The sequence below is a fragment of the Bos taurus genome, chromosome 10 (genome assembly GCF_002263795.3).
Source record: "Bos taurus isolate L1 Dominette 01449 registration number 42190680 breed Hereford chromosome 10, ARS-UCD2.0, whole genome shotgun sequence".
Lineage (NCBI taxonomy): Eukaryota > Metazoa > Chordata > Mammalia > Artiodactyla > Bovidae > Bos > Bos taurus.
Genome location: NC_037337.1, coordinates 20,777,027 through 21,032,774, shown reverse-complemented (window position 1 = coordinate 21,032,774; position 255,748 = coordinate 20,777,027). Strand labels below are relative to the sequence as shown.

At 50.8% G+C, this 255,748-nt stretch overlaps 26 protein-coding genes, 2 long non-coding RNA genes and 1 other non-coding gene across 83 annotated transcripts; 12 read left to right on the top strand and 17 right to left on the bottom strand.

Annotated features, from left to right (window-relative positions):
- Positions 1 to 3,437: 3,437 nt before the first annotated feature.
- Positions 3,438 to 14,404, top strand: DCAF11 (DDB1 and CUL4 associated factor 11). Of its 16 annotated transcripts, none has more exons than XM_005211369.5 (16): positions 3,594 to 3,750; positions 4,042 to 4,106; positions 4,395 to 4,574; positions 5,453 to 5,580; positions 5,813 to 5,940; positions 6,215 to 6,279; positions 6,592 to 6,692; positions 6,927 to 7,073; positions 7,240 to 7,294; positions 7,652 to 7,720; positions 8,063 to 8,120; positions 8,219 to 8,404; positions 8,766 to 8,919; positions 9,332 to 9,484; positions 10,291 to 10,397; positions 10,488 to 11,333. In XM_005211369.5, the coding sequence occupies exons 3-16, from the start codon at positions 4,420 to 4,422 to the stop codon at positions 10,620 to 10,622; spliced, it is 1,641 nt and encodes a 546-aa protein (XP_005211426.1). In that variant the 5' UTR covers positions 3,594 to 3,750; positions 4,042 to 4,106; positions 4,395 to 4,419; the 3' UTR covers positions 10,623 to 11,333.
- On the bottom strand, positions 4,340 to 8,767 carry LOC132346345 (uncharacterized). Its single transcript, XR_009496151.1, has 2 exons — positions 8,667 to 8,767; positions 4,340 to 8,539 (listed from the first exon to the last, which is right to left on the bottom strand). It is a non-coding gene; the product is annotated as an uncharacterized lncRNA (long non-coding RNA).
- On the top strand, positions 13,618 to 15,410 carry FITM1 (fat storage inducing transmembrane protein 1). Its single transcript, NM_001105351.2, is given in 2 exon segments — positions 13,618 to 14,404; positions 14,773 to 15,410. Coding segments are annotated over 2 exon segments (879 nt in total). The 5' UTR covers positions 13,618 to 14,138; the 3' UTR covers positions 15,386 to 15,410.
- A 1,969-nt stretch (positions 15,411 to 17,379) lies between these two features.
- Positions 17,380 to 20,041, top strand: PSME1 (proteasome activator subunit 1). The gene is made up of 11 exons (NM_001024509.3): positions 17,380 to 17,533; positions 18,077 to 18,109; positions 18,256 to 18,318; positions 18,429 to 18,539; positions 18,628 to 18,673; positions 18,791 to 18,888; positions 19,133 to 19,201; positions 19,287 to 19,354; positions 19,444 to 19,498; positions 19,574 to 19,660; positions 19,824 to 20,041. The coding sequence occupies exons 1-11, from the start codon at positions 17,495 to 17,497 to the stop codon at positions 19,902 to 19,904; spliced, it is 750 nt and encodes a 249-aa protein (NP_001019680.2). The 5' UTR covers positions 17,380 to 17,494; the 3' UTR covers positions 19,905 to 20,041.
- EMC9 (ER membrane protein complex subunit 9) lies at positions 20,040 to 22,382 on the bottom strand. Of its 2 annotated transcripts, XM_002690497.6 has the most exons (5): positions 21,971 to 22,382; positions 21,752 to 21,828; positions 20,611 to 20,680; positions 20,426 to 20,520; positions 20,040 to 20,276 (listed from the first exon to the last, which is right to left on the bottom strand). In XM_002690497.6, the coding sequence occupies exons 1-5, from the start codon at positions 22,172 to 22,174 to the stop codon at positions 20,096 to 20,098; spliced, it is 627 nt and encodes a 208-aa protein (XP_002690543.1). In that variant the 5' UTR covers positions 22,175 to 22,382; the 3' UTR covers positions 20,040 to 20,095. The 2 variants fall into 2 exon arrangements, with proteins under 2 accessions (XP_002690543.1, XP_024853708.1); XM_024997940.2 differs by lacking the exons at positions 21,752 to 21,828; positions 21,971 to 22,382 and having other exon boundaries at positions 20,611 to 21,536.
- A 2,602-nt stretch (positions 22,383 to 24,984) lies between these two features.
- PSME2 (proteasome activator subunit 2) lies at positions 24,985 to 28,245 on the bottom strand. The gene is made up of 11 exons (NM_001014889.1): positions 28,127 to 28,245; positions 27,781 to 27,813; positions 27,282 to 27,344; positions 26,951 to 27,037; positions 26,830 to 26,860; positions 26,646 to 26,743; positions 26,027 to 26,095; positions 25,807 to 25,874; positions 25,583 to 25,637; positions 25,199 to 25,285; positions 24,985 to 25,108 (listed from the first exon to the last, which is right to left on the bottom strand). The coding sequence occupies exons 1-11, from the start codon at positions 28,172 to 28,174 to the stop codon at positions 25,028 to 25,030; spliced, it is 720 nt and encodes a 239-aa protein (NP_001014889.1). The 5' UTR covers positions 28,175 to 28,245; the 3' UTR covers positions 24,985 to 25,027.
- Positions 28,246 to 29,046: 801 nt separating this feature from the next.
- Positions 29,047 to 40,348, top strand: RNF31 (ring finger protein 31). Of its 2 annotated transcripts, NM_001435173.1 has the most exons (21): positions 29,047 to 29,428; positions 29,515 to 29,661; positions 29,790 to 29,945; positions 30,169 to 30,228; positions 30,332 to 30,407; positions 30,638 to 30,809; positions 31,298 to 31,685; positions 31,860 to 32,150; positions 32,619 to 32,867; positions 32,967 to 33,152; positions 33,264 to 33,470; positions 36,011 to 36,184; positions 36,268 to 36,366; positions 36,460 to 36,549; positions 37,993 to 38,107; positions 38,197 to 38,315; positions 38,582 to 38,695; positions 38,836 to 38,893; positions 39,536 to 39,632; positions 39,924 to 40,092; positions 40,205 to 40,348. In NM_001435173.1, exons 1-21 carry the CDS (start codon positions 29,237 to 29,239, stop codon positions 40,256 to 40,258), a joined length of 3,213 nt encoding a protein of 1,070 aa, NP_001422102.1. In that variant the 5' UTR covers positions 29,047 to 29,236; the 3' UTR covers positions 40,259 to 40,348. The 2 variants fall into 2 exon arrangements, with proteins under 2 accessions (NP_001422102.1, XP_059746306.1); XM_059890323.1 differs by lacking the exon at positions 37,993 to 38,107 and having other exon boundaries at positions 38,139 to 38,315.
- On the top strand, positions 40,272 to 45,834 carry IRF9 (interferon regulatory factor 9). 5 transcript variants are annotated; one of them, XM_059890320.1, is made up of 9 exons: positions 40,272 to 40,354; positions 41,741 to 41,921; positions 42,196 to 42,379; positions 42,631 to 42,761; positions 42,850 to 42,973; positions 43,077 to 43,148; positions 43,987 to 44,328; positions 45,162 to 45,277; positions 45,405 to 45,834. In XM_059890320.1, exons 2-9 carry the CDS (start codon positions 41,742 to 41,744, stop codon positions 45,573 to 45,575), a joined length of 1,320 nt encoding a protein of 439 aa, XP_059746303.1. In that variant the 5' UTR covers positions 40,272 to 40,354; position 41,741; the 3' UTR covers positions 45,576 to 45,834.
- A 106-nt stretch (positions 45,835 to 45,940) lies between these two features.
- On the top strand, positions 45,941 to 56,183 carry REC8 (REC8 meiotic recombination protein). 5 transcript variants are annotated; one of them, XM_005211330.5, is made up of 19 exons: positions 45,941 to 51,017; positions 51,118 to 51,186; positions 51,297 to 51,439; positions 51,524 to 51,599; positions 51,684 to 51,804; positions 52,501 to 52,585; positions 52,912 to 52,982; positions 53,206 to 53,299; positions 53,405 to 53,477; positions 53,555 to 53,631; positions 53,786 to 53,838; positions 54,155 to 54,301; positions 54,606 to 54,672; positions 54,760 to 54,920; positions 55,070 to 55,118; positions 55,375 to 55,441; positions 55,548 to 55,679; positions 55,754 to 55,860; positions 55,967 to 56,183. In XM_005211330.5, exons 1-19 carry the CDS (start codon positions 50,962 to 50,964, stop codon positions 56,056 to 56,058), a joined length of 1,740 nt encoding a protein of 579 aa, XP_005211387.1. In that variant the 5' UTR covers positions 45,941 to 50,961; the 3' UTR covers positions 56,059 to 56,183. The 5 variants fall into 5 exon arrangements, with proteins under 5 accessions (XP_005211387.1, XP_059746356.1, XP_059746357.1 ...); NM_001191288.1 differs by having other exon boundaries at positions 50,365 to 51,017; positions 53,206 to 53,323; positions 55,967 to 56,177; XM_059890373.1 differs by having other exon boundaries at positions 53,206 to 53,477.
- IPO4 (importin 4) lies at positions 56,184 to 65,335 on the bottom strand. Its single transcript, NM_001083661.1, has 30 exons — positions 65,205 to 65,335; positions 65,038 to 65,124; positions 64,766 to 64,845; positions 64,647 to 64,688; positions 63,514 to 63,643; positions 63,248 to 63,427; positions 62,934 to 62,999; positions 62,723 to 62,824; positions 62,553 to 62,636; positions 62,132 to 62,296; positions 61,977 to 62,030; positions 61,732 to 61,841; positions 61,339 to 61,447; positions 61,030 to 61,159; positions 60,715 to 60,828; positions 60,484 to 60,597; positions 60,133 to 60,253; positions 59,891 to 60,002; positions 59,661 to 59,776; positions 59,478 to 59,555; positions 59,340 to 59,397; positions 59,143 to 59,248; positions 58,868 to 59,061; positions 58,677 to 58,727; positions 58,160 to 58,285; positions 57,848 to 58,056; positions 57,606 to 57,738; positions 57,417 to 57,521; positions 56,637 to 56,706; positions 56,184 to 56,512 (listed from the first exon to the last, which is right to left on the bottom strand). The coding sequence occupies exons 1-30, from the start codon at positions 65,271 to 65,273 to the stop codon at positions 56,382 to 56,384; spliced, it is 3,246 nt and encodes a 1,081-aa protein (NP_001077130.1). The 5' UTR covers positions 65,274 to 65,335; the 3' UTR covers positions 56,184 to 56,381.
- A 273-nt stretch (positions 65,336 to 65,608) lies between these two features.
- On the bottom strand, positions 65,609 to 71,607 carry TM9SF1 (transmembrane 9 superfamily member 1). 4 transcript variants are annotated; one of them, XM_005211380.5, is made up of 6 exons: positions 70,728 to 71,607; positions 69,833 to 70,209; positions 68,473 to 69,094; positions 68,010 to 68,195; positions 66,831 to 67,104; positions 65,609 to 66,265 (listed from the first exon to the last, which is right to left on the bottom strand). In XM_005211380.5, exons 2-6 carry the CDS (start codon positions 70,175 to 70,177, stop codon positions 65,872 to 65,874), a joined length of 1,821 nt encoding a protein of 606 aa, XP_005211437.1. In that variant the 5' UTR covers positions 70,178 to 70,209; positions 70,728 to 71,607; the 3' UTR covers positions 65,609 to 65,871.
- MIR11989 (microRNA mir-11989) lies at positions 67,106 to 67,158 on the bottom strand. Its single transcript, NR_162297.1, has one exon. It is a non-coding gene; the product is annotated as a microRNA mir-11989 (primary transcript).
- Positions 71,608 to 73,099: 1,492 nt separating the features above from the next.
- Positions 73,100 to 79,931, top strand: TSSK4 (testis specific serine kinase 4). Of its 4 annotated transcripts, none has more exons than XM_024997741.2 (4): positions 73,100 to 76,130; positions 78,245 to 78,459; positions 78,849 to 79,230; positions 79,648 to 79,931. In XM_024997741.2, exons 1-4 carry the CDS (start codon positions 76,107 to 76,109, stop codon positions 79,828 to 79,830), a joined length of 804 nt encoding a protein of 267 aa, XP_024853509.1. In that variant the 5' UTR covers positions 73,100 to 76,106; the 3' UTR covers positions 79,831 to 79,931. The 4 variants fall into 4 exon arrangements, with proteins under 4 accessions (XP_024853509.1, XP_024853507.1, XP_024853508.1 ...); XM_024997739.2 differs by lacking the exon at positions 73,100 to 76,130 and adding an exon at positions 76,676 to 77,923; XM_024997740.2 differs by lacking the exon at positions 73,100 to 76,130 and adding an exon at positions 76,676 to 77,923 and having other exon boundaries at positions 79,575 to 79,931.
- Positions 79,932 to 80,835: 904 nt separating this feature from the next.
- CHMP4A (charged multivesicular body protein 4A) lies at positions 80,836 to 84,567 on the bottom strand. The gene is made up of 6 exons (NM_001128504.2): positions 84,451 to 84,567; positions 82,811 to 82,960; positions 82,546 to 82,723; positions 81,862 to 81,976; positions 81,568 to 81,703; positions 80,836 to 81,147 (listed from the first exon to the last, which is right to left on the bottom strand). The coding sequence occupies exons 1-6, from the start codon at positions 84,479 to 84,481 to the stop codon at positions 81,089 to 81,091; spliced, it is 669 nt and encodes a 222-aa protein (NP_001121976.1). The 5' UTR covers positions 84,482 to 84,567; the 3' UTR covers positions 80,836 to 81,088.
- Positions 84,568 to 84,981: 414 nt separating this feature from the next.
- MDP1 (magnesium dependent phosphatase 1) lies at positions 84,982 to 86,482 on the bottom strand. 5 transcript variants are annotated; one of them, NM_001164221.1, is made up of 6 exons: positions 86,333 to 86,482; positions 86,153 to 86,213; positions 85,969 to 86,079; positions 85,534 to 85,641; positions 85,351 to 85,436; positions 84,982 to 85,177 (listed from the first exon to the last, which is right to left on the bottom strand). In NM_001164221.1, the coding sequence occupies exons 1-6, from the start codon at positions 86,367 to 86,369 to the stop codon at positions 85,086 to 85,088; spliced, it is 495 nt and encodes a 164-aa protein (NP_001157693.1). In that variant the 5' UTR covers positions 86,370 to 86,482; the 3' UTR covers positions 84,982 to 85,085. The 5 variants fall into 5 exon arrangements, with proteins under 5 accessions (NP_001157693.1, XP_005211442.1, XP_010807285.1 ...); XM_005211385.4 differs by having other exon boundaries at positions 85,341 to 85,436; positions 86,333 to 86,441; XM_010808983.4 differs by having other exon boundaries at positions 85,364 to 85,436; positions 86,333 to 86,441.
- Positions 86,483 to 87,378: 896 nt separating this feature from the next.
- On the bottom strand, positions 87,379 to 96,129 carry NEDD8 (NEDD8 ubiquitin like modifier). Its single transcript, NM_174764.3, has 4 exons — positions 96,043 to 96,129; positions 88,564 to 88,611; positions 88,313 to 88,395; positions 87,379 to 87,745 (listed from the first exon to the last, which is right to left on the bottom strand). The coding sequence occupies exons 1-4, from the start codon at positions 96,058 to 96,060 to the stop codon at positions 87,649 to 87,651; spliced, it is 246 nt and encodes an 81-aa protein (NP_777189.1). The 5' UTR covers positions 96,061 to 96,129; the 3' UTR covers positions 87,379 to 87,648.
- Positions 96,130 to 96,568: 439 nt separating this feature from the next.
- Positions 96,569 to 103,087, top strand: GMPR2 (guanosine monophosphate reductase 2). Of its 3 annotated transcripts, none has more exons than XM_024997509.2 (10): positions 96,569 to 96,656; positions 97,042 to 97,155; positions 97,297 to 97,416; positions 99,640 to 99,723; positions 99,866 to 100,039; positions 100,813 to 100,894; positions 100,986 to 101,092; positions 101,279 to 101,321; positions 102,105 to 102,264; positions 102,461 to 103,087. In XM_024997509.2, exons 2-10 carry the CDS (start codon positions 97,069 to 97,071, stop codon positions 102,648 to 102,650), a joined length of 1,047 nt encoding a protein of 348 aa, XP_024853277.1. In that variant the 5' UTR covers positions 96,569 to 96,656; positions 97,042 to 97,068; the 3' UTR covers positions 102,651 to 103,087.
- TINF2 (TERF1 interacting nuclear factor 2) lies at positions 100,352 to 106,218 on the bottom strand. Of its 5 annotated transcripts, none has more exons than XM_024997768.2 (10): positions 105,931 to 106,218; positions 105,695 to 105,840; positions 105,472 to 105,576; positions 105,251 to 105,352; positions 105,065 to 105,172; positions 104,871 to 104,967; positions 104,244 to 104,703; positions 104,093 to 104,157; positions 103,894 to 103,985; positions 100,352 to 101,346 (listed from the first exon to the last, which is right to left on the bottom strand). In XM_024997768.2, exons 2-10 carry the CDS (start codon positions 105,710 to 105,712, stop codon positions 101,176 to 101,178), a joined length of 1,218 nt encoding a protein of 405 aa, XP_024853536.1. In that variant the 5' UTR covers positions 105,713 to 105,840; positions 105,931 to 106,218; the 3' UTR covers positions 100,352 to 101,175. The 5 variants fall into 5 exon arrangements, with proteins under 5 accessions (XP_024853536.1, NP_001091583.1, XP_024853535.1 ...); NM_001098114.1 differs by adding an exon at positions 102,085 to 103,768 and having other exon boundaries at positions 105,695 to 105,935; XM_024997769.2 differs by lacking the exon at positions 100,352 to 101,346 and adding an exon at positions 103,486 to 103,768.
- A 9,838-nt stretch (positions 106,219 to 116,056) lies between these two features.
- TGM1 (transglutaminase 1) lies at positions 116,057 to 131,599 on the bottom strand. Of its 2 annotated transcripts, none has more exons than XM_005211264.5 (15): positions 130,645 to 131,599; positions 129,536 to 129,922; positions 129,198 to 129,386; positions 127,971 to 128,219; positions 127,463 to 127,581; positions 127,248 to 127,355; positions 126,642 to 126,816; positions 126,096 to 126,234; positions 125,858 to 125,961; positions 123,110 to 123,198; positions 122,444 to 122,597; positions 122,055 to 122,336; positions 121,764 to 121,924; positions 121,289 to 121,425; positions 116,057 to 116,459 (listed from the first exon to the last, which is right to left on the bottom strand). In XM_005211264.5, exons 1-15 carry the CDS (start codon positions 130,667 to 130,669, stop codon positions 116,234 to 116,236), a joined length of 2,544 nt encoding a protein of 847 aa, XP_005211321.1. In that variant the 5' UTR covers positions 130,670 to 131,599; the 3' UTR covers positions 116,057 to 116,233.
- Positions 131,600 to 133,029: 1,430 nt separating this feature from the next.
- Positions 133,030 to 139,451, bottom strand: RABGGTA (Rab geranylgeranyltransferase subunit alpha). Its single transcript, NM_001015614.1, has 17 exons — positions 139,382 to 139,451; positions 139,011 to 139,068; positions 138,730 to 138,840; positions 138,226 to 138,350; positions 137,858 to 138,045; positions 137,397 to 137,600; positions 137,008 to 137,091; positions 136,840 to 136,922; positions 136,650 to 136,751; positions 136,441 to 136,546; positions 136,293 to 136,344; positions 136,062 to 136,150; positions 135,876 to 135,964; positions 135,664 to 135,780; positions 134,934 to 135,047; positions 133,916 to 134,003; positions 133,030 to 133,243 (listed from the first exon to the last, which is right to left on the bottom strand). Exons 2-17 carry the CDS (start codon positions 139,011 to 139,013, stop codon positions 133,095 to 133,097), a joined length of 1,704 nt encoding a protein of 567 aa, NP_001015614.1. The 5' UTR covers positions 139,014 to 139,068; positions 139,382 to 139,451; the 3' UTR covers positions 133,030 to 133,094.
- An 8,619-nt stretch (positions 139,452 to 148,070) lies between these two features.
- DHRS1 (dehydrogenase/reductase 1) lies at positions 148,071 to 161,379 on the bottom strand. Of its 2 annotated transcripts, none has more exons than XM_010808950.3 (9): positions 161,184 to 161,379; positions 160,614 to 160,788; positions 159,001 to 159,144; positions 158,775 to 158,854; positions 154,441 to 154,573; positions 153,987 to 154,130; positions 153,370 to 153,439; positions 152,955 to 153,035; positions 148,071 to 151,450 (listed from the first exon to the last, which is right to left on the bottom strand). In XM_010808950.3, exons 2-9 carry the CDS (start codon positions 160,761 to 160,763, stop codon positions 151,377 to 151,379), a joined length of 876 nt encoding a protein of 291 aa, XP_010807252.1. In that variant the 5' UTR covers positions 160,764 to 160,788; positions 161,184 to 161,379; the 3' UTR covers positions 148,071 to 151,376. The 2 variants fall into 2 exon arrangements, with proteins under 2 accessions (XP_010807252.1, NP_001039759.1); NM_001046294.1 differs by lacking the exon at positions 148,071 to 151,450 and adding an exon at positions 152,386 to 152,780 and having other exon boundaries at positions 161,184 to 161,341.
- A 126-nt stretch (positions 161,380 to 161,505) lies between these two features.
- On the top strand, positions 161,506 to 167,442 carry NOP9 (NOP9 nucleolar protein). The gene is made up of 10 exons (NM_001103265.1): positions 161,506 to 161,846; positions 162,019 to 162,468; positions 163,399 to 163,509; positions 163,747 to 163,888; positions 164,579 to 164,771; positions 165,390 to 165,530; positions 165,927 to 166,052; positions 166,223 to 166,459; positions 166,725 to 166,830; positions 167,169 to 167,442. The coding sequence occupies exons 1-10, from the start codon at positions 161,600 to 161,602 to the stop codon at positions 167,324 to 167,326; spliced, it is 1,911 nt and encodes a 636-aa protein (NP_001096735.1). The 5' UTR covers positions 161,506 to 161,599; the 3' UTR covers positions 167,327 to 167,442.
- Positions 167,421 to 170,258, bottom strand: CIDEB (cell death inducing DFFA like effector b). The gene is made up of 5 exons (NM_001034567.2): positions 170,126 to 170,258; positions 169,608 to 169,752; positions 168,586 to 168,735; positions 168,163 to 168,353; positions 167,421 to 167,989 (listed from the first exon to the last, which is right to left on the bottom strand). The coding sequence occupies exons 1-5, from the start codon at positions 170,164 to 170,166 to the stop codon at positions 167,857 to 167,859; spliced, it is 660 nt and encodes a 219-aa protein (NP_001029739.1). The 5' UTR covers positions 170,167 to 170,258; the 3' UTR covers positions 167,421 to 167,856.
- LTB4R2 (leukotriene B4 receptor 2) lies at positions 169,603 to 173,928 on the top strand. The gene is made up of 2 exons (NM_001191287.1): positions 169,603 to 169,755; positions 172,832 to 173,928. Exon 2 carries the CDS (start codon positions 172,852 to 172,854, stop codon positions 173,926 to 173,928), a length of 1,077 nt encoding a protein of 358 aa, NP_001178216.1. The 5' UTR covers positions 169,603 to 169,755; positions 172,832 to 172,851.
- Positions 173,929 to 176,973: 3,045 nt separating this feature from the next.
- Positions 176,974 to 179,000, top strand: LTB4R (leukotriene B4 receptor). Its single transcript, NM_001034738.1, is given in 2 exon segments — positions 176,974 to 177,089; positions 177,706 to 179,000. A coding segment is annotated over 1 exon segment (1,050 nt). The 5' UTR covers positions 176,974 to 177,089; positions 177,706 to 177,720; the 3' UTR covers positions 178,771 to 179,000.
- A 565-nt stretch (positions 179,001 to 179,565) lies between these two features.
- ADCY4 (adenylate cyclase 4) lies at positions 179,566 to 195,075 on the bottom strand. Of its 7 annotated transcripts, none has more exons than XR_003036717.2 (27): positions 194,996 to 195,075; positions 194,491 to 194,697; positions 193,075 to 193,272; positions 192,809 to 192,970; positions 192,118 to 192,267; positions 191,528 to 191,676; positions 191,342 to 191,453; positions 190,491 to 190,618; positions 190,193 to 190,351; positions 189,807 to 189,939; positions 189,431 to 189,604; positions 186,922 to 186,965; positions 186,702 to 186,788; positions 186,439 to 186,508; positions 186,024 to 186,121; positions 185,279 to 185,363; positions 185,035 to 185,172; positions 184,047 to 184,157; positions 183,666 to 183,850; positions 183,402 to 183,486; positions 182,790 to 182,948; positions 181,715 to 181,861; positions 181,316 to 181,423; positions 181,082 to 181,196; positions 180,655 to 180,779; positions 180,368 to 180,571; positions 179,566 to 179,702 (listed from the first exon to the last, which is right to left on the bottom strand). XR_003036717.2 is itself a non-coding variant. In XM_059890692.1 (27 exons), the coding sequence occupies exons 2-26, from the start codon at positions 194,647 to 194,649 to the stop codon at positions 180,419 to 180,421; spliced, it is 3,234 nt and encodes a 1,077-aa protein (XP_059746675.1). In that variant the 5' UTR covers positions 194,650 to 194,697; positions 194,996 to 195,075; the 3' UTR covers positions 179,566 to 179,702; positions 180,394 to 180,418. The 7 variants fall into 7 exon arrangements, 6 of the variants coding, with proteins under 6 accessions (XP_059746675.1, XP_024853651.1, XP_059746674.1 ...); XM_059890692.1 differs by having other exon boundaries at positions 180,394 to 180,571; XM_024997883.2 differs by lacking the exon at positions 179,566 to 179,702 and having other exon boundaries at positions 180,248 to 180,571.
- Positions 195,076 to 196,076: 1,001 nt separating this feature from the next.
- Positions 196,077 to 200,234, bottom strand: RIPK3 (receptor interacting serine/threonine kinase 3). Of its 4 annotated transcripts, NM_001435166.1 has the most exons (10): positions 200,077 to 200,234; positions 199,718 to 199,858; positions 199,263 to 199,572; positions 198,599 to 198,744; positions 198,415 to 198,461; positions 198,038 to 198,202; positions 197,841 to 197,926; positions 197,277 to 197,618; positions 197,074 to 197,134; positions 196,087 to 196,435 (listed from the first exon to the last, which is right to left on the bottom strand). In NM_001435166.1, the coding sequence occupies exons 1-10, from the start codon at positions 200,094 to 200,096 to the stop codon at positions 196,239 to 196,241; spliced, it is 1,515 nt and encodes a 504-aa protein (NP_001422095.1). In that variant the 5' UTR covers positions 200,097 to 200,234; the 3' UTR covers positions 196,087 to 196,238. The 4 variants fall into 4 exon arrangements, 3 of the variants coding, with proteins under 3 accessions (XP_059746267.1, XP_059746268.1, NP_001422095.1); XM_059890284.1 differs by having other exon boundaries at positions 196,077 to 196,435; positions 197,277 to 197,926; NR_198907.1 differs by lacking the exon at positions 197,074 to 197,134 and having other exon boundaries at positions 198,384 to 198,461.
- A 20,310-nt stretch (positions 200,235 to 220,544) lies between these two features.
- Positions 220,545 to 222,296, bottom strand: LOC101905010 (uncharacterized). Its single transcript, XR_236050.5, has 2 exons — positions 222,030 to 222,296; positions 220,545 to 221,950 (listed from the first exon to the last, which is right to left on the bottom strand). It is a non-coding gene; the product is annotated as an uncharacterized lncRNA (long non-coding RNA).
- Positions 222,297 to 223,404: 1,108 nt separating this feature from the next.
- NFATC4 (nuclear factor of activated T cells 4) lies at positions 223,405 to 232,749 on the top strand. Of its 3 annotated transcripts, XM_024997882.1 has the most exons (11): positions 223,405 to 223,508; positions 223,684 to 223,812; positions 224,900 to 225,995; positions 227,421 to 227,583; positions 228,189 to 228,388; positions 228,696 to 228,868; positions 229,297 to 229,437; positions 230,401 to 230,456; positions 230,711 to 230,837; positions 231,031 to 231,612; positions 232,334 to 232,749. In XM_024997882.1, exons 2-11 carry the CDS (start codon positions 223,713 to 223,715, stop codon positions 232,399 to 232,401), a joined length of 2,706 nt encoding a protein of 901 aa, XP_024853650.1. In that variant the 5' UTR covers positions 223,405 to 223,508; positions 223,684 to 223,712; the 3' UTR covers positions 232,402 to 232,749. The 3 variants fall into 3 exon arrangements, 2 of the variants coding, with proteins under 2 accessions (XP_024853650.1, NP_001422138.1); NM_001435209.1 differs by lacking the exon at positions 223,405 to 223,508 and having other exon boundaries at positions 223,561 to 223,812; NR_198910.1 differs by lacking the exon at positions 223,405 to 223,508 and having other exon boundaries at positions 223,561 to 223,812; positions 228,696 to 229,437; positions 231,031 to 232,749.
- Positions 232,750 to 255,748: the final 22,999 nt, after the last annotated feature.

Genomic DNA, 255,748 nt, shown 5'->3' with positions numbered 1-255,748 from the left:
ACTGAGCACGCACACATGCACCCTAGACCTACCCCGAGCTCTGGTTTCCTTCATGGAAAATGGTATTTTAAGATTTAGGTGAAAAAAAAAAAAAAATTTAGGTGGTAGGAGTGTTTATTGCTACTAGATTGTTTCTAGATCTTTTCAGTGGATAGGGATAGGAAAATAAAGCACCTCTTGAGTTCAAACTGATAGTTCCTATTCAAATTCAGAGCTAAAGGGTTTTTAACTTCCATATCACATTTGTACCTCCTACCCGCCACACAAAAAATTCTGGTTCCCAAGGACACCAAAGTATTAGAAATCCCGTAATTACTCAATTGCTTTATAGTCAACACACTTTTAAGTCCTGGGTAAACCAGCATACTTCCCCCTTTCCTTCTACATTGAGTGTGCTATAAGAAGAGAATGTATAAACACACGTCATCCATCACTTCAGAAGACAAAAGGTTCCTTTGTGTTGCCCACGTGTTCCTTTGTAGCTGGACATGTGTTCCAGGAGCTCTGTGCCTTCACCAGGCTGGGACTGGGGAGAGGGAAGACAAAGGTAGCCAGAAAAAAATTTGCTTTCCTTCTCTCCTCTCAAGCCCAGTCCGCCCCCTGGTGGACATGCTACTGAGCAGGAAATGCCCAAAGCAGGTCAGACAGGAAGTCAACTAGCTGACATTTACAGAGCAATCACTAGAACCAGTCCTAAAATGGGTGCTAACTAAAAAATCTCTCTGTTGCTTTAAGTGTAGGTGGGGAGAGTGGAGATTGCCTAACCGAAAAGCACTTACAATTTGTCACCAAGCAACGTGCCAAATTTCAAATTCATGAGAGGAAGGGCCAATAAAATTTATCAAAATGACTTAATTAAAATTATTTTTTAAAGAAACAGCATTTTCTTTCAATGAAACACACAGTACATCCTAACATATAAATGCTCATATGCATTTTTTAATTATTGTCACAAGTGATATAATCGAGTTCATAGGCTTAAAAATCTTTTACATACAAAAGTCAATCGATGCATCAAGAGAAGAAATCTTACACTCTTCAGCATTTGATGTCAAGACTCATTTTGGCCATAAAACCTCAGATTTTTCTTTTTAACATTTACTGTGACTTTAAAATGTCTTATTCAATAACACACAAGTTCCATCTTTCAAAGATTTGAGTATAGATTTTGTTCGGCTTTAAACTGCATTTGTAAATTAAAACAGATTTGTAAGCTAAGGAGGAAAAGAGGAAAGAGGTCATTTTTAAATGAGTTAAGAAGATGAGTTTAACAGAAGTTTTTGTTTTCTGTGGACCTCAAGTGGTTGAACTGTGTTAACCATAATGATTTGTTCATACTGTATCTTTGTCATATTAGTTCATGCAAGACTTTCTCTACTATTTGTCTAATAATAAGCCTGGGTATTTTTATACTTTTTAAATGCAGAATTTAAACATATTGTTTTTGCATCCACCACATGTCACCAGAAGAACTACCACCTTTTTGAAATCTAAAAATGTAACTTGCACAATTTCCCACAACATAATAATAGAAGACTACATCATTTTAATGGCTACCTGGCATTTTTGTGTCTACCATATGAACCAATCCTATCCTGTAGCAGTGTGCTTGGATCTATATTGTTTCCAGTGTTTTACTACAATCCATAATTGCTCTCCTGAACATAAACATTTATGCTAAACTTGGCGTATAGACTAGGACTAGCTTCCCAGAAGTGACACTATTGGGTCATGAGAAAGGGAGTCTGATTGGTAGAGACAAAGTTTCCCCCAGACAAGAAATTCAGGGAAGGTGCAGAGAAGAGAAACGAGTAAGGACTTTATGGCCATATTTGCTTGGCAGAAGTAACAAAAAAAATGACAAGAGGGGGACAGATCGTAGCACTTCTAAGAGTAAAAAAAGAGCCAAGCAGGCTTGGAAGTTTGTATTTGAAACAAACACTAATGAACCAGTTGTAGGTTCTTAAGAACTAAAGGCTATTAAAGAAGAATACTTCCAGAGATCAACTAACCGGGAGAGGTGTGAAACAATGAAAATTTGATGTTGGGTGATGACTCTGAAAACCACAGGACTTGAATAACTGAATTTAAAGGGCAAAGAGAAGGGAAAGGTCATTTTGGAAAAGGATTCCAAATTTTCCAGGCTGGACAACCCAGAAACCACAGAATCCTAAGATTCTCTGATGATGACTCAAGACGGTGAAGAAAGGATTGGCATTTCATGGACTGAGGAGCCTGGCAGGCTACAGTCCATGGGGTCACAGAGGGTAGTAACACTTTCGCTTATATTATTTTATAATTTATTTATAAATATATATATAATATTTACTGAGACAATAAACACTACAGGACAGATAGTAAGTAACCTGGCAATAGGAGATGGCTGACTGGCAGAACAGGCTACTTAATTAGTAGATCCCAGAGCAATAGAAAATTGTGGGGCACTTACTCAAATTTTTTTTTAAACATTTCAAAGGGTGATAGCAGAATATTAAACCAAGTGTGGGCCCAAGAAGCCGGCCCTGGTGATCAGGTGATAAGCACCGATCTAGCGACCTAGAAACCAGGAGGCAACGCCCAAAGGACTAACCACACCTTCGCCCTCCCAGGGAGAATGAGCCCAGGGAAACTAAGGGTCCCCACTCCCCTACCTGCCCCGAGGCGGCACTGGGAGGGGGACAGATGACAACACTTCTAAGAGAGTGCTGTCTGGGGTTGCTGAGGTGCACCTCGGACCCCAGATCTACGCGCCCGGCACGGACAATCAACACTCCCCCCACAGACACACATACCCAACCCCAGCAAGGGCAAGGATCCCAAAATACACAAGTCGCGGCCTTGGACTTAGCCGAGTTATTCATAAACCCGGAGGACCGGGGTAGGAGGCGCCGCGCGCCAGGACCGGCCTGGAGAGGCACCCGAAGGACAGAAGGTCTAAGGAAAGTCCGCAAATCCCAGAGGGCCCAGGGGGCGGCTGAGGGGAACAGACAAAAAGAAAAGGCCAAAGGAGACCGGCGTCTGTGTTAGGGAACGTCAGCAAAGACCGACAGGGGTCACCTAAAAGTTGCCAAAGCTGCTAACAGGAGGTCTAGAAACGGCAAACCCTACAAGAACAAGGCTTCCGGAAGCTAAGTCCGGAAGGGAGGGTGTGAGGGCCTATGACGTGAACACGTCCCAAAGGCGCCGGGCACCTCTTAGGGCAGGGACGGCAGTAGCTGCAGTCGAAGAAAAGAGAAAGGCTAGAGCAGAAAGGGGAAAAGAGAAGGAAAGAGTAGGTCCTTAGAGGTCGTCTGAAAAGTGTGAAGCCAAACTAACCCAAGGGACCGACAGCAAATTGTATCCCTTGCTAAGACACCTCACGGAAGCACGCCAACGTCTTTTGTAAGCCCCGCCCCTCGCCCATCTAGTCTAGTTCCGTGGTCTCATATTCAGGAAGCAGCCGGTTCCCTACATACTCCTCCCACGAGGAGCGGTCGCCCCTACTGGGTCGCGCGCTTTCTCCTCCCCTCAAACCCCTCGCGCACTTTCTCCCGCCCGTCTGTCAATCACCGCGCTCAGCTGTCCAGTAAGCTGGCCAAGAGGGCTGGGCCGTCAGGGCTGTCGCGTGACGTCCGTAATCCGCCGGTCGCGGAGCGGGGAGATGCGTGACGAAGGCGGCGCGTGACGGAGAAGCGGTTAGCCGACGCTGCGGCGGCAGTCCGTGTAAACAAGGCCTCGCGCCGCTGCTGGTCCTGCGACTGCTTCTCGCTGGTGGGTGGTCTCGCGCGTGGCGGTAACCGCAAGCTCTGTGGGAGGTGCTTCTCGGCTTCCTCCCTGCCTGCCCCCGCTTAGCGTACACACCCCCGGAACACCACGTGGGCGTGAGGCAAAGTGGGGGGGGGTGTTAGGCCGAATTTTAACCTCATTGGTTGTTGCTGCCACCGGCTTTCGCAAGGGAGTGCTCTAATTGGCCGGCAAGGGGGGCGTCGAGGGGGTCTCTGAGTTCTAAAGCTTCTGATTGGCTAGATGGGTAAGCTAATGAGGCGCCTTTCCTTCCGCGAGGTGTTTTGATTGGTTCGCCAGAGAGGTTACCTGGGAATCCACCCCCACCCCAGGGACTTTGATAGGTGAGTTTGAGGTGGAAAACTGAGAAATTCCTGTTCAAAGGATTTTCACTAGTGAGCTAGGGTCAAGCCCTAGGTTTCACTCTGCTTATTTTGCTTCACAGGATTGGGAAAGGTTTGTGTTCCCGAAGCCTTGGGAGTTGTTACAGGCTGAGGAGAAGGGATCTCAATACCTAGGAAGGGTCGCCCTCCTAGAGATAGCTACTATCGATCTCAGGAAACTCTGGTGTTTCTAGAGCAGGCTTTGCTTTCACCAAACCCAAGGAGGTGACAGGAGGAGTCCCCATACAGGACTTAAGGATGCTGTGACCAGAAGATGGGATCACGGAATAGTAGCAGCGCAGGAACTGGGTCTGGAGACCCCTCCGAGGGCTTGCCCCGAAGAGGGGCTGGCCTGCGTAGGAGTGAGGAGGAGGAAGAGGAGGATGAAGATGTGGATCTGGCCCAGGTACTGGCCTATCTCCTACGCAGGTAACTTACCCCTTGGTGTGTCCCCACCAGGCGCCACCACAGTCCCTTGATACCAGCTGCTGTCGGGGAAGTTACAGAGAACAGGGAATGGGATCAGCCCAGGACAGCTGTTCTGTTTGAGCAGAACAGCCTTCTCTGCTGGACACTGGCAGCACCCCCCTAGGCAGGGTCAACAGGATGATTTGCTTTTGTGTTGAGGGGACTATTCAAGGGAGTCTAGCTATGACTACATACATGTAACCTATTTTCCAAGTAAAAGAAAAAAAGAGGGAGGTGGGAAGGAAGTGCTATGAGGGGTGAAGAAAAGAGTTGGGGATGTGAGTGTTGAATTTAAGTGAAGTCATTGACACATGATATGAGGCCATTTGGATTTACCTGAAAAACAAGTTTAAATTAACCTAACTCTAATCCTGTTCCTGAAGAAAGAATGCTTTGAGGGAAGTGACTACCAGCAATTGACTGGAAAGGGGGTGCAACTGGCTTTGGTTCTTAGCTATGGCTCCTTGAGGGAGAAGACAGGCTTGAGAATCCCTTCAGAAAACCATGTCCTATGCTAGACTCCTTGGGCAGAGAGACTCAGAAGGAAATGCTCTCAGAATTTCTAACTCTCTGGGAAGTCAACTTAGTAGATCAGTCAACATCCATGCAATGCTGGGGTTTTCTACTCCTCTTGTAAGAGTGAAAATTAGCCTCCTGGTGTGTCTTATAGGAGACAAAATAACAGCCATGGTCTAGTCAGCCTCAAACCTCAATATGGGAACAGTACAGGGGTTTGAGGACAAGGTGGTCTATGAACTACATAACCATTGACTCTGAATTTGGTTGGTCTGGGGAAGGGATCCTCCCCTTTATCATGGGGGGTGGGGCTCTCTCCACAGAGGCCAAGTGAGGTTGGTGCAGGGAGGAGGTGCAGCAAATTTGCAGCTCATCCAGGCCCTCTCGGACTCCGAGGAAGAGCATGACAGTGCCTGGGATGGTCGTCTTGGAGATCGATACAATCCACCGGGTAAGAGGAAAGGCAGACAGAGACCCTAATATCAAAGGATTTCCACTACAAAAGTTTTAAAAAAATTAATTTCGGCAAAAATTGAAAGAAAAAGATGAGATAATTCAGGGAATGAGGGAGTCTTTGCAGCCCCAGTATATTCAGCCATATTGAGAAGGCTGAGCACAGCCTTGCTAACTGTCTGCTGGGGCTGGAAAAGACCTAGGATGAAACTTCTATTTGGTGCTCACAGTGGATGCAACCCCTGACACCCGGGAGCTGGAATGCAGTGAGATCAAGACACAAGTGGAATTGGCCACGGGGCGGCTGGGGCTTAGGCGGGCAGCCCGGGAGCTCAGCTTTCCTCAAATGCTGCACCAGGTAGGCCTCTCCTCATCCAGCCAGTCTAGCCGCAGGACTATCAGTGCAGCCAGAAGCCACAATCCCAGAGAAAAGGGAAGTAAACTTTCCAAGGAAGCCTCAAGTGCTGGGGCTGGAGAGCTCTCAACCAGCCTGAGTGGTCATTTGGTGGGACTTATTACTGTGTGCTGGGTTCGTTCCTGTAGCAAGAGCAATATTTTTGGAGGAGGGGGCTTGGTGTGGCTGAGGTGGCCCTCTGTTTCCGCTAGCAATATTCCCCAATCCCTTCCTTTAGAGAGAACGGGGCCTCTGCCACCAGGGAAGCTTCTCCCTTGGAGAACGGTCTCGAGTGATGTCTCAGTGAGTATGGGGCTTGGTGGAGAGATTCCAAGGGCCAGATAAGTCTAAACTTTCTTAAACTTTGAAAGGATGAGTGTTAAAGGATTCTCAGGGATATTAAAGTTAGGTTATGTGGGGTTGAGGCTTTGAGGATGAGCAAAGGGGAAAAGTATAGCAAGTGAGAGGATGATAGAATGAATCAAAGACAAAGGCTTATACCCAAAGCTGGGAAGAATGCCCCTGTATTCACATCCAGCTCTGTTAGGATGCTGCTAACTGGGACAGGAGCCATCCTGAGCTCCTCTTACCCTCACTTTCTTTCTGCTTCCCCAGCTTCTTGCCCAATGATCTGGGCTTCACCGATACCTACTCTCAGAAGGCTTTCTGTGGCATCTACAGCAAAGATGGTCAAATATTCATGTCTGCCTGTCAAGGTACCATACCCTAGTCCTACCAACTGCCTTAGAATAAGAGATGTTCCTCTGACTGATGCTAGAAAGCCCCATCCAGGGAGCTCAGACCCTGGCTTAAGGATGCTTAGCTAGAACACATGTTTTGTCCCATGATCAAGGGAACATTCCACAGATCAGTGGTGAGTGAGAGAGGTCTGATCTAGGGAGGATTCCAGGAGGCTGTTTTCTAATTCTGCCTGATCGCCACTCACACAGACCAGACAATCCGACTATATGACTGCCGGTATGGCCGCTTTCGTAAATTCAAGAGCATCAAAGCCCGGGATGTCGGCTGGAGCGTCTTGGATGTGGCCTTCACCCCTGATGGGAATCATTTCCTTTACTCCAGCTGGTCTGATTACAGTGAGTGTGCCCCAGACCTCCGTCTCCTCCGTGCCATGACTCCATGCCTTTTCCTGGACAAATTGCTCCCTGGGTCCAACTTCCTTCCCATTTGTTCTGTCTCTTCCTGGCTGTACCCTCCTTACCTGGGGCCCTGAAAGATTCTTGTTTCTCTTGCTTCTCTTAGTTCATATCTGCAACATCTACGGGGAGGGAGACACACACACTGCCCTGGATCTAAGGTACTGGCTTCCCTTCCTGGTCAGACTCATCAGAAACTACTCAAGAAAGGCTCTCTAGGAGCACACCACTTGAACTGGAATTCCTGCTTAGAGGGGAAAGTACACTGCTTGCAAGTTTCTCTGTGTGGACTTCTGGGAGGGAACCACCCAGCCTGTCAGCCAGAGGACCAGGAACAAATAGATGGCTGCAGGATTCTTCTTGGTTCCTCACTGAGGTGCCCCACATTCTGGCATGTGTGCTGGCGGGATTTCTTTTCCCCTCAGCAGTGTGCCTTACGGCCCCTGTCACATTCTGTGTGGATTAATCAGGGCTGAAGGGAAGTTCACTTAATGCAACTCCTCCTCGTCTCTTTTCAGGCCAGATGAACGTCGCTTCGCTGTGTTCTCCATCGCTGTCTCCTCAGATGGACGAGAAGTGCTAGGAGGGTGAGTGTTTGTGGGGATGCCTCCAGAACTTAATGAGATAGAAATTCTCCCAGAAACGGGCTCTGCCATTACAGAGACTACAGCAGATACCCGTATCCAGGCAGCTGTGGAGAACAACCAGGGCTTGTCCAGGGCCAAGATTTACGAGTGGCTTCACTTCTCAAGCACCATTTCTCCAGCACGAGATGGGAGGTCACAGCTAACTCTTCTCCCACCTCCTGTATAAGAAGACACAAGGGCTTGCCCCTTAGCGGGACTTCGAGACACAGTGTCTCCAGAGCACACGTAGCATGGGTCCTCTCGGTCCTGGCTCCAAAGCCCTCTTTATCCCCTCCCCTTCAGGGCCAATGATGGCTGCCTGTACGTCTTTGATCGAGAACAGAACCGGCGGACCCTTCAGGTATTGCTCCCAAGATTTCAAGCCTCTGCCTCCCAGTCCTTGGCTTGTTGGAAGACCTAGAAAGAGGTTGTAAACATCCTGGCCTCTTTCTCCCCTAGATTGAGTCCCATGAGGATGATGTGAACGCGGTGGCCTTTGCTGACGTCAGCTCCCAAATCCTGTTCTCCGGGGGTGACGATGCCATCTGCAAAGTGTGGGATCGACGCACCATGAGGGAAGATGACCCCAAGCCTGTGGGCGCGCTCGCTGGGCATCAGGACGGCATCACTTTCATTGACAGTAAGGTGGGTGCAAAGGCAGGACTGCACGGCCAGGCGACTGAGTTGTGGTATCAAAGCAAACAGGTGTGGCAACTCGCCAAGCTCCTCCTTTAGCCACGGTTTGCAAGATCGGCACCATCCCACAAGGAGCAGGGCTTTCTGTACAAGAAGAGTAGAAGACAATCTGATCCAAGGTAGAACAGGAGCCAGCCAGTGTGCTGGACAAAGAAGGGGAAACCTAGCCAGGGTGTGTGGCTCGTGGTAGGAGACCAATGGTGAGGCCCACCTGGGTGAAGAAAGAGGCGAGCAGAGAGCAGCCTGCGTTCATACCCCTCAACTGAGAGAGGGGGGCTCTGATCCTCCTTATCCATCCTGGGATTCACAGGGTGATGCCCGATATCTCATCTCCAACTCCAAAGACCAGACCATCAAGCTCTGGGATATCCGACGTTTTTCTAGCCGGGAAGGCATGGAAGCCTCTCGCCAGGCTGCCACACAGCAAAACTGGGACTACCGCTGGCAGCAGGTGCCCAAAAAAGGTGAGAGCGGTAGAACCTGAGACCTGGAGAGTGAAGAGTCAGGAGTGGTAGTTAAAATATTTAACCTGTGGTAAGGCCCAGCATGGGCATGGTGGATGAAGCTGGGACCCCTCTCCTGACTCCCCCTTGCCAGGCATTAACTCTTTGTTTGCTGAACCAAGGGAAAGTCAGGGGTTACCAATGTGGGAACTGGGGATCACTCACTCCAAGCCAATGGATACCAAAGTACTGCAGCATCTTGACAATCAGCAGAGCCATACTGGCGTATATCAGCTGACTGTTTGGTGGGAAAAGAGACACCAGTTGGGGATTGGAAAGATGACTGTCTGTGAGCATCAGTGTTTGCTGAGGACAGGTGATACAGGAGAATCCAGACTCCCTAACCCCGGGTTTGCCCTGCATCCCTCCCCAGCCTGGCGGAAGTTGAAGCTCCCAGGGGACAGCTCCTTGATGACCTACCGGGGCCACGGGGTGCTGCACACCCTCATCCGTTGCCGATTCTCCCCCACCCACAGCACCGGCCAGCAGTTCATCTACAGTGGCTGCTCCACTGGCAAAGTGGTCGGTAAGGACTGTGTCAGACCAGGGAGTCTCAGGAAGGGCAGGAATGTTCCCCTGGCATTCTACCTGTAACCATCAGTGAGCACCTTAAGAAATCCAGTGAGAACTATAATGAAATTTCATTTAGCCTGAAGTGGGGCGGCTTAAACAGAGAAAGAGAAAACATTCTATTCATTAGCATTTTAAATTAAGAAAGGAACACAGAATTCTAGTCAGTAAATATACTAGATCACCAAAAATATACACGGTTCTGTTTTTTAATCAGTCAGGGAAGAGATTACAGATGAAAGGTAGGAGGGAACAGAGACAGAAAGACACAAAAAGCAGCAAGTCGTAAAGGATGCACAGCCACTGAAGCAGGAGGAATGCATGAAAAGAAACACAGACACAGATGGATGGAGCTGAAGATAGACCTAGGGAGGTGCTGAGATGAAGGCCCATCCAGGGAGAGAGGAAGGCGCACCCGAGTCCAGAAGAGGAGCAGCAGGTTCACAAGTCTATGGAGACAAGCCCGTGTTCACCTTTGTGGTGTCTCCCGTATCTTGTGAGCTTTCAAAAAAATTGCTGCTTTAAAGCCACATTTCATTTTCTTAACTGTTGACCCTGTAACAGTTAGCTAAGGGCCAGAGATACCCAAGCTCTGCTAGATCATACTCTCAACCTGAGGTAGGGAAAAGAAACTAACAGCATCCCTAGATGTGGGCTTTGTTCCTCTGGGAAGGTGGGAGGTTGCCTGAGAGGCAGGGAGAGATGAGGGATGGCTGGAAGGTCTTCTGGCTGCCCTTCTCCACTCTGGCCTTCCCCGGACAGTGTACGACCTCCTCAGTGGCCACATCGTGAAGAAGCTGACCACCCACAAGGCCTGTGTGCGTGACGTCAGCTGGCACCCCTTTGAGGAGAAGATTGTCAGCAGTTCGGTGAGGATGCTAGAGTGAGGGTGGCCAGTGTGTGTCCGGGACCAGGTGAGGGCAGCGTCCCCTGATTACTTGCCACCTTCTACCCTGCAGTGGGACGGGAATCTGCGTCTGTGGCAGTACCGCCAGGCTGAGTACTTCCAGGATGACATGCCAGAGTCGGAGGAGCACCCCAGCACCCCTGCCCCAATGTCCCACCCCTCTACAGCCTTTTCCTCGCCCCAGTAGATCTGACCTCCAGGCCCAGTCATGGGTGAGCCTCTTCACCAGCTCTCCACCTTCTCCTCCCTTTCTCCCCTATGGGGGAATCTTTGGGGACTCACTGGCACTGGCTGGGGAGAAACAGAAGCCCAGGCTTTGGGCCCCTAGCTGACCCCTGGGAGATCCTCCCCTTGGGGTAGTGTGGTCCTCTCACATGCTCACACCCAATCATCTTGGACCTCTGTCTCGGGCCGGGGTCTGGCAGGACTGCCATTATCTGATCAGCAGGAGAACTGTCCTGAGGGTTTTTAATCATGTTTGGATGTTAAGTGTTAGCTCCTAGAGTAGATGCCTGGGGCCAGGTCTGAACTGTGCCATCAGCAAGGCCCATTGCCCAGGCCTTCACATTGAGGATTAGACTGGTCAGTCAGAGGGCCAGGAGTGCTGGCCTTTGTTCCAGAGGTCCTAATGGCTAGAGCTCTAGCCCCTCAGGGAGAGGGGGATGGATAAGCACCCTCCCATGGCGGGAATTATGTCTTCTCTCTCATGCATCTGGGTCTTTGGGGTGGGCAGGCTATGGTGTGAGAGGCTCTGTGTGGCCCCACACAGGGCAGGTCCTCCCCCTCCCAGAATGTTCCATCATGCCAGAGGCCAGCAGCTTCAAGGAGGGATGTTGAAGTAGGACTCCTTTGTCCTATCACTGGCTTTGGCTCCCTCAATAAACTCTGTGGGAACCTGGCTCAGCATCCGCTTGTCTCTCTCTTTATCCTATTGCAGATCTTTTATCCTCTCACTTTAAGAAAATGGTTTCAGCAAAGCTTTCAGATATGTTCCTCTGTTAGAGAAATCACTGCTTTGATGCCCGAAGATGAAGGGGAATACCAAAATCATTTGTTAACTGAGCTTTGCAACAGGGCGTCCCTCACCGACCTCAGAAACTTCTCAGCAAATGGAAATTGAGATAATAGGAAGGAAACACGTTTTAGATGAGAACCCAGAACACCCCCGTCAGCTCTGCCCTGGAGCTGGTCCAGTCTATGGAAAGAAGTAGCCCAGAGCCAGAGATCACCTGCTGAGCACTGACGGCAGGCCCCATCTGGGCACTTCACACTCAGGACCTCACCCATTCTCACAGCACCCTTTTTTCCAGGTGAGGAAATGGAGGCAGGCAGAGGTCAGCCACCATGCCTCAGGGGAGACCATGGTGTGGACAATAGGGGAGCAGCTTGGCCTGACCTTCCCCATTATCTCTAAGGCAGTTCTGGAACCAGAATGCACACCTCCAGGGGGTTTTAGAGACACAGCAAGGGGTTAAGAGATGTACCTGTTCAATAGCAAAACACTTTTAAAAGAATAAATTGTCCAGATGCTTGGCCTCCAGGTGATCTCTTTCCTCCAATTGATCTGCCTGCATGAAACCATCACATGGATCTTCCCTACTGGCTCCTTTCATTCCCGCCTCTGCCTCTTCTCCAAGGAGGGACTCCCTGTTGCAAAGCTTAGTTAACAAATGATACCTATCTCTACCCCCTAACACCCAGAGATGCCACCCATCTCACCCAGAACTGTTTTACCTCCAGGATGCTAGAAGGAGATGCCAACTAAAATGATTAGTGTCCTCAAATCCTCATTCAATCAAGGCCCCAAGGGCCATCTATTCTCATTAAGAGATGCATTTCCGATACAATCTTATTGTATTATCAAACTCTGTGAAAGGTTTGTTGTACAAATAATATATTTTGTGCTACTAACAATTTTGAAATTTGTACTAATTTATATGGAAATTCCAGAGAAGGCAATGGCACCCCACTCCAGTACTCTTGCCTGGAAAATCCCATGGATGGAGGAGCCTGGTAGGCTGCAGTCCATGGGGTCGCTGAGAGCCGGACACGACTGAGCGACTTCACTTTCACTTCTCACTTTCATGCATTGGAGAAGGAAATGGCAACCCACTCCAGTGTTCTTGCCTGGAGAATCCCAGGAACTGGGGAGCCTGGTAGGCTGCCGTCTCTGGGGTCGCACAGAGTCGGACACGACTGACGCGACTTAGCAGCATATGGAAATTCAATGCAGAAGAAAAAAATTCAACTTAACGGTCACAGGAAATGTGTAAAAACTGTTTCAAATCATCTACTCTCTTTTTTTGGCAGAGACTTATGTATGATCAATGAAAGATTTTCAGGCATAAAAACATATTAGGATAAATTCTGTAGGGAGAATAGAATGGAAATATAATTTCTGTTAAGATCTTGTCACATTTTTAAAATGAAAAATGGTGAGGTATATAATCACTAGTGTTGTGAAAGTGTTAGTCACATGGTCGTGTCCAACTCTCTGCAACCCCATGGACTGTAGCCCACCAGGCTTCTCTGTCCATGGGGTTCTCTAGGCAAGAACACTGAGTGGGTAGCCATTTCCTTCTCTAGGGGATCGTCCCAACCCAAGGATCAAACCCTGGTCTTATTTGTTGTAGGCAGATTCTTTACCATCTGAGCCACCAGGGAAAGAGTTATATAGATAGCTTTATTTTTGAAAAGTAAGTATATATAATATACTAGATGTTTTGTCTTTTGCAACTATTTAAAATTACAATGAAAAATTCTGTGTCAGCTTAAACATGTGTGAGTGCTTCTGGAGGTCTTCAGGTATAGAGGCCCTGAGCATGTGCTATGTCGAGGTATGGGCAATGGAATCTGGAAGGGTCCTAATTGGTTAATCCATCTTGCTCAGTTTGCAGATGATGGCACTGAGGACCAAGGAGGGTTAGTTTATTTTCTCAAAGTCACAGAGTTGGGCCAGAACGCAGGTACCCTTTCTTGTTCATTCCTTTCACTACTTCATGAGCCTCCACAAAGGTAGCCCCTGAAATCTCATTTTGAGAAATGAGAAGACAAATAGGGATCTCAAAACAGTTACTGAATGAATAACAGGGACTTCCCTTGGGTAAGTTGCTCACCGCCCTATGGCTCCAGCCTCAGTGGTCAGGCTCGGAGGCCACATTCTATGTGTAGCCAAGCCCCAAAGTAATTGAGGAGCACAACCCCAAGGATTCGATGGACTCCAGACTGGGATTTTCCTCCTAGGGTCTCCTCCACCCACTATCATGTGGGAGTGAATTTGATCTTTGGGGCTCTGAGAGTCCAACCTGTGTGGGGTGGGGGTGACTTTGGCTGACCAAATAGGGACAAACAGACCCAAGCAAGCTGTGGACAAAAACAGCTCTGAACCACAGGAGTGGCCCTAAAACATGAACATGGTTTGACCTAGAGACATAGGACCTAAAGTCAAGGGACACAGGACTAACAGGGAAGGAACAAGACCATTGTCAGGAAACACACCCAAAGTGAGAACCCTGCTGACGTGGCAACCCTCAGCCCTGGCCCCTCACTGCCCCCCGCCCCTCTCCCCCGCCTGCCAGCTGCCAACAGGGCTCTGCCCTGTGTCTGCCACACCTGTCACTGCCTGTCCTTGTCCAGGGGGGGCCCCATCAGCCCCTCCTCAGCTGCTCAGCAGAGCAAGCAGTTAGCGGGGAGGGGAGGGAACATGGAGCGGGGGCCGGTGGTGGGGGCAGGGCGGGGGGCCGGGGCCCGGATCCGGGCCCTGCTGGGCGGCCTGGTCAGGGTGCTGCTCTGGGTGGCCTCTGCCTTGCTGTACTTTGGAAGCGAACAGGCTGCCCGCCTCCTGGGCAGCCCCTGCTTACGGCGCCTCTACCATGCCTGGTTGGCAGCAGTGGTCATCTTCGGGCCCCTTCTGCAGTTCCACGTCAACCCTCGGACCATCTTCGCCAGCCACGGCAACTTCTTCAACATGTGAGTCCACTCAAGGCTGGGGGCGCTGGCTGCCTGGGCTCAGGGATCCCAGCTCCCTCCAGGTTTCTGTCCTCCTGCCAGTGTGAGACTCTAAAAATAGACTAGGAGGTTGAGGACAAAGTCAGAGGGGGGAGGGGAACAGAGCCGGGGGGTACAGAAGCAGGGCTGAAGAAGAAACATGGACCCTAGAAGACTGAATGGACCTCCAAGGAGATGGCCAAGTTCAAGTGGCTGTGGGAGAAGCGGGGCAGAGGGCACAGAAAACAACAGGGGTGACATGTGCGACTGGAGACAGAGCCAGGCTGGGAACACACAGGGAGCAATGGGGCTGAGGGGCCTCAATAGCCTTTCCTCTTTTCTGCCCACAGAAAGTTTGTGAATTCAGCGTGGGGCTGGACCTGCACGTTCCTGGGGGGCTTTGTGCTGCTGGTGGTCTTCCTGGCTACACGGCGCGTGGCAGTGACTGCCCGGCACCTGAGCCGGCTGGTGGTGGGGGCAGCCGTGTGGCGGGGGGCCGGCCGGGCCTTCCTGCTCATCGAGGACCTGACCGGCTCCTGCTTCGAGCCTCTGCCCCAGGGCCTGCTGCTCCACGAGTTACCAGATCGCCGCAGCTGCCTGGCGGCCGGCCACCAGTGGCGGGGATACACGGTCTCCTCCCACACCTTCCTGCTCACCTTCTGCTGCCTGCTCATGGCCGAGGAAGCAGCAGTGTTCGCCAAGTATCTGGCCCATGGGCTGCCTGCCGGCGCACCCCTGCGCCTTGTCTTCCTGCTCAACGTGCTGCTGCTGGGCCTCTGGAACTTCTTGCTGCTCTGCACCGTCATCTATTTCCACCAGTATACTCACAAGGTGGTGGGGGCCGCGGTGGGTACCTTTGCCTGGTACCTCACCTATGGCAGCTGGTATCATCAGCCCTGGTCTCCAGGGAGCCCCGGCCATGGGCTCTTCCCTCGCCCCCACTCCATCCACAAGCATAACTGAAAGGAATAAAGGCACGTCAGACCTAGCTCCGACTCTGCTCATCACTGGGTTGGCAGGACCTGTAAAGGGTGGGTAGGGTAAGGAGAGTATAATAGTCGCCAGGGTTCCCCAGTCATTCCTTGCTGTCACTGACCTTGAATGTCCTTATGCTTGACCCCTATCCCTCCCATTGTCCTTTCAGTCTCCTGGTCTCTGCAGACGTCAAGCTATCTGGGGCTCTGATGTCAAAGACTGGCACTGCCAGGGCAGGTAACTGTCCTCAGGGATAGGCAGCATTCCCGCTAAGCAGATGCTCCATCTCCAGCTTGGTTGATCTGTTTTTCCTGCCTCCAGCACTGAATCCCTCCTCACCATCCTCAGGGGCCTTTCTATCTGGGCACCCTACTCAGCCACCCTTTCTACCCTGTCTTTCCAAAGAGGGTCTATACGTGCTCATTTTCTTAAAAGATGTTCATTGAGCCAAGCATAGTTCTTTGCCATGTGAATAAGAAAGACAAAGTTTTTGCTATTTGGGGGCCCGTGGGTTACTGCCTGATGATAAACTCACAAATAATAATACTATTGTGCTTACTCTGTGTCAGGCACCATTCTAAGTATCTATAAATTCTTTATATAAATTCACATATTTAGCCCTCACAACACCATGAGGTAGTAGTGTTCCCACTGTACATATGTGAAAATGGAGGTGCAGAGCTAAGTAAGTTTTTCACAACTAGTAAATATTGGAGCTAGAATTATTAACCCAGGCAGTATGGATCCGTTGTTTGTGCTCTAAAACAGAGATCAGCAAGCAACAGTTCTCCTATGGCCAGTGTTTATATGGCCTGAGAGCTAAGAAATGATTTTACATTTTTTAATGGTTGAAAAAAAAGAATATTTCTTAACAGGTGAAAATTACATGAAATTGAAATGCCACTGTCCATAAATAAAATTTTAGGGTAACTAGCCACACTAATTCATTTAAGTATATAGCTGGTTTCCTGCTACAATGGCAGAGTTGAGTAGTTGCTACAGGTACTACAAGCCTAAAATATTTACTATATGGTCTTTGACAGAAAAAGTTTGCCAACCCCTGCTCTAAACCACAGTATCCTCAAAAAAGAAACCAACTTCATAGAGATAGTGCGTGAAGGTACTAAAACAGGCTACTTTCTAATAGACTTGGAGGGAGTTACTTTATAGGCAGAGTTCTTTCTGAAGAAGTGATATCTAAGCTGAGAACAGAATGACATCCTGACGCAGGGTAGGTTGTGTCAGGCAAAGGGATTAGCAAGAGCAAAGACCTTGAGGCAGGAATGAACAACGGTAGCAGGTTTGAGAAACAACTGTAAAGTCCAGGTATTTATAACTGAAAAGAGGGAGAAAACTGGAAAGCAAAGTTGAAGGGGAACAGGTGCCAGATAGGCCTTTTGGACCAGGAAAGTCCTTTGGATTCTAAGGTCAACAGGAAGTTGAGAAAGTTTTAAGCAAGAGCAAGGTGGAATCCTGCTGCTGCGTGGTGAGTGGGTTACAGAGGAATGGAGCCCACAAGGGTCTTAAGAGAGCTGACCGGGTCCTCTGATGGGATGATGCCAGAGTCTGAACGTCACTGCGTGGGCCAGACGATACCCGTGGAGCCAGGGGTCCACGCTGGCAGAGCAAAGGAAGGGAGGCCAAGTCTTGCTTCACTACCCAGAAAAGAAGAGAGGCAGGTAAGGCTAATCACTGTCCCAGGCGGTGCTGGGAAGAGAGCCCGAGATCTGGAGCAGGGGGCGGGAGGGGCGGGGAGTCCAGAGGCGGGCCCCGGCCTAGTGGCCGGGGAGGCGGGGCGTCAAGGGCAGGGCGGGGAGGGTGGGGCAGGTGGGCGGGGATGTAGGCGGGGAATCGAAAGACCCGCAGCTATGGGGATGCGGGGAAGCGGAAAGGCGCCTCTCCGACTCTAGGGGGAGCCCCGGCAGGGCTGCCTCCCGGCACTCCTCAGCTCCTCGCCTCTCTGGTCTGTCCCCGCCTCCTCTAGTACCTCCACTCCCACTACCCAGGAAGGCCGTGCGGGGAGCGAGCGCTGCTTTCACTTTCCCTTCTCCGTGCCCACTCCTCGCTCCTCGTGCGGCGTAGGCCCCTACCCCGGCCATGGCCACGCTCAGGGTCCTGCCCGAAGCCCAAGCCAAGGTGAGCGCTGCGGGTTCTAGGAAGGGTCTATCAGGGAGGCGTGCCTCCGAGACGTTGAAGGAGTCCGTGACCCGCCCCCCAGCCCCTCGAGTAGGGGTCAGTCATCCGAACACTCATGGGCCCCGTACCCAGAGCACCTGAGCCCCGGGAGCCCCGCCAGGTCTGCCTGCGGGAGGAGAGGCGAGGCGGCCGAGGTTCAGCGGGGTGAGGTGAAGCGGAGCCCTGGCGTGGAGCGGAAATCTGCTGGCCCGGGGCCCGAGCCCACACACAGACTGGGTTCGGGCCCTGTCCTGCCACCATGGGAGGCCCCGCGCCCATTCCACAGGGCACTCCGACCCTGCCCCAGTCGCAGCAGCTCTCTTACATCCCTCCTCCCACTGCCCACCGAGGGATCTGTTCCCTCTTGAATCCTTCGCCCTTCCCTTCCAGGAATGTTATTCCCCAAATCCCACCCAACCCAAGTCAGACCCCATGCAACCCTAAGGGTTCTCGAATAAACTGGCCATGAAGCCAGATGTCTGAAGGGCTGCTTGTGTTCCACAGGTGGATGTGTTCCGTGAAGACCTATGTACTAAGGTAAGACCTGCGTGGTCATCACCCCACCCCTCCCTAAGCCCGCTGCTCAGCCCTCCCTTGCTAGGCAGCGGCAGCCCTTCCTTTACTGCCTAGGAAGGGAATTTGATTCTGACCCCCATCCTCCCTCACCGTTACCCTACACACAGACAGAGAACCTGCTCGGGAGCTATTTTCCCAAGAAGATTTCTGAGTTGGATGCATTTTTAAAGGTACTGGGGATGGGCAGGGAGTAGAGGCCAAAGGGAGAGCTTCAGGGGCTGTGAGAGTGAGGAGGTGAGAGCTCGCCCCTGCCTCCAGCCCTTCTCCCACCCTGCACCAGGAGCCAGATCTCAATGAAGCCAACCTGAGCAATCTGAAGGCCCCATTGGACATCCCAGTGCCTGATCCAGTCAAGGAGAAAGAGAAGGAGGAGCGGAGGAAACAGCAGGAGGCAAGATGGGAATTCCTAGGAGGAGGGACCCAACCCGGGGAAAAATCAGCCTCAGGCCTGACTCCAAAGAGCCTCCCTTTCCCTGCAGAAGGAAGACAAGGATGAAAAGAAGAAAGGGGAAGATGAAGACAAAGGTATCACTATGGTGGAAGGGACTTGTGTCTCACTTCCCAGGAGCTCCTCCCTAAGGATGCCTTTTCCTTGCCTGGCACAGTCCCAGTCATGTGCCTGACCCAGCGCCCACCTCCTAGGTCCTCCATGTGGCCCAGTGAGCTGCAATGAGAAGATTGTGGTCCTCCTGCAGCGGGTAAAGCCTGAGATCAAGGATGTCATTGAGAAGCTCAACCTGGTGAGCCCTCCCACTTCCATCCACACACTTCAGGTCAAACACTTTGTCCTTTGTCCCTACCAGTTGGGCATGGCACCTGCCAGGTCTTAGCAGAGAGGGCACAACAAGTAAAGCCAGAATTCCAGGCCATGGCATTTAGGACAGACCTGACACACTCCCATTCACTGTGAACAAGGGAACAGGATAGGAAACTGGGAATTGGGTTTGGGACTGATGGGGCTTCATTGCCATCCCCTCCTCCCAGGTCACCACCTGGCTGCAGCTGCAAATACCTCGGATTGAGGATGGGAATAATTTTGGAGTGGCTGTCCAGGTGAGAGCACTGCCCCACTCCTCTGCCATCCTTCTCTCTCCAGTCCTTGCTGCTTTCCACATTCCCTCCTGCTTTCTTTCCCCAGGAGAAGGTGTTTGAGCTGATGACTGCTCTTCACACCAAGCTGGAAGGCTTCCACACTCAAATTTCCAAGTGAGTCATTGCCCACTGCTCTGCCTCTGGTGGAGACTGAGGCCTCTGCTCCCTCCTCCTCCTGCTCCATACCCTTCTACTTCCCACAGGTATTTCTCTGAGCGCGGTGATGCTGTAACCAAAGCAGCCAAGCAGCCCCATGTGGTAGGTGAGGCCTCAGTCTGGGTGCAAGGGAGGAGGGACACCCTTGAAGTCAGGCCTGATCCAAGTCTCCCACAGGGTGATTATCGGCAACTGGTACACGAGCTGGATGAGGCAGAGTACCGGGATATCCGGCTGATGGTCATGGAGATCCGCAATGCTTACGTGAGGAGGCGGGGGTGGGCCGAGGCAGCTTTCCACACCCACTCCCTGACCCTGCAGGCTGGGGGTGAAGGGTTACAAAGTTCAACCTCTCCACAAGGCTAGAAATGGGGTACAGAGCCACTGGGGGCTGGTGGCTGACTCCTACTCCTCCCTGGCCCCATAGGCTGTGTTATATGACATCATCCTGAAGAACTTCGAGAAGCTCAAGAAGCCCAGGGGAGAAACAAAGGGAATGATCTATTGAGACCCTCCTCTCATTCTGTGATGGCTCCAACAGAGACCTTCTGACTTTTACAGGGGACTCCAGACTTTCCCCACCTTCTGCCTGTTGGTTTCTCCCTCACCTTACCTCCCAGGCACAATAAATATAGTCATACCATTGCCCAACAGCCCAAGTCTCTTTATTGGATCCTGAGCCTCCCCTCTGGCCCTGGCTCAGGTATTTCCATTTGCGGGACCAACCCACTGAGTGATTTGGGCGTTGAGCTGCTGGTTGGTCCAATCCTCTCGGATGTCGTCAAGGTGGCAGTCAAAGTCCACAAGGTGCTGGTGGGCCCGGCCCTCTAGTAATGCTCCCACCATCTGCCGTGACTCTTCCCAGTCCCTCCACATCACTCTGAAATAATAACCCCCATGGCAGTCAAACTCAGCAAGGAGTGGGGCCAGGTTAGGGTCTAGAGAAGGACCCTTGGGACAGAACCAACAACAGAGGAGGCTCAGGAGCTGTGGGCTTCCAAGAAGAGGTGGAAGGAGAGGGGCACTCACAAGTTCTTGTCCTTGGGGACCCAGCGGAGACCGTGGTTCTCCAGGACGATAACTGGGGGCACGTGAGGCTGGGGTACCAGTTTCTGATTATCCAACTGTGTGGACAAGGAAGGGCTGGTGAGGGTTTCAAGGGTTCCCCCTTCCTACTTTCTTTCCAACTCCCCATTCCGAAAACCAAGCCTCACCATAATAAGTACTGCATCAGGGAAGAATTCAGCAATCCGCCCAGCGATTTTCAAGGCCAGGGGCCCAGGGCTGTGTGGAGGGAAGATCAGAGGTGTGAGGAGCATACTGTGGGCAGACCGCATCCATCTGAGCTGGGCCTCCCAGGTCTCAAAGACGTGGATGCAGCGATGGCCTTTCCCTGTATCTGGCCTGGGGGCGCCAGGCCTACTTGATGCTTCACGCATGACTGCCTGATGCTTGAGTGCTGTGGCAAACAGGTGCTCAGACACTGCTGGTGAGAGTGGAAATCTAAGATGGTCTTTTTGGAGAGTAATTTGGCATAACCATCCAAACTTATATTGTATACTATACATATGCTGGCCCAGAAATTCTACTTATAAAGAATTTACTGTGTTAATAGGACAGTGTGTAATAACAAAAAAAAAAAAAAAAAGGAAACAACCTCAATGTTTACTGTAAAGCATTAAATAAATTATGGTACACCCATATCGTACTATATAGCTATTAGGGTAAGGTAGCTATTAGTGTAGAGATGGAAAGATGTCAGATATTTATTAAGGTGGGAAAATCAACTTACAAAACAGTATAGTTTGATCCGAATACTCGATTATAACTAGATAGCTTTTTCTATATATAGTTGACCCTTGAGTTGAGCCTTCGGCAGCTGAAAATCTGCAGATAACTTTACAGTGGGCCTTCCCTATTCTGGATTCCACATTGGAATTCAACCATTGGGTCCTGTTGTATTGCAGTACTTAGTGAAAAACTTTTGCCTGTTTGTGGCCCCAGGTAGTTCAAGCCCGTGTCCTTAAATGGTGAACTGTATACATAAAAAGAAACTTCCTTTTAAAAAAAAGTTTCCAGTTGAGCTTTCTTTGTGTTTTCAGCACTTGTTGGGGCGGGACGGGGCGGGGGTATCTCACTTACAGCAGGTGTCAGACTGATATTGTCCTACCCACCCCCACCTAGCTCCTTCAGAAAAATACGTTTCTATTTCCTCACTGCGTACGCAGCCTAGTGCCTGCTTTACAGTGCCTAAGGCTTGAATGAAGGGAAGATGGAAGGAATGACCAAGAGAGGTTCTCTTTACACCCCCCACCCCATAACCCTTAGCCTTCTGCCTCTGGCTACCCCACTCACCTCTGGTCGTCCAAAGCTGCATTGGCATGGTAGTACCCTGCCACTACCAGCCCGGCCTGCGCGCCCCACACATCCACCTGCCATGGGAAAGGGGCCATCAGTAACTAAATCGTGCCGCCCGCCCTGTGGGTGCGCACTACTGCCAAGAGACCAGGGATGGGCTTGGGCTAGGGGTGTTAGGGGATTTCGCGGTGGTCGATGGGCGTCCGGCGGCGGCACCTGGTTGAGTGCGACCTCCAGCATGACAGACAGGGCCAGGTGGCTGTGGAACAGGGGCACACAGTCGGTGAGGCACAGGCATTCTCCCGACCGCGGCGCCGGCGCCGGCGCCAGCAACAGCCCGTTGACAGCGGCGTGCGGATACCGGGCGGCGTGCAGGCTCATCTTCACGTAGGCCCGGGCCGAGATCTCCACCTCCCCCATGGCGAGCGGAGCCCCCTCCAGAGCCCCAGAGCCCTCCTGGGCCCTTCCCCGTGCCCCCTCACTTAGGTTCGACGGTGACGCTGACTCGACTCGGAGGCAGCCAGTCAGCTCAGGCCGACCTCGGCCCGGCGCCCGGCCCCCTCTTGGCCCGGAATGCAGGCAGCCGAAACTGCATGTTGCAGCACCGAGCTCCGCCTCTCCCGCCCCCAAGCGGCGCAGCCTCCCACACGCAAAACCCGGGCTCCGCGTCCGAGCAGCTTCTGGAGTCACGCCCACATGGTACTCTGATAGGCTTAGAGGGTCTCGTTTGCCCAATCACCGGCAGTATCCAACCTTGCCCCGCCTTTGACCGGAAACTAAAGAGAGTTGCCCGCGGGCTGATTGGCTAAGCTGTCCCACTTCGGTTCTTGATTGCAAGATGGTTGCGTCTGTTACCTCTGCTTCCCGTCCGTACAGGCTCTGTTGAGCCCTCTGGGTGGAGCCCGCACCCAAGTCGGGAGTCTACAGGAGCCGTGGAGTCTCGAACTTGGGTATATAGCGGACAGCATGGTTCCTACTATGAAATTAGTGGGTCTATATTCTAGAGTGGTTCTGCCACTTACTAAGCCGTGTTACTTTCGCACTTCAGGTTATATGGCCCTTGGTTTCCTCGGGGAAGTAATTGCAGAAAGGAGGAGGTAAAGGTCAAAAAGAATTTTATTGACCTATCCTTCCCATAATGTCCTGTGGTATAATTTCCTTCGCCTTAATGCCTTGGGAGTGTTTTTTACCCTCCCAACCCTTGAGAAGAAGCCCAACCATCTACCCATAATTTTCGCAGTAAAACCTCATTCTCCCTCTGGGCTTCCCCTGAGCTGATGACAAGGGTTGTACCTTTCTTCATTCCCTGACCTCAGCCACAGAGCCTCCCAAAGCCTGATTATTCTTGTAAGGGCTCTGCCCAAATGCCATCTCTCCCAGGAAGCACTCAAGAGACCTCCAGATGGAAATGATCTTACGAAAGTCCCAAATACAGATTATCTTCATGGCTGTCATGGCATGTAACAGCCCCCACCCTGTTCTTTGGGATGACTTCCTAAGAATAGGATGGATCTCTAATTCATCTTTGTCTTCCTGGCACCGCTGCCTTTCCTATCACCACATCATTCACATTTAGTGTCTGGACACAGGTGACACTTGAAAGTAAAAGTGTAATTGCTCAGTCGTGTCCAACTGTCTGTGACCCCATGGACTGTAGCCCACCAGTCTCCTCTGTCCATGTAATTCTCTAGGCAAGAATACTGGAGTGTTGTGGTCACCAAGCACCTGGTCGCCTGAGCTGCTCAGACCTGGGAAGGGCACAAAGCGCAGGCCCAACCGAGACTGTGCCTTTGTGGAGTACCCGAGAAACTGAACCTGAGCAGCTTAGACCTGGGAAGTGCATACAACCCAAGGCCCACTTTAGACAGTTCCCCTGCAGAGCAACCTGAAGCCTGAGCAGTGTAGACCCGGAAAGCACACACGCCGTGAGCTGGGACAAACCCAGTGTGGCCCAGACACTGTGAGCGCTCCCCACACACACCAGTGATATTTGTTTGCAGTGTTCCTCCCTCCCCACAGCACGACTGAACAAGTAAGCCTAAAAAAGTGTCCACCACCACCCCCTTGCGTCAGGGTGGAAATCAGATACTGAAGAGACTTGCAAACAGAGGAAGCCAAAATAAAGAAGAGGGAATGGTTTTGGAAGTGACAGGTGCAACAGATTAAAACCCAGTAGTTAGCATTGAGTACATCAGAAGGGGCCTATAGACCTTGAGAAGTATAAGCTAGAACAAGGAACTATCTGAAACTGAACTGACCCCACACTGCCCTCAACAGCTCCAGAGAAATTCCTAGATATATTTTACTATTATCATTTTTTTAATTTTTAAAAAATTTAAGTTATTACTCCTTTAATTTTCATTTAAAAAAACCTATTAGCTTGCAAAAAAAGACCCTATTTTAAAGCATATTTTGTATATATATTTTTAATAATTTTTGCAATTTTTTTTTAATATTGTATTTTTGAGAGTCTAACCTCTACTCTAGATTTTTAATCTTTGCTTTTTGGTATTTGTTATCAATTTTGTACCTTTAAGAATCCAATCTTCAGTACCCATTTTTTACTTAGGAGTGTGATTACTGGCTTGGTTGCTCTCTCCCCTTTTGACTCTTCTTTTTCTCCTCCAGGTCACCTCTATCTCCTCCCTCCCCCTTCTCTTCTCTACTTAACTCTGTGAATCTCTTTGGGTGTTCCGGGCTGTGGAGAACACTTAGGGAACTGATTACTGGCTAGACTGGTCTCTCTCCTTTTGACTCCCCCTGCTCTCCTGGTCACCTCTATCTCTTTCCTCCCTCCTCTCTTCTCTGTGTAACTCTGTGAACCTCTCTGAGTGTTCCAGACTGTGGAAAGCAGATAGGGAATTGATTACTGGCTAGATTGCGCTCTCCCCTTTTGATTCCCCCTCTTCTCCTGGTCACCTCTATCTCCCTCCTCCCTCTTCTCTTCTCCATGTAACTCTGTGAACCTCTCTAGGTGTCCCTCACTGTGGAGAATCTTTTCATCATTAACCTAGATATTTTATCATCAGTGCTGTATGGATGGAGAAGTCTTGAGGCTACTGTAAGAATACTGGAGTGGATTGCCATTTCCTTCTCCAGGGGGTCTTCCTGACCCAGGGATCAAACCTGGGTCTCCTACATTGCAGGGAGATTCTTTACCATCTGAGCCCCAAGAGAAGCCCAGGTGACAGTACATGTTTTTTGAATGAAAGACACACACCAGAGGTTATCTACACAAAGTATAGGTCATTTATTTCCCTTCTAACCCTGGGCTCAGTACATAGATGGCTTCTCTTCACCCTTTGGGTTGACAATTTTCTCCAGGTTGCTGCTGATAATATGGTAAAGCTCAGCCTGGAAGAAGGCCAGAGGACAACAGTCAGTTTCTTGGCCTTTCCCCTGCCTCCCTCATCCACCTCCCTTAAGGGCTTACTCCAGACTCACATAGAAAGCTCTCAGGTCCAGCACCATGGCCCTGAGGTCCCCATAGACTGCCTCATCTCGTTCGTGCACCAGGGCCCGGTAGTCCATCTGGGATGTGAGAAGCAAAGCTGAGTCAGCCCCATAGAAGGGTGGGATATTAGTCTCATTTGCTCATATAGGGAATAGGTAACTTGAAGAATGAACCCCTTCTCAGCCAAGATATGGGATCACACAGGATCAGAAAAAGGGGTCAAGGTTTGTGAAGCCCAAATCAGTTTTCCTGGGCTTAATATACTCCACATTGGAAAGGTCATAAACAAGACAAAGAGGACCTCTATCCCCACTTCCTCACCCGCCCCCACCCCAGCCAGCCTCAGCTAAAAGGCAGGTAGACTATGTACTTACTACATGGGTCTCCTTAGATGCCTTGGCCACAGCATCCCCACGTTCTGAGAAGTACCTGCCAGAAGCAAGAGGAATAACCACAGGAATGACTATTCTGAGAGAGAGAGAGAGTCCCTCAGACCCTTCCCAAAGCCCTGCTACATCCCAGTGGGCATGCTCAGCTTTGGGCATGTCCAAATAAATGTCCTTGCAGACCCCCATACTAGCCCTCCAACTGTTCTCACTTGGAAATAGTTGTCTGGAAGGCTTCCACTTTGGTCTTGACTGCATTTACCCTCTCCAACACCTTTTCCTGTGGTGACAAAAGAGATGGGAGGCAAAGAAAACACTTCATCTCCCTCCTTCGCTCACTATCTCCCACCTCCTCCTGGTTCATGTCCAGCTCCTGTCCCTTTCTCTCCAAGTCTCTCCCTGCTTTCAGCATCCTCACATACCCTTTCTTACCTGGATTGCCACCCCAAAGTCATTTCCATCCTCAATTTTGGGGATCAGGTGCTGGATCCATGTGATCACCTACATTAAAAGATATCATGTAGGAATCATTCAACAAACTCTCTGTTCTTATTACTGCTACTTCCTAATAAACCTACATTTAACTGAGTACTTATTATATGCCAGGCACTGTGCTATGTATTATATATCTCATTTAATCTTCACAACAAACTTTCAAGGTAAATATTCTTATTGTACCCACTCAACAGATGAAAAAACTGAGTCACAGGATGTCTAAGTGACTTACTTTAAGTAACCAGCTAGGTAAGTGATAGAGTCAGGATTTGAACCAAGGCAGTCTCCCTCTAGTGCCTAAGTTCTTAAACCAGCTCACTATATCATAGCACCTGTGCTGCATACCTGGTACAGCAGTAGGTTCAGAGGTTATGGAGGTGGATACAGCACCATCTGACTTGGGGATGTGATCAACATTGTGATAAACAAAAGGTATCTAAACACAAGGCACAGAAGGAAGTTTCCTAATTGGGGAATAAGTTCCTGAATGAAGGACTTGAGTATCTAGGGCCTGGCCTTGCTTGTCTTCTCTATGTCCCCCAGTTCCCAGGCTTACCAGAATGCATTTTTCTTTGAGAGTCCAGACTTCTGGCTTAACCAGGGCAAGCAAGGCCAGAACCTTCTCATTCCCAGGGAGAAAGCCGCACTTAGGGACTGTGAGAAAGAGGGGATTTAGACCCTTTCTCATCCAGCAGTCAATGTGCCATTTCCCTTTCCCTAGCCACCTCTTCCTCTTTTACCTTCTTTCTTCTCCTGCTTATCTGTTTCCATCTAAGGGAAAAAGGGGAAAAGTAGCGGAGGTTGGAGGGCCATCATTTACACAGCGTTTATAGCCAGAGCCCTACACCCTGAGTGCCTCACCTCATCATCCTTGGGTGGGGGGTCTGGAATCGGGATGTCCAGTGGGGCCCGGAGAGAATTCAGGTCAGTCACATTGAAAGAGTCCTCCTGCATAGAGCTCATTGTCAAGGGCTGCCCAGCCTCTTCCCCCTCAACCTGAGTCACAGACTTCCCTTCATACATCACACCCACCCTCTGCCTCGGAACCTAGGCTCAGGCTTCATGTTATTCTAATGTTCCCAGTCTACCACTTACAACTGTATTCTGCATTCAGAATGCAATTGTTAGCTAGAGAGAGTGGATGAAGAGGAGAGAGGCCTTGGGATGGGCAGGAGGAGTTCACACTACTTACTTGCAAGAGCTGATTAAGGTATATGATTTTCTGAGGCAAGAATCTGTAGAGGAATTCCTCAGCCTGTGGGTTATATTGCAACGGTCAGAATCACAGAAGACATTCAGTGAGATGTCTGAGAAGTGGGACTGGAAGGGCCCTTGGAAATCATTGACTCTAACATTTACAAATGAGGGAACTGAAGCCCTGAAAAGTGAAGGGACTTGCCCAAGCTGGGACGCAGCAGAACCAAGAATTGTGGTATTCATTCCTACTTTGGGGCCATGGCTTTTCCCTCCACACCAAAAGAAGGGAGAGGAAGTGACGGAACTGAGGACGGTTTTAAGAGAGGTCAAAGTAAAAGTAGAGATCAACAATTAAGAGCTTATCTTGGGTGAAGGTTTGATAAAGTAGGGCACGGGGCGAGGGTGGGTTTGGGGATCAGTCTGAGAAGTTGCAACCCTCAAGTATTGGCTTTAGATTCTGGGTTAAATCGCTTGAATCCTGAAGATTTACTTACCTCCTGGAAAAGATTTTGCCTGAAGACGTCCACCTGCACAGAGAGCAGTACCCGGATGTCGGTTAAGGGTCTCGGTTGTCCAGAGTAAGATCCCACCCTCAATGGGATGCCCTCCAACTTGGCTCAGTTCTTTCGCACCACAAGCCAAATTTCCCTGGAAACCTATGCTCAGTGCAGAGATAGTCCAGAGAGCAGGTGGTATCTGTAATCCCCCGGGGCAGAAGTGAAAGCACTTAGAGAGCTTGGGAGATTTCTCTGGTGCGGCCTCGTTCCCCCGGAGCACCCAGTCTGGCCTCCATTCAGAGGGGCTCCTCGGCCCCTTCCTGGCCTCCCGGTCCGCCGTTACCTGTTTGAGGGCTTCCCCGCTCAGGCGCACCCCACAAGGTTTGGCCATGCTGCTCCAGTTGCTGCTAGATCTCCGGTCCCCCAGTTCGCCGCCTGGGCTTTCGCTTTCACTCCCGACGTCCAGGCCCGCCCCCCTCAGCCCCGCCCCTTTCCTTCTTTTCCCCCTCCCCCTGGAAGGCAGCAAACCGTAGGGAGCCCCTCTGCCATTCTCAGCCTGTGCGAGTAGGAGAGGCGGTGCCGACTGGTCACAAGCCCAGGGGCTGCCCGGGGGAGGGGCTAGGACAAGTGGAACAGGCGGAGATTGAACAGGGGCTGTCTCTCGAAGGGGAGAGGCTTAGAGGGAAGGGAAAGGACCGCCCAAGAATAGTCAGGGTTGGTGTAGGGATGAGAAGGGTGGGAGAGTGGGAAAGGGGGTGCTCAGTGGTGTGGCTCCCCCAGGAAGGCTCGACTGCGGGCAAGGGTCAGAGAGGGATCAGAGTGAGTGGGAGAAGTAGTAGGAGGGAGACAGGATAGAGGATATGGAAGAAGGAGAGGGGGCTTCCTCCTGAAGGGCGCTGTATCTTCAAGACTGACAGAGGGGCTTGACGGGCTCAGGCTGGCCAGAGTTGAGTCCCCAGCTGAGTGGGATTTCCTCAGTGGGGTGCGGATAGAGAGGAGGACTTTGAGGGGAATAAAGTAACCCCGCACCGGGAGCTACCCGGAGAAGGGTGGAACCAGCCTGGACCAAAGAGGGGAAGCGACCTAGAACGAGGTTTATTGCCTAGGCGCTCTGGGGGAGGAGCCAGGGACTATTTACCATTATAATTGGCTGGGTCTTCATGGTCACGCCCCCTGACTTCCTGGCCCCACCCCATCTGAAGTTTAAACCCCTCCCGTTCCCCTGAATTTGGGTCTCAATCCCGCCCTCTTTCCTAGTACTTCCTGTTCCCGCTAACCCTGGCATGGGGCCCGGGGCCGAAGAGTGACCGTGGCCTGAGTGACCCGGGGCGTCCGCACCGACCAGGGTCGGGCCGGGAAGCCAGACCCCAGACGCTCCGGGCGGTGCTCGGGCCGTGCACAGCCTGCGCCCGGTCCAGTTTGGCAGCGGGCCGGGGCTGACTCCTGTCTCAGGATGCCGGGGGAGGAGGAGAAGCGGGCCTTCCTGGAGGCCCGCGAGGAGCTGGCGAGCGCCCTGAGGAGGGATTCCGGGCAGGCCTTTACGCAGGAGCAGCTCTGGCCGCTACTGGGCACCTCTCTGCCGCCAGAAGCCCGTTACCTGCAGCTGGATGCTGCACGCCTGGTCCGCTGCAACGCTCATGGGGAGGTGAGGCCCGCCCCGGCTCGGGAGGAGGACAGAGGACCTGAGGCTGGGCCGGGGCTCACAGCTCTCTGCTCTCTGACTGCTCCCAGCCCCGAAACTACCTCAACACTCTCTCCACGGCCCTGAATATCCTGGAGAAATATGGCCGCAACCTCCTAAGCCCTCAGAGGCCTCGGTACTGGCGCGGGGTCAAGTTTAATAACCCTGTCTTTCGTTCTACGGTGGATGCTGTGCAGGTGAAGCCCCTGAGCCCCTAATGGGAGTAGGACTAATGGGACTTAGCCTTGGCTGGGAGTTGGCTAGAAGTCCCAGCCCTATTGGGAAGGGGGCCTGCTGGGCGGTAACTGGTTTGCCTGTGTGGTAGGGGGGCCGGGATGTTCTGCGATTGTATGGCTACACAGAGGAGCAGCCAGATGGGTTGAGCTTTCCTGAAAGGCAGGAGGAGCCGGATCAGCAGCAAGTTGCTACAGTCACACTGGAAGTACTGCTGCTTCGGACAGAGCTCAATCTGTTGTTACAGGTAAGGTATCTCTGGTCCTGAGGACTTAAGCACCAGAGCTGGGGAGACTAGCCTAACAACAAAGCCAGTCTGGGGACTCTCATACTGCTGAATCACAGGCATAGTCCCCACAGTAACTTGGGATCTCTCTGTTCTTTTCACTCTGAATGTTGGGAGACCAGGGCTTTGAGGGAGGGTCTTGTTCTAAGGCTATAGGTGGGAACTCTTCTCATCTTGTTTGCAGAATGCTCATCCAAAACCGCAAGCACTGGAGCAGCTGCTGAAAGACAAGGTTGAAGATGATGTAAGGAAGGCAGGAATGGGGCTTTGGGGCCTGATGAATAAAGGAAACCTGTTGTGGGCCTGTGTCCCCAAGCCCTTACTCATTCCCTGTCCTTTTTCCACAGCTACTGCAGCTCTCAGAGTTTGCCCCCTTACTGAGAGAGATTGCTCCCAGCCCCCTCACCATACCCTCTGCTGCAGGTATTATTGTTATGTATTAGGGGGAAGGAGTGCTAGTAGATCATGTTGATAGAAATTTCCTCTTTCTTCTTGATTATCTCCCTTTCTTTTAAAAAAGAGATTAAGATTGTTTCTTTGGGTAGAAAGATGTGTTGAAAAGTAGTCTGTGATTTGTTTCCCTCCACAGCTGATTCAAATGTAACCTGGTCTTTTTTAGAAAGATACTCTGTTCTTTGTCTCCCATTCTCCAGGCTCCACTCCTGCTCCCTGCTTCCTCTGTGGTTCTGCCCCAGGCACGCTCCACTGCTCAGCCTGTAAACAGGCCTTGTGTCTAACTTGTGATCGCCTCTTCCACGGACACCCAGAACGTGCACATCACCATCGCCAGACCCTGCATGGAGCCCCTCAGGCCGTCCACCCCAGGTGCGAGAGAGATCTTCTTTTCTGAGTGGGAGCAAAATTGAGAGAACTTAATATTCCTTGAATCTACTGTGTGCTGGATTTTGTGCTAAAGACTGTTTCATAGATGCCAAGCAGCTGGCTCCTGCCCTTCAGGAGATCATAGACATACATACCAAGCAAGATATACATACCAGTCATAGCAAAATAGATTGTCATGGTGTGCGAATAGGTAGTGGGAGGATGCACCCTCGTCAGAAGGATCAGCTCAATCAGTTGGCAGTATTTTAAGTGTCTAATAGGGGTGAGGCTGAGATATTTACCAGCCAGACCTGAACTTTAAGCTGTCATTTCACTGATGAATAGGCTATGAGTGTGCGAATGTTCCAGGCAGAGAGGATAACATGTGCAAAGGCCAGAGCCATGTGCTGTCCTGCAGGGTATGAGGGGGGCCCATGGGTAAGAGGCCTATGCAACCCCCTCAGCAGGCCATGTCTATTTATCCATTACAGCCTACCTGCCTCAGCTCCACCACGGCCTCAGCCAGCCTCCGGGCCGACCCTGGGAGACAGCTCTTTTTCTCCCCCCGATCCTGCAAGTGCCCGTCTGCTCTGGCCCTGTTCTGCCTGTGCCCTATTAAATGAACCTTGGGCAGTACTTTGTGTGGCCTGTGATCGGCCCCGAGGCTGTAAGGGTTTGGGTCCGGGAATCGAGGGTCCCCAAGGAACTGGGGGCCTAGAACCTGAGCTTTCTCGGGGTCACTGGGCCTGCCAGAGCTGCACCTTTGAGAACGAGGCTGCGGCCGTGCTGTGTGCCATATGTGAGCGACCTCGGCTGGCTCAGCCTCCCAGCTTGGTGGTGGATTCTCAGGATTCCGGCATTTGCCTGAAGCCCCTTCAGGTATCTTGTTCCTGGCCTTCTCATCTCTTTATTTACATCTGTTACCACAGGCCATTCTCTACTTCTTCATCCTCTGTTTTCCCTTAGTTCCCCGGTATCTTCCCCCAAGCTTCCTATATTTCCATTTTGAGCCTTAGCCACCCTTTGATAGGATAATTCTTTCTGCCTTTCCAGCAGGGGGATACTGTGCTTTCCCCTGTCCAGACTCCAGCGTGGTACTGTATTCACTGTACCTTCTGCAACTCGGGCCCTGGCTGGGTATGTGCTATGTGCAACCGGACCAGCAGCCCCGTCCCAGTACAGCAGACCCCCCAGCCCCATGCCAGCTCTTTGGAAGAGCGACACCCTGAACCAGGGCCTCCACGACCCCTCCATGCCCCCGTGACTAGTTCCTGTGGGGACCTTGAGAAGCAGCGCCAAGACAAGATGAGGGAAGAAGGACTCCAGCTGGTGCTCAAGATCCGGGTGAGGAGGTGGGCCTGGGATGAGCTTGTCGGGGAAGGGAAAGGCTGCAGTTGATTGATGGGCGTTCTCAAAACCTGTCATTGTCAGCAGCAGCTGCCTGAACCCTTCCCCCACGGCAGGTATCAGACTGTGCGCTGCTCACATGATCCATGGTCTCAAGCACTGTCAGCATTTTGGTTCAGGCTAAGGGGGGGATGGGCTTCCCTGGTGGTTCAGATGGTAAAGCGTCTGTCTACAATGCGGGAGATCCGGGTTCAATCCCTAGGTTGGGAAGATCCCCTGGAGAAGGCAATGGCAACCCACTCCAGTACTCTTGCCTGGAAAATCCCATGGACCGAGGAGCCTGGTAGGCTACAGTCCATGGGGTCACAAAGAGTAGGACATGACTGAGCAACTTCACTTCTTCAAGGGGGGGATGGAGTGTGCCCTTCCTGATGGGCTGTCTATCTGAGCGGGGCTGTTTCTTAGGAAGGGGAAGCTGGAGGCGCCTGTCCAGAGGAGGTCTTCTCGGCTCTACAGTACTCGGGCACCGAAGTGCCCCTGCAGTGGCTGCGCTCAGAGCTGCCGTACGTGCTGGAGATGGTGGCTGAGCTGGCTGGACAGCAGGACCCGGGGCTGGGCGCCTTTTCCTGTCAGGAGGCCCGGAAGGCCTGGCTGGATCGTCATGGCAACCTGGATGAAGCTGTGGAAGAGTGTGTGAGGACCCGGCGGAGGAAGGTATAGCAGCCATACTGGAGGTGAGGCACGGTTGAGGGCTGTGGATCTAAGAGCCTCTCACGCTCTGATTCACTGCTTCTCGCCCCTCCCAACTCACAGGTGCAGGAGCTCCGGTCCCTGGGCTTCGAGCCTGAGGAAGGGTCTCTTCAAGCCTTATTCCAACATGGGGGTGATGTGGCACGAGCCCTGACTGAGCTACAGCGCCAGCGCCTGGAGCCCTTCCATCAGCGCCTCTGGGACAGTGGCCCTGAGCCCACCCCTTCCTGGGATGGGCCAGATAAGCAGGTGCTGGAAGGAGGTGAAGAGCCCACTTAGTAGGGCTGAGGGCAGGCTGAAGGGTAGGCTCCCTGGGGTCTGACAGCCACTTCTTCCCTTTCCGCCTGAATCGCCTTGCAGAGCCTGGTCAGACGGCTTTTGGCAGTCCACTCACTCCCCAGCTGGGGCCGGGCAGAGCTGGCGCTGGCGCTGCTGCAGGAAACACCTAGGAACTATGAGTTGGGGGACGTGGTGGAGGCTGTGAGGCAGAGCCAGGACCGGGCCTTCCTGCGCCGCTTGCTTGCCCAGGAGTGTGCCGTGTGCAGCTGGGTCCTGCCCCGCAACCGGGTGAGTCTCCACTGCCTCCAGCCTTAGAATCGCTCTGTTCCCTTTGGACCTCCCCTCTACCCCGGGTCCTGTCTCTCATGTTGTCTTTTGCTCTGCAGTTGCCCATGTGCCCCTGAAGGCTTCTGGGAAGGGGAGAGCAGGAATAGGCCACCTCTCTCTCTTTTTCTTTCTAATGTTCTATTATGGGAAATTTCAAGTATGCAATAGTAGAGAAAATTGTATAAGAAATTCAGCCTCCCTCCCTCCACTATGTATTCATCATCACGCTTCAACCATTATTAATGTATGGCCAATCTTTACTTATCTACACAGGATTATTTTGAAGCAAATCTCAGACATCAGATAGTTCACCTGTAATATTTTCATATCTATCTCTAAAAGATAAAACTCTTTGAAAATACAAGCACAAATGCCACTGTCACGCCAACAAAAATTACTAGTAATTCTTTAATGTCCTGATCAAATACCCGTTTGGTAGGGATAGGCCCCTCTTATCTCCTGAGCCCCTTCTAACTTAACTCTAGGTCAGAAGTGGCAGTTCTTTGGCCAAATACAGCCCAGGTTAGTTAGGCTGGCTCTGTGTTTTTGTTTGTTTGTTTTTACTTTTTATTTTAAAATAATTGTAGGCTCACAGAAAATTGTAAAAATAGTACAGTCATGTGTGCTCTGCCCACCTCCCAATGGTGATATCTTATATAATTGTAGTATAGTGTCAGGACCAAGAAATAAATATTGGTACAACATTAGCTAGACTGCAGACCTTGTTCATTTTGTTCGTGGACGTGGATGTTTGTTGTTCAGTCACCAAGTTGTGTCCAACTCTTTGCAACCCCCTGGGCTACGGCACACCATGCCTCCTCGTCCCTCACCCATCTCCCAGAGTTCGCCCAAGTTCATGTCCATTGAATCAGTGACGCTATCCAACCATCTCATCCTCTGTCATCCTCTTCTCCTTCTGCCTTCAAACTTTCCCAGCATCAAGGTCTTTTCCAATGAATCTGCTGTTCACATCAGGTGGCCAAAGTATTGGAGCTTCGGCTTTAGCATCAGTCCTTCCATTGAGTATTCAGGATTGATTTCCTTTAAGATTGACTGCTTTGATCTCCTTGCTGTCCAAGGGACCCACCCTCAAGAGTCTTCTCTAGCACCACAGTTTGAAAACATCAATTCTTTGGTGCTCAGCCTTCTTTATGGTCCAGCTCATATCTGTACACGACTACTGGAAAGACTATAGCTTTGACTATACAGACCTTCGTTGGCAAAGTGATGTCTTCGCTTTTTAATACACTGTCTAGGTTTTTCATAGACAGAGAAGCAATCATCTTCTAATTTCATGGCTGTGGTCACCATCCACACTGATTTTAGAACCCAAGAAGAGGAAATCTGTTACTGCTTCCACCTTTTCCCCTTTTATTTGCCATGAAGTGATGCGACCGAATGCCATGATCTTAGTTTTTTTAATATTGTGTTTTAAGCTGGCTTTTTCACTCCCCTCTTTCACTCATGAAAAGGCTCTCTAGTTCCTCTTCACTTTCTGCCATTAAAGAGGTATCATCTGCATATCTGAGGTTGTTGACATTTTTTCTGGTTTATGTGTGTACTTGTGTGCAATTTTATCTCACATGTAGATTCATGTAACCACCACTACAATCAAGATATCACAAAAGAACCCCCTTGTGCTACAGCTTTATAGTTGTAACCTTCTTCCCCTCCTCCTGTCATATAGCAACCACTAGTCTGTTCTCCCGGAGAAGGCAATGGCACCCCACTCCAGTATTCTTGCCTGGAAAATCCCATGGATGGAGGAGCCTGGTGGGCTGCAGTCCATGGGGTCGCTAAGAGTTGGACACAACTGAGCAACTTCCCTTTCACTTTTCACTTTCATACATTGGAGAAGGAAATGGCAACCCACTCCAGTGTTCTTGCCTGGAGAATCCCAGGGATGAGGGAGCCTGGTGGGCTGCCGTCTATGGGGTCACACAGAGTCAGACATGACTGAAGTGACTTAGCAGCAGCAGCAGCAGCAGCAGCAGTCTGTTCTCCATTGCTATAGTTTTATCATTTCAAGGATGTTTGTATGTTTGCTTTTTGTGGCCATGCCACATGGCTTATAGGATTTCAGTTCCCCAACCAGGAATTGAACCCAGGTGCTCAGCAGTGGAAGTGTGGAATCCTAACCACTGGACCACCAGGGAATACCCCCCCCTCCCTTTTTTCCTTTTTAATTAATGTTTGGTTTTTTTTAAATTTTATTTTCTATTGGAGTGTAGTTGTTTTACAATGTTGTGCTAGTTTCAGGTGTACAGCACAGAAGAGTGATTCAGTTATCATGTGTTTGCTTTTAATTGACTGAGGATGCCTTTAGAGTGTCTTCTTCCATTTACATTAGGTCTCACCATTGTCTGCTTTTTTTCCATCTGAAGGTCTTCAGACATTTAAGTTGCCTGACCAGTTGTAGCAGACACCAGGCCACTGCCCCTCCCACCGGCTGGCAGCTGTAGCTTCTGACCCCTCCCCTCCCATCCTCTCCCCTCCACCAGATGCAGTCCCTGACCTCCTGTGAGTGCACCATCTGCCCTGACTGCTTCCGCCAGCACTTCACCATCGCCTTGAAGGAGAAGCACATTACAGATATGGCGTGCCCTGGATGTGGCCGCCCCGACCTCACCGATGACACCCAGCTGCTCGGCTACTTCTCCACCCTCGACATCCAGGTAGGGCAGTCCCTCGGACTCGGGATGCCCTGGGCTTTGAACAGGAGCCTTGCCCACCCGCCACTTTGGCATCCTGTCCCCAGCTTCGAGAGAGCCTAGAGCCAGATGCCTATGCACTGTTCCACAAGAAGCTGACGGAGGGCGTGCTCATGCGGGACCCCAAGTTCTTGTGGTGTGCCCAGGTCAGTGGGCTGCCCAGAGTTGCTGACCGGAAGGAGGGGTGGGGAGTAGCACGCGGTCAGGCCTTAGATAGCTTTATGCTCTTGCACCCACAGTGTTCCTTTGGCTTCATATACGAGCGTGAGCAGCTGGAAGCAACATGTCCCCAGTGTCAACAGACCTTCTGTGTGCGCTGTAAGCGCCAGGTGAGGCACATCTAACCTTTTGGAATACCTGCTGAGCCACTGCAGGTGCTGTGTTAGGCTCGGGGTTTGCTACAGAACAGAACAGACAAGCTCTCCGGTCTCAAAGAGCTTACAGACTAGCAAGGGAGGGAGGGGGCAAGGTTGAGGAAGGGAGTGAGAACAGAAGTATATACATCACCATGTGTTCTATGAAGAAAACAAATAGGAGTCTGAGGTCAGGAATAACAGGGTGGACCTACCTGGTACATGGGATTGGGAGGTTAGATAAGTCTTCTCTAAAATGGCTTGATTTAGGAACTTCCCTGGTGGTCCAGTGGTTAAGAATCCGCCCTGCAATCAGGGGTTCAGTCTCTGGTCGGGGGACTAAGATCCCACATGCTTTGAGGCATCTGAGCCTATGCGCCACAATTAGAGCCCCAGTGGCTTGCCACAACTAAGACCCATCAAAGCCAAAAGTAAATCAATATTTAGAAATAAATGAAATGGCTTAATTTAAGCTCAGGCCTGAAAATTTAAAAGTCAACTATGCAAAAAGTATTCGAGAGAGAAAGAACAAAACACAGAAAGGCCAAAATCCAAAAAAGTGTTGTATGTCTGGAGCCTCAAGAGCAAGGGCGAGAGTGCCAGGTGGTCCGAGAGGAGCTGGCTGCCAGGTCAGGAGAGGTCATGATGAGGCCGAGTGAGGAGGGCATTGGCCTTTCATTCTCTGTTTTGGCTGTGCCATGGGTCATGTAAGATCTTAGTTCCCCAGTTAGGGATCGAACTTGCACCCTCTGCAGTAGAAGTGTGGAGTCTGAAGCACCGGACCACCAGGGAAGTCTCAGGTCCTTTCATTCTAAGACTGAACAAGGGGTTGTGCGCTCTCATGTACCTTTAAAATGTTGAATATTTGAATGGATTCCTAGTCTGAGTGAGCCCAATAAAATTGGCTGTTTATTCTTCATAAAAAAGGTTAAATATTTGATACCAAAAATTTGCGTCTGTCTTATGAAACACAATAATAAAGTGAACACCTGCCACCCTACCTCCAAACTTCCAAGCTAGAACACTCCCAGTGCAGTTGAAGCTGCCTGATGTGTGCATTCAGAGGCACACTGGCTGCCGGGTGGAGGCTGAACCACAGCGGAGCAGGAGTGGAGGCAGAGAGACTGGTCATCAAGGCAAGCAATCAAGGCGAGACCTGACCTGGCCTGGAGTAAAGGTCGTCAGAGTAGGGATAAAGAAAAGGGGAGCTGGGCTGGAGTGACAGAAATGAGACTTGCTGGTGAATGTGTCAGGTGTAAAGAGATGAGAGAACCAAGGCTGGCCCTGCAGTTTGGTGTTGGAGCACAGGGTGGATGGCAGAGCTGTACACTGAGTCAGGGCCCTCTGGATCTGAGTGGGGTGGCCAGCAAGAAGGGCCTGGCATGGAGCTTTCATGGGAAGCTTGCTTCCTTCTGGCAGTGGGAGGAGCAGCACCGAGGCCGGAGCTGTGAAGATTTCCAGAACTGGAAACGCACCAATGACCCAGAATACCAAGCCCAGGGCTTGGCGATGTACCTTCAGGAAAATGGCATAGGTAAGGTGCCCAGTAATCTCTCATTGCGTAGAATGACACTTCCTGGGGCCTGAGGAGCAGCCCCGACCCTGACCTGCTGACCCTTGCAGACTGCCCCAAGTGCAAGTTCTCGTACGCACTGGCCCGGGGAGGCTGCATGCACTTTCACTGCACCCAGTGCCGCCACCAGTTCTGCAGTGGCTGCTACAGTGCCTTTTACGCCAAGAATGTGAGCCCCCAGGACTGGGATGGAAGGGGTAGCAGGGTGGGGCTCCCATGAGGAGGGGCGGAGGCAGTGGAGGAGCAGCCCAGGGGAAGAGGAGACCAGGGCGGGTGAGGTCAAGGACCTCTCTCTGTCCCCTCCCCGCTTCTGCTTGCTCCAGACCCTCCAATGTCTCCATCTCCCCCACCCCTATACCCCTCATGCAGGGGTTCCTGAGAGGCCAGGACCCCAACAGTTTCCAACTGCCCCTCTCCTATCTGGGTTTCCACCAGAAATGTCCAGACCCTAACTGCAGGGTGAAGAAGTCCCTGCACGGCCACCACCCCCGAGACTGCCTCTTCTACCTGCGGGACTGGTCTGCTGTCCGGCTGCAAAAGCTACTTCAGGTCGGGTGGCCAACTTGGCTGGTTTGCCAGCTGCCCAGGAGAGGAGGCAGGGTGTAGGGTGGCAGGAAGGGAAAGGTCAGACATGGAGAAATCAGCAGGTTGGCATCCAGGGAAACTAACTCCCATCCTTCTGTCCTCAGGACAATAATGTCATGTTCAACACAGAACCCCCAGTGGGGGCCCGGGCAGTGCCCGGAGGTGAGTGTCGGGACAGGCCTGGGAGGAGGGGCTGGCTCCCGCAGTGTGATGGATGAAGGGGGGCTTGGGTGTGGGGTTGAACCAGGATGCAGAGCCCGTCCTGTGCCTGCTTGCTGTGTCCTCTGGTGAGTCAGCCTCCCCGGGCTTGCTTCTTCCTCTGTGAAGCAGGCTCGTGTCCAACGTACAGCCCAGCTGTTTTATGTAAGGCCACATTCAAGCACCTGGTACCTTGATGCTAATTTTATTCTCCCATTCCCAAAGGATAGTGATTCATTAATTAACTCAATGCCTATTTAATGAGACTTACTAGTTGCACTGTTTTAGGTTCTGTGAGGACAACAGAAAAGATGTTACATGTGATTCTAATGTATCCCACTTCTCACCATCTACATAGAGTGAGACTTTCACAGAATAAGCTAACCTTGTAAGAGCTTAGCTAAACGCAAGGACAGCAGATCCCTGCTTCTGTATCACAAGTGGTCTGCATAGTGGCATCTGTTTCCCAACGCCCCCCCCGCCCCGCCCCCGTTAGAGCAGGGACTCCTCTCCTCAGTCCTCTTCCAGAGGCCGCCTCCCACGTTCTCCTGGGCCTTTGTGGTCAGTGGCCTCTTCCAGGCAAAGGGTCCCTTCCCTTTTCCCTAGGTGGCTGTCGAGTGATGGAGCAGAAGGAAGTTCCCAACGGGTTCCGGGACGAAGCCTGTGGCAAGGAGACTCCCGCTGGCTATGCTGGCCTCTGCCAGTGAGTGCCAGGCGGGGCATGGAGCTTGGTGTTGCGGGGAGAACTGGGGGTGTGCCTGGGCAGAGAAGTGGGCCTCTGGGAGTAATGCGTCGTGTGAGAAGTGGGAGGGAGGGGGCCCTCCAGGCAAGGGCACGGCAGGCAGCACGCACAGGTTGGCAAGTGCCTACAAGAGCAACAGGTGAGGGGCGTCCATCTGGTTCTTCTGAGTACGCTAGTGCCCAGCACGGTGCTCAGCTCACTCAGTTAAAATCAGCCAAACAGAACAAATGTTCTACCCTTTCATCTCCCCAGGGCGCACTACAAAGAGTATCTTGTGAGCCTCATCAACGCCCATTCACTGGACCCAGCCACCCTGTATGAACTGGAAGAACTGGAGACAGCTGCCGAGCGCTACCTGCACGTGCGCCCCCAGGCGCTGCCCGGGGAGGACGCCCCCACCTACCACGCCCGCCTGTTACAGGTGAAGCCTCCCCACCAGCCTTGCCTCTGACCCCACTCTCTAGGAGTCCCCTTTCCAGCCTGTGTCTGAGTCCCAGGCTTCCAGCATCATCGTCTTCTCTCTCTTTCTGCAGAAGCTGATAGAAGAGGTGCCCTTGGGACAGAGTATCCCCCGCAGGAGGAAGTAGCTGAGGGCGAGGGTCCCAAAGAGGGGCCTGTGGTTCGACTCCCACAGGAACAACTCCAGCACCAATAAAGAGGCATTTCCTTGCCCAGGCTTCTTGGTAGTCCTTCTTCCTTCCTGACCTAACCATCCTGGGGCACCAGGGAAAGGGGAATGGGGTGAACACAGCTTTGTTAAAACTTGTGGGTAGCCAAGGGCAACCTCCCCATCCAGCCACCTGGCCTGGGCTTCTTCCTTCCCTGCCTCCTTTGTTTCTTTCATTGAATTCAGCTGATATCTAGGGTCACCTAGTAGGTACCAAGCAGGCACCATGGGGGGAATATAGATGGGCAAGTGGTACAGAGCTATACAGAGGCCCCAGGCCAGACTCCAGGACACTGCAGCCTCCCAGGGGAAGCAGCAGTGTCATAAAGACGTCAGATACAAGCAAAGGGAATCTTAAGGGAGGAAAGGGAAGGAGCCTGAAGCAGGAGAGGCCTTCCTCCACCTTCCGACAGCAGGATTCTAAACATAAGGTTCTCAGATGTTGCTTCCCCCTGGTGGTAACCAGTTGCCCTGCAACTCTGAGACCACGTGATTTCAGGGAAAGGGCCCTCCCTGGAGGAGAACTGAAACTTAGGGTGGGGACTGTAGGAAGGGGTGGAGAGATACAGAAGCTGCCCAGCTGGGAGCTGAGCTGAGCTGAGCTGGGCTGAGCTGAGGTCGGCTGAGACCTGGAACTGCCTGCACAGCAGCTCAGGTAAGATTAACCAAAAATGGGTATCAGCTTGGGCCTAGGTTTGGAAAGTCCGGCCAGACTGGAGGTGGTGGTAGGGGCTTCTGGGGACGCCTCTGCTAGACTGAGGGATAGAGAGCAGAAGGCCTGTGAGCTAGGGAGCTAGAAGTTTGGCCTGAGTGAAAGACTGATCCGGGGCCAGTGTCCCAAGCCCTACAGGCCAAGGGCAGGTGGACCTGCTATGGGGCTGTTTGGGGAAGAAGATAGCCCCCATCTCCTGATTGTTTTCTTGCCTTCTGGCCCTGCCCACTTCCGCCCCAGCTCTGCCCCAGCCCCCAGCTCCCTGCCCAACCTGCTCCTGGGACAAGCACAGAGGAAGTTTGGGAAACATCAAAGGAGTTGTGGGTGGTGGGTGAAGAGGGTTCAGAAGCAGCTACTGTAAACACTGGGGATCTAGACAGGACATCTCACCTGGAGCAGGACACCAGGGGAATTCTCTTCCAAACAGTAGATTCCTGAAAAATATCAAGACCAATGCCTAGGATTTCCCTCCAGACGTCACAGCTTGGGATGTTAAAAAGAAAGCATTTTTGGTACTTGCTAGTGATGGCAGAAATGAAACAATTCAGCCTTAGAATTTTGAGATACGTCTGGAGGCAAAATATAAATGGGATCTCCAGGGGCCCTGGCCAGAAGCCAACCCCAAGGGCCAGGGTCTCACTCTTCCCAAAGTGTCAGTTCCCCTGACACTTCTGTTGCTCTTATCCCCAGGATGGCATCAGGCAGGACGCGCTGCACCCGAAAGCTCCGGAACTGGGTGGTGGAGCAAGTGGAGAGCGGGCAGTTCCCAGGAGTGTGCTGGGAGGATGCGGCCAAGACCATGTTCCGGATCCCCTGGAAGCACGCAGGCAAGCAGGACTTCCGGGAGGACCAGGATGCCGCCTTCTTCAAGGTGAAGCCTGGAAACTGGCCTCTCGGAGGGAGGGGTGGAGCACACGCTGGCACTGTCACCCTGTAGGGTGACAGATAAACGGGCGATTGGAGGGTAGGACCAGCCCCACGCAAGATGGAAAGGCAAAACTCAGCATGGATCTCGCGGTGGCAACAACTGAGCATAAACCTAGCTCGAGCCCTTCTGTGCGAGCGCTCAGGCTGTACATCCATGAAGCCAGGCGGGTCAGTGGTCCATTACCAGCGATCTCTTCTTTACTGCTGCTGTCTTCTAGGCCTGGGCGATATACAAGGGGAAGTACAGGGAGGGGAGCTCGGAAGGCCCTGCCATCTGGAAGACTCGTTTGCGCTGTGCTCTCAACAAAAGTTGTGAATTTGAGGAGGTTCCTGAGATCGGCCACAGGGATGGCGCTGAGCCCTACAAGGTGTACCGACTGCTGCCACCAGGAACTGTCCCCGGTGGGTGTCCCTGTGCCCCACCACTCTTAAAATCAGCAGCTGGGGGTGGAGTGTGGGGGAAGGATGGAGTTCTGCGCCTCCCAGGAGGGTGGTGGGCCTCCCTCCAGGCCCCTCGCTCAGAGATCTGCCCTGTCCTTGGGAAGGAGGTTCCCTGCCCAGTCCTGCCAGTGCTTTCACTGCCTCCTGTCTTTCCCCTTCCTTCTGTGCCCACTTAAGGCTCTGACGTTTGCCTCCCTCTCAACGTTCCACAGCTCAATCAGGGACCCAGAAATTACCATCAAAGCGACCCCACAGTTCTGCATCCTCTGAGAAGAAAGAGGAAGAAGTTACCGCAAAGAACTGCATACTCAGCCCCTCGTTGCTCCAGGAGCCCCCTCAGAATGTGAGAGCTGGGGAGGGAACCGGATGGGTCTGAGGGCAGAGCAGTGACTGGGGGCGAGGTGGGCCAACCACAGGAACTGTGTCTGCAGGAGATGGTGGAGACCAATGGGGGAGCTGGCCGTTTAGACTTTGGGAGCACCGGAAGCAGCAGTAGCAGCAGCAGCAGCAGCGGAAGCAGCAGCAGCAGCAGCAACAGCCCTGAGCCTCAGGAAGGTACTGAGTGCCCTGCCTTTTTTGTCATCCTCCACACCACACCCTATGGCCCTTGGACTCCCCGGTCCACTCTGAATGACCAGTACCTCTGCCTCCCTTCCAGGTAGGGACACAGCTGAGGCTCTTTTCCAGGGAGAACTGCTGTCCCTGGAGGTTCTGCCCCCTCCAGATTCAGGTACTTGGCGTTTCTGACTCACCCCTGTCCCTGTCTCCCTTCGTCGTCCTAAGGCCATGCATGTGTTATCTAATCTGTCAGGGCTTGCAGCAGGCTCCCTGACCCAGAGGCACTGGTTTCTAGGCAGCATGCCTGCCAGATTCCAGACTCCACACAGCTCACTTCTCAAAAATACCCCCTACACATTCTCTAACCTGGAAATCCACTTTGAGATGTTGATTCTGTGGGTTAAGTAGAGGCCTGATCTCAGGGACCCTCTTGTAAACTGTAAGACCCTGAGCATTAAGGCCTCAGTGGAAACCTATGTATTAGCTCCTCTCCTGAGTGCTGGGAGCCAGGGAATTCCCATGGTGTAGTGGTAAAGAATCTGCCTGGAATGCAGGAGACCTGGGTTTGATCCCTGGATCGGGAAGATGCCCTGGAGAAGAAAATGGCAACCCACTCCAGTATTCTTGCCTGGAAAATCCCATGGACAGAGGAGCCTGGAAGGCTACAGTCCATGGAGTTGCAGAGAGTCAGACACATACATAAGGGCTGGGAAAGCATGAGTGGAAGCCCCGCCCGCCCCCCGCCCCGCCCCCGGCTGCTGAGGTTTGGGGGATGAGGATAGGAAAGGCAAGGGTCTTCTCTGTCCTCAGAAGGTACAGCTGCTGCCCCCGCCTCGCAGCCTGCCTGGTGCTTACCAGCCCTCATTTGGTCTCTGTGAGGCCCACCTTCCTCACCAGCAAAATGAGGATATTGGATTTGCAAGGTGTCCCTCTTCATTTCTCCAGAACTTCCTGCCAGTCAGTGGGCCCCCTGGAGGGCACTGGTGCAGCTGGCCTTTCTCTGTCTGCAGACTACTCTCTGCTGCTCACCTTCATCTACAACGGGCGTGTGGTGGGTGAGGCCCAGGTGCAGAGCCTGGACTGCCGCCTCGTGGCTGAGCCCTCAAGCTCCCAGTGCAGCATGGAGCAGGTGATCTTTCCCAAACCCGACCCACGTGAGCCCGCCCACCGTCTGCTGAACCAGCTCCAGAGAGGGGTCCTGCTGGCCAGCAACTCCCGGGGCCTCTTTGTGCAGCGCCTCTGCCCCATTCCCATCTCCTGGAACGCGCCCCAGATGCCACCTGGCCCGGGTCCGCACCTGCTGCCCACCAACGAGTGCGTGGAGCTCTTCAGAACCAGCTACTTCTGCAGAGGTGAGGCTGCTCCAGCCAAGCACCTGAGCCCCTTCCCCCACCTCCACTCCCCACCTGTAGGCCGGCCGTCACCCTGTGCTCCCTCCAGCCAATCCCCCAGCACAGTCCAGGCCTGGCCCCTGCACTTGTGTGGTGCACATCCCAGGGCTCAGCCCTGGCAGCCCTCCTTCCTGGGCCAAGGCCACAGAAGGTGAGGCCCAGGTGGAGCTCACCACCATAATATTGCATCTCAGGAGCGCCACCACATGGGAGCATATAGTAATTACAAGAAGGTGTGCTTTGCACCACACCCCTCTCCCCCGCCAGACACACTCGCACAACAACCATCCACACTTGTGAGAGCTGTGCATGTCACATGTTCTCACCCACTGCTCGAGCTGCCCTGGGGTTCCCCCTCTCCCAACCATGCTGAGAATTCCACTTCCTGCCTCCATTCAGCTCTCAACGGGACCTTGGGACTGGGGCCAGGAATATAGGGGATGCAGAGCGTGAGTGTGGAAGGGAGTGAACAGGCAACCAAGGTGTGGCATGGCTGTGTCAGTAGCCAGGGCTGCTGCCAAGCGGACCCTGAGCTCCCCCAGCAGAGGGGTTTCAGGGTGTGTGACGATCGGCTACCCCTAAAGGGGCCCTTTCCCTGTTGTCCTCAGGTGAGTAGCAGTTTAGCTCCTAGCACGAGACAGCGGTCCCACCACCCCCGGCTCCTGCTCTAGCCTTGGCCTCCGAGTGGCCCCATCACCACCCCTCTTCCTCCCTTATGGGTTCCTCCTTCGTCCCTCCCTGCCTGGGGCCTTCTGTCTTCTCTTTCTTCCAACTCCTGGCCTTTTCTCTCTCAGACTTGGCCAGGTACTTCCAGGGCCTGGGGCCCCCACCCAAGTTTCAAGTGACACTGAACTTCTGGGAGGAGAACCCTGACCCCAGCCACACCTCACAGAGTCTGATTGCGGTGCAGGTGAGTCAGCAGAGCCTGCCTTCGCGGGGGTGGTATGTTCCAGAGAAGGCATCCTGGGGAAGAAGGCCCGGGGTATAGCATCTGGCCCTGTGGTGCTCAGGGACCCCTCTCCCACCTCTCCGCACAGATGGAGCAGGCCTTTGCCCGACGTATGCTGAAGGAGACCCCAGAGGAGCAGGCGGCCACCCTGTCTCTGCTGCAGAGCCTGCAGGACCCGGTGCCTCCTCTCCTCTCTATCCCGCCCGTCTTCTTTGAGACAGCCTCAGCCTCCTTGCTGTCAACCTGCCTCCCACAGTGAGCGTTCTCATTGGTGGTCTGTGATGACTTTGTCCCTCAACTCCTCATGGACACTGATTGGTGGGAAACTCAAGAATGACTTTTTTTTCTCCAATTTTGAGATAAACCGTCTTTCATCTCTGAGGAACTGAACAGGGCAAGTCCAAATGGTGTGAACGCAGTGGGCCTTTCCCTCTGCCCCCAACCCTAAAATCTAGCACTTTATATTTTTGTCTTAGATCTTCACTAAGGATTTAAAATAAAATGTTACTGAAAAAGGACTCCGCATCGGATTCATTGAGAGAAGAAGGCAGCGGGATCACAGGGAGATGATGGAGATGTCACCTGAGAGCAGGGTTCCCAGGGTTTCTTACTGCTGGTGTCTCTGGGCCCCTCTCCCCTCCTCCACCCACAGGTTCTGGCGAGGGAGTTGTCCAGGCTCTGTGGGTTCTGGGCCCAGCTCTCTGTGTCCTCTGGGCAACCAGGACTGGAGGGAGGGTTGGGGTCAGCCACCAAGAAGGGCTCCAAGCCACCTTCTCTCATGGGAAAGTCCTGTGTCCACAGCCCGTGGCTAGAGGCCTCTGATTCAGCCCAGGGTTGAACTCCTACCTGGAAGCCTCAATGAACAGACCTGAAACCATGAGCTCGAGGCCCTGGGGCCTGGCATGGAGGACATCAGAGGGATGAGGGGTTGAGCCTCCCGTGCCCGAGGCGGATCAGGTCCTGGAGCCTCTCTCCCAGGGTCTGGGGCACTGTCACCCTCACTGAAGGGTGCTCGCATGCTGGTCTCCTTGCTCCGCCAGAGCCCCACGACAAACAGCCTAACCTAGACTGCCCCGTCAGCAGCACTCTGTTTGTGGGGATCCCAGGGGCCCAAATCCACCAACGCCTCTCTCTCTTACTTTGTGTTTATCTTGCTCCCAAATTGGAAGTTCTTCCCAAGGACGACTTGCCAGCGGGCCTCCTACCTCTCTGGACGTTCACCTTCACCAAACTAGTTCACCACTTACCAAACTGCCATAGCCTCCAGCTCCCCCCTCCCCATACAGGACACCAGATGGACAGAGAAGGAACCTCCCAAACCAGCTCCTTCCTGTGATGCCACTTATATAAGCTTTGAGTGGTTCAGCTACATCATTAAGTCTAGATAGACATCTGGCTTCTTGAGGAAGTCCTTACTGTCTCACCTGACAAATGTCAGCGCTGCTTTGGCGCCTTCCTGCCTCCTTGGACCTTCCTTGTCCCTCCCGAGACAGGCCCTGCATAGGCAGTGAGGAAGTCGGGTGCTGAGTGCACAGGGGCACAGGCCCTTTACTTCCTGTTCTGTCATACCCCACCTCCAACCCATCAGCTGGTTCTAGCATCCCTTTCAGAATTCTCTCCAGAATCTGGCCTCTGCTTCCCTCGCTAAGACTGATTGTTCAACCAGTTATCTCCCACACCTCTTCTTTCTGCTTCCTTCCACATCTTTTCTGCTTCTACTCTTGTTCACCATCAGTCCATTCTCAACACAGAAGAGATCCTCTTAACACATAAATCTCATCATGTCACTCCTCTGCTCAAAGCTCTCCAATAGTTTTCTGTTCACTCAGGGAGGAGCCCAAATCCTCTCCTTGGCCTCCAAGAGGATGTGACTCCTATCCACCTTTCTAACCTCACCTCTTGCCATACTTCTCCTTAGTCACTTTGCTCTAGGCTCCTTGAACCTGCCAAACACATTTCTGCCTCAGGACCTCATTGCTTCTTGTTAAGTTTTTTTTTTTTTTTGTCAAAAACACTCTTCTTTCAGGTAAGCACTTTGACTTGCCCCCCTTCTCTTCAGAGAGCTTCCCTGAGCACCTGACCCAAATAGCACCCCTCACTCCTCTATTCTGTTACGCTGCCTCATTTTTCTTCACAGCACAGATTATGACCTCATACATTTCTGTTTGTCTATTTGATTATCATCACTCCTTTCCTATTCCTTGAGAACAGGGACTTATTTTGTTCATTGCTACACCCCCAGTGCCTGGAGGACTGCCTGATACATGGTAGGCATTTAATAAATATCTGTTAAATGAATGAATGAATTACTGTATCCCTTATCTCTTAAACTAGGTTATAAGTGCCTTAAAGGCAGATGCCCCCAACTTTATCATACGTGTGCCCCAGTGTGAACCCTTAGGAACATTGGCAATATATGATCCAAACAATTTGTAAGTATCATGAAGAAACCAGTTTAGCCAGGCACCATGGAAGGATTGGGAACACTGGAATTCAAAAGAGTTGAGTTCCCAACCAGGCTGCCACTGCAGAGCCGTGTGGTCTGGCAGAAACAGTCTGTATGGGACTCTCTTTTCTCACCATGAAGGCAAGTCTTGGACTAGATTTTGGAATCCCATTCACCCTTAATATTCAGTGGTTGTAAATTTAGGGCAATTGTACATTCATTTGACAAATATTTGCTAAGTTTCAGGCACTAAAGGAAAAAACAAGACCCCAATCTTTTTTTTTTTTCCCAAGACCCCAATCTTAAGAGCCCCTGGATTGAAGGAGCAAAATAAAATAGGGTTAGTTTGGCTCTAATAAGAGCTGAGGTGTTTTTTTTTTTTTTTAATTGAACTACAGTTGATTATTGTTTTAGTTTCAAAAGTACTAAACAAGGTTATGTACATTTTTTTCAGATTCTTTTTCCACTATAGATTATTGCAAGATACTGAATATAGTTCTGTTATACAGTAGGTCCTTGTTTCTTTTATATATAGTGGTGTGTATCTGTTAATCCCACAATCCTAACTCATCCCTTCCTCCCCTTCCCTCTTTGGTAACCGTAAGTTTGTTTTCTATGTCTGTGAGTCTATTCCTGTTTTGTAAATAAGTTCACTTGTATTCTTTTTTAGGTTCCACATATAAGTGATAGCATATCATTGTATTTTTTTTACTTCACTTAGATAATTTCTAGGTCCATCCATGTTGCTGCAAAAGGCATTTTTCATTCTTTTTTATGGCTGAGTAATATATTCCATTGTATATGTGTATATATATAAATATATACCCCACATCTTCATCTGTTGATGGACACTTAGATTGCTTCCATGTCTTGCCTATTGAAAATAATGCTATGAACATTGAGGTATGTGTCTTTTCAAATTAAACTTTTTGTCTTTTTTGGAAATATGCTTAGGAGTGGGATTGCTGGATCATATGGTAACTATTTTTAGTTTTAATCACCATACTGTTTTCCACTATGGCTGCACCAATTTACATTCCCACCAATAGTGTAGGAGGGTTCCCTATACTCTACACCTTCTCCAGCACTTATTATTTGTAGACTTTTCAGTTATGGCCATTCTGATCGATGTAAGGTGATACTTCACGGTGGTTTTGATGTGCGTTTCTCTAATAATGTTGAGCATATTTTTATGTGCCTGTTAGCCATCAGTATATCTTCTTTAGAGAAATGTCTATTTAGATCTGCCCACTTAAAAAATATTTTTAAATTTGTATTTTTTTTTTTGGCTGTGCTGGGCCTTATTGCTGCGAGTAGGCTTTCTCTAGTTGCAGTGAGCGGGGAGCTACTCTTTACAGTGCATGGGCTTCTCGCTGCAGTGACTTCTCTTGTTGCAGGGCATGGTTCTAGGGCTCGTCGGCTCAGTAGTGGCGCGTGGGCTCAGTAGTTGTGGCGCATGGGCTTAGATGCTCCACAGCATGTGGGATCTTTCCAGAGCAAGGATGAAATGCGTGTACCCTGACCACTGGACCACCGGGGAAGTCCCCTTTTGCCCATTTTTTTGATTGGATTGTTTGTTTTTCTGATACTGAATTGTATGAGCTGTTGTATACTTCGGAAATTACGCCTGGGTTAGTCACATCATTTGCAAATATTTTTCCCCATTCTGTAGGCTTTTCCCCTTTTGTTTATGGTTTCCTTTGCTATTCAGAAGCTTCTAAGTTCCATTAGGTTCCATTTATTTTGGAGTTTAATTTCTTTTGCCTTAGAAGACTGATCTAAGAAAATATTGCTCCAATTTATATCTGACAATGTTTTGCCTCTCTTCTCTTCTAGGAGTTTTATGGTGTCATGTCTTATTTAAGTCTTTAAGCCACTTTGAGTTTATTTTTGTGTATGGTGTGAAAAGCTGAGTCTTAGAGACAGAAGCACGCCCTGGAGTCAAGGGTGAAAAGTGCACTCTAGACCAAAGAAATGACTGTGCAGGAGGCATGAGGAAAGGAATATTTGCAACTACAGCCACACAATTTATAGCACATAAACAGTTGTTTGAGACAAACAGCTTTTGCTATGCTGATAAATACGCCCTACACCCAACAAAACTAAGGTCTCAGCCAGGAGAACATTCACACCTGGGAAACAGCCAGGAGAGGAATGCCTACAACCTAAGCTGTTCAGGTTTAGGAAGTGACTTGGCAAGTCCCTCACTGCTTGTGACATCTTTCTTCCCCATCGACCTGTGGTGGCTCCAAGGCCACCTCACACCCGTTCACCATAGGCCTTAAGCTGGGCACAAAAGTAGACCAACCACTTGCTGCTCCGTGGGATTCGGAAAAAGGCTTAGGTCTAACTGCAAGTCAGGCGCCCTAAACAGGGCCTGGCGATTGCCCTTGTCATGACGCAACCTCCTCTGCTAGTTGAAGCACCCTTGTTACCAGGCTCGGTGCTCGGAGTCTCCTCCCCACTCATTGGTCCATGGGGAAGCACCTCCGAGGAACCTCTGTTACCCGGGCGAGGATGAGAGCCCATTGGTCCAGACACCTCACAATCCCTCCAACCTCCCCCCACCGCCTGCAGGGTTCGTCCCATTGGTTCGCTCGCTGCCTGTCTCGGGAGCCCCCTGTTGCCTCGGACTAGACTACTTAGCGCCCCGAACGAGCGCCCCCAAGTTGACCCTGTTCCCCATTGGCTGCTCTGGAGACCGCGCCATCTAATGAGGAGCGAAGTGCAAAGCACCAGAGCACGCGCTCCCCGCGGCGGGATCTAGGCTGCAGGAGCGGACCGGCGGCGGCCGAAGCTGCGCAACAGTCAGCTGCCGGGCCTATCTGCAGAGGACACCCGTTCTCCTTCGGACCGGGCCTGGGCTGTAGCTCGGACCCTCTTCCTTCGCGAATCTTGGCATCTCCAACCTGGAACCCAACCTGCAAGGCTCCCGTTAAGTTCGAAGCACCCACGTGGTGTGCAGACTGGCTCAGGGCTGACGTATAATCCAGTCTGTGTCTCCATTTACTTATCCCCTTAATCATTTATCCACCCATACATAGTTCATCGGTTCCTTTATTTGGCATTCTGGGTCCACCTGCCACGCTACCTGTCCACATCCTTCTCTCCAACAGTTTGGGAAATTTTGTACCCTGAAGAATTTGGATTGACATCTGAACGGAAGTGGTGTAGACGAGGGTGAAACCCTGGAGGGACCATGTTCTATTATCCCAATGTGCTTCAGCGCCACACCGGCTGCTTCGCCACCATCTGGTAAGGGCGGGCCCGGCCAGGGTAGGTGCTCTGGGAGGGACACCCAGGGGTCCCAACCTGAGGGCTCCCCCTCCCTCTACACCCCTCATTCTTCTTCCAGGCTGGCAGCGACGCGGGGCTGCCGGTTGGTGAAGCGCGAATACCTGAACGTGAATGTGGTGAAGACCTGGTAAGGTCCATAAAGAGTGGCCCAGGGCTGGGGTGGGTTAGCAGATGGACTGGGCTGGGCAAGGCTGTAGGTCTTTGGTGCAGCAGTGATGGGGGGCATTGTTCCCCCAGCGAGGAAATCCTCAATTACGTGCTGGTGCGAGTTCAGCCCCCGCTGCCGGGTGCACCGCGGCCCCGCTTCTCGCTCTACCTCTCAGCGCAGCTCCAGATTGGCGTCATCCGGGTCTACTCTCAACAATGCCAGTACCTTGTAGGTAAGGCTGGAAGGCTTGGATGTAGGGCAGTGCCGAGTGGTCCTCCCCTGGGCGGGCACTGTAGCTTGCCCTCCCTCACCACAGAAGACATCCAGCATATCCTGGAGCGCCTGCACCGGGCACAGCTGCAGATCCGCATTGATATGGTGGAGACTGAACTGTGAGTGCATCCCTGGGGCTGGGACCACCCGGTCTTTGGAAGGGAACTTGGCCTCAGTCCTTGACAGCCCCCGGTCTCCCTCAGACCCAGCCTGCTGCTGCCTGACCACCTGGCCAGGATGGAGACTCTGGAAGATGCTCCAGACCCCTTTTTTGGGATGATGTCTGTGGCTCCCATGCTGCCTGATCCCTTTGATATCCCTCAGGTAGGTCTCCTCCCCCTCGGACAGCTCAGACTGATGAGCTGACAGTGCAGAGGGGCATGCTATTTCTGTGCCGGTCCAGCACCAGGGTTGGGGGTAGCCTGCTCCAGCTCTGCCCCACAGGAGTCAGTGCAGGGCAGCTGTCATGGTGGGCCTATCCAGACAAGCCTGCTGCACTTACCTATTCAGGACCAACCTAGAGGCAGCTTTGTCTTCACACCATTCCTCCAGGCCCTCAGTGTCCCTCGGCACTGGGTTTTCCATGTCCTTGTCCATCCACTCCTAACACCCCTACAGCTTGGACCAGCTTTTATTGAAGTGCAGTTGATTTACAGCGTTGTGCTAGTTTCAGCAGCACAGCATTCTTTGTGCTGGCTTTTGCTGGGGTCATACACAAACTTATCTCCCCACTAGACAATATCCTCAAGGTCAAGGATCTTTTGTTTCCTCTGTCCCTGACAACACTTGACCCCAGGATGCAGTACTTCTTTCACAAAGTGACCCAGGCTAGATGATTGGGCGGGGGCAGGAATGGAAGGGGAGCTGGATGGTGAGTGGGTTCGGCCTGCATGCTGCTGTTAGTGCCACAGGATTAGGCATAAAGGGGTGTCACTGTCCATTGTCTGAATAAGGTTGTAAAAGTGGGGGAGCAGGGCACTGAAGCTGAATCCCATCTTTTGTTCCCATCCCTTCCCAAAGGTTCGACACCTTCTAGAGGCTGTGACCCCAGAGAAAGTTCCTGAAGAGATCCCTCCTGAAGTCCCCGTAGAGCCTCGGAAGCCAGGTGAGCAGAGACCCTTCTTTCCGGTGAGAGACAGAGGAACGCCCAAGGGCCGAAGAAATAACTGTTTTTGAGCTTCTTTCAGGAGCAAGGCCTTGGGAGGGGCACTACAAGATTCTTACAAGATTGGAATTATTATGCCCATTTTACAGATGAGGAAAGTGAAGTCCATAGTGGTTAAGCAATATGCCTTGGGTCAGACTGCCAGTGACTGGCCAGGGCCTGACTAGAACCCAGGTTGGCTTGACTCGAGTCCGTTTTTGCCTTACGTACATGGGTGTGGGGACTTGAAAAGAAACAGAGGCTGTGTGACTTCCCTCCCCCTCCAGAAAGGATTCGGGTCACCCCCGAAGCCATCACGATCCAGGAGGCGGAGCCCATACGTATGCTGCGGATCGAGGTGAGCTGTCCCCCTGCACACAGAGTCCAAGGCCTGAGTCCTGCGTCTGATGGCCCAGGCCCCCTGTACCCGCTCCTTCTGCCTCCGGAGTCCTGCCTTCTTGCCTCCATTTCTCTACCCCTTCCCTCGATGCCTGAGTACCCATAGGCTCCCTCAGCCTGGCCTGGCCTGGCCCTGTGGCATGTCTCTCAGACAGAAATGAAATTGTCACCTCTCCTGACAGGGTGAACTGGACCTCCCAGAAGTCAGCCGCCGAGAATTGGACCTGCTGATTGCTGAGGAGGATGAAGCCATCTTGTTAGAGGAACGTCGGCTAGGTAGGACCCGCCTGGCAGTGGACGGTCAGACCCCAGGCACTGGCCATCTGGGCCGGGCAATGTTCACATCTCTTCTGTGTCCTAAGCTTGATCCTCTCTTCACAGAATTAAAAGAGGAGCCCTGGGCCCCAGAGCGGGAGATCACAGTACCCCCGCCCTCGCCTTTAGCTCTTGTAGGGTAAGGGCAGGAGCCCCGGGCCAGGTAGGGGTCAGCGCTGGGAGGGTGTTTTCATCCTCTTGCCCATTTCCCCTCAGGGTGGAGGAGGCAGCAGAGCCACTTCCCAGGGAGGTCCTGGCCCCAGAGGAGCTGAAGCCGGAGGTCCCACTTCCCGGTGAGTACCTACTAAACCAGGGTCCTTCCTGGGGGTCCTGGCACAGCTGCTGCAGACAATGCCCTGTAACCCAACTTGCTGAAGGGAGGACCCTCTAGCTTCTCACCTGGGTGGCTTTGAGGGCAAAAGGTGTGGACCTAGACTGTTGTTGCAGAGGTGACACCCCCGCTGGAGCTGCGTCCGCCACCCATCCCAGTCAGCCCTGAGGTGAGTGGTGCCCCTCCACACTGCCTCCTCTGCCAGAGCTCCTCACCCATTTTCAGTTTCCTCAAGGCCCCTGCTGGCTTCCACAGGACTTTGTCCAAGTTTGTACAAGGTAGCCTGGTCCACACCCCATTTTATCCAGCCTAAACTTCCCAGATGGGAACCTCATACAGTGGAGGCTGCACCCCCCGAGTCCCCACCCAAGCCCTTCACCAGGGCACCTCTAGGGATTGGGAGTGTGGGGCCTATTTACAGTCCACCAGGACCTCAGGAAAAAGAGTAATGGGTAGCCTTGCCCCCACCTCCCCTCCCCATTCAGTGGAGGAGGCCCCCAGTCCCCCCACCTCCCAGGGGCCCACCAGCTCGCCGTCGCCGCCGCCAGTTGTTATTCTGGGATGAAGAGACTCAGATCTCCCGGAAGGAATTCCAGGAACAACTGCAAACCAGAGCCCACTGCAGGGAGTGTGTGAGTACACCCCAGCCTCTGGAGGGATGGAGGGAGGCAGGTGCATGCTGGGCCATCTAAACTCCTGGGGGAATCTTGAGAACAGTCCCCAAAACGCATGGGTTGGGGAGCTGCCCATGCAGCACTTCATGACCCTACCTAGCACATCCAAGGGCATCAATTGAAAAATCATTTTAACAATGAGCAGAGCAGGCAGGTGCACGAGCCTGGAAGAGCTGGAAGGCCAGAGGCCTTGGAACGAGGCATTACAGGTGAAGGGCCACAGCTCCTTCCTAACTGGTTTTCTGGCCTTCTCTGCACACAGCCAATGGTCCAGCCTCCTGAGAGGATGATCAGGACCCCTGTGGAGCTGTTCCGAAACCCGACTTACTGTGAGGAGTGATGGGAGCTGGTGTAGGGGATCCTCCACACCCCTATTCCTCACACCTCAACCCCCTCCCTGCTGCCCCTCTCCTCAGCTGGCTGGCTACCCCCAGAACTGCTGGCTTTCTGGACCCACTGTGCCCAGCCACCTCCAAGGGCACTAAGGCGAAGGCTGCCTGAGGAGCTAGAAGAGGCTGAGAGGGAGGCAGCGGCTGAGGAGGAAAGGAGAAAGGCTGAGACTCCGAGCGATATTGAGGTAGCGGCCCCCTCAGTCCTTCCTGGAGCCCCGTCTGCTCTGACTAAAGTCCCACAGGCCGCCTTCTGCCCACATGAGCCAACAGGCCTGCCTTACCCCTGCCCCAGGTGCGATGCTTGGGGCCTTAGCTCTCTTTCTTTCATCCCCAGGTCCTGAGGGAGGCCCAGGAGCCCAGTGGGCCCCTCATGGTATCTTCTGGTAAGTACCTGGAGAAGGGGCAACGGAAACCACCACTCTAACCACTGTCCCGGGAAAGTGGAGCCTCAACTGCTGACAGTTCTTGTCAGTGCATTTAACATAAGGACTCACAGACTGATTATCTTCATTCCCCTCCCTGCCAAGTGCCGTTAGCAAGTCACTGCCCACTGTGGCACCCAGTTGAGCCAGGTGACCCCAAATCCTGACTGCTCAGATGCACACAGATAAGCTCAAGACACTCCCCTTTCCCTGACAGAGCTCTCCCTGGAAGTAGCTGAGGAGGAGAAGACCCGCATCAGCCTCGTGCCCCCGGAAGAGCGGTGGTGAGCAGCGGCCTGCCCGCAGCCCTGGCCAGGAGGGGCAAGCAGTGGGACGGGCCTGTCACCGCTGCCTCCTCCCCTGCTCCGCCCAACTCGTGTGTTCTTCTAGGGCCTGGGTGGAGGCGGAGCAGCCAGAGGCCCCTGTGCTGCCTGTGGTGCCTGAGCTCCCAGAGGTGCCCGTGGAGCTGCCCGTGGAGCTGCCCCCAGAGCCCGAGCTGCTCTCGCTGGAGGCTGTGCACAGGTACCAGGAAGGACGTCCCTCCACGGGTGGCCGGGCTGCGGCCTCACCTGACGGTTCTTGGTTCTTAACCACAGGGCAGTGGCGCGGGAGCTGCAGGCCGACAGGGAGCCCGACTTCAGCAGCCTGGTGCCACCTCTCAGCCCCCGCAGGATGGCCGCCCGTGTCTTCTACCTGCTCCTGGGTGAGTGAGGAGCGTGTGCACCCACGCGGAGGGTGGGGAGCGGACACACGGGCCAGAGGCTGTGGTAGCGACTCCTCTGACCGCCCCCTCCTCCTCTGTTGACCAGTGCTTGCCACACAGCAGATCCTTCGTGTGAAACAAGAAGAGCCATATGGGCGCCTCCTGATCCAGCCAGGGCCCCGATTCCACGACAGTTAAGAGCCAATTTACAAAGCTGCCAGGCAACCAACTACATTACACTGTGTCCTTCTGAACGTGTATCTCTGTCCTTCCTGCTCCTAGAGCTACCGTTCAAGAAGAAAATAAATGCCTTTATTACAGAATGGTGTCACGACTCTGTATTGTCCCACAGCTCCAGCCCTAGGGGACACCCCCGTAAGGCAGCAAGTAAGGCTGGGACTCCAAGTGGGTATGAGGCCCAGGCCCAGAATCTTTGGTAAGGCTTGAGCTGGAACTGGGCTGAGAGCTGGTCTTGGGCATGGGCAGGCTTTGTTCTCTCCAGCCCAGCTGCAGCCCACAGTCTAGGTGAGGCCCAGGACGGCCTGGAGCTCCTGAGCCTTGTCGCCAGGCAGGGAGCCCAGTGCTGAATGGAAGCTGTCGGTGTGCTGTTTGGCCAAGAATGTGAGGAGAAGCAGCAGCGCCGCCTTGGTGTCTGAGTGGAGAGTGAAGAGGGAGACGTCTGGGGAGGACTGGCCCCCAACCCTAGCTGCCCCAGGCCCTCCGAGCCCTGCTGCTCCCTGCCTCCCCCCAGCCCTGCCCACAACTGCCATCCTCACCTGATGGGATCTTGTTCTCGGCCTGGATGAGGCTGTAAATACGAAGGAGCTCTGGAGCCACGTCTACAACCTGTGGGAAAAGATGGGCCAACTAAGGGGAAGGAGAACCTCTGGGCCCCAGCACTGGGGTGGGCAGCAGGAGCCCCGGAGAGGCAGCCTCCCACCTGAGCTGTTTGAGCCTGACACTGATTAACAGACATCCCAAACCACTGTGAACCCTAAGAAGGACCCATGAAACAGGATAGTAGTAATTCTGCAGGGGGATGAGGGGTGGCGGGAGGATGGGATTGTGACCACAGATAATTGACATCCTGGCCTCAAGACCAACAGGAGCTCAGACACTCAGGAGCTCCACCAACACAGTCTCTGAAGGTGCAAGGCAGGGGTGATAGATGGGAGCACTGGGGCGTGGTTCCAGAGCTAGCCACTTGGTTCAGGCAAGTTGTATTCAGAAAGCAGAGCTGCTCTGATTAGAATAGGAGGCAGGGTGGCCCAGAGGAACCAGGCTTCATGGAGCACAGTCTGAAAGAGCCCTGGTCTAGGAAATCAGTTTATGAAAGCTGGGATTTCTGGCTCAGAACAGAGGGTGGAAACGAAGGCTCCCTGAGGAAAAATGCTACGTGGTAAGAGGAAGCCCCTTCTCTCACATTAAAGTCCTGGCTGCCAATCCTGGCATACTAATGAGAAAGCTGAGAAGGGCAGCTTCAACTGATGCTAACTCTGCCCATCAATGAGACTGGAGCATCAAGCCCCTTGCAAGGGCTCCAATATCGGGGTTACCTGGTCAGGGCTGCTCTGGTACAGGAAGCTGAAGAGATGCCCCATGGTGACCCACTCCTCCAGGTCTTCCTTCAGAGGCAGGGCATGCAGCAGGGGGGCCAGCACCTGGACACACAGAAGACTTTGGCCCCTGGCCCCACACGCTCTGCAGCAGGGTCCATGGCCTTGCCTGATGCCCCCCAACCTTACCTGGGGCTCCGGTTTCCTCGTGGGACTGGCTATCAGCAGGCGGGCAAGCGCCCCACAGATGTTGTCATGGACACGATCATGGCGTTCTCGCGCCAGGAGGGGCAGCAGGAGCCCCAGCAGTTTGGGGAAGTGTCTGGTCCAAAGTCAAGGAACAGGCACAGGGGCAGACCGCTCTCCTCCCGAACCCCGGGGCCACGCTCCCAACCACATTCAGGCCCCCCCCTCCTGCAAACTGAGGATACTCCTGGGCAGGGCGACCCCCGTGCTCTGCCAGCACACCCAGTCCAAAGATGGCATTACTTCGTACCTCGGGGTCTGCCTCCCGGGAGGCACTCAATAGCACGGGGAACAGCCGGGACACAAACTGGGCCGACGCGGCACCCAGGCCTTGAATGGACTCCGCCAGTGTTCCCACTGCAAAAGACTTCTCTGCCACTGTGCAGCCCTGCTTCTGGTGAGGGGAGGAGTGCAAGTCAGCCCGGGACGGGGACAGACAGGGGAGGAGGGCACTGGGGCCCGGGAGGAACAGGGTTGGAAGAGAACAGAGCACTCACCGTCTTGCAGAGCAGTAATGGCAGGAAGCCAGCAAAGAAGGGGGCAAAGGCATCTCCCCCAGCCGCAGCTGCCAGGGCAGGGATGGCCTCGCCAGCATGCTCCAGCAACATGGCATCGTATTCAGCCTATGGAGCCAGGTCAGACACTGGAGTGCCAGGGCCAGCTCTGAGCCTGGGACCAGCTCCCATCGCGCTCCTCCGCAACTGCAGGTGGTCTCCCCTGAGGGCTGCCCTTGGTCGACAGGACTGGGGGCCCCTCCCAAGCTAGGCTGGTTTGCAGCTCAGCCTTTCCTCTTTCCTGGTTCTCCTATCCCCGTCCATTGATCCAAGCTGCCCCAAATCCCCACCGCCAGGAAGCCTTCCCTGAATCTCCACTGCCTCGGTGGGGGCAGGGTTGGTTGTTCAGAGCCACCAGCAATCTTTGAGCAGCCCCTGTACCCCCAGGCCAAGGCCAAGTGCACTGTCCACCCTGCCCCGTGGAGATGACCTGGTCCCAGTGTGCACCCGAAGCTCTCACCTGGTCCTCCTCGTCCTCCTCGTCCTCCTCATCAGCGTCCTGACAGGCTGTCTGCGGGAAAGGGCGCTCAGCTCCGTCTGGGCTCTCCAGCCCCTTCCCGGCTCCATGGGGTGGAAGGAGGGGGATGTCTCTGACTAGCCCCACCCGGGGTGGGGCCACCTCCTCACCGTGCAGCCTGCTGCCCTCCTCACCTTCCTTTGCAGCACAGCTTTGAGCACCTGGCAAAGCTCAGCAAGCCGCCCAGGGGGCTGCAGTGCCAGACCCCCACAGCTGCGCAATACCGCCGTCAGGGCCTCCAGCACGGCCATCACCACCTGGCGCTCTCGCTCCCCGTTCACCGCCTGCAGGTAGGATGGCACCACCCGGGCCAGGGCAGCCTGCAGAGCTGGGGACACGATTGGCTGAAGCCCTGGTCAGACCCTACCCCTTTTCCCACCCACCCCGTTTCCTGGCCTCCCCTTCTCACCAGCAGTGTTGGATTCCGAGGGGCAGCTTTGACAGGCTTTGTGCAGTGCACAGCAGAGCTGACCCAGGGCCTCGTGGGCTGCCTTCCGCACGTTCAGGTGAGGGCACTGCAGCATGAGGAGGGGCAGGTCGTGCACGCTGTGTGCAGGGCCCACCCGAGCCCTCTGGCCCTGCTCACCGGCCCACCGGCCCACTCACCTCCAGCAGTTTGAACACTTCTTCAAAGACAGTCTCCATGTAGGGAAGGAAGGCAACGCTGTGACAGACAGACAGACACACCATGGAGAAGAGGGTCCCAGGAGGGGTTCCCAGTGCTGGGGAAGGGCTGATGCCCACCTGGTATTCACAGAGATCTCCCCCAGGGCAGCACAGGTGTCTTCCTTCTCATCAAAAAAGGCATTTCCCACACTGTATCTAGAGAAAGGCGGGCAGGCAGCAGCAATCAATGCCAGGAAGAGCAGAGCTGGCCCTGGGCCCGTCTGTGCCAGGACCCCCGGCCCAGAAGGGCAGCCGCCTCACCCTGAGATCTCTGAGTCATCCTCTTCTTCGTCATCCTCCTCCATGAGCTCCTCCTCTTCCTCACCACTGCTCTCATCGTCAAAAAGAAGGAATGAGCGGCTTCCGTCATACTGAGGCTGGATGGGGAGGCCCAGCAGGGACTTCAGCTCAGCTGGGCCCTGGAGAGAGCTCCCATCCCAGGGGTGGCCTTCCCCCATGGGCCCACACCCTCCCCCTGACCTTCCACTCACCACAATGCCCTCAGTGGAACGCAGAGACAGCAGCATGAGTGTGGTGATCTGTGGCAGGTGGGGAGCCAGGCTCCCACCCATTAGCCCTGATAAGGCTGCAAACAGGCTGTACCTGGGAGAGGCAGGTGGAAGCTGTATAGTCCTGCTTGCTGTAGCCAGGCTGGATGGGGGAGCCCGGGGAACCCATGGTCCAGAACAGGAGGTCTGGGGTCTGGGTGGGGGCAGGGTGACGGCTCACTCACGTGCAGCGCCGCAAGTCAGGATCGTCTACCTGGTCGCACAGGCCCAGCCCCAGCTGGCAGCATTCCTCAGCCAGGGGCCTCATGGGCTCTCCTACTGCCCGCACCAGCACCCCAAGCGTCTCTGCGGAGGCAAGGGCATGGTTAGCACAAGGAGCTCTAGGCTAGAGATGTGCAGGACCGAGGCTTGGGGAACTAGAGGTAGCTGAGGGGGATTCAGAAACCCTCCCACCCCTGGGTACAGTGCGAGGGAAGGAAGACACCTGTGCTGCTCCGGAGCCCATCTCTGTGAACATCAGGTGAGCACTGGCCCTTCCCTGGCCCCGGGAAACTTGCCAGGAGCCCCTCACTTACCCAGGCTCTGGATCCGAACAGGCTGCAGGTCCTCGTGGCTCGTCAACAGGAACTCCCGCAGGTGCGCCATGATGGTGGGGAAGTAGGGCAGCATGGAGGCCTGGGCAGCCGTGGCTATGGATGGAAGGACAGACTCAGAGCCGGCAGGTGAGCCAGGATACCTGCCACAGGCACGGCAAGTGAGTGAACGGTGAGTGAACCCTGGGCGCCCACCTCCTGCCTCGGACTCACCAATGGCTCCCAGGGCGCTCACAGCCAGCTCCTTGGACCGGGAGCTGCTGGGGGTCCTCAGAGGCTGCAACATACACTCCATAAGCTCCGGAAGGTAGGGCTGCACTTTAGGCCCTGTGGGAAAGGGCACCCCTCCAGCAACCAAGGTTCTCATGCCTGCCTCCAGGCCAATCCGCCTTGTGGCCCCACCGCGCCTGTCTCCCTGCCACACCTGTCCCCACCACGGGCAGTGGTTTATGGAGCTGCACATCCTTGCCCTTTCGGCCAAAACCACAGCCCCATCCGCTCCCTCACACCCCCAAATGCCCTCACTACCTAGGTTCTCCACGAAGTTCTCCAGGGCGTAGCAGGCCTTGGCCAGGTGATGTGTGTGCCCAGGAGGCACTGACTTTAGATAGGAGAGGAGCAGTGGCATCACATCCCCAGAATAGCTGCTGATGTGAGGCTGGGGGGAGGAGAAAGGGGGTCTGAGTCAGCTTAGCTGCAGGGCACGCGTCTAAGTGCTGAGGGCAACAGGTATACAGAGGGATGAGCTGAGGGGAGGCTGGTTCCTGGGACGGGGCAGGGGGTTGGGGGAGCGGTGGGAACTCTGGAATGGTGGCTGCCCCCTGCGGCCTTGCTGACCTGTAGGTTCTCTGAGAACTGGCCCAGGGCAAAGAGTGCGGCATTGCGCACAACCTGCGACGGGTCCTCCAGGCTCTTGCACACAATCTGCAGCAGTGGGGGCAGCAGTCTGGATGGGGCAGGACAAGACAATGGAGTCTGAGGGGCAGGCCCTGAGATCCCTGGGCTGAGCCAGGCTGCTATCTCCCCTGGGAAAACCAAGCTTTCTGTCACCAGACGGTAAGCACCGGCCTCTGGGGTATGGACAATGATCTGCCAGATCAGGACGTTTGAGAGGAAGGGCAGATGCTACTGATGATGAGGCTGAAGCACAAGCGCAGCCCAGGACTGCCATGGGCGGTGTGGTCCTCCTCACCATGGCCCACCCTCACTCCAAGACAGGGGAACAAACACCTCTGCCTGATGTGGTCGCCAGCTCCATCGGAGAGTACCGCCAATACCAGGAGCCCAGCCTTGCGCTGGTATGGGCTCTGGCTCCGCAAGGCCTCTTCCAGCATGGGCATCTAGGGGAGCAGATGGCAGTCTCCTGAGACCCCAGCAAGAGCCTGCCACGCCTACCAGAGCCCAAACATCCTCAGCCTCGGAGGGACTAGGCAAACCTGGGGTTAGGAGCACTGGAAGGACAGAGCCACACTTACCAGCAGGGGACAGAGCTTCTCAGGAGGCAAATGGAGTGCCAGCATGTCCACGACCTGGAACAAGACAGGAAGACCCAGCCGGACTCCATCTCTGTTCCGCAACCTTCTCCAACCACCTCACAGCCCAGCCACCGGACCCTCCACATTTATCGCACCTGAACAGCAAAGTGCTTGGGGGTCTCCCCTACCAGCCCAGGATCCAGCTCTTCCTCCTCCACATCCTGGTCCTCAGGATCCAGCTGGCCCAGGGGGGGCTCAGCAGCCATGATGGGGAAAAGGGTGTGCAGCAAGGGTGGCAAGAAGCGATTCTTCAGCAAGGCCTGAAGGGGAAGGATGGAAGGGTGTCCTGAGAATCTGCTCCCAAGATGGGCTCACGTTTAAAATTCTAGCCTTCCAGGCTACAACGGGTCCAGCAGGAGATTCCCAGTCCCCAAGCCAAGAGCTGGGCTGAGTCCAGGCCAAATCTGGAACACCTTAGCTATGGTATTTTATACATCCCCAGAAGGACAGCAAGCCCCAGGAGTGAGGCAGAGGAGGAGATGGGGGTGGGTTGATGTGTGTCAGAAGGCAACTCACCTTGCTCTTGACTTTGACCAAGAAAGTGAGGCAGCAAAGAATACGCACACGTATTGCATCACCCAGGGCCACGTTTTTAGCCACCTGCCCAGAGACCAGCTCAAGTCAGAAACAGGCAAGGAAGCTCCCAGCAGAACAAGCAGCAAGGACAGTGCTGACCCCAGGCTCACCTCCAGGCAGAATGTGAGGACCTCTGAGAGGTGCGAGGTGATGATGGGCACCTCTGACTCCAGCAATTCATCCAAGGCCTCCATGGCCTCACAGGCTTTTGCCTACCAAACAGAGAAGTCACAGGCCTATTATGCTCTTCTTTAGTGGATCAGGCTGAACACTCCTGCAACCTTCCTCCTTCCAACAGAGCTCCCACCCAAATGTCCTTACTTCATCTATGGGGATCAGAGTTTGCACGGCCACGATGAGCTTGGGCACCAACATCCGCGCAAGAGGCTGGAGGACACAAGATGAGATGAATCACAGACAGCATGACACAGCCTAATCTCCAGCCCGAGAAACTGGCAGCTTCCTCAAAGTCTGGACATAGGAGGAGTCCAGGGACAGCCACCCACAGGATCCCCTCTCAACTGTTAGGCAGAACAAAAACCAGGGAAAGAATCTCAAGTAGATCTGCGTCCACTAGGGGAAGGACACGAAAGCCCGAGGACAGGAACCAAGGAAGGTAAGGGCCCACATCTCACCACATCATCAATGCCGAGGTAAGGGGCCATGGTAGTCAGAGTGCGCAGGGAATAGAAGAGGAGCCCAGGAGAGCCCACCTCACCAAGGGTCTCATTCAGAAGTCGAAGAAGCTCCCGGTGGTGGGGTCGGAAGGCCTCGGGTCGGGAGGTCACCACCACACTTAGAAGCAAAAGCCCCATCTGCTCAGGAAGAAGGGTTGAGAGGGAAAAGCTTAGAGTCTATCCAGCCTCTGGGTCTCTTCCTCCCACCAACCATGTGACAGTACCTCTCTCTCCGGGATGTGGGGGCTGTGTGTGCTGTGCTGAAGAAGCTGCAGGAGCTGAGGCCAGGCCTCCAGGCCTTCTTTTCGGAAAATGGCAGCTGAGAGCTGGGCCAGGCTAAGACTCACAGAATGCCTGCAAACAGGAGAGATTCCCCACCCTATATCACCCAACTCCCCTTCTGTACACAATGGCTCTGTCTCCCTAGGATGGCCAGAAGAGAAACCTCCAGGTGTGTGCACATGGTCTCTGCCAAGTTGGGACACAGAAGATGGCAACTCAGAAACAAGAAGCGTGGTGGGCTGTTTATAATAGCCAGGACATGGAAGCAACCTAGATGCCCATCAGCAGATGAGTGGATAAGAAAGCTGTGGTACATATACACAATGGAGTATTACTCAGCCATTAAAAAGAATACATTTGAATCAGTTCTAATGAGGTGGATGAAACTGGAACCTATTATACAGAGTGAAGTAAGCCAGAAAGAAAAACACCAATACAGTATACCAACGCATATATATGGAATTTAGAAAGATGGTAACAATAACCCTGTGTACGAGACAGCAAAAGAGACACTGATGTATAGATCAGTCTTATGGACTCTGTGGGAGAGGGAGAGGGTGGGGAGATTTGGGAGAATGGCAGTGAAACATGTATAATATCATGTATGAAACGAGTCGCCAGTCCAGGTTCGATGCACGATACTGGATGCTTGGGGCTGGTGCACTGGGACGACCCAGAGGGATGGTATGGGGAGGGAGGAGGGTTCAGGATGGGGAACACAGGTATACCTGTGGCGGATTCATTTCGATATTTGGCAAAACTAATACAATATTGTAAAGTTTAAAAATAAAATAAAATTTAAAAACAAACAAACAAAAAAAAGAAGCGTGGTGGGGTTGACCTCATATTGAATTTCAGTTCCATTCTCTGACTCGAGTTTGCCAGACCATCACAGCCCACTCTCAAGAACTTTAGTCTTTAATACATCCTGAGAAAAATTCTTCCTCCACCCTTGATCTAGAACCAAAGTCCCTGCCCCCCAAGACCCAGCCTAGAGCTGAAAAAGAAGTTACAAACCCGGAGGTCTCAGCCTGGAGTCTGTTAGAACCCCGGGGGGTGGCAGGTAGGCACTTACTCTGTCTCTCTCTGGAGGACCGTCAGGACCAAGGACTTGATGCTGGAACACAGGTGGCAGAAGATTGGTACCCAGGAGCCGCCTCAGTCTGGCCCCGCCCCGCCCCTGGCCCAACCCACCTCTCCCGTTGCTCTGCCGCCAGCCGACGCCAGCGGGTGCTCAGTCGTCTGCGGGTCAGCACGGCCGCGAACTGGCGGATCTGGGACAAGGAAGCAGATACGTGAGGGGCCGGGCCGGGACGAGGAAGCAGGCGTTTGGGGGTCCGGGGAAGGACGAGGAAGCGGGCGTGTGAGGACCGGGGCACGAAGATGCTGAGCGGATGGCCGAGGGCAGGAGCTAGGACTTAACATGTGGCTCACTACAGCTCAGCGGGAAGGGCCAGAAGCCTCACCTGAGGGTCGCCCCCTGAGGCCAGCAGTTCGCAGAGCGCGGACAGGGAGGCGGGGTCCCGAAGAGCGATCTGGAGCTGCTCGGTGGCCTGGGAAGAGGCTGAGGGTCAGAGTCGGGCCGTTCCCGCAATCCCCTACTCGCCCTGGCCCGGTCCCGCCTGCCCCGTACCCGACGGATGCGCTCGGTGTCCGGCAGCAGCAGCTCCCGCAGGATCTGTTCCAGGCCAGCGGGCTCCATGGCAGCAGCGGAGCCGCGGCTGCGGACCGGGAGGGGGGAGGGACAGCACGTGGAGGCTCTGAAACCCGCTTCCGGCGGAAAGGGCGTTACTCCGCGCCCCTCCCGTCACCAGGGTGATTCAACTCGCTTCCAGCGGAGTTCGGGCTCTACCACTTCCGTTGGGCCGAGCGCCGGCTGAGCCGCGGAAACAGGGCCCTGGTAATATAAGTTCCCCCAGCAGACAGTTCCAAAGCTCCGCGGAGAATTCCAGTTCCGTGCATTTCGCGGCCGACCCGGCTTCCTACGGGACATTGCCCTTAACGGCAGGGCATGAGTTCCTATAGCCAGACCAAACCTTTTTCTTAATAAATTTTATTTTGGTATTGTAAAAAGAAAAATCAGGCCCAAAACTAAAAGCAACTTAAAAAATTCAAATATATACTCCTTATAATAATAGAGATTTATAATTTCCAGGCCCTCTGGTGAAGGGAGACCCAAAGGGCAAAGGGGAAGGCAACAAAACCACCACACAAGTCAGTCACTCAATCGAAGAGATGTTGGTATGAATGGGGGGGCAGCATGAAGAAAGGGAAAGAGCAATAGTTTTGCCACCCAAAACTCAGTCCATCTTGAGGTTAACATAGATATAACGGATGAACTTTAGGGAAGAAAAAAAGGAGATGGTGCCCAGCATGAGGAAGAAGACGTATCCAGTTAGTAAGGAGTAGCCAAAGAACTCTACTGTCTGTACCGTCCCTGACATGTTGGAGCGACGGGCATAATAGAAAACTGAGTAGAGGAAGATGAAGAGCCCAGTGGAGCCAACACTCAGCACAGATCGCCACCACCAGCGGTAATCCTCTCCAGACAACTGGAAGTAGGTGAGTGCGATGGAGATGCAAGCCCCCACACTCAACAGGATGGCGAAGACGAAGAAGAGGATGCCGTACAAAGTGTACTGCTCCCGACCCCATACTGTGGCAAAGATGTAGTACAGCTCCACAGAGATGGCACTGTGAAGAGAAGAGATGGTAGACAGCAGTTAAAGGACTGTGTGCATTGCCAGCGCAGCGGCCAGGCCAAATCCAGCCACCACCCTTCCGTGTTACCGGGTCACTATGGAAAGTGGGCCCTCGCCTCTTCCTGCCCTGGAGTTCCTGGCTTGATGGGGATTGTTTTTAACCTATGATTAGCTGCTTTCGTTTCAAGAACATCTTTGGTAGGTTGAGAGCAGAGATTTTGTCTGTTCTGTTTTGCACTGTATTTGCCTGGCATGAAAAGGTACTCAACAAATTGAGTAATCAAAAGGGTTTTAAGCCCCACATGGTGTCACTAAGGTCAGAAACTAGGAAGACAGTGAAAGGACCAATGTCTCTGGAGAGCTTTTCAAATTAAGACACCCTCATACTTGAAATGATTCTCCTGCTTGGAGAAAGGAGGAACCACTTAGTGATCTCTTAATGGTACAGCTGAACCAGGGACCATCACTGACATTGGGTTAGGGTACTGGTGAGTAGGGAAGGGGAAAGTTAAGGTCAGGATCCTGAGAGTGATGGCCACAGAATAAAGGGAGGATACCTGAAAGGTAGGAAGCCACCAACAGTCATGTGGACGAGCGTAGACTTGTACCAGGGCTGGGGCGGGATTTCCCGGGCGATGTTCTTGGTGCGACAAGGTGCATCAAAGGGGCTAGCGTTGTTCTTCCCGAAGATGCCTCCAATGACAGTGAGGGGAAAGCCCACCAGCAGCCAAACCGTTAGAAGCAGAAGGATGGTAGTGGCTGGCAGAGCCTGTGTTGAACCATTGGCCCAATGCACGGAGTTCACCACACTCCACGTCAGGAAGAAAGGCACTGCAGGGATGGGCCCCCAGAGGGAGGGTCAGCACTAGGAGCTACATCCCTGGGAGCACCAATCAGACTGGACCTAAAGGGGTGAGGAGTGAAACATCCTGCTCCCAGGCTGACTCCACCCTTTTCATGTCTTGTTCTTTGTTCCCTGGCTTACCAACACTCCCTCCACTACCCATTATCATTAAGGATCAAGGCAAGCCCGTTACATAATGATCTACAAATGACAAATCCACCTGCCTCCAAGGACTTGTCCTGCCATAGCACTGGCTGACTCCTAGTATGAGACATTCCTTTGAATTAAGGCCCTGTTTTCAGAAAGCTTTGGTTCAAATGTAAATGTGATGGAACAAAAATCAGACACTTGATTTGGAAACACAAAAGGTTCAGAATGCAAATTACTGTCTTTGAAAGGACAAGCTGGCTTGAAAGGCTGGAGTGGGGTAGCCCACTTCCAAATTTAAAAAGCTTCGGGAAAAAGAAAGGGAGTATCAAAAGATAAATTAAAAAATGTTATTTCAGTGGAATGGTTGAGAATACAGGCTCTAGAATTTGCCTAGTTATGAAACCTGCTTTTTAGAAGTATAATCTCAGGCAAGTTACCCAACCAGCCTTAAGCTGAAGTTCCTCATCTGTAAAATGGGAACAAGAGTACCAACTTCATAAAGTCAGTAATGAGGATTAAATGAGATGAAGGCATGTCAAGTGCTTATCATGCTGCTTAGAACATTTTAAGGGCTTAATCATTTTTAACTATGGAAAAAAATGCATTTTTGTTTTTTGAATAGTTTTTTTAGTGTTTCTTTTGCCTATTTTCATTCCCTTAAAGCCTTACTTGGACTCTATCTCAGGTTCCACAATGTGTTCTAAGTTCCTAAATTGGCCCACCAGGAAACAGGCAGTCATACCAGAGAAGAGACTGGTGGTGAGAATGATGTTCCACACCCAGCGCTCGCCTCCAATCTGCCGGTAGAAGTGGCTGGACACGTAGCCAGAGATGCAGCAAGTCAGGGCATACAACAAGATGGCTGCTGAATTAATAGCCCCATGACGGTGCACGTTGAACATGCCCAACAGCGCCATGACAATAATGCCTGCAGGGTGGTAGTGGAAAGCCTGTGTTAGATCTCATTTATCCCACTTCAGAGGGATCAGCCAGCCCCCTTTCTCCCAGACCCAGGGCTTCCAATATCCCCCAGTTCTGTTGTCCAGAAAACCCACAACAGAATATATGCATCCTCGCTAGAGCCATCCCACCCCTTAGGTCTGCCCCTCAACTTGAACAGAAAAGATCTGATCTTTTTTCTGAACAAACCACCTACTTAGTGCTACCCCTTGAAAGAAATCCCTGATTAACTGTTATCACCTCACCAGTGCCAAGGGCCAGGAACTGGGCACCCACACCAAGCACAGCACAGAGCAGACCACGGTATGGAGGGAAGCGGAAGACATCTGTATGGATAATTTTCCAGCCATTGTCACTTTGGTCAAAGTCATCACCAGAACCTGCAGAGGTTGTCTCTTCATCTAAGTTGTACCGAGCCAGGTCATTTCGAAGCACACGCATGAGAATAACAGCCACAAAACCCACCAGTAAAAACACAAGCACCATGGAATTGATGATGGACAACCAATGGATTTCCAGTGTTCGGGGAAAGAAACCACCATCATCGCCACGGCGCCTGTCACTCCGACGCTCAACTGATGTCTCAGACCAGCGCACACTGTAGGTGTGGGTGAGGCCTAGAAACTCATCAGGCCGTAGCCCATCTAAACTGTGGGGCTTGACGTCCCGCACTGAGACATTGGCAAATATAATTCGATCTCCATGGAATTCTAGATGGAAGTCCAAATGGGTCCAGAGTCCTATCTTGTGGCTGTGAGGCAGGAAGCCACTCTCCTCCATGTAGCCCACAAAGCCACGGATTGGCAAGTCGTCCACCACAAATTCAAAGTAATATAGTTCCTCAATGGCCTGGCGTAGCTGTTCCACCTACAGAGAGCAAGTCAGGAGTCAGACAAGGCCTTCCCAAGCAATGGATTAGAGCAGGATTTCAGCCTCAGCACTAATGACATTTTGGGCTAGATGATTCTTTGTTGTTGGGGGGCTACGCATTGTAAGATGCTCCATCCCTGGCTTCTCACTAAATGTCAGCAGCAGCCCCCAATCCCGACAATCAAAAATATCTCCAGACATTGCCAAATGTCCCTTGAGAGACAAAAACCCTCTGCTGAGAGCCACTGGATCAGACCCTAGTATGTTGTGATTCTCCTAAATGAACAAGTATCATTTGTCAGGATGAAGGCCTTAGAAGGAGAGGGAGAAGGTGTAGGAAGGCCTAGAGTAGACCAAGGGAAAATGCCCTAAGATAGGAATCGCTGAAGAAAACAGCATGACAGGCAAAACAGAGTGTAAAGGAGCCAGTTAACATAGCTGAGAGGTAGGAATGGAAAAAAATGACTACGTAGGAGTTGGGACCTTATGATCAACAGAGAAGCTTCGAGTCAGGAGCCCTGGGCTCTCATATCAACTCTGCAATCCACCATCTATGTAGTCTCGAAAAAAGTTACTTCTGAGCAAGGATGTTTCTGTATCAACCAACTGTCCTGCCTGTCACATAAAGTTGTAGTTAGAATCAAATCAGATCATTTCCATAAAGGTGCTTTGAAAACCATAAACTCAAGGTCCTGGGAGGGTGGGCTGAGTCCCAGTCACAGTGGAGAGGCTGACCTGTGCGGAACTGAGCTGCATGTGGCACAGAACTCTCTTCTCCACATTCTCCCGAAAGCGGATCTCGTACAGAGACTCTGCCATTCGGTCCCCATCCAGCACTTCGCCCAGGCTGAGGCTTTTGTGGCGTATCTTCTCAGGGCAACAGACTGGAAGCTGATAGTAGTGGTAAGTCTCCTGAGGATTATGGTAAGGTCCCACTTTGTTGACATACAGAATGACGGGGTCGCCGGCCTTGTAGTGTGTCACACCTTCCACCCCCGGCTCACGGCCTGTGAGCAGCAGCAGCAGCAGGAGCGGCCACCACCGGCAGCTCCAACTTCGAGGGTGCCCTAGGACTGTCATCCTTAAGGCAGCGGAACCTGTTCGAGGGAGTCCTGCAGTTATGGGAACCAGGGATCAAATGACGCCCCAGGTCAGGTTCTTCGAACTGAAGCCGATGGCTCCAATTCCTCCCCCTGGCCTTTCCTCCCATCCCTCGGGAGACCACCACCCCCAGTCCCCACCGCCACACCACACCAAGTCTCTCTAGCCCCAACATTAAGTTCCGCCTCTGCTCTTGTAGTCCTCTGAACCTGGGGTCCCCCCTCCAGCAGCCATCCTGCCTGGGACCTCCCCGCGAGCCCCAGCCCATTTCCATGGCAACGCCACGCGGCCCCGCACCTCCGGCACCTTCCCGCTGTAGCCCCGGGGTGCTCTCCGCGCGGGAAGGGCTGGCCGAGGAGGCCTCTGCGGCCCCGTAGCCGCTCTTGCGCTCCAGCCGGGGTCTCCCCCAAAGCGGCGCGCTAGCGGGGGGCCTGGAGAGGACTTGACGACCGACCTCCACGGGGCTGGCCGCCGCGGTGCCTGATCACAGCGGCTGCGGCCGCACCGCAAAACATCGCGCTCGGCTCACCTCAGTGCTGCCGGAGGAACTTTCTACGGCTGGAGGCTCGGCCCACCTCTGCAGACCCAGCGACTCTCCGCTAGTGCGTCGCCCGGCGCGGGGCCCTCCCGGCAATCGAAAGGGCAGCTCGGGACACGTCAATCTTACCCCTTCCGCCTTCGCCCGCAGGGACCTCAGCCCCGCGGAAAACTCCTTTCCTGGAGCTTGGAGGGAGCCACGCCCCCCGGCTGAAGCCGATGCTACGCGATCCTGTTTGCACTGGAGGGGTTGCGGTTGAGACCTCGCTAAGAGGACACAAACACCTTTTTTTGGATAAGAGTCGCCGACAGTCCGTCCCCTCTCGGGAAGTTTGGGATTGGACGCCTAAGAGCAGTGCCCGCCGCGCGCACCGAGTGACCGTCCGGATCCCGGGGGCGGCTAGCCCACGCCTAGTGGATGCCCGAAGCGTTTGCCGGCTGAACCAACGGGACTCGCCGCCGAGTGCTTAGGCCGAGTCCCGAGAGGTGGTTCAAGGTTCCCACCGAGGACGAGGATGAGGCTTTGGGCGTTGCTGTGCTAGGACAGCGAGGACACAGCCCGTACAACGGCCCTGGAGTCGGATCTCACCTCACGGCTGCTCTGCCAACAGTCATAAATGGCCTCTCGCCAAAAACCAAATACGTAAATAAAAGTATCTTTCCGAGGCTGTACTGGAGGCCTCCTTGACTGTATAGTGACCGTCCTGTGTCCGACGATAGGCAGGCCTGGGCCAGGTCTGGTGCAGAAGCAGGCAAAGAGATCGGGTTTTTTACCCCGTGAGTTGGGCAGCCTGATGCTTATTATTAATTGCAGGTAAAGCATCTTAACATGCCTTGATCGCTGTTTTTATTTTTATTTACCTGTGTGTATGTGTTTGTTGTAGTTTAGTCGCTCAGTCGTGTATGACTCTTTGCGAACCCATGACTGCAGCACTCCAGGCTTCCCTGTCCTTCACCGTCTACCGGAGCTTACTCAAACTCATGTCCATTGAGTCAGTGATGCCATCCAACCATCTCATCCTCTGTCAGCCCCTTCTCCTCCTGCCTTCAATCTTTCCCAGCATCAAGGTCTTTTCTAATGAGTTAGCCCTTCTCATCAGGTGGCCAAAGTATTGGAGCTTCAGCTTCAGCATCAGTCCTTCCAATGAGTATCAGGATTGATATTCCTCAGGATTGACTGGCTTGATCTCCTTGCAACCCAAGGGACTCTAAAGAGTCTTCTCCAACACCACAGTTCAAAAGCATCAATTCTTAGGCACTCAGCCTTCTTTATAGTCCAACTCTCACATCCATACATGACCACTGGAAAAACCATAGCTTTGACTAGACGGGCCTTTGTTAGCAAACTAATGTCTCTGCTTTTTAATACGCTGTCTAGGTTGGTCATAACTTTTCTTCCAAGGAGCAAGCATCTTTTAATTTCATAGCTGCAGTCACCATCTGCAGTGATTTTGGAGCCAAAGAAAATAAAGTCTGTCACTGTTTCATTGTTTCCCCATCTATTTGCCATGAAGTGATGGGACCAGATGCCATGATCTTAGTTTTCTGAATGTTGAGTTTTAAGCCAGCTTTTTCACTCTCTTCTTTCACCTTCATCAAGAGGCTCTTTAGTTCCTCTTTGCTTTCTGCCATAAGGGTGGTGTCATCTGCATATCTGAAGCTATTGATATTTCTCCCGGCAATCTTGAATCCAGCTTGTGTTTCATCCAGCCCGGCATTTCGCATGAAGTACTCTGCATATAAGGTAAATAAGCAGGGTGACAATATACAGCCTTGATGTACTCCTTTCCCAGTTTGGAACCAGTCTGTTGTTCCATGTCCAGTTCTAACTTGCTTCTGACCTACATACAGGCTTCTTAGGAGGCAGGTAAGGTGGTCTGGTATCCCCATCTCTTGAAGAATTTTCCACAGTTTGTTGTGATGCACAGTCAGAGGCTTTAGAGTAGTCAATGAAGCAAGAAGTAGATGTTCTTCTGGAATTCTCTTGCTTTTTCTATGATCCAGCAGATGTTGGCAATTTGATCTCTGGTTCCTCTGCCTTTTCTAAATTCAGCTTGAACATCTGGAAGTTCTTGGTATGTGTTTGAGCATCTTTTTAATTTTGTATTGCAGATTATTCTGGAAAAGTTTATTCTGTCAAGGGGATCTGTCATTAGGGAAGTTCCTATGGAGATCAGACCTAGGGTCGGTGACTTTGGTCACTTGGGAACAACTTAAGGTTCCTTTTACTGGAGTAAATAAAGTGGAAAGTGTTAAGTAACTTCTGGCTTGAGAAGTCCTTCATTTACTCCCTCCCTCCCTGCAGGAGGAGGTGAGGTTCCAGGATGTAGGGGTTCAGATTTTTAGACAGTGAGTTTTGTAACTAGAAAAGTAACTTAGAGTGGCTTTGGAATAATCTTTTATGTGACAACCCTCTGGTCTCTAAACCTGGGCCTCTTTCACAGTTAACAGTCACTCCCTCCTCCCCCCCAATAAGATCAGTGCCACCAGGATTCCTCTGCTTTTCTCTTGAGTATCTTCCAAATTGCTTTCCATGCTGCCTTGGTGCTGGCCCTATCCCCTCAAGTAAGTTGACAGCCACCTTGCTTCTCTCTTGGTCATCTCTCCCCTTGTATCTATTTTCCACACTGTTGCTGCAAGTTTTTTTTCTTTCTTTAATCTTAAAGATGTCCTATTTCCAGCACCCATGATTCTTTTTTTAAAAAAATTTAATATGATGTTTAAAGGTTTCTTTCCATTTAGTTATTACAGAATATTGTCTGTATTCCCCATGTTGTACATCCTTGAGCGTATCTTACACGCAGTAATTTGTATCTTCCATTCCCCCACCCCTGTATTGTCCCTCTCTCCCTCCTCACTGGTAACCACTAGTTTGTTTTTTTATCTGTGAGTCTGCTTATTTTTGTTAAATTCACTAGTTTGGGACTTCCCTGGCAGTCCAGTGGTTGAGACTCCTTGCTTCCAATGCCTGGAACATGGTTGGGGAACTAGGATCCCACATGCCTCGAAGTGCGACCAAAAAAAAAAGTAAATTCACTAGTTTGCAACAACGGTTCTTAAATCTCAGTATGCATCAGGTTCAGCTAGAAACTTATTATAAACAGAGATACCTGGGTCCCCTCCCAAATCAGGATCTTGGGGAGGACATTACTGGGCATCAGTATTTTTTAACAAGCTCTGATTTTGATGCATACCAAAATTTAACCATGAGTACATAGGACAGAGCAAAAAAAAAAAAAAACTTGGCATATTAGGCCTCTCAGACCTGGATCTAAATTACTTCTCCAGGTACATTCCCCTGTGGAACCCTATCCTGTATTTAAATTGAAATCTTGAATGTCATATTTTCTCAGGCCTGCAAGCTTCATATGGTTCATTCTGCCTATACTGTTCAATCCAGCATTCCCTGCTTACCTTTCTTTTGAACAGTACAAATGCCACCTTCTCTATAAAGCCTTCCCTTGCATCTCCTTTCAGACTTTGTTTATAGAACTTTATCTCACTGTACTATTTCGTTAACTTCTTTTTTTTTTTTAATTTTTATTTAAAATTAAAAAATAATAATAAAAAAAAATTATTTATTTATACCTGTGGCGGATTCATTTTGATTTCGTTAACTTCTTATGTGTCGGTCTCCCTTGCTAATTGCTAACTCCTCACAGGGGGATTATAATTTATCCATTTTGGTATCTTTAGCAAAGGATAAATCCTTAGCAAGCACAACCTAGCAGTGTTTTTGTATACAGTAGGCAGCTTAATGGAAACAGTGACAGACTTTATTATCTTGGGCTCCCAAATCACTACAGATGGTGACTGCAGCCATGAAATTAAGGAGCCATGAAATTGCTCCTTGGAAGAAAAGCTATGACAAACCTAGATAGCCTATTTTAAAAAGCAGAGACATTACTTTGCCAACAAAGGTCCATCTAGTCAAAGCTATGGTTTTCCAGTAGTCATGTATGGATGTGAGAGTTGGACCATAAAAAAAGCTGAGCACCGAAGAATAGATTCTTTTGAACTGTGGTGTTGGAGAAGACTCGTGAGAGTCCCTTGGACAGCAAGGAGATCAAACCAGTGAATCCTAAAGGAAATCAGTCCTGAATATTCTTTGGAAGGACTGATGTTGAAGCTGAAGCTCCAATACTTTGGCCACCTGATGTGAAGAGCTGACTCATTAGAAAAGACCCTGATGCTGGAAAAGATTGAAGGCAGGAGGAGAAGGGGCTGACAGAGGATGAGATGGTTGGATGGCATCACTGACTCAATGGACATGAGTTTGAGTAAGCTCCGGTAGACGGTGAAGGACAGGGAAGCCTGGAGTGCTGCAGTCATGGGGTTGCAAAGAGTCAGACACGACTGAGCGACTGAGGCAGCTTAATACGCATTCTGTGCATGAACTGATTTACCTGCTATACATGATGAGAACAGAGGTGCCACCAAGTTGCCTATCCAGGGGAGCAGAAGACAGGCGGGGCTGGGTGCGCCTTCTTCCCATGGTGTGTCCTGGACAGCTGCTCGTTTTGATAGACTGAGGATGTAGATCTGACTCCAACAGGACTTTCAGCCACCCTGCCAGCAGGATTATCAATAAATGAGAATTTACCAGTAGCCTATGGCATAATCTGTTGAAAGTTTTGTTTTGGAGGATGGAAGATAAAAGAAAATTTGATTCTTCCCTTGTTATTCCTTGTGTGCCATCCCCACCCCCCCACCCCATCATCTTAAATCCAGATAACCTCTCTTCCTCCGTCTTTCCCACCAGACTCGTTTCATTTCACAGAGACCTGCAGCCCCTCCCCCTGCCCTTTGGCCTTTTTCTTGCTTGTCTTCCTAACCCACGCAGCTTGGGTCTTTAGCCACCTTCTTGCCTGAGTTCTTGATTATCCTTTCACTGCAGCTGCCAAAGTGAAATCTTAATCTTGGGTCAGTTTGTCTGTTAATGTTCAAGCACCAATATCCAGGATGCTAAAAGAATCTTAACACTACACTGTGTTAAGATTGTGTCCATAAGCTGGGTTTTCCAGTCTCAGTGGGACCGTCAGTGCTGCCCAGTGTTCATTTTCCCAGTCAGCTCCCTCCCATTCTCCACAAGCCTTTCTTCTCAGATCTTTGACTTCATACCCCTTCTCTCATCAGTTGACCTTCCTTACAGCCTAGTGGGAGATGCAAGCAGGAAAAACAACAGACACTACATTAGACAAAGTATTGGAGCTGTGGGAGCACTCAGGAGGGAGGGACATCTGATTTGGACCTGAGCAGTCAAAGGCTTCCTTAAAATAGCACATCAGCTAAGCCCTGAAGAGAGTCACAGTCTGCCAGAACAGAGGGAACAACGAAGGAAAAGCAGTTGTTTGGCTGGAGCATTACATGTATGTTACAACAGAAAATTGGAGAGGTAAGTGGGGTCAAATTTGAAGTCACATAAAAGAATTTCGAGTTGATCCTAAGGAGAATGGGGAGGCACTGAACTATTGTGGGAACAAAATCATTTATTCCTGGATTTCACGGTGAACACACCAAGGGGAGAGGAGCAGAAGGCTTGCTGGAGTCATCAGTGAAGAAATGAAGGGTCTTGATGAGATCCTTAGGAAGGATGTAAAGGTCAGAGGAAATAAGGCTTGTAACAGAACCTTATTTCTATTAGTAACAGAGGGAGAAATAACAGAAATAAGGTTCTGTTACAGGGATGGATGGTGGGAGAGGCTCCAGGGAATCCTGGGGAATGGCTGGCTGGATGTAAGGAAAACTGGAGTCCAGGGTCATGGAAGGCAAGATAAGTGTGCATTTCAAGGTTAAGAAGCATGTCCATCCCCACCCCCATACATCCGAGTGATCCTTGTACCTGTCTTTATTCATATAAAGGTACGGAAGTGATGTTTTTTGATTTTGGACCCTAGGTCTCAATTGGTCATGCAGCTTCCGATTTTTTTTTTTTTTTTTCCACTTGGAATTCAGTGCAAAGTATGTAAGGCAACTTGAGCTAGTCTACTGAATAATGACATGATATGCAGCTCAGTTGGTAAAGAATCCGCCTGCAATGCAGGAGACCCCAGTTCAATTCCTCGGTGGGGGAGATCCCTGGAGAAGGGATAGGCTACCCACTCCAGTATTCTTGGGCTTCCCTTGTGGCTCAGCTGGTAAAGAATCTGCCTGCAATGTGGGAGACCTGGGTTTGGGTTGGGAAGATCCCCTGGAGAAGGGAAAGGCTACCTACTCCAGTACAGTCCATGGGATCACAAAGAGTAGGGCACGACTGAGCAACTTTCACTTCACTTCACTTATGCAGAAACAAACCAGCCTAGCTGAGATGATGTCACCAGATGAACTACTCAAGTGAGTCCGGCTCAATCTGTTCAAAAAAAAAAAAAGCCACCTCCACAAAAAGAATATTTTAGATTCCTTAGAACATGCTTCTGCAATACCTTACCATTCTCTGTAATATTCTCACACTCAGGTGTTTCTCATGCTGGATTATAAACACTAGTAGCATAGGGTCTCTATTGGTCTTACTGGTAATTTTCCGGGATGCCACACACTGCCTGGCACATAGCAGGTACTCAATAAACATGATTGGTTGAAAGGACCAGATCCATGGAATGAGTCTCACCAGATTACAAAGGGATAATTTCCAGCAATGAAACTGCATTTCCTCTCAAGCCTTGTGGCCAGTGGTAGATAGAAGGTGAATTATGATGTGTGCAGAACATGGGACCTTGGGGAGTTCCGTAACCAAGAAGAGAAAGAAGTAACAACAGCCAGTGTAGACAAAAGAACTGCTTCTCCCTTCTTCCCCCTCCAAGTTCCTAGTGGAGAGCTGAGCCCAGCATCCCAGATTGCATAGGCAAGCTTTTGGAGACTTTAACTTCACTTTAAAGTTACCTAGCCTACAGCAGCTTAAGGTGTTGGCTTTCTAGGCAGACAGGAGGCTTTTAAGTAGCAAAGCTCTCTGCACTCAGCAAGCCCAACACCATGGGGAAGGGAGACATGGAAGCACCACCCACCTCGGCCTACCGCTCTGTCATGGAGGAGTATGGTTACGAAGTGGGCAAAGTCATTGGCAATGGCTCCTACGGGACAGTGTATGAGGCTTACTACACAAAGCAGAAGGTCATGGTGGCCGTCAAGATCATCTCGAAGAAGAAGGCCTCTGAGGACTATCTTAACAAGTTCCTGCCCCGTGAGATACAGGTTGGAAAGGGGTCTAGAAGAGGGAACTGATACCAAGATACTTAATGGTTCTCAAAAGGGGTACGGTTAGGAGGGGGTGGAGCCAGAAACCACTAAACCACGACTGAATGGCTCACTAGGCAGCTAGGAAAATTTAAGTTTCTTTCCACCTCACCTTCAGACCCTCCAAAAGTAAAAGTACAAAACAGGGTTTGTCCACAGGCCACCAGCCCTCTGGGGTTTGATTCTGTTGCAGAGTTCTAAAAAAGCAGCAGTGGGAGAGGAGGAGGGCTGGAGCACAGCTCCCTGCCTGGGTTTGATGGGTCCCTCTTCTGGAGCCAGGTGATGAAGGTCCTGCGGCACAAGTATCTCATCAACTTCTATCAGGCCATCGAGACCACATCCCGGGTCTACATCATTCTGGAGCTGGCTCAGGGTGGTGACGTTCTTGAGTGGATCCAGCGCTACGGGGCCTGCTCTGAGCCCCTTGCTGGAAAGTGGTTCTCCCAGCTGACCCTGGGCATCGCCTACCTGCACAGCAAAGGCATCGTGCACCGGTGAGGGCGCTGCCACTCAGACTGGGGCCTTTGGGCTCCAGGGGGTTTTATGCACATCTACTTTCTGCTCTCTTTCCCTCACCCTCCCCTCCTTGATCTCCCTCCTGAGAATCTAGGCCCATCCATCCACTTTAATCGTCTGCTCAAGAACACATATTAAGTGCCCCCTGTGAGCAGAGCACTTTATGAAAAGTGATGTTAAGCTCCCAGTAGTCCTTAGCTGCCATCCTCTCCCCTTTGGGTTCTGCTCACAACTCCCTGGCTTTCCTTCCTCTCTGCCCTGTGTCCTCATAATGGCATCTCTCTCCCTTTGCCTTTCCTCATCTCTAGCCTCTGACCCCTGGCCCTTCAGCTCCCAGTCTAATACTAAGCCCTCTCCTGACCCCCAGCCTTTCTGCTGCTGGTAGGGACTTAAAGTTGGAGAACCTGCTGCTGGACAAGCGGGAGAACGTGAAGATATCGGACTTTGGCTTCGCCAAGATGGTGCCTTCCAACCAGTCTGTGCGGAATAGCCCTTCCTACCGCCAAATGAACTGCTTCAGCCACCTCAGCCAGACCTACTGTGGCAGCTTTGCTTATGCCTGCCCAGAGATCTTGCTAGGCTTGCCCTACAACCCCTTCCTGTCTGACACCTGGAGCATGGGCGTCATCCTCTACACTCTGGTGGTCGCCCGTCTACCCTTTGATGACACCAATCTCAAGAAGCTGCTGAAAGAGACTCAGAAGGAGGTCACTTTTCCACCTAACTATGCCATCTCCCAGGAGTGCAAGGTGCTGGCTCCCCTAGGAGGGCTGAAGCCTTGGGTGCCCCGTAGGGAAGGAACACCCAACCTAGACCTCCCGATCCAGGGGAAGGCTCCCCGCCACCAGGGCTATCTCACGCCCACCCTCTGCCCTAGAATGGCAGGGAGGGCTTAAAGGGCCAACCCCTGGGCTTGCACCTGGGATGAGTGATGAGCAGGTTTTAGTCTCTATCTCTAGGCCAGAAGGGGATTCTGCAAGGTTCCCCTCAAGATATTGGCTTTCTGAGTAGACAGGAGGCTTTTAAGGGTAAAGTCAGGGCCACACTCCCTTTCACCAGAGTGGTGTGATGGGCTATCCTGCTTCTTCCTTAGGTCCAGCTGCTCATTGCCTGTGTGGCACAGTAGGGGGCCAGCTCAGCCAAGACCTCTCTCTCCCCTGCCCTAGAACCTGATCCTCCAGACGCTACGCCAAGCCCCCAAGCGTGCCACCATCCTGGACATCATCAAGGATCCCTGGGTGCTGAAGTTCCAGCCTGAGCAACCCACCCATGAGATCAGGCTACTCGAGGCCATGTGCCAGCCCCCCAGCACCACTAATCGTCACCAGTCCTTGGAAATCAGTACCTGAAAGTGGCAGAGGGGGGAGGGGGGTTGAAAGAGGAGCAAAGCAGGAGGGTCTGGGGATAAAAATCTTTTATACCAAAAATAAATAAGTCTAATTCTGTTTTAGTTTCATTAGCTGGAGTCACATTCTTTCCTCAGGGGACCCTTAGCAGGGAACAGTGCTGAGGGTGAGAGGTGGATTTCTGCCCAGAGCCTGTAACCAGTCATCTTGACACCAGTTAAGTCTAGATTGTAATTTACAGTGTAGCTCTTCTGTGGTTCTGAAGGTGGGCTGGGCGAGATGGGAGGAACACCTGCTTCGGAGACGCTTCACTGTTCTGGCTGAGGACATGCTCGCTGCTGTGTGTCTCCATGCACTCCACATGTTCAAGTAGTGGGGCAGAACTTGCTCTACCCTGGTTGCTCTGTTTGTCTACAGTCCAAAGGGACAGCACTGTTCATTCTTTTAGAAACCAGTATCAGGAGGTGGGCAATATTTTGGTTCCTTCCTCCTCCAAATGCCACCTTAACCACCACTGAAACAGTCCCGGGAGTTAGGGTCCCTCATTATTGTTCCTACACGTGGAAGTAACAGTTTCAAACCAAGCCTATTCACTATGCGTTCTGGAGAAAGCAAACCTATTTACCCCGTCATCCGTGTATTTCTCCTTTCCTATCTGTGAACGGGCTTAGTAAAAGGAATATGGGTAGTAAATCATGCGGCTCTCTTTGCAGTGGCACAATTGGGTAAAAAGGGATGAGGGAAGACTTAGGGGCAGCCCCACATGATTCTGGGATAACACTAGACGGCAGTTTCCTTACGCTCAGCACTAGGCATCCCTAGGACAAACCAGCTTGAGAGATGGAACAATATCTGCCTGGAACACACCAGGTTAAGATACTGGAAGCTCCATTTGTTCTACGCTACAGCTCCCCTTTCTCACTCTCATTGTCACTCATTTCTTGAGACAAAGCTCCAAGAACCAGGAGATGAGTTTCAGTGGTAGACAAGGCAGCATAAGCACTAGGGTTCCGTCCACCCAGTTTTATTGGGGATGAGGGCACTGTAATGCTATCCATGGGAGCCCAGGGGCTCTTCCCGTACCAATCCTTCTTCATAGTTGAGCCAGGGAAGGGAGGGCCACAGACCCTTTTCTCAGGCAGGGTCACACCACCACCCTCAGCAGGACCTACCAACAAGGCCATGTTCCTTTAGCTCAGCATTTGGCACTTAAGGAAAAGAGAGCAACAAAGGCAGCGTCAAGCTGACAACCCCAGACTCATCAGGACACCCACTCAGCCAGCTGCTTTAGTTCCGCTTCATCTTCATCCGCTTTGGGAGCTTTGGAGACAAGGACACCCAGAGAAAGACAAGTGTTAAGGTCTCAGCAACTTCCAACCATCCCCTTCTGTAACACTAGGAACCTGCTGAATGCTCTCTCCCAGCAAAGAACCTAAGGGTATGGTCTTGCTTGCTGGGCTGCTGCTAATTCCCATAGCACCTTTGTGCAAATCAGAAGGTGCTCATTTCTCCCAGCATTTGCATCCCTAAACCAGGATACATGGTTTGTGGGGTGAAGGACAAGCTGGATCTCAGTCCCCATTCCCCTTCAGCCAGGTACCCTTATGCAGTTAACAACCTATGCAACTGTAGCAGTAACCCTCTCTGCCTGGATCCTTTGAGGCAGGATGGATGAGGAATAATTTCCCCCCTGTCTATCCCACCCTCAAGTCCTTGAGATGACAGAAGAGCCCTGGGCACCTGGCTCCGCAGGCAGATGTGTAGAGGGTGCACTGGGCAGTGCGACCGGGGGCTCCTCCTCCTCGTCACCCACGTGTAACAACTCTCGGGCCAATTCCTCCTGCTCCAGCTCCTCTAGCTCCTCCAACAGTTCATCCTGGATACGGGAGGACAGGCCACTCAGAACAAAGGAAAATTCTACTTCCAAAAACATACTTTTGGAGTTCCCCCCAAACCTGCCCCACAATTCTCTTGGGCATTCCTTCTGGCTGGTCCCATGCCTTCAACATTCCCTGACCCCTCTTGCCCAGTCACCTCATCCACGTCATCTCCAAAGCCCACAGGCCGAGAAATGGCATCTGAGATCTGCTGGGCCACCTCCTGTTGTTCTGTGATGTCAGCCATCAGTTCATCCACCTTGTCAATGTCCCTGAGAACAAGATACACAGCCCAGAAATCAGGTGACAATCCCCTTCATTTTTTAATCTCACATGAATGACGTCCCTCCTGCCTGTGGCTTCAGACTGACAAATCCAGGGCTACCAGGTAAAAGAGACCCCTGGAAAAGTAAAAAGAGGCAAACATGGGCTGAGAAATGACATGAAGCCACAGTGGGGAAGACTGGTTGCTCTCTCTGAAGGGTCTTAAAAAATGAGAAAAATTGGGACTTCCCTGTGGTTCAGTGGTTAAGACTCCTCACTTCCACTGCTGGGGGCCCAGGTTCAAACCCTGATTGGGGAACTAAGATCCCATAGTTGCTCGGCACAGCCAAAAAGAAAAAAAAAAAAAAAAAACAAACCCAGGAAATCATATTTCCTCCCTAGAATGTCCCAGCCAGCAGAGATCATCTTGTAGTAAGCAAGAAGGCTGACAGAGGTCTAGCCATCACAGGCGTCTCTACTCTAAATTCACATCTGGAGAGGTTTTAAGAGTCACAGCACAAAACCAAGCTACTCTCCCCAGTGCCTGGGTCCCCTCCTCCCCTCCCCCCATACCCACATGTCCTGGTAGGCCTTCTTCAAGCCTTGGGCAGCAAGCTCCATGGTACGAAGCACTTCTGCATTGGTGGTGGCATTCTCAATGGCCTCACGCTGAAATTCCAGGGTGGATAATGTCCCGTCGGTTTGTGCCAGCTGCTGTTCCAACCTTTTCTTCCTCCGCAAAGCCTGTAGGGCAGCTGATCCAGCCCACACCCTGAACATCAGAGCCAGAAGCCCTTGCCTCCCCCGGGCCCTCCCTGGTGGCACCTTTCCCTCCCCATTACCTCTCTTGTTCTTGGTCCCATGCTTCTTGGCAGCTTGTAGCTCCTGTTCAATCTTCTGCTCCAGAAATTCCTGTTTCTTGATCAATATCTTCTCCGTCTCCTTCAGTTTCTGTATTGCCTCTTCAGGGGTTGGCCCCTTCTCCTTCTTTCCTGGAATCCAATGGAGCAGCCCACATTGTGTGAAAGAAAAATATTAGCCAACGATTAAATGGCAACCCACTCCAGTGTTCGTGCCTGGACAATCCCAGGGACGGGGGAGCCTGGTGGGCTGCCGTTTATGGGGTCTCACAGAGTCGGACACGACTGAAGCGACTTAGCAGCGTGGAGTGCATGGTATGTGCCAGGCACTTAATAGTGTTGTTTTTAATCCCCAAATGACCTTCTATAATGAATGTACTAACTCCAGTTTACAAATGTGAAAACAGGCACAAAGAGGTTAACATTTTGATCTAAAATCACAACTACTGTAGTAAGAGACTGCAAGGGAACTGAAATGTGACAGTATGAATTCCAAAGCCAGTATCCTTTTTATTCCTAGCTACATTTCAAGTCATTTCCAATCTTTTTTTTTTCTTTTTTTTAGAACAATTTTGGATTTACAGCAAACTGAGCAAGTGGAAGGTACAAAGACTTCCCGTGTGCCGCCGGCACCCACACATGCATAACCTCCTCATTATCTCGTTCCCCACCAGAGTTCAATCACGTTTTATAATCAGTGTTCCACTTGTTATCCTAGAAGATACTCAAGGTCCTGACTCCACAGCATCAAAGTGAACAGAGCATAGAGGCTAAAGAAAAAAAGTCTGATCTCAATTTTCCCCTGTATCTTCTGCACTTCTAACAGACTTATTTTTAAAAAAATAAAAAAGCTGAAGGCCTGAGCCTGCTTAAGATCCTTCTATACTCTCCACTGCCTACAGAATAAAATCCAAAAAAGGTTTTTTAACAAGATACACAGGGTCCTTCACACACACACACACACACACACACACACACCCACCCACCCACCCATACTCAGAGGTCAGAACTTCTTTTCCCTAAATATACCACACTTCTCCCTGCCTCTGTTTTGCACAGTTACCTTTTCCTAGAGAACCTCAACCACCCTCCCACCCCCGCCACCCTCCACCCACCCCTCCACCCACCCACCCGCCGCTTGGCATACTGCTAGACTCCGGATCACCACCTGGCACCCTGATTCTTCTGTGTACCCCCTGGCTTTCGGGAAAATCTCCATCACGGAGTTGCCACACCACACTGTAAATGCCAGATTTTGCCTGTCTCCCCCACCTCAGAGGAGCTCAAGAGGGCTAACTTTCTTGGGTCACCTCAGATTGCCTCCGGCCCAGCATGAAGGAAGCACCAGTGCTTTGGAAAGGACTGCATGCCAAGAAACTCGTCCCCAAAGCCTCAACAGTGGGAGCCAGCACAGTAGCCACGCCCTCCACTCGCGCCCCCTCCGGGGCCTCAGGCTCTTCCCTCCCAGGAAGGCAGCTGGAACCGCGCACGCAGACAAGGCGGCGGTGCTGGCTCGGGAGAAGGCCGGGCTATAGGGGTTTTCCAGACAGCGTCTCCTGCTCTCCCCGCCTCCAGCCCCCTGCGGCCAGCACCTCCCGGGGACCAGTCTTGCCCGGGCTCACCCCTCCCGAACAGCCGGCCAAGCCCACTCATCGCGACCCTCGCCTCTCCCGCCTCCGCCCCACGGTATCCCGTGCGCTTCCGCCTTGCTCCCGAGTAGGTGCCGTACGCCTCACTCCGAGACCGGCCTCGGCCAATCCCTCCTTAGGGCACCGCGGCGACATCATCAACAGGCGCCAGTGAGACCACTGCTATCACGTGAGCCAACACACCAGCCCCAAACCCACGCGCTCCTCTCAAAGCGGCCGCTTAGTTTCCCGCTGAATAAAAAGGCCGCCCCACTCCAACCCGCAAACAAACTCTTTGTTTCCTGGAAAGAAATGTGCAGGGTAATGCACCCTACTACTTGGGGCCAGTGCAAGAGTTTTTTACGCCCTTGACAGAGCTCGGGAGAGGGGTGGGAATGGGGAGCGCACAAGGAGATCGTAGTCGGTTTGCCACAAGTTCATAAGGCGGATCCAGTGCCTCACGTTCTGGTCTTTGCACCTCTGGATGGCCCACCCCAGGTCAAAACAGAAACAACCCACACAGGGTAAGATCTCTTCTGCCGCACACAAATACACTTTAATAATTTACAAATGGACCTGAAAATGCCCTCCTGATTTCCTTTCAGTTCTGTGCCTCAAATGACTGGACCTCAGAGTCCAGCTTGGGCCTTTGTGAATGCATCTAATCCTTGAGTTAGGGTTTGAAGGCTCATTCCATGCTGGACATGAATGCAGGTAACACCTAGAAAGAAAAGAAGCCACATTTCATCAGGCCTTCAGGGCTCCCAGTTAGGACTCTCGCCTTTTTGGGGGCATCACCTGCATGCAGACTATCCTGTACATACCTCCCAACCCTTTCCCTCTTAGGAAGCCTTTCTCCTCATTCCCCAAATGGCTAGCCTCACCACTTAGTACCCAATTTGCTGACATCTACGATGTTCCTCTTCTCATCATCAAAGAAGATCATCTGAGAGAAAGGAACTCCAGTCTTCCGCTGCAACCTGTGAAAGACACGCTGGGAGTGACCACGCTGGCTTCTTAGCCCCTCCAGTCTCCCTGGTCTTCTCTCTCCCTGCTTCACCATTTATCGCTTCATACCTCTCAAAGTGCGTGACTTTGCTGCCTGGATAGATTTCCCGATGAACAAAGTATCTGACAAGGTCAAAGAGCTCCAGCAGCTGGTTGGCTCCTTCAACCTCACCTGTCCTGAAAAAAGGTGTAGTAGATGGGGAGAATGGAGGGCCAAGGCTGCAAGTGAAGTTAACGTGTAACCAGGGGGAAATCAACTTCTTGTTTGTCCGGGATGGGCAAGCATCTTCCGTCCAGCTTCAATTCCATATCCTTCCTGCCTGATACGGGTACCACTGAGCCAATGTTTATAAAGTTACAAAATGCACAGCAGAGGGTACAATTCGAAAATGTACAAATACCTGCAAATTTGCGCGGCCTAAATTTTTGCAGCCAAAGGGTTACACGGAAGTCTCCTCATACACACATCTCTCAACATTAGACCGACTCAGCCCCTCTTCTTACCGTGAAGCGGCCGCGATGGGTACTCCCAGGCCCCGCAATCGTTCCAGGACCTCAGGCACCTCAGGGTACAGTTGGATGCTCTGGCCCCGCCTATCTCGTACAGTTCCGTCACTGGAGACGGCGAGAGTGCGCTCAGCTCCCGCGGAGCCCCGCCTGGCCCCAGGCCTCCCCAGCCCTGCCTCACCTGTTCTTGTGGAACGGGGGGTCTACGTGCGTGTCCACCCAGAACGGCCAGAGCGTGTAATCTGCGAGAGGGAGAAGATGAGGGTGTCTCAGCCTGCGAGGGCGCAGGGCCTCGAGAGCAGCTACTGGGCTTTGGAGAAATACTGTGCCTTACGAAACTTTCCCCAACCCGGTCCCTCACCTAGATCGAAGACTGCGAGTTTGGGGAGTCGCGCCATGACCCGTGCCCGCAGGCTGTGCGCACGGAGGCAGGCCTTGCTCTCACAGCTCAGTGGCCGCCGGCGGGCCTCAGAGAAACGGCGACTAGAGCGTCGCCAAGCCAAGCTGGGAAGGTCGGCCCAAGACCGCACAAGGGCGCCCTCTGGTGGTGGAGGAGGGGAAGGACCTCAGCAAAGTACCGTCGCCGACAGCTCCTATGACCCTCAGGTCTCTGCAAGGTCTTGTTTCTCCATCCAACCCAGGCTCATCATATACTACTGAACTAGAGGAGCCAAGGAAGGGAAGCCCTTTCTTCTAGTACCCCTCTCTCATTTTATCTCACCGAGACCTAAAGTGATCCATCATAGCTCATCACTCCTCATCCTATCTCAATATCAGCCTCTCCATGGTATAGAAACCTAAGCCCTCAGCAATATTCCAGCCATAAAAGAATGTAGTGTTGATTAAGCTTTTGAGGGCTTTTCTTGAACCAGGCCCAAATGTCCTGTAGCATCTCAATGGGGGAGAACTCACTCTCCTGGTTTCTACCACCCACATCAGTAGTATGCTGAAAGAGATTTAACAACCAGTTTGGGGGGAAGGACTGATTTGTATTGTCAATTTCTGTAAATACTCTTGACCATGGCCAATTTCAAGCTACCAACATGAAGTAAGTTAATATGGGGCTGGGAAAGATGCCAACGATTAGCTCTGGCACAAGTAACAGTTGGCTCTAGCACACTCCTGAGTATACACTTACAGTTTGAGAATTCCTCTAAGGGTATGTTCCCTTCCATTGTCACAGTCCTTCAACCTGGTGTAACTGGGTGTGCACTGGGTCCGTTCTGGGTTTTTTTGGCCACACCCAAAACTAAGATCCCACCCGTTTTGTGGGATCTTAGTTCCCCAACCAGGGACTTAACTCCAGCCCTTAGCAGTGAAAACAGGGAATCGTAACCACTGAACCACTGGGGAATTCCCTGGGTCCACTTTGATTTCAGTCACATTTGTGCAATAGAAGAAAGATTCCAGGAGGTCAAGAAATATTTTATTGAGAACCAGGGACACAGCCATAAGAGAGGGAAGCACACAGGACTGCAAACTAAAACCCAATAGCCAGCAAGGGCCCTTTGGGCCAGGAACACTGCCTCCTGGGGTCCTCACAATCTCCCACCAACAGACACACAAGACTGGGCATCCAGGGGAGGGGGTAGTGGCTCTGGTGTCCCACAGAGTGAGAGGATATATGATGCCTCATTATGAGTGACAGGGCAGGGAGGTAAAATGGAGCAGAGTCCGTCACTGCCTAAGACCACCTCCTCCTCTCAGAGCCAACACCAGATGGAGGACTGAACCACCTAATATCTTGTAATCAGCTGCTGTCTTCTCATCATTCCTACAAGAAGAGGCAAAAAAGAAAAAAAAAAAGGTATTAGCAATACCCTTTAGAGTGGCGTTCTTAACCTGGGTTTCACGGATCTCTGGAGATCTATGAATGCATATGAGAAAAAAAATTACATCTTTTATATTTTTACTAATCCCCAACTGTAACTTGATATTTCTTTCAATTTTGAACACAGACAAAAGCCCACAGGGGTATTAGCAATATGGGTAACCTGTTAACAAGAGAAATTAGAGATATTTTCAGACTTCCCTGGTGGCTGAGTGGTAAAGAATCAACCTGCCAATGCTGGAGACAGAGGTTCAATCCCTGATCTGGAAAGATCCCACATGCCGAGAAACAACTAAACCCATGTACCACAACTGTTGAGCCTGTGCTCTAGATCCCGGGAGTTGAAACTACTGAAGCCCACATGCCCTGTAGCTGGTGCTCTGCAACAAGAGAAATCACGGCGTTGAGAATCCCATGCACTTCAACTACAGCAAAGGCAGCACAGCAAAGACCCAGCATAGCCAAGAAAAAAAACCCATCAGCATACTTTCATTTCCATTCCATACTTACATCTGTTTGCCACTGTAGATGAGCCGCTGCTGCTGTGGTGGAATTCCCTCTTTCTCCTCCACACGCTCCTTAATTCGTTCCACCTTTAGGGGTACAAGTAGTCAGGGGCTGCTCAGGGGGAGGGACCATGGAAGTGGAAAGAACAAGAGCTATGCAGATAGCATGAGAGCAAAAGGACTAAGTTCATCAGCATACCCAGGCAAAGGTACATGTAGGGAGATAGGCTTGGAGAGGTACTGGGCATACATTACCTTGTCCGTGGGTTCAATGTCAATCTCAATCTCCTTTCCGGTCAGCGTCTGAAATAGGCAAGGGCTTCCTGAGTCTTATAGTTCAGTATACAATTTGTCTCCTAGGTAAAACATCCTGGCCTAGCCTTGGGGGATCGACTTCCTTTTGAGAAATGCACACTCTCAGCAAAGTTGATTTGAAGTGTCAGGAGTATTTGCTCATACCCAATTTCAGACATTTTTAGGCTGTGAACAACTTTGACAGGGGAAGAGTCTGTAAACCATTTGACCTCTTAATCTCACAGGTCATCTCATCCCCCACCCAATTAGAATCCATGAGGATACTATAACTCCTTTGGATAAGACGTCAATGAGAGTTGTCCTAAGGAGAGTATTCCTTTGAAAAGGACCTTGTTTTATGTACTAATGCTAGAAATTAACACTCAGATAATTCAAAGCATTCTCAAGGACACTAGAGATCACCTCTGACCAGCTTTTTAAGCCATACTAGAACTCAACATTCTATTCTTCTGTATCTTCTCCAGATTTTCACCTAAATCCTAAAATTGCAGCTCTGGTCTTCTTGACTTCTTCCATAGGCTAAAGGTTGCTGATACCCAAAACACAACTGTACACTTACAAATACTGTGCTTCATCCTATCTTATCTCCCATCCATCCTTGCTCTTAAAGTTCCACCTGCATCAGTCTACAGTAATCTAGACTACAAATGGACAGTCTAATTTAGGGGCATTTTCTTTGCTTCTACTGTTTTCCTTGTTGCCATCCCCTCTTCCACTCCTTCTCAAACCTTTAAGGGACCCTTTAAGATTGATGGCTTGTCACCAATGCACTTTAATAGATATTACAGCTAGTTAAGTGTCAAACTCTCCAATTTATACTCCAACTTCTTAAAGGACAGAGACTGTTCAATCTTCCCAGTCTAAGCACAAAGTATGGTGTTTGACATATAAGCAGTCAATAAATAATAATGGAAAGGCTAAATACACTGGTGGCTCAGACGGTAAAGCGTCTGCCTACAACGCAGGAGACCCAGGTTCAATCCCTGGGTCAGGAAGATCTCCTGGAGAAGGAAATGGCAACCCACTCCAGTATTCTTGCCCGGAAAATCCCATGGACGGAGGACCCACAGTCCATGGGGTCACAAAGAGTCGGACGCAACTGAGCAACTTCACTCACTAAATACACTGAAGATCATGTTATGATCACAGCCAACACTTACTGAACACTTTCTAAGAGTCAGAAACTATACCAAGTGTCTTAAATGCATCAATATTTAATCCTTGCAAGTAACTTGAGATATGTACTATTCCTATAACCATTTATAGATCAGGAAAATGGGGTTTGGACAGGTTAAAAAGCATGCCTATGATGTCAAAAGGACAGTGTGGATCCAAACACAAATTCGCTGGCCCCAGAACCAGAGCTTTTAGCTCCATATTCAGCACTGCCTGAGTCTGGCTGATCTAGTGCATGCGTGCTCAGTTGCCAAGTCGCATCTGACTCTTTATGACCCCGTGGACTGTAGTGCGCCAGGCTTCTCTGTCCATGGGACTTTCCAGACAAGAATACTGGACGAGGTTGCCATTTCCTTCTCCAGGGGATCTTCCTGACCCAGGGATCGAACCTGCATCTCCAACTCCTTCCTTGGCAGGTGGATTCTTTACCACTGAGCCACCTGAGAAGCCCAGGTGACCTAGTATTGGGACTCGATGTACACTCCTGTGGCAGATAACAAAATAACATATGGTTCCCACTTATGGGGTCAGAATGAAGAAAGGACATAAGACCTAATTTCTCAACCATGACAATGGCTCAGTACTAAGGATATTAAAAAAAAAAAAAAATGCAGGAGTAACTCCCTTGGATTGACCTGTTTGGATGCAAAATAATAAATTACAATAGTGATTCTTAAGTTTCCACCCCAAACCAAGCTGGTCTATATGAAAATTCAATAGTCTATGTTAAAATGAGAAAAGGAATAGCAACAGTGAGATTTTCATGAAGCTAAATATGTGCATGCGTTCTCGATTGTGTCTGACTCTTTGTGACCCCATGGACGGTAGCCCGCCACACTCCTCTGATTTTCTGCAAAAATACAGGAGCAGGTTGCCATTTCCTACCCCAGAGAACCTTCCCAACCCAGGGATCGAACCTGTGTCTCTTGCATCTCCTGCACTGGCAGGCAGATTCTTTACTACTGTGCCACCTGGGAAGCCCTGAAACTAAATATATTCAGCTGTTAAAAATCCTTTCATGAAATGACAGTGACAATATACGGTATTTTTTTTAGGCTCTTTCCTGACCAAATGAAAAGTATACAATTCTGCGTTGTCCACAAATATTTCACTTTATTGTTCTTAATGCAAAGACTCTTTAACCAGACAATTCTATCTTTAGGTAACTAACCTAAAGGAAAAACTTGAAATTTCAGTACATATTCAAAGAGGAACATATAAAGTATACTGTAACACACATTGGAGAAGGAAATGGCAACCGATTCCAGTGTTCTTGCCTGGAGAATCCCAGGGACGGGGGAGCCTGGTGGGCTGCCGTCTATGGGGTCGCACAGAGTCGGACACGACTGAAGTGACTTAGCAGTAGCAGTAACACCTTTTATAAAAGCAAAACACTAGAAATAGCTTGCTGCTGCTGCTGCTGCTGCTAAGTCGCTTCAGTCGTGTCCGACTCTGTGCGACCCCATAGACAGCAGCCCACCAGGCTCCCCTGTCCCTGGGATTCTCCAGGCAAGAACACTGGAGTGGGCTGCCATTTCCTTCTCCAATGCATGAAAGTGAAAAGTGAAAGTGAAGTCGATCAGTCGTGTCCGACTCTTAGCGACCCCATGGACTGCAGCCTACCAGGCTCCTCTGTCCATGGGATTTTCCAGGCAAGAGTACTGGAGTGGGGCACCACTGCCCTCTCCGAGAAATAGCCTAATGCCTATTAATAAGAAAACAAACTATGGTACATCCATAGAATGATATATTTATTATGCAACAGCTTATACACAGACATGGAAAGATCTAAAAGAATATACGATTAGTATCACTTTCTACATGTAGATATATACATACATACATAAAAAGGATTAAAAGTATACATATCTCTTAAAATGATGATTATCCTTGAGAAGAGGAGTAGGACTGAGCACAGGGTTTACCAAACCTGACTCTCCCTTTATCTGTACTATTTACATTTCTAATAAAAATATATTCCTTTATCATATGGATATTAATAAATATTCATTCTGATTTAATAATAACAATTTTTAAAGAGTACAAAAAACTCTAACAGGAGGCCTAGAACTGCCCTCCCAAGAGTTGGATGCTTGTGCTTTACAAGGTTTGAAAAAAATTACTGGTTTATAAATTCTAAAAGTCTAGGACTGGTTCTCTTGTTTCTGAGATTGACTACAAAAGCCTATGAATGTATCCAGACAGCATTCTGGCATATGGCATCCCAGCAACAACGCTTCTGGGAAAATAATATGTCCAAAAATATATCTATGATAATGGGACTGCAACCTTTTGAAACTGCAAAACTAGAAAGAGCAATTTAAGGTTAAATTCAAGGTTAAATAAATTATGGTACAGACACAGGGGGAAAACCACAGACTCCTCAAATTGTGTTTAGATTAATAGTATAATTCTAATTTTGTAAATAAATAAATCAACATATGTATTTATATGCTTTCAAAAAAGTTTGAAAGGATATACACATCAGTGCTTTTGAGTTGTGAGATTATGGCTGACTTAAATTACTTTTTTTGTGCTTTTTTGTATTTTCCTTTTTTAAAAACCATGAACACTCTGGAATAAAAAAAAAAATTAAAATAATGTCCTTGATGAGAGTAAAGTAGCACCGTCTACTAGAGATAGAAACTTAGTAACAGCCACATATACAATATTAAATATTCTAGTAGCCACATTTTTTTAAGGTGCAATTTTAATATTCTGAAACCCAATATATGCAAATTATTAATATATTTTACATTCTTTTTTCTAACTAAATCTCCAAAATCCTGTGTGCATTTCATACTTACAGCACACTTCAATGCAGATGGTAAGTTTTCATCTCAAATACTTGATCTGTATTTAAATTTCATAATTTACAGTTGATGAGACTTCCCTGGTGGTCCAATGGTTAAGAATCCACCTTGCAACGCAGGGGATCAGGGTTTGATCCCTGGTAGGGGAACTAAGATCCCACATGCCAAGGAGCAACTAAGCCGGAGTGCCACAACTACTGAGCCGGAGTCCATGTGCCACAACAAAAGATCCCACATGATGCAACCAAGATCCAATGCAGCCACATAAATAAGTATTCAAAAGATTAAAATTTTTTTCATAATTTACAGTTGAAAAAGATTTACATTCCCAACTTGTTCCAAACAAGTTAAAAGGTTTCCCAGCAATGGCACCCCACTCCAGTACTCTTGCCTGGAAAATCCCATGGACAGAGGAGCCTGGTAGGCTGAAGTCCATGGGGTCTCTAAGAGTCGGACAGGACTGAGCGACTTCACTTTCACTTTTCACTTTCATGCATTGGAGAAGGAAATGGCAACCCACTCCAGTGTTCTTGCCTGGAGAATCCCAGGGACGGGGGAGCCTGATGGGCTGCCGTCTATGGGGTTGCACAGAGTTGGACACGACTGAAGTGACTTAGCAGCAGCAGTAGCAAGGGCTGAATAAAGTTTTAGTTCTTATATTTAACTAAAATGAAATACAAATAAAATAAATAACTGAAATAAAACTTCCAATTCCTCAGTCTCACTGGCCACATTTCAAGTGCTTGATAGCCCACGAGGGCTAATGGGCACTGTGCTGGACACGGCTCAGCATTCCAGCTTATGTAGGAAGCAACAATAAAATCAGAATATCCCCATTTTGTAAACTCCAGTGCAATAATAGATCTAGGCAACTACTAACATCACAGAAAGCAAAACCACCTGACAGAAGTAAATGTCACAAAACCACCCCTGAATTATTCTCATATGAACAGACAAACAGGACTACCTGAGCCTCTAGATCTTATTATCAATTGACAGGAAATAAAGAGGAAAGAGATATATTAAAAGACTACATGGGGATGTAGTCAGCAAAATCCAAAACATAGGAAACTCTATGGGGCCAATAATCTAGGTTATTAAACAAGAAAAAATCAGGGAAATGTAGAATTACAATTTTAAAGAGGCCTAAAATACTTACCAACCAAGCACAATGTATGAATTTTAATTGGATCCAGATTCAAACAAATTGTAAAAAATAAATAAGACAATGATAGTGAGGAGTTATCATTGATTTTTGAGGTGTAATAATTATGGTTATGTTAGGAAAAAAATTCTTTTTTACAGATAAATACTGAAATATGTACAAATAATACATGGTACACTATCTGGGGTTTGCTTCTTAAAATATCAAGTAAGAAAAGTAGTCAGGATAAATAAAATAGGATTGGCCATGAGATGATAGTTTTGAAACTGTGTATAGGGTGCTTTGGGCTTCCCTGGTGGCTCAGTGGTAAAGAATCCGCCTGCCAATGCAGGAGACGGGTTTGATCCCTGGGTCCAATCCTTGGGCTGGGAAGATGCCCTGGAGAAGGAAATGGCAACACACTCCAGTATTCTTGACTAGGAAATCCCATGGACCTAGAGGAGCCTGGTGGACTACAGTCCATGGGATCACAAAAGAGCTGGACATGACTTAGTGACTAAACAACAACATAGGGTGCATTATTCCTTCTCTTTGCTGTTTATATGTTTGAAATTGTCCATAAATTAAAACTGCCTAAAACTGAACAATTAAAAATAAATAAATAAAACCGAACAATTTTAAAAGATCACGTCATACTGGGTTTCTTCCCTCAAATCTGATCATTGTGACCTAGGAATACATCTAATGGTATTCAACTGAACTATGATGAAGCTAAACTTAACATTCTGCTCTAAGCACTGGAGGGGATACAAAAGAAATTAAGTGACTCAGCCTCTGTCAACAATCTTTTTCAAGTGAAGATTTACAATCAACAGACAATGAGACATACAATTAATAAAACAAACCAACATACAAGGAAATGCCATACTGATTATTATTGTCCAAATACAAAAGTTCAATGACAAAATGCTGTGGTGGGGGAAGACCAACAGTGATTAATTTAAACCTGACTGAGGTAACATTTCACTGCCTTATAACAGCTAAAATAAAGACAGGTGCAGAGCAGCTAGAATGCTTACTCATTGCAGGTGGGGATGAAAAATGGTGCCACATTTTGGAGAACTGTTTGGCAGTTTCTTTTAAAGTTATACATGACCTAGTAATTCCATTCCTTGGTATTTATCCAAAGGAAATGAAAATATGTGGTTTAGTTGCTAAGTCGTGTCCAACTCTTGTGACCCCCATGGACTGCAGCCTGCCAAGCTCCTCTGTCCATGGGATTCTCCAGGAAAGAATACTGAAGTGGGTTGCCATTTCCTTCTCCAGGGGATCTATCTTCCTGACCCAGGAATCGAACCCAAGTCTCCTGCACTGCAGGCGGATTCTTTACTGACTGAGCTATAAGCTGTAAGTCATTATTCAAATTTTAAAAAACAATGACCTTTAAAATACTGCTTGGCCCCAATCCTTAGCTAAGAGGTAGTTCAGAAGAGCTAAAGATGTTAATTGCTATTATGCGTGGTAAATACACTAAGGAGCAGACGCAGTAACGACAGACTTACTTAGCAGTTAAAAAAAAAAGTTTAACGTTGCACTGCACCAATTGTTAGTTTTTTGTCCCTCCGTCTTAAGGCACAAAGGAGGAAACTGCAGGTAGGGCTAATGAGGGTTGGGAATTAGTGAAGAACCATGGGAGGCGGGATGGAGATCGCGTACTAGGATACTGATAACTTGCCTCAGTCAAGGAACTGAGGCTAGTCCAGGATGCTGGCTCAGAAAGGCAGGCGCTGACTGAACACGCTCCCACCTTTGGTTCCTGAAGGAAGGCTGAGATACTACATCTTGGCAACAACTAGCCAAGGCTTACAGTCTAGTTTCTGGGAGGCCCCATTTCCCACAAAAGGCTAACGCTTTTGTGCTGTGCTGTACTCGGAGTAGCCTACGTTAGGCGCTGGGAGAACCGGGTAACTTGGGATGAAGGATGGGGAACAGAGCTCATTCCAAAAAAACCGAGAGATAAGGAGGCCAAGATGCTGCTAGGCCTTCTCTAAGACCGCGGGGGTGCATACAAACAGCGAGACTTCGGACAAAGGCGGCCCTGAAGTAAAAGCAGGTAAGGAAAAGTCTCCTGACGGGGCCAGCCCCCTGCTCTCAAAGTCCTCTTGGGCCTCCCCCCTACCTCCCGGCACCCCTCGCGCGGAGCCCCGAAGCTGTCAACCCCCTCCAGGCTCGGGAAAGGCGTGGTTTTCCTTCCCGGTTTCTCCCTTAAGGCACAGCGGCCAGCCCAGTACCACTGCGTCTTGGCAAGGCTGGTGGTGCTCCCACCTTCACTTTAATTAGCATCTTCTTCTCAGTTTGGGGCTGCACACAGGCAAGTTGCTGCTTCTGCCGCTACGGTCGCCGATGCCTCTCCCCAGCACTCCGCCGGCAGGAATCACTTCTACTTCCGGGTCACAGCCAGGCTCCACCCCTGCCTCGCATTCCCCCTCTCCCTTCTTTCCAAGGGGTTCCGGAAAGGCTCAGGAATATTTCTGCGTTTCGTTTCGGTAGCGTAGTGAAAGAAAAAAAAGAAAGTAAAAAGGCAGCCAGCTTAGTCACAGCAGAGATGACAATTCTGAGAGTCCCCAGTGAGTTGGGGCTAGTAATAAGAGGGCACGGAACGAACTACTCCTCCCATCATGCCAAGGGGCAGCTCCGCGCGTCTCACTCTGGGAGTTGTAGTCCCCTGTCCCTCGGATCCGACGGCATCCTCAGTGTGTGAACTCTGTTATCCAGAAGGCCTTGCACGGCTGCCACCGAAGCCGGAATTCCTCGGCTGCTAGTTCTCTGCGGCAAATTAGCCCAACCTGTTATCCCACAAGGCTCAGCGGGGCTGCGCGAGGCTGTGGTTAAGCGAGAGAAGCGTTGGTCAACTGCCACTCGAATCACGGAGACAGGAAGTGAGTACCCCTATCCCGGAAGCTGGTTTATGAGAAACCCACCACTCCTCGCTTCCAAATCTGCCCCTTACCCCAGATTGGTCTTTGTAAGGGTGGCAGAAAGAAGAGTGGTGGGGGTAAAGAATGCACCATTTTAGGGTCACTCACGACTCCATCCCAGTTCTCCCCAACAAATAGTACTATTTGTTGAAGACACCGAGAGAAAGTGAAACCGCATGGGTCTGAAGTGACATTCTTCAGGGACTGTACCTCAGTCAATGCTCAGACTTTCCACGATTTAAGCTAGGAGAGAGATAAGCCACCCAGCCCTAACAGGGCATTAAGAGCTAAAGGGAAGTTGACTCAGCTACCCTCTCCTAGACTTTTCCTACCTTCCAACCCTCAGATTCTTTGCTATCTTAAGGTCCCTGCCATGCCTCACATCGACAACGACGTCAAACTGGATTTCAAGGATGTCCTGTTGAGGCCCAAACGCAGTACCCTTAAGTCTCGAAGTGAGGTGAGCCTGCTTTCCTAGTTGCTCTTTCTTGATTCCAAGCTCCTTGGAGGGCCTGAACTGGGAAAGATTCCTGGCTTTTGCTCTCCTGCAGTACTTGTTTTTGGATGAGTGAAACGCTCAGTTTCCTGTTCGCCTCTGCAGGTGGATCTCACAAGATCCTTTGCCTTTCGGAACTCAAAGCAGATGTACACTGGGATCCCCATTATTGCTGCCAATATGGATACTGTGGGCACCTTTGAGATGGCCAAGGTCCTCTGTAAGGTAGGACTTCCCTCATGCCCCTTCCTCATGGTGTTTTGTGGGCTGACTGCATAGGTATCTGCATCCCCACTCCCATCCCAGGTCAGCTCTGGCAATTAACAGGATGCTTGATTTACTGCTTTCTGCAATAGTACTAAGGCCTCTTTATCTGATAACTTTAAATGGCCATCTGACTTAGGGAGATTCAAAGCTAAGTTTTGCACCCATTTTAACGAAACTTCCCTCTTCTCCTGTCCAGCATTTTAAACATCCTGCCAATTTTTCCCACTACCCAGATCACCCTCTACAAACCACATGCATCTCTCTTTACACTACTGTTAGGATACTCAGCATTCACTGTTTTAGTCCAGAAACTAAATATAGTTTGAGCATTCAAAAATTCCCAACTAGAAAATCCTATCGAGAAGAAATTTAGTTTCTTTCATGCCTGCTATATATATATATATATATATATATATTTTTTTTTTTTTTTTTTTTTTAATCTTCCTTTTAAGTCCTAGGTTCCTGAGTGTTCTGGGATGTGCCCAAAATGGAATGTTTTTCTTATTCAGGTTATTGCTTGTTTTCAAAATGGAAGATGCTGCTCCTGTCAGTTATATTACTTGCTTCTATACTTGTAGCTGAGAAAGCAGATAGTTACTTTGGGTATCCTGAGGACGTATACACTCTTCTGGTTATCCATGTAGCCCTGGTTGATGGATTCTGCTGCTGCTTGTGGCTCTGCTATCCTTAAGGACTTCGTCTCCCTTTCTGTTTCTGATTGCTAGAAGTCTTTCTGGAATGTATGCTGTCATTTCTCTGAGGTTCATAGTTACGCAGCTTTGGTACCATATTTCTGTTGCCATTCAATATCTGCTTAGCAATCCCACTGTTGCCTGTTGTCCACCTGGCCTGTCCAGTAGAGTTAAGCAGCAATGGTGAATCTGACTTCAGTGTTAACAGATGTCCTACAACGTATGGACCTTGCTGGGACTTTCTTGAGCTTTATGTTGAGACTGGCTTTTTGTTTCTGCTGATGAATGTTTAAGAAGTCAGATTTTAGAGATACAGGCAAGTCTCAGTAATAATTAAAAGGTTGGGTGCAAGCAAGGACCTTTTTCTAGATCTCTAGCTTGGTATGTAATTGGATGTATTCATCATGCCACCCTATGCCAAGATATCTCCCAGGTGTGATGACTTCCTAGAGTGATTTTTCTTTGTTAGTGGCAGTGTTCTGAGAAAGCAGAATTCAGTAGCAGCTTTGGCTGAGCAATGTTGATGATGTCTGAGTATAGCATGCGCACTTCCTTACTGCCGGCTAATCCCTTGGATCTCATCAGTTGCAAGATTTGTGCTTTCTCAACTGCTGCCTTGTTTATTCACATGTCTGCAGTTTTAAAGCACAAACACCAGCATTCACAGTGGCCTTTGTATTGGGATGTTGTCTGCAATTTTTTGAGCTAGGGAACATAAGTCTGATGAGTCATTCTAGCCTTGAACTTGGTTAACCAAAACAGGCTGAATGAAACAGACTTTTCAGGTTGGTCCATGATTTAAGAAAATCTGTCCATTACTTTTTTTGGGGGGGGTGGGTTCCATGTGTTGAAGCATGTGGCACCAGGGATCGAACCCACCCCCTGCATGGGAAGTGAGTCTCAACCACTGGACCACCGACAAAGTCCCTTTTGTCCACTACTTTAGCAGAGATGGAGAAAGGGTAGTACCTTATTGGCTGTTAACCTTAAGGCTTTACAAACCTCTTTTGATTTTGTGAGCATTTAGGCTCACTGAATTACTGCTGATAAATGGAACAGAAAATACCAAAAATAGGTTAGTTCTGTACTAGGTTGTCATTGGAGGAGCTGAGTCAGTGCAGGCAGACACTGTCTCTGTACAGCCTTTTCATGGTTCTCTCGTCTGCTGTTTATCCCACTGCACCAACAGCTTGTCCTTGTCACCTTTTAAGTCAGAAGCACTGCACACGCTGGCAGGTAAAGTCCAATCCAAATGACTTAGTGCTTTGGTGGGAGTGTTGGGCAGGTACTGGCTTATGTGGAAAAGCCCGATTGCATTTGTAGGGAGAATAATGGTGGAACTGAGGTCTCAGCTCAACCACTGACATCTTCAAGTTGCTTTTTCCAGACTTCAGTCCTTTTGTCCCTCAGATAGGATAATATAAAGGTCTGTTTCCAGAGAAAGCGGTTCTAACAAGTTCTTTCCTTTTTAACGCTTTCTTCTCCCCAGTTCTCCCTCTTCACTGCTGTCCATAAACACTACAGCCTCGAGCAGTGGAAAGAGTTTGCCAGCCAGAATCCTGACTGTCTTGAGGTAACACCGGTCCTCCCGACCCCTGCCTTAGCCGTCTTCCGACAATCCCTTTTGCTTGTCTTCCAACCCTGACCTCCCCACTCCCCTTGGCTAACCAGCCATGTTGTTGCCTCTGACATGCTCATGGCCGTTTCTCTCACAGCATCTGGCTGCCAGCTCAGGCACAGGCTCTTCGGACTTTGAGCAGCTGGAACAGATCCTGAACGCTATTCCCCAGGTGAAGTATGTATGCCTGGACGTGGCCAATGGCTACTCTGAACACTTTGTGGAATTTGTGAAGGATGTGCGGAAGCGCTTCCCTGAACACACCATCATGGTATGTCTGTTGCCCTCTAGTGGGTCCGTTCCTCTCCTTCCTCCACTCTTCCTGCCACTCTATTTTGTTATAAGTTCCTTTCTCCTCTACTGCATTTCCTAGTCCACTTAATCATGGCACTGGGTGGTTATCCACGGTTCCCCATTTTAGATGTTTGTTTACTGGCCAGTGCTGTTTTCTCTGACCGTTGATACACGGTCTTGTAAATCCAGTACCCGATGTCACTCACCAAACCACAATGGAACACTTATGCATTGTACATATCTCTGGTACATACACACCTGCCCAAAGACATGGACAGACACTACGGTCTTACATTAAAGGGGTTGCATGAAATGCAGTTTTATTTTTTACAAGCTCAGGGGAGTGATGACAAGGCCTTGTTTTCTTCACAGCATTGTGGGGTCTCTCTGTCCTGTTCATCAAAAGCAAATACAGCTGGGTAGGTGGGTACTGAGCCTACATTACCATGTCCTCCCACTTCCCCTGAAGCCAGAGAGGTCTCATGACGTAACAATTTAAGGACAGGATATGTTTGGGTGTCTTGGTGGGGAGGGAGAGAAATCTACTGTAAATCCGGTGTGATCTTATTCCAGCTAGACCCCACTTTACCCTAGTACAACCGTAACACTGGCCACTCACCCCCTTAGCTCAGCTTGGGAAGCAGGGTCCTCTGAAGTGACTCATCTAAAAGGGGAACCCAGCGACTCTTCTTCGTAATAATGTTGACTCTTTCTGACCCTGAGCATGCTGTTTTGATGGTTCTGTCCCAGGCAGGGAATGTGGTAACAGGAGAAATGGTGGAAGAGCTGATCCTCTCTGGGGCTGACATCATCAAAGTGGGAATTGGACCAGGTAAGCTGGTTCACTGGGGGCCACTGGCCACCCCTCCAGTGGCAGACACCTGTGAACAACTTCATCCTCATTCTTGTGACATTCTTCTCAGGCTCCGTGTGTACCACCCGGAAGAAAACTGGAGTGGGGTATCCACAGCTAAGTGCAGTGATGGAGTGTGCAGATGCTGCTCACGGCCTCAAAGGCCACATCATTTCAGTAAGGTCAAGGGCAGGATAGAGTATGAAGCTGCCAAACATCTGGGTTCTCACCCACGTCTGGAGGTTCTGGTAGAGTTTGGATTAGGGTTCCTGGGTCCCTGTCAGCATTGAGCTGGGCCGCTGGGACCTCCTAGAGGGCTTGGGGCATCCATGCTGTCTCTTCACAGTGCTCCTTACTTTGCAGGATGGAGGCTGCAGCTGTCCTGGGGATGTGGCCAAGGCTTTCGGTAAGGAGGGCACGTAAGGAGGATCCTGTAGAAGAGGATGAGTCACCTCTGAGGGTCTAGGATCAGGCTGCTGCTGCTGAGTTGCCTCAGTCGTGTCCAACCGTGTGCGACCCCATAGACGGCAGCCCACCAGGCTCCCCCGTCCCTGGGATTCTCCAGGCAAGAACACTGGAGCGGGTTGAGGATCAGGCTAGGGAAGTCCAAGAAAGCTGTTCTTTAATAATATGACTAGGGACCCAGAAGTCTATGGTGTCACCTGGGGCAGCCAGCAGGGGACATCCTGAAACTCTAATACAGACTCTCCAAATGTGGGCCAGGACCATCTGCACCATCGCCTGGACAACTGGATGGAGTAGAGGTCCGAGCCCCACACCACATCCACAGGATCTAGCTCTGGGGAGTAGGGCTGCAGATCTGTACTTTCCCAGCTTCCTGGGTCATCCTTGCTCACACTCAAGTTGGAGACCTTTGCTCTTGAGACACTTGAAGTGAGTCTTGGCTGGGCACAGTAAAAAGAGGCAGATGGCAAAAGCAACAAAAAGCAGAGAGCAGAAGCCTGGCAGAGACTCTTTTTGAAATTCTTGGAAAAGTCAGGCCTACTGAGGAATAGAGTCAGGGCAGAGCAGGCCTGTGTGCTTGGGTTATGGGCCAGCTAAGGAAACAAAACCAGGAAGATGCCAGAATCATTGTGAGGCCTGAAAACTTGGTGTGAGTTGCTTCTGAGGGTGACAGTTTGGGCACCTGGGCCAGTTTCATCTCTTACCCTCTCGCTGGTGCTGGCAGGGGCAGGGGCTGACTTCGTGATGCTGGGCGGCATGCTGGCTGGGCACAGTGAGTCAGGTGGTGAGCTCATCGAGAGGAATGGCAGGAAGTACAAGCTCTTCTACGGCATGAGTTCCGAAATGGCCATGAAGAAGTATGCCGGGGGTGTGGCTGAGTACAGGTAGGTGTGGTGGCCAGAGGCCAAGGGTTCTTGGAAAGCATGACTTTCCTAGAAGGGTGATGGCAGAACTCATGGTTGCTGGGAGATGGATGGTACAGTTCTTGGAAGAAAAGTGATGAACAGGGAAGAACTAAACGCTAGAGACCAGGGTAAGGAATCCAGCGAGAAAAGGTAAGAAAGCTTTTCTTCTTCTAAGGGCCTCAGAAGGAAAGACAGTGGAGGTGCCCTTTAAAGGGGATGTGGAACATACCATCCGAGACATTCTTGGAGGCATCCGCTCCACCTGCACTTACGTGGGAGCAGCTAAGCTGAAGGAGCTGAGCCGGAGAACTACCTTCATCCGTGTCACCCAGCAGGTGAATCCGATCTTCAGTGACGAGAGCTAGACCTGAGCAGTTCTGCCCTCCCAGGGCTCTAGCATCCACCACAGGGCTCCCAAGTGGGCCCCTCTCTCGTCCCAGCTACTTAGGCTATTACTTGGTCATTTCCTATCCTCTCCTGACGGTTCCTGCAGTAATCCTGTACTTCTCTATCTGCACATGCAAAATGCCGACGGCACTTAGTGGGGAGGAAGCAAGGCAGGCAGGCTGAGAAAAGGAAGCTGAGAGAATCAAGTGGGAATCTGGGGACCCAGCATTCTGAAGAGGATTGAAAAGAGAGGCTGATTCATACATAAATGTTTTATGTGGCCTTGGTTCTGGTAGAGGTAGGCTTTTAGAATCATGTTTTGTTAATCGGATTCATTAAATAGACCTCTGAATATCTACAAAGCGTGGAAGTATTTACATAATTTAAATACCTCAATAAAGAGAGATCCCAATGACTTTGAGATTCTGGGATTTTCTGCATAAGGCTGGCATCTGGGTGCTACCCCAGGGCAAGTGGAGCCGGTACTGACCCAGTAGAGTCAGGGACAGTGAGTACCCTTCCCGTGAAACATCTCCATTCTAGAGCCACTACCTGCAACGAACCTGGCAGCATGAGAATTTACAAAGTATATTCTGGCATCGGACCACAGAGTATTTTCAGAATAGCAAAAGGAAATTTTTCTTCCAGGCTCTCAGCCCTGGTAATTGGACATGTCTGAACAACACTCTCCAAGGGAAGTAAAATGGCAAAAGGATCAGCTTCCAGCCCCAGAGAGGCTAGTTATGTTTCTCAAGAATGACCTACCTAGACCTTAGAGAAGGCTTCATTCCCCTTCCTTGCATCAAGACAGTGTTTAACAAATCCAAAATTTAATTATCAAGCATTACAAAGTAACTTCAGCATTATAGTCGGGCAACCCAAGCCCAGGCTTTCACTTTATCCCCACTAAACTGTATGAGAGAAAGGAGACAGGCAGAATGTCGTGAGCATTTCAGTCTTATCACAGGAGTCTAGAACTGTCTGTACAGTCAGGGAAGGGGATAGACACAGTGCTGGGGCCAGAAGAGGGTAGATATTCACAGAAGGTGGGGATCAGGGTGTCAAACTTTGTCTTCTGATAGTTTTCCAGAGATTCCTGCAGAGAAGGGAGCAGGGAGATCCTATCATCATTGAAACGTGCCCTGAGCCCTCCATATCCTAGAGCATGTCACTTTCTGTCTTGTTCTGCCCACCCATCCACTTCCCAGCTTTCCTACTCACTCTTCTTTCCCTCTGGCCATCTTCTTCCTCGTCAGAGTCCAAAACCAGGTCCCCTATGGTAATGTCAGAGCTGTACAGAGATGGAGGACACACTGTAGGGAGAAAAGCAGAGTCCAGGCACTCTCCTCAGTGAACACAGATCCTCAGGAGTCCCCAGGAGGAAGGGCTGTTTGATCTGGTTCTGACTCAGGATACCTACCTGACTTCCTAGGAGGTGATAATGACAGTCTAAGTGGTTCCATGTGGCAGTCCATGTGGCAGTTCCTGAGGTGGGAGCAAGCAAAGACAGGGTGAAAGGAAAGCGGGCAGGGCACGTGCTGCTAGTAGGGAGATGCAGCTGTTCTACTCACTCCTTTTGCTCCGACGCAGATGAGTCAGTTGGATTCTCCTTCAGAGCTCTTCCTCCCAGGGTCTCAGATGGACTCTTAGACTTCCCGGTCGAGGGTGCTCTGGTGCCCACAGCACCGGCTGCATCTGCTGTATGTGTGCCATCTTTGCTCTTCCCAGGCTTAGATGTGACCTGGGCTGGTGAACCCACGTCCCTGAAGGGGAGCAGCATGACTGTGGGGCGCTCCTTATGGCCTCTGCTAGTGGGTGCCCACTGGGGCTGGATTCTTCGCCGGCCTAGAGGGGCCAGATTGAAATGGTGGCCTGTCAGAGGTTCCGGATGCTTCCTCGAGGCTGGTCCCTGAGGAAGCAGTGGGCCAGGAGAGGCTTTTGGCAGAGGGTCGTGGAGTGCTGGTCTTGGTTGCTGAGGAGGACTCTGCTCTGAGGGCTCTGTCGTGTTCACTGAATCAGTAGCAGAGTACTCTGAAGAAGAAAACAAGGCTTCTTAAAAAGCTAAAATTCGAACACATCCACTCAGCTTGGTTTCTTATACCTCAGGCCGATGTAACCCTTCCAGTGGGCTGTCTCAAAAGGTCTCAAGCTAAAACTCCACCCCCCAAATTCTTAGTTCTCCCACATGGTCCTGGTACCTGGAAGTGGCCACCCCATGTCCACACCATATTGGCTCAAGACAAAAGAAGAAGTAATAGAAACTCCAGGCTGCATCCAGCTCAGCACATCCTGAAGCTGTGAGAAGGGAGAGAGGCATGAAGACCACAGGCCTTGTTACAACCCCACCTGCCATCCCAGCATTCTGCCCTTAAGTGTTTTGCCCCAACAAAACCTGCTGTGCCTGCAGCGTAGGCAGTGCTTTTTCCAGCTGACACAAATATTCAAAAAACAGCTTTTCCATGGCTGCCATAAAAGTTTCCCCATACTCTTGTTCAAGTTCCTGCAGGAGGAAAAGCAGCAGGTCAGAGAGGGCTAGAGACAACAGCTACACCACTGCTTCCAAAGCAGCCAGTCCCACCTGCAGCTTCGAGGCCAAATCAACAGGGGCTTCTGCCAGCTGCTTCACCTGCTGGCAAAAGGTTTCCTGAGCCTCCGATATCTTCCTCAGATCCTGCTTTGTCTGTCGAGGGTAAGGAAGGCAAACAGGTTAGGGGCACCAGTATCCAGTGACCACGAAGAGAAGCAACTTTGCTGCATCAGGTATTAACCGGGGTAGGGCTCGCTTCAAGGGTTACTCACGATTTTGGGGTCCCGCACTACAGGTCCAGACTCTGGGAAGTGGTGATGTAGGGCATTTAGAACCTGGGCCCAAGGCCGGCCCTGCAGGATGAGGTCCACCACCAACTGTGGAGGGTACTGAGCTCAGAAAGCCCACGTCGGAGCAAACTGCCCTTTTCCTACCGGTTCCACCCCCAAGTAGTCGATCCCTATCCCTTCTACCAGGTCCTATTGGTTCCAATACCTTGGCCTTTAGGCCCATACACAGGCGTTCATGATGCCGGTAGCGAACCAAGCCAGGGGCAGCAGCGCGCAGGTATCGCAGAAACTCCACTACTCGGGGAAAATGCTCCACGCAGCGTCCGCGAATGACTTGCCAGCTGGCAGCAGCTACAAAGCGAAGAGCAGCGGGACCGGCCCCCGGGGGTGTGGCCATGGCAGGCGGACCCCACCCCAGGGGCCGTCTATTTGGGTTCCTACCTCCTCGGCGCGGCTTCCCGACTCCTCCCAGGGGCGGGGCTTCCGGTGGCCCTCACTAGCTCCGCTATTTCAGTTTGCAACGGATACTTGGCTATCCGACTCTGCGCCTCCCAAGGGCCACCAGAATCCTGTTTCTCTCCAACTCGGGATGGAGCCTGAATGGAGAGGCTGGCCAGCTCCACTGGCACTAGACCGCTCTGCCTGAAACGCCGCCGCTGTCTCAAACCCGAAGTCTACCTCGCTTCCGGCTCTGCGACCAGTTCTCCTACCCGGGAAAAGGGTGGTAGTGGCGAACCAATGGGCCGCCAGACAGGGGATACGTGACGTCGCGTCACAAGGCCACGCCCGGGCAGATCCGGCGCCGCTGCTGGTCCCCGCCCTCGCTTTCGCGCACTTCCGACAGCTTCGGGGTGGACGGGGCCGCTGATCTGGGCTCCGCCCCCGACCGGTGCATTATTTCGGGGAGCCTGCAGAGAAAGCGCTTCGTTCTTTGAATTTCTAGTCTGTAAAGGGAGGTTCGTGCCAGTTTCCCTCTCCATCGTCTTCAGCCTCTCTAATCCGATTCCTTAAATCCCAGCGTCTTCAAAGCCTTCCCCGGGCGGTGCGCGGCTTCCAGTAAGGGTTCGGCTCTTTTCACAGAACAGGAGAGGGCGCCCGCCCTTAAAAAATAAAATACAAAGTTTGAAAAAAATACGTCAGATAGTTAACTTTTTTCTAGATGGTGAGACTGTAGGTAATTTTTTGTGTTTTTCTGTGTTTGATATGTTTTTTAAAGGCGTGTAGTGCTAAAAATAGTAACAGAGATTTCCCTTTTCGAATTCTGTTGTGCGCTTACTCCAGTCAGCCCCCTCATATAACTTGTCTTTTTCCTTGTCACCCTTCCTGGAGTCTCTCCTTATTTCCAGGGACAGAACCTTGACACACAGTGTGTATTCTTTGTTTTCTGAATTAATTATCTGCTCTGACCGCCTTACAGCGATTTAGTGAAACTACCCTTTCCACGGGCCATCTCCTTAGAGATAATGGCCCCTATACTCCTCCCTGCAGAGCCGTATTCGACTGCCCGCGGGACATCTAGCTGGAAGTTCTAAAGTACTCAAATCGGACATCTATGAAATTCTGGTTACCCGACTTTTTAATTTTATCTTTATTCTTTTCCCTAAAGTTCTGCCTTTATGTAGATCTGAGTTTCTGGCCTATGTCGTTTTCCTTCTTTTCTGAAGAATTTCTTTTAGCATATCTTGCAAGTCAGATCTTCTGGCTGCAAACTCCCTCAATTTTTGTTTGCCTGAAAAAGTGTTACTCCTTCACTTTTGAGAGAGAATCTTGTTGGATACAGAAGTCTAGGTTGATGGACTTTTTTTTCCTTCAACACTTTAGACATTTTACTGTGCTCTCTTCTTGGTTTCTGAAGAAGTCTGATGTAATTATTATTATTTTGGCCTCCCCGCATGGGTTGCAGGGTCTTAGTTCCCCAACCAGGGATTGAACCTGGCCCTGACAGTGAAAGCACATGGTCCTAATCACTGGACCACCAGGAAATTCCCCCAATGTAATTCTTACCCTTGCTCCTCTATAAATAAGATGTACCCACTTCTACCCCTCAGGCTTCCTTCAAGATTTTCTCTTGGTTTTTGATTTTCTGTTCATCCTACTTGTAAGGACAGAAGTGAGAAGAACTTCTAAGCTCCTTATATGCCAGACTGAAAACTGAAAATTATCTTCTATTTTAAATTCTGTTCTTTCTCATGGCCTCTGTATTTCTGTGCATGACATGTTTCTTTACCCGTGACTCAGAAAACAAGACCATTGCCCTTAAGTTTGTCCTCTCTGTTCTCCAAATCTAATCCCTCACCAAGTCTAATCAATTCTACTTCTAATGGAACCTTCAAACTTACCCCCTCTTTTTTTCATGCTCACAGTCTGTATCTTATATCAGGTTCCCTGTCTCTCACATTGAGAAGACTCTAGTTTCCCTACCTCCAGCCCAACTCCTAATTTCTTTTCCATGTTGCTTTCATCATAAATCTGGTGAAATGAAAAATTGACCACATCATCCCTAACTGAAAGCTCCCCCTTATTAATATGGCAAAAGGATTTTTAATGATCTGAATAAGTTTACCTCTTCTAACACATTCCTTGCCACTTTGCACTTATCATGCACCTATAAGCCAATCCTCTTCAAACTGCTTGCATTTCCAGATATACTGAGTTGTCTCATATTTTGTGCTTCGCACATACTGGGTGAGTCCTTCGTCCTTGCCTCGTGGACTTGACTTTCATCTTCTGTGGCTCATGTGTTGACTACCTCCACAAAAGCCCTCATAGTTATCTCCCCAAGCCTCCCTCAGCAAATTCTAGCAGATTTCTTTTTAAATTTTTTTAAAAATTTTATTTTGGGCTGTACTGGGTCTTCACTGCTATGTGTGGACTTTCTCTAGTTGTGGCGAACAGAGCCTACCCTCTGGTTGTGGTGTTTGAGCTCATTGCTGTGACTTTTCTTGTTGTAGAGTACTGGCTCTAGAGCTCAGGCTCAGTAGTTGTGGTGCATGAGCTTAGTTGCTCCGAGGCATGTGGGATTTTCCCGGATTAGGAATTGAACCTGTGTCTCCTGCATTGGCAGGTGGATTCTTTACCACTGAGCCACCAAGGAAGTCTTCTAGTGAATTTCTTAAAACTAAGAATACATCTTTAATTTTTTAAGGAAGGCATTCTGTTAGATAAAGGAGGATGTAAAGGAAATAATCATATAAAATGTAAATGGTATTAAATAGGTTTCCCTAGTACTTTTGCTGAGGTACAATCCCAGTAAGAGTTTTGCTCGACTGGTCATTACTCAGCTCTCCCTGAGTACCCAATTATCTCTTCCCAGAGCTGGACTAGTTATCACTCATGCATTCTTCCCACAAATGCTCCAAAACATAATCCTCCACTGCACTCCTAAGCCTCCAGACTCTCCATCACCCTCCAATTTAGTTCATTTTCCATTCAACAGATATTTGATGAACACCTAGTATGTCACAGGCTATGAATCAGCGTGAGTAACAGAGATAAGGTCCTTGCCCTTCCGTTCTAGTAGGAGGGGAGCCAGAGGCCTAAGAACAAATTAAACTGGGACAATAGGGATTCTGATGCTCACCCCCAGAAAATAAAAGGAGATGATCCCCATAAAGCACCCAGTTTGAGCTTAACTCATAGTAGGAGCTCAACATATATTCATTTCTTTCCCTCTAGCTGTTTGGAGAATAACATTGCCTTCCCATTTTTTTGTTGTTGTTTTTCTTTTTCTTTTTGAGGATTTCAAGCATTTTTGAGTTCTGATACATGCAGAGGACCAGGATGAAGTGAATAAATGTGAAGCAAGTTACAAAGTTGTTAGAAATCTTAAGCTCTCACATTTTCCCCCAAGTTCAATAAAAAGAGATACTGATGTATTTCTGGAAACTAGTAAAGTATATTGAACCACCTTAAATGTGCTCAATCTTGTTTACATAATAATTCTCACTCTGGGGGTTATCTTAAGGAAATAATTTAAAATGAACCCAAAGATTTATTTTCTTGTACAAGGATATTTATTACAGCTCTATTTAGAATAGCAAAACTTTTGGAGGGGAGGGGAGGGATGGACTGAGGTTTGGGGGTTAGCAATGGCACCCTACTCCAGTACTCTTGCCTGGAAAATCCCATGGACCTCCTACCTACCTCCTGGTAGGCTGCAGTCCATGGGATCGTTAAAAGTCAGACATGACTGAGCAACTTCACTTTCACTTTTCACTTTCATGCATTGGAGAAGGAAATGGCAACTCACTCCAGTGTTCTTGCCTGGAGAACCCCAGGGACAGGGGAGCCTGGTGGGCTGCCATCTATGGGGTCGCACAGGGTTGAACACGACTGAAGCGACTTAGCAGCAGCAGCAGCAGATGCACTAGTATATATAGAACAGATAAACAACAAAGCCCTACTGTATAGCACAGGGAACTATATATTCAATATCCTATGATAAACTATAATGGAAAATATTTTAAAAGAATGTACATATACACGTATAATGGTTGACTTTGTTGCACAGTAGAAATTAATACTAAATCAACTATACTTCAATTTTTTAAATGTATTATTATTATTATTTTTTAATTTATCTGGCTGCACTTGGTCTTAGTTGTGACATGCAGAACTCTCAGTTGTGGCATGCGGGATCTAGTTCCCTGAGTAGGGATCGAACCCAAGCCCCCTGCATTAGGAATGCAGTCTAAGCCACTGGCCCACCAGGGAAGTCTCCAATTTTTTTTTAATTGAGAAAAAAATTAAATAGTAAAACTTTGGGAAGACTTAAATTTCTAGGAATGAGAGATTAATCAAGTAAATCACATCATTTTTATTTAAAAACAGTACAACTATTGGAGTTTGCTCCACACATTCAAGGAACAATGATAAGTTACATCTTGCAAATTGTTGCTTTTAAGTGTGTAAATAGCAAACACTTCTGCAGCTCTGTGCTCGACCCTGTTCTGGGTCCTGGGTGTGAACAGACAGGCTCTTAAGGAGCTTACATTTTAGAGAAAAGAGACAGAATTTAATGAACAAACAAGCACACTGATGTTAAACAATAAGTGCTAAGTAGGAGACGAAATAAAATAGGGTGATATACTTAAGAGGCTGGCGGTAACCAACGAATCAGATTGATGGATAGAGAAGAGTTCAATGGGGAGGCGACATCTTTTTTTAAAAAATTCATTTATTTTTTAATTGAAGGATAATTGCTTTGCAGAAGTTTGTTGTTTTCTGTCAAACCTCAACATGAATCAGCCATAGGTATACATATATCCCCTCTCTTTTGAGGGAGGTGACATCTGAGTTGAGACCTGAAGAATGAGGGGCAGCCATGCCATGCGGAAGAGTGTTCCTCCAGAAGGAAGAACAGATGCCAAGGTTTAGGTAGAAGGTTGGTGGATTTGAGAAGCAGAAGGACTGTGGGGCTGAGGCAGCAGGGTCAGGGGCAAGTGGTGGAGTTGAGGTTAGAGACGGCTGCAAGGCCAAATAGATGAGGGCAGCACTTGGCATGGTTCTAAGGGTGTTGGGAAAGCACTGGAAGTGTAGCCATAAGATAAGCTGCTCCAGCAGCACAGATTTTAAAACTTACCTGCATCTTCGCTCCCTACTGACCCTGGCCGGTCTTAGAGCTTTTAGATAATGACTAGTTGAGTGGGAGACAATCTTGCTTGCTTAAGAATCCCAGGGACTGGCCTTAAGAATATGGGAGCAGACCGAGCCTGGAGTAGAAGACTAAATGCACATAAACCCTTCTAGATGGTGCTGACCAGAACACCACATGGCCAATTTATTATTATTATTGGAGCTGACTTTGCTCTTCTGCACATAGCCCCATCTCGAACACCCCTGAAACTCCAATTTATAACGCTTTGTCCTGTAACCGGCAACTTGGAGATGGTTTGGGGACATTAGTCCACCATCTTCTGAGGTTGATGTCCTCCTGAATAATGCAGCTAGTCCTTCCCACCAACAGGTGTCTCTTGAGTATTGGCTTTCAAGAAGCAAACAAATGAACTTGGGTTCAGTACCAGCCCTGTCTGGTTTTAAGCAGGAGAGTGCCAGGATTTAATTTAGAGCTTCGAAAGCTCACTGGCTGTGTAGAAATTGGATTATTCAGAAACAAGAGTGGAAAAACATCAGGAGGCTATGGCAGTTCCGTAGGGAAAGAGCACAGTGACAGTGGAAGTGGAGAGGACAGACTCGGATATATTTTGGACATAGAACTGATAAGAAATCCTGCTGGAGTGAACCTTGGGAGAGAGAATAGGGAGGAATCAAGGGTGATTTGTAGGTTTTTGGCTGGAACAACTAGATGATCATAGTAACAATGAGATGGGAAAAACTAGGGGAAGAAGAGTTTGAGGGTGAAATTAAGAACTCTGTGGGGCCACTTTCAATCTCAGATAAAATGCAGGCTGTGGAGCCAGACTGCCCAGGTTCCCATCCTATTCCAGACTGCTTAATGATTTTTGACAGGTACCCTAGCCCCTTGCCTCAGTTTCTTCATCTGTAGAGGGGGAATTACAATCCAACTACCTTAAGCGGTTGTTGTGAAGATGACAGTCATTCTTATACATAAGTAAAGTCGCCCAATCATGTCCGATTCTTTGTGACCCCATGGACTGTAACCTACCAGGCTCCTCCATCCATGGGTTTTTCCAGGCAAGAATACTGGAGTGGGTTGCCATTTCCTTCTCCAGGGGATCTTCCCAACCCAGGGATCAAACCTGGGTCTCCCGCACTACAGTTAGACTCTTTACCGTCTGAGCCACCAGGAAAGCCATAGGTTATACCAAATTCTTCTTCACTCAGCAAGTATTCACTGAGTATTTCCATGCACTAACTTCTGAGCATATAACAAAGACAAAATCAGACAAAAATCACTGCTTATATTACACTGTTTATAAATATAAAAATCACTGTTTTATATTACAGTTGGGGCAGGAGAGACACAATAAATAAATGCATTGTTAAAATATTGACTATGTTGGATGTAGATAGGTGTTATGGAGAAAAATAAAGCAAGGAAAAGTGGTCGTGAGAAGAGTGGGTTGCAATTTAAAATAGTGTGGCCAGGGACTTCCCTGGTGGCTCAGTAGTAATGTGCCTGCCAATGCAGGAGACGATTGAGTTCGATTGAGACGACTGTGGGTTCGATCCCTGATCCAGAAAGATCCCACATGCCTTGCAGCAGCTAAGCTTGTGCACCACAGCTACTGAGCCTGTGCTCTAGAGCCTGGGAGCCGCAACTACTGAAGCCAGCGTGCTTAGAGCCTATGCTCCGTAATGAGAAGCTACTGCAGTGAGAAGCCCTCCCTTGAATCACAACTAGAGAGTAGCCCGTGCAGCAGTGAAGACCTGGCACAGAGAAAAATAAATACAAAATAAAATTGGGTGGCCAGAAAAGGTTCCATTAAGACAGTGATATTCGAGGACAGACTTCAAAGGAAGGTACCTGCCACCTGGATAGCAGGGGAATGATGTGCCAGGCAGGGAAAACCATCAGTCGGAAGGCCATGATGTCAAGACTTTGAGAAACAAGAAAGGTGAAGTAGCCATAGCTGTCATTCTGTGAGAGGTGAGGAACCACTGGGGAGTGTGAGCAGACTGGTAACATAATCTGATTGACATTTAAAAGCATCCCCTGGATGCCAAGTTGAGAATAGACAGGGAAGGGCAAAGTCTTGCGGAAGAACTGGAACTTCGATCCAAGTGATGGAGCATGGTGGATTGCACTAGGATGGGGCAGTAGGCAATGGCACCCCACTCCAGTACTCTTGCTTGGAAAATCCCATGGACAGAGGAGTCTGGTAGACTGCAGTCCATAGGGTCTCGAAGAGTCGGACACGACTGAGCGACTTCACTTTCACTTTTCACTTTCATGCATTGGAGAAGGAAATGGCAACCCACTCCAGTGTTCTTGCCTGGAGAATCCCAGGGACGGGGCAGCCTGGTGGGCTGCCGTCTCTGGGGTAGCACAGAGTCAGACACGACTGAAGCGACTTAGTAGTAGAAGTAGTAGTAGGGGCAGTAGTGGTAAAGAGAATTAGAGAATAAACAAACGATACAAAAATTCAATATAAGAACATCACATGGTAACATGCACTCTGGAGAAAAGTAAAGAACAAGGGGGAACAGCAAACATGGAAGGTGCTGCAATTTTAAAATAGAATGGGGGACTCTCTCTCCCGAGTGCATGTGCGCTCCTGCGCCCACGCACTCTCTCTCGCTCTCTGGCGCTTGCTCTCTCTCTCCCCCCCTCCCCTCACACTCCTCCACTCTCTTCTCTTTGAGTCTTGGATTCTCCTGCTATCTTCTAAATAAAATAGAGCTGTAACACTGGTTTGCCTAAGAGCTGTAGCACGGTTTTTCCAAGACCCGAGAGCTGTGACGTGCCAAGGGCTTTAATGTCCGTTGCTCCAAATCTTTGTTGTGACGAGACAAAGAACCGGGAAACATACACTCGTGTGACAAAACCATACTGAAAAATCTTTATTCTTCAGAAAAAATGCCAGTAACACCTTACTTAGAAATACAGCTAAGAAATTTATTGATGTTTGTGAATATATAGCAAGAATAATTTGAAAATTTAAATATTTACTGTGCATATATATTCACTTTTTAGAAAAAAAATCTTTGCGAATAGTTTTAACAGAACTATTTAAGTTCATCTGTATAGCAAAACACTGAGCAAAAGTAAACGTTTCAAAAATTACATATTTCTTTTTTTAATAGGCATTAGAATTTTATTTTTATTGGAGTATAGTTGCTTTTAAAAATTATGTATTTCTAATGCCCCTTTCATCTCAAGCGTGTCTGGGTTTGGATGATAAATTATGTGAAAGGACTCAGAACTGTTGATCAGATATTCCACTGTAAACTGAATGTCCTTATAAGTTTGCAGAAAGGAAAATTCCAGATGTACACAGAGTGGGGACCCAGTCATTTTGTATACGAACTAAAAAGGGAAAACTTGAACTTAATTTTTTGTGGATCTGACATATTTCACAGCCATTACAGCACCTCTGGCCCAGAGATCCGCAAAAAAAAAATAAAATAAAATAAAATAGAATGAAAGAGAAGACCAGAAGATGGTGACAGTTTAGCGAGTCTTGAAGGAGAAGAGGGAGTGGGCCGTGGGGCCACGTGGGAAAGAAGTCTGCAGGCAAAGTGCAGCCCCACGGAGCTCATGGAGCAGGAGTGTGCCTCACACTGTCCAGGTAGGAAGGGGCCAGCGCGCTGGATGGACTGAGCCTGGGGCGGGGGTCGGAGTCACAGAGCGCTATAAGGACTTTGATTTGAGGGGATGCAGTGGAAGGCTTTGAGTAGAGGATTGACACGATCTGGTCCACTTGCTCATTCTGAGTCAAAGTGGGGAAATAATTAGGAAGCAAGTGCAACAGTCCAGCTGGGGGAGGAAAGCAGCTTGAGCAGGATGGTGGCTGTGGAGGAGATGAGGAGTGGTCAGAAGCTGAACACCTATGAATGGGAGATAAAACCAGCAAGATTTGCTGACAGATCCAAATGTGGGTTATGAGAGAAAGAGAGGAGTCAAGGGTGACTCCAAAAGTTTGGGGCCAAGAAACTGGAAAGATGGAAGTGCCATTTACTGATGTAGGAGGGGAAGCTGCAGGAAGATACCTGCTGGAGGGAGGTCATGAATCTGACTTCAGACCTGGTACACTTGGGGTGTCTATGAGACAACCACATTGGACAGTCACATTGTAAAGATATGGAGACGGCAGTGAATATACAAGTTTGGGGTTCAAGGAACACATAGAACTTGGGGAGTCTTTAAAACCTCAAGGCTGGCAGAGCTCACCTTGGCAGAGTGTAGCTGGATGACAGACAGCCCAGGACAGAGGCCTGAGTCACCTGAGCAGAGGCAGAGGTACCAGCTGAAGAGAGTGAGAACGGCAGCCAGAGATTCGAGGGACCAGGAGGGCCTAGTCTACCATCTAGTCTCTAACCAAGGTGTTTTCAAAGAATATTTAACTCTGTAGGAATTTATGGGCAGGGTTCCAGGGGATGGTGGCAAGCAGCATGTGAAACAATGTTAAGTTACTTTCTGTACATGGTGGGAGTTGAGGATTATTATTTTCTCCTTTACCATTTTCTGTATTTTCTTAATGCTTAACACTGAACATGTATTACTTTTGTAAAAATTCTTTGACAAGGATATTTGAAGATCAATACTGGAAAGTGACTTTTGCTGTTCCCAGAGAAATCCAGCCTATTTCTACCTCAAACATGTGCCCATAGAAAGGAATTTAGCTCCTTCTCTCCATTAGGGGCTGCTGTGGAAGGGGCAGTCCCCCTCAGCCCAGGTAGCTTCAGAAGGGCTTCGGTCAGTAGAAGCACCCTGGGGTGGGGGGAGACTGGCCAGGGAAGCACTGGAGGCTGTCCTGATGCCAAGCAGCCCCCATTAAGAGCTGTTGAGAGGTGCCATTGGTGATCTGACAACCACGCTTCTCAGAACTAGGCGTGTCAGAAATGCCAAGTTGCATCCCCAGGATAGGCCGTGAGCCCACACTCCTTGGCTTGACATAGACTGACACATGGACAGAACAGCAGCTTTATTAAAAAACAGTTTATTAGCATCTACGTCCAGCATCTGTGCAAATGAGATCAGCTCCTCCCAGGGGCCCGGGTCTCCCACCTAAGCCCCTGGGGAGCCTCTCTGCCGTAGCCCCCCGTCTTGAGGCAGTGTCCTTGCTCATCTGACATCAGTCCCGTTGCTCCTGGCTCAGGGCTAAGCCCCACCTCGAGAGGCCATGGGGATGGTCTCCCCTGAGCGACCGCTGCCTCTAATGTCTGAGAAGGCCCCGCCTCCGCTGGCCGGGGCTACGTCCACCTGGATGACCCCGTGCACCTGGGAGAGCTGTGGGCTATCCAAGCTGGCAATGAGCTGGCGGGGGCCTGGTCTCACAGGCACGAACGTCTGGCGCAGGGTCACTGTCTCGTTGCCCCCAATGTCCCTGTGGGCAGAGATAGGGTCATGGGCCTGGGGTGACAGGGTGTGGAGTGGGGAGTAAGGGCTGATGGGGCAGCTGGAAGGAAGGAGCAGCAGGCGGAGCCCTTCAGGCATTTCTGGGCTCAGCTGGAATCTCTACACCCACGACCTAACCTACAGGAGGACAGAGCCTGAACCCCAAGTCCGCCTCCACAAAGCGTGATCAGTAGCTACTCAGCCAGCTGCCGAGCTGGAAACCTCCTCGGCATTCAGAACTCCTCCCTCCCTGCTCTCACAAACATCTGGGCGAAGAGCGAGCACAGCCCCCTTCCTCTCCATCACTGATGCTCCTGCCCCAACCAGGTCAGCCCCATCCCCTAATGGGTTTCCAAGATCAAGGAAACCTCAAAAGGAGACTTTGGGGCTTGACACAGTGTTGCCAAATACTTCCAGGCTTGCCAAGGAAGAAGGTGGAAGAAAAGGAGTTCTCTGCTACCATCACCTCTTAGGATGTTATCTCAAAAAAAAAAAGAAAAAGGAAAAAAAAGCCCAAACAAACAAAACAAAACTGGAGTCCCCTAAAAGGCAAGCAAACAACACTGCAGTCCCTCCCAAGAACAGAGACAATTGGCATCTTTAAATTGACACACACGCAAGTGTGTATGTGAGAGAAATACACATGCTAGTGTACACACACACACACACACACACACACACACACACACACACACACACCTCAGTGTCTTTATTTTCTTCCTTCCCAGGGACCTCTAGTCCCAGATCACCTCTCCAGGAATTTACAATTTCACCTGCCTTCTAACTGCCCTCCTTGCCTCTCATCTCATTTTCCATTCATTTTTCCAGTCACTCAGAGGTGAACTGAGCCTTTCAAGGGCTTGGCTTCCTTGTTGCTTGGGAGATAGACAAAACTGTAGCTCCCCGACCTGACACACAGGCTCACTCTGACTCACCCCGCCTGCCTGGGATCATTCCCCACCCCCCACCACATTCCTCCTGCCCACCAGCCCCAGTGAGCTCCACCCCTCCCCTGAATTCACCCCGTTTTCTTGCCTTGCCTCTGGGCTGCCTCCAGACCCAGTTCACACCTCCTCTTCACTGGGGGCTCCCTGGAGCACCTCCTACCCTCAGGAAAATGAATCTCGCCTTTCTCTGAGCTCCTCCAGCAATCTGCATGTGCGCAGACACATTGACTGTGACTGAATGTATATTGCAGTTGATCACACCTGTTAGCGTCTGTCCTTTCCCACCTCTGCCTGAAACCCTTACCTCTGGCCCCTGCTAAACTTGAGCCTGCCTTGGGGACGATTTCTGGAGCCAGACTTGTGCAAACACCACAGTCCTCCAAGGGAATGAGCCAACACCCCAACATCAAAGATTTCCTTGGGGCAAAACATTTAGCTTGGAGCCTGCTGCCAAGGGACGTCCCTGGACCACTCTGTACTCCTTCTACCCCATTAACTGTGTAGTTTAGAACACGTACCAGTCATCCTCACTTTCTGATGTAAAATGGAAGTGAATATAAAATGATGGGGTGGGATCAGACGGTCTTGAAGGTGCCTCCAAGCTCTATGAAGGCGAGAAGTAGGAAAGTCTGGAAGATAGATGTCTATAGCCTACCTGATAGGTTGTAGACTTAATTTCTAGACTTCCTATCAGAATATCCAACTTGAAATTCAGTCTACAACTTAACAGGTAGGCTATACTCTGCGTGCGTGCTCAGTTGCCTCAGTCATCTTCGACTCTGAGCCCCTGTGCCCTGAAGCCCACCAGGCTCCTCTGTCCATGGGATTCTCCAGGCAAGAATATTGGAGTGGGTTGCTATGCCCTCCTCTAGGAGATCTTCCCAACCCAGGGACAGAATCTGCATCTCCTAAGCTCCTGCATTGCAAGTGGTTTCTTTACCACTGAGTTACAGCGGAAGCCTCAAGCTGTACCCTGCCTGGTAACAAATCTGTGTTTTTAATTTGTGCCCACTTTTCCATTGATATGAGGTTAAAGGTTGTTTGGGTTCAGACCAGCCTTCAAAAGTCTATTTACCCATACTATAATTGAACTGTGGGGCTTCTCCGGTGGCTCAGGGGTAAAGAATTTTCCTGCAATGCAGAAGACTCAGGAGACATGGGTTTGATCCCCAGATCGGGAAGATGCCCTGGAGGAGGGCATGGCAACCCACTCCAGTATTCTTGCCTGGAAAATCCCCGTGGAGAGAGGAGCCTGGTGGGCTTCAGTCCATAGGGTCACAAAGAGTCAGACACAACTGAAGCAACTGAGCACACACATGTGTAATTGAACTGTACTATTTCAGAGCCTAGCCTTTATTTATAAGATTATTTCCAAGATAAATTGCTCTCTAGGTTCCAACTAGGGATGTCAAGATCTCTCCCTACCCTGATCTTAGTGTCGGGCGAGACCTTGACTGCACCCTAGTTTGAGAGTTTGAGGCAAACACATCAGCTACGAACACTGGAATGTGCCCACAACTGAGTGCCAGTAATAAAACAAACTCCCTGACAGGACATCAGAACTTAGACATCCAAATTAGCATTGTCTTTGATGCCAATTTGAGTATTAGCATCAAATTAGCATTTATGCTCTTGTTCCACCACATTGAACATTTAAAAAAGCTCCTCTCAGATTTTCCTTCACAGCCATTTAAAACCACACACACATTACATGTACCCACTTGGGCGTGCACTCACACCTGGCCAAGTCACTGTCCCTCCTTTACAGCCAAGGTTCATTTCTGATTGAAAAGGGCATTATGACCCACCCGGCTCACTTATTTACCTTATTAATCAATCTTAGTTCTAAATGACTTGAAGCTGTCTCCCCAAAGTCAAATTCACTCCTTTAGAAGACCACTCTAAGGACATTCTAGAGAATGTGATTCAGGCTCTGGGGGAAATTCCCGAGAAGGGTTTGGAGCAGACTTCTAGCTTCCCCTGGTGACTGCTTTAGTGGTGACAACAGCTGTCTGGAGGAGTAAGTGCTGGAATGTTTATTAAGTGGCCAGTCAGCAGGTGGGGTGGCATGCCTTCTGCCATAATGAGGCTCCATACCACAGCCTTTGATGTGCAAATGAGAGCAAAGTAATGCCAATTTTGGAATTGCTTGGGTTGGCCAAGAAGTTTGTTCAGGGATTTTCTCTAAGATGTTAGGGGAAAACCCAAACGAACTTTTTGGCCAGCCAATAATATACCCAAATCAGCAGCTCGGGGCTCTCACCCGTGCTGGAGGCCCCGCCTGGGCTCACAGTAGCTGGAGGAGCCACAGAATGTCAACCGAGTGCCTGCTTTGAGAAACCACCATCCAACCCTCTCATTTACTGGTGGGGAGACTGGGCCCATACAAGCCCCACAGCTGAAGAGAGGGGCTGAGTCTCCAGTACGCAGTGTGGGTGGCCCTTGCCTTACTCCCTGGAAGGGAAGAGAATCAAAGATCTGGCAGAGAAGCTGAAGGGAGCCCAGCTCCGGGGACCCCTCAGGACAGAGGAACCTCTGTCTGTCAGCGGCAGGTGAGAGACCCCAGCAAGCAGGCTGCCTGGGAGTTCCAAGCTCCACTCTCTAAGCTGCCAGAAACTCTTTTAGGGCGATAGGAGGAGAGCGCTCCTTTGTGAGGTGTCCCATCACCCAGGAGCCCAGGATGGGGCAAAGGTCAGAACAGCAGCCTTTTCAGCTCTGGTCTGTTGGCGAAAGGGGTGGCCACCCCCAGGCAGAGCCTGTGTGTTGGGGGAGAGGGATGGGTAGGGTGGTCAGGGACCCTCTGTTTCCCCACCCAGCCCCTCCGTGAGTGTGGTCACTTTCCTTCGGGTGCTCTTTATTGGATGAGGAAAATGCCTGCTCCTGTCACCAGAAAGCTGATCTTAAAGGTCAGCCTCTGGCCTTCTCTGCTTTCCCTGTTCCTGCATGTGTGAGTCCATGTCAGAGGTGGCAGCATGGCCTGGGAACACGACCTTGGGCACTTGCTGGGCACACAGCCTCCCCTTGGGATCAGGCCCCAGCAGGTGGGATGAGGGCCTGAGGCACAGGGCTCTCTCCTTAGGAACTGTTCACTCTGCTCACCACACCAGCCCAGCAACCAGCTCGAGAGCCTGCGTGAGGTGCTCACTGTGGTGGAGGAGTGGAGCCTGCCCCTTAGGAGCCGAGACCCTCTGGGAGATGTGGCCACCAGCCGCCCCATCTGTAAAGGGGGGGCAGCTACCAGCAGAGCACTGGTGCTGTGCCCAGCACCACGCTGAGGGCTTTACATGCATTGTCTCCTGTGATTCTCAGCTGCCGCATCTGTAAAGGGGGGCAGCTACCAGCGGAGCACTGATGCTGTGCCCAGCACCACACTGAGGCCTTTACATGCATTGTCTCCTGTGATTCTCAGAGCCAGGTTATTACTGTTATCCCCGCTTTACAGGTGAGAAAACTGAGGCATAGAGAAGATCATACATAGAGCACACAGCCCATGAGTGATGAAGCCAGGACCTGAAGCTCATCATATGATTATCTCTAATGTACTTTAAAGGGTATTGGGGGTCTCCAAATGAGCTTACATTCCTGAAAGTGCCTGCTCAACTCTTGAGTGCTGGGCGACAGTAGTGACAAATTACTAGTGATTCCTATTTGAGGTTTTAGCTCCCTAACAAGCCAGCAAGGCAGGGCAGGGACACCGAGGAGCACTGCCTGAAGCAGGCCTTCTTGAACTCAGGCAGGAGGTGTTGCTGGCTGGCCCCAAGTGACAGACCTTACCGTCCTGACCTGAGCAGGAGAGGGACAAAGGTGGGACCCATGCAGCCAGGAGGCTGGCAAGGGCAGTGGCTGGGGCAGAAGGAGGGGCTGCACTCACCCAACATTGAGGATCTTGGGCCTCTGCAACCCAGAGCCCTCGAGCCGGAAGACGACGTTGGTGAGGGTGACGGGCAGCGGGTTCTTGAAGACAATCTGTACTTCGCACTCCTGGCCAACCACAGCTGCTCCCAGTAACTGAGAGAGAAAGAGACCCCCAGTATCAGAGCCTCGGGCCAAATTTATGGGACTGGACAGTCCCACCAGAGAGGGAGGGAAAGCTCCTTAGAATGAAGACCGCCCTGACCCCACATTCCTGCCTCTGGGGGAGGGCTCACCCAAAGCCAGAGAGGAAACTCCAACCTACTCCCCAGCTGAAGCCACCCCAGAGTAAGGGAAAGGAGACCTGATTTTCCAGAAAAGGGAACTGAAGCCCAAGAGCCCAGGCTGGTCCCTGACCTCCTCCTGCCACTGCTTCTGGCCTAGTGCCCTGCGCCTTGCCCTCCAATCTGCCCCAGCCCAGCCCGCTGCTCTACCGTGAGACTGAGGTCTGGGGTACGCAGACGGAAGGTGTGCTGCTTGGCCAGCACCTGCCCGTTCTCCTTCACGTGGCCTGAGATGTTGAGCAGCATGGCCCCCTGGTCTACGAGGTGGACCCGGTATTCCTTGTAGGCCACAGGCATGGTCACACGCTCCGCTGCAGGGAAGAGGCCTGGTGTCACCAAGGCCTGCTTCCCCAGACCCAGCCTCCCCAGGTCTCCATGTCCCCAGCCCTGGGCTACCCAGCCATGGAGGCGGGTGCTACAGGCTGGGGACGGGGCACTTACAGGCCCCCGGCGCCAGCACCACCTCCTTCTTGCTCTCCTTGAAGACGGATCCCGCGACGCCGGTGTAGAAGGTGACAGAGAGGTAGAGGTGCAGCTTCACGGTGCGGAGGCTGCTGCCGCGGTTGGTCAGCACCACGGAGACCATCAGGTCCTGCCCCATCACTGCGTCCTGCGCCTCCACCTGCACGGCCACATCCTCCGCTGAGTCCCGCGTGGCATACACGTTGGGTTTGCTGCCATGGGCGGCCGCGGTCTCCACTGCCTTCCGCTCTGCTTCTGAGCCTGGGGGTTGAGGGTCAAGGGTGAGCTTACAGCTGCTGCTGGCTGGGCGGGCGCTTGGAAGGCACCCTTGGTTGTGGCCAGAGCTGGCCGGGATGGGGAGCTGCTACCTTCTGGGTGCTTATAAGTGTGCGTGATGTCTTCCCGCATGTTGGAGCCAATGGCCTTCGTAATGATGAGTGAGCCGATGGCCTTCTCCTCCACATACACGATCTTGAAGCTGCCGTCATCCTGTCGCTGCCAGTAAACTTTATCACTGTTCACCTGTCAGGAGGGCAGTTGTGAGGGGTGTGAGCCAGGAATGAATGAGCCAGAGGGTCTGAGGGCGGGCATGACCCTCCAGCTGCCTTCCCGGATCCTAGGAACTGCAGGGAAGGCCGGATCCAAAGGTTGGGAGCTTCCTGGCAGAGTGAAACTGGGAGACTTTTCAAGCTGAGCCAGACAAGGCCAGAGAGCAGGAAAGAAGTTTATCTGGGAGGCTCCTCACAGTGCATTGGGCATTAATAACAGTAATCCCTTGCACTCACTTGCTGACTCCATGACTTATAAAGCAGTTTCATACCCATTATTTCTTTTGATCCTGAGCACAGAAAGCACGGCAGCCATTATTATGGCTTTTTACAGTTGGGAAAACTAAGATTTGCAGAATGAGTGACCTGCCCAAGGTCACAGAGGTAGTTGGTCAGCAGTGGGGCACGCCTGGAGAACCTAGGACCAACGCCAGTGCCCTGGTCTCCCCAGGCTGCCCATGAAGGCACCAGGCGCACAGCTCTCACCTCTGCAAAAATGAAGGGTGTGTCGTACTTCATGTAGACCAAGCCATTCTTGATGGACTGCACAGAGCAGGGCCCACAGCAGAAGATGCCTATGGGAGTGAGGGCACCACAGGGGTGAGAGATCCAGGGAGGCTGAGTAGGACCCCCAGATCCTGGGCCCACCCTTCTAAGCCCACCCAGTGCCCACTGCCCAGGTTCAGCCCCCACCAGTCCAGATTCTCTGGTGGCTCAGACGGTAAAGAGTCTGTCTGCAATGCAGGAGACTTGGGTTTGATCCCTGGGTCAGGAAGATCCCCTGAAGAAGGAAATGGCAACCCACTCCAGTATTCTTGCCAGAAAATCCCATGGACGGAGGAACCTGGCAGGCTACAGTCCATGGGGTCACAAAGAGTTGGACACGACTGACTGATTTCACTTCACAGTCCAGCTCAGGGAGGGCAAACAAAGGGGAGAGCAGTTCTATTTTGCTTCAGTCATTGGTGGGGGTGAGGGGGGCAGTGACGACTGTAGGGGGGATAAGCCTGCCTTGTTAACCGAATTGCTGGCACACTTCCTCCATTGGCTGAAGCTGGATGTCGGCTGTCTATGACCCCCAGAGGTCAAGATCCCACCCCACCCACCCCGTCCTACATCAAAACAAACCCAGAGCCCATTATGGCTCTGCTTGCCAGCTGGGAAACAGATGAAATCACAGTCACCATTCCAGAAAGATCCAGAACCACCCTCAGCTCTATAGCCCACGGTATCCTTTCTGTGGGGAGGTGACAGGGGAGCTGGTAGGAAACAATGTCTGTCTTCAACATGCTCTGGAGGGCTTTCTGGAGGAGACAGGTTGATAGAGAGGAGGTGTGGCTGAGAGGACACAGAACAGGAAGTGAGGGCTGTCCAACAGGAGAGAATCTTAGAAAATACCTTGAACTAGGGTCTCCTTTTACAGATGGGGAAATAGGCTCAGCAAGGCAAAGTGACTGCCAGGAGATGTAAGACAGCCGGACACAGAGAGACTGGAAGGAGCTAATCCTTACTAAGTAGCTACTAAGCTCCAGCCATGCTGCTAGTCTAATATGACTTCTCATTTGATCCTCCCAATCACCCTATAAGGTATACATCATCCCCATATTACAAACAAGAACACCAGAGCTCAAAGGTGCAAGGAACTGGCCTAAGATGACATATCTAAGAAGTGATCAAGCTAGAATCAAGCCCGGGCCTGGCTGGCCTCAGAATCCCTGCCTGCCACCTAGCCCACCCACTTCCTAGAGTGGGGACTGGAACTCATGTCTCCTGGTGTCCTGTGACAGGCTGTTTCAACATCACAGGCATCTCTGGGGTTGTATAACTCAGGGGGCACTATTTACAGAGATGATTGAGAGGGACAGGTCTGGTCAGAGACCAGAAGAGGAAGGTAGGCTAGGGGAGGGCTATCTGACTCAGGGTGAGGAAGGGAGAAGGGGGAGGCAGGGAGGGGAGAAGCAGCTGGAGGGGCAGGTGAGGGCTCCCTGGGGCCAGATTATTAAGTGGGAAGGGTGTGGGGGACCTGTTTGAGATCTAATTTTGTTTTTGACTGCACCTCATGGCATGCAAAACTTCCCCCACCAGGGACCGAACCTGCAGCCCTGGCAGTGGAAGTGTGGAGTCTTAACCAGTGGGCCACCAGGAAAGTCTGGGGAGATCTAATTTTTGCAGAAACATTCGTTGTGGAACAGAGACTAGTAGGTTACACCATCAGTGATTATTTCTTAGGCTGGACTGCGTTATAGAAGCTGTTATCTCCTTTGAACCTACCTGAACCCTGATTTTTTCCCCCATACCATATATATAACTCAGCGGAGCAATGAGAAGAACTTGGTAAAAGCAAGAATATGTGTCAAAAGAGAGGAAGTCAGGGGCTGGGTTCACACTGCTGCTGACCTAACACTGTGCCCTAGAGAAAGCCTCTAACCCAGCCGATCTGCAACATCACCAGGGGAACTTTCCAAACACACAGATTTCTGGAATCTGTTCCCGGAATTCAGGTCTAGAAATTTCCTTGAAACAAAACTGAAACCACCTGAGAGAGAATAGGAAATTTTCCATTTTATGTTACACAATTCTATATATTTTTTTCTTCCAAGCATGTTTTACTTAAAATGTGCTTAGTCACTCAGTTGTGTCCGACTCATTATGACCCCATGGACTGTAGCCCACCAGGCTCCTCTGTCCGTGGAATTCTCCAGGCAAGAATACCGGAGTGGGTTGCCATGACCTCCTCCAGGGGATCTTCCCAAGCCAAGGATCGAACCTGCATCTCCTGAATTGGCAGGTGAATTCTTTACCACTGAGTCACCTGGGAAGCTCTTTACTTAAAATAGTGACTTTTTAAACTATAAAATATATATATATATATAAATAAAAAGGTCTTTCAATTAATTATCTCCAGGACATGTAAATAAAAATGTAAGTAGAAAAAGTGGATTTGTTGGGTGAGGGAAACCTCTCCCTGAATTCTCTCAAATCTTTGGACTTTTGAGCCATCTGAGTGTAATAACCATTATAAATAAATAAAATTGGGGCAAATAATTATGCAGAAAGGTGAAAATAAATGACGGGTCACATGGTGATTGCCCTCATGAGTCCGTTTGAAGAACTGTGGAACGAAAGGATCTGACTCCAAGTCCCCGTCCAGGACACTGGAGTTTGTTCCCCTAGTTGGGGACACAGGGAGGGGCCCCCAGTGGGGTCTAGGAGCCAGGCAGGGGCCCTGCTCACCACTGCTGGTTTCCTGGGGTGTGGCGTCCACAACCTGCCATCCATCGAAGCCTGAGGGCAGATCTGGCCTCTTCATCCAACAGTCGTTCCACACGTGGAAGTTCCTGGATGGACATAGATGGAGGGCTTGGTGGGCTGCCTACCTGGGGCCTCCCCAGCATCCCCTGCTCTCGATATCCAGGCCTCGGGTCTCTGGTCATCAGCAGGGACAGGCAGCCCAGCCCAGCCCCAGCCTCACCAGACAGAATCATGGTTCAGGTGCTCCAGGGGCTTCATGTTCTCATCGAAGTAGATGTCCATGGTGAGGGAAGTGTCTGTGTCGTGCGCGGAGTTGAAGTTGGTGACAGTACGGGTGGCCAGGCCCAGGCAGCGCAGCACTGTAGGGGGGCGGCCAGGGTTGGGTTCAGGGCCCGGGGCCAGGGCAGGGGTAGGGGGGCAGGTGAGGCATGAGGTCAGGAATAGCAAGGGGACAGGGGCAACTGGGGTTGCCAAGCTGGGTCAGGGGTCACTAGAGTCAGAAGTTCACCGAGCCAGGGAGTGTTGGGTGTTAGGGGAAGCCAGGCCACCTGCCTGGCCTTGTGCCTGACTGTCCCTTCTCCCTCCTCTCCTCTAGGCCTTTCTGGGTTGTTAACACTAATTAATGATAATTAAGGCCAGCCTGCCAGCCACCCCCGCCCGTCCCTGCACTGCAGCCACAACTGGGCTGGGCTCATGAAGGTGGAGCCTAGCTTCCTTCCACCCTCCGTGTAAAGCCCAGGCGGTTCCCGTCCCATCCCTCCACTACCTGTGGTGGTCACACCAGCGAAGACCCAGCACTGGCCGAAGGGGACAGAGTTGCCGGTGCGTAGGTAGCTGAGAAGGATCTCCACGCTGCCCACCCATGCTGATGGGTTGGTGCCGCGGGAATAATCTCCAGACCAGTTCCCAATCAGGACCCCATTGTCATCCAAGGAGTTCACCTGTCCAGGACAGGATGGGGTGGGGCAGAATTGGGGAAGAGGCTCAGGGCCTGCCATGTGGCCCCCAGCCCAACCCCTGGCCCTGCAACCATCCCTCACCCCTAAACGCTCAGGATTCAGAGGCAGCCTGAGTCCTGCCTGCCCCTCCCACAGCCCTCTGCCCCACCATCCTGGTCTGACACAGGAATGTGAATCCTGGGTGTGCCAAGTTTGGGGTTTGGCCCTACATTCCACAAGAGCTGGAACTGGAGCCAGGAAGGGGAGGGTTAGGGGGCAGGTTGGGAGGGGAGATGAGTGAGATCCCTTCCCACCGTACCTTTTGCAAGGGCACGGACAGGGCTGGGGTCCTGGAAGAATCAGAAATGGTAGGAGTGGGGGCGGGAGACAGCAGGCAGACACTCAGTAGGGCTCAGAGACTCAAGGGGGCTCACCATGGCAGAGATGACCCGGGAGACACTGACGGGGTCCCCGCGGCCTCCATAGGGCATGCCCCGCCGGTCCAGGATGTACAGGCAAGCGTCCAGCACCCCGTGGTCAAACTGGGGGGAGCCAGGGCAGAGGTGACCCTTAGGCTAGCACCTGCGCCCCCACCCCACCTCACCTGCCTCTAGTGCCCCTAAGGGCACGAGGCCCCAGCCAACCCTACCTGGCCGTAGTTCCAGGTCCGCTCGCCAATCTGCGCTTCTGTCCCATAGTAAATTCGCCCAGACTCATTAAGCACGTACTCCTGCCGCCAGTCCTCATGGTCCACATACACGATGTCCTCTGTGTCCCCAAAACACATATGCCTGGTTCCCTTCAGCCCTCTCCCTGGGTCCCACCTGCCCCTCAGCTGCTTCTGCAGGGCTCATGACTGCAGAGGAAGAGCAGGGACGCCTCTAGCCTGACAGCACTGCTTCCAGGAAGGACAGAGCAAACAGGATAGGGGATAATGGGAGAAGGGTGGCTGTTACCAGGGCCCTTCACCAGGAGAGGTGATGCGGCTCTGTGACCTTGGGCTGGTCACTTCTCTACGTCCTGCATCGAGGTTCCCTCACCTGGACACTGGGAAGCTGGCTTCTCCTAGGGCTAGGCACCCAGGCGCGTAGCCAGATCTAGCGAAGGAAGCCCTACACGCCCTCCCCTCCTGTCCGCGTTTTGCTCCAGCAGCTCACCTGGGCACCAGGGATTGAAGAGGATGTAGATCTCATTGCGGGGGTCAAAGGGCAATTGGAACTCTCCAGCTTCGCAGCGTGTGCGGATGGTGAACTGGAACTTGCCGATGATGGCATTGGGGGAGGTGTGGACCCGTAGGTTCAGATTCTGCCCACTGGACTTGGTCACCTGGGCCTTCCAGCCTCCACTGCCCCCCTTGCCCACCGGGATGATCACATGGGTGCCCTTGCCCACCTCAGGATTATTTCCTGCCGTGGAGGAAACACCAGTTAGCTGCTGCAGCCCACTTGAAGCAGGGGGATGGAGCCTTGGACTTCTTTCAGCCCCACCCAGGATGTGTGTCCCAAGTTGGACAATTACCTGGGCCAGATTGAGAATAGCTCTGTCCCCACCCGATGCGTGCCCACATGTCAGGGCAGAGCTCCAGTCCAACATCCCAAACCTGTTCCCTTGCACTTAGCTCGGAGGTGAGCAGAAGAGACCAGGTCACCGTCACCCTCTACCTGCCTGACTGTCCCAGTACCCGGGCAGGAGGAGCAGAGCCGCCCTGTCTGGGTCTAGGTGGCCCTGCCCCACATGAAAGCACAGTTCCTGTCCTGAAAGCCTGCCTGCTCACTGGGGCTGCAGATGCCAGGGCCCAGGGCATCCCTGCTGGAGGTGGTAAGGGTACCTGGGAAATTAGAGGCTGGGGTGGGCAAGGCTAGGCCCTAATCAAAGGGTACCAGGAGTCACCCGCCCCCGGCAGCAGTATAATCATCAGCCTAGGCAGTCAATGGCCACCAAGCAATGCAATGAGGGAGGCACCTGCCCTGGGCCATGGGAACAGAGAGACAGAGTTGGACAGAGAGTGAAGTCACATCCTGGGGAAGGAGGGCAGACCCAGAAAGAAAGATACCCAAAAGCAGCAACACTGGAGAGGATGCAGTAGTAAGGATCCAAAGGAAAAGTATCTTGGGACAAATGCTCCTGGAGGCTCAGAGAGGGTGAGCTTAGGAAACGAAAACAGGGAAGCCAAGACCCTCCCTCCGGGGGACATACTTACATGATTACACCTGCCTTAGCTGGCAGGGGTGAGGAGTGGGGTAAGGGAGGAGCCTAAAGACATCCCTGTGACGCTAATACCAGGGCTGGCAGCCCTGCTAACCAGCTCCCTATCCCTACTCCACCACCACCCCTACTTCACTTCACCACCATCATCCCCATCCCCCACTGCAGGCTCCACTGACCGATGCACAGCTCCAGGGTGACATGATCAGACGACTCATAGGGACGAGACAGGAAGAGGACCATTTGGAAAGGCTGCCCACGGCGGAGAATCAGCTCATCGTACTCGAACTCGTCCGTGTGGTGCTCTCGGCGGTTCTGGTCTGAGCGTGAACTCAGCAGATCCACACCAGTCACCACCAGCATTCCCTCTGCAAGGCCACAGCTCCAGCTCAGTAAAGCCCCACGGGGCGTCCAGGCCCCCACCACTAGCCTCCCAGGCCCTCAGAGATGTCAGAATGAGCCTCAGGCCCAATTAAGGCATTTTGGCTCTCAGATAACGTGGCCAGGTGGGCCTCACCCCGGATGGTGCCATCTCCAGCTGCGTTCACAGCACTGCCCCGGGAGCCAGGCCGGCGGGAGTCCCGGGAGCCAGGCCGGCGGGAGTCCCGGGAGCCAGGCCGGCGGGAGTCCCGGGAGCCAGGCTGGCGGGAGTCTGAGCCCCGGGAGTCGGGTCTTCGATTCCTGGAGCCAGATCCTCGACCTCCCCGGTCTCCATGGCGCTCAGGCCCCCAGTCATCGTCTTCTGTGTTCCGGCAAGAGCAGCAGCCACAGCAGCGAGCCCAGAAGGAACGGCCCCCGCGGCGAGAACGTCTGTCTGGCTCTGGTTCTGGCTCTGGAGAAGGTGTGGTGGGGGGCTGCCAGGGGTTTCCGCCCCAGCGGCCAACATCTGAACGAGGACCACCGCCTACGTGAAAGAGGCAGGGGGGCTCTGATCACTCACTCAGATCTCCTTTACCCCTACAGGATGCTCCAGTCAGCTCACCCAGAAACCCTCCATCCAGAGAGCTGATTCCATCCCAGCCAGATGACAGATGATCTGACCCTGACCCTGAGATTCCCTCAGATCCACCCAGAGACCTTCCCCCAAAGACTCCTTTCACTCACCTAGAGAAATTCCCCAAATTAGAGAGACGAGTCTTTTTCCCCCTCTCACCCTCACACGGACATCCTCCAAAGCAGATGCCCAGTCCAGAAACCTGCTCCAGCACTCATCCCAGGAAACGAGCGTACACTTGTCACAGCTTCGAGAGGCGGCAGCACAGACCATCCTGAGCCTGCTCCCCCTGCCAGCTCCTCAGTCTAGAGATCCAATGCTGACAGCCTCAAGGACCCATTGCTTAGAAGGAATCCCCCACCCACTGCCCTCTGAATTAGACAGATAAGTGACATTCACCACCGGGGGTCCTGGCATTTCCCCATGTCGTTGGGTCAGACACCCATGAGGAGTTGCTGGGAGGGGCCTGAGGTGCCTGAAGTCAGACTTCCCAGGCAGGGGATCTCTGGTCTCCGGGAGCCTCGCTGGGGCGGACAGGCTCTGGCTGGCCCGCACTCCACCTTGTTGGGACCCGACCTCGGCCGCCAGACAGCATCGCTGGGGTTCAGCAGTGCCCCGTCGGAGCCCCTCACCTGATGAAGGTGTTGGCGACGGCATCTCTGAGTCCCGCGGCGGAGGTGGAACAGGTTGGGACCGATGGGACTGGACGGACTCCGCCGCACGAATGGAAGGCGTGGGGCGGGCTGGTAAGTGGTTTTTAAGGGGGGAGGGCGGGGCCGAGCTTCTGGGAAGAGGAGGAAGGAAGGTTGCTTCGTCCCCTCACTTGGGGGAGGAGGTCCAGCGTCTGGGGGCCGGGAAATGACGCTGGGCCACACCCTCTTTTCCCTTTTCGAGGAACTAAGGACCGACGTGTAGGGAGAGGGCACGGTTGGAGTCTATGAGGGCTGAAGTCGGAAAGACTCGGTGAGACCACCTGTCTGGGGGATGCTGCCTGCCAAACTGGGTGCATCAGAGGCACCTTCTCGGTGGAGAAGCTCAGAGGGCAATGGGGCAGGGAGCCCCTTCCACCCACACCTCTATCCAGCAGACTTGCTGTTCCCAAGCTCAGGCTGCCTGGCTGTGTCTCTGAAACTGCCCATGGGCTCTTAGGACTCACCCAGTCCAGGGAGGTCCCTGGATCCCAAGTTGTTACATACTGGTGACATCAGCAATTGGCCCTCAGACTGGCTCCACCAGCCAGCCCTTGACCTGCCGGCTCTACCAGATCCTCTGACCCTACCATCCACCTGTCCCTCCTTCTTCCTCTGGCTCCGCCAAGCCCCCAGTATGAGTGAGAGCTGCTTCCTGCTCCCTGGGTCCCTCCACCTTTGGGGTTAGGAAGGTCAGAGTGGAAGCGATTTCGTTTTCTAACGGTCACCCTTCCCCAACCCCCCAGGGGTTTGGAGGTGACTTTGGTCTTTGCTCTGAGGCTCAGGTGGGAATGAAGTCTCTGCCCCCAGGCTGCAGAGTACCCCCTTCTTCCACTGAGACAAATGTCTGGTGAGCTGGAGGCCACGGTTCTCAACTTGGAATTCTTCCTAGGAATCCTGACCAACCGGCTGCAGGCACCTGCCCAATTCCATCCCAACCCTGGGAGAAACACCACGGAGGCCACTGAGAGAACCCCAAGGCAAAGAGGAGGTCAGGCATCTTCCGGAAGGTTGGGACCTGTTCTTGGGTTCTCTTTTCTCCATCCTGCCATTGTCCCAGCTCTGCCCATGGGACACTAAACAGAAGACAGTAAAAACAGGGAGGGCAAGGAGATAAAAGGAAGCTGCCGAGAGGAGAGGCTGAGTTTGGTGATGCATGTGGCAGGGAGGTGCCTTGGGGAGTGGGGACGGAGGCTCCAGGACCTGGCAGAGCCCTCCACATCCCCATGACCTTTTCCTGTCCAAGTCTAAGCTCCAGACCTGGCAGGGGGTGTCTAACCCCAGCTCCAGCACATTCAAGAGCAGGAATCCAATTTCCAGGCAGGTCAGCCAAAGGGCTTCATGGAAGGCTATTTGTGTATCACTCTGGATACCAAAAGGACAGGGAGGGCCCTGAGAGTTGTGTGTGTACATGTAGGCCCAGGTAGATTTTCAGGGAAACAGGAAAATGCCTGGTCACATTCGCTCCCTCTTGTTTCAATCAATCTTTCTGTTTCCCCACCCAGCCAGGTTTGACTCAGTGCCCTCACCCCTGAGCCACTCCCCTGTCCTCCCGGGAGGCTCAAGTGCCGCAGGGCTTTCAGAGTCAGGACAAGGTACTTGTGTGTGTTGGAGGGGAGACCCTGGGAAAAGACACCATCTCGGTACTTCAGGAGCTAAGTCCAGGTTCTGCCCAATCCAGAAGCAAGAACATGAATCTGGAATCCCAGACCAAGTTACAGAGACAGCTTTGGCTCCAGCACTTGAGCTCAGCAACCTTGGGTGCGTCTGAACAGCAGTTTCCTCATCAGCACAATGAGCCTAATCATCTCAGCCCTGAGAGCTTGTGGGGATCAAATGGGATCAAGTATTTTCAAGGGCTCTTTATCCTGGGCATGCTACTCATGAGGACTAATAATGTTGTTATAAGAGAGTGGAGCCAGGGCGCTCTGAACACACCTCCTGGGAACAGCTTTGGTGAAGGAGAGCCAGGGCAGACAGGGTATCTGGAAGGGGCACAGATCACGGAAGAAACTTCTCTGAGCCCTTCTAGTTGGAGAGACTTCCAGGTGCTTTGTAGCCCCACTCCAACTAGAACTGAACCCAAACCTGATGCCAGCCTGCAGCTTAGGCGCAGCCCAGCCCCAAAGCAGAAGGCAGACTCCAATCTAGCCGTGGCCCGGATTCTGCCCCCAAAATGGAGGTTCTGATGCTCTGCGACAGGGAACAGCAAGACTGAGCATAAAACGGAAGCAGAGAGGGGGAGCCGACACATCTCTCTCCCTTTCTTGTCCAGAAATGCAGTGGTGACAGCAATAATGGTGGTGGCGGCAGCAGCTTAGCAGCGCTCAGGGACCTCTTCATTGTTTATTCAGTTCCAATAAGTTAAAGGGCAAGGGTGGGGGCAGGGCCTCTTAGGTGAGGATGCTGCTAACCGAAGGCAGCAGCTCGGCCAGGTGCTCCGAGCTGCCCTCCGCCTGGCACAGCGGGTTGCCCTGCAGGTTGAGGAGGGTCAGCCTGGGGCAGGAGGTGAGAGGCTGGAGCACCGCAGGCTGCTGGAGGCCTTGGGCAGGAGTCAAGGAAAGCTCAGCTGGTTCTCCAGATCCGCTTGCTCCTGAACACCTGTCACTGCAGAACGAGCACTGCTACTGAGCAGCCTGCTGGATGGGCCCCTTGGCCACTTCCCAGTAGGACACAGGCCTCTAGGCTGCAGATACCTGCCGGGGGCCAGGCAGGAGGCGTAGGACCCTGATGCGATATGGTCCCAGAGGAGTGGTGGAAACTGTGGCCAAGGGGAAAGCCAGCCCCTGCTGCAGAGGCGCCCATCATTCATCAATGGCCAAGGGCTCCCAAGTAGAAATGCAGGCCAAAGCATGCTTCAACTTACACGTTTTGAGAAGAATCAGAATTCTACATTTTTTAAAGAATATAAAACCTCCTTATTTTAAACATACAACGTGGTACCCAAGAGCATCTATAGGCAGCGGTTTGTGAACTCAGGTTTGAGGGAGTCACTTCCTTCCATCCTGCAAAACTCTACCAGTGAGAGTTTTCAATGACAATGACAGTTTTCAATGACAGCCTCATACAGCGCCAGGCTATCCTCTCCTCAGCTTAGATGGCCAACACCCCCTCCTCACGCCCAGGGCATGCCCATCCCGCCTCCTGGCCATCCCTTCCTGGTGTGGCACCTTGCCCTCCCTGCTGTCTGAACGGCACCCAGACGGAAGGATACGGTTGTTACACAGGATGAGCTCCTGCAACCGGGGCAGGTTGGTGACACCATCCAGGGATTCGATTGCGTTATCATTGGCCTGCAGCACCTGGGAGCAGGGAAGACAAGGCAGGCAGGCAGGCAGCTGTCAGTATGGGATTGGTACAAGCCACTGGGGAGCCTAGGGTGATCAGCTTACAGGGTATGGAAGGGCTCCTGGGATCAGGCTGGGTGACAGAAGAGAAGGCTGGGGTCATCTGTAGGGGCTGGAGGACCCTGACATCTCTTAGTAGGGTGGGGAGACTTCTGAGGTGGAGGAAGGGGAAAGGTGTCAGGAGCCACGTTAGGCATTACTGACAAAATGGAGGCACAGCCCCAACTCCCTCTCCTTGTCCCGCAGGCACAGACTTGGGATGAAGGAGTTAGGCCTTGTGATTCTGACTTGTTTTTTCCTCTCCTTGGCTGAGTTGAAAGGAATATTGAGTTGAAAGGAATATTAAGGTGCTTATTGTTCTTGAGAGGAGCATGAGAAGGCACAAAGCCTTCTGCAGCTGTGCTCAGAGAATAATTCATAAAGTTAATCATTGACATTCGTTCAAGGACCTTTACAGAAGAGTGTTCCAGGATGAGCACGTAGGCCACAGCTTGAGGCCATGGGATGGATTGCTATCTGAAACCTGTTTGTGAGGGAAATGTTTATGGCAAAGGAGTTTGCTGAAGGGCTTAGGAATAATTAAAATAGTTAGAAGCTAAAGATTTAAGGAATGTTGTAATGTTAGCATATTTTACTATAGCTTATAGGGATTAGGAATTTTGGAGATATTAGTGGTTAGAAGCCTTTTTAGAGAAAGTGAGCTCAGGACACTAGGGGCCAACAGGATTTAGAAAGATAAGAAATAAACTGAGGAATGTGGTATGAAGCCCAGACATTAGCATGAGTTACTATGTATTCACAAGGACACATGAGAAGAAGTAGATAAGAGAATCGCTGAGGCAGAAAGGAAAACCCAGAACAATGACAGAGGATTGGGGGCTTTACCTCAAGACAGCGCAGGGCAGCCAGGGCAGGGGGCAGGGCTCGGAGACGATTGTGTGACAGGTCAAGGTGAGTGACCAAGAGCAGCTGCTCCAGATGGCAGAGCACCGTCAGATCCTGAGGAGGGGGACGAGATACCCAGCGAGGCCTGGGGGACAGCTCTCAGCTGTCGTTTATCAGGCCTTCGCCCAGTGCGCCCCACACAGGCCCTAGGGGACCCCAGCTGAGGACAGGAGGGAGCAGCTGGGAAGCATACCTCACCACCCCTGGCAGTACATGCTGCAGATCAAGGACACGGGGCCACGGTGGCCTGTGGTGCAGGGAGCAGGGCAGGTACACGGTGCTGGGATGAACACAGACCACTAGCGGGGGAGGGCCTGGTGAGCCCGGAGTTGGTTTGGTGGGAGCAAAGGTGGGCAGCAGCGCCATGATAAAAATAACGTGTTGGGGAGATTGATTAGGAAGGACTACAGAGGAAAAAGAGAGTCAGGAGTTTGTCAGAAATCTCTGAGAACTATTCAGCTGTTAGGTGGTGGGGTCTGCCCCAGGGAGAGAAGCATGGAATGAGCTAAGGAAGAAACGTCCAGAAGGGCATGTGAGATGGAAGGCAAAGCGGGGGACGCTGAGTGTCTTGGCTGAGGCCTGAGGAGCAGATATAGACACTGCCGGGTCCTGAGGAAGAGGGAGGCGGGCCAGCGGGCGAGGGTGGGGAAGGCGCATGCGCACGCCCTACCTTGTGACCCAGGTGCAGCACGCGCACCTCCGCGTACTCCATCTTGAGAACGCTGTTCTCCAGCAGGAACTTGCTGCGCAGGTCGTCCAGGTACGCTGCCCTCATTGGGTCCACAGCCTGGCAGGGAGAAGAGGGCACAGGGACTGTGTGTCAGCTGCCTGCCCTCTGCGTGTTGGGCTGCCCCCGTGCCAACTCCCGCGGACCCAACTTGCCTTGAGGGTTTGGAAGTACTGCAGTGTCTCCTTCTCGTACTGCAGGGGGTCCAGCGCCCTCATCAGCAAGATGATGGTGAGTAGGCACCCTGGGGAGAGGGCGGGGATTAGGAAGGTCCTAGCAAGGAGCCTGTCTAGGATGGGCCCTCCTTAGAGAAGCAGGAGCTCAGGGGAATCGGGCCTCACATTTATTCTCAGGCTCCAGCTCCTGCAGCTCCTTACAGGACTCCAGCTCCGACTGTAGCACCGTGGACTTCTCCACTGACAGCTCACACCTGAGGGTGGGCAGGGTGGGGGAGCAGTGCTGGTCATCCCCAGTAGCCAGTCTGAGACATCTACTTGAGCCCGCGGCATCCCACCCAGCTGCCCAGAGTGCACAGCCCTGCTCCTGTCTGTGTGCTTCCCTGTGCTCATCACCTGAAGAGCTGCTCATCCGTGGCGGAGTCCCGGCACCAGCCCTCTTGGCGGCCTGAGAGACAGAGCAGGGGTAGGAGAGGACACCCGTGAGAGGAAGACAGGGATGGGGGGTGCTGCTGCAAAGCGGGGAGGCTGCAGGCTGGCTCACCTTTTAAGAGCACACACTCCTTCTGGGCATCACCTGCCGTCCAAATGACACGAAATGTATGCTGGGGCAACTGATCGTTGAGGGAGGTGGCGGGCAGGTCACAGAGCTGGGAGCACAGGGTTAAGAGAAAGCCCAGGCTGCACCACTTTTCTGACTGTCCCACCCCAGCCCTGTCCCAGCCCCGACTCCACCCACCAACCCTGGGATACCCAGATGTGGCTAGGCCGGTTCCTGCCCTCTGGGGTCCTCCACTCCACAGCCAGGGGTGACTCATCAACCATGAGCAGCAAGGTCTCCATGCCGGAGCCCACCTGGTGCAGGGGACAGAGACAGACCATCACTCCAACGGCACCAGGCCCACCATCCATGGTACCCTTCAGCAAAAGCTTCAGGACTCACGAGGAGGGGCCGAGAGAAGGAGACAGTCAGGCAAGCCTCATCCCGGCTCACGTGCAGGCAGCGCAGGGCATCCTGGGGATCAGCTGTGGGAAGAAATAGTCTCAGGTCTCCTTAAATATCCTTCCATTCCTTCTTGGCTCCAATCCCCACCTCTTCTGTACTGTTCACCTCGTCCCAGGAGCCACCGATGGTAGAACCAGGCACTCTGATCATTGGGATCAGTGAAGAAGGCGTTCTGCACCAGCTCCAGCTCTGCAGGGGCCAAGGAGGCATGGGGCTTTGGTTAGGACTCTTCTGGGCTCCTGTCTACCCCCACATACTGCCCTCTCTTTGGAGAACTTCCTGCCTTCAGTTTCACTTATATGCCAGCCTTACCCAGGGGCTGCATACATCAGGAGCCAAGTAGACACTTGGGCTCTCTGCAGCCAGGGGCTGGATCTTATGCATCCCCAGAGCCAGGCATTTTCCCGAGTGGTAGCTTCAAGAGCAGGTCTAGGCATCAGGGTCAGAAGGGCAGCATGGCAGAGTCCTCTCAAGCACGCCCTGACCCTGCTTACCTTTGAGCAGCACATCCTCAGGGAGGCGCCCCTGGGGTCCTGAGTCTGGCTGAGGGTGCAGCTGGGGCAAGAGGCAGGAGCGGTAATGCCAGGAGGAGTAGTTGGAGAAGTTTCGGGTGATGAGGCTGTCAGTGAAGGCAAGCTCCTCTGCAGGGGGCACAGCTGCCTGTGCAGCCACAAACCGCCGGTAGTCCCAGCAGTGAACTAGGGGGATAGGCAGACAACACATCTCAGAAGCAGGGCAAGAAGAGCTGCCTGGCTGGGACCCTGGCATCCCCTTGGAGACCCCAAGAAACACCTCTGTGCCCTCCATGGAGGACATATTTGACCTCATCATCCCTTGTGTCATCAGCTCAGTGGGCCCATCCTGGCCATCCCTCCCAACTCTGGACCTTACTGAGGCCCTACTACTGGGACATGGGGCAGGTGTAGGCAGGGAGACAGAATCTGCAGGCACGTACAGTTCCGCTCATCAACCTCGAGGAAGCGGGCACACAACTCCAGCTCCCGGGCCCAGTTGGGCTCTGGCAGGCGGCTCAGCAGCCAGCAGCGGTGGTGCCAGGTACCATAAGACTTGGGGTTCACCCTCAGGCAGCTCTCCAGGAAGCCCAGTTCTGCCTTCACCAAAGTGGCCAACTCCTCGGGGGACCTGTGCCCAGAGGAATGGGGGTCAGGGCCCTCCAACACCCAGTCTCAGTTCACCCCTGACTTTCTGCACCCAGCCCTCCGCCTATGCCCCTGGCTTCCGCATTCTTCTTTCACCCCTGGACCCAGGCCGGGCAGGGCCAGAGCGAGGGCCATCTTCCTTGGGCCCTAAACTCTTACGTACTTCTGGACCTCCAGCTGCTGGAGCACCTCTCGTCGACAATTCCAGAGGGTGGCAAAGTCAGGGTTGGCTCCCAGAATCTGGCTTGTCAGTTCCAGCACTGACTCATCCAGTTCTCCAGCCTGGCGCTGAGAAGACAGATAGCAGGATCAGGGATCACATCACTCTTCTGCTACAGAGCTTCATAACATAAATAGAACTACTGAATGTTCTGTGAATGCCACACTTTACTACAAGTACTATACAAAGCCCTTTATGGGATAATATGTAATCTTGCAATCGTTGATTTTCACAACAGCCTTATGCAGTAAGTGCAATCGTTAGCCCTGTTTTACAGATGGGCAAATTGAGGTCCAAAGAGATTCAGTAGCTTGCCTAAGGACACACAGCTAGTAAGTGATAGAACCTAGATGTGGATTCAAGCAACCTGACTCTGAGGCGCAGTTCTTGGCCAAGTACTATGCTAAGGGAGCCACGGTGGGAGAGGACTACCTCTGAGGGCCCCACCTTCTGGAATACAGTCTGGGTGGCTGCCTGGTATAGCTTCAGCTTCTGTTCCCGCTCTAGTCTTTTGGCTTCCGCTTGCTCTTCCGATGTCTTCACCTTCAGGCGCCCGTGCTATAGGGATGGGCGGGTTGCAAGAGTGCAGGCTGCCTTGCTGGGGCAGACCCACCGGAACCACCCCTGCAGAGCCCCAGGTTTATATCGGGCAACGGAGGCAAGCCCACGCCGGACAAGGGCAAGGGCATGAGCATGCGGAGGTGAGGAGCTGGGCTCAGGGTTCTCACCATGGTGCTGGCTCAGATTCAGGGCAGGGGAAGAAGGGTCCACTGGTGCCCGTGAAACCTGGCGAAAGACGTGTCAATCATGGGAGTCCCGCCCCTTGGAGCTCCGCCCCTCGATGTCCCCAGGAAGCCGTGAGCAAGCCCGGGCGGAGACCCCTGGGGTGTTAAGGGGTCCTGGGACAGACACTGCAAGTCCAGGAGGAACCCACCCGAACCGGACTTGCACACGTGCGGCCCTGGCCACAGCCCGATCCGCCGGAGCCGAGCCCGAGTTGGGGCACGTAGGTGATGGGGACCACTCCGTGCCCAGAGGTTGCCGCTACCCGCCCGCCCCACGGCTCCCAAGCACTGCTGCCCACCGCGGGCGGACCCACCTGTGCTGGGAGGAGGCGAGCCGGACGCGGAGCTGCGGCGCCCGCCACCGAGCCCGAGCGCTGGCTAGAGCGGCGTCACGCCCTGGATTCTCCGAGGCGCAGCTCCCTCTGCAGGCCTGGGGAGGGGCTCGCGGGAGAGCCGACCGACTTCGGAAGCGCCTGCGCAGGATTCCTGCGCGCTCTGTTCGAAAACGCCAAGTTCCTGTTAGTCTTCTGGTGTGTCAGTGTGAACGCTCGACTCTGATGAACTCGGGAAAGCAGCGCGGGGTGCAGCTCCCAGCCAGATGCTCAAACTGCGTTTCAGTTGAAAAGATTTCAACAGCCGGAAACCCACCCTTTCATCGCTCGAGTGACCTCACTCTGGCCGCACTGGCCACCTCTTAGTTGCCAAACCTAACATGAAGTTTCCTGTCCTTATCTTCGTTGACGTCTGCAGTGTTTGATGCTACTGACTTGCCTCGACTTGACACCGTGTTCTGGTCTCTCCTGCAGTTTCGTCCCTCTCTTCTCGTCTGTTCACCTTGTTTTCCCCTAAATGTTGTTGATCTCCTTTTCTCACTCCTTTCTTCACACCCTGCTCCTGGAAGAATGTTCACAAATCCAAGCCTTCAACTGCTTGAAGTTGGAGCTCCTCAGAGCTCAGTCCTGAGTCCACAGACCTCCTGGCCCACACTTTCTCTGAGTGACTACATCGACATTCTTGCTACCTGTACTGCCCTGGCACTCAAACTTGTATCTCCAGTCCATATGTCTTGCAAACTGTAATAATGGGGAAAAATACAGACACACACATATTCATAAGCCTATTAGGTATCACCTGGGTGTCCAAGAGACACCTGGAACTCCAGAAGTCAAAAAGTATCATTGGCTCCTCTCCTTCCAGTCTAACCTTTGACCTTCATGTTACCTATATCAGTGGATGACCTCCGCACTTTTCCATAGTATCTCATAAATACCCTCTCCATTCCCACTGTGATAAGAATTTCAGTTCATTTATTCCAGAGATAGTTGAAAGTCTTTTCAATGTCCCCTCATTTTCACCCTGTCACCCCTTTATCTCTGTGTTGCTGAGTCAACCTTTCTGAAATGCAGATTCGATTGTGATGTTTCTCTGCCAAAAACCCTTCCATGACGCTTTTTGGGAAAGACTCTGAATCTCTCAGGTCAGCACATCAGGCTTTTTGGCATTTGGGCCCTGCTTATCCCTATGGCCTCATGTTCTGCCTCTATGAGAAACTCTTCATTTCAGCTGATAGAACGACTTGGGGTTTCCCAAGCTTGTTAACCTGTTCCCTCTTCCTTACTCTCCTTCCTCCACACCTCTTCCTTTGCCAGAATAACTCCTGTTCACCTTTAAAATTTAACTCAAGTGTCACCTCTAGGAAGCTTTCCAAAATACCTGTCTGTCACTGACAACACTTATTCCTTTGTCCTACTGTGACGTCTTGATGTGTATGCTAGATTCTCCTAGGAGATTCAAAGTTCCTGGAGGACAGAAACAACATTTTTTTTGGTCCTCCTTCTCCAATACTTGGTCCCGATTTTCAGTAGTTATTGCATAGTTATTTGAATGAATAGAACACTACATAGTGAGGGCTGGCTTGGCTGGGCCTAATGGTCAGTGCTGTACACATTTAGGGATCTGAGAGATTGTGAGGCCTGGACCAGCTCAGGAAGGTTTCCTGATGGAAGTTTCATGGGTTCAGAGTGGCCACTGATTGTGTATGTGTGAGTGTGATGTATTTGTGAGAAGTGTGTGTCCATGTGGCATATGTGTGTTTATAAGACACATCTGGGTAGGAAAATATGGCTTTAAATTCTTTATATTTCTTCCCCACCTTTCTTAGGCCCTGGAAATGCGTGTAAAGTGTCCGCTCTCTATTCTGTCCTGACATGCTTCAGGGAAAGAGACACTTGCCCTGGCCTCCTACACTTGCAGTCACCTTCCTCACTGGGACTGAAGTGACAAGCACTGTGTCAAGGGCTTTGCACACACACAGGATTACATGTGGGAGGCAGTAAGGAGAGTGCTTAGGAACATGGACTCTGGGATCCAACTGCCTAGGTGCAAATTCTGGCTTTGCCATTGTTTAGCTATGTGACCTGGGCAAGGTACTTAATATCTGTGTTGAGTTTCTACTGTGTCTCAGTATTTTCAACTGAAGCATAGGGAAAATAATGTTACCTACCTGCTAGTGTTGAGTGAAAATTAAATGTAAAAGTCTATGTAAAGTGTTTAGGACAGAGTCTGAACAGTACTGAGCAAGGACAGTACTGGGTAAGGTAAATAATAATAGTAGTACTTTTTTCTTTTTGGCTGGGCTGGGTGTTCATCGCAGCGTGTGGGGACTTCTCTCTACTAGTGGCATGCGGGCTTAGTTGCCCCACAACATGTGCTATCTTAGTTTCCTGCCGCTGCTGCTGCTGCTGCTAAGTCACTTCAGTTGTGTCCGACTCTGTGCGACCCCATAGACGGCAGCCCACCAGGCTCCCCGGTCCCTGGGATTCTCCAGGCAAGAACGCTGGAGTTCCCTGACCAGGGATCAAACCCATGTCCCCTGCATTGGCAGGCAGATTCTTAACCACTGGACCACCAGGGAAGTCCTAGTAATTTTCTGATTTTCTTAACAAATATGCCAGGAGATAGAGGCTCAAAGAGAAAGGCTAAGTAACTTGCTAAGTGTCACCCATGTAGTAAGTGGTCAAATGGACATAGTTCTGATCTGGCCCAGTCCTCTCTCCACCTCACCAGCTACTTTTTTGTTTTGTTGGTTGAGTTTTTGGTCACTGTATATTCTTGCCTCCTACTCTGTAACCACTCACATGTACAACCAGATATCTGGGAAGACAGGTGCCCACAGGTACAGATGTGACAGGTGCAATCTTATTACGTCATAGTCGCAAAGGGTGGAGGAGACGGGGTGGAGGAAGGCTGCAGTAGGCATGAAATATTTTTTCATGATTAGCAATCCTGAAACTGGGAGGTTTGAGTCAAGCAGACTTAAGGGAGGAAGTGATTCTTAAATCTGCTTCCAAGAAGGTGGGGCCTGGTTTTGGAAAGAGGACAGGAAGGGCATTTCAAGCACGTGTTATGACAGGAAGGTGGGTGAGAGATAGCCAAACAGACTTAGCTGGCTGGCAGAGACTGAACCAGGTGCCTGTAGAGATAAGAGCAGTGGAGCCAAGACAAGCCTCTTGCTTTAAGGCAAAAGGATGTGTCAGGAGTTATATTTGGCCTCCTGTGTGGGATAAGTGGGAAGCAGGCAGGTGTCTGAGGCCACAGTCTGAATGATGCTTGAGGAAAGGATTTTACTCCCTTCTGTGCAGAGAAAAGAGCAAGAATAACCGAGTACTGACCTGGCCCAGACATCCTATTTGGGGCACTCACCACCTATCATGATTGCACGGTGAGGACCAGTGCATTCAGTGGGTTCCCACAGAGGTCAAGTTGCTTGCCCAAGGCCACACAGCTGGGAGGAAACCAAGTGCCCCTAACACTGCGCTCACTCACCGAGTTTGTGATTAGTCTCTCTAACTAATATGTATACCCTCTGATCTCAATCCTGTGCTAACTGAACACCAATCAACCAAAGTCAGATGACTAAAACTGCTGTTGTCGATAACAGAAGAGGGCAGGGTGGGCGCAGGCAGGAATTCCACCCAGTAGGGAATGGGGACCACGGGAGGCAGAGTTGAGAGACCCACCGACAAACTCTAGTAGAGGCATGTCAGGGCCAGACTTGGGCGGTGGGGTGAAGAATCCTCACTGGGGAGTGAAGGAAAAAATAGACTGTGAAGAGAGGTTCTGTGACCTTGAAGCCAATATTAATAACAACTAAATTCTTTACAACCAGGATAAAAAGAAACTGAGATTCTGCCCAAGGTCACACAGTTTGTAAGTGATGCAGCCTGGTCTCATGCTGAAAGTCAGGGTGCCCTTCAGAGGACAACTGAAATCACCCTTTATATACACACAATAAAGTTTTCTCCTTCTCTAAAACAAACTGACCAACCAACCAACCTTGGCTGTCTGATTTCAGAAGACACCTTACTTTCCCTCCATCTAGCTTGTTCACTGTGCTCAGCTGTGCCCAACAAACGTCCAGAGTATGGGGATGTGAAGCGTCGCAAGACTTCTGGGAAGCTGGGGTGGGTGTTCTGGAGAGCCAGGTTGGGAGGGAGTTCTACTGGGAGGAACTGATGGTCTGGATGATGGTCAGAACTGATGGTCTGGATCTTCTTGAGGCCATAGTTCTGCAGGGTATCAAGCAAGCAGTGGTTAGATGTTTGGAGGGGGCACCCCAGGCACTTGAGGGGAAATCAAATGCTGGGAAGTCTGGGCCAGGCTCCTCTGTCCATGGAATTCTCCAGGCAAGAATACTGGAGTGGGTTGCCATCTCCTCATCCAAGGGATCTTTCTGACCCAGGGATTGAACTGGCATCTCTTACATCTCCTGCATTATCAGGTAGGGTTGTTTTTTTTTTTTTTTTTTTTTACCATCCTGGGCTTTTGGGAAGCCCAGAGATCAGCTTAAGTGGCAGTAAAGGAGTTGCAAGGGGGAATATCTGAGCCTGCCACCCGCCACCCTGAAGGAAGGGCGGAGATGAAGCTTCTCTACACAGGAGCAGAAGTGCCCACTTCCTGTCTCTTGCAACATGGAAGCTCCTCTCCCTCAGCTTCTTGAACCTTCTCTCTAACCTTGACCACCACCAGAACAGGACGTCAGAGCTGGAGAGGGCTCGATGGATCATCTGGCTCCTGCTTATTTCCCAGCAGCCCTTACACACTTGGTAACATGAAATCACATACACGTTGGTGGCAGCCAGGGCTGGAAACCAGGTTTCCCAGTGATTATCACAGAGGTTCTGCAGCCATCAGCTCCATCCTGGGACATGTTTAGGGACAAAATGGTTAACTGTGGGTAGGATGATAGGATAGCAGATATAACTGGTAGGAATTTCATCTCCAAATAACAGTGATTAATGTGTGTTTGTCAACTTAGAGGGAAGTCTCTACTGGTGGTGGCACTTTTCAGTGGCATGCTGGCTGAGCACACTGCCATTCTCAAGAACTGAAGGCTGCTAACACATAGTTGGGAGCAATGCTGGATGATGGAATCCAGATCTAAACTTAATTTGACACCCAGATTTGACCAGATGGCATCGAACGGGGACAGAGGCACAGTCTGGTTCTTTGGTCCTCAAACCATCCTCTGCACAAGGGCATGATGTGTGGGCAATGGAATGACACCAGTGGGCAGACAGGGTGATTCTGGTTGGGACAGGGTTGGTAAGAGCTAGCACCTTGCCAGAAGTAGTGGCCTGACTTTGAGCAGTATGAAGAGAACTTTAGGACCCAGAATGAGGGGGTGCAGAGGCCCCAGATCTGTGATGGTCAGACCCTGTTGGGAGTGTGTGGTCCATTTTAAGAGGGACAGGGACAATCAGCAAGGTCCGGAGGGAGAAATCAAGACGGTGAGAACAGGCCATGACCAGAAAGAGGACACGGGAATGTCAAACTGGAGGAGAAGACTCAAGGGGCAGAGGATCTTCAGATTCTAAGGGCTTCTAGTTGGAACAGAAGCCATATTGATTCTGTTAATCTTGAGAGCAAAGAACAAAGACCAGTGAATGTATATACACTTGCTATGGGGGAAGACTTGCTTACAATTAAAGCTGTCCAAAGATAGAATGGGCCTAAATAAGTGGTGGTGAATTCACCATCATGAGAGAGGGGGATAACCAAATGTGTGCTGGTCAACAACTTTGTGAAAATGGGGTATAGAATATTCGAGGACTAGAATGTTCTCCAAAGTTATGAAGGAATCTGACTCTTGGGATGGCCCAGAGGGCTAGAATGACTCAAAGTCCAAGAAGATCCTTTATATTCACCACCTCCCCAAGGTTCTGGGGTCCTTTGTACTTGATCTGAGGGCTACAGATCTCCTCTCTGCTCCTCAGTTTGCTCTGCCAGGTTGGGGAAATTCCTTGATGACCAGTGGTGCCACCAGATACCCATAACTGGAGAAGAAGAGGGAATAGATTGGCCAGTGAGAGGGAAGGGCAGGGTGCCAAGGCTGGGCCCCAAAGACAGAAGGGCCCCAGAGGGAAAGTCCCGATGCTAGAGCACCTTATTTCCCCCAGGGTGTGGCAGGTGCTGACTCAGGTTGGCAAATCTAGGGGAAGAGATGAAGGGAAAGCAACCAGGAAATGCAATTGAAAAGCTGGAAAAACTTCTTGAGCCAGAACTAGTCTCTGTTACAAAAGCCAGGTACTGCATGGTGGCTGGTGAAGATGACAACCTTGCCTTAAAATTGCCCAGAGTATGGTGAGGCTGGGAACATGGCCAAGAAACTCACTGCCTGATGGCCTGGATGACAACCACCAGTGCACAAGTCGAGGGCATGCCTTGGGTTTGGGGCATATACAGTGCGAGTGGTGCCAAGAAGTAGTAGCCCTGGATTCTACGCCTGCATGAGAAACAGAATCCTTAGAACAAGGAGAGACTGTGGGGTGCTCTGGCTGGTAGATGAGAACAAGGGACAGAGGACAGTCCCAGGAAGGAGGAGCTGCTTGCCTGGGGGAGGACCCAGCCCTTACCTCTTCCCTGTCCATTCCTTTGTTCAACAGAGAGTGACTGGGTGCCCCAGAACTGGACGCCATGGTAGGCATGGAGGCCATATGGATGCATGGAGTTATGGTCCCGAGCAGGGCTGTCCACAGAACCTTTGGAAACAGTATAGAGAGGCAGTCAAGTAATGTTATAGGCAAATGTAACATTATGGCTCTGCCCTTAGAGAGACATGTGTGACTCTGGAGGAGCTCTTATGCTAGTGGGTGAGATTCCCAGGGAAGTGAGCTTGGAGTTGGGGCTGCAGGTGCCGGGGAGGAATCCTGGCTTGGGGCTCAAACACGCATCTCCTCTGTGCCTCCCCAGCAGCAGACCCTATGGTGCCTGCAGTCAGGTCATCCTGTAGGGGTGCACATCCCTGCTTTCTCTCTGGCCATGCTCTCTTAAGAAGGCTGCTTTGATTGCATGTCCCCTCACCTAGTCCAGTGTCTGCACCATGGTAGCCACTCAACAACCATTTACATAATTCAGCCAGTCAGTCCTTGAGTAGTAATCCCTGAGTACCAATACAGCTCACCCCACAGCATGATGAAGACTGCCAAGGTGCCTGCTCTCAAAAAGCTTATTCTCAAGCTGGGGAGACCCACTCTATAGAAGCAAATACATACAAAAGATGGTCTCATCGAGTCGTAAGTGCCCCTAGGAAAATTAAATAGCCCTAGGGCATTCAGATAAAGCTAGTGGTGGTGGTAGGGGTCCTGGGAAAGAATGAATGAGTGAGTGAATGAATGACGAGCCATGGCAGTCAGAGCAAGATATGCTGCACCCATCTGGGTGGGGAAGAGGAGGCCGAGCTGGGACTTAGATCCTTTAGATCCCAGAGCTGGGAGCTTAGGGTGAGGTGGGGAAGGGTGGTCAGAGGTGTCTGCACCCTAGGCCTCATGTGAGGTGGGGAGGAAGTGGACAGGGAGTGGTGTGGAACCTCTGAATTCAGTGCAAAGAAGCAGAACGGCTGGAATTGCTGACTAAAGCAACACTGTGTCTCTGTATCCCCTTTGCACCCATCATGACTCAGGCTTGAGTTCCGAGGGGAGTGGAAGGGTGGGGCAGGGAGGACCTGGAGCTGAGGTTCAGGGAGCTTGCAGGCTTGGCCAGCCTCCCCAGGGCTTGTTCCCACAGAGGCCCCCGGTCCCCCCACAGCTGGCAGCTGTCCTGTGCAGTCCTCTCCCAAGCCCCAGACCCCTGAGCAGGGGGCAGGGAGCTGAGGTTGAGGCAGGAAATAGATGGGCTCCAGGTTAGACATTTACAGCCAGCCCCGTTTACACTGCTGAAACCGTGTAACTCTGACTGTGACTCGAGTCCAGCCTAAACCCAGAATGGGACTTGAACTCACAGTTTTTTATTTGTGTATTTATTTTAAATGTCAAAGGCTAAACATTTTTTTACTGTTTATGTATTTGGCTGTTTCGGGTCTTGGTTGTGGCACTCCGGATCTTCACTGTGTCCTGTGCGATCTTTCCTTTAGGCACACGGACTCTCTACTTGTGGTTTGCAGGCTCTGTAGTTGCGGCATGTGGTCTTACTTGCTCCATAGCATGTGGGATCTTAATTCCCTGACCAGGAATCAAACCCACGTTCCCTGCATTGCAAGGCAGATTCTTAACAACAGGACCACCAGGGAAATCCCTCATCATCTTTTTTTTTTTTTTAAGTTTATGGAGAGTCACACTTTAAATTTGTATTTATTTTTGGCTCTGCTGGATCTTCCTTGCTGCTCGTGGGCTTTCTCTAGTTGGGGCAAGTGGGGGCCACTCTCTAGCTGCCAGTGCTCAGGCTTCTCATTGCAGTGGCTTCTCTTGTAGAGCATAGGCTCTGGGCGCACAGGCTTCAGTAGTTGTGATGCACAGGTTTAGTCGCCTGGTGGCATGTGGAATCTTCCCAGACCAAGGATCAAGCCAGCGTTCCCCGCATTAGCAGGCAGATTCTTAACCACTGGACCACCAGGGAAGTCCCCCTTCATGGTCTTTTAATTGAGATCACAGACCTGTTCTCAGAATTTAATGAAGCTCAGGTTCTTGATGTCTCATTGCAGAAAGAATTCAGTGAGAGACAAAGGGATAGGTAAGAAGTGGATTTATTTGAGAGAAACATGCTTCACAGAGTGTGGGCCGTCTCAGAAGACAGGAGGCCCGGAAATATGGGGTGTCAGTTTTTATGGGCTGGGTAATTTCACAGGCTAATGAGTGGGTGAGTTATTCCAACCATTTTGGGGAAGGGACAGAGATTTCCAGGAACTGGGCCACCACCCACGTTTTGATCTTTGATGGTTGGCCTTAGAACTGTCAGGGCACTGGTGGGTGTGTCATTTAGCTTGTGGTGTTGGAGAGGACTCCTGAGAGTCCCTTGGACTGCAAGGAGATCCAACCAGTCCATTCTGAAGGAGATCAGCCCTGGGATTTCTTTGGAAGGAATGATGCTAAAGCTGAAATTCCAGTACTTTGGCCACCTCATGCGAAGAGTTGACTCATTGGAAAAGACTCTGATGCTGGGAGGGATTGGAGGCAGGAGGAGAAGGGGACGACAGAGGATGAGATGGCTGGATGGCATCACTGACGCGATGGACATGAGTCTGAGTGAACTCCAGGAGTTGGTGATGGACAGGGAGGCCTGGCGTGCTTCGATTCATGGGGTCGCAAAGAGTCGGACTCGACTGAGCGACTGAACTGAACTGAACTGAACGTATTACAATGACTGAAAGCTGGAATCTGATACCCCATGGTTCTGCCCTGCTTCCATCACCTTCTCATTTTTTGTGTCAGCCAGTTGGTCAGAGCTACCTCCTTGGGGACTCTCTGGGGACAGAAGCTACACAGGTGGCCTCATCTGGGCACCCCTAATGCTTGGGCAGTTGCTCTAGAAAGAGGAGTCCACTTCAGGTGTGACATGCATCTTGCAGGAGCAGTGTGGGTCCGCTTCTGAGGAGCCCAGGGCTGGCCAGGCTGCTGAGGCCCAGCTCCTCGGCACCACTGCTGCTTCTTGCAGCCATTTGTCTCCGTTCCTTGGGCCTTCAGTTGCTGTTTCTGTTACTCTCCCTGCTACCAGGGTAGGGAAGGTTTTGGCGATGGGAGCAGCTGCATAAGAACGTGGGAAGTGGTGGGGCCTCTGGACCCAGGGCTGCCCCTTCTTAGAAGTGTAGAACACAGGAGCCAGAACAGGCCTTTCGAGCTTGGAAAATACAACCCCTTAGCACAAGAGAGGCCCAGATTTGCATGCAGTCAAATCTCTTCTCTGAGTATGCTTAGCTCTCCGCTTGCACAGGCCTGGGCTCTCTCTGTGGCTGCTCCTAGGTTGGGACTGGCAGTGGTGAGTAGAGATAAAAGGAAGGCTTCTCACGTTACCTTTGTATACCTTTTGGATTCTGACCCACATTCTAAAACAATGCTGTTAGAAATGTACATTTTAAAATGCTAATCAAAAGTCTCTTTTCCATCCTGGCCTGAGCTCCTTTAGGGAATTAAGCATCTCCTGGGGACTGATCAAGTCCCTAGATTTGCTCTGGTAGGGGTGGGGGCTCCATCTCAGCAGCCTGTGTCTCGCCAGGGCTGACCTCCAGCAGGCTGGTGTCTCCTTCACAGCTTCAGCATGCTCTTTCTTTCTCTGTGCCTGTTGTTGCTTTCAGTCCTGCAGCAGCCCCCTCCCTTCTGACAGGCCCTGTCTTTTGACTCTGCCTCCTGCAATCTCTCCTGAATCCACATCCCCACTGCCATCACATCCTGGGACACTGGTCAGACTCCACGCAGCTCTTCTGATGCCTGCCTGTTTTCCCCCGGTCCATCTTCCCCACCCCTGAGCCCCAGTCAGCTTCCTCAGATACAAATTGTGCACACTCCTCTCCCGCTTACATCCTCCTGTAGCCAACAGCATTAGTGCTCTGCCCAGCTCTGCCTGGATGCCCCTTTCCATTTTTGTACCCAACGCCCCCTTCAAGTGCTTTCAGGGTTGACACCTGCAGCTCTTCTTGGAGGGCTGCCCTTGATCTGGACCTGGTTTACCCCGCCCAGCCCCACCTGGGCCACACTGTGGCTGGCAACTGCTCAGTGGTAGTGGTGGCGGGGAATGAAAGCCCAGCTTCTCGTCCCAGCAGGGCTACCCTGAGGCCGAACACTCTAAGGCTGTCCTGCTGGGCTCCGAGGGAAGTCACCTCCACAGCTGAACTGGAGCTCCAGCTGGCCTCTCTCCAACCACCTACCTCCCCTGGGTATTCTGCCTTAAGAGTCACTCAGCGTCTAGATGAATCCCTCATGTGGAAACCTACCACCCACAATTTAAATCTTAATCACTGATCTGTATTCATCTCCTTTCTCTGAAAATTTATCCCATATCACATCTACAGTCACGTCATAGCAACTTCTAGCTGTCCTGCAACATTCTGTGTTTCAATACCTGCTTTTTTTTTTCAGTTAGGAAAAACTACTCCACCCCCATTCTTTAAGTCTCTGATCAATATCACTCCCTTCAATTCCCTAATGAGCCCAGCTGCTTCCTCCTGTACTCTGTACTGTGTACTTATTACAGCACCCATCTCATCAAATTGAACCAGTCTTCTCTAGCATGGTGCTGGGCAGAATGCAGGTGTCAAAAGAAATGTTTCTGAATGAATACTGACTCCCAACACGTCCTAAGACTCTCTGCTATTGGGTTTCTCAGATCTTGACACTCTTCTCCTGCCAATCAACACTTACTCTTCGTGTTTCATTCTCTCAGACCTCTACTCTACTGTTTACATTTCTAAGATTAATTAAGTCTTGTTGGAGGGAAGCAATGTGGTGTCTTTTGAAGAAAACCGCTCCCTCTGGCTTCTTGAGACACCAGGATCAAGGCTGTACCCTGCATGGTGTGGACTCTTGGGGCCCCAGTTCACTCACTTCCTACGGTAAGTGGAAGGTTTGTACTGACTTCTAAGGTCTTCCAGGGCTGAATGAAAGTCCTCTGTGGACTGGAGCCTACTCTGTCTGGTTCTCTGCTCTCCCAAAGCCAAGAACTGTGCCTGCTGCAAAGCACACTCTTGCATATTTGTCAAGAGAAAGAACTGACTTTACTGGCTCCATATTGCTTGGCCCATATGTGTTATTTCACTTAATTTTCAAAGGAGTGGAGTCAGGGTTTGTATGCAGATTTGTACACCTTTGAAGCCCATTTTCTTCCCATCATGCCTTGTGACCTTTAGGGGACAAGGCCCTCATGAAAGGATTTGTCCCAATGATGGCTTTTAAAGATGGCTGTGGAAGGCTGGAGGAGATCCTGAGGCCCTTGTCCTTCCGAAAGCATATAGGCAATTGCTGTTGCCCCTGACCAATCTCAGGGGGATTAGGGTGGTGAGTGGAAGGGGGTGAGAGGGTGGTGAGGAAATCTGATTGCTCTGATTTAAACGGGGTGCCTCAGCAAATGGTGGAGTTTAGGTACGCAGTTCCAGTCACATGCTTGTAAGCTGGCTGGCTCTTTTGAAAAAAAAAAAAGAAAAGAAAGAAAAAAAACCCTGGTTGACAGCAGTTGTTGATTCCTATAGCATGTATATTTTCACCATGGCTAAACTCAAGCAACCACCGTGAAGTGGCTGGCTGCAGGATTGGAGGAGATGCACATATCAGCTCTCATGGGTGAGAGAGCCACCCCAGCAGTCACTGGAGCAGTAACTGGGGGCTATTCCCAGAAAGCCACGGGAAGATCGCAGCTTCCATAGGCTCTGTAGGCAGCTGTGGGAGGCCTCGGCTCTCCCCCTGCCTTTTTGGAAGATGAGAAATGGCCTCTGCCACTCTGATTTATAGTAGCTCTCCCATTACCTTGATGACCGTGGAGCTGCTGGCAGGAAGGTGGCCTCAAAGGGGCCCTTGGCTCCTCCTTGGAACACACCCGCTGTTGCCTTGCCTCAGGCTGGGACAGACCCCCAAGCAGGGAAAGCAGCTCTGAAAGGTTCTTGTGATCAGTTCTTCAGGAAACAGTTCCTGGGGTGTCATCCCAAGAATGCGAGTGTGTCAGTGTCATCAACTATTCCTCTGCCTCTCCCTTGGGATTTTCCTCCCCAGTTCCAAGAAATCCTGAATATCATGGACTCTGCCTTCCCTGGATTGGGCCTCACCCTGGGATCAGGCCCAGCTAGAAGGCAGTGGGCATCCCTGAAGAGATGGCGGAATGAGGGCGTGGGAAAGCAGTGAGGAAAAGGGGTGGGTGTGCCTGCTTCTGGCTGGGGAGGTACCCCGCTCCCTGGCTGGGGCAAGGGACAGGCAGCTCTGCAGGGAAGAGCAGGAGCAGATGTGGAGGAAAGGGGCCTTGTCCTGTGGATGCAGCTCCTTGAGAGCCTCAACATGTTGCATATCGTTAGGTCTTCCTCTAAAGTACCTACCACCTTGCTGAGCAAAGGATAAGTACTTAAAAATGAACTGAAGGAGAAATGAGAGCTTTATTATTAGCCCCTAGAACATTTTTCAGCGTTAAGGCAAAAAGTAAAATGACGGGGTAAGGAAGGCCTGAAGAAGGACCTATAAAGGCCCCCAGGGCTCAACCAGGGCACAGCAGAGGCTTCTCTTCAGATCAACGGTGTGCAGTAGGTAGGCAGGGAAGGAGGCTGTGTTCCAACTGAGATAGACCAACCACTCAGCCCAAAGGGAAGCAGAATTGTGTGAGGCCAGCAGGGTTAGAACTTGCTAGCATAGAGGGTCATGACCCATTTGGGCACCCGGAGAAACCCAGGCAAGTAGGAGGCCAGCCAGCCCAGGTTGGAGACATGGGAGAGGGCGGAGCTCAAAGACAAATAATCCTGGACAGGGCGGCCTGTGGACCACAGGAAAAGAAGGATTAGATCCTTGTTTCCCATTCCTCAGACACCCCCACGTGGCTGCAGAGACCGAGTGGAATGTGAGGAAGGAAGGGAGAGAAGGGGAGAAGGAGTGAGCTGGAAACGGAAGGAAGAGAGGTTCAGGCTGGCTGCTGGGCCAGAGCTCTTACCATCAACATCCTGCAGGCCATAGCGTCGTGCGAGGTCACAGGACGGCAGCACCTTCCCGCTCAGGCTCAGGATATTGGGATCTGTGGGCACACAGACAGCTGAGACAGCCTGCAAATGGCCCAGGGTGACCAGGCCTGGGCCCAATGGCACAGGGCATCACCAAGATAGGCTTAAGAGCCCATATTTGTTTCTTTCTGTTCCTAGGAAGGTTTCTGGGCCTCTGGCTCCTGGCCACTGTTCCCAGGATCCAATTGCTGAGGCTCCCACACCTCAAACTGGGCATTGGACCCTTTGGGTGTCCAGAAGCCATAGAAAAGAAGGGCGTATTCCTGGCTCAGGACCCAGAACCAGTGGCCACCACCCTGCAGATCCCCCATGCCCTTTCTCATTACCAGCCGCCCCCAACCTTTTCACCTGTTGCCAACGCCACCACACATTTGCCACTCATTTCTGTGGTCTCCGCGGATGAGAAACGAAATTTGAACTGAAATACAGGGGCAGAGAGTGAAGGGTTAATTTCCAAGAGCGCTGCCCAAGTCCCTTTCCTGCTTTCAGCTTTTGTTCCAGGAGAGGGAGGCGCTTGTCACCGCGCCTGCAGGACTCAGCATCTGGGAAGGTACGGGAATCACTCCTTCCCACATCCGCGAGCCCTGTAACCACGTACTGGTACCCACTGCCTTTCTGCCTTTCCTAAGTGGAAGAATATGGGGATGCCAACCGCATCTGGGCCTTCTAGATTAGTTCAGAGTGGAGGTCAAGACTATGGGCTCTGGAGGCGGATAGTCTTTCCACTTACAGGATATGTGACTTGAGCAAGTTTCTTAACCTCCCTGAGTTTCAGTCTCCCAATCTGTAAAATGGAGCTACCATCTCCCTTACGGAGTGAAGGACAGAATGCGCGTCAGTGCTCAGCCCTGCGCCCGCCACGGTGAGCCCTGGTATCTACTCTCTGTTGCTGTTACTGTTTTGTCATTGGAGAGGGAAAGACTGGTTCCTTGCATTCCCTGCCACCCTCGCCCTCCCCCGGCCACCTGCTTAATCAGGGGATCTGAAGCATTCTCCTTCATCATGTGCTCCTTCAGCAGCTCTGTCTGCACCAGCCCCGGCCACAGAGACACGTAGCTGACCCCGTGGCGCCGCAGCTCCTGAGCACAGTCCGCAGCCATCCTGTCGCACTGCAGAGGGACAGAAGGCCGGGTGGGAGTCAAGGCACCTGGTCGTGTCACCTCCCTCTCCTGCCTTGCCTGCTTCTGCCGAGGATGCCCCCAACCCCTGGCCTTCCCAGGAGCCCCGTCTTAGCTATCCACCTTCCCCAGTGTACTGGCCGGCCAGCGGAGAGGAGCCCAGGCTAAGGAACTGTCTATACAGGGGAGAGGAAGAGGGGAGGGCCAGTCAGCCTCACCGCCTGGGCCACCGGGGACCATCTCTCCTGAGCTCTGGCAACTGTGACTGTCCACCCCAACCCCTGCGCCAGTGGGTCCTCACCGCAGCTTTGCCCACGCCATAGGGGACGTTGAAGAGATAGTGCAGCCCCCCAGTGGAGGAGATGATCACAATGAGCCCCCGGCCAGCTGGTACCATCAGCCGAGCCCCATACACTGAACACAAGTAATGGCCTCTAGAAGGTGGGGCAGAGAAGAAATGAACCACGTCAGGGCTGTCTCGAGAAGCTTCTTCTGCCCCCTAGTGGCTTCTGAGCCAGGTGGTGGTGGTGGCTTAGTCACTAAGTCACGTCCGACTCTTGTGACCCCATGGACTGTAGCTAGCCAGGCTCCTCTGCCCATGGGATTCTCCAGGCGAGAATACTAGAGTGGGTTGCCATTTCCTTCTCCAACAGGGCCGCCAACCTGGTGAACCAAGGGCCTGAGGTCACATACTAAGAAACCCACAGGTAAAATTAACCACTGAAAGAGGAGAAATGGCAATCTTTAGAAGACTGTAACGGAAGAAAAGTGCTCTGTCATGACAGCAATGACAAAGCTAAAATAACTCTGGGGGATAAAATATAATAAATACATAGGATCTACAAGGAAAAACTATAAAGCTCTATTTAATATAAAAGAATACAGGCCGCTCTATCCCTCTGAGATGGCCCACACTTTACGTATGGACTGTGTTTCTCTCTAAATAATCCACTTCTCACCTAAATATGTAAAAAAAGAACAAGTACAGACAGAATCTGTTTAGAAGAACCAACATGTAAAACTTGAGTTCTGCTTAAATTAATCCACAGATTCAATTTGAGTGATGTCTCAAGACTTCTGGAGAAATTGGTAATAATCTAAAGGTCAATGAGAATAAATGTGTGAAAATAGCCGGGAAAATTCTGAAAAAGGAAGAAGAATATCTTGTGGGTGAGGGGGATATGCTGCCATAAACTGTACAATGACATAATAGTTAAAAGAATGCAGAGGACTTCCCTGGTGGTCCACTGGCTAAGATTCTTTTTTTTTTTTTTGGCTAAGATTCTGAGCTTCCAATGTAGAGGGTTCAATCCCTGGTCAGGGAACTAGACCCCACGTAGATCCCACATGCCACAACAAAGGTCGAAGATCATGCCTGCTACACCTAAGACGTGGCTCAGCCATATAAGTAAATATTTTTTAAAAAAGAATTCAGGACTGGCATTATAATACCTAAATATGTCAATGAAACAAAGTGCTCAATAGTTAATCCAAGTGTAAAGAAGAATTCAGCAAAGTAGTAAGGGAACATTTCAAACAGGGAGAGATGGTTGTTGTTCAGTTGCTCAGTGGTGTCCAACCCTTGGAGACACAACTGAGAGACTGAATAACAAACATCTGGCCAACAAATAATTTGGGCTTCCCAAGGGGCACTAGTGGTACAGAACCCGCCTGCCAATGCAGGAGACATAAGAGACGCGGATTTGATCCCTGGGTCAGGAAGACCCTCTGGAGGAGGGCATGGCAACCCACTCCAGTGTTCTTACCTGAAGAATTCCAAGGACAGAGGAGCCTGGCAGGCTACAGTCCACTTCAGAGTTGGACATGAATGAAGTGACTTAGCGTGTATGCACGGTCAGTTATTTAGTAGGTGGGATGGATTCTCTACCTCATTTATTGCTTTAAAATGCATTCCCAAAATACTTGGGTATAAAAAAATGAGTGCCTAAAAGCAATAAAAGAAAGTATAAATAAATAAAATGAATTTGCTCAGTTGTGTCTGACTCTGCGACCCCATGGACTGTAGCCTACCAGGCTCCTCCCTCCATGGGATTCTCCAGGCAAGAATACTGGAGTGGGTTGCCATTTCCTTCTCCAATATCTCTTTGAGCCCCTTTTTTGGAGGGGGAGACAAGAATACTGGAGTGGGTTGCCATTCCCTTCTCCAGGAGATCTTCCTGACCCAGGGATTGAACCCGGGTGTCCCGCATTGTAGGCAGACGCTTTACCATGGGGAAGCTTGTCTCAGTACCATACCAAGATATAAATGACTTATACATTAAGACATGTATATACGTAGATATACAAATACATACATGTATATACATTTAAGTATGTTTAGAGAGCTGAAGAAAGCATGCAGGCAAGTAATGAGTAATAAATTGGGAAAGATATTTGTAAAACACACATTAAAGGGATCTATTCTACAAAGGTCTCTTATAAATTGATGTAAAAAGAATAATTTAGTAACACAACTCACGAAAGAATAAAGAACCGATACAAATGTAAAAAACAAAAGCTCAACTTCACAAATAATAGAGAAATGTGAATTTAAAAAACATCTTCAAGATATCTTTGGCTTATTAGAACGGCCAAACTTGCCTGACCTCCTGGCCCGATATTGTCTAGTATGATAGAAGACATGGGGAAACAGATATTCTCCTTCATCGTTCTGAGATTATAAATTGGTGGGGTCTTTTTAGAGGACAGTTTGATAATGTTTACTAAAATCTCTGAGGTACATATTTTTTAGCCTAATTTTTTCCCACTACCGCAACAGATAAGGGCTTAGATAAATAAATTATGGTATCTCTTCCCAGTGGAATATTTAAATGAATGGTAGAATATATACTAGGCTATTAACAGTAGCCATATCCCAGGCAAAAGAGGAAGGGTTGGTGATTATGGAATAAGATTATACTAATCTACCCAGTATATTTGGGGGTTTCCCTGGTGGCTCAGTGGTAAAGAATCCACCTGCCAATGCAGGAGATGTCAGTTCGATCCCTGGGTCAGGAAGATCCCCTGGAGAAGGAAATGGCAACCCTCTCCAGTATTCTTGCCTGGGAAATCCCACGGACAGAGGAGACTAGCAGGCTATAGTCCATGAGGTCGCAAAAGAGTCAGACATGACTTAGTGACTAAAGAACAACAACGATATCTCGGGCAAAAGAGAGGGGTGGTGACTAGGGGAATATGATTACACTGGTCTACACAGTATATTTAAAAAAAAATAACACACACATACTTGATAACCAGAAAAACATTTTTTTTGCACAGGAGACAGGACTCTCCAGATGAAAACAAGTAGAGTGAGTTACGGTATCAAAAAGAAGGCCAACCTCAGGCAATGCAGAGGAGAGGCACGATAATTATGTGTGTGAGTGGTGAGAGGAGGTGTTGGTGCGCTTCCAGCAGGGTCCCAGAGTAACCTGCGCTTTGGACCATTCATCAGGGCTCTGGTGCCAGGGTCTGGGCCTCTGCTTTGCAGGGTCAAAACCCTGACCAGCAAGAGGTGAGAGTGTGGAAGGCCCCTCTCTTTAGAGGGCTAAGGACATGGGTGTTGCCAATTTCAAACTTTTTGGGTTTTTCTTGACGCTTGGTTGACCATCTCCATCTCCTCACAACATTTATTCCACTTTGGAAATGACAAGTGGATTGTAATCCTGCTTCCCTGAGATTGCCACTAGAAGCCGAGGGTTTCCTTAGATGCTTTAGATGTAGATTTGCATGTAATCTCTGGGTGACTCCCACAGGTGGCTGATCACATCCATGCAGTATAGTTTCTGAGGGTACCCGCTTCCCAACAATAAACACAGACCTGAAGGATGTATGTCATGCTGGGTGAACTGTACACGCTGTGTTTCGTCTCATTCCTTTCCCAGATGCGTGTGAAACCCCTGCCCTCTCTACTCGCACCTGGAACACTCTTGCCTGTGGGCCTGGAGTGAGGAGGGGAGGCGAAGATGGCTGGCATTCAGTCTTCCTCACTGACCTTCTGCTGATCTAAAACAAACTAATTCTTTCCTCTAGCCATGTTTGGAGAAGGCAATGGCAACCCACTCCAGTGTTCTTGCCTGGAGAATCCCAGGGACGGGGGAGCCTGGTAGGCTGTGGTCCATGGGGTCGCTAAGAGTCGGACACAACTGAGAGACTTCACTTTCACTTTTCACTTTCATGCATTGGAGAAGGAAATGGCAACCCGCTCCAGTGTTCCTGCCTGGAGAATCCCAGGGACGGGGGAGCCTGGTGGGCTGCCGTCTATGGGGTCGCACAGAGTCGGACACGACTGAAGCGACTTAGCAGCAGCCATGTTTGGACATACCGTGGCAAGCTTTACCAAAGGAAAGAGGCTTCCTTATGGATCATGCATTTGGACAAGCAGAGAGTGAGACAGGAGAGCGGGCAAGGGCGAGTTCAGATGAAAAGTATGGACAGAAACAAGGCCAAAGTTGACGTTCCTGGGCCCAGATTCACCTGCATGAAACTCCTTCAGAGGGCAGTGGACAAATAGGACAGATGGGAGAACAAAGAGACGAGGAGATCAGAAGGAAAAGGAGAGGGCGCTTGTTAATGTTTGGCTGAGTGACTGAGGGGAGCCCAGGCCCTTAAGTGGGTGGCCGGGGAAGCACCTACCTGAGTCCGACGTTGTTGATGTCATCCCAAATGGAGGCGGGGCTTTCCCAGAATGACTTCTTAGAGTTGTTCAGGATCGGCTGGAAGGCACAGGGAGAGTGATGAATAGTATGCTCTGGAGGCAAGAAGGGGCTGGATAATGGAAGGGGACAACCAGTGGGGATGAGGACTCAGGTCAGAGGGGGAGGTCCAAAGTGTGGAGCTGGGGTCAAAGTTCAAAAAGCACCTGGACTCCAGCATAGGCATTGTTGACCAGCACATCCAGACGTCCTTGCTGTTCTCGATCCACCTGCTCAAACAGGTTTCGCACTTCACTCTCCTGGCTTGAATCACATACCACGGGCACACACCGGCCTCCCCGGGATTGCGCCTGGAAAGAGACAGAAGGGATATGAGCTCCGAGTTGCACAACGTGAGACAGAACTCAGCTCCCGTCAGCCTCAACGTGGGAGCGAGGCAATCCTAGGCCTCAGGCAGTAGCTGAGGCAACATGGTGGGCAATACTGCCCTCTGGTGTCTGTTTGAGGAGTTTCAGTAATGCTGCTGCTGCTGCTGCTGCTGCTGCTGCTGCTGCTGCTGCTGCTAAGCCGCTTCAGTCGTGTGCGACCCCAGAGACGGCAGCCCATCAGGCTCCCCCGTCCCAGGGATTCTCCAGGCAAGAACACTGGAGTGGGCTGCCATTTCCTTCTCCAATGCATGAAAGTGAAAAGTGAAAGTGAAGTTGCTCAGTCGTGTCCGATTCTTAGTGACCCCATGAACTGCAGCCCACCAGGCTCCCCTGTCCATGGGATTTGCCAGGCAAGAGTACTGGAGTGGGGTGCCATTGCCTTCTCCGTCAGTAATGCTAGGTACTGTCGTGGAGCAAGGGGGATGGGGAATCCCAGGTTTAAAATCTACAGACATTTTCTGAGGTCTACTCTGTTCAAGGCATTGTATTACTCTGCACGTGGAGGCTGAGGGACAAATAGGCTTGGAGGCTCTCTTGAGAAAGGAGGAACTCTTGAGAAAGGAGTTCTTTTTCTTCATTCTTGGTCATTTCCATCTCTTGTGCCCTTAGCTCCCACCCCTAACCACTCATCTGGAATCTCAACTCAACCCCAGCCTTCTTACCCTCACTCCACCAGCACTGCTGCCTGGTAAATGAAAAAACAAAGCTCTCAGACACGAACGCTCTCTACTTCCTATTCCTATACAAATGTGTCCCCTCCTCTAACTTCAGAGAAAGAAGAATAATTTATTCAAGAACAATCTTCATATCCTGAAGATTCATGCTCTGGGTCCCACCCTCTGACCTCCCTGCCGAACTGCTCACTCACATTTCTAGTACATTCTGGATACACTTATTGCTTATCATGTTCATACTCATTCCTTTCATCTCTTATCACTTCCTGTATTCACATTACATTGAAAGGATCCATTTCTGCCTTAGACTTCAGAGCAAAAGTTATGTCCTACTAAATTTGGTAACTCCAGTGCCTAGCAAATCAAAGGCACCCCAAAATTTATTTAACTGAAATTCAGTAGAAAAATCAAATGAAAACACAATTCAATAAAATCTTAACAAGAAAAGAGAAAGAGCACAGGTCCACAACTCTTGAAATTCAATTCCAAAATCCCTAAAGCTCTCAAATAAAGTTTTGTTTTTTCATAAAATTCACTTAATGGCAAAATGTGCCCTGATCTGAAGTTACTTATGGGGTTTACTTATCCCACTTAGAATAAATGTTCATGTTTATTGAGGAATATTTTGGTTTCAGGTAAGGGATTGAGAGGAGTAGTTAATGGAAAGAGCTCCCTCGGATGGTTTCTGCCCCCTGGGACTCCAGAGGAAGCACTCACCTCCTGAGCAGTGGCCTGCAGTGTGTCCAGGTGGCGGCCAGTGATGTAAACTGTGGCACCTGCTTGGCAGAGCTGCAAAGCGATGCCCCTGCCAATACCCCTGGAGGCACCAGTCACCACGCACACCTGGCCCTTCATGGTAGCTGGCATGACTCAACAAGCAAAGGGGTTAAATCTGTGGAAGAAAGGACTTGCTCTGAGGGAAGCGTGCAGACTGCGTTATGTCGAAGGGGGGTGATCCTGATAGAGGTAGGAAGGGGAGCCAAGGTTGAGATCCTTTGATGGGGAAAGAAGTTTCTGCGAGGGATAACTAGCGCAGGCCCCGGACAAGGTTGGCTGTCCCTTTTGGGCGACCAAGGAGTGAAGAAGGGGGCTGCGAGGGGCTGTCCAGGCCGGCCATCTACTGGGACTCTGAGTGGGACTGTGGCGGGCAGTCTCTCTCGGCACGTCTTACAGAGTCCTGAGCTATGGAGTTCAGGCCCCTTGCCCAGAGGTGCGGCTTCCGCGTGGAGGGTTGGCGCGAGGCCCAGGGACCCTGAGCCCGATGTGGAGGGAGCTCGAACTCCATACCTGCCACCTGTGCTGCCGCTGGAGTCCTCGTGCCGTCTGGCTCACAAAGTTCTCGAAGTCGAGGAGTTTTAATTCTGGTCGCAGGGGCGGGACAAGAAGTCAAGAGGACGACGGTCGAGTGGAAGTACACGTTCTGGTCCGGTTTCAGCAGGAGACTCGGAGGATCCGGTCAAAGAGTACGACACGTAGGAGCCTGGACAAGGGGCGGAGGCCAGGATCCACCAGCGGGGCGTGGAGATCCAGAGACTCAGCCACGCCTTCCCCAGAGAGGCAGTCGCGAGGCTATGACGTGTAATGCTGCGCCTTAAGCGCGCCGGCGTGTCGAAACTCTGCCGGGCCCGGGCCCTCAACCGGCTGACTGAGGTTCCCCCAGCGGCTAAGGCAGCTTTTCCGGGCGGAGCGGCCCCGAAGCACCCATGGGCCTGGGTCCGCGTTCCCCCCACAAACAGGGGCGCCGGTTCCCAGCTGGCGGAAAACGAGGGCGCGGGGCCAAGGGCGCGGGGCGCCCTCCACCAGGCCGCCAGCGACATCCCTGCTCGCCTCCGGATGGGCGCTCGGAGCCGGCCCCAGATGCGCACCCTCACCTGAGCCCAGAAGCTCTGGGGTATTTCCGCCAAGCGCTGTCCGCGCTGAAAGAGGCCCCCGAGACGGGAGAAGAACGAGGTAGGGAGCAACTTGGGGAGAGGGATCAAGGGAGGAACTGGTTGGGTATAAAATTCAGGACAGGTAAGGACAATTTCGTGGGTCCCCAGGGTGTGAGGACTTAGTTTCATCTCCCCTAAGGCATAACCTTCTCCTCTCATTCTCTTTAATGTATTTCTTGTTTTTTTTTCAGAGCTGATGGTGCACAATGTTTTGAAGGAAGTGGAGGCTCAGGCCCTAGCCTTGGCCACAAACCGGACTGGCAGTGAGATGCTACAGGAACTGTTGGGGTTCAGTCCCCGGAAGCCGATGTGTCGCGTATGGGCTGCTCTGCACTCCAATTTGCGCTTTGTGGCCTGTCATCGATGTGGGGTCCACGTTTTGCAAAGCGCTTTGCTACAGCTGCCTCGATTGCTAGGGAGCCCTGAAGAAGAGGAGGAGGAGGAGGAGGAGGATGGGAAGGATGGTCATGTGGAGACCCTGGAGGAGCTGGTCCTGGGACTAGCTGCTGAGGTCTGTGATGATTTTCTTTTCTATTGTGGAGACACACATGGCAGCTTCGTGGTCAGAACTTTGCTGCAGGTATTGGGAGGGACTCTTCTGGAGTCTGAGAGAGCCAGGCACCGTGGCTCCCAGTCACCTGGTAAGTATTACAAGAAAGGGGTGTGGACCTCCAGGGAAGGAGAGTTTAGGAAGTTCAGAAGGAGAGAGTAAGCAGAAGATTTCTTCATGTCCTTGAAGAATTAGCAGTGAAATTAGGACAGGGATATAGCAGGCCAAAGATTAGTGCGCATGGAGGCCCAGAGGTGAGGATGCCTATGTGTGTTTAGGGGACAGCTGTTAGAAGAATGGGGGTAAGTGGAAGAAGTGATTCACTTGAGCATTGCCTCTCAAACTTTTTTTAACTACAGCTCACAGTAAGAAAACAATTTTCAAGCATCATTCAATATACATGTGTGTGTACATACACATATTGGATTCAAGCCAAAGGTCAGGAAGCAAGACCTTTCTACATACAATCCACTGATATTTTCTACCAGCCGCCCCCCGCCCCAACCTTTTTTTTCTCCTGTGCCATGTGTGGCTTGCAAGATCTTAGTTCCCCAACCAGGGATCAAACCCTTGCCCCTTGCAGTGGGAGTGCAGAGCCCTAACCACTGGACCACCATGGAATTCCCTCCCTTTTCATTTTATTCTGTGTGTTACATAAAAAGTGCTTGTTGAGACCCACTAGATTGATTTCATAATACACTCATAGGCAGCGGACCTACATTTTGAAAAACGTTGGGAAATAGGGTAGTGAGTTTAGGTGAGGCCTGATTTTGGAACACCGTGAATTCCTGATTGAGGAGTTTGGACTATTTCCTATGGACCATGCGGGAGCTGGTTGAAGTTCCTTAGAAAAATTAAAAGGGAAATGTAGTCTCAGTTCAGTCATGGAGATGAGACATTGAGTTGTACTGTATGCATTCTGCATCTCCAGGCCAAATCCTTGTTCAGCTGTGCAATTCTTCTCCCTTCGGGATGGCAGTCTGTGGTCTCACCACTGTATATGTTCTTGATCTTCCTTCAGAAGCACAAAAGGCCCCATCTCGGGAATGTAAGCCAACTGATTTTGAGGTCCCTGAAACCTTCTTGAATTGCCTTCAGAACCTGAGCTCCTGCTTTCTAAAGGACATTGCTGGTAAGGAGGGAAATAGAGGAAGATCTCGGATCTTCTTTTTTGGAGAGGATTATCATCAAACAAGGCTCTTATTTCCATTGGTCTTGTTCGTCTTTTTTTCAAATCTTGCCTGGTTTGTTGTAAAGGCTCTGTTTAGACCATTTGTGTCCATAGTCCCTTATACCCTGTTGCCTGAGGTTGTGTAGGTTGTCTGGATTTTGGGAAAGCCACTTTTATTATTTCTGCCCTCCCCCACAGTGTTTATCACTGACAAGATATCCAGCTTCTGCCTTCAAGTGGCCTTACAGATCTTACACCGCAAGCTGCCCCAGTTTTGTGCCCACCTCTGCAGTGCTGTGATTGGCTATCTGAGTAGCCGGAATTCCTCAGCAGATGGCAGGTATGGACAGGGCCTCAGGATTGATCAAGGTGGTGGGCCATGTGAAATGAATGACATGATGTGGGTATTTTGTTTGTTTCCATTCTCTGTATGTGTGTGTTTATTTTTTTATTTTACTTTTTTGTCTAGTTTTATTGAGATGTAATTGACATACAGCACTATTTAATTTTAAGGTATACAGCATGATTTGACTGGTTTACCTCATGAAACAGTTACCACAATAAGTTTAGTGAACATCCATCATCTCATTTATACACAAAATTAAAGAAATGAGAAAAAAAAAACTTTTTTTTCCTAGTGATGGGAATTCTTAGGATTTAATTTCTTAACAACTTTTGTATATGACATACGGTAGTGTTGTTATATTTATTATGTTATGCATTACATCCTTAGTATATATTTACCTTATAAATGGAATTTTGTAACTTTTGATTGTCTCCAGCCAGTTCCCCCTCCCCCCAGACCCCCTGTCTCTGGTAACCAAAAATCTGATCTTTTTCCCTCCGTTTGTTTGTTCTTGAAGTATAATTGACCTACAACATTATGTTAGTTCCTGTTAGACAGTATAGTGATTTGCTATTTCAGTACACTTCACCATGATAAGTCCATGGTGATCGCCATGATAAGTCCAGTGATGTGAGCATTGTGAATAAAGTGAAGACTACCTGATCACCTTCTCCTTGTCCCCAGCCCCCTATTGCTGTTTCTGCGAGATCAGACAAGCTCCAGGCTCCTGGAGCAGGTGCTGCTAGTGTCAGAGCCCCCAAGGCTCCAGAGCCTCTTTGAAGATCACCTCCAAGGACATCTGCAGGCCTTGGCTGCACATTCTATTGCCAACTTCCCTTTGCAGCGTTTCCTGGATGCCATCACCACCCCTGAGCTGGTGAGTTGGGAACTTGGCCGAGTCTGTTTCTGTTAGTTCTTGTTCACTGGGCTTTGCTTTATTGTGTACATGCCTCTGTATTTCCAACAGTGTGCTGGCCATTCCCCTTGAGAAGTCACTCCTGGAGGCTTCCCAGAGCTTAGGGTGAAGGTGCCTTCTTCCCAGAAAGGATGTGCTCTAGCTTTTCTCAGGTGCCAGTGCCAGTAGGAGATTGGCTTAATCCAAGTTCTCAGCCTGAGCTTCCGTGGCTTGCTCAGTCTCTGGGTGCTTGGCTGTAAATCCACGCGAGCAGCAAAACTGCTTCCGTAGCTTCTCTTTCTCTTTGCTGTTTAGTGCCAAGGCATGCTTTGCCAGGATCCCCTGGGTTGAGAGCTAGGATGGAAGGGCAGGTTTAACTCTAGCCCTCCCTTTTGCTCCCCCCTCCCCATGTGAGGCCTCCCCTCTAAGACTCCTTTTGTTCTGGGCCTTCCGTATCCATCCAAACCAAAGTCTTGGCTTTTGCCAATGCTTTTATGTTTCACCTAGCATTTTTAGTTGCTTTTGGCAGGAAGATTTCATCGAATAACTTAGCCCACCATTACCAGAATGTCAAATTCTTTACCCCATGTCTCCCCTCAGCTGTCCCCTGTGTTTGAGGAGCTGAGCCCCGCCCTGGAAGCTGTGCTGGCCCAGGGTCACCCAGGGGTAGTCATTGCCCTGGTTGGCGCCTGCCGCAGAGTTGGGACCCACCAAGCCCAGGTCCTGCAGCTGCTGTTGGAGGTGAGTGGGGGTTACCCGCAACCCCTTTGTACCCTGAGTTCAAGTTCTACCTGCTAGGATTTAGCTAATCTTCAGTTGTTGTGTTTCTGGACCCGTGGGATCTGATACCCAGCGAGTTCACAGGTATGGGGGAAATGAAGCCAGAGCCATCTCATGGCCCTGGAATGAAAAGTGTCTCCCTGGACAAAGAAAGAACTTTTAAGGAAAAAAAACTTATTCAGCCCCTGTTATATATATGGAGGCTGTGAATACAGCAAGGAAGATGAGATCCTCTCCACATGCAGGTTATGTTCTTGTGGAGTCAGGCACCTGTCCTGAACGCTTTCCCCTGGCTGGAAAGCCGAGGTGTCAGATGAGGTAGTTCTCAGCTTCGTCACGTTCTGTCTTCCCTTCTAGGCATTCCACTGTGCAGAGCCCTCTTCCCGGCAAGTGGCCTGTGTGCCCCTCTTTGCCGCTTTGATGGCTTATGAGGTGTACTATGGACTGGCGGAGGAGGAGGGGGCAGTGCCCATGGAGCACCAGGTGGGTGAGGCAGGGGAGAGGCCAAGCCTGTGACTAGTTGGGAACCAGGCCTCCCAGAGCTGAGGAAGCCCCTCGCCACAGAGGTGAGGGAGGTGGGATCTCTTGGCTTCATCCAAGTGAAGGTGGCGGTTTGGTGGCTGCCTCCTAACTGCCTGTCTTTGTCCTCTCAGGTGGAAATGGCCGCCGCCAGGGGCCTGGGGGAAGTGGCAGTTCTTGGGTCTCTCCTGCTGCAGCATCTGCTGCACTTCTCCAGTCCCTGTCTCATACTCCAGAGTCTCAGTGCCTTGACAGGACCGCAGCTCCTGACTCTGGCCCAAAGCCCTGCCGGCTCCCATGTGCTCGATGCCGTCCTCACTAGCCCCTCCGTGACACGCAAGCAGCGCCGCCGGGTGCTAAAGACACTAAAGGTTAGAGTTTTGGCTCCTGTTTGATTCCTCTGCCATCCCTCCATTTGGAGAGTGTGTGCTTTCCCTGGGACTGGCCTTCAGTCACAGAGAGGATGCGTAGTTCCTAGACTGCTTCAACTTGGCCTCTTAACTTCACCTCCCCACCCCACCCCCACCAACAATACCCTTTTATGGACTGCCCTAGATGGGGTCGCACAGAGTCAGACACGACTGAAGTGACTTAGCAGTAGCAGTAGATGGCTCTACCTTACTTACCTCAATGCAGGGACATTATGTGACGCTGGCCTGTAGTCGCCATGGCAGCCGTGTGCTAGATGCTATCTGGAGCGGAGCAGCCTTGGGGGCCCGGAAGGAAATTGCTGCCGAGCTGGGTGAGCTCCTCTCTTTGACCTTTCCAAACGTTCCCTTTCCTTATTCTGAAAAGCTGGATGGCTGGGAGTGGACCTAAATTCAGCAGAGACTTCAGTTCTAAAGGGTGGTTTTGGCTGTGGGTTTGAGCAGTTTGCTCTCCCTGCCCCTCCATGTAGTCTGCCCCTCTGTGTAGCCCTTCGCTTCCATTTTTGTTATTTGGACGGTGAGGTGTTAACTCTATCCTGAGGCAGACCCAGGATTCCAGAAAAATGGAGGGACCTTCTCCCCAAGTAGAGTCTCTTCAAGCCTAGGGGGATGACTGCGTGGTGATACTGAACATGAATGGTTCCCTTTGCAGGGGAGCGGAACCAGGAGCTGATAAGAGACCCTTTTGGCCACCATGTGGCTCGAAACGTGGCCCTGACTACCTTCCTGAAGCGTCGAGAGGCTTGGGAACAGGAGCAGGGGGCGGTGGCCAAGCGGAGGCGGGCCTTGAACTCCATACTTGAAGACTGAGGGCTTGGATCTGGGACTGGGTGTTGATGGGGGGGTGAGGAGAGGAAGTATCTATCTTGCCCTGTTCTAGTTTAAATTGGAGTCAAATGTCTTACCAGTAAACATTTTTATATTTTTATTGGAAACACTTTTGTTATGTTGCAGGGGGAAGGGTACAGAGAAAGAGAGATCTCAAGGTGAGGTTAGAGAGGGCTCTGTTCAGGGCACTGAGGAGCCTAGGGACAGCAGGGGAGTATGACTTCTAGATGTAGTGGCAATCAGAATGGGATCCAGACACCTGGGGACAGGCTGTGGCTTTTCAGGGTAAGTGGGAGGCTGGAACGATGGTCAGGAAGGGATAGTGTTCTTCAGGAACGGGTGTAGGCTGGGACTGGAAGGATCGTGCCAACAGGCCTGTTGTCAGCACATCAGAGGACAGTGGGGAGATGAGGTGAGTTGGCCAGTCTGCACTGTGCAGGCCCCCAGGCTCGACGCCGTCACAGTCCTTTCCAGTCTGTGTCTTGGAATGAGGCTAGGGCCAGACCCCCTGCTCAGTAGGGTTTGAGGCGACCCTGCCGCTGCCACCGCTCAGTCCCTTCTACTGCACGACGAAGGGTGGAGGAAATCCCCAGCAGCATATGGCCCAGGCCTTGCAGCAGTGAGGAGGCCCATCGGAGGAGCTCCCTGCAGGGCGGAGACAAGAGGAAGTCAGAGGTGGGGGGAGCTTGGGAGGCAGCCACAGGCTGGAGGCTGGGGGTTTTCCACAAGGGAGAGCTAACAGGGTGGGGGAGAGCGTGAGAAGGAATTGTTGGGGCTGCAACTGTAGGGGTGGAAAAGTGTGACGTGTGGCCTCTGACCTGAGTATTTTCTTTGGGCCGAGTCCTTGAATGTCACAGCTCAAGGAGTAGAGCCCGTAGAACGTGGCTTTGATATTCAGGCTGCCGAAGAGATCTCGAGGGCTCTGCTTGTATACGTCGAAGGTGATGCGGGCGATGTCCTTGCTGTGCTTGGGCTTCTCCTGGCCCAGGCCATATGACAGCACCCCACTCTGCAGGGCACCCCCTCATCAGTGTACTGAAGCTTCACCACTAAACCCTGTCAGCCCTGGGACAGACACTGACCCCCTGCCCCTTGCCTGGATTGTTTGTCCTCTATGGGGAGTCTGACAACTCCTCACCTCTCTCAGCCTCTGTCCCCAAGATCAGGGCTAGGTGAGACAAGAGGCTTGGGAGAGACAGAAGGATCAGTGGTCTACTGCAGCCCCACTATGGGCCTCTCACCCTGCGGGGGCTCCAGCTCTGTCCCAACTCCAGCACCATCAGGCACGTGTCATCCTCCAACAGCTGGAAGAACTCCTCGCTCTCCACGGTGGTCCCGTCTTCCTCCAGCACCAGTGTGAGCGCTCCACTCAGCACCAGGGCCTCCAGAGCCTGCCCAGTGGCAAGAAGCAGGAGGGGAGGGGCAGAGCTTATCCTGTGCCCTGTCCCTGCCCAGCTGCCCAGCACCCAACGGTCGGCCCTGGGTGCTGGGTGATGACCCCGGCTCTCCGGCGTCCCTGCAGAAGGCTCCAGCTCGCGCTGTTCTTTGGTTGTTGGGAAACCCTCATTAGGGCCCGTTGTTTCCCATTTGTCCTGTTTTGCTCCTGCCATGGCACTGTCACCTCTCCCAGCTTCCAAGCCACCCCTGCTGGTTTGGAATTGAAAAGCTAGCCAAGTTCTCTGGGGTCAAGGTATTATGCTGACAAGGCCTGCCATGATGGGGTCTCATCTCCAACGCCCCACCTCACTCTCCCCAACCCCACAGAGTTCTCCAGAGCTGTTTGCAGTAATGGTGACTTTTCACCTTTTTGAGTCTTCATGAGGGTCAAGTATCTGTTGTAGCACTTTCATACCTTATCTTCTACATCTTTCCACAGCCCAAGGAGGCAGCTGTATTGTTTCCTTTTTACAAGTTTTGATGGGCTGAATACCTACCCAAGGTCTGACAGTAGGAAGTGGCAGAATCAGGATTTGAATTTGATCTGTCAGACATTGCCGTTCCATACATTGGAGTTCTGAAATGTATTGCTCCAACCCTATCCAGTCCTTCCCCACCCCCAAAGACAAGCTTGCTCCTTAGAAAAAAAATGAATCGTCTCAAATGCAGTAGAAGCCATCGGGCTGACCCCCCTGCTTTCAGCCCTCAGAGGGAGGGGCAGCCATGTAATAACCACCGCTCTTTCTGCTCGTCATTCCAAGCTCTCCCTCTTGACTAGCTCCTTGGCTGTCCCCACTCTTGGAACCCAGGGACTTGACTCACTTGCCTTGTCTAGCAGTTCCTGACGGGTAGCGGCTGTCAGGCCTTTCCGGGTGGTCCGCTTGTTATCACAGACTCGGAAAGGTCGCTGGCGTGGTGGAGCCGAGGTCCAGACCTTTCGGCCCAAATCGGCGCTCATGTTGGATACTGACCTGGTAGGTGGGAATGAAGGTCAGGAAGGGGTGAGAGGTCTGCTGAGTGCACTGGGGGTGATGGGCGTGGGTGGGGTAGCTGCAGTGTTAGGGGAGTTGGGAGAGAGGATCTAGGTGTGCAGATTAGAGTAGCCCAGGGAGAGGAAGAGACTACCGAGTGGGGGATGGAGGAAGTAGGGGGCTGGCGGGGGAATGGGGAGAATGAGGAGAATGGGGGACTGGGTGTGGGTCAGAATCTAGACAAGCCCACTGTGAAAAGTGGTGGCAGGGAGGGGGAGGGGTACAAATTGGAGAGTCTAGGAAACTCAAGGCTGAATGGAGTGTTGTGGCTCTGCCCATACACCCAGAGCTGGAGTGGAGGGTTAGGAGTCACCTGAGCAGGCTGCTGGGGTCCAGGTTAGAGAGGTATTCCATGGTGGAGGGAGGGACCCGGAGAGGGGCCTCTCCTTGGCGTCCTAGGCTGGGTGCTTCTCTGCTGGGTTGGAGCTGAAGTGGTGGTGTTTTCTGTTCCAGAGCTGGGATCTCAGCCCCAGTGAGTAGGGGGATGAGTCAAGCCTGGACTCTGGCCCCCTCTGCCTGGCCAATACACAGGGCAAAGTCCAAGGTGGGGGTGGAGGCGGGGTGTGGTGGTGGAAGGCAGAAGCCATGGAGGTTTTGTGAGTGTCTCTCTGGTGGTAGTGTGTGATGTGAGAGTAAACAGGAGCTATGGAATGTAATCTCTGGTGTTTTTCTTTATATGGAGGGAACTTCTAGCTGCCAATCTGTGCAAAGCTGCGTTGTGTGATTTGCTTTGTATGTGCTGCCACCTACTGAAAAAAAATTTACTGCAGTTTTAGGAAAAGGGAGGGGGTGCTGAGGACCTGCAGGGCTTGGAGAAAACAGGATAGGAGGCAGTGTGCGCCCACGGGGTGTGATCTATGGATCCAGGATCATCAGGATCCTGTCTGGGACCTTGGCCTTCCTGCTTTCCTGCTCTTCCTTCTGTGGTCCAGGGGAGGGGCTGGCTTAACATTTCTCTGACTTCCTTCTCTAGAACTGCCTGTTTCAGTCACAGTGGATTAGTCACTCACTTTTCCCTTCCACTGGCCACTTAATTAGCATGAAGGAGTCATGGATGGGGGCTTCCCAGGTGGCGCTAATGGTAAAGAACCCGCCTGCCAATGCAGGAGACAGATGCGGGTTCAGTCCCTGGGTCAGGAAGATCCCCTGGAGGAGGTCATGGCAACCCACTCCAGTATTCTTATGGTCCCTATGGACAGAGGAGCCTGGTGGACTATAGTCCATGGGGTCGCAAAGAGTCAGACATGACTGAGCGACAGCACACACAGTCATGGCTGGGGGCAGAGAAAATGCCTCCTTTAATGGACTTGAGGTATCCCGTGTCCCATCTCTCACTTCAGCTGTGGTTGTGCTAACAGTTGTATGGAAGCTCAGACTCTCACTGTCAGTGAACACATCACACACACACTGTCCAGGAGCCTTGTCTGAAGCTGTACAGGACAGGCTGCAAGTGTGCGTCAGGGCATTAAAGCCTCTAGGACAACCCTCAAACAATGGGGAAGGTGAGCTGGACATAAACATCTGCCTTCTGTCTTTCCGGAAGGTATTCTGTGTGCTCAGAGGTTCCTGGAGCCCACTGAAGGAACTTAATAACGCCCTCTTATTGGCTCCCCTCTTCCCCTTCCCTTGCTCTCACTCTGGCTTCCCGAGCTGACTGCCTAAAGACAGGATTACCTATATCCACACCCTCGACTCAAGCTCTGCTGGGAGGAAAACCAAACTGAGACAATACTGGTGTCCTGGCTCCCAGGGAGCCCCTTTCTGGCTGTTGACAGGCAGAAGCCTTTTTCCTTCTTCCCTCAATTTTATCAATCTGCCAAATGTCCTTCCTAAGTTTTGCCTGACGTCGCCACCCAGAGACGGCTTCCTTCCAGTGTGTCTCTCACCGCAGCCTCTCCTTTTTCCTCACCTCGTATCCCGGTGCAGCCCAGCAGTGTGGCCTCTTCATGGGTGTGTGTCACAACTCTTCACGCAGCCTATAAGCCCGTCACACCTCTGTGCATCTCCCACTCCCCCCGGGAACTTAGCCCCATGCTTTACACTGAAAGCTGTCACTGATAGTCCTCTGAGAGCCGTGAGGCTGGAGTGACTGGGGCAGGGCCCAAGGCAGGAGGTGAGAGGGGGTAGGTAGGAAGCTGAGGAAATGTGGGGCTTAGCAGTGTCAGGAGTCGGAAAACAGGCAAAGATACAGCAGCTATGGGAATGAGGAGTTGGGTTGCCTTCTCTGCTGAGAGCTGGCAAGGGATGCCTGACAGTGTAAGAGCTGCAGGGTGGGAGGGCTGAGAACTGGGGGTGTGTGTGTGTTGCAGGGGGGAAATGAGCGCAGAGGCAGGACCCAGGGGCAGGATCCAGCAGTGTCCCTACTCACCCACACACCCAGGGAACCTTATCTGCACCCCCTCAGCCTATCCTGTTTCCTGGAGCCCACATGTGGGAGGCGGGCTCTCACATGCCTGGACGAGTTAGTGATGGGAAGCAGCAGGGTGAGGGAGGGCTCCTGGAAAGGCCCAAGAGGAGCCCCACCTTGTCCCTCCCTGTTTCTGCCTCACCCTCTGCCAACCTGACAGGCACAGGACAGACTTAGGCAACTTGCCCACTGCCGCTTTGCCTTTGGGCTTCCCCAGGCCCCTGGAGAGCCCCCAACCCTGCACCCGCCCAGCTGGGTAAGTAGATCTGCCCACTAGACCTTACTCCCCTCCACTCACTTTTGCCCTGCGGTATATACATATAGGGAATGGGGCCGGACCAAGGAGAGGCCAGGTGAGAAGAGTGGAGGTGGAGGCAGGGACAGCCTGGGAGTCAGGACTGGGGAGGTGGCCTGACAGAGAGCAGGGGACATGGGTTACAAGAAGTAGTGTTTGAGCTGGGGCTGGGGTTCTGGTGGGGGGTAGAGACAGAGGCCCCCAGACAGAACAGAGGCAGGCTGCAGGGGAGTGAGGGACGCTCAGTCCCTTCTCACTAGCATCAGGCGGAACGTGGGCTTCTGCCCCACCTGAATGCGCCCCACGGCTCTTTCCAGCCTCCCGGAAGGACAGAAGAATGTCAGTCTGCTACCGTCCTCCGGGGAACGAGACGCTGCTGAGCTGGAAGACCTCGCGGGCCACGGGTACAGCCTTCCTGCTGCTGGCGGCGCTGCTGGGGCTGCCGGGCAATGGCTTTGTGGTGTGGAGCCTGGCCGGCTGGCGGTCCGCGAGAGGGCGCCCCCTGGCGGCCACGCTCGTGCTGCACCTGGCGCTGGCCGACGGCGCCGTGCTGCTGCTCACGCCGCTCTTCGTGGCCTTCCTGACCCGGCAGGCCTGGCCCCTGGGCCAGGCGGGCTGCAAGGCCGTGTACTACGTGTGCGCGCTCAGCATGTACGCCAGCGTGCTGCTCACCGGCCTGCTCAGCCTGCAGCGCTGCCTCGCCGTCACGCGCCCCTTCCTGGCGCCCCGACTACGCAGCCCGGCCCTGGCCCGCCGCCTGCTGCTGGCCGTCTGGCTGGCCGCCCTGGTGCTCGCCACCCCGGCGGCTGTCTACCGTCACCTCGGGGCGGACCATGTGTGCCAGCTGTGCCACCCGTCGGCCGCCCACGCCGCTGCCCACCTGAGCCTGGAGACCCTGACCGCCTTCGTGCTGCCCTTCGGGCTGGTGCTCGGTTGCTACGGCGTGACGCTGGCGCGGCTGCGGGGCGTCCGCTGGGGCGCCGGGCGGCGCGTGACGCGGGTGGGCCGGCTGGTGGGCGCCATCGTGCTGGCCTTCGGCCTGCTCTGGGCCCCCTACCACGCTGTCAACGTGCTGCAGGCGCTCGCCGCGCTGGCTCCGCCCGAAGGGGCCTTCGCCAGGCTGGGCGGCGCGGGCCAGGCGGCGCGAGCCGGAACTACGGCTCTGGCCTTCTTCAGCTCCAGCGTCAACCCGGTGCTCTACCTCTTCACCGCCGGGGATCTCCTGCCCCGGGCGGGTCCCCGCTTCCTCATGCGGCTCTTTGAGGGCTCCGGAGAGGCCCGAGGGGGCGGCCGCTCTAGGGAGGGGACCTTGGAGCTCCGAACTACCCCTCGGCTCAAAGTGGTGGGGCGGGCCGGCGGCAATGGAGACCCTGGGGGCGGGGCGCAGAAGGATAGTCAGGGTTGGGACCCTTGACGTCAAACCCTATCACCAGGCTCTTCCCTGTTCCCTTCCAGCGCCCCCTTGGAACTCAGGGAACCACTCTGGATGGTTTGGGGATCCTTCTCCCGCTAGCGTTGAGATCTCTCTGGGCAGAATTATTATACATCTGGGGCAGGCCCAGGTTCCTCCCAGGACTGGGAGTGGTGATGGCCTGTATTAAAGAGTATCACGTACCTGCAGGCTGGCTTGTGCCCGGTGCCAGAGCTGATAACTTGTTGCCAATAGCTATTGTGAAAGATACTGTGAAATTGTGTGAAATACATTACAGGGTGGCTTAAGAGTGCTCCCTCCAGTGGTTCATCCTACTTGAGTGAAACTACCCCATGTTCACCTAGCTCACTGCTGGGTCAGGCCAAGTCTGGGCAATGCAAGCCCTCAATCTTACCCTGTCCTCCCCAGCCCAGATGGCCTGGTTCCCCCAAGCCAACCCATAGAATCGCTCTGGAAATGAAAGGAGAAGGAGGAAGGAGAGGTGTGAGTGCTTGGCAGAGGGATGGTGATAAGATCTACTCTCCGGGTCTGTTAGAGCTAAGTGGATGGGAAACTGGCTCTGGGAGGGGAAAGTCAGTCTGTAGGGTTTGGAAGGAAAGTTTTCTTGTCTGTCTTGTGGTTGGAACAGCGGGGGAGGGACCTTGAAGTCGGAGACTTAACCTTCTCTGAATGTAACTCTCCCTGAAAAGGTCACCTGACTCAAAAAAGGAGCTCAGGGGCAGACACTCATTCACCCAGGAGGCTTCTGGGGGTTGGAGTTGAGGGGTATGAGGAACGGTGTGGATATCTGGAAGACGAAAGAATTTTTCAGGGAGATGCCACTTCTCCTTTCTCTCTTTTTCCTCTCTGCCAAGTCTTGGCTTCCCAATACTTCTCGGTTCCCATCTTTTGGAATCTCTCTAGGTCTCAAAATTGTTCTGGATCCTGACACTTTTGAGTTTGGGAATGTAGGATGGAGTCCTTTTTAGGGGATGTCCATGTGCACACACGTGTGGTCACTAGGGTAACCAGCTCATCCCCATTTGCCTAGGACTTTCTCAGTTTTAGCACTGCAAGTCTCTTGTCCCAGACCCCTGAGTCTCTAACAAACTTAGATGCTTGATTACCTGAGTGGTCACACCGACCATCACCCTAGGTTCTGCTTTTGTGACTGTTCACACCACCCAGGCAGAAGTCAAGTTAGAGGAAATCCAGTCCTCAGGGTCAGGCCAGGGCCACCAAAACTGGGGTTGGACAGAGCTCTGGACTTGGGCGGGCAGAAAGTATGGTTAGAGCGTCTAGTCTGGGGCAGAGGGAGAAAGATGGGAGAGAGAGATGGAGGTGGGGAGCAACGTGGAAGAGGAGGCAAAGACAACCTAGTTCCTGTCAGAAGGGGCCTCTGGGTGACCCCAGAGCTCTGAGCCAGAAGCTTCTACCCTCAAACACTGACTTCATGGCTTTCTTCCTGTCCTCCCACACCAGAGCAGAGGCTTCCTAACTTCTGTTACACATTCCCCATCCCACAGGCCGGCTGTGGTCAGAAAGCTCTTCCTCAACTCTGCCTCCAGTTTCTGCTGCGGTTTCAGCCCATTTGTTTTCATCATATCCTCTAGCTGATAGCTGCTGGGTCAACTCTGCTCTGGCTTGTCTCTTTTTTTATTTCTTAAAAGAATTTAATTTACTTATTTTTTGCTGTGCTGGGTCTTCGTAGCTGTGCCCAGGCTTTCTCAAGTCGTGGTGAGTGGGGGCTACTCGCTAGTTATGGTGTGTGAGTTTCTCTCGTTGTGGCTCAAAGGCTCTAGAGCTCGGATTCAGGAATTGTGGCACACGGGCTTAGTTGCCCCTTGGCACGTGGAATCTTCCTGGAGCAGAGATTGAATCCATGTCCCCTGCATTGGCAGGCAGATTCTTAACCACAGGGAAGTCCTGCTCTGGCTTTTCTCAAAGCAGGAAAGCTGGGGCCACGACAAAGGTTAAGGGACCTCAATGACCACCATTCCACTCGTACCCATTAGCACCACTACGCGTATTTCCCAAGAAGGGGTGGAGTTGGAAGGGAAGCAGGAAGGCTAGTTATTGGATTGAAGATTAGACTTCTTGGTTCTTAGCTTCTGCAGGTGAGTCAAGAAGAGGAGACTGCCCTCCTTCCAGGGAGGGGGAAGAGTGATCCTTTTGGGGGCTGTTTCGCTTTCCACATTCCTGGTTTCCCCCCTCTCTCATGTCTGCTTCTTGTGCTCATCTCTGCTTTCCCTCTGTGTCTAAGGTGGGACAGAAGTCAGCTGTGGGAAAGTAGGAAAGATGTGGTGCTGACTTACTTGCCCAGCGCCCACATCTTAAGTCCAAATTCATGTGGCAGCTTAGCCACATTGGCAAGTGCAAGACAAGTGGTTCAGGAAGGGGAAGAAATTGTCATTCTCTGTGATACTAGAGAGACCATTTGGCTTCTACGAAAGAAAAAGGAGATGGACCTAGAATGGAACTAGTTCTTTTAAATGAGGGGAGGGATGGAGGGTACTGGAAGGGAGTCCTCTCCACCAAATCCCAGTCATGGCTTGAAACCAAGGCAAAGACAGAGTGCTGTCCTCTTTAAGTCATGACGTCACCTGACCCAAGCCCAGAACTGAGCCCCAGCCCCAGCCCACATTTCCTATTAATCTGAAAATCTACATCGTTCACAGAAGATATAAAGATACTCAACATTCTGACCTCTCAGTCTGAGTCCATTTCCCCTCTCTGGCTTCCTTCCCCCCTTCTCCTGCATGACACAATTCATCATTCTGTTCAATTCTTCAATCTAGACCTGCATCTGAGGCCACACTGCAGCCTACCCGCCCCCTCACTCTTTCCTCTCTCACTACCCCTTCGGGGATCTTCTCTTCTGGCCCCACCCCTGAGGAGTCCTCCTCCCCACTGGACTCTGGAACACAAAGACTATTCCACCCCACCTAGGGAAGGGAGCGGGTAGGAGTTTCGGCCCCACCCTTAGGAAGATGCATCTTCCCTCCCCTGCTCTGTGGTACTTCCTCTCTAGCTGACTTAACTGATAGCACCCAGACCCCAGGCCAGGCCCCTGGCACCGGCTCGGATCTGGGGATAGGCTACGCCATTCTGCCCTCACCCTGGGATTGGCACCAGCTTCCAACCAGTGCCCGGCAAAGCCTTAAGTAAGTACCCTGGGAGTAGGGGAGGTGGGGGGAGGGAGCACAGCTGTAAGGTCCAAAGGACTTCCAAAGAAAGCTGACCAGTGGTAAAGGAACTTGAGAGGACTTGGTCTTGTCTCCTGTCCATGAAATCTTCCCCATCCCTGTTGTTCTTGGTGGAGCCTGGGCACCTCTGGGGTGAGTGGGTAGGTGATTGGAAGAGGGCAGTGGCACTTGAGTGGGCTGAGGGTCTGGCAGGGGTCGGGTGGTGGTAGGGGAAAGGAGCTAGCCTTTTGAGAGGTACAGCATTGTTAAGAAAAGCCTCCACTTTGGTTCTGGATTTTAGGGTCTCCTAAGGTATGGAGGCTGACAGGTCTGGAAATACTGCCTCTGCTGTTGCTGTACATTTTGCAATTGGGTCTATGGGCAGGAAGGGGGTATGTGGCACAGTTAGGAAATTAATCTTTCTACTCAGCCAGATCCCCTTAAGACAGGTCAGTGGGTGATGATAAGGGTAGTATACCCTGGTGAGCAGCATCTGATGGTGCTGACCTTGAAGACAGATGAGAGTACCCAGACTAGGTGTATCGGGAGTGTCAGGAAACCCTTCCTTCATGTGCGTGTCACCCTCACTCTTCAGGTCCTTGCTATAGCCATGAACACTACATCTCCTGCAGCACCCTCCTCATCAGGAGTCAGTTTCATCTCTCTGCTGGTCATCATCGTACTGTCAGTGGCGCTGGCTGTAGGGCTTCCTGGCAACAGCTTTGTAGTGTGGAGCATCCTGGCAAAGCTGCGGAAGCGCTCTGTCACTGCCCTGATGGTGCTGCACTTGGCCCTGGCCGACTTGGCCGTGTTGCTCACTGCCCCCTTTTTCCTCTACTCTGTGGCGCAAGGCACCTGGACTTTTGGATTGTCCAGCTGCCGCCTGTTCCACTATGTCTGTGGAGTCAGCATGTATGCCAGCGTCCTACTTATCATGACCATGAGTCTGGACCGCTCGCTGGCGGTGGCCCTCCCCTTTGTGTCCCAGAAGCTGCGCACCAAGGCAGTCGCCTGGCGGGTGCTGGCCGGCATCTGGGTGATGTCTGTTCTGCTGGCCACTCCCGTCCTCTTGTACCGCACGGTGCACTTGGGATTGAACAATAGGAGCCTGACCTGCTTCCTGAAGTACCCCAGCGAAAGACATCGGGCCTTCCATCTGTTCTTCGAGGTGATCACCGGCTTTCTGCTGCCCTTCCTGGTCGTGGTGGCCAGCTACTGCGACATCGGGCGCAGGTTGCGGGCCCGGCGCTTCCGCCGCAGCCGCCGCACCGGCCGCCTGGTGGCGCTCATCATCCTGGCCTTCGCCGCCTTCTGGCTGCCCTACCACGTGGTGAACCTGGCCGAGGGGTTCCGCGCGGCAGCGGGCAAGGCCCTGGGTTCCGGACCGGTGGGTCGGCGGCTGCTCTTGGCCCGCCACGTGCTCATCACGCTGGCCTTCCTGAGCAGCAGCGTGAACCCCCTGCTGTACGCGTGTGCCGGGGGCGGCCTGTTGCGCTCAGCCGGCGTGGGCTTCATCGCCAAGCTGTTAGAGGGCACCGGCTCCGAGACGTCCAGCAGCCGTCGCAAGGGCACCCTGGCCCAGACATTGAGGGGCACCCCCGCCTCTCCTGAGCCTGACCCCGCCGAGAGCCTCACTGCCTCCACCAACCCTCTCGAGTGAAGCGAACTCAACTAGGCCTGCTGGGTGGCTGCAGTGCAAGGACCATAGCTTTCCTCCTGGGGGAATGCCCTCCCCGCTGGCCTGACCCAATTTTTGACCAGCCCCCTCCTTCCCCGAGGAAGAGAACGCTGGTGGGAAAGTGGAGCGGAAGGCGGGGAGGGGCACAACTCAGGGCTGAATGGGAACCGGGTCCCCACAGGCAGCTTTACAATTAAAACTGAAGTCTGAAACTGGGTGTGTGTGATGCGTTCATGACGGGAGACTGGGGTGCTCCTGGTTGCTCCTTCTCAGTAGCAGAGTGGCACGTCCTTTAGTCCCCTGTGCTTTTCAGTTCTGGGACACAGATGGAGAAATCAGACCTTCCCACCCCCATTCTGAGGAAGGCGATCTGCAGATCATACTTGGAACAACACAGGTCTGCAGACCCCTGAAGGAGCTGGCCAAGGAGGACCACCCAGGCGTGCCCATCACTCCAGACTCCCTGACTCAGCACAGGAAGAACATTTAGACCTGCTATGAGGTGTCTGCCCAGAGGGCTGGGGTGGGGATCTTTGTTAGCGGGACTCCAACCTCCTGCCAGTACTCTTTGTCCTGTCAATGGGAGATGTCTTGGGGGATTGCCTCTTTTCCCTCTCTCTCTGGAGGCAGTCTCACCAGCGAGCCAAGTCGTCAGATCTTATTCCTTAGAACTCTGCACATCAGCATCTTGCCAGCCCCTAAAATGCTGTGGTACAGGCTGGAGCTGAAGGCCCTCTGTGATGTGGTCACCCTTAGGAAATGAAGATTTGCAAAAGCGAAAAGGTTGGGTCATTCTTTACTTGGGAAGACTATTGTCTTGGAGAGCCTTGGACTGGCTGTGTTCTGACAGCATTTTAAGAAGATGGTAGCGGCAGTTTACTTTTTGAATCTCTTGCATAAAAAGAGAAAGACACCTAGGAGAAAAGTCAAAAATCCTTGTGTAACTTCTGCACATCAAGATACCTCTCATGGACCCCAAAATGTGAGCAGGAATGAGCCATGGATGCTTTAGGACCTATGTAATATCAGCATCTGGGCAGGAGGCAAAAGGAAGCAATGGAGAATCTGAGAGACCTGAGAATTGGAGACCCCCAACTGTATACATGTCCTTGCTAGAAAGCATGGTGGGTCAGCTTGAGAACAGTAGCTGAAATGAGGAGGGACCTAATAGATTATATCCCAGGCCTCCTACCTATGCTACATAGTGAGCACATAACAGGTGCTTATTTAGTGTTTGTTGTGTAAATAAAAATCAAATGACATTTTCCTGGAGATTCTTTCCAGTATTTGTGGGTGGGAAGCAGGAGAGGACAAGTCTTTGTTTTGAGTCATGTGGATAAAATTCTACTTCCAAGGGTACCCAATACTGGAATCAGGTTGGCAGGCAGGCAGGGAAGCAGAGGCAGTCCTTTTGCTGAGCTTGTGAGAAAAAAATCACTCCTTTTTAACACACTCATGCTCACACTTGCACACATATATTCAGTGTGGCCTGGGAAGAAGCAGTCCTACTGAGAGGCGAGGAGAAGATGCTCCTCAGCTAAACTAGCAGCTCCTGACATCAGTTCTAACCCAGACATACCAGAGTCTCTTTACTGAGGAGCTTACAGATGGAGAGGACGGGGATGGGTTCTCAGCCTAGGGTGGCTGAGGGAGGTCCAGTTCGTGTCAAATCTGTGTTCAAGAAGTAGGTGCAGAGCTGCCCTTTGCCTTTGACCTTGATGATGCCCCGGCTGTAGCAGGTGTAGCCTAAGGACTGGAGGGCCCAGGCTGTCTCTTCTGTTACCTGCAATTGGAAAGGGGTGAGGGAATGTGGGGGTATCCTTAACCCTGTCCCCCTGCCCCCACGCCTCTGAGTGGCTCCCTCACCTGAATCTTGCCCAGGACACCTGTGCTCTCCATGCGGCTGGCCACATTCACCGTGTTGCCCCAGATGTCATATTGTGGTTTCTGGGCCCCAATCACTCCAGCCACTACAGGTCCGTGGTTTAACCCTGACAAGAGGTGTGGTAAAGAGGGGCCCTGAGGGGGAATTTTGAAGAAGGAGAGTGGGGAAGAAAGCTCAGGGAACTAGACTGAAGGGGCTGGGGGCCTTGGAGGAAAGGACAGGCCAGAGGAGTGCTGCTTAGGGAAGGAAGTGTATGGGCCTTCTAGCTTCATGCTCCATCCCAAGGGGTGAGTCTGCAGGGGTTTCCAGGGATGAGCTGGGGAGCAGCTAACAAAGGACTTGGGGGAGGGAGAGCTTGGGAAGCTGAGAAGGAAGTCCCAAACTGCCCCAGGAAGGGAGGGTCCTCACCTACACGCAAGCGAAAGTTGTTGAATGAGTGCTTGTTGATGACATCCAGCTTAGACCCAAGGGCCACAGCAAACTCTACCATGGTGCCAAGGTGGCCGCAGCTTTGCTCAGCATCCTGGCAAAGGGCCAGCCCACCAGGACGGGTCAATGAAGGCACAGGGATAAGGCCCACTTATGGGCCCACCAAGGAGAGCCCAGAAGAGGGTCAGCAGGTAAGGAAGGGATATGTGGTACCTGCTGTGCATCCTGTCCAGAGGTGGCGTTCAAGCCGGTAGCTGCCATGTAGGTGCTGCAGATAGTTTTGATCTTCTCCACCCCACTGAACTTGGGCTTGGAGAGCAGCTGTACAGAAAGGAGGCTGTGTCCCCAGTCTCTCTGGCTCTCTCCCAGAAGCCCAGCCCCAGGCTTTTGGAAGCTAAAGGACCAGTTGTGGGGTCAGGGATGGTGGCACGGCGAGAGTCGCAGTGAGCAGAGTTGTTGGGGAGGGCAGAGCTGGGGGATCAGAGGAGGAGCCGGAGGGCTGGGGAGGGGAGGATGGTCCTCCCGGCCAGGAGAGTGAAGTGGAAGGAGGGCCTGGTGGGAAATTCTAGAATCCAGGACATAGGGTCTGGGGGTGACCCTTGGAGCTGTCACCTCATCAAAATCAGCGATTATCTCATTGAGCAGCCGCAGACACTCTAGCCCCTCATGGTTGATGCTGGATTCAGAGTAGAACTCCTTGAAGTCTGGGACCGAGGCGAAGAGGACACACACACACTCATAGGACTGGTGGTAGAGGTCCTGGGGGGGGGCAGGGGGCTGCCATGAGGGGCTATGCCCTGTTCTTCCCCCTTCTGGGTCTGTATGGCTCCTCCTCCCTGTGTCCAGACGCCTCCCCCTCAGTTTAAGAAAGATCAGGAAGGAAGCAGAGGGGTAGGGTCAGGTTGCTCCAGGGATGTGACGCAGGAGTTAAAGATTGGGTCTCACTGTGATTCCAGGAAAGAGAGAAGTTCGGAGTCAAGATCACCTCACGGCAACGTGAAGGGAGTCTCTTTTGGAACTAGGATCATATCCATGGGAATTATCTTTATATCTTATTGCTGAAAAGTGTTAAGTCAGCTTACAAAGATAGCTACACTTTGGAAGATAAAATGAAGCACTAATAGCCTCCAGAACTCTGAGAAATAAATTTTGCTATTCAAACTAAAAAAAAAAAAAAAAAGCAATAGTAGGGAAAAGAAGAGTCTAGAGCAGCATCACCCAGCGGAAGTTTCTGTGGTGATGGAAATGTTCTGTTGGCTGCGCTGCTCTATATGGTGGCCACTGGCCAAAGCAGGTGTGGAACACTTGAAACGGGGCCAGCGTGACCAAGGAACTGAATCTTCTATTTTAAAGAATGGCCACACTGGGGCTAATGGCTACCAAAGTGGACAGTGAAGGGGTAGAGGGATGGGAGGACTATGTCCTTCACACAGTTCCCACTGACACTCCATGAGGCTTTTGAAGGGTAGGGAGCAGCCATCAGAGAGAACACTCCTTCCCCGTAAGACCTTGGGAGGCAGAGACTGTGCTCACCAAAGACAGAGCCTAAGAACTTGTGAAAACGGAGGCCCCTGACAGGCATGGGGGCTTGGGTGGCTGCCCAACCCGTCAGGCAGGAGTCCAGACAAGATGGGCCAAGCCAAGGCTCTCGTCCTCTGGGGCTCAGGAGCTGGGGATGGGGAGTCACCTCATTGCGCCGATTCTGACCAATGAACTGGGGGGCCACGTGCGCAGGGAGCACGTTCTCCAAGAGCAGCCGAGTCAGGTTCTCCATTGTCTCTGTCTCCTCCTGCTCTTGCCTCAGCTTCTTCTTCCACAGAAAGTCCAGGCGGCAGTAATATTCGTTCTGTGGAGGGTCACAGCGGGCCATGGGGAGGCACGGTACAGGAGGGCCCGGCTTCTGAGCATTCACCCCTCACACATGATGCTTAAAACCACACCATACCCCCAGTTTAGAGAAAAGCTTAAGGTGCAACTCTGCCCAGGGAGACTGCCTCAAATCTAGATTCAAATGAGGGAGGGCAGTAGGGGTGGAGGATTTTTTTCTTAAACATGATTTTCCTAGATTGGGGTGGGAGAGAGGGGTGGAGGGGAGGATTTAAGGGCACACCCCTTAGGGAGCAAAGAAGAAGAAAGGGAGCAGGAAATTTCACTTTAAGCTGCCAATGGACAGACCATTTGGGTTCGCCCCTGGAAATGTGAAATTAAGGGAAAGGGTGAGAGGGACTAAGTCACATATATGGGGACCCTGCCTCACCCTTCCTAGGGAGGCCCTGGAGTGGTGAGCTGGGAGACTTACCTGCCGAGCCAGGACTAGGAGGGTGAAGAAGAAGATGAAGAAGGAGACTGCTCCCATCAGTTTGGGCTCCTTCAGCACCCCTGGCCTGAGGAGGCCACAGATAAGCGTTGTCCCATGGCTTCCCTATCACTTCCTGCACCGGCTCCCATGTAACCCTCTGCCTCCCTCTCTCTTTGCCCTGTGGGTGGTTCAGGCAGAGAGATGCGGACAGTTCTGCTCTGTCCCATCCCAGCCTGGGCCCCTCTGTGCAGCGGCCATGCGCACCTGGAGTCCAAGGTGCCCAGGTAGAGGCGGGCGATGAGGCAGTCGGACAACCAGGCGTGGGAGTGCAGGAAGATGGAGCAGGAGGCCGTCAGCCACAGCAGGAGCAGCAGCAGCTTCAGCTCAAAGCTCATGTGCAGGAAGAGGGAGCAGGAGAGGAAGCCCAACACGCAGCAGTGCATGGAGTACTGTGGGGCCAGGCAGGGCGGTCAGGAGGTGGGGCCTGTCCCACGGGCAGGGGCGAGGGACACCCCAGGGCTCCTGTCCCATCAAGGAGGGGCAGAGGTGACAGCCACACAAACACACACCGAGTGGGACTTGTGTCTGTCCCTGTCCGCAGGATGGAGTGGGGGAGGGACGTTCAGGGCTGTGGGGGACACTCACTGGGATGCTGATGAGAGGCAGGGACCCAGGGAGCTCCCAGGAGAGGTTGGAAGCCATGGAGGACATATTGGGAGCCTGAAAAGGGCAGGCTGATGTTGCTGGTAAGAAGACCTGCGGGAGACAAGGAGCTGAGGCAGCAGGCAGCTGCTTGGGCATGATGGTGACTTCATCTGGGTTTCAGCTGACCCAAGGGTGAGTCGGGGCCAGACTCTGCCAAAGTGGCAGATCTTGCTATCCTCCCTGGTTGGTGAGGGAGTCTCGGTGCTGGGGTCCTTGCTGGGAGTGAGCAGGGATTGGGGGAGTGGGTGTCATGAGCACCGTCATGGATCAAAAGATCCACGATCCAAGATCACTGTGTGATCTTTTGCCAACCACATAATCTCTCTGGGCCTCAGCTTCTGGTTTTGTAACTTGGTTGGGGGATGATTCCTAAAGTGTTTTTCAGGGATAGAATTCTAGGAATGATTCTAAGTTCTAAAAAACCTGCCAAACTCAGCTTTCAAAATCATAATTGTGTAAGGTAGGGCTTCCCTGGTGGCTCAGACGGTAAAGAGACTGCCTGCAATTTGGGAGACCCAGGTTCAATCCCTGGGTTGGGAAGATCCTCTAGAGAAAGGAATGGCAACCCACTTCAGTATTCTTGCCAGGAGAATCCCATGGATAGAGGAGCCTAGCAGGCTATAGTCCATGGGGTCACAGAGAGTTGGACACAACTGAGTGACTAATACTATTTTCATTTTCAAGGTAAGTAAGGAAAGCTGCCTACATAGAAAAAAAGATAGGAAGGATGTCCACCAAAGTGTTATTAATGATAATTATGCCCAGGTGGTAGGCTGTGCATGACTGTAATTTTCATTTATACTTGTCCAACATTTCCAGTATCCCCTGGCCTTAGTCCAGCTGTTCTCCCAAATCCAAGGGTCCTCTTTCAGCATCTGGAAGGTCCAGCATGGCCTGATGGGGGTGCATAGGGCCCCTTCTCTCTCACCAGACTGGTAATGGCCATGACGAAGACGAGCAGGATGGTAGCGGTGCCCAGAGCCACTCGCAGTCCTGGCCGTGTGGCCACCAGGACAGACAGGGTGGGTAGCCAGTGCAGTATCTTGGGGCCTTTCAAGACACACTTCTGTGGAAGGAGCATGCGAATCTTAGCCATGCAGCTGGAGCACCCACTACAGGCCAGGTCATGGTCGGGGCCCCAGCTCACCACTCTGCCCCTAAGCCCACCTCACCATCAGGTGCTCTGAGAAGCAGACGAAGAGGAGGAGGAAGAAGAGGAGGAAGGTGATGCCATAGGTGATGGTCAGAGCTGGAGGCCTACAGAGAGACAAGAATGAGGCCTTGAAGAGCCAGAACAGGCTTTCTGTGTGCAGTCTGGGTGGGGGACACAGGGAAAAGTGGTCCTGGGGATCTGAACTGGCTGCTGCTGAAGCCTGGGCAGATGAAAGACATTACATACTGATGACCTGGGAAAGCTGCAGGGTCTTGGACAGTACTGGGATAACCCAGGGACAATTTCTGAAGGGACGGGGGCTCATGAGAGTGGCCGAGGCTGCATCAGACTGGTCTCTGGGCTTTTGGGCCAAAGTTCTTTCACCTGGCTGAGTTCTGAATGAGTCCTCACCCTTCCTAGCAGCGAACTAGGAGTGGGGACCTACTCTCTAAGCTCATATGCTGTGAGATTTGGATTTCTTAATGGAAACAAAAGAAATCCAAATCTCGTGGGACTGTTGTTAGAACAGGGAGATAGACACGTGAAAATGCTTGGGGGTATGCAGAAAGTGCACAGGACGTAAGACAATGAGATGAGGGCTAGGATTACTGGTTCCCCACGACAAGTATTTCCATTTCCTCTGTGGTTCAGTGCCCTGAGCCGAGGGGAAGTGAGTAAGGGAAGAAAGTGTGGGTTAGGGGTCTGGAAGAGCCAGGGGATCTCTTTTGGAGAATCAGGGCTTCCTTTGTCTAGGGGTCGCTCACCTGTTTGTCACCAGCATCTGGATAATGAAGTTGGAGAGAAAAACCAGGAAGGTGCAGGCTGCATAGTATTTGAAGGTGGGGAGTGCAGAGAGCCGATACTGCAAGGGATGGGGAGGGGTCAGCACCAGTGCTGCCCATCACCTTGAAGGTGTCAATCCTGAGCAAGGAGTGGGCCCCAGACTCACTGTCCCACCCTCCAGTTCTGACCCAGGAAGCCCCTACCGGTTCTCCAAGGAGCTGTCCTCCTTCCTCTCATCACCAACCAGAAATCCAAAGGACTAGTACGAGCCCTTCACCCCTTCAAGGTCACAAACTGCCCAGAACTGGGAAAGGGAGGTGGGACCACAGGGCCTGCCCCTCCCCAAGGCAGAGAAACTGAGGTTGGGAAGTCCTCTGGTGCCATCTCCCAGCCTACCTCTTTCTCCATCTCCTTCTCTCTGAAGTACAGTGTCAGTGGATTGAAGTCCTTTGACTGTTTCCATTGTCTGATGGGAGGTGGGGGGCAGTAAGCCCGGAAGAGGAAGGGGCGGGGGGTGGGGGGTGGGGCGTGGTCAGGTGAGTGGAAAGGCTAGAGCTGGGAAGGTTTTCCCTTCATTTCTGGGCAGAGGAAGCACTGTCCCTCCTCTACCACCCGAGCCCTGGCCTCCAGCCCTCCCAGCCCTCTTCAGATCTCCATACTTCTGAGAATTGAGCTGTTCGATGACCTGGAAGAACTTGGCATCCCCAGTGTCTAGTTCCTCATCAGGTCCCCTCATGGTACGGCTCCTGCACAGTGAGAGCCCAGCCTGTCACCAGGAAGACCCTCAAAAGCATTTGGGCAAAGCAGGAGCAGCCCCTGAGGGAGGATGGAAGTTGGTCGCAGGGACAATCCCACTCAAATTTGCTCAGACCACCTCACCGGTCCAGGCTCCACTGGGGGCTGAAGGAAGACAGGGCCTTCTCCTGCACGGAGAACACAGGGATGGAGGAAGATGAAAGACAGTGAGCATCCTTCACCATGGTGGAGCCTCTCTGCAGCGAGGCATTTCAAATTTGCACGGGCCTTGACTTGAGCATCTGACTCAACTCTCTCTCTCTCCCTTTCTATCTTTATCTTTATCTCTCTATATACACATCACCATTTCTCTCTCCATTTCCATCTCTACCAAATCCCACCTGCCCACAAACCACATTTATTTCTTCAAGCTTCTTTCTGGCCTTTCAGACTCTGAGAATCTCTATGCCCTCTGATTTCCTCATAGTTTCTATCACTTAAGAGGCAACCCTGGATCTTCTGTAGGCTTGATGGCTGTGATTTCTTGTGTCTCATCTTCCCTAAGGGCTGCAACAGATTCCAAAGGCAGTGACTTGCCCATAACCCCATGCCAAAAAAATCCCTGTTGGTTGAAACTGGAATGGCAATGCAGAACACTTTGAATCTCCTCTGCCCTTTCATGATGATCAGGCTGAGCTGGGAGGTGGTAGGGGAGAGAACCAAAAATGGAAAACAATGGGGAAGAGGAAGAGAAACCTGGTTGAGGTCATTCTCTTCTGCACCAAAAGGAATATGCGATGTGTGCAGAGATGTGAGATTCAGCCTGCAACTGAGGATGAGTACCAAGGAAGGAGGTGAAGTGCCACAGCCACGACCTGTGGCAAGATGTAGGGTGATCATTTTTCCCCACTCCCCTGGCTCACGTGAAGAAAACAGGTCACAGCAGGGCCACCCTGTGGGCTTGGCCCACAAACCAAAACCCTGTGTACGTGAGAGGAGCAGAGAGGGAGAGACAGAGTGATTGAGAGATGTTTTAGGCATGGAACCATCTATACATCTACACCTGAGTCTAACTTTTATCAAACTACCTCCTGCCCACGCCTATGCCTATAAATTATTTAAAGGCGGGGAACTATCTCATTCATTTCTGTCTTTTCAAGAACTACCCTAGTGCATGCCACATAGTAGGTAATGAAAGATTGTAGAAGGAATAGATATGGATGGATGGTAGCCACCACACAAACACTGCCCAGTCACCCCACAGTTCCACACTGTTTAATAGTAATCCAAGTGTGATTCTCAGGATCCCTAACATTTAAATGAGACCCTGGAACGTCAGGAACTGAGAAAGGAGTTTCTGGGCTGGTGTGGTCCCGCATTGAAAGATACCTTAGAATAAGGGGTTGCCACTCTGCCCTAACACTTATCAGCCTGCATGACAGTGAAGGATTTAGGGAGATCTGGCAGGGTTCTGAGGAGGCATCCCCACCATGATGGATGAGGACTGCACTCAACACCGTCTTACAGCCCCTGGGCAAGCCCCCTTCTCTCCTACCCCCAGCAGGCGGCCTCATCCTGCAATAGTCACTGGGTCTTGGGTCCTTCCTTCCTCTCCATCCTGCCAGCATAGCATTCTGACCTCTCCCCTTCCCCACGCTGAGGCACTCAGCCACTGAGCCATTGCTGCCAAGGTCCTCCACCCCTCCCCGCACCCCACTGCTCACTGATCTCTGGTCTGCTTTCCTGTTGGATGGGAGAGGAGGGGGGATGGGACACAGAAAGGGTACTCTGGAGTCACCCCATAAATCCAAGCAGGTCTACCTTGCTGAGAAGATTCTGGGAAGATCTGTGGACAAGTGGCTAGGAATGCTGAACAGTTTTCGGGAAGATGGGGTACAATGGAGAAGAAGAGGCTGAGGAATCGAATCCCAGGGCAAGCCTTTAGGGACATGGCCTGGGTCCCTGCATGAGGGGGTTCAGGCCACTCGTCATCAAGTACCAAGAGCCTGTGGGGGAGATGCAGGCTTTCCCGGCAGATGATGAATCACTCATTACGTTGAAGTGTTTTGCATAGATCAGTAACATCCTGCCCTAGCTTTCTCCAGACAAGGGGTAGGCCAGTCTCCCTGTCCTCTCCCCAATGCTGCCCACTCATTGTTACTTCCTTCTTCAAGCCCATGAGAGATTTTCACTTTCACTTCATCTTATCTGTGTACAAGTGCTGGAGAGTGGGGGCAACGAGTGATTGGCCCCCACTGTCCTGGTCCCAGTAGGGACTGAAGAAGACAGCGTGCGGTCTGAGCTAAACAGACCCATTTCCTGGCGAGAAGGGGTGTGTAGCATGGGCCTCAGAGTTAGGAGGGAGTATGGTTCCAGGGGAAGGGCTTCCTGAATGGAGGCCGGGGAGCAATGGGCACGGAGTCTATGGGGTCTTGAGTCTTCTCTGAACTCAGCTCAGAGGGAAGTCATCTTTGTCCTTTCTCTGGAAAGAAGGGCAAGGAAGGTCCTGAACCAGTGACTGGGGTGACCAGACAGTTCAGGACCTTGGGATGTCATCAAGTGACTCACTGGTGGAGGGGGCAGGAAGGGCTGGAAGTGGGCCACGGGGGTGGGTTGATGTTAAGTGCTGGGCTCATGAAGGAGGTGCACGTACCGGGAGAGGGGTAGATGTGGACACAGGGCTCTCTACGTGGCTCAGGTGGGCGAAAGGCTTGGCTGCACCCCAGGACTCCAGGTAGCGGGTCATCAGCAGTGATGGACGCATCTTGGAGCCCTCAAGAGAGGACAGCAACCCTCCTGCAGTACCCTTCTCGTCCTCCTCTGCAGCCTGGGCCATATGAGGGCTGAGAGTCAAGATCACGTTGACTTGACTTCCCCATTCTCCCCACACTCCTTTAAGGCTTGTGTCCCCTCCCTCGTGATACACACATCAGGACCCAGGAGCTCAATCTCTGGCATGGACGAGATCAGGCTCATTGGCTGTGGATGTCGGGGTGGGCCAGGTCATGGGGTCCAGGCTGGGTTCTTACCCAGGGGTCGATGACCAGGTAGGTCGGCTCCCCTAGCTCCCGAAGGTATGGGTCCCGGTGTTCCATGGCTGCATCCTCCACAGCATAAGCCCCGGCCAGCAGGGCCAGCGTAGCCCCTGTGATATGTACTCGTCTGGAAGAAGAGGGCAAGGGGAGTCAGGAGGGATGGATTCCAAATTTCTCATTTCTTTCGAGGATCATTCCTGGAGGTCTGACTTCCAGCAAGATCCTGTGCTACAGGAGGTGTCTCCCAGCTCCCCTTCCTGTCCCCAGGATCTCCCTGAGCCCCACTTGAGAACATGCTCATTTTAAAGAACTATAAAAACCAGGCATGTGGGAGGCCTGATGGGTCTTTCGCTATAGCCTCCTGGAGCCCCAGCTCTCACCCTGGCACTCCACTCGCCTCCATGTGGTTGGCCAGAGTGACGTCATGGGACCAGACATCATACTGCCATTTCTGTAGCCCGATGACCCCGCAGAGCACGCTGCCTGAGTGCACGCCCACACGCATGTTGATATCCACGCCTGTGGCTGCCCGAAGTTTCCTGAGCGAGATGTGTAGAGAACAGTCTGAATGCTGACTTCAGCCCTACCCATGGTGTACTGTACCCCTCCCTCTTTCCAGGAGGACTTCCACCATCCTGCCTGCTCCTCTGCACATCCATCCTGCCCCCCCCAGCTGACCTGATGGCCCGGCACATGTCCAGCCCCATGCGCACACAGTTGATGGCGTGGTCAGGCAGTGAGAGCGGCAGGCCGGAGACACAGTAGTAACAGTCTCCTAGGATCTTGATCCGCATGCATTCGTGCTCCTAGGGGAAGGGTGTGCAGGGGGTGGCGGCAGCTGGTTAGCAGCCAGAAGAGGCAGGAAGGAGCTGGGACAAGTGGGAGCAAATGTGGTAGCCCTGAAGAACTTCTGAGGTTGAGAGTGTCGAGATCAGATCTAGGGCCTCCCTCAGCTTGATATGGGGCTGGCTGAGGTTTTGTATGTGGCTGTCTTTCTCAGAAGGGCATCTGAAGAGTTGGGATGTTTGTGAATCTCTCCAGCTTTGGCACATGTAGGGTGTATCCAGATTTGAGCATATGAAAGTCATCTCAGGATTGAGGGTTTTTTTTGGGAGGACACCCAAGATTAAATTCCTTGGGGGCATCCCTGGGGACTGACAAGGTAGCTAAGCTGAGGATGCAGAGGGCAGAGATTTCCCTTGGAAGGGCCTCCTAACATTAGTGCATCAGAAAAATCCATCTAGATTTGGTTGTGGTGTCCAGAGACACCTGTGCTGGGACTCAGAGCCTGTTCGGGGGTGTTGTGTTTGGGACATCTGTGAGGATGTTGAAAGATCCCTCCAAGTCTGAGGTGTGCCGTGAGTAGTTCCATACCTGGGGATGTTTGAGAGGGTTTCCTACTGCAGTGGAGTATCTGGGAGCCCACGTGAGCTTGGAAGTGGGACAGGGATCTTATAAGGCAGGACTTTCCCTGGCAGGGTCTCTCCAGGGTGGGGAGTTTGAAGGTGGGGAAGGAAGCCCCCTCTGACCTTGGCGATTTGGTCGAACTTGCCAAAGAGCTCGTTGAGCATAAGCACCAACTCCTTAGGGGAGCACTCACTGGCCAGTCTCGTGAAGCCCACGATGTCAGCATACAGCACGCTGGGCAGGGGAGACAGCATCAGTGGGGCTGGGGTCTCAGCCCACACCCCCTCCCCTCTGGCCATCCTTCATACCTGACTCCCTGGTGCCTCTTGACATAGAGGCTGTGAAAGTTGTTGGTGCTCTCTGGCCGTGACCCCTGTCCAGCCTGCAGCCGTGCCATGATCTCCTCCTTCATCTCTCGGGCCAGGTAGGCAGGAAGGATGGACAAGAGAAGGTGTTCCTGAGGGAGGCAACTATGAGCACCAACCCTCACCCCACTCCCTAAAGCCAGGAACCCCACCCCCTCAAACTCCTAGGAGCCCACAGACTCCCCCAGCCCCAGAGGTGTTCACCAGAGCCATGGCCCAGGTCCTTCCCACCGCCCACAGCCCGGCTCCAGCTCTGCCCTGCACTGATCGATGTTAGGGATTAAACTTCCAGCACCAACACAGGAATTAGAGCCCTTCGTTTAATATCATAAAGCTCTAAAGTGCTTTCACAAGATTCAGGTTTTTTGAACCTCACAGCAGCCTTCCAAGGTAGACAATAGCTGTATTTTATAAAGGAAGAAACAGGTCAAGTGACCCGCCTAAAGTCATTCAGTCTCCGGAGCTCGGTTGTGTGACCCAAACAACTCCCCTCTCCGAGCCCCAGCCCCGCTCGGCCTCCTGGCCCGGAGAACCTGATGCTTCTTCTCGGTGTCCAGTCTCCGCCGCGAGTGCAGGGAACTAAGCGCCTCCCGGAACGTGGCGCGCAGCGCGCGCTCCATCAGCGCCTTGTGATAGGCTCCGGCCGCGTTCCCGCACAGGAACAGCACCGCGTTTGCAGCCAGCTGCGGGGAGCGTCAGTCTCAGGCAACGCGGCACCCCGGGGTGGGGGCGGGGGGCTAACCGAGATGGCAGGGAGGACTCTACAGTTAAGAGTATTTCGAGGCAACGGGTGCCGCATTGTGGAGTCTGTAGGGGGCTCTTCTCCCTCACCCCGCCACCCCATCCAGACCCTTGGTTGCTGCACCAACATAGCCTCTTAGGCCTAGAACCCTTCTGCCAGAATACCTCTCCACCATCCCCGCCCACGCGGCAGCAGGAAACTACTCAAGCTCTAATTTTTACATTCTCTGTGAAGGTTCTGTTATCCACATCTGTCCCCATCACCCTGGTCCCCTGGCGAACTCCCTTCCCTGGGGGCCAGAGCCCTCTTCTGGCGTTTGCAGGCATCGCGCTGGCACTGTGGACCAGCTCCGCCAAGTCTGTTTCAACCCTGAGCCCTGCCATGGAGTCAGCTCAACAAAACAGCTGGTGAACGCCCAGAGGAAGCAAGCAGCGCCCAGCAGAGCCAGCCCCGGATGCAGCCTGTGCTTCCTGTGTGCTCACCTGTGGCAGCAGCGCCGGCCGAGAGTCAGGCTGAGGCCCAAGATACAGCCCAAGGACCAGCAAGTGTGAGAGTGAGGAGGTGACACCCGCGGTGATGGCGTCCCGCATGTCCAAGGGCAACATGGCATACACAGTGAAGATGACAAAAAGGAAAAAGGACACCTAGGGGAGAGAGGCACGGGAAGTTGCAAGCTTATGCTGCTCCTCCAGGCCTGGGTGCATGTTTGAGGCCTAGGAACCCCCATTGCCCTGCTCCACCTGCTCACCTGGTCCCAGGCGCTCACCACGCCCCCAGTGAACAGGAAGCTGTGGCCTAGTGCAAGCAGTGCTGCCCACACGAGGCCTGACAGGGGACGCGTCCAGCGCTGCAGTCGCTGCTCCCGGGAAGCCAGGACCAGCAGCAGTGAGAAGCCACCCAGAGCGCACAGCACAGTGGTCAGGAAGGCTGGGTCTGCGGCCAGCTCCTGGTGGGGAGGGGGAACATGAGGCAAGATTGGAATGTGGGGTTTGGGGAGCTTATCCAAGAAGAGGAGGAGCAGACAGCAGTGAGCAAAGCGCCTCCACTTGTCTTTCACATTAGATTGAAATACACGAAAATGCGAATAATCTGTTTTTAATCAACAGAGCCAGCAGTCTCTTGTGATTCAACTCACTATCTCACTTGCATACTGCAGGGCGACGGAACCTGGACCATGTACCCAGAAGACCTTGCTCCAACCTCATATTGGCTGCTTGTGAATCTATGTCCTTTCCGAGCCTCAGGTTTTTCATCTGTCAGATAGGAACTGTAGCACCCCTCCCACCCCCACCCCACCCCTGGAATCCCAAAGGAAGTGAAAAATTCTAGCTCACAGAGGGACTTAGCATGAGTGTATCCAATCAGGCCAACTGGCTTGGGAAATTCCCTGCCAGGGGCCTGAGACTTGGAGTTTCAACCTGTCCCCACCTCCCAGTGCTTTGGCAGGGGGACACCGAGAAACTCCCTTGCCTGCTTAGGAGCTGGATCTCCCCATTCCTCAAGGCGCAGAAACACCACCCCGTTCCCAGGCTCCACCGTTTGTCCCCACCTCTTCCTGGACTTGGAGGAGGACCATTGGTCTCATCCAGTGGGTTTCCCACCTTGCCTCCGAAATGTGGAAAGAAAACATGTAGCAGGATATTTCCAGAAATGGAACTGAAGAGCCCTTTTCCCCCACAAAAGAAACTGGAAATAGGTTATCTGGGGACTAAATGAGAGCAGGATGGAAAGTGCTTTCTGGGAGTCTGTGGGTACAACTGTGGCACAGCCCCCGAAGAGGGAAAGAAAACCAGGAAACAGATTCCCATGGGGCCCAGTGTAATTTCCCCCCTGGAAAATCGGAAAACCCGGCGTTGGATTAATCCTAGGACCAGCAGATCACAGGCACGGGTAAGATTGGTCAGACCCACAGAAAAATTAGAAGCATCGAGGGGCCAGCTGTCTTCTTGCATAGACCCAGAACTGTGCCCTGAGAGGCAGTGACTTGTGCAGGGTCACTGCAGCTCTTAGCAAGGTCCAGCACTTGCTTCCCGGGTCCCAGCAAAGAAAACACATCGAAAAGAAGACCCACTAATCCCAACCCTGAAAATGCCCTGGAGGCAGTGCCTGTCCCGAAGTCCTCAAGGACACCTGCACCAGAGCCCTCCTCCGCTCCCCTGCTCACCCTGCCACTTGCCCAGGCCACAGGGAGCAGCGCCAGGAGCCCCAAGAGCACGATCAGCAGCAGCAGCAGCAGCAGTGGGTACTGCTGGCTCAAGCTGTAGTAGGTCTCGTAGAAGAGGTCTTCGCTGGGGGGCTGCCGTGGACTGAAGAGGCGGGCCATGGTCTCGCCAGGCCCTGCGCCACACTGCCTGGGGGTGGACCCCTGGGGCTGAGGAGGGCCAGGGTGAGTTACTGTCTGAGGCCCAGACCAGCCCCAACTGTGCCCTTCTCACCAGGACCACGCCACTTGCTCCCAGACCTCCCAAGCTCACGGCAATCCCATCTCCTTCCAGGTACTCTCTGGGCCTCCCAGCCTTCTTCCAGCTGGCAGTGAGGGGACTCCCCACTCGTTTGATGTCGACCCTCAAACCCAGACTGCAGAGGTGCTCAGGCAAAAGCCAGGGGCACAGGATTTAGGGTTAAAGCAAAGGAGCCCCAGCCCCCCCCTCCTTTTCCCCCCAACTCACGGCCGCGATGCTGCTGCAGCTGAACCAAGTAACTCTGGGGCACCGTTATGGAGTCAGCGTGCTGCTAGGTTAGTAGCTCTGAGCCCAGGGCAGCAGGCGCTTCCCTCCAGGCACCTCAGCCCCCTCCTACTTCCCCGATGGGATGGCCCGGCCCTTCCTGTGCCCTAGCCATGCTCGGCACTCCCGCTTCCTCCCCCACTCTGATTGTCTCTCCTGACACCACAGCCTCCCCACATCTGTTCCCCTCAAGGAATGGGAATGTAGACCGCGGGAGAGATGCAAGGGGTGGTGTGGGCCGTACCAAGTGTTAAATGTCAAAATGGGCCCCAAACCTTGGGTGTGGGGAGACTGAGGGTGGGCTGGAGCAAAAGCTGGCAAGGATGTGGGGAAGAAAAGCATGGTGGCACAGGGGGACCAGGGTCTAGGTCCAGATGAGAGGCAATCCTTCCCTGCCCCTCCAGCCTGGATGGCAGTGCTGTGGCCACGTCTGAGCGGTCTATACTCCAGTGGTGTCCAGCTCCATGGGAGGGGCACATCTGCGTGTAGCTTCATGGAGCCATTGCTGTCCACTCCCAAATACCAGCTGAGAATCAAAGGTTTCCAGTGTGTCCATGGAAGCAATGTGTGCGTGAATATATGTGGGGGAGGGAGGTGGTAGTATGGGGGCTGACCTATGAGAGAGCCTAGGGGCATCATGCAGGGCAAAGATGTGCTGGGGTCTGAGAATTCCCAGGGAGAGCGCCCCCCCCAGGACTCCACTGCCAAGTGTCTACAGCTCAGAAGAAAAGGTGGTGGCAGGACCTTAGCCTGTATCCTCAGGGTTTGGTTTAGGGTGGGGTCTTGCCTGCTCTACAGGAAGTGCTCTGCCCTGAGATTAGAGCTGCCCCAGGAGCCAGGATTCCTTCCCGCCCCCACCGCCAGCACGGCCCTGACCTTGTGTGCCACAACATTGCCCACCCACAACCCTCAGCATCCCACTCTGGCCACACAGAGAAACCACAGTGCCTCCCATTCCCTCGATGTCAGCTCCCCCATCTCTCGTCCATGTCTCTTCCTGCCCCTGGCTGAAGCTTTAGCCTCCTTCATGGTGCTTTGGTTAAAATTCCACATTTATTGTCTCCTGGGGCCACAAAGACAATTTAGGTGAAGGCTTGATGGCCCTCAGAGAAAGTCTAGGCTAGCAGCCTCAAGTCCAGGAGGCAGTTGAGAAGCTGCTTCAATTCTTGCTATTATGATACCAGTCCTATGGCCCACTCCAGGCTTCAGGTTCTTGCGGTCCTTCTTTTGAACTTCTTCCTTGAGGGGTGCACTGAGGGCCCCTATCCACGCCCCCAGGCGCCACGCCCTTCGTGGATAAGGCAGTTCCTCCTTGTATAATCAGGCGGTTGTTGTTTCCAATCTGTACTCCTTGGCAGTTAAAGATGGTAGGAAACCATGGCCCTTTAAGAGAAAGAGTGGAGATGTTGGGAGGATTAAGTGGCTGGAGATTTATAGTAAGGAGGAGCAGCAGGATGGAGGGGCAGCGACACCTCGTGTTCACCCTGGGGAAATGCAAGTGTGGGGTCTCGGACTGTCTTCAGCCTTTCCCTTCACGCTGCACCTTCAGAATTGGGTTTGCAGAAGCTAAAGAGGAGTGGCAACTAACATCTGAGACTCTGATGTTGTTCAATCACTCAGTCGTGGCCGACTCTTTGTGACCCCATGGACTGCATTACGCCAGGCTTCCCTGTCTTTCACTATCTCTGGGAGTCTGCTCAAACTCAAGTCCATTGGATTGATGATATTTGGGTCTTTTCTGATGGGTGACCCTCTGGACCAACACAGCGACAGTGGAATGGAATTTAGAGGTTCACAGAGCTGGTGTTGGGGCAAGTCCAAATGCTCAGGAGCCAGGTTGGTTTTGCTGTGTGACCTCCGTGGCTGTCAGTTTCTTCATTTACAAAATGAGAAGGCTGGGGTAGGTGGGCTCTAGCCCTTTCTCATTCCCCCTCCCCAAGTACCTGGGATCTGTATTTGGTCTTGAGGAAGAAGCTAGTAGAAGAATTAAGCAGGGAAAGGAAGGAGTGGAGAGTGGGTACCTGGTACCAGATTTGGTGCCGGCCCTCTGGGAGGCCAGTTGGTGTCACATCTCTCAGCCCCCTACAAACAACACAGGCTCTCAGGCTCCCTGTCTTGGGGCCTATTCCCTTATGGCAGACACCCTCAGCCCCAAGTGTCCCCTGGCAAGCGGACAGGATTCACAGGAGTCCCAGCGCATCCTGTAGTCCTGCCAGTGTCTCACCTGACTCCCTTGGGGTCCAGGACCTGGGGTCCAAGCAGAGGTGGGGCAGGGATTCTGGGTTCTGAAAGGTAAAGTCTCTGGAGTCTGAGGAGGTCGGGCTGTTGAATCTGAAGATGTCTCTGCTGTCCAGGCAGGTGGAACCTGCTCTCTCTGGACCCCGATGCTCTCAAGAAGGTTTGTACATTTTTCAGGAACAGAGCTGGGGCACCCCTCGAGATTCAGGTTCATCATTTCAGAGACCAAGGAGTCATGGCTTCCTGTGGTTTCCCTAGGACTGTCTATTTCTGTCCTTTCCAGGCCTGGGCTGTTGCTGCCCCTGTGCTCAGAAAGGAACTCCTTCACCTGTAAGGATGGGGAGCTGGCTGGGCATGGAGGTGGCAGAGCAGGAGTAAACCCAAGGGAGTTGGGTCCATGTCTGTTGCCTGGGAACTCAGGGATGGGGTGAAGAGAGGGGGGACCATTGTCAAAGCTTAGAGAATGGTGGTCAGTGGGGTCATTGAGTGGCCAAGGGAGCCACGTTGTGCCATCCTGCCCAGCTCCTGGATGGGGGTGTTGAGCACTCACCATGAAGACTGCAGCATTCATCTTTCTCCCAGACACATCTCCTTTATTTACCAGATCAAGGGCTTTCTTGGTGTTTATTCGGCATTCTAGAGAGAAGGCAGAGTGGGTGGCAGGTGAACAAAATTTCTTTTCCGGGGGAAAAGCCCCTGCTGACAAATTCAGGCCTATCTCGACTGCCAGCTGGATGGCCAGCACACCTTGGAAGGAAGGCCTCTTCTGGGGCTCATGGCTCCAGCACTTCTGCATCAAATCTGTCAGTTCTTCCAAGCCGGGAGTCTCAGGCCCAGACGGGGGCAGCTCAGTCAGTGGGGGCCGGATCTGCCTCTCACACACTGCTTCCCGCACCAATGATGTCTGGGGCACTAATAGGGTGGGGGTGGGGGTGTGAAGAGAAGGCATTCAGAGTATGAAGTCTACCCCATCATGGAAAGGGGTGGGGAGTGCAGGAGATGTGAGGAGGGAGTCGGGCAGTCTGAGCAGGTAAACTGGAGGAGGAGGAGGGCTTGGAGATTGGGAGACTGGGGGCTTAGGGGAGGGGGGCACCTGAGGTGAAGGATCCCAGAGTCTGTCTTACTCTCAGCTTCTCTTCCGGCTAGCACTGCCCACGTTAGGATCCCAAAGCTGCAGTAGACACAAAGCTGAGGCCTGACCCAACTGCTGGCAAGATCCCTTTTCATACAGCATCCCTTCGAAGGATCCAGACAGGTGTAGAAATTGGGGATATATGTTTGGATATATGTTTGGAGTGGGTGCCTTACCTGTAGACATCACTGGCCCTGGAGGCTTTCTGGTTTATATTAGCCAACAGTTCTGGGGCCAAGTAGGCTGGGGTGCACCCTGACTCCCCAGATCCTGCCCCTGACTGTGAGCCTCCCTGAAATGTGGACAGGCCAAAATCTGCCACCTGCAAAAGGGAGATAAGAACGAGGAGATAGGGGATGGAAGAAAAGGGAGATAAATAGGGGGAGATAGGGAATGGGCAGGTCCAAGAAACTCCCAGAACGCTTTTCTTACCCCCCTCCCCCCAAAAGTGCAGGCCCAGCCTTGTAAAGACAGTATGGAGGGTTAGGGGAAGGGTAGGACCAGTGGGCCTCTGGTTGGAGGTCTGGGTCCCCTCTTCATGGCACTGGGTTGAGGTCTGAGTCTCCTGGGCTAGATCAGCCACGGATCTTTGGAGGGCCCGGTGGGGTGGACCTGTGGACCTGACCACGTTGGTCAAGGCCTCTATCACCTGGTGTGGCAGGGGCCAGAGCTCCAGGCTGGGCCTTGACACCTGGGCAGCCCTGTGTCCAGAGGGAGATGCTGAGGGTATTCAGGAGACAGGGCTGCAGCAGATGCGGGTCCTATGTCCCGCGGATGGGGTTGAGCAGCTCTGGGGCAGGACTTGGTCCAGAAGATGGGCTGGGTGAGGGATGGGCTGACCTTGGCGTGCAGCTCTGAGTCTAGTAGGACATTGGAGGGCTTGAGGTCCCGGTGGAGAAGCACTGGGTTCTGGCTGTGCAGGTAGCACATCCCGAGCACCAGCTCCTGCAGCAGCTGGCAGAGGAGCGGCCAGGGCCGAGGGCAACGGGGCTGTAGCAGCACCGCCAGGGAGCCGTTCTCCATGAATGGAGTCACCAGAGCCGGCCCAGACACGTACTCCCACACCAGCTTCTCGGTGACCCCCAGCAGGGGCAGCACATTCGTGTTACGCAGACTGGACATGGCCTTCACCTCCCTGGATATGGCCCTCCTGCCCTCAGGAGAGGGGTGCCGTCAGCTGTCAGCTCTGAGCCTGAGAGATCCTTCCCGCCGCCCTCAGGCCCCGCCCCGCGGCACAGCGGCCCCTCCTCCCCGGCCCAGCCTCCCGGACCAGACCCCCACCTCGGGTCACTCACGAGTTCACGATCTTGACCGCCACTTCTACGCCCCAACTCCTGTGATGTGCCCGGAAGACAGAGCCAAATCCGCCCTTGCCTATTAACTCCGGGTTCTCCAGTTCCTCGATGGGCACCAGCGGGGCTGAGGCACCGCTGGGCCTGAGAGAGGGGGCCACGTAACCAGCCGGCCGTGGGCCCAAGGCCTCCCTGCTCCCCTCCCATCCCCACCCCTCTAACCGCCCCCCCACCCCACCCCCCGCCACCGCCACCTCCGTGACTCGGCTCAGCGCTGTTAGTTCGAGCCCCAGCCCCTCCCTTGTGACCCACTGTGCCCTGGTCTTGGCACGAGGCGCATCCATATCTCACTCTCCACTCACCATAACGTAGAGCCAGACATCAGGCTGGAAGATGAGAGAAGCTTCTGGAAGTTGCGAGCCCCCACGGATGGATGAAAGAGGAGTTGAGGGCTGGGAGAGGGGTCAATCTCCAGGCTCCTTCACGGTTCCGCTTCCCGCTTCGCCGGGTTGATCTCTCTGCCAGAACCACTTCCTTCTTTAATTGATGCCTCTACAGTCCCGCCCCGAGGGCGGGGAAGGGCACAGAGCAGGGTGCAGAACAGAAACTAGTGCTGTTCCTAAGGTGTCAGGTCAGGTCCAGTTGTCGCTGGGTATCCTCACCCTCCAGGAACCCACAGCCACCTCCTACCGCTGGTCTCTCTCCCTTCTTCCACAGGATTCCCAGCTCCAGCGCCAAGCCTGGGATTCCGCGGCGGGGTTGGGGGGAGTGGAGGGTTGGGTGGGGGGTGGCGCTGAGTAGGATGTCATGGTCCTAGGACTCTGTTCTCCCACAGCTGCCCTAAGATCATAGCTAACACTTTTCTAAAGCTCACCACATGCCATTAGCTCATTTAATCCTCACATCAACCCCAAGGGGATAGGTACTGCTTTTGTTACTTCTTTATAGGTGAGAAAGCACTCAGCGTTTAAGCACCTGGTCAAGCTGGCTCTGAACCGTGAAGCTTTGCCATTTTCGCAAAGGGGTCAGCTGGTGGGGAAGGTGACTAGGGAAAGTGTGGCGTGTCCACTGGGCTCTATTCCTTCCAAATACAGACCTCTCCCAGGGTGCTGTGGTCAGCTAGGTGAATTAGCCCACCAGAGAGTTGCTGATACTGTGGTGTACACGGCAGTGGAGACACCGCAGAGCCTCTTTGCCCTCTCTCCCCACAGCCACTCCTCCATTGCAAATTCTCTGGTTAATATTAATAAATCTTCCTGACAAACATGCTCTGGACAAGGGTCTTGGAGAACTCAGGAGCTTGGGGAGACTTAAGGATTCAGGGTTGACAGAAGGTGTTCATACTTTACCTGCCCAAGGCCTGACCGTAGCTGAAGGTTATAGAATTAGATACGACCAGCCTTATGCACTCAGTCCTTCATGGGGAGACTCAACCCTGTGGGTCGTGGGGCAAGACTTACTGGAAGGTGCTCACCTTGTGGAACTTTCCATCCTGTCCAGGGGTCCATGGACTCCTCTAGCCGGAGCAAAAGCAGCCAGCAGTTAACTGTGGTTTCTCCAGAAACTGGAGCTCCAGGATACACATCTGGAATTCTGATGGAGTCAGTGCATGCTATTTTTGACCTATTTAGGGAATTCTTAAACTGTAGTCTGTTTAAAAGCTGGTACAAGGTAGGTACCCAATAAATATTTGTTGAATTGGATTAATAAATGAACAACCCTAACTTTTTGAGGCTTCACTGAGATGCTAATCATCCCAGGTGGTGCTCCATACTCAACTGAGAGGAGCTAGGAGGTTGGGTTTCTTTATGGTTTGGGGTGTCTTCTTGTACCTGCAGAGTTGACAGAATTCATCTGAAGTCTTGTGGTGATATGGTGGTATCTCACAGAATATAAATGCAAGTCTGGCAGTTCCTCAAAAAAGTCTAGTTCAGGAGCTAAGAGCCATCAGAGAGGACAGTCATTCCTTTCATGATTCTTTTTGAGCTCATGGTCTCAACACCTGGCCTCCGTTTGAGGAGAGTAGTCAGAAAGGAGTTAGAGGTGCATTTAAAAACCTTTTACAGCTAGATTTCTTTAGATTGACCTACGAGCCTGAGAATCGGAAGAAGTTACTGTAAAGTGTAAGATTGGGGATGGTGTCAGAACCTATAATAGTTTTTGACTCAAACCAACTTGGGCTTCCCTGATGGCTCAGTGGTAAAGAATCTGCCTGTCCATATAGAAGACACAGATTTGATTCCTTGTCCAGGAAGATCCCACATGCTGTGGGGCTACTAAGCCCGTGTGCCACAACTACTGGAGCTGTGCTCTAGAGCCCATGAGCTGCAGCTGCTGGAGCTTGTGCACATTTGAGCCCATGCTTCACAATAAGAAAAGCCGCTGTGACAAGAAGCCCTCGCATTGCAACTAGTCTTCCCTGCTCGCCGCCACTAGAGAAAAAGCCCACACAGCTACAAAGACCTAGCTAAGCCAAAAATAAACAAAAGTGCCCACTAGTTTCCAGCAAATGTATGAAGAAAAAAAAGTCCATACTCAGGCACATCATCAAGAAATTTTAAAAAAATATAAAAAGCAAACCAAGCGTCTTTAAGAGAAGGAGGGGTAGGAAGAGGAGCCTGGAGTGAGTGCCTGAGAAGACCTCTGCTTTCTTCTTCCAGCAGTGGGGAACTGGCAAGGCAGAGTTGATTCCTGGATTTTGAAGCTCTGGCCTTTTCTGAGGCCGGGGACACCTGACCCTGGTTGTCCCAGGCCTTTGGAGTCTATTTGGGTGTCTCTCATCCCTTCAGTTCTCTATAGCTGATTGTCTTCAGTGACCTTCAGACCATCCTTTGTACCTGCTCTGATTCCCTATTTCTAGTTGCTGGGATGCAAGTAGGGGCAGAGACTGTGGTCTCTCTTCTTGCATATTCTAGCCCTAATTCTCCTCTGTTGTTTGATTAAGAGATTTCAATTATAGACCAAATTGTATTAATTGAGGTGACAGCAAAAAAGATTATGGAGAATTTTTGTTTTCCTTGCTGCTGCTGCCGCTGCTAAGTCGCTTCAGTCGTGTCCGACTCTGTGCGACCCCATAGACGGCAGCTCACCAGGCTGCCCCATCCCTGGGATTCTCCAGGCAAGAACACTGGAGTGGGTTGCCATTTCCTTCTCCAATGCATGAAAGTGAAAAGTGAAAGGGAAGTCGCTCAGTCGTGTCCGACCCTCAACGACCCCATGGACTGCAGCCTTCCAGGTTCCTCCATCCATGGGATTTTCCAGGCAAGAGTACTGGAGTGGGGTGCCATTGTCTTCTCCGTTGTTTTCCTTAGTATTTGAATATTTTATATTAACAGGTATCACTTTTATAAACAGATAAAGAAAGAAAAAGGTTATGATGTATGCAAAGATTTAGCCAAAGATTCAGGATATTCACTGAAATGTTGTTTAAAATAGTGAAAAAATAGAAACTTAAATACCCAATAATAGGAAAAAGATTGAATACATTACACAGTGGAAGACTATGCAGCCATTAAAATGCTGCTCTAGGCCTGCATTTATTAGTACAACAGGGTTTATCATATATCAAAGGAAAAAAAGCAGGTTATAAAACAATATATACCATATCATCACATTTTTTTTGGTTTCCTTCAAAAATTCTCTTCCAGTAGTGTGACAGAGTTCATAGAAGCCTCCCATGGCAGAATACCTAAATGCTATATAAAGCACAACAAACATATTTTTAAAGTAACTTGGTGAGGTCCTGCGGAAATAAGGATAATTTCCCAAGTGTGTCCCCCTGAAACAAACAAAATAATACAAAGCAAAAAGGAAATCGTAAGTAAACAGAGAGGTCAACTAAGTAGAAACTTAGAGCTTTGGGAACTGGGTAGGGGTAAGAGAGTTTGGGGGAGAACCAGAGAGTAAAGAGCTACATGTGAGACAACTCTATTCTCCCCAAAGCTTGGATCCTCAAGGGGCTACATTCTTAACAGAAAGGAAGAAGTCCACCTGCTTGCAGAGGGAACCTACAAGCAAACCTATCCAGACTGCAGCACTAGATGTTAACATCAACAAAAATGTTAGCTTCCATGTGAGATCTGCTAACATAGGGATTTGTGGTTGGAATTTTAACGTTCCCTTTTTTTAAGTAAACCATCAGCTTAAAACGTTAAATGGCCCCATGTTATTAATGCTCCTTGAAGTCCAACAGAAGCAAATGGAATTCTCCCTAGAGGAAAGCATCTTAAATCCAAACTTCTGGATTAAATTCAGCCAAATATAAACTCATCAAAAAATTACTGAATATAAATATGTAAGGATTCAAATCACCACAAATGAGTATCAGCAGGAATGATAATCAACAGGCTTAAATCTTTAAGGGGTCCAGAATTTGGAACAATCAGATGAAGAATCTGAAGCTGTTGGGAAGTGTTTAAAGAAACAGAAGATGGAATAGAAAACATAAACCAGAAATAAGAGATTATAAAAATGCCTGGAGAGATGTAGGAAAAAAATAAATTATCAAGAAATAAAAAATTGTATGTAACCATTAAAATTAAAACTGTCATACAGAAGACACAGCTGAAGAAAGTGCACTAGAAGATGGACCTGAAAAAATTAATCAGAATTCAGCAACAGAGACAAGCTGATAAAAAAAGTTGAGGCAAAAGAAGCGAGGTGATCTTTCAGTCATCAAATTGGCTTCTCTATGAGGAGAAGAGAAAGAAAAAATGGGGCAAGGCAATATCTGAGGAGCAAATGACTGAAAAATTTCCAGAATTGATGAAAGACAGGAATTCACAAATACAGGAAGCATGATTTATGCCAAGAAGGATAAATTTGAAGAAATCCACATCTAGACACAATTCAGTAAAACTGCAGAACAATTTAGAACAACAAACTAAAGGCTAGAGAGAAAACATAGAGCATCTGCAAAGAAATACAGCTAAGCCAGTGGCACAATTCTCGGCAGCCAGTAGAAACCGGAAGACACTGGAATGATTCAAAGTGCTAAAATAAAGGGGGGAAAATCTATAAACATTGAATTGTATCCTCAGTAAAGTTATTTTGGGGACAAAGTTTATTTTTTTTTAAGACACTTTCAAATAAGTGAAAACTGAGTTTAACACCTACAGGGTCCTCTAAAGAAATTTCTAAAGAGTCGCCTAAAGAAATTTCCAGTGGATGTGCACCAGGAATACGAAGAAAACCTACCCCAGAAGGAACATGTGAAATGCAAGAAGGAATATCAGTTTTCTCATAAGTTCAACCACAAAATCTTTTAGCATCATATCAGACGCATAGAAATGAGAAGATGTGGTTCACTGATTTTAAAAAGGATCTGCTGGGACTTTGCTGTCTGTCCAGTGATTAAAAACCGAGTTTCCAATTTAGGGGTCATGGGTTTGATCCTTGGTTGGGAAACAAAGACCTCACATGCCACATGGCCAAGAAGAAAAGAAAAAAGCAAAAAGGATCTGTTACCAGCAATTCCACTTCTGGAATTGAAATTCCACTCAAAGGAATTGAAAGCAGTGACTCAAAGTCATATTTATACACCAGTGTATTTATTGGTGAAATGTAAGCATTATTTACAATATTATTTGTAAATGCAGCATTATTTGTAATAGCCAAAACGTGGAAACAACCCAAATGTTCATCAGCGAATGAATACAAAATGTGGTCTATGCCATACAATGGACTACTATTCATCCTTAGGAAGGAATAAAATTCTGACACATGCTATAATGTGGATGAACCTGGAAGCTATTATGCTAAGTGAAATAAGCCAGTCACAAAAAAGACAAATATTGTATGATTATACTGTTATGACCTACCTAGAATAATCAGTTCATAGAGACAGAAAGGAGAATGGTGGTTGCCAGGGGCTAAGGGGAGAAGGCCATGAGGAGTTACTGTTTGCGTGGTACAGAGTTTTAGTTTAGGAAGATGAAAATTTCTGAAGGATAGTGGTGGTGGTTATACAACAATGTGAATGTACTTAATGCCACTAAACTGTACATTTAAAAATGATTGAAATGGTAGATTTTATGTTATGTATATTTCACCACAAAAAGACCTGATAAAAATGTGATTCCATATATTAGCTAGGGAGATATGAAGATTTCTATTAACATTTAGTTATTTTGTTTGAACATTAAATTTTACTAGGGAGAAACATTAAACTTTCAGTTCAGTTCAGTCGCTCAGTCATGTCCGACTCTTTGTGACCCCATGAATTGCAGCACACCAGGCCTCCCTGTCCATCACGATCTCCCGGAGTTCACTCAAACTCACGTCCATCGAGTCAGTGATGTCATCCAGCCATCTCATCCTCTATCGTCCCCTTCTCCTACTGCCCCCAATCCCTCCCAGCATCAGGGTATTTTCCAATGAGTCAACTCTTCGCATGAGGTGGCCAAAGTACTGGAGTTTCAGCTTCAGCATCAGTCCTTCCAATGAACACCCAGGACTGGTCTCCTTTAGGATGGACTGCATGGATCTCCTTGTAGTCCAAGGGACTTGCAAGAGTCTTCTCCAACACCACAGTTCAAAAGCATCAATTCTTCAGTTCTCAGCTTTCTTCACAGTCCAACTCTCACATCCATACAGGACCACTGGAAAAATCACAGCCTTGACTAGACAAACCTTTGTTGGCAAAGTAATATCTCTGCTTTTTAAAATGCTATCTAGGTTGGTCATAATTTAGTTCCTCTTCACTTTCTGCCATAAGGGTGGGGTCATCTGCATATCTGAGGTTATTGATATTTCTCCCGGAAATCTTGATTCCAGCCTGTGCTTCTTCCATCCCAGCGTTTCTCATAATGTACTCTGCATATAAGTTAAATAAGCAGGGTGACAATATACAGCCTTGATGTACTCCTTTTCCTATTTGGAACCAGTCTGTTGTTCCATGTCTAGTTCTAACTGTTGCTTCCTGACCTGCATGTAGGTTTCTCAAGAGGCAGGTCAGGTGGTCTGGTATTTCAATCTCTTTCAGAATTTTCCACAGTTTATTGTGATCTATACAGTCAAAGGCTTTGGCATAGTCAATAAAGCAGAAATAGATATTTTTCTGGAACGCTCTTGCTTTTTCGATGATCCAGCAGATGGTGGCAATTTGATCTCTGGTTCCTCTGCCTTTTCTAAAATCAGCTTGAACGTCTGGAAGTTCACGGTTTACGTATTGCTGAAGCCTGGCTTGGAGAATTTTGAGCATTACTTTACCAGCATGTGAGATGAATGCAATTCTGCGGTAGTTTGAGCATTCTTTGGCATTGCCTTTCTTTGGGATTGGAATGAAAACTGACATTTTCCAGTCCTGTGGCCACTGCTGAGTTTTCCAAATTTGCTGGCAGATTGAGTGCAGCACTTTCACAGTGTCATCTTTCAGGATTTGAAATAGCTCAACTGGAATTCCATCACCTCCACTAGCTTTGTTCGTAGTGATGCTTTCTAAGGTCCACTTGACTTCACATTCCAGGATGTCTGGCTCTAGGTCAGTGATCACACCATCGTGATTATCTGGGTCGTGAAGACCTTTTTTGTACAGTTCTTCTGTGTATTCTTGCCACCTCTTCTTAATATCTTCTGCTTCTGTTAGGTCCATATCATTTCTGTCCTTAATTGTGCCCATCTTTGCATGAAATGTTCCCTTGGTATCTCTAATTTTCTTGAAGAGATCTCTAGTCTTTCCTATTCTGTTTTCCTCTATTTCTTTGCATTGATCGCTGAGGAAGGCTTTCTTATCTCTCCTTGCTATTCTTTGTAACTCTGCATTCAGATGCGTGTATCTTTCCTTTTCCCCTTTGCTTTTTGCTTCTCTTCTTTTCACAGCTATTTGTAAGGCATCCTCAGACAGCCATTTTGCTTTTTTGCATTTCTTTTCCATGGGGATGGTCTTGATCCCTGTCTCCTGTACAATGTCACGAAGCTCATTCCATAGTTCATCAGGCACTCTATCTATCAGATCTAGGCCCTTAAATCTATTTCTCACTTCCTCTGTATAATCATAAGGGATTTGATTTAGGTCATACCTGAATGGTCTAGTGGATTTCCCTACTTTCTTCAATTTAAGTCTGAATTTGGCAATAAGGAGTTCATGGTCTGAGCCACAGTCATCTCCCGGTCTTGTTTTTGCTGACTGTATAGAGCTTCTCCATCTTGGCTGCAAAGAATATAATCAATCTGATTTCAGTGTTGACCATTTGGTGATGTCCATGTGTAGAGTCTTCTCTTGTGTTGTTGGAAGAGGGTGTTTGCTATGACCAGTGCGTTCCCTTCGCAAAACTCTATTCACCTTTGCTCTGCTTCATTCCGTATTCCAAGGCCAAATTTGCCTGTTACTCCAGGTGTTTCTTGACTTCCTACTTTTGCATTTCAGTCGCCTATAATGAAAAGGACATCTTTTGGGGGTGTTAGTTCTAAAAGGTCTTGTAGGTCTTCATAGAACTATTCAACTTCAGCTTCTTCAGCGTTACTGGTTGGGGCATAGGCTTGGATCACCGTGATATTGAATGGTTTGCCTTGGAAATGAACAGAGATCATTTTGTCGTTTTTGAGATTGCATCCAAGTACTGCATTTTGGATTCTTTTGTTGACCATGATGGCTACTCCATTTCTTCTAAGAGATTCTTGCCCACAGTAGTAGATATAATGGTCATCTGAGTTAAATTCACACATTAAATTTTACTGGGAAGAAACATTAAACTTTAGATATATATAAATATCCAAATGTACAAATAGAAAAATGTTTAAAGTGATGGATGGTAGGTTTTCAGGTGCTTTTATTTTCTTATATTTTATATTCATATTTTTCTATGTATTTTTTCTTTTTTTTTTCTATGTATTTTTAAATTTTTATTTATTTGGCTGTCCTGGGTCTTAGTTGGTGGCACACAGGATCTTCATTGAGTCATACAGGCTCAATAGTTGTGGCCTGTGGGCTTAGATCTCCAAGACATGTGGGATCTTAGTTCTCTGACCAGGTATTGAACCTTTATTCCTTGCATTGCAAGGCAGATTCTTAACCACTGGACCACCAGGAAAGTCCCGCTTATCTGTATTTTCTAACTCTCCTAAAGTGAATTTGATGGACTGCAAGGAGATCAAACCAGTCAATCCTAATATTGAATCCTAATATTGAAATCAACCCTGAATATTCATTGGAAGGACTGATGCTGAGACTGAAGCTCCAATACTTTGGCCACCTGATGTAAAGAGCCAACTCATTAGAAAAGACCCTGATGTTGGGAAAGAATGACGGCAGGAGGAGAAGGGGATGACAGAGGACGAGATAGTTGGATGGCCTCACTGACTCATTGGGCATGAATTTGAGCAAGCCCTGGGGGATGGTAAAGGACAGGGAAGCCTGATTTGCTGCAGTTCTTGGGGTTGCAAACTGAGCGACTGAACAACACAAAAGTCAATTTATGAAAGTTATTTGGTAGGGCTACATCTCAGCCTCCCTTTTCCCGCAGGACTGGAGGTGCAGCAGCTTCCCTCTCCCACCTATCACTACCCTGACCTGGAAATCTATTCTGCTGCTTCCTCTTGACTTTGGCAGCTATCCATCTGCTGGTGTCACATTTAATACCTGATTGAAGTTGGCCCTTGGTGTTCCAGTGAGGAATAGGGTTTCGACAGACAAAACCTGGGAGAAGTGATTCCAGCAGAGAGGATGTCATGAGCAAAAGTGCAAACTTTACAGTGTGAACTTTGGGAAAGACAAGGGGTCCAGACTGGTTAAGTCACCTTTCCCTACCATAAGTCATTATTATCATCATTATCATCAATGATAAAAAGCTAGTCTTTTTTACACTTGATGGTTTACAAAGTCCTTTCACAGAATGTCATCACAATTCTGAGAGGTCAGACCTATTGTCAAATTTTGTAGATGAAGAAATTTTTTATTTCTCTCTCTCTCTTTTTGTTCTGGATGTGAAGAACAAACATAAATCAAGAACCTCTGTTACTGCGGCAGGGCAGGTCCTCCCCTCACTGGCACACAGCTGCTTCTGCTTATCGGGGGAAATCTTATCTCTGCTCTAAGCTGCTAAAAAATACCCTCCCCAGCGAGGGAAAGGGTACAACTATGGGCAAATTAACTGTCACTTTGGGAGACTGGGCTGCATCCTACTTAGAAAAGTCACAAACCAACCCTCCCCCATCCCCCATCCAGGGAGCAGAGAAGAGTTATGGAGAAAACGTTCTGCTTGGAGGGGAATCTATGGTATTGTGATCTAACAAGAAATAGTTGCTCTTTGGCCCCATTCTTGGCACAGAGCTCCTAAGACACTTGGAATTTCCAGTGTTGAGAGAGGAATGTTGCTACATTGATGAAGTGACTTTTGGAAAACCCTTAGGTACCAAAGGGATGCGGGCTGGTTGCCAGAGGGACCAACCTTGTGATTAGAGGGCTGGAACCTTTGGTACCTGATCCATCTTCAAACTCTGGATCAGAGAGAGGGGCTGGAGATTGAATCAATGGCAATGAGTTCATCAATCATGCCTATGTAATGAAGCCTCCACAAACCCTGAAAGGATGAATTTGGAGAGCTTCCAGGTTGGCGAACACATTGATTTTCTGGGAGAGTGGCACCTGGAGAGGGCACGGAAGCTCTGTGCCCTTTCCCCCATACCGCACCATGTGCATCTCTTCCATCGGTCTGTTTCTGAGTTAAATCCTTTTCTAATAAACCAGAGATCTAGTAAGCACAATCTTTCTTTGTGTTCTGCATTGCTCTAGTCAATTAATTGACACCAAGGCAAGATTTGATGGAAACTTCGATCTATTGCCTGTTGGCTAGAAACCCAGGTGATAACCTGGAGTTGAGACTACTATCTGAAGTTGGGGGAGGGGCAGACTTGTAGAACAGAGCCCTTCACTACCTTGTGGGATCTGATGCTCTCTCCAGGTAGTGTCAGGGTTGAGTTGAATTGTAGGACACCCTGCTGGTGTCCCAGAATTCCTTGGTGCTGTGAGACACCTGCCCCTTCCTGACACACATTGGAATTGGGTCCAGAACCTTTAGGATCCCTACTGAGGTGGCTCCTGCTTCTCTCTGCTTTTGGATCCATTTTGGAGGGAAACCTTTTCAGTGTCTGGGGCATGCTTTTCTCCTTTAGTGTTCCAAGGAGGACAAAAGCCTTTTTTCACTTGTTTTCCTCAGCAAAGTGGAGAGACCGATGCTTTCACAAAGAACTACTCTGTCTAGGGCCACCTGCCTCAGCAAATGGAATCTCTGCTCACCATTGGCTCTTCACAGAGCGGGTTTGGCAGAACCTAAGCTGTCTGCACCTTCAAGGCAAGGGAAATTGGAAGGGTAGCTTCTTTCTATTCTACCTTATCATGAAGGGACTAAAAAGATTTTGAACAACCATCAATGACAAGTGTCCATACATGCTGTTGCTTAGTTGCTAAGTCATGTGCGACTCTTTTGTGACCCCATGGACCCCATGGCTCCTCTGTCCATGGGATTTCCCAGGCAAGAAGGCTGGAATGGGTTGCCATTTCCTTCTCCAGGGGATCTTCCCAACCCAGGGATTGAACCTGCATCTCCTGCATTGGCAGGTGGATTCTTCACCACCGAGTCACCGGGGAGCCTGTCCATACACAGACAACCATGATTCACCTTCTAATATCAGTGTGGAGTCCTTCTCTCATTGCTTTCTGTGTCTAATTAATGTTGATGATTTAATTTCTGTGCTCTCCTAGTCTCTCTCATCCCAGTAAGGCAGCTTTCCCAGCTGAATGTTCTGCTCTCTCTCATAGGGAGTTAACTATAATCTAGTGGTCAAAGGTCCAGGCTCTGAGGTTAGGCTACCTGGAACTTAATTCTGCCTCTGCAAGTTACTAGCTGTTTAATATTTAACAAGTTACTCAGTTTCTCTGCACTTCAATTAATTATACTACCGACTGGACTGGGTGGCTGAGAGGATGACATGAAATAACACGGGAAAGAATACAGCCCATTTCCAGGTGCATGTTGTGTGCTTCATAAGTGATAGACACTAATACAATCAGTATCACTGTGTTTCCAATCTGAGGAGTATTGCTAATTCACTATTTGTAGAGCAGAGAAAAATGATTTCACTGCTGCTGAGTGAAATAGCTAGCTTTTCCTTCTGGTAAATTCCCAGCCCCGCCCTTTCCTCCCAGGGCCCCTTTAATGACTCACCCCTCAGGTATTCTCACTCCTCTCTCCCAGACAAGTGTCCAGAGGGAGCAGTTGAGGAAGTCAGTTGTGTCCCTGCCTGTGGTCTAGGGGAGGACTTGAATCCCGGGTCACAAGCTTCTCAACTGTCAGGTTGCCTAAGGTTGAGGAGGTCACGTGGTTGACCCAAAGATGGGCTTTGGGCCCCAAGCAGCTGCTTTTGGTGCTCCCCCGCCACACATTCTCAGGCCCCCTTTGATCTGAGCTGTGCCCACGGTGGATATGCCCCCCGCCCCCCTCAACCGGCCTCCATCCTGCCAGCACCTCATCCAAAAGGCCTGTCTCAATTTTTCTCTCTGAGTTGACAGAATTGTGGTGAGAGGAGAGGAGAGTTAATGCCTTGGGGGGCAACCCTCATGGTGGAGGACATGGGTCAGTGCCCCAGTCTCCTGTCTTTCAAAGGGTCAATTCTCTTTTTTTTTTTCTCTTTATGGATCCATTGACTGTAGCCCACCACGCTCCTCTGTCCATGGAAATTCCCAGGCAAGAATACTGGAGTGGGTGGCCATTTCCTTCTCCAGAGGATCTTCCCGACCCAGGGATTGAACCCATGTCTCATGTGTCTCCTGCATTGCAGGCAGAATCTTTTACCGCGGAGCCATTGGGGAAGGCCCTTATCATCTAAAAAATTAATAAATAAATAAACTTATTGTTTTGCTGTGCTGGGTCTTTGTTGCTGCTCCGGCTTCTCTCTAGTTGTGGTCTGTGGGCTTCTCAATGTGGTGGCTTCTCTTGTTGCAGAGCATGGGCTCTGGGTGCGCAGGCTCAGTAGTTCCAGCATGAGGGCTCTTTAGGTGAGGCTTCAGGCTCTCAAGCGCAGGCCCAATAGTTGTGGCTCAGGGCTTAGTTGCTCTGTGGCATGTGGGATCTTCCTGGATCATGGATAGACCTGTGTCTCCTGCATTGGCAGGCAGACCCTCCACTACTGAGTGACCAGGAAAGCCCCAAAGGGTCAATTCTGAGCTATGCCTTATTACTCTTCAGAGTGTCTCTGACAGGACTGAGCTCCACAACAGTAGCTAGCTCAATAGATGGCTTTTCGGGGCATCATCTCCTTCCCTGACTCACATTTTCTACTCCATCTCTCTGACCCTTGGGACCACCCTCCGGAAGTCTCATGTTTTGGCCTCAGACGGTGTTTTCAGGGGAACACAATCCAAGCCCTCTGCCATGTTTCCTCCTCATTGTTTATCCTCTGGATGTCTTTGTGTCTAGGATCCCTCCCTGTCTGGAAGGAAAGAGGGCAAAAGTGGGAACAGAAATGAATCTAACTCCTTTGGAGATGGGAAATCATATTTTATGTACCTACAGCTTTCTCATCTGTTATCTCACTCAAATTTTAGCAACAAACCTGTGAGGCAGATTATTATTAGCCCCATTTTATGGATGAAGAAAATGAGAAGCTGTGAGAGTTTAAGTAAACAGTCTAAGGTCATACAAAAACTTTAAAAAGGCAGGTCTATGCTCTTTCATCCATGGGGTCAAAAAGAATCAGACACTGAGCAACTGAACTGAACTGATGCTCTTTCAGCTGCCTTCTTTTATGGGTGAGATCCTCTGAAAGAGTCCTCTGGAAGCTGGACTTTGAATCAATCAAGTAAGTTTATCAGTTTTTCTTTCTTTCTTTTTTTTTATTTCATCCTCTGGCATGTGGGATCTTAGTTTCCTGACCAAGGATTGAACCCATGTCTCCTGCACTGGAAGCTTGGATTCTTAACCACTGGACCATCAGGGAAGTTCCTATCAACTTTTTTAAGTTAAATATTTTAACAGCATTATTTAAGTAGAGTTGACATTCAATATATTGCCCATATTTAAGGTGTACAATGTAATGAGTTTTGACATACTTATGTGCCCGTGAAACCATCAGCACAATTAAGATAGTGAACATATGTATCACATCTGAAACTTCCCTCTAATCTTTCCCTCTGCCTTTCTATGCTATTTTCCCTTTCTTGGCAACCACTAATCTGCTTTCTGTCACTTTAGATTGGTTTGCCTTTTCTATTTTATATTAATATAAATGGGATCACATAGCATGTTTTCTTTTCTTATCTGATCTCTTTCACTTAATGTGATTATTTTGAGATTCACCTATGCTGTTGTGTGTATAAATAGTTTCAGGCTTCCCAGGTGGCACTAGTGGTAAAGAACTCACCTGCCAGTGCAGGAGACATAAGAGACACGGGTTTGATCCCTACATTGGGAAGATCCCCTAGAGGTGGGCATGGTAACCCACTCCAGTTTTCTTGCCTGGAGAATCCCATGGATTGAGGAGCCTGTAGGCTACAGTCCAAAGAGTCACAAAGGATTGGGCATGACTGAAGTGCTAGCATGCATGCATAGTTTATTCCTTTTTATTGCTGAGTAGTATTCTGTTGTACCACAATTTCTTCATCAGGTCATCTGTTCATGGACAATGCTTTTTGGCTCTTACAAATGTACATGTCATGTACAAGTCTTTGTATAGGCCTATGTTTTCAGTTCTCTCAGGTGAATATCTAGGAGTGGAATGTTCAGTCACATGATAGGTATATTTAACTTTTGAAGAAACTTCTAAACATCTTGTCAGTGTGGTTGTATCACTTTACACTCCTACCAGCGATGCGTGAGCCTGTGCTCACAGGGGATTGTCCACCACAGAGAGTCCCAAACAGACCTACACCAAGACATATTACAATAAAAGTTTCAAAAATTAAAAGTAAAGAGAAGATCCTAAAGGCAGCAAGAAAAAGAAAAAGGTTTAATAGCAAGGTAACCCTCCTAAGACTGTCAGCTGATTTCTCTACAGAAACACTGCAGGGCAGAAGGGAGTAGAAAAATATATTCAAAAGTCTTAAAAGGGAAAAATCTACATCCTAGAATACTCTACCCAGTAAGATTATCATTTATAATAGGAGAAATAAGTAATTTCTCAGATGAGCAAAAACTAAAAGAATACAGCAATACTAAACTTACCCTAAAAGAAATAGCGAAAGGTCTTTTCTATATAGAAAAGAAGCAAGAAGATATAGGAAGAAATAAATCATAATTGGAAAGTAAATCACTTAAATTAGCCAGTATAGAGATCAAAGGGAAAAAAACACCTATTTGTGAAAGTGATGATAAAAAAAAAAAGGAACAGCAAAAGGGTTAAACAGGAAAATGTGAAAAAAAAAAGGACATCAAAATCATAAAATGTGGGAAAAGAGAGTAAGAACATGCAGATTCTTCTTTTTTTTTTCAGAATGTGTTTGAGCCTCAAACAAGCAAAAACTAAAAGAATACAGCAATACTAAAGGCTGTATCAGCCTAAAGCAAACAGGTAGGTAGGGGTTAACATACTTGAAAAACAGGGCAGCCACAAATAAAAAACATACAATAGATTCACAAATGCCAAACAGAAGAGAAAACAAGCATGAAATAAAAGGAAATTATCAAACCACAAAAAGAAGCAAAAGAAGAAACAAAGAGTCAACTGGAAAACAAAGTTTAAAATGGCAATAAATACATATGTATCAACAATTACCTTAAATTCAATGGACTGAATGCTCCAATCAAAAGACATGGAGTGGCAGACTGGATTAAAATTAAAAAAACACGAATCTACCATATGCTGTCTATAGGAGGCACACCTTTGGGCAAAGGACACACATAGGATGAAGTGAGGGAACAGGAAAAGATATTTCATGCAAATGAAAGTGACAGGAAAGTGGTAGTTATAATACTCATACAAGACAAAATAGACTTTAAAGCAAAAGCTATAAAGAAAAATAAAGAAGGACAATATATAATGATAAAAGGACCAATCAAGAAGAGGATTTTATTAATACACTCATTGATATAGGAGCACCCAAGTACATACACAAATGCTAACAGACATAAAGGGAGAAATTGATGGGAATACAGTAGTAGAAGATTTTAACATCAAAGGACACATTTTCTAAACAGAAAATCAATCAGGCAACAGAGATCCTTAAATGATACAATAGAACAGTTAGACTTAATTGATGTTTTCAGGACATTACACCCCCACGCCCACCCCCCAAATCACGTTCTTCTCAAGTCCACATGGAACATTCTCTAGGACTGACCACATACTAGGGCACAAAACCAACTTCAATAAATTTAAGAGTATAGAAACTATTTCAAACATCTTCTCTGACCGCAATGGACTAAAACTAGAAATCAACCACAAGAAGCGAAAGGACAAAAAAGCCCAATTACATGAAGACTAAACAACATGCTACTAAAAAAACAAAGGATTAACAAGGAAATTAAAAAATACCTTGAGACAAATGAGAATCAAAATGCATACAAAATATATGAGATGCAGTAAAAGCAGTTCTTAGAGGGAAATTCATAGTGATACAGGCCTTCCTTAAAAAAAAAAATGAGAAAAATCTCAAGTAAACAACCTAACCTACCACCTAAAAGAATTATAAAAAGAAGAAAAAACAAGACATAAAGTCAGCAGAAGGAAGGAAATAATAAAAATCAGGGAGGAAATAAATAAAATAGAGATTAAAAAAAACAATAGAAAAAAATCAATAAAATCAAGAGCTGGTTCTTTGAAAGGGTAAACAAAACTGACAAACCTCTGGCCAGACTCAACAAGGAGAAAGGAGAGAGAACCAAAATAAATAAAATAAGAAATGAAAAAGGAGAAATTGCAACTGGTACTACAGAAATTAAAACAAACAAACAAACAAAAAGAACAATTATATGCCAACAAATCTGACAACCTAGAAGAAATGGACAGCTTTCTAGAAACATATAGTCCAACCAAAACTGAATCAAGGAGAAACAGATAATTTGAACACACCAATCACTAGAAGAGAAGTAGAATCTGGAACTTAAAAACTCCCTACAGGGACTTCCCTGATGGTCCAGTGGTTGAGTCCATGCAGGGGCTGTGAGTTTGATCCCTGGTGGGGGTACTAAGATCCTATATGCCATCTGGCATAGCCAAAAAAAAAACCAAACAAAACAAAAACTCCCTACAAACAAAAGTCCAGGACCAGATGACTTCACAGGTGAATTCTACCAAACATACAAAGAAGACCATATACTGATTCTTCTCAAACTCTCCCAAAAGATTGAAGAGTTGGGAATACTTCCAAAAACATTTTATGAAGCTACTCTCACACTGATAACCAAAATTAAAGATACTATCAAAACAGAAAATTGCAGGCCTATATCTTTGACAAATATAGATGCAAAAATTCTTAACAAAATATTACCAAACAGACTCCAACAATACATAAAAATGATCATATACTATGACCAAGAGAGATTCAACCCAAGTTCATAAGTGAAGAAAGCGAAAGTGAAAGTCGCTCAGTTGTGTCCAACTCTGTGACCCCATGGACTATACAGTCCATGGAATTCTCCAGGCCAGAATACTGGACTGGGTAGCCGTTCCCTTCTCCAGGGCATCTTCCTAACCCAGGGATCAAACCCAGGTCTCCCACATTGCAGGCAGATTCTTTACCAGCTGAGCCACCCGGGAAGCCCCAAGTTCATAAGGATTCTCCTTTTCTCTTAGTTCTGCTATCTCTCCTGTCAAAATGTTCCTCTTTTGCTTAAGTTACAGGGAGCCATATTCTGTTGCTTCCAACCAACCATCTCTTATGGATAGAATTGTTTTGTTACATTGCCTGAATTATTGGTTATTGTTAAACATTTTTATTAGTTTATAACTTTCACCTTTATATTTTATCTCCCAATTACATAATATGTAGCTGGAAGGAACCACTAAGTATCAGGGTGGTTTGTTAAACAGCATTTGCTCAGGCTTGAGGTCCAGGATCTAAGTGATGAGATCTGGGCCCTTGTGCCTGAGCTTGGTGCTGTAATGGGATGAGACTTTAAGATCTTATGGGGAGAGGATGAATGTGGGAGGAATGTGGATTGTTATGACCAAATGGTGACAGATTTAATTTTCTAAAGAAGACCATATGTATGTGTTTAGTGCATTCTACATGCTCTTCTTCCAATATAACCGATACTTCTTCTACCCAGAGGTGGGGGGTTTATGTTCTCATCCCTTGATTCTGGCCAGGGGCTTGTGACTCAAGACTAGGACATGGGCTTCCCTAATGGCTCAGTGGTAAAGAACCTGCTTGCCAATGCAGGAGACATGGGTTCAATCCCAATCCCTGATCTGGGAAGATCCCACATGCCACAAAGCGACTAAGCCTATGTGCCACAACTGTTAAGCCTGTGCTCTAGAGCCTGGGAGCCTCAACTACTGAGCCCACATGTCAAAACTACTGAAGCTAGAGTACCTAAGAACCCTTGCTCTGCAATAACAGAAGCCACTGCAATGAGAAACCTGTGCCCTACAACTAGAGAAAAGTCTGCACAGAAATGAAGACTAAGCACAGCCAACAATAAATAAATAAATGAAAAAAATTATATATATAAAAAAAGACTAGGTCATGAAAAGAATGTAGTGCCTACCTGAAGCGTGCTCTCAAAGCTGCTGTTTGGTAAGGAAGCCCAAGCCACACCGAACAGTCATATGTATGTGGTGCAACCAGTTGTTCTGGCTAGTTTCATGCAGCGGTCAACGTCAATAGCTAGACATGTGACCGCTACAGCTCCTAGCCTTCAAGTCTCTCACCAGACGTTGTGGAGCAGATAAGGAGCCTTCATCACTAGTGAATTTCTTACTCATGGAAACTATTCAAGATAACAAATGATCATTGTGGTTTGAAGGCACCCAGTTTTGAAAGTGATTTGTTATACAGTAATAGAAACTATTACAGTAAAAATGTGAAGTGTTTGTATTTAAAACTTTTCAGTGAAGGAGGCACCTGAAAGCTGTTAGCTTCAAGGAGAAACAAAACCATATTGCAATTTTTGGAACTTACTGTGAAATGGGATTGTTAATGAATTGTGCCAATCTTTTCCTTAGATTTTTTTCTATCGGTGTCTGTGAAAAATATTTTTAAATTAAAATATTTAGTCATAAAAAGGAATGAATACTGGTATGTACTACCAGTGGATGAACTTTGAAAACATTAGGCTAAGTGGAGGCAAATTTATAGGGACATAAAGTGAATTAGTGGTTTCCAGGGAGAAAGGGAAGGGGGAAATCGGGAGTAACTGCTAGTGGGTATGGCACTTCTTTTGGGGGGTTATGAAAATAGCCTGGACTTAGATATGGTGATGGTTGCACAGCCTTGTAAATATACTAAAACCTACTGAGTTGTACATTCCAAAAGAGTGGATTTTATGGTATATGGATTATATCTCAAAAAATTAAGACTATTAAAGTTTTCTTTGATCAGCCATAAGTGAGATCGACAAATCTGGCTATACTGTCTATATGTGAAGATCAATTTTGACAAAATCATTGACAAATTTGCAAAAATTAAGACAGAAGTTGTAACGTTATAATTCATTCTTATGACAGACCAATATGTAAGTGTATGTTTTCCCTTTATATTTAAAATAAAAATTATATGCATAAAATTACAATTATTAATCTGTTGCTTTTTTCTGTCTTGTACTGCCATATATATATATATATATGTAGATAATCTGTAACTATATGGCATGTATATCTATATGACATATATATAGATATATTTATTTGCCTTGTTAAACATATGAGCATATAAAGTCAATAAAAGAAAATTATTATTTTCCAATTTTTCTGGCTATTATTGTTTCATACATGATTAATACTGAAAATCATATAGATAGGGTTTAAAAATTATATGCTTCTTTTGTCAAATGTGTAAAGTATGTCATTGATGTTAATACTGTTATTGAGAGTCTAAGAAAAAATCAAGGTCTACACTGGAATGGCAATGAAGGGAATGCAAAGGAAGGAGATAGATAAGTTAAGTACAGATAGATAGATACTCTGTGAATAAAACAGTTCTGTACAGTTAGGGGGAAAGGAAGAAGGAGATGTCAAGTATGAAATGTATCTCTAACCTGATAATACCCAACAATTCTTGGAGGCTTGGTCTATAAATACAGGCACCCAATGCCTAGAAATGCCTCTAAACATAGAAGTTCCTCAATACATATTTTTTGTGTGAATTAAAGATTAGATAGGACACATCTTCCATCCATCTTTTTACTCCAGCTATTACTATGGCAACCAATAGCTTGCCCCTGTCACCTGAGAGTACCAGCTTGCAGGTATAGCTCCTATCTTTTACGCCTCTTGCTCGGGGGCGTCTTTGCTGCAGCACTGTGGAATACCTACCATTTTCTGACACTTGTGTAAAGCTGGAAGAGTGAGGGAATTAACAGTTAAAGGGGAACTTTTGACCACTGGGGGTGAGGGTGAGTAGACGAATATCCTGTCTCTGGAATCACATTCTGTATGGCTCCACAGAAAGTGCTGGGACAATGTTCCAGTTGTTCGAGGTGGCCACCAGCTCCACGTCACTTGTTTGGATGGCTTTTCCGCTTTCCCATTTCACTCTTCCCAGTTCCCCATTTTTGTCCCCTGTGGTTGCTCTCCACAATAACCTACCTGCATCATCTCATTCTTTTTTAAGGGTTTGATTTTCGGCGGTGGGGGAAGGCCACTCTGAGACAGATTCCTACATAAAATGTGGTATAGTAGAATTAGCACTGGACAAGGACCCAGAAAACCTGGGTTCCAGACCTAGCTTTCTCACCAATCTCAAATGAAGAGGAGTGTTTTTATTACTATTTTCAGATGTACATGTACTGACAGGAAAAGATCTCCAAGTCATTTGTTAACTGAGGGGAAAAAAAAAAGCAAGTCAAGAAAAATGCTTGCAACATGGTCTGACATACACAAAAAGGGCAGGCATGCGTGTGTGCAAGCTCAGTCGCTAAGCTGTGTCTGACTCTTTGGAACCCCAGGGTCTGTAGCCCTCCAGGCAACTCTGTCCATGGGATTTTCCAGGCAAGAATACTGGAGCGAGTTGTCACTTCCTCCTCCTTCTTCCCAACCTTGGGATACAACCGGGGTCTCCTGTGCCTCCTGCATTGACAGGAGGATTCTTTATCACTGAGCCACCTGAGAAGCCCAGCCATATGTACCATATACAGGTTAATAAACTTAGACAAAATGGTGGGGGATCACAGCTTACTATATATTTTTGTATGGCTTGAATCCTTTACAAGGAGACTGTATTTTGTGTAATTTAGAAACAACAAGAAACGTCCGCTTCCAAGGCCGTTGAGTCACGCTTGTGAAAGTGGAGAGCGGAAGTCAACGCTCCACGAATACAAGGTGAGAAAGAGGAGCTGTGCTCAGATGTGCGCGCTAGGGGATCGGGGACCAAGGTCGGGCGGTCGAGAGACCGGACCCGCGGGAGGGAGGGCGGCTGGGTCTTTGTGGTCGCCAGGGGGCAGATGTGCGGAGCAACCCAAACCTACAACTACCCACTTTTCCCCGGGCAGGACTTCGCAGAAATTATAAATTCCATCCCTTAGCTGCAGTTCAGACAGATCCGAGGGTTTTCAGAGTCGAGGGGAGCCCCCCCACCTCTGCCCCACGAGGAAAGCTAGCGCTCTGAGCAGTCTGCAGGCTTGTTCATACCACATTTACGCGCAACAACTCTTTTCTCCGCCCGCACCACACCTCCCGGCCCCCACCCGCAGAGGGGAAATTGAGTCACTGGAAGGCGAGGCCAGAGTCTCCAGGGGAATGTGCGCCAACGCCAGTCCTCAGGGCCTTCCAGATGCTGGGAGGAGGGGGAGGGACCTCAGGAAAATACACAGAGTGGGGTGAGGGCGGGGGGAGCGGCTGGCTGGGCGGGAGCTGAGCCAGACACATGGAGAAACGCTGCCCAGGATCAAAGGAAATATGACATTTGAAAAGAATGCGCACGTCTGCTAGTGCTGCGGAGCAGGGGGCGGGGGGGCTGCGGGGTGCGTAGGCGGCGTGTCGGGGATGGTGAGCTAGAGCAGGGGCAGGGTCTCTACCCCTTCCCGCCTTGCCTCGGCTTCCCACGGCCCTCGGTCAGCCTCTTAGGTGCGGGTTGGCAGTCCGTCTCAGGATGCTCCTCACTCTCTCTCTCCTTGGGTCTCTCCTTTCTTTATTTCCATGATGAAGCTGGAAGGGAAATGTAACCTGAGGCGACAAACCAAAGCGGGGGTAATAAGAAAGGAAAAAAAAAATCAAACCAGGCCACCTCCCCTCTCGGCCTCGGAACATTCTTCTCTCCCCGCCGGCCTGGCTTCTTCTCCCCGCCCCTCCGGCGTCGCGGTCCTGGGCTCGCCGCCGGGGCAGCTCCGCACGTCACTGGGGTCCCCCGGGGCTGGGGGGTCCCCAGGGCGGGCCGGAGGGAGGGCGGGAGGGGAGGGGGGCGGGCAGTCGCCTCGGCCGCGGCGGAGTTCGGGCCGGCCGGGCCAGCCCTCCCCTGCGCCCTGGCCCCGCCGAGCCTGTTTCTCATTAGAGTAGCGGGCGCGGTCCCCGCCCGGCTCCCAAGTGTTTGTAAACGTCTGAGCCTAGGGCCGTCGCTTAACCCCTTCGGTGCGGGGCCCGAGCACAGCTGCGGGCTGGGCCCTCAGCTGGAGGTCTTTAGATTAAAGGTAGCTGCGGCCTGCTGATAGGTTTGTAGCCTAAGGTCTGCGTAGGGGGAATGGTACCAACACCCATGCACCCACCCTAACCGACCGGCATCTGAATAACTAATTTCGACTTAAATCCCTCCCGCACAACAGGACCCCAATATGCCTGGCCTTTCTAGGAACTCCAGTCCGAGTCTTTCTTCCTTCTCCCGCCCAGGTGACAGGTGTCCAGCCCAGGGGCCCACCCGGTCTTGGGACTGCTGGGCGCCGGTAAACCTGGCCAGGATTATCAGGAGAGCTGGAGCGGGATGCCAGCGGAACCGAGATTCATTCCCGACTAAGATTCTAGGGAGGAGAGAGCCGGCTTCCCTTGGAGGCTAGTTAATGGCCCCTCCGGGTGGCTGGGACTAGGACAGCAGTAAAGTCCGGCCTGGATTGTCGCCCATCAGGAGTCATGGACCTTTGAACAGTGCCTCAAGACCAATAACTCTTCTTCACTTTTGGGGGACAGGGAGAGATGGACCGGTGGAGGGGCTGGTTTGGCCAGGCAAAGGCTTCCTTCCAGAAGAATTAGGCGGGGCGGCCTCAGGCTAGGGACTTCAAAGGAATGGCCTTCTCCACTTCAGAGCAGCCTGGAGCCATTCTGCACCCCAGAGCCTGGTTGCCCTTAGACAAGGGAAAGGGGATAAAATGTGGTGCTTCCTTGCTAGTTGCTGGCTGGCTGCACAACTCTTCAGAAAGGGTCTTCCGTGGGTCCTCTACACTGTGGACCCAGGATGTGGCCCCTTTAAGGCATTCGAACCCAGAGCCCTCGAATTCAGACTAAGTTGGGGATTGCGGTGGGACTGCGCCCTGCGGGAAATGATTGTCACCACTGAGGGCCAATAGGCATCATTATGGTCCTACCAACGCTGGAGAGACCGTTTTCCAATTCAGTTTTGTTCTTTTTTTTTTTTTTTTGAGGGGGAGGGACTGGAGAGAGGACCGAGGGAGGGAGACGGGGAGGCTTGCGGGAGGGAGGGGGCACAAGGGGCGCGTGGTTTTCCCATCTCATCCCTGGAGGAGGGGCTGGAGCATCCCCGGCAGCCAATCAGAGACAGGTTGGGGGGGCACTTTGAAGAAGTTTGGGGAAAAAAGTTTGGAAAAGTTTCTATAATAACGAGGGGGCGTCCGGAGGGAGGCGTCAGCGGCGGAGGAGGGGGCGTCTCAGAGAAGGGAGGGAGGGAGTCGCCGGTCAAGACACTGCAGCCTCCTGAGATCCCCCCTCCCGCCCAGACCGGGACCTGGGGGCTCCGGCCGGACCCATGGGGGCAGCGAGCTGCGAGGATGAGGAGCTGGAGTTTAAGCTGGTGTTCGGGGAGGAAAAGGAGGCCCCCCCGCTGGGCGCGGGTGGGGCGGGGGAAGGTCAGTGCGGGGCTGGGAAGGGGACTGGGGCTCCGTGAGGGAAGGGGGCGGGTGTCCTGAGTCTGGGGGCTTCAGGGGAGAGAGCCTGGGGTGAGAGATGAGGGGGTCAGAGGTTGCGGGGAGTCGCGGGGCTCGGGGGGATCTGCAGACGTGAGGCTGGGGGCCCGGCACCACTTTCTCCTTTTTAGGTCGTGACTGGGGTGGGGGTGGGGGTGCCGTTGGCTGCGCGCCGCCTCTCGGCAGGGCCGACTGTCACTGGGATGCGGGGCGGGCGGGAACACGGTCCTGAGAGCCCAGGGCGCCGCCAGGGAAAGGGGACATTACGCTCTGGAGCTTGCCCCTCGGGGACGGAGCTCTGGGCCCGCAGACGGGACGCCGAGGGCTGGGGGCGCTCTCAGGCCCCGCCAGGGCGCCCCTCCCCCTCCCCCGTCTGGCCGCAATGAGAGGCAGATGGCTGGGATTGAGCCGGGGGCGGCGGCCGCCGCTCGCACGGAATCCGCGCAGCCCGCGCCCCCGCCCCCCCGCGCCTCCCCGGGCCGGCGCGCAGCACCCCCTTCGCTGCACCCCCGCCCCCGGATTGGGGGGAGTGAGGGAGGAGCCACCTTCCCTCGTCATCACAGCCCTGGAGCCCCCCTTCCCCTGGCCACCGTTGCGATGGCAACTGGGGCTCCTGCCAGCGCCGTTTGGGGGTTTGGGAACCGCTGCTAATTGGGTTCATGTGTGAGTCGCCCCCAGCCCAGCCCAATGCTTCCCTAAACACGCCTCCAAACCCAGCTCCAGCCCCTCTCGACCCGCCTTGGGACCCGCCCCCTGTCTGGTACCCCAGGTCCCAGGGCCAGAGCCCTGAAGTTCTCTGAGTAGGAAAAGGTCCGGCACTTCTGGATCTATCTTCTCCACCTTCCCAAGTCCAACTCTGCTTTTGTCTCTGTGGCTCTGAAGGGCATTTCAGAGACCTCTCTTTGCTGAGGCGGGGGTAGCATACTGGCCAGGGGTGGCTGCCCACTCCAGGAACCTAGACATCTCACCTGCCTCTTTCTCTCCCCGCCTTTTGTGTCATCCCTGTCTCTGTCTCCTTCCCTTTCCACAGAACTGGACTCAGAGGACACCCCACCATGCTGCCGTCTGGCCCTGGGGGAGCCCCCTCCCTATGGCGCTGCTCCCATTGGCATTCCCCGGCCTCCACCCCCTCGGCCTGGCATGCACTCCCCACCACCCCGCCCGGCCCCCTCACCTGGCACTTGGGAGAGCCAGCCAGCCCGGTCAGTGAGGCTGGGGGGGCCAGGAGGGAGCTCCGGGGGGGCTGGGGGAGGCCGTGTTCTTGAGTGCCCCAGCATCCGCATCACCTCTATCTCTCCCACTCCCGACCCACCAGCTGCGCTGGAGGACAACCCAGATCCTTGGGGGGAAGGCTCCCCCAGGGACTACCCCCCACCGGAAGGCTTTGGAGGCTACCGAGAGGCAGGGGGGCAGGGTGGGGGCCCGTTCTTCAGTCCGAGCCCGGGCAGCAGCAGCCTGTCCTCCTGGAGCTTCTTCTCGGATGCCTCGGACGAGGCAGCCTTGTATGCGGCCTGTGACGAGGTGGAGTCTGAGCTAAATGAGGCAGCCTCCCGGTTTGGCCTGGGCTCCCCACTGCCCTCACCCCGGGCCTCCCCAAGGCCGTGGACCCCCGATGACCCCTGGAGCCTGTATGGTCCGAGTCCTGGAGGCCGGGGGCCAGAGGATAGCTGGCTACTCCTCAGCGCTCCTGGGCCCACCCCAGCCTCCCCACGACCTGCCTCTCCATGTGGCAAGAGGCGCTATTCCAGCTCGGGAACCCCATCTTCGGCCTCCCCAGCTCTGTCCCGCCGAGGCAGCCTAGGGGAGGAGGGGCCTGAACCACCTCCACCACCCCCCTTGCCTCTGGTCCGGGATCCTGGCTCCCCTGGCCCCTTTGACTATGTGGGAGCCCCATCAGCCGAAAGCATACCCCAGAAGACCCGGAGGACTTCCAGCGAGCAGGCCGTGGCTCTGCCTCGGTCTGAGGAGCCTGCCCCATGCAATGGGAAGCTGCCCTCGGGAGCAGAGGAGGCCGGGGCTCCTCCTGGGGGTCCTCGGAAGGAGGCGGCTGGCATGGACTACCTGGCGGTGCCTTCTCCACTGGCGTGGTCCAAGGCCCGGATTGGGGGACACAGCCCCATCTTCAGGTGAGGGTTGTGCCTGAAATCACCACTGTCTCCAGCCATCCCACCCAGGGAGTAGGAGGGTCAAGGGATGAATTTGGAAAAGGTCCTAGGGCACAGAAGAGAGACTCTACTACCAGCTTGACTGCTGCCATTCACTCAGTTTTAGGAAGAATTTTTTAACAGGCATCTCCTTTGGACAGATGATTTGCCGAAGGTCAGTCACTCCCTGTATATTAGAAAAAGCCCCTGGAGCCCTAGAAGGACCACCTAGGTAAAGGAGGAATTCCTCTAGGCGTCCTCCACTCTCAGCTCTGTGCTGGATCCTGGGCTGGAATTCTGCCCTGCAATGGGCAGCAGGAAGTCCCCTTTCTCTAACTCAATTCCTTGGCCCTGACTTGTGGCTTAAAAGTATATCTGCAAAATTTAGATGAAGTAGCATGTGTTTGCAAGTCAAAGAATTCATGTTCAAACAAGCAGTTCTTACTGCCCTTCTACACTTCTCACCCTCAAAGAACCGTGTCTATTTCTATAATCCTAAATCTTGGATGTCAGATTGAGCTGGTTTCATCCAGAAAAATTTCCTGGGGGAAAGAAACTTTAACACCCATTCCTCTGGGCTCCTGTAGGGCAGGGTTTCTCAGCCTCAGCACTCCTGATACTTTGAGCAGAATAATTCTTTGTTGTGTCGGTTGAGCTGGACATTGTAGAATGTTTAGCAGCATCCTGGCCTCTATCCACTCTCCTAGTTGTAACAACTTTTTAGTTGTTTCCAAACATTGCCGAGTATCACCTGCGGGCACTTACCAGTTGAGATCCCCTGGCGCAGAGTGTCTGGGTGCTCACTACAGGGAAGTTGCACATCTGTATCCCCAGCTCTCTGGAACCCACCCGTCCAGCTCCAACTAGTGGAAAGTGTGCTGGCCTGGGAAGGGATGCGATCAGGCCCTACTCTGTTAGTTGCTGGCTTGCTTAGCCCACTATGTTCTACTTGAAATGCGAGATCTTAGCTCCTGATCACTAGACCAGGAATGGAACCTGTGCCTCCTGCAGTGAAAGCTTAGAATCCTAACCACTGGACCACCAGGGAATTCCCTGAATTTGTGCTTCTTTATTTGACTCTTCCCATCTAGGAACCCCATCTTGGGGTTCCTCTGTATCCAGGGGAACCCTTGCCCCACCCCCACCAGACCCAGTGTTCAGAGCTGGGAAGAAGGGAGTCTCACTCCTGGTGTCCCCCACCCCCCTATCTCGAGGACCTCTGAGAGGCCTGTCCCATAGTGCCCCTGATTATAGGCTTGTGGACCATTTTACTTCTGCTCTGACTTCCTTTCTCTCAAACCCACCCCGCCCCTTCCTCCATCACACCCCTGGGAGTTGGGACCCAGGGTTGCCCTGACTCAGGTCTGAGGCTGCAGGTGATCAGTGCTTCTCTGTGTCTCTCTCCAGGACCTCTGCCCTACCCCCACTCGACTGGCCTTTGCCCAGCCAGTATGAGCAGCTGGAGCTGAGGATCGAGGTACAGCCCAGAGCCCACCACCGGGCCCACTATGAGACAGAGGGCAGCCGGGGAGCTGTCAAAGCAGCCCCTGGTGGTCACCCTGTAGTGAAGGTAAGTGGTAGAAGCCAGGCCTGATAGCCTGTCTCTTCTCCAGTCCCAGATCCCTGCAGATGGGCCGCAGCTGTGCAGACCCATGGCACTGCCCTTTCCCACACTCCCTCTCAGCAATGACCCTGCAGGCGGCCTGGGGGAGGGACTAGTGCTGGGGAGGAAGGGTGCACTTCAGGGACCCGGATGTACTTTCTACTCTTCTGTGCCTCCACCCCCACTCCATTCATCCCATGGGACACCAGCCTCCTGTCTACTCTGGAAAATGGTGGGCTGCCAGATGTGGGGGAGGGGTTAGGCTGAGGCCAAAGTTCACTGGGAGTTAGGTTGTCTCTGTCCAGTTGGGCCAGTCTCTCTTGGAAGATTTTCCCCTTCACCCAGCCCAGTTTGGGCCTCATTCCAAGAATAACACTGTGAACTCCAGGCCACGTTTTCTCCCCAGCTGGTGGAGAGTTGGTGCCCAATCCCCCCTGGGAATCCCTTCCAGGATGTCCTTTATCTTTCACTCCTCTGGAGTGGTGGGGGGTGGGGGGACTGAAAACTTGGGCGTGGGTGAAGGATGAGACAGGGGAAATTTCAGCCGGGTGGCCTCCGTCTCCCTCTGCCAGCTCCTGGGCTACAGCGAGAAGCCCCTGACCCTGCAGATGTTCATCGGCACGGCGGACGAGAGGAACCTGCGGCCCCACGCTTTCTATCAGGTGCACCGCATCACCGGCAAGATGGTGGCCACGGCCAGCTACGAAGCCGTAGTCAGCGGCACCAAGGTGCTGGAGATGACCCTGCTCCCTGAGAACAACATGGCAGCCAAGTAGGTTCTCACTCCATCTCCTTCTGGTCTCCGGGCTTTAGGACTAGCCTTTTCCATGGGGCCTAAGCTAGGCCAACTCTTCCTCTCCCCAGAGGAGTTAGACATCATCCCTAGGAGGTGTCAGGCCCTCTTACTATCTAGAGGAGGACTTTGGGGGTGGGGAGCACTCTGGGTTAAAACAGCCACCCCCATAATCTCCCAGAGAAGGTCATTTAGGGCTTTGGATGGAGGATGGGGACTCCCTTCTTGGGAGGCATCCCCTTCTGGCCTCAGATGGGAGGGCTTGCCTTCCGTTCTTTGGCTTCAGCATTGACTGTGCCGGAATCCTGAAGCTGCGGAATTCAGATATTGAACTGCGGAAGGGCGAGACGGACATTGGGCGCAAGAACACACGCGTGCGGCTGGTGTTCCGAGTACACGTGCCCCAAGGCAGCGGGAAGGTTGTCTCGGTGCAGACAGCATCGGTACCCATCGAGTGCTGTGAGCAAAGAGGCCCTGTGCCATCCTTCTGTCTCTGGCTAACTTCTTGTCCGTGTGTCTGTCTGCCCATGGCCTCCGCAATGTGCCGTGCCTGGCTGGTCCCCTAAGGGACCCAGCCTTTATTTCTATTGTGGGTGGGCTGGGGGAAGTGTTCTATTTTACCCCGGCTGCAGATTCGGCCCCTAGGCTGGACCACAGCAACCCTAGCCTCCATCTGCCCCTGGGCAGCCCCTTGGCCTCTCTCTCCGCCCAGGAGGGGTTCCTTACCTGGCCTGTGTGACCCCAGGAAGACTGTTGTTTTTCTTGTGTGTCCGCCGCTGAGGAGGGCTCCTCCAGGCTCTGTGGCAGTTATCCTAGGCAGGGTGGGGGCGCAGGAGCCTGTCCTCTCCATAGCAGCCCAGCCAGGCCTTTCCTGCACTGCTCTGCAGCCCAGCGATCAGCTCAGGAGCTGCCCCAGGTGGAGGCCTACAGCCCCAGTGCTTGCTCTGTCAGGGGAGGGGAGGAGCTCGTGCTGACTGGCTCCAACTTCCTGCCAGACTCCAAGGTGGTGTTCATCGAGAGGGGCCCTGGTGAGTACCCATTCTGGGAGGAAGAGCTTGGAACGGGGAGGGTGAACAGTCTCTGCACTAGCAAGTGGAGCCTCAATTTCCTTATCTGTAAAATGGAACGGAAAGATGCCCTTCCTCTTGCACTGCTTCCCCTGCATATGACAGCCATCTGAAATGCTCAAGATGGTGAATAAATGTAAGAAATACACATTCTTTTTATTAAAGATGAGTCAGCTGTGAGCTAATTTACCCTCATGTGGACGGGGAAGATGAGAAAGGAAGAGGGGACTATACCCTGAGCCCTATGGGACTCATAGCCCTATACTATGGGACTATGGGACTATAGCCCTATGGGACTATACCCGTAGCCCTCAGGGACTATGCCAGACCCTGAGCCCCTCCTGAGTTTCCGGACTGGCAGCACAGCTATGATGACAAGAGCCTGTGAGGCATCCAGCATAGAGCTGCAGGGGTGAGAAGGGAAGACTGAGGGGCCCAGTTACACCCCCCAGCCTGAGGCTCAGCTCGCCCCTAACCCTGCCTGCTCAGAGCCCCAGCCCCTGCCTTCAAGTTTAGCACCCTAGGACCATATCAGAGCAGAGTCAGAGGTTCTGGGTCCTGAGACTTGGAGTCTTATTGACTCCCTTCAAGCTGAGACCCTTTCCTACCCTTGAACTTCTTTCCAGCTCTATCATGCGAGGGGATGATGTTTGGAGTTGGGTGGGAGGGCTCAGGAGTTTTTTATGGTCCCTGGATTGGTCCTGCCATTCCTCTTGGCTCAACTGATGGCTTGAGATCTTGGAGACAGTTGTAAACCCGGCCTGTTCCATTCGATTGAGTAAACAGGCAGTGGGCTGTTCCATTCGATTGAGGAAACAGGCTTTGTTAGGACCTTCTGAGTGTGGCCTTAGCTCAGCAAGAGGGGAAATGGCAGTGGGCAGGGACTGTGGGGCTGGGCTGGAGCTCCCTGTTCTTTCTGCACAGATGGAAAGTTGCAATGGGAGGAGGAGGCCACGGTGAACCGGTTGCAGAGCAATGAGGTACCCGTGTTCCTAGGGTCTCCACCCTGGGGGTGGGAGAAGTCAGGAAATTCTCAGCTGACTCCCTTGCCTTGGGAGTGGACTCCAGAAGTGACCTGTTCTTTGCTAGAGGAGGCATCCTGGCCATTCTGGAAGCAGGGACACCTCTGGGGGATGAATTTTGCTCCTTCGCAAATGGAAAAAGCCAGGAGGTGGTGTTTGGGTTGAGCCTAGATCCCAGAGGGCTCCGTGCCTCATCCTCTGCTCCTCCCCAGGTGACTCTGACCCTGGCCGTCCCTGAGTACAGCAACAAGCGCGTGTCCCGGCCGGTCCAGGTCTACTTTTACGTCTCCAATGGGCGGAGGAAGCGCAGTCCTACCCAGAGTTTCAAGTTCCTGCCTGGTGCGTTCTGGTACAGCCTGTGGTGGCAGGTTGGGATGTGGGGGCTAAGGCAGGGGCAGAGGGATGCAGTGCCCCATGGGGAGGGGCTAAGGGCTGGATGAAACCTGGGCTGGAGAGGTGGGGTCAGCGGGTATGTGGTGGGGAGACTGCCAGCCCTCTCACCAGCATGTCCTCCTGCTTCCCCTCCATCCAGTGATCTTCAAGGAGGAGCCTCTGCCGGATGCATCTCTCCGGGGCTTCCCCTCAGCATCGGGCCCCCCCTTTGGCTCTGACATGGACTTCTCACCACCCAGGCCCCCCTACCCCTCCTATCCCCATGAAGACCCTGCTTATGAAACTCCTTACCTGTCAGAAGGCTTCAGCTATGGCACGCCCCCTCTGTACCCCCAGACGGGGCCCCCACCATCCTACAGACCCGGCCTGCGGATGTTCCCTGAGACTGGGGGTGCCACAGGTTGTGCCCGCCCACCTCCAGTCTCTCTCCTTCCCCGGCCCTTCCCTAGTGACCCCTATGGAGGACGGGGCTCCCCCTTTCCCCTGGGGCTGCAGTTCCCTCCTCCCTCCCCCTTCCGGCCCCCGATGCCTTCATCCCCACCACTTGAAGGCCCCTTCCCTCCCCAGGGCAGTGTTCACCCCCCACCTGCTGAGGGATACAGTGAGGTAGGGCCAAGCTACGGCCCTGGGGAGGGGGCTCCGGAGCAGGAGAAATCCAGGGGTGGCTACGGCAGCGGCTTCCGAGACAGTGTCCCTATCCAGGGTATCACGCTGGAGGAAGGTGGGTGTGGGACCCGGGGCTGCGAGTGTGAGTGTGTGCAAGAGGTTGCTCTGCATGTTTACTGAGGGCTGGAGTTTGGCTTTCCAGAGACTGGGCCCTGATGGCCCCTCGGGGCCAGTTGGAGGGCCTCAGGAGGCAAGTGCCTGGTGCGTGTGGCCAGCTGACTCCGGTTAACTTAATTCTGAAGGGGGCAGGGAGTACCTGCCCCACCCTTCTGCCTAGGCCCTCGACCCCAGATCACAAAGACACAGGGCTAGAAGTACTTGCAAGACCAATCTAGCTCCCTCAATTTGCAGATTCAGACACTGAGTTTCAGAGAGGGGCAGTGGTTTGCTGGTGTTCAGTCAAGTTTTCCCTTGTCTCACCTCCCCCCAAACATGGTGACTGTGGTCTTGAGTGGCGATGAGGACACTTATTTCTACTCTTCTTCTTCCCATCGGCTACACCCACTTCCGGCCCTGCTGACAGTGCGGGCTGAGCCAGCAGGAAGGGGCTGGCATGAGGGCCCGAGAGCCCACGTGGACAGAGTTGAGCAAGATTTGATTGAGAGCAGGTGTTAGGACACAGTGGGGAAACTGAGGCCCAGTGGAAGAGAAGCCAGCCAGTGCAGGAGAAATCTAGAGGCATCCTAGAGGGAGGCCCGCCTGGAATGGATTGGGGGTCTCTGGAAAAGGAGGCGACCTGCCCTGCTCCCAGTCTCTCAACTGCCCCTCCTTTACAGTGAGTGAGATCATTGGCCGAGACCTGAGTGGCTTCCCTGCACCTCCTGGAGAAGAGCCTCCCGCCTGAACCATCGCCTGGCACCCTGCTCCCAGCCCTACCCACTTTCCCTTGTCCTGGGGTGGTGGTTCCAGAGGCTTGGGGGCCAATCTGGTTCCATTTTCCCTAGCTCTCGCCTCCTCTCCCTTGCCCTCTCTCCCCTCCTCTAGCTGAGGTGTGGCCCCTGATCTGGTGCTGCCTTGAAGGGGTGGGAGCAGGAGAGTGTGGAGGACTGGGGTGGGGGTGGACTCTGGGTGGGGCCTGCACACGAGGACTGGAGGGTTGCCGGGAGCGAAGGCCCTGTCTAGACTGTGTACAGGCCTCGGCGAGGGGAGGCCCGGACAGGCTAATGGCTAATAAACTGCTCGCTGACTAGTGCTTCCAGCTCCAGAACTCTTTGGAGAGAGAGATATGGGGCAGCTTACTCTAGCCCTGGCTGGAGGAAGCTTAGAACCTGGTAAGGGGTGGGCTGTGGCTGGGAAGACCGCATCCCAGAGTCATGGTGCAGGGGGCTGGGGAGGGTTTGAAGGGTCCCAGAGGCTCCTTAGGGGGTTTCCTTGGTGGTGCAGTGGTAAAGAATCTGCCTGTCAATACAAGAGACACTGGTCTATCCCTGGGTTGAGAAGATCCCCTGGAGAAGGAAATGGCAACCCACTTCTATCTTCTTGCCTGGGAAATGCCGTGGACAGAGGAGCATGGCGGGCTGTAGTCCATAGGGTCACAAAGCATCAGACACAGCTTAGGGACTAAACAATACCAACAACAGAGCCTCCCCCTGACCCATCAGGGCAAGGTTGGGAGCGAGAGCTTGTAAACCTCTCCTCCCTGGGGATTCAGATTCCTTTAGGAGCTTTGGGAAAATCTGTGTATTTTCAAGTTACTTTCTCTTACTATCACTGAGATGATTTTGATTCATAGCCAGGGTCAGGAAACACCTGTCTAGTCCCTCTCCCTCATTTATCAAGGAGAGCTCAAAGGTTCAGAGAGGGAAATGGACTTGCCCTTTATAACACAGCTAATCAATAGCAGGTTGAACGCTACACTCCTGGGCTCCTGCCCCCAGCCCACCCTCAGATGTCCTAACCCATGGGGGTCAGGCCCCCGAAGCTTATTTCTCTGGAGCAGAGTAGGGGCTGAGGGAGGAATGGCCTGGGCCCATCCGTGCTCTGGATTCTGCCCTCTTCGGGGACTGTGAAGACATTTGGGAAAGATCTATGCTTCAGAGGTAGATTGAAGGAAGCTAAGCAGCTCCCTGGGAGCCCTGGCTTTGCCTGAACTCCGGCCGGCTCTATATGTGCAGCTATCACCACTGACAAGCCCAGCCTGGGAAAGCTGGATGGCCCCCTGTCTTCACAGCCTAGGGGGCCCAAGTCCCAGTGGGTTGGGGAGAGCCTGGCACACAGCAGGGGCCATGGCCCAGAGATATTCAGGTATTAGGAACTTGCCTTGCCTCAAGGCTGGTGGGGCCTCTCTGTGTCCAGTGTGTCCAGACAGGCTTGGCAAGTCCCCATGTATTCAGGAGTGGGTGTGACAGAAGCTGGCTCTGGAATGGAGGACAAGAGAACCAGGGTGACCTCTGGTCTGGTCATTGCTGATTTGCAATGAATTTGCTTTATCTTCCTGAACACAAACTGCTGCGAACCAGACTGACATCAGGTGATTGGCTCGCTGGGGCATGGCTGCTCCTCAAAGGTATCCTCCAGCAGGGCTAGTGTGGTCACCCAGTGCTCCCACGGCAGGAGGGACCCAGGGCGCACATGTCCTAGCCAGCACTCTTCAACTCCCCCTGCGAGATCTGACAGGGACGCATCAGCCTGTGTGAATGAAAGGCTTTAGTGATGAGGGCTCATTGCCTCCCCAGGCAGACTGTTTTACTCTCTGCCAGGGCACTGCCATTGATTCACTGCCAGGCATTTATTGAGCAGCTACTAAATGCCAGCTAGTGGGTCCTGGAGGACCCCGTAGCCTCATGGGGTGACAGATTAAAAACAGCGCATTATAACTCAACAATTCAACTCAGTAAAGGTGTTTTATACAGACAGTATGTCAGATGGGTGGGGGGGAATAAATAATTTTAATATGGGATACAGAGAGTAGGGATGCTCCATCCAGCTGTGGGGGTCAGAGGGAACTTTGGGGTTGACTTCTAGACCGAGATCTGAAGCATGACCTGGGGGTTGACTGGGCTGAGAGTGGGGCAAGGGCAGGCCCAGGCAGTACCCCCAAATGGACTATATCTGGAGGGAGGGCCCACAAATCAGGGCCTTGGCACACTCATAGAACTGGTGAAGTTCTAGAAATGGGGCGCCATGAGTAAGGACTAGGGGGAAGCAGCAGCTGGATTCTGAGGCGCTTTGTAGCCATAGTGGGAAACCTATCCAAAGGTAAAGAGCGCTTTCCCACTAGATGATTGGGCTTAGGCTTTCCAGTAGTCAGGTATGGATGTGCAAGTTGGACCATAAAGAAGGCTGAGCACTGAAGAACTGATGCTTTTGAACTGTGGTGCTGGAGAACACTCTTGAGAGTCCCTTGGACAGCAAGGAGATCAAAGCAGTCAATCCTAAAGGAAATCAACCCTGAATACTCATTGGAAGGGCTGATGCTGAAGCTAAAACTTCAATACTTTTCCAATGAGTTGGAAAAAACCCTGATGCTGGGAAAGATTGAAGGCAAAAAGGAGAAGAGGGTGGCAGAGGATGAGATGGTTAGATAGCATCACTGACTCAATAGACATGAATCTGAGCAAATTCCAGGAGATGGTGAAGGACAGGGAAGTCTGGTGTGCTGCAGTTCATGGGGTTGCAAAGAGACACGACTTAGTGACTAAATCACGACAGCAACAGGTTGGGATTGGTACAGTAGATTTGCCTTACAGTTCTTCATCTGCTTCCTTGTGACTGCTCTGCCAGGGCACTGTTCTGCCCTCTGGGCCCACAATTTAAAGGCCTAACCCCTCTTCCCATTAGAATCCTAAAGTAGGTCAGCTCCCAGGGTCATTGTCTCTTCCCAGGTTCCTAAGACATCCAACTCCCTGAGGCTGGAGTTGGGGGAGAGAGGAGAAGGGGGGTGGATCTTCGGTTGGTGCCAGAAAACATTTTCTTGGCCAGGGTTTCTCGAAGTGTGGTCTGAGGATCACTTGTGTTTGAGTCATTAGGGAGGGTTTTTGGCTTTATTTATTTATTTTTTCATTTTTGTTCTTCATACAGATTCCTAGGCAACCCCTGACCTGCTCTGTTGTATTCTCTGGGGGCAGGCCTGAGTTTCAGCATTTTAAACAGTACCCTAGGTGATTCTCCAGGACAAGGAAGTTTGAGAACTAGAGTTGCTTGTCAACTAAGGGTCATTCCTTCCCACTTCAGGCTCTAAAACAGCTCCCTGCCCCCTTCTCACAGATCTAGTCTGGCCTACTCTGGGTGGAAGGTCACCTGGAAAGGTGTGCTGGGGGAGGGGAAAGGCACACACATTCTTGCCATTGCAGCTTACCACTCCCCTCACCCGACTCTGTCTTGCTCCCTGGACAATCTGAGATGGTCTCCGGGCAGCCTGGAGCTTTGGTGCAGGATGAGCTGCCCTAGAACTTTCGAGTCGCCTTCTCTGGCTGGATGTCTGGACCTCTAAGGCACGTGGGGAGGGCACCCTGGGCAGGCTTCCAGGTGGGTTTGGGCTCTGCTTGGAGCACCCCTTGCCAGACCTGGTAAGTGTCTGGAAGAAGGCTGCAGAGGATTAACATCTCACATACCTCCTGGAAACTCCAGACGCAGTTTGGGAAGTATGCAGGGGTTTGGTATATTTTTGGAAGATGGTTTTAATGGCATCATTGTCTAGTGGATTCCACAAAACATTTCAAGAAAAGAAAAGGGAAAAAAAGGATATGGGGAAGGAACCTCTTGACTATACAAGACTTAAAGACATAATAGTGTGGGTATTCTTTATAAGATTAAGCATAGACTTGCCATGCAATACCACCAGCAATCTCTTCCCTACATATTGACCCTGGTAAATAAAATAATATGTTCATACAAAAATCTGTTCCCAAATGTGTATAGCAGCTTTATTCATTAACAACCCAAACTGGAAACAACCAAGATGTTCTTCAGTGGGTAAACAGATGAAGTGTAGTACGTCCATGTGGTGGAATGCATGCGTATGTGCTAAGTCACTTCAGTCATGTCCAACTCTGTGTGACTCTGTGGACTGCAGCCTGTCAGGCTCCTCTGTCCATGGGATTCTCCAGGCAAGAATACTGCAGTGGGTTGCCATGCCCTCCTCCAGGGGATCTTCCCGACCCAGGGACTGAACCTGTCTTTTACATCTCCTGCACTGAGGCAGGTTCTTTATCACTAGCACTGCCTGGGAAGCCCCGTACAGTGGAATACTACTCGGCAGTAAAAATCAATGAACTATTGATTCATGCAACGATATACATAAGCATTAAACGCACTTTGCTAAGTGAAAGGAGCCAGACTCAAGTGGCTACATTTTGTGTGATTCTATTTACATGACACTCTGGAAGAGGCAAAATGATAGAAAACAGATCAGTGGTTGCAGGGGGAATACTTAGAGAACAAGGTGTTGTTGACTGCAAAGGGATCACACATGGGAATTTTCAGTGTGATGGAACTGTTTTGGGTGATTATCATGATGCTGAACACATGACTCTATGCCACTTTTCTATGTCGAGATCTATAGAACTCTACAAAGACAGAACTTAATTGTAATCAAAACTTTTAAAAGTCATTCAATCCTAAATAGAATGCAAAATGTAATATATGAATCTAACTGTATTATGAATATAAACGGAAAATGTGGGGGAGGAGCTAAAACAGGTAGTTTTGGAAAACAGTGTTTTGACTGGATACTGTAAGACAAAAGGAATCATACATAAAGGTTATAGCTGGTAAAAGGGTCACAGGTTAACAATTCTGATACTACTTAACCTGTATACTAGTGTTGAACAGTAAGTAAATAAATTGTAGTGAGATAGGGTTTCTACTGTCAGGGAAAGAAGGGGGTGGTTAGGTTAATGTGGGGAGTGGAAGGCCAGAATAAACTTTGTGGTGCTGGATTCAAGTTGGAGATATCAGAATGAACTCATTCTCACTTTACAGATATCTATGTCTATGTCTATTAACATAATATTATACATGTTATAGAATATATATAATAGAGCTATATAAATATCTACATAGACCAATAATCCATAGGTATCTCTATGATATATATGTACATATTACACACACATAAACACACAAATAGATGCAGAGATAAATATAGATATTGTGTGTATATAGGGGTTAATATACATACATATATTTGTTAGCTTTGTCTGCTGCTGCTGCTGCTGCTGCTGTCACTTCAGTCGTATCCGACTCTGAGTGACCCCATAGACGGCAGCCCATCAGGCTCCCCCGTCCCTGGGATTCTCCAGGCAAGAACACTGGAGTGGGTTGCCATTTCCTTCTCCAATGCATGAAAGTGAAAAGTGAAAGTGAAGTCATTCAGTCGTGGACTCTTAGCGACCCCATGGACTGCAGCCCACCAGGCTCCTCCATCCATGAGATTTTCCAGGCAAGAGTACTGGAGTGGGGTGACATTGCCTTCTCTGGAAGCTTTGTCTGCTAGGAAAGCCTAAAATGAGTGGCACTCATTAGCAATGGAGACACCTAGCATCTAGCTTTTGGCTTCTAAATACCATTCTCCAATAAAAGGAACCAGGGTTCTTTGGAAAAATGGCTAATTCTAGAACTGGAACAGGGAAAATACGACGTAATTCTGGAGCAATGTACATTGCCAGAAAGTAAGTGCCAAAAAGGCAAGGCACCTATTCAAAAGACACAAGAGCCAACTCAAATGACGTTCCAGTGGCCAGAGCTGAAACAATTTGAGCAATGTAAAAAGTAATGATAATATTAGATTATAATTCAAATAATAAATCTCTGTAAGTCCACACTGCTACAAATAAATGACTGAATAAATGAGAGAAGGGATAATCTTTTCAGAAAAAATTTCTCTTAATATGTGTAGAAGGAATAAGGGAAATAGGAAATCACCATTAGACCATCTTGCTATAGGCAAGATCCATTGATGAGTGCTAAAATCTGTAGGTAAAACTTTCAGGGAGACCAGGATATTTGTAAAGCCTCAAAGTATCTGCTCCAAAAGTAGCCCTACTAATTACTGTGAGGGTTTTAATGTACTGTCCCTTGCTCTAGAAGATGGAGCTTAATAACTCTTGCCTTGAACATGGTCTGGACTTAGTGACTTGCTTCTAACAAATAGAGTATGGAAAGGGAAAAATTAAAAACTTCACAGTAGAGAAACCAGCCAAATACCACCCTAACCAAGCAATCAAGGTTAACATCACCAGCAATAAGTCATACGATATCAGGGGGTCCCTGATATGATACATTAAGAATCTCATATAACCTCCATGATATTCTTTCTCCAAACCCATAACCTCAGTCTATTCATAAGAAAGCACCAAACAAGCCCAAGTTGGCAAGCATTCTACAAAATATATAACTGTGAATCTTGAAAAGGGTTGAGATGTTTATCTTTGTTATAAGGAAAAACAAGCATGTTTACACACTGACGCCAGTGAGGGAGTGAAGCTGAAGCTCTAGGAGGGGGAGGGGCAACCTGTTCTCACGTGTCACAATTGTCTCCCTTTTGGAGACTCGGCCCCTTTGTCTGCTGCTCCCAGGTCTCGCAGCCACTGGATGTGTCCCAGGCACTTTGGATGCACTCTCCAGCGAACCATAAATGCCTGGTTTCTTCCCTCCCCTCCATCTAGGCAGTTGCTGTTTGTGTCCTTGTCCAGGCTGGAGAACCTGAAGAAAAGAGATCCCTTCCTTCCCAGTGGGTTTCCCTGGTGGCTCAGATGGTGAAGTGTCTGAGACCCAGGTTTGATCCCTGGGTAGGGAAGATCCCCTGGCGAAGGGAATGGCTACCCACTCTAGTATTCTTGCCTGGGGAATTCCATGGACAAGGCTATAGTCCATAGGGTCGTAAAGAGTCGGACACGACTGCGCAACTAATACTTTGACTTTTTTCATTTCCTTCCCAGCAGGACCTAGCCGATCTTCTGTCCCGCTTGGCTGTGCCCTGGGCAGGTGGTGGCCCCTTCCTCCTAGTGAACAAGGGAACAGCGCCCAGGCGCGCTAGGAAGGGGATAGACACCAGGGGGCAGCAGTAACAAGGGGGAGGGTGGGGTGGGCAGATGGGAGGAGGAAGGTTAGAAAAAGCAAGACCTTGTTCCTGTTCCTACGAACGTCCCATGCTATATCATTTTCTTCGGTTTCTCAGACCATCCCTTGAAGATCAATTCCCCTTTCTAAGAATTTACAGTCATGTGGCCCCTAGGAATCATAGATTTGCCTGTTAATTGTATTCTTTTAAGAGAGCTTTCCCTATTTTCTCCTACTAGATTGTAAGGTCCTAAAGAGCAGAGTCAATGTTTATAACTCCGTCTCTCCTTGCACAGTGAATAATAAAAGCTGCCATTTTTCTGATGCGTGTTAGGAGCATACATTATGTGTTTTAACTCCGTGCTTGCTGCAACCAAGGTTCAGAAATATGTACCAAGAACAGCAGCAACAGAAGTAGATAACATCTGGGGAAGGCTCACTCTGCTCCAAGCATCTCACCAAACCCTCAAAAAGCCCACCTCATTTAATCCTCTCCCAACAATCCTGGGAAGTTGTTCTATTACTATTTTCCATTTCATAGATGAGGAAACTGAGACACAGGAGGCTTAAGTAATGTCGAGTGTCACACAGCTCCCCAGGGACAGAGCTGGGGTTCGCAGGTTAGCTTGTAACTCCAGGTCCAGCAATGTTTTCCACGATACTGCAGCCGGTTCCTTATCACATGGGTGAAATCACATGAAAAGTAAACATGCGGGATTGCCTTCACATGAGGCAGACAGACAGTCCGGATACTGAACTTTAGACTTGGAATCAAAGGCCCTGGGGTTCATGTTCCCATTTGGATATCACTCATTTTTTAAGTAGTGAAATGCAGAGGTTGGGCTGGTCCAAACTGTATCTGAGATTGCTTCCAATTCCAATGTGCTAGAGTTTTATGGTATGATGGGAATACCAGACCATCTCACCTGCCTCCTGAGAAACCTGTATGCAGGTCAAGAAGCAACAGTTAGAACTGGACATGGAACAACTGACTGGTTCCAAACTGAGAAAGGAGTATGACAAGGCTGTATATTGTCACCCTGCTTATTTAACTTATATGTAGAGTTTATCATGAGAAATGCTAGGCTGGATGAAACACAAGCTGGAATCAAGATTGCTGGGAGAAATATCAATAACTTTAGATATGCAGATGACACCACCCTTATGGCAGAAAGAGAAGAAGAACTAAAGAGCCTGTTGATGAAAGTGAAAGAGAAGAGTGAAAAAGCTGGCTTAAAACTCAACATTCAAAAAACGAAGATCATGGCATCTGGTCCCATCACTTCTTGGCATATAGATGGGGAAACAGTGGAAACAGTCACAGACTTTATTTTCTTGGGCTCAAAAATCACTGCAGATGGTGACTACAGCCATGAAATTAAAAGATGCTTGCTCCTTGGAAGAAAAACTATGACCAACCTAGACAGCATATTAAAATACAGAGATACTACCTTGCCGACAAATGTCTGTATAGTCAAAGCTATGGTTTTTCCAGTAGTCATGTATGGATGTGAGAGTTGGACCATATAGAAGGCTGAGCACCAAAGAATTGATGCTTTGAACTGTGGTATTGGAGAAGACTCTTGAGAGTCCTGTGGACTGCAAGGAGATCAAACCAGTCAATCCTAAAGGAAATCAACCCTGAATATTCATTGGAAGGCCTGATGCTGAAGCTGAAACTCCAATACTTCGGCCACGTGATGTGAAGAGTTGACTCATTAGAAAATACCCTGATGCTGGGAAAGATTGAAGGCAGGAGGACAAGGGGATGACAGAGGATGAGATGGTTGGATGGCATCACCAACTCAATGGACATGAGTTGAAGCAAGCTCCAGGAGATGGTGAAGGACAGGGAAGCCTGGCGTGCTGCAGTCCATGGGGTCACAAAGAGTTGGACGTGACTGAGCAACTGAACAGCAACAACAAGAAGAGCTTTATGTAACAAATGGCAGAGTGCAGAGGAGGCTACAGAAGGTGACCTTCCTTCTCAAGGTTGCTAGATAAAATACAGGGTGTCCAAGCCCTGCCCCCAACCCCCCAGTCCTTCCCTGATTGGGTGGAGTGGGGATGGGTAAACAGGCTGGGTGTTTGTAGAGACAAGGGGCAGAACTTGCTTTGAACCTTCACTGTGCCCCCTCCACATCCATTCTTAGGTCCTTTAAGGATGTTGCTCAGTCTCAGAGAAGTCTTCTTCATCCCTTATCCCTCATGGTGGCAACAGGCAGAGGAAGAAAGCTACAAAGCCATACCACTTAGATTCAACCAAGTGCTGAAGCATCTTATCACCCCTAACACGAGTGAAGATACAGAGCGTGAAAGGTTTTTCCAAGGCGAAAGAGGCTAAACTCCAATGCCATTTTAAGTTGTTTTGGTATTATTTTCTCCACTCTGAAAATGTTAGCACTTCCAACTTAGCACCCCACTGGCTACTGCCTCACCTGATTTGGGAGTCACTCTATTTTGAGTGGCTCTGGCTATGTTCCATTTCCTGCCTCCATCAAGACTCCGCATTGTTTCCCTGAAGTTGTAGTACAAGAGAGTAGAACAAGAGGGTGATCTCTTGTTCTCCGAAATGTGACGCTGTCACAAAAATTTGCTCTGGCTTCATTGTTCATTGCTCTGCTGTGCTTAGTCGTTCAGTCGTGCCTGACTCTTTGAGACCCAATGGACTTTAGCCTGCCAGTCTCCTCTGTCCATGGGGATTCTCCAGGCAAGGATACTGGAGTGGGTTGTCACGCCCTCCTCCAGGGAATCTTCCCGACCCAGGGATCGAACCTAGGTCTCCCATATTGCAAGCAGATTCTTTACCATCTGAGCCACCAGGGAAGCCTTCAGAAGGAAGTGGGAAGTTGTATTTGATTGGGACCTCAGACTTCAGATAAGGTTTTGACGGGTAGAGGAAGTGAAAGAATAGCATGGACAAAAATTCAGAGTCTGTGTCACCTTTGTGCAAAGTGGATGATCAGTATTGTATGAATGTTGTGAAGGTGAACAGTGCATTTGGGGGTGGAAGGACATCAGATTGGGCTGAGTGATTAGTCCTGTAAGCTGGGTAGAATCATAATGTTCAGATAATATGCACTGATTTTTATATCTTATATTTTAGACTTCCTTTAAGATTTACTATGAGAAGTAGTATTAACAAAACCACTAAGAGCTAATGATTGTCAAATATTTACTATATATGCTAGTAAGCACTTTGGACTTCCCAGGTGGCCCTAGTGGTAAAGAAACTGCCTGCCAATGCAAAAGATGTTAGAGTCACAGGTTCAGTCCTTGGGTGGGGAAGAGCCCCTGGAAAAGCGTGTGGGAACCCACTCCAGTATTCTTGCCTGAAGAATCCCATGGACAGAAGAGCCTAGTGAGCCACAAGTCCATAGGGTCACAGAGTCAGACACGACTCAAGGGACTCAGCATGCATGCAAGTACCTTATGTGTTTTATCTCCTTTAAAGCCCCATAATCTCCCATCTCCTTGACAAGTAGTATTATCATCGTCTCTTTAAAGACGAATTTGGGATTCTTAGAGCTAGGATGTCATCTCTGGACTACAAATATCAGAGCCTATGCTTTTAACCATTATATTCTGCTGCCATCACCAAATGGGTTCCATGGATAAGAATATTGGAAAACCATTGGTAGGAGTTACTGTAAATGTCTGAGCAAACTCATGCCACAGAGAAAGTGGCATTCTTCTGTAACCTGTAGATCTGGATTCCGAGTCAAATCAGGGGTGAAGGTGGTGGGACCATCTGGTGACCGGCAGACGAGTGTAAAGGTCACTTCCACAGCCTGGGCAAATGGTGTCTGTGGCATCTAAACCAAATAAATATCAGAAGATAAGGGCACATTCATGGGTCAGATAAGAAGAAGCAGTGAATGAATTGTTTGCAGAACACTAATGTAAGCATGCCACTTCCTTTTTAGAAAGGTTGTAGGCTCCCTACCGCCTGCAGCTCTGAGTCTCAGTGTTCTCACATTATTGTATACATACAATTTTAAATACGGCCCTAATGCAGCCCTAATGTAAACTGTGGACCTTGGTTGGCACTGAAGTGTCCGTGTTGATTCATCTATTGTTACAAAAGCACCACACAGATGTGGGATGTCGATAGTGGCACATATGTGAGTGGAGGAGGCATATGGGAACTCCGTACAGCACTTTCCACTCAACTTTGCTAAGAACCTAAAACTACTCTAAAAATAAAGTCTCTATGTTCAACATAAGGGGGAGTGTGAATTTCTGAGGTCAGTTTAGGAAACACAGGCAAATAAAGTTAATGTCTTAAAGAAATTGCAGGACTTACAGCATTCCTTTCTTTCATAACACTTAATACAATTACAATGAAATACTTAAGTCGTCCTTTTTGTTCAGTGCTAGAGATAGGCTCCATGAGAGCAGGGACCATGATCACTGATGCACCTCTCGTACTTAGACCACCGTTTGGCACACAGCGGGCACTCACTACTTACTGGTTGAAGAGAAATCCATCTACCAGACTTGATGACAGGCTGGATGGGAGAGGCCAGGGAGCAGGAGGTGGACATAGCTTTGGAGTAGCCTTAATTAGTCATAGCCTTGTTAGAGATCCTGCTCCAAAGCTCCCCACAGCCTGTCCTGCTTTGTTTGACTTGTGCTGGCCTCTGACCTCTGGAGCCCCGCTTGGGCAGCTGGGCTCCCCACCATCAGTGGCCTTCAGGAAGTCCGCATTTGCCCCAGGACCCAGTGTGCTGTTTCCCCCACCAGACCTCCAGCCTCTTCATAGCTACTCACCCTAAAAATCCTTCCACCCAGCCTCAAAGCCCCAGCCCCACACCCACAGAGCTCTGAAATATTGCTGGTCTTGGTGTTTTGCAACAATTACCCAAAGTGCACCAGTGTTTCATGGCCATAAATACAAGGAAAACGTGGGAGGGGTCCACGGGTGGCCCTGGGAAACCAGGGAGCGGATCCTCGTCAGCCCCGCCCCAGGCTTGTTCTAGGGAGGGCTGGAAATCTGCCAGGACTGAGGCAGGCAGAAATGGCCCTATCTGGAATGATGTCGGGGACAGAGACTCTCTTTGCCAGCTTGAGCCAAGATAAACAATAATCCTAAAACCCTAAAGCTGGTCTTTGTTTCAGGAATGAGTTCAAGAGAGATGTCACTGAGAAAATTCTCAATAACAGATGGAATCTATTCTTTAAGTAGTGATGTATTTGTATAATATCAGCTATGCCTCCTTCCTGTTAGTATTAAAAACTCTAAAGGCAGTGTGTGCATGCTCAGTCGTGTCTAACTCTTTGCAACCCCATGGACTGTATGTAGTCCACCAGGCTCCTCTGTCTGTGGGATTTCCCAGGCAAGAATACTGGAGTGGGTTGCCATTTCTTTCTCCAGGGGATCTTCCCAATCCAGGGATTAAACCCAGGGCTTCCTTGGTGGCTCAGATGGTAAAGAATCTGCCTGCAATGCAGGAGACTTGGGTTTGATCCCTGGGTCAGGAAGATCCCCTGGAGAACGGAATGGCAGCCCACTCCAGTATTCTTGCCTGGAGAGTTTCAGGGACAGAGGAGCCTGGAGGGCGACAGTTTAAGGCGTGGAAAAGAGTTGGACACGACTGAGCAACTAACACTTTGACTTGCAACACTCCCACATTGCAGGAAGATTCTTTACCACTGAGCCACCTGGGGAGCCTATACTTGTTCATGAAAAAATATTTTTAAAATGTAGAGGACTCAAGCAGAAAGTGGAACTCTCTTCCAACACTGCCTACCCACCCCCACTGCCCTCATTTTAAAATCAAGTTCTACGTCTTGTTTTGCAGCCTGTCCCCTGCTCCCCCAACTTTGGGAACTGGTCAATCATCTCCCTCATTATTTTTATTGGCCATATAATTTTCCATGGTCTGAGAGCACCATAATTCTGGAGAACAACCTAAGCATGCACAGCCTTTAACACAGCAATTCTATTTCTAGGAATCTGTCCTACAGAAATGCCAACACCCGCTGAAAGGCTGTATTACGTGAATGTTTGCCAGCAATGAAACACAGGAAACAGTTTGTTAATTTGTCTTACAACTGGGGAGAGACAGGGAGCAAATGCTCTAGGTATGAGAAACTTGGCTTTGGTAACTCCGTAGAAGAGACAAAGGGCCATTATCAGATAGAGGACAGGGGTTTCCTACCAATAAAAGTTTCCTTTTGGGGGAGTCCAAACAGATAGTATCAGGCTAGCTGGACTCCTGAGACTTCTAAGCCAATAGAAGGGACATTTCAGACAGTAGACAATTTTTTTCCCCCAAAGATAGAGGATAGCAAGGGATTTGGCATTTTGTTTATTATTTTTGGTATAAAGCATAGAAAAATCAAACTAAATTACACGTTAAGAAAAGCATAAATGTCACGAACACTGTAACATCCAGAAAAATACCACGGTATTTAAAAATCCTTACTGACTGCTGTGCAGTTCATGTGACCTACAACTTGGTGTGACCAGCCCGGATGTGGTGATACAGTGGGCAACAGGAATATTTCTGGAAGCCATTTCGACACAGGGACCCCAAGCAATAACTTGGTTCTGTGGGGGAAGTTACTCTAGGCCATATAAACCCATACCACCAACCTGTAATTAATGTGTCTCCAACCCACCTTCCGCCTGGCCAGGAACCCCAAACGCACTTGGCTGCCCTGATGCCACCTGACACAAGGTGTCACCAGGTGTGACAGAGGGGAGTGTGAAAGGAAAGACACAACGGTCTTATCAATTGGGGTTTAAATATCTTTTGCAGATTTTACAAAAATACAAGACCTGAGCACACCTGGCCAGGGCCTGTCCCAGGGCCTTAGCAGTGGCCTATGTGAGGGAAGAGCCCAGAAGCCTCAGCTCCCTTGGGGACACAGTGAATGAAACTTTGGGTGTGGGTACTGGCGGATGGATTGGGGCAGCCAGCATCTGAAGGTACCCTCAGCCCTCCTTCCCTTGAACTTGGCTTTATAAAGTTCATCCTCAGATGTCTTGGACATAGTTCCATATTAGGACAAATAGAGGACCTTAATTCTCAGTTCAGTTCAGTTCAGTCGCTCAGTTGGGTCCAACTCTTTGCAACCCCATGGGCTGCAGGAGGCCAGGCTTCCTTGTCCATCACCAACTCCTGGGGTTTACTCAAACCCATGTCCATAGAGTCAGTGATGCCATCCAACCGTCTCATCCTCTGTTGTCCCCTGCTCCTCTTGCCTTCAATCTTTCTCAGCATCAGGGTCTTTTCCAGTGAGTCAGTTCTTCGCATCAGGTGGCCAAAGTATTGGGGTTTTAGCTTCAGCATCAGGCCTTCCAATGGATATTCAGGACTGATTTCCTTTAGGATGGACTGGTTGGATCTCCTTGCAGTCCAAGAGACTCTCAAGAGTCTTCTCCAACACCACGGTTCAAAAGCATCAATTCTTCAGTGCTCAGCTTTATTTATAGTCCAACTCTCACATCCATACATGACCACAGGAAAAACCATAGCCTTGACTAGACGAACCTTTGTTGGCAAAGTAATGTCTCTGCTTTTGAATATGCTATCTAGGTTGGTCATAACTTTCCTTCCAAGGAATAAGCGTCTTTTAATTTCATGGCTGCAGTCACCATCTGCAGTGATTTTGGAGCCCCCAAAATAAAGTCTGCCACTGTTTCCACTGTTTCCTAATCTATTTGCCATGAAGTGATGGGAACAGATGCCATGATCTTAGTTTTCTGAATGTTGAGTTTTAAGCCAACTTTTTCATTCTCCTCTTTCACTTTCATCAAGAGGCTTTTTAGTTCCTCTTCACTTTCTGCCATAAGGGTGGTATCATCTGCATATCTGAGGTTATTGATATTTCTCCCAGCAATCTTGATTCCAGCTTGTGTTTCATCCAGCCCAGCATTTCTAATGATGTATTCTGCATATAAGTTAAATAAGCAGGGTGACAATATACAGCCTTGACGTACTCCTTTCCTAATTGGAACCAGTTTGTTGTTCCACGTCTAGTTCTGTTACTTCTTGACCTGCATACAGATTTCTCCAGAGGCAGGTCAGGTGGCCTGGTATTCCCATTTCTTGAAGAATTTTCCACAGTTTGTTGTGATCCACACAGTCAAAGGCTTTGGCATCGTCAATAAAACAGAAATACATGTTTTTCTGGAACTCTCTTGCTTTTTCGATGATCCAATGGATGTTGGCAATTTGAACTCTGGTTCCTCTGCCTTTTCTAAATCCAGTTTGAACATCTGGAAGTTCACTTTTCACATATTGTTGAAGCCTGGCTTGGAGAATTTTGAGCATTACTTTACTAGCATGTGAGATGAGTGCAATTGTGTGGTAGTTTGAGCATTCTTTGGCATTGCCTTTCTTAGGGATTGGAATGAAAACAGACTTCTTCCAGTCTTGTGGCCGCTGCTGAGTTTTCCAAATTTGCTGGCATATTGAGTGCAGCACTTTCACAGCATCATCTTTCAGGATTTGAAAGAGCTCAACTGGAATTCCATCACCTCCACTAGCTTTGTTCGTAGTGATGCTTCCTAAGGCCCACTTGATTTCACATTCCAGGATGTCTGGCTCTAGGTCAGTGATCACACCATCGTGGTTATCTGGGTCATGAAGATCTTTTCTGTATAGTTCTTCTGTGTATTCTTGCCACCTCTTCTTAATATCTTCTGCTTCTGTTAGTTCCATACCATTTCTGTCCTTTATTGAGCCCATCTTTGCATGAAATGTTCCCTTGGTATCTCTAATTTTCTTGAAGAGATCTCTAGTCTTTCCCATTCTATTGTTTTCCTCTATTTCTTTGCATTGATCACTGAGGAAGGCTTTCTTATCTCTCCTTGCTATTCTTTGGAACTCTGCATTCAAATGGGTATATTTTTCCTTTTCTCCTTTGCCTTTTGCGTCTTTTCTTTTCTCAGCTATTTGTAAGGTCTCCTCAAACATCCATTTTGCCTTTTTGCATTTCTTTTTCTTGGGAATGGTCTTGATCACTGCCTCCTGTACGTCAGGAACCTCTATCCATAGTTCTTCAGGCATTCTGTCTATTGGAGCTACTCCCTTGAATCTGTCACTTCCACTGTATAATCATAAGGTATTTGATTTAAGTCATACCTGAATGGTCTAGTGGTTTTCCCTACTTTCTTCAATTTAAGTCTGAATTTGCAATAAGGAGTTCATGATCTGAGCCACAGTCAGCTCCCAGTCTTGTTTTTGCTGACTGTATAGAGCTTCTCCATCTTTGGCTGCAAAGAATATAATCAATCTGATTTCAGTATCGACCATCTGGTGATGTCAATTTGTAGAGTCTTCTCTTGTGCTGTTGGAAGAGGGTGTTTGCTATGACCGGTGCATTCTCTTGGCAAAACCATGTTAGCCTTTGACCTGCTTCGTTTTGTATTCCAATGCCAAATTTGCATGTTACTCCAGGTATCTCTTGACCTCCTACTTTTGCATTTTGACCTTAATTCTACTCTCCACTTTTTTTTGAATGATAATATTTCATTGTGTGAGTCCACATTTAGATTTTTTCCAATCTGCCATAACAAACGATGCTGCAAAGAATATCTTTGGTCATATATATTTTTAAAGCACATGTGAGAATATATTTGTAAAATACTATCTTAGAGTGCAGTTGGTGGGACACAGAATATATGCAGTTAAAACACCGTCAGTTGATGGATATTACCAATTGCTATCTTTGGAGTCTGTGAGGACATACCAGCAGGATACAAAAGTGGCTGACCCCGTGTATTAACAAGCATTGCTGATCCTTGCCACTTAGTAGACAAAAAAATGCTGTCTGGCTGTGGTTTTAATTTGCACTTCTCTTATTTGGAGTGAAGAGGAGCATCTTTTTAATATGTTTAAGGACCAATTTATATTTCCTCTTTTGTGGACTTTTTATGGCCTTTGTTCATTTTTCTGTTGAGTTAGACTTTTTCTTATTGATTTGTAAGATCTGTTTAAATACCAAGGAAACTAGGTCTTGGTCTGCGACATAATTGGCAAATATGTTTTTCCAGCTTTTCATGTTGTCTGTTGACTCTGATTAGGGTATTTACTTTCCTATGGGAAAAAATTCTATATTTATGTAACTGAATGCATTAAACAATTTTTAATGGCTTCTGCTGTGGTGTCATTCTTAGAAAGTCATGCTTCTCCCAAATATAACAACAACAACAACAAAAATTCTCCCTTAGTTTGTTGTAATATTTTCATGACATTATTTTTAAAGTTTTGTTTCTTTATTTTGGCTGCATGGCACTTTGATGCTGCATGAGGGCTTTCTGTAGCTGTGGCAAGCAGGGGCGACTCTCTGGTTGCAGTGCTCTGGCTCGTCACTGCAGTGGCTTCTCATGTTGTGGTATGTGGCCTCTAGGCATGCGGGCCTCAGTAGTCGTTGCCCATGAGCTTAGTTACCCCGTGACGTGTGAAATCTTCCTGGACTAGGGATTAAACCATGTTCCCTGCATTGGCAGGCAGAGTCTTAACCAGTGGACCACTGGGGAAGTCAATGTCATTTTGATATTTAAATATTTGATTCTTCAGGAATTTGTTTTGTTGTATGAAGTGTGGTTTTGTTTTATCTCAGAAGGCTATCTCATTGTCTCAAGATTATTTATTAAAAAATCCACGGTATCTCCACTGACTCAGAGGCTGTCTTTCAGTTCAGTTCAGTTTCTCAGTCGTGTCCAACTCTTTGCAACCCCATGAATTGCAGCACGCCAGGCCTCCCTGTCCATTACCAACTCCCGGAGTTCACTCAAACTCACGTCCATCGAGTCGGTGATGCCATCCAGCTATCTCATCCTCTGTCGTCCCCTTCCTCCTGCCCCCAATCCCTCCCAGCATCAGAGTCTTTTCCAATGAGTCAACTCTTCGCATGAGGTGGCCAAAGTACTGGAGTTTCAGCTTTAGCATCATTCCTTCCAAAGAAATCCCAGGGCTGATCTCCTTCAGAATGGACTGGTTGGATCTCCTTGCAGTCCAAGGGACTCTCAAGAGTCTTCTCCAACACCACACCTCAAAAGCATCAATTCTTCAGTGCTCAGCTTTCTTCACAGTCCAACTCTCACATCCATACATGACCACTGGAAAAACCATAGCCTTGACTAGACAGACCTTTGTTGGCAAAGTAATGTCTCTGCTTTTCAATATGCTATCTAGGTTGGTCATAACTTTCCTTCCAAGGAGTAAGCGTCTTTTAATTTCATGGCTGCAATCACCATCTGCAGTGATCTTGGAGCCCAAAAAAATAAAGTCTGATACTGTTTCCACTGTTTCCCCATCTATTTCCCATGAAGTGATGGGACCAGATGCCATGATCTTAGTTTTCTAAATGTTGAGCTTTAAGCCAACTTTTACACTCTCCTCTTTCACTTTCATCAAGAGGCTTTTTTGTTCCTCTTCACTTTCTGCCATAAGGGTGGTGTCATCTGCATATCTGAGGTTATTGATATTTCTCCCAGCAATCTTGATTCCAGCTTGTGCTTCTTCCAGCCCAGAGTTTTTCATGATGTCCTCTGCATAGAAGTTAAATAAGCAGGGTGACAATATACAGCCTTGATATACTCCTTTTCCTATTTGGCACCAGTCTGTTGTTCCATGTCCCGTTCTAACTGTTGCTGCATATAGGTTTCTCAAGAGGCAGGTTAGGTGTTCTGGTATTCCCATCTCTTTCAGAATTTTCACAGTTTATTGTGATCTATACAGTCAAAGGCTTTGGCATAGTCGATAAAGCAGAAATAGATGTTTTTCTGGAACTCTCTTGCTTTTTCAATGATCCAGCGGATGTTTGCTATATACTAAATTCCGAGATGTAGTCTAGATTCTTCTTTTCTAGATTTTTAGTCTGTTCCATTGAACAATTTGTCTATTCATGTACCAGTTACATATAGTAGCTTATATATTTTGTTTCGGGACTTTCAGCTTCCAGAACTTTGAGAGACTACACATCTGTTGTTTTAAGCCATGTTAGGGAAATTAAAATGGAGGAAGTCTTGTTCAGGCTTCCGAAGCAGGAAATCAGGCCTCTGACCTGCTTCTGACCTGCCTGGATTCCATGCTTGCCAGCAAGCACAAGTCAGATGGCACTTTAGATAAGAAAGGGAGTGGGTCTCAGAATTTTCTTGAGCCCTTGAGGGTCTGGCTAACCCCCAGGGTCTAAGAAGTCTCGTGACCTTTTCCCATTTGGGACTCCAGATTGCTGTTAATGAGGGACCTACCAGCGTTATTCAAGTCTGGATGTTGGTCAACATAATTTGGTGATGTATGTGCTGTTACTTTTCTCTATTGTTTCTATTTCTCTTCTTTTAATGACTATATATTGAAATTAAAATGAATAATCCTCTATTAAATATTGAAATTTTTTATTGTGTGTAATGAACATTTCTAATGAATCCCTCAAAACTGAAAAGAAAGTAAAACTTTCAGCAAAACAAGCCTCCCAGTTGGGGTAATTTGTAACAGCAGCTCCTCAGAAACTGATGCAGTGAGAGAGCTGGGGTTTGTACACAAGTCCTGAGTTCTGAATAGGAGTGCAAGGACATTCTTCCCTGTTCCTAAGAGAGTGCTGGTGAGGGGAAGATTAGTATAAATTCAGTGCCCTGGGACCTCATTAGCTTGTGGTTGCTAAGGGATGACGGGGTATGCTGACTGTTCTCTGTCCCTCCCAGTCTCCCTCCTTGCTGTGCTCCAACCTTCCCTACGTCCTGGAGGCTGACGTCAGTGGCCGGTTTGATCCCACCACCTTTGGTTTTTCATGGAGTTTGGCCAATGCTTGACTACTGGCAGGATGTTGAAAGGAGCTCCCTTCCACGAGTCCAGCTTGTCAGTGGCTCTGCATCTTTCCCTAAGACCACAGATCACATCTTGTGGCCTTTGGCAGCTCCAGCTCTGGCCTGTTGTTTGGTTCCCCTACCCCCTTTCAGGCTTCCAGGATTTGACTGCTTTTCCTAAACAAGCCCTAGAGTACTACTGGTTTTCTTACCAGTCTCTTACTGGTTTTCCTTAATCCTGCCCACATCCTCATAAAAGACCCATTCTTAAAACTTCCTTCAGCCTCCCCTTTTGAGGGGATCATGTGTTTCGTACCCAGATCCTGACCAACATGGGGAGCCCCTGCTTAACCCCAGTTTCCTCAGCTCTTGTCTCCACCTGCTCATTTGGAACCACCTTAAGTGCTGATCTTCCATGTATTTTTGGGAGGTCATTTCTGCTCTGAAGGAAGCCTTCCAGGAACGCAAGCTGCTCAGGCACTCTGGCAAAGTTAAAGAGAACCCTGTCTTCCCTCTTGGTCACTCCCTCACAAAGGTCCCAAGCAGGCTGACTGGGTCTCAGGGCTCCCCACCCTCTGTCCCCAGGAACTGGGCTAGGTGTAGATCTGAGCTAGGCAGGGAGGTATTTGAGAGACAAGCCTCTTTTCCCACTAGAGCCTTGGAGGTATAAGAAAGATTCTATTACTCTGCCAGTCTCACAGGGCAGGCCCCTGCTTTAACCAAGACAGCCTTCTCCTCTGAGGCCTCCTGGCGGGGCGTGCTATCCTGTTCTCAGACATGCCTAGACAGATCTAATTCTACTTACACTTGAGCTGGGATCCTTGTGTAGAAGGTTGAGACGGTAGATTTGGGCTTAGAGGAGGATGGTTTCCAATGCAACAAGGTTTAACCCAATATTTTAGGCAAGAAACCACTAAATGTACCTGTGTTGGAGAAAGATGTAGGTCAAACATTGGGACCAGCTTAGTGAGTTGTCATCTCAGTGTCGGTGCTCTTGAGCTCCCTCTAGCTGAAATATCATCTCACCTGAGAGGACCCCTTTGGGAACTCTCCACCATCACACCTTGTCTTATTCTCAGCAGAGCATTTCTTATTCTCTGAAATCACAGCTGTTTTCTTCTTTCTTCACCATGAGGGCAGGGAGCTATCTTTCTTAGTCAATGCTATACTCCCAGGGCCTGGCTCATACGACAATCAATATGTGTTGAATTTGTTGAGTGAGTAAATGTGTTTGACCCAATGAATGAATTTAGATGAGGGGACTGGAGCGATCAAGGGACTTGGTTACCTGCTAAAGGCACATCGTGTTGGGACTAGAACCAGGCTATATAAGTAAATCTGCTACATCTAGGCGGAGAGACAGGAGTGGGGGATGGCTTTGCAGGAAGGATGGGGAGAGCCTGATCTAGGCGAAGGGGTGGTGGCAGTGAGCTGTAAAAGGATAGTATGGGACTTCCCCGGCAGTTCAGTGGTTAAGACTCTGCACTCCGCTAAAGGGGGCACAGATTCAATCCTTGGCTGGGGAGCTAAAGTCTCATATGCCGTGCGGGGCGGGTGGCCAAAAAAAAGGCTGGGAAGGAGGGGATCTCTGGGAAGGTATTATGATGTACTGGCCAGAAGTGAGGTGGAAGAAGAGACAAGATCAAGGTAGGGAAAATGAAAATGAACTGGGTGTCTACTTGGTGCCAGGTACAGTGCCATGTACCAGGTGCAGTACCCATGTGATCTAATTTACAATCCGTGGCATAGGTATCATGGTTGTTGTTGCTCAGTTGCTAACCTGTGTCCAACTCTTTGTGACCCAGGCTTTCCTGTCCTTCACTATCTCCTGGAATTTGCTCAAACTCCATGTCCACCAAGTCAGTGATGCTATCTAACCATCTCTTTCTCTGCTGCCCCTTTCTCCTTCTGCCCTCCATCTTTACCAGGATCAGGGTCTTTTCCAATGAGTCAGCTTTTTGCATCAGGTGACCAAAGTATGGGAAATAGACGGGGAAACAGTGGAACAGTGTCAGACTTTATTTTGGGGGGCTCCAAAATCACTGCAGATGATGATTGCAGCCATGAAATTAAAAGATGCTTACTCCTTGGAAGGAAAGTTATGACCAACCTAGATAGCATATTAAAAAGCAGAGACTTTACTTTACCAACAAAGGTCTGTCTAGTCAAGGCTATGTTTTTTCCAGTGGTCATGTATGGATGTGAGAGTTGGACTGTGAAGAAAGCTGAGCCCCAAAGAATTGATGCTTTTGAGCTGTGGTGTTGGAGAAGACTCTTGAGAGTCCCTTGGACTGCAAGGAGATCCAACCAGTCCATTCTAAAGGAGATCAGTCTCGGGATTTCTTTGGAAGGACTGTCGCTGAAACTGAAACTCCAATACTTTGGCCACCTCATGTGAAAAGTTGATTCATTGGAAAAGACCCTGATGCTGCGAGGGATTGGCGGCAGGAGAAGAAGGGGACAACAGAGGATGAGATGGCTGGATGGCATCACCGACTCAATGGACATGAGTTTGGGTAAACTCTCGGAGTTGGTGATGGACAGGGAGGCCTGCGTGCTGTGACTCATGGGGTCGCAGAGTTGGACATGACTGAGCGACTGAACTGACTGACCAAAGTATTGAAGTTTTAGCTTCATTGTCAGTGCTTCTAATGAATATTTAATAGGTATCATTATCCTTATTTTATGGGAAATGGAGATGCAAGAGTTCAAATAAATTACCCTCTTTTTACCCACTTATCAAGTACCTGATGCCTAAGTTTGATCTTGTCCCACCCTCTGCATGGCCCCTTTGAACATAAGATTAAACCTGAAAGTTTTCCTTCAGGATGTCACTGTGCCTGCAGTTCACAGTCAGTTGAAAGAGGGCAACAAGAAATAAGTGTTTATTCAAGGAAGGAGGGGTGGGGCATGGGTATGCGGCTGTCATTTGCTTCAGAGGAGAAACTGAGGCACAATGAAGCAGGCGCTTCTTCTGATAAAGGGAGAGCAGTTAGAAGTGGGAAGAATGGAGAAAGATGGAGCTTCCAGGTTCACTGGAGGGTCTTCTGCTGCAAGGCGCTCTGGAGGGGCAGCCCAGGGACAGCAGACCTGGCAGAGCAGAAGGCCTCGGAGCCAGAGATGACATAGATCCCCTTTTCTGGATTCCAACCTAGGGTAAGTAGGAGTGGAGGTGTGGTACAGCAGGGGCTGAATCCAGACCAGAGGACTGGGTGTGCGCCCCTCTCCCCTGCCCCTTCCTTGCAGTGGGGTGCCCCTGGCTCTTTGCCTGCACAGAAATGTGCCATGGCCCCTGCAGCCCAGATGTCCCAAGGCTGGCCTAAAGTCCACTGCCCTTTGTCCCCATAGGTACACTCATGCCTGTCAGACAGAGGCTCTGGGTTTGGGGTTGGAAAAGGAAGTTCCCGGAGGCCCAGGATGCAAACTC

Bases quoted from the DNA above. Each gene is read 5' to 3' on its own strand.
- DCAF11 (XM_059890576.1), top strand. From the start codon at position 4,420: ATGGGATCACGGAATAGTAGCAGCGCAGGAACTGGGTCTGGAGACCCC. The intron at 7,074-7,239 runs GTGAGTGTGCCC...TGCTTCTCTTAG, and splicing joins CTCCAGCTGGTCTGATTACA to TTCATATCTGCAACATCTAC. The intron at 7,295-7,651 runs GTACTGGCTTCC...GTCTCTTTTCAG, and splicing joins CACACTGCCCTGGATCTAAG to GCCAGATGAACGTCGCTTCG.
- PSME1 (NM_001024509.3), top strand. From the start codon at position 17,495: ATGGCCACGCTCAGGGTCCTGCCCGAAGCCCAAGCCAAG. The intron at 17,534-18,076 runs GTGAGCGCTGCG...TGTGTTCCACAG, and splicing joins TGCCCGAAGCCCAAGCCAAG to GTGGATGTGTTCCGTGAAGA. The intron at 18,674-18,790 runs GTATCACTATGG...CCCACCTCCTAG, and splicing joins AGGGGAAGATGAAGACAAAG to GTCCTCCATGTGGCCCAGTG.
- EMC9 (XM_024997940.2), bottom strand. From the start codon at position 20,964: ATGTATAGTATACAATATAAGTTTGGATGGTTATGCCAAATTACTCTC. The intron at 20,521-20,610 runs GTGAGGCTTGGT...TTGTCCACACAG, and splicing joins CTGATGCAGTACTTATTATG to TTGGATAATCAGAAACTGGT. The intron at 20,277-20,425 runs GTGAGTGCCCCT...TTATTATTTCAG, and splicing joins GTCCCCAAGGACAAGAACTT to AGTGATGTGGAGGGACTGGG.
- PSME2 (NM_001014889.1), bottom strand. From the start codon at position 28,174: ATGGCCAAACCTTGTGGGGTGCGCCTGAGCGGGGAAGCCCTCAAACAG. The intron at 27,038-27,281 runs GTAAGTAGTGTG...AGCTCTATGCAG, and splicing joins ACCTTAATCAGCTCTTGCAA to GAGGACTCTTTCAATGTGAC. The intron at 25,638-25,806 runs GTGAGAACAGTT...TGCTTCTGGCAG, and splicing joins TTCCAGACAACTATTTCCAA to GTACTTCTCAGAACGTGGGG.
- RNF31 (NM_001435173.1), top strand. From the start codon at position 29,237: ATGCCGGGGGAGGAGGAGAAGCGGGCCTTCCTGGAGGCCCGCGAGGAG. The intron at 36,550-37,992 runs GTGAGGCACATC...TCCTTCTGGCAG, and splicing joins GTGTGCGCTGTAAGCGCCAG to TGGGAGGAGCAGCACCGAGG. The intron at 38,316-38,581 runs GTGAGCCCCCAG...GGTTTCCACCAG, and splicing joins GTGCCTTTTACGCCAAGAAT to AAATGTCCAGACCCTAACTG.
- IRF9 (XM_010808902.4), top strand. From the start codon at position 41,504: ATGCCTAGGATTTCCCTCCAGACGTCACAGCTTGGGATGTTAAAAAGA. The intron at 41,563-41,740 runs GTACTTGCTAGT...TCTTATCCCCAG, and splicing joins TTAAAAAGAAAGCATTTTTG to GATGGCATCAGGCAGGACGC. The intron at 42,974-43,076 runs GTACTGAGTGCC...CCTCCCTTCCAG, and splicing joins CAGCCCTGAGCCTCAGGAAG to GTAGGGACACAGCTGAGGCT.
- REC8 (XM_059890372.1), top strand. From the start codon at position 50,962: ATGTTCTATTATCCCAATGTGCTTCAGCGCCACACCGGCTGCTTCGCC. The intron at 53,839-54,154 runs GTGAGTGGTGCC...CTCCCCATTCAG, and splicing joins CCATCCCAGTCAGCCCTGAG to TGGAGGAGGCCCCCAGTCCC. The intron at 55,680-55,753 runs GTACCAGGAAGG...TCTTAACCACAG, and splicing joins TCGCTGGAGGCTGTGCACAG to GGCAGTGGCGCGGGAGCTGC.
- IPO4 (NM_001083661.1), bottom strand. From the start codon at position 65,273: ATGGAGCCCGCTGGCCTGGAACAGATCCTGCGGGAGCTGCTGCTGCCG. The intron at 60,829-61,029 runs GTAGTGAGGGCA...CCTTTCCCACAG, and splicing joins GAACTTCGTGGAGAACCTAG to GGCCTAAAGTGCAGCCCTAC. The intron at 57,522-57,605 runs GTAAGGTTGGGG...CTGTGTGTCCAG, and splicing joins CGAGGAAACCGGAGCCCCAG to GTGCTGGCCCCCCTGCTGCA.
- TM9SF1 (XM_005211380.5), bottom strand. From the start codon at position 70,177: ATGACAGTCCTAGGGCACCCTCGAAGTTGGAGCTGCCGGTGGTGGCCG. The intron at 69,095-69,832 runs GTCAGCCTCTCC...TGCTCTCTGTAG, and splicing joins TGCAGCTCAGTTCCGCACAG to GTGGAACAGCTACGCCAGGC. The intron at 68,196-68,472 runs GTGAGGTGATAA...ACCACCCTGCAG, and splicing joins GTTCCTGGCCCTTGGCACTG to GCATTATTGTCATGGCGCTG.
- TSSK4 (XM_024997739.2), top strand. From the start codon at position 77,705: ATGGGGAAGGGAGACATGGAAGCACCACCCACCTCGGCCTACCGCTCT. The intron at 77,924-78,244 runs GTTGGAAAGGGG...TTCTGGAGCCAG, and splicing joins TCCTGCCCCGTGAGATACAG to GTGATGAAGGTCCTGCGGCA. The intron at 78,460-78,848 runs GTGAGGGCGCTG...CCTGACCCCCAG, and splicing joins AGCAAAGGCATCGTGCACCG to CCTTTCTGCTGCTGGTAGGG.
- CHMP4A (NM_001128504.2), bottom strand. From the start codon at position 84,481: ATGAGTGGGCTTGGCCGGCTGTTCGGGAGGG. The intron at 81,977-82,545 runs GTGGGTATGGGG...TCTTGTTCTCAG, and splicing joins AAGAAGGCCTACCAGGACAT to GGACATTGACAAGGTGGATG. The intron at 81,704-81,861 runs GTGACTGGGCAA...TCCCGTATCCAG, and splicing joins TTGGAGATGACGTGGATGAG to GATGAACTGTTGGAGGAGCT.
- MDP1 (XM_005211385.4), bottom strand. From the start codon at position 86,369: ATGGCGCGACTCCCCAAACTCGCAGTCTTCGATCTAG. The intron at 86,214-86,332 runs GTGAGGGACCGG...TCCCTCTCGCAG, and splicing joins ACTCGCAGTCTTCGATCTAG to ATTACACGCTCTGGCCGTTC. The intron at 85,178-85,340 runs GTGAGGCTAGCC...TTTTCTTTCTAG, and splicing joins AGCAAATTGGGTACTAAGTG to GTGTTACCTGCATTCATGTC.
- NEDD8 (NM_174764.3), bottom strand. The intron at 88,396-88,563 runs GTAATGTATGCC...GTACCCCTAAAG, and splicing joins ACATTGAACCCACGGACAAG to GTGGAACGAATTAAGGAGCG. The intron at 87,746-88,312 runs GTAAGTATGGAA...CTCTTCTTGTAG, and splicing joins ATCTACAGTGGCAAACAGAT to GAATGATGAGAAGACAGCAG.
- GMPR2 (XM_024997509.2), top strand. From the start codon at position 97,069: ATGCCTCACATCGACAACGACGTCAAACTGGATTTCAAGGATGTCCTG. The intron at 100,895-100,985 runs GTAAGCTGGTTC...CATTCTTCTCAG, and splicing joins CAAAGTGGGAATTGGACCAG to GCTCCGTGTGTACCACCCGG. The intron at 102,265-102,460 runs GTAGGTGTGGTG...TCTTCTTCTAAG, and splicing joins GGGGGTGTGGCTGAGTACAG to GGCCTCAGAAGGAAAGACAG.
- TINF2 (XM_024997766.2), bottom strand. From the start codon at position 105,886: ATGGCCACACCCCCGGGGGCCGGTCCCGCTGCTCTTCGCTTTGTAGCT. The intron at 104,968-105,064 runs GTTTTGTTGGGG...CCCTTCTCACAG, and splicing joins CTACGCTGCAGGCACAGCAG to CTTCAGGATGTGCTGAGCTG. The intron at 104,158-104,243 runs GTGAGTAGAACA...CTCCCACCTCAG, and splicing joins TCTGCGTCGGAGCAAAAGGA to GAACTGCCACATGGACTGCC.
- TGM1 (XM_005211264.5), bottom strand. From the start codon at position 130,669: ATGCCGTCGCCAACACCTTCATCAG. The intron at 129,387-129,535 runs GTGAGGCCCACC...GTGGCCTTGCAG, and splicing joins TGGAGATGGCACCATCCGGG to AGGGAATGCTGGTGGTGACT. The intron at 121,925-122,054 runs GTAAGTGCCCCG...TCTTCCCTGCAG, and splicing joins GGTGCTGGCGCCGGGGGCCT to CGGAGCGTGTGACCATGCCT.
- RABGGTA (NM_001015614.1), bottom strand. The intron at 134,004-134,933 runs GTAAAGCCCCCA...CCCTGCTCCCAG, and splicing joins CTGCCCTGCGCTGTCTTGAG to GTGCTGCAGGCCAATGATAA. The intron at 133,244-133,915 runs GTATCCTTCCGT...CTCCTGCCCAAG, and splicing joins GCTCATCCTGTGTAACAACC to GCCTCCAGCAGCCTGCGGTG.
- DHRS1 (NM_001046294.1), bottom strand. From the start codon at position 160,763: ATGCCAGCTACCATGAAGGGCCAGGTGTGCGTGGTGACTGGTGCCTCC. The intron at 154,131-154,440 runs GTGAGGACCCAC...GTCCCTCTGCAG, and splicing joins ATGGCGTGGGCAAAGCTGCG to TGCGACAGGATGGCTGCGGA. The intron at 153,036-153,369 runs GTGAAAAGGTTG...GTGTGCCCACAG, and splicing joins TGTGGTGGCGTTGGCAACAG to ATCCCAATATCCTGAGCCTG.
- NOP9 (NM_001103265.1), top strand. From the start codon at position 161,600: ATGGGCCTGGGTCCGCGTTCCCCCCACAAACAGGGGCGCCGGTTCCCA. The intron at 163,510-163,746 runs GTAAGGAGGGAA...CCTCCCCCACAG, and splicing joins CTTTCTAAAGGACATTGCTG to TGTTTATCACTGACAAGATA. The intron at 163,889-164,578 runs GTATGGACAGGG...CCTTGTCCCCAG, and splicing joins AATTCCTCAGCAGATGGCAG to CCCCCTATTGCTGTTTCTGC.
- CIDEB (NM_001034567.2), bottom strand. From the start codon at position 170,166: ATGGAATACCTCTCTAACCTGGACCCCAGCAGCCTGCTCAG. The intron at 169,753-170,125 runs GTGACTCCTAAC...CCCACCTACCAG, and splicing joins GACCCCAGCAGCCTGCTCAG to GTCAGTATCCAACATGAGCG. The intron at 168,736-169,607 runs GCAAGTGAGTCA...GCCACTGGGCAG, and splicing joins GTCAGGAACTGCTAGACAAG to GCTCTGGAGGCCCTGGTGCT.
- LTB4R2 (NM_001191287.1), top strand. From the start codon at position 172,852: ATGTCAGTCTGCTACCGTCCTCCGGGGAACGAGACGCTGCTGAGCTGG.
- ADCY4 (XM_059890692.1), bottom strand. From the start codon at position 194,649: ATGGCCCGCCTCTTCAGTCCACGGCAGCCCCCCAGCGAAGACCTCTTC. The intron at 186,789-186,921 runs GTGAGGTGGTCT...CTCACTGTGCAG, and splicing joins CCCCAGTGGAGCCTGGACCG to GAGCCGTACCATGAGGGGAC. The intron at 180,780-181,081 runs GTGAGGACCCTC...ACCTCTTGTCAG, and splicing joins CAACTTTCGCTTGCGTGTAG to GGTTAAACCACGGACCTGTA.
- RIPK3 (XM_059890284.1), bottom strand. From the start codon at position 200,096: ATGTCTGGCTCTACGTTATG. The intron at 198,745-199,262 runs GTCAGCCCATCC...TCCCTTTTGCAG, and splicing joins ACTCAGAGCTGCACGCCAAG to GTGGCAGATTTTGGCCTGTC. The intron at 196,436-197,073 runs GTACCCACTCTC...TTTCTCTTAAAG, and splicing joins GGCACCAAATCTGGTACCAG to GGCCATGGTTTCCTACCATC.
- NFATC4 (XM_024997882.1), top strand. From the start codon at position 223,713: ATGGGGGCAGCGAGCTGCGAGGATGAGGAGCTGGAGTTTAAGCTGGTG. The intron at 227,584-228,188 runs GTAAGTGGTAGA...TCCCTCTGCCAG, and splicing joins GTGGTCACCCTGTAGTGAAG to CTCCTGGGCTACAGCGAGAA. The intron at 228,389-228,695 runs GTAGGTTCTCAC...CTTTGGCTTCAG, and splicing joins GAGAACAACATGGCAGCCAA to CATTGACTGTGCCGGAATCC.